The 288,358-nt window shown below is 37.4% G+C and overlaps 4 protein-coding genes and 1 non-coding gene across 13 annotated transcripts; 2 read left to right on the forward strand and 3 right to left on the reverse strand.

The window, feature by feature from the left end:
- Window positions 1-8,457: 8,457 nt before the first annotated feature.
- LOC118717894 lies at window positions 8,458-8,564 on the forward strand. The gene has a single exon (XR_004987642.1). It is a non-coding gene; the product is annotated as a U6 spliceosomal RNA (small nuclear RNA).
- A 5,782-nt stretch (window positions 8,565-14,346) lies between these two features.
- On the forward strand, window positions 14,347-33,598 carry CFAP36 (cilia and flagella associated protein 36). Its single transcript, XM_036435368.2, has 10 exons — window positions 14,347-14,669; window positions 17,849-17,913; window positions 18,843-18,944; window positions 25,466-25,580; window positions 28,141-28,228; window positions 29,833-29,884; window positions 30,438-30,540; window positions 32,445-32,584; window positions 32,765-32,914; window positions 33,430-33,598. The coding sequence occupies exons 1-10, from the start codon at window positions 14,555-14,557 to the stop codon at window positions 33,529-33,531; spliced, it is 1,032 nt and encodes a 343-aa protein (XP_036291261.1). The 5' UTR covers window positions 14,347-14,554; the 3' UTR covers window positions 33,532-33,598.
- A 2,703-nt stretch (window positions 33,599-36,301) lies between these two features.
- On the reverse strand, window positions 36,302-89,412 carry PPP4R3B (protein phosphatase 4 regulatory subunit 3B). Of its 6 annotated transcripts, none has more exons than XM_036435362.2 (16): window positions 88,815-89,411; window positions 87,392-87,447; window positions 79,248-79,346; window positions 76,152-76,775; window positions 69,108-69,185; window positions 67,931-68,047; window positions 65,309-65,425; window positions 56,434-56,565; window positions 54,768-54,870; window positions 52,903-52,944; window positions 51,127-51,285; window positions 49,187-49,356; window positions 45,204-45,343; window positions 44,706-44,869; window positions 38,731-38,933; window positions 36,302-37,950 (listed from the first exon to the last, which is right to left on the reverse strand). In XM_036435362.2, the coding sequence occupies exons 1-16, from the start codon at window positions 88,954-88,956 to the stop codon at window positions 37,855-37,857; spliced, it is 2,442 nt and encodes an 813-aa protein (XP_036291255.1). In that variant the 5' UTR covers window positions 88,957-89,411; the 3' UTR covers window positions 36,302-37,854. The 6 variants fall into 6 exon arrangements, with proteins under 6 accessions (XP_036291255.1, XP_036291254.1, XP_036291258.1 ...); XM_036435361.2 differs by having other exon boundaries at window positions 44,706-44,890; window positions 88,815-89,410; XM_036435365.2 differs by lacking the exon at window positions 51,127-51,285 and having other exon boundaries at window positions 88,815-89,412.
- A 5,284-nt stretch (window positions 89,413-94,696) lies between these two features.
- Window positions 94,697-130,624, reverse strand: PNPT1 (polyribonucleotide nucleotidyltransferase 1). 2 transcript variants are annotated; one of them, XM_036435366.2, is made up of 28 exons: window positions 130,464-130,624; window positions 125,298-125,358; window positions 124,427-124,501; window positions 123,655-123,760; window positions 122,305-122,354; window positions 121,176-121,239; window positions 121,030-121,077; window positions 119,813-119,926; window positions 118,837-119,023; window positions 117,313-117,364; window positions 116,895-116,952; window positions 116,678-116,774; window positions 115,805-115,907; window positions 113,603-113,673; window positions 112,281-112,317; window positions 108,543-108,609; window positions 108,372-108,461; window positions 105,933-105,986; window positions 103,325-103,431; window positions 102,810-102,881; window positions 102,657-102,720; window positions 101,933-102,016; window positions 101,550-101,633; window positions 100,551-100,657; window positions 100,409-100,464; window positions 98,386-98,464; window positions 96,128-96,175; window positions 94,697-94,982 (listed from the first exon to the last, which is right to left on the reverse strand). In XM_036435366.2, exons 1-28 carry the CDS (start codon window positions 130,622-130,624, stop codon window positions 94,824-94,826), a joined length of 2,355 nt encoding a protein of 784 aa, XP_036291259.1. In that variant the 3' UTR covers window positions 94,697-94,823. The 2 variants fall into 2 exon arrangements, with proteins under 2 accessions (XP_036291259.1, XP_045436712.1); XM_045580756.1 differs by having other exon boundaries at window positions 124,427-124,497; window positions 130,464-130,597.
- Window positions 130,625-219,662: 89,038 nt separating this feature from the next.
- EFEMP1 (EGF containing fibulin extracellular matrix protein 1) lies at window positions 219,663-279,977 on the reverse strand. Of its 3 annotated transcripts, XM_045580757.1 has the most exons (12): window positions 279,824-279,909; window positions 279,010-279,050; window positions 278,473-278,560; window positions 273,326-273,374; window positions 272,740-273,150; window positions 238,409-238,531; window positions 234,422-234,541; window positions 233,330-233,449; window positions 230,988-231,107; window positions 226,991-227,114; window positions 226,711-226,906; window positions 219,663-221,137 (listed from the first exon to the last, which is right to left on the reverse strand). In XM_045580757.1, exons 3-12 carry the CDS (start codon window positions 278,551-278,553, stop codon window positions 220,976-220,978), a joined length of 1,506 nt encoding a protein of 501 aa, XP_045436713.1. In that variant the 5' UTR covers window positions 278,554-278,560; window positions 279,010-279,050; window positions 279,824-279,909; the 3' UTR covers window positions 219,663-220,975. The 3 variants fall into 3 exon arrangements, with proteins under 3 accessions (XP_045436713.1, XP_036291263.1, XP_036291262.1); XM_036435370.2 differs by lacking the exon at window positions 279,010-279,050 and having other exon boundaries at window positions 279,824-279,977; XM_036435369.2 differs by lacking the exon at window positions 279,010-279,050 and having other exon boundaries at window positions 279,760-279,908.
- Window positions 279,978-288,358: the final 8,381 nt, after the last annotated feature.

Consider the following 288,358-nt stretch of genomic DNA (forward strand, 5'->3'; position numbering starts at 1 on the left):
TCTCCGCTAGCCCTTCCAACACCTTGTAACCATTTTCTAGAATTAAACCCCTTTCTGTTTGAACTGTGTCCAGTGATTTCTGTTTTCCTGGCTGGGCTGATTGGACTGATTATAGACCAAACAATTTCCTAAACTACCAGAGCTTTGTAAGTGAACATAGTGTAACGTTTCTCTGGAAACTGCTCCTCCCCACAAACTGTTATCAGGCATTTTATGCGGTTGTTAGTCCTAAGCACCCAAATGCAATGGATTGTGGAGTTTGACCGAGTCCTGTTTCAGGGGTACCTATGGGATACCTCCTGTGTAGCTTAGACACGTGGAACGGTGGCAACAGGGCAGCAAAGTCCTTGGCCTATGGGAAATACAAATACTGGAGCTTGGTTTATGCTGTTCAGATACCCTAAACTGTTTTATTCTATTGCTTGCGTTCACATTATTATATTGTTAGTAAAATGTTTTCCTAAGAAACAATGCAAACTTAAACTGTGAGTTGGTGGGGACCAAGACAATAAGATTATATTGTATCAAGATTCTAGACTAACCTTCTTGGTTACTGATCTGAGGGAGATATAGCATCTCGTTTCTGCTCCTTCTTGAAGAATCTGTGAGTCACCACCTCTCTCACCTCTATTGGAATGGCCTCCACACCAGGCTCAGCATCTTTGTGGAAACTTGAGTTCTTTTAGGTATTCAGCAAGTGCAAGATTTCAGTATTTTCACTATCTGGATCCCAACCATGGACGATTTCATTGAAAATTAGCTTTTTAAATTTTTATTTATTTAGGCAGCTTACCATTATTCGTAACTGCTGAAGATGCACTTGGATGACGAATTATTTTATGAGATGATGAAGCTTTAGCTTCAAATGAATGTTCCAACCTCTGTAAAAAATAGTACTTTTCAATTTCTTTTCTTTTTAAAAAAAATAAATTTATTTTTTTAAATATATTTTGTTGATTTTTTTTTTACAGAGAGGAAGGGAGAGGGATAGAGAGTTAGAAACATCGATGAGAGAGAAACATCAATCAGCTGCCTCCTGCACACTCCCTACTGGGGATGTGCCCACAACCAAGGTAGATGCCCTGGACCAGAATCGAACCCGAGACCATTCAGTCCACAGGCCGACACTCTATCCACTGAGCCAAACTAGTTAGGGCCTTTTCAATTTCTTAATTAAAAGATAATTCCCTTAAATTATTCCTTAATCCTATTAGGTTTTTTGAAACCATAAGCTTTTCAAGTATACATTCAAATTGCTCCTACAGAAATATAATACAAGAAGCAACACATGCAGTATTGTTACCATAGTATAACCTCCAAATCTTAAAATTTTAATAATAATAGAGCTGGATGTGGAGACTGCGTGTAAAACTGGTATATACTGAAGTGTATATTTTTAGCAAGATTCAAGTGTAATTACAGTAATGGATTCAGTAAAATGGCTTCATTTCTGAAAGGCCATTCAATGATATAGCTGCAATTTCCATACTAAAGTGCCAACTCTATTCTTATAAGTCTCATTACATATTTTTTGCAAGCTCTTCTTGATCATTTTTCACCCGTGACTATTTTATTGATATAATTACCCATTATTATACATGGCAAAATTTTCATGTCCAATAATTGAACCAAATTACTTCTTTTTAAAAGAACTAACAAAAATTCAGTAAGTTTGGATGCAAAATCCCAGACACCTAATGGCAGCTAAAAGCATGTAAACAAAAGGGAACAGCAAAAACAGCAAAATGCCAATGGCAAGAAGAACAGCTAACTTCTTGGCATGGCAAAAGAAGGTAGCTCATACAGAAGGTAAGTATTAAACTAACTTTTAAAAATGCAAGTATAAATAAACTTGCAGAAGTGAACAAAGACTAATATTGACTATCAGTTGTCAAAATACTGGCAAGTACAGTAGAATTTATTTATGTGTAATAATAAAATGTTTAGTGGTGAAAATGTTCTGCGTTTTTAATGTACCCATACTGATTAAATTTTATACTTTGAAGCTGTGCTGTCCAATTTGATAGCCTCTAGCCACATGTGGCTACCGGTACTTAAATTTAAAGTAACTAAAATAAACATTCAGCCCCACCTTTGCATTAGCCACATTTCAAGTCCTCAGAGCCATGGTGTACATTAGGACACATTGGACACATGGCAATAGAACATTGCCATCCGAGTAGAAAGTTCTGTTGAACAATGCTCTGATCCATCATGAGGAGAAGCATCGTAATGGAGCTTTATCCATATTATTCATCTGGAAGTTTACCACAAAGAATTTTGTTATTATCCAAGCCATGAATTACTTCTAGAGACAAGATATAGAACTAGATAAAACAGGGCCAAATTCATTATTGTTTCCCCCCTCCCAGAAAGACGTCTTTGGAATATTATCTACAAACACCTTAGAAATGCTTATTGTGAAAAATACATAGGAAGCCACTTTTGACTTGGTATAACATTTCAGATTCTGAATCCCTAGGCATAATTTCATTCTCTCCATGATTGAGCAGAGCAGTTGAGGAAAAGAAAAGACTTTGTCCGCTTTATGTAATAGTATGACCCGTAGCAGATCTAGACAGAGATAGTATTTTATAATGGGTTTGGCAGGCATTTATTTAACATATTTGTGTGGGAAAAATAACCTTTATTATACTTCTTTAAGGTTTTGAATTATAAAACATCTCTACTTTAATATAAGCACTTGTTTATTTTTTAATATATTTTATTGATTTTTTACAGAGCAGAGAGGAAGGGAGAGAGATAGAGAGTTAGAAACATCAATGAGAGAGAAACATCAATCAGCTGCCTCTTGCACACCCCCTACTGGGGATGTGCCCACAACCAAGGTACAAGCCCTTGACCGGAATCAAAACTGGGACCTTTCAGTCCGCAGGCCGACGCTCTATCCACCCGTTTCAGCAGCACTTGTTTATTTTTATTAAAAATTTTAAAAATAGCATTTTTTCGGAACTGCTTTAGGAACATCATAATAAAATAGATAAAAGCCATTACATATTTATTCTGGAACATAAAACACAGAAAATGACTGGATGCTATCCAATTCTTTCATGAGCTAAATATAGCTCTGACACTATAATCCAATAAAGATGTGACACACCAAAAACATTTATAGACAATCCTTACTTGTGAATATTAGACACAAAACAAATAAAATGCTAGCAAATCTAGTTCAAAATACACTAAAACTTTAACCCGTTGAGGTCAAGGAGAATTTACCTCAGGCTGGAAAACTAGCAATATATGAAAACTTATTAATAAAATAATGATTTCAGTTCAGTTGATTAAATAAGGAAAATCAATTGATTCTCTCAGTAGATACTGAAAGACCACTAGATGAAATCCAATATCCTTTTATACTCTTTTTTTGAATCCTCAAGATATGTTTTTCCCATTGATCTTTAGAGAGACAGTGGAAGGGAGGGAAAAGGGAGAGAAAGAGAGAGAGACATCAATGTGAGAGAGAGACATCAACTGGCTGCCCCCCACACGTGTCCCCATCGTGGCCATGATCAAACCTGCAGCCGAGGTTTGTGCTCCTGACCTGGAATCAAACCGTTGATCCTTTGGTCCTGGGGCCTATATTCCAACCACTGAGCCAATCTAGCCAGGGCCCCATTTATAATCTAAAGACGTATGACTGTGTAAAATTAAGATAAACACGATGAGCATTCCAAATAAAAGTAAATTAGATATAGCAAAGATATGTTATTTATCATTATTTTATAATTTTATGTCATTAGCTAATGTAATGAAGCATGAAAAAGAAATAAGAGCAATAAAAAGTGGAAAGGCAAATACAAAATCTTACGATTTTTTCAGATTATATAATTGTATAGCAAGAACATTAAAAATAAGTAATTCAGTTATCTCTTAAAAAAATACAGAGATTATCTCTGCAAAGATCAATATATTTCTGTAAAATCGTCAAAATTGTTTGAATATCTGTAAAATAAACCCATTCCCAAGTAAAATTCTTAATGACTGACATCTGTGATCTTTATAAGTGAGAGATCTAAATGAAGACTTAAGAAAATGGGGAACAGCTGAAACCGGTTTGGCTCAGAGCATCAGCCTGCAGACTGAAAGGTCCCGGGTTCGATTCTGGTCAAGGGCATGTACCTTGGTTGTGGGCACATCCCCAGTGGGGGGTGTGCAAAAGGCAGCTGATCGATGATTCTCTCTCACCGATGTTTCTAACTCTCTATCCCTCTCTCTTCTTCTCTGTAAAAACTCAATAAAATATATATTTTTTTAAAAGAAAGAAAATGGGGAACATATGTTCTTTCATGGGAAAAATAAATATCATAAGGATCTTGATATTTTTCAAATTAACTTATAGGTTCGATGCAATTCTAATTAAAACATTATTTTTGAGGCCTAAATTCATAGGAAAAAAACAAAAATACATAAAACATATTTTATTTGAAAATAAAATACATCAGATTATAAAGTATACCCTGTTTCCCCGAAAATAAGACAGTGTCTTATACTAATTTTTGCTCCCAAAGATGAGCTAGGTCTTATTTTCAGGGGATGTCTTATTTTTTCATGAAGAAGAATACGGTACACGTTTATTGTTAAATGAAAATAAAAGAAATTTATTACCTGTATACTGTACGGTAGTACGGTAGTTGTCAACACGAACCAGACAAACTGTGAATCCTACAGTATCAAGAATTTACTCATTTATTCAATGACAATCATGCCATCATCTTCTGGAACATCATCATAACAATCCAATTCCTGAATTTCCTGGTGAATTTCTTGCGACTCCATTTCTTTCAGAATCAGTGGACCAAATCTCTCATGTTTAGCCTAAAGGGAGCCTTATTTTCGGGGGATGCCTTATATTTCACTCAGAAGGAAACCTGTAAGTGAGTCTTATTTTCGGAGGATGTATTATTTTCGGGGAAACACGGCATTACTATCATATAATTAAAATATTACTATGGTTAAAAACAATGCCTTTGACTAACCTCCCCTTCTCAACCCCATCTCCTGATACTAATAGGAAACCAAGTTCCTTAAGACATCTATCTGGAAAAAGAAAAAGAAAAAAAAGACATCTATCTGGGCCATCATGAAGCTGGGTCTTGGTAGGTGTAGATTTCTTCTCCTTTTTCTTTTTTTCTGTGGTCTGCCATCTGGTGGCCTGAATCAGCAACTATGTTTTCACTGCTACAAGTCGCCTAGGATTGGCTGTTGCTGCTCTTTTTTAATTTACACTTTTCTCTGGTTAGCCAAGGAATTAGAGGTGAGTGCGTGGGTCAAAGGGCACTAAATGACATCTTCCAATCTTACTTAAAATCACTCCTATATAAAATGACATGATGCCTGGGTTTTGCAAAACTGTTGATAATTGTTGAAGCATAGTGCTTCTTTTGTGTTTATAAATTTGTATAGTAAAAAGTTAAAAATAGAAACAGAACAAAAAATATATTTTTCTCACAATTATAAGAGGTCAATTATTATATGAAAAGATCCTCAAGCTCATCTCATCGACAATTAAATCTAGGCAAATTAAAATGATTAATTTTTTTTCTACATTTCAGACGTAAAAAAAGCATTAAAACACATAGTTTTTAGTACTAAAAAGGTGTAAAAGAAATAAACACAATCTTTTGGTAAGAGTATGAGAGGATACTGGATTTGGAAGGCAATTTAGTAACACTGCTGGAAAATTTTATAGTTCCCAAAATATTTCATATCTTTACACTCAGAATTTCACTTCTCTTTTAAGAAACAACTCTAGCAAGAAAAAAAAAATTAGAGGCCATTAATCTAGACTATAGTTGCTTTTAAGAGAACTAATAACAGATTTAAAGTACATACAAACATGTTCTACAAATGAATTATCCTCTCCAAAGTCACCAATACAGTAGTGAAAAGGAAAAACAAACAAACTGGAAAATATAACTAAAGACAAATGCCAAAAGTCAACTTAGTAGGTAATAAAAGGTAGAAGGAAAGAGAAGAAAGTAAAACAGGAAAATTTTCTACACATACACAAATAAAACAATGAAAAATATAACAAAGAAAGGGAGGTGAAATAAAAGAAAGAATTCACAAAAGATACTGAATATTTAGAGATGAAATGAATAAGCAAACTTGAATGTACTATATCTAGAGCTCTTTATTTCAGTGTCTGGCATAGTGCTTGGCACATAGTTAGCACTCAATGAATAAAGAAATGATTTTAAGTCATGCCATTTTACATCAAATGAATGTATTTAGTCATGATTTGAAAGGTTACTGTACTTTTATTATTTCTTTCCTACTAATATAAATCAAGCTGCTGAATATTTTATAAGTTATGAGGAACAGAAAACAAAAGACATTGAAAAGAGAATGGAAATTCTCTGGTGCTATATCTGCAAATGCAATAAAAATCTAAAAATTCATTGTAGAACTTGAAGATATGGCAGGTAATTATTTACTTGCCAACTCATGGAAATTTTCTCCATCCCTTTGCTGTTATATATAAACCAAATAATCAAGTAAGAATATTTTTAAAGAACCTATAATTTAGAACTTCTAAAAAGTCTTGCTATAGCCAGAATAAAAGCAATTCATAGTGACCTTTTTTCTCTCTTTACTTGAAAGCTGACTTTGGAGTAGCAATTAGGTAGTAGTTGATTAGTGATGTTTTATATGCTCTATAAATTACATATGAAAATGACTCTTCTATTGCATCAGTATTTTTAGGCCTATTGCTAATAATAACTGTAAGTCATCTGATCTAAAATGCAATTATGTTTTGTTAAAGTTAAAAAAAAAATCTGCTCTGCCAGGACTCAAACCTTTGACTCTCTCCCCAGGAGCAGAAAAGGGAAACGGATTACTTTTAGGCAAATATGAGACACTGTGAGATCATCATTCACATATTCATTAAATGTTCATTGTGGGTCTCTTTGTGCCAAGCATTGTGTTGGCTTTTTAAACACATTTGTGAAATTAAAGATTCTGCTTCTTAAAGAACTCGAAATCATTTCTCTAATCTTCGTTGATTAAATCAGTAATCTCCAAAGTATCAGAAATATATTTGTGCATGTGTCTACTATGTAAACACATGGATATAAAAAATAATAAAAAGGATACAAGTTACTTAGCATTTAAATATGATTATTGCAGGATGCACAATACTTTATTTTTTTTAAAAAAAAACTACATAGATACAAATGTCTTTAAAAACTGCATACTATGCAATTTAGCAATTCTACTTTAAGGAAGGTTAAAGATTAGGTGCAGCCCTAAATGGTTTGGCTCAGTGGATAGAGTATCGGCCTGCAGACTGAAAGGTTCCTGGTTTGATTCCTGTCAAGGGCATGTACCTTGGTTTCGGGCGCATCCCCAGTAGGGGGTGTGCAGGAGGCAGCTGATCGATGTTTCTGGCTCTCTATTCTTCTCCCTTCCTCTCTGTAAAAAATCAATAAAATATATTTTAAAAAAATATTAGGTGGAAAGGTTTAGTTACAAGGGTACTCACTGTAAAATTATTTTTAAAATAGTAAAAGGAACAGTCTAGATTAGGGGTGTCGAACTCAATCAGAGAAGGGGCCAAAATCTAAAATCCAGCCTAAATCGCAGGCTGAATGGTTTACTGAACAGTCATAAACTGTCATTGTGATGGAAACGCAGTGGAGTGCAGTGATGACAGCGCGGTGCGGGCCACATTGCAAGGCCTGGCGGGACGGATTTGGCCCGCGGGCCTTGTGTTTGACACATGTAGTCTAGATCAATACAGGCTTATTTAAGTAAATTGTGCTGTGTTCACACCATGGAAAAGTAGGTACTCTATAAAACTGAATAGTTTGTGTCCCCAAAAAACATCTATGTTGAAATCCTAACCCCCAGTGGTATTAGGAGGTGGTATTAGGAGGTGAGGCTTTTGGTAGGTGATTACGCCATGAGGGTGGAACCCTCATAATAGGATTAATGCCCCCTCCCCTTTTTTTTTTTAATATATACTTTATTGACTTTTTACAGAGAGGACGAGAGAGTGATAGAGAGTCAGAAACATTGATGAGAGAGAATCATCAATCAGCTGCCTCTTGCACACCCTCTACTGGGGATGTACCCGAAACCAAGGTACATGCCCTTGACCGGAATAGAACCCAGGACCTCTCAGTTCGCAGGCTGATGCTCTATCCACTGAGCCAAACCGGTTTCGGCGGGATAATTGCCCTTTTAAAAGGGACCCTGGAGAGCTCCCCTACCCTTCCTGCCTCTGAAGACACAGAGAGACGCCATCTGTGAACCAGGAAGCAGGCTCTCACCAGGCACTTCCTTCAATCTGCTGACTCCTTGGTCTTCAGTTTCCCAGCCTCCAGAACTGTGGAAATAAACTTCTGTTGTTTATAAGCCACCAGTCTATAGTGTGCTGATATAGCAGCCTGAGCTAAGGTACTAGGTAACATTAAAAAGGCTCAAGTAGTGCTTGCTTTGGCAGCACAGACACTGAAATTGGAACTATACAGAAAAGAGTAGCATGGCCCCTGCTCAAGGATGACATGCAAATTTGTGAAGCGTTCGATATTTTTTAATTAAAAAAATAAATAAAAAGGATCATGTAGAAATGACTTCATTTGAAATGGAAAATTTTCTGTGATATAATATAAAGCAAAAATGGGAAGTTATCTTATTGCTTAAGTCTCAAATATAGGGAAGTGCAAGCCCTATTTTGTCTCTGACCCTATAGGAATCTCTTAACATGTCCTGAGTGGAAAGAGTTCCAATTCAGGGTTTGGGTTCTGGAGAAGGGCCGCACACAAATGAAGAGACTTGAAGAAATTCAACTTGGCGATATGGGGGGCCAGGCGGTAGTCCAACTCTAGTGGGAGAACTACTCACTGCTCTGGCCCTGCCATCCCTTCCCCCTCCCCCCATCCCTTTTATTGAGGCTTTGGAGAAAACATCTTAGGCAGGAAATAACGGAAACGTACAGGGGACAAACAAGGTGGAGGCTGCTTCACTAACAATGTCTCAACTAAAGGGTGAGTGGTTAGAGCAATTTAAGGTTGTTGACCAGGCTTCCTGTCAACATCTCTCTTTTAGTTAAACTGATTTGTTTCCAGCATGACCCTGGGTAAGAAATTTGACCCCATACAGTCGCAGTAGTTTTCCCACGTGTTATGTGCTGAATTGTGTTCCCCCTCCAAATTAATATGCCAAAGAACTAAGATCATAGTACCTAAGATCTGACTGTATTTGGAGGCAGGGCTTTTAATAGGATAATTCAGTTAAAAGGAAGCCTTTCCTGGGGACTTTAATCCAATATGATTATGTAGGGAAGGGAAAAAAAATTTCCTCTATCCTCTTAGGTTTAACTGAGGCCTTGAATTCACCGGGACCTGTGAATCAAACTGACAGAAGACAAGTTAGTCATTTTATTAATATTTAAAGTTTTATGTGTATGGGCTTCACAAAAAAGAAGTGAAAAAGTCAAAGAGCAGACAGGTTTAGGGGCTTACATGCTATTTTAATAAAGGGTGATAAATTGTGGAAAAGTGAGTAGCAAAGGAAAGGGGATCTGGGCTTCTAGAGCTGCTAAACTACAAGAGTGAGTAGAAAATACCTGGGGGTAGGTTAAGATATTTTCTAATGGAAGATAAGATTACTTTAGGAAGGTCTGCTCATGCAGACTCACCTCAGCATTGACTCCTCTTCTCCAGAGACAGGAGTGCTCTCCTATCCTCTCTTCCTGGAATAGGGACTGTGCTTTTTTCATAGGAGATTTATGCCCTGCTTTCACGCAGGTAGCTGAGAGCTCTTCCTGCGCCTGCTGTTCCTCAGTTGCCTTCAGCTCAAAACAATGGATATGCCAAAGTGGCATATTTGAGGGTATCATATTCTGATCTCCTTTGACGGATATGCTTCTGAAAAAGTATTTGAACGTGGATGGGTAAAGATGGAAGATCTTATGGGCACAACAAGGTGGCATCTGAACGACAAGGAGAGGGGCCTTAGAAGAAACCAATCCTGCTGACACCTTGATCTCAGACTACTCAGTCTCCAGAACGGAGAGAAAATAATATTTTGGTGCTTAAGCTAGCCAGTTTATGGTACTTGGTTGCAGTGGTCTTAGCAAAAACAGTATACCATTTATCAGATGGAAAACCATCTTAAAAACATCTTCACTTAGCTCTCAAGGTTGTACTGAGTTAAAAAGATATAAATCCCTTTGTAAATTATAAAGTACTACAGAAATGGAAGTAATTGTTACTCATATAGTAGCTGAACAACCTGCAGGAATGCACTCCTCTCATTAAGACTGAGCTTTTTAACCTGTTTGTATGGCAGAGGCTCAGTTCTCATACAGGAGATGGGGAGAAACAGGAGACGTAAGGAGGACTGCAGTAAAGAATACAAACAACTTGCCAATGAAAGAAGAGAGGGAAAACAAAGAGAATGGTTTCTTATATCCATGCTGCAAGTTGGTAAAAACAAAAAAACAACCCACCTAAATTACCTATGATAATAATAGCTAATATGCATTGAGTATTTATTAACTACCACACATGGCCTCAAGTTTTTTTTATATGTGTTCTCCAATTAAATCTATCAATTCTATGGTAAAAGCACAGATGTGTGTGTGTGTGTGTAAAGATATATGTTTATTTCTGTCTCTGTGTCTATATGTTATCGATTTTAGTCCTCTGCTACAACACATATCTTCAATATGAAAATTTTTTGCTATGTAGTAGATAAAAAGCAATAACATTGCCAAAATGATATGTCATGATTTTTCAAGAAATGACTATGCCCGCATTACCTCAAAATGCGTGGAAACACTACCTGATGGAGCAGAGTGTCCTATGGTAAAATATACAACACCCACTCACCGCCCATCTCATCTTCTTACCCTTAACCCAGTGTCTGACGTGCCTTGTCCTAAGAATGTATGCACTGTTCTTCTGAAATTTTTTTTAAATATATATTTTATTGATTTTTTACAGAGAGGAAGGAAGAGAGATAGAGAGCTAGAAATGTCGATGAGAGAGAAACATCGACCAGCTGCCTCTTGCACACCCCCTACCGGGGATGTGTCCGCAACAAAGGTACGTGTCCGCAACGAAGGTACGTGCCCTCAACCAAAGTACATGCCCTTGACCGGAATCGAACCTGGGACTTTTCAATCCGCAGACCGACGCTCTACCACTGAGCCAAACCGGCTTCGGCTCTTCTGAATTTTTGTTTATTTCATGGTGAGCATATTGAGTGTATTGTATTAAACCTGTATAAGCACCCTGGTTATAAGAATCCTAGGTAGTGAATAAAAAGAAAAGCCTTCAGTTGAAATAATGAGATGTTTTGAAATAAAGGAGAGTATTTACAGGCCCGAGGGAACCCACGTTGTTCACATTCAGGAACAAGGGTGAGAAAATAAACAAAAGGAGCACCTGTGCATCCCAGTTGTCATATACATCGAGTGGAATTGGGAAGCACTTTGAAGAGACTGCAGATAAGGTCTCCCATGCCACGTAATGCCAACCCAGTTGAATAGCACTTTGTTTCCAATAGTCTCCAGGCTCATTAGGAAGCATATAAGCAACTTCTTTATGAAAAGAGGAGACTCTCAGAACAAAGTGGAATTTCTATTTTAGGCTCATTTAGGAAACAGAAAAACAGAGCAACACACCAGGGTAATCCAACTCTGACATCACAATATTTTACCCTGAGGTCCCTCTTTCCTTTTACCTCTTCTCAGTCATAGGAAAATTACAACACGTTAACACACCAATGATTTCAAGCAAATGGTTTTTGGAGTATGGCTATCCACTAAGGAAAATAATTAAGATATTACCTCCCATTTAAAGTAGGCATGGGAAATATAAAACTTCTATATGGCGAAAGACATAATGAACTAAAAGACAAATGACAAACATGTCATTGTCACATGTGGCAATGGGCTAAAATCCTTATAATAATGTATAATAAGCTCTTACAAATCAGTAAGGTTAACAAAAAAGAACATCCCAGTAAGAAATGATCAAATAAATGATGAAAAGATAACACAGGAAGAAACACAAAGTCTAATCATCATGAACTAGATCTCAATTTCAAATTTAAAACATGCAAATTAAAATTATGCATCATTTTTAACCTAATAGATTGGCAAAAACACATTAAAACGATTTTAAAAATGGGTTCAGCCCAGCCAGTATAGTTCTGTGGTTGAATGTAGACCCATGCACCAAGAGATTGCTGGTTTGATTTCGGGTCAGGGCACATGCCATGGTTTTGAGCTCCATCTTTAGTAGGAGGTATGCAGGAGGCAGCCTGTGGTTGCTTCTATCTCTCTCCCTTCTTCTCTCTCAAAAAATCAGTAAAAAATATTTTAAAAAATAGATTCAGCCGTGGCCGGGTGACTCCGTTGGTTGTGTGGTAGGCAGTTAGACAGACATGAGCAAAACATGAACCATGGGCCAGGTACAGGAGGTTAACAAGGTGGAAAGCCCAGGTACCTAGCAAAGGACAATTGTACGGGGGACTTCTCTCCCAGGGTGATTTTCTCTCCCCTAGCATGTCCCTGGCCTGGAAGTTTGGACCCCCTCACCTTTCCTCCCTAGAGATAACATCTGGGCCTCGAGCTGTTTTTCAGGTCCAGGCCCAGAAAAACAGCAAAATCAGACAATCTACACCTGGCTGACCTCAGAACCAGCTGCACTGAATAGTGACTCCTGCCCTGTGCTGACCAGTCAATCAGTGGAGACCACAACTCTGAAAGGACACACCTGGAAAACTGTTGAATATTCTATTGAGATCTTCTCCTGGGACCTCCTTTAAAATCTTCACCCTGAAAACCCTTAGGACAGAAGACGCAGTGCTCCTGGGGAGCACACCATGCCTTTCCCCATCCCTTCCCCCTTGTCCTCCCTGCCCCAGGCACATTACCATCAGCTTCCTCACTCCCAAGCTCCAAGGGCCCTTCCTTTACCTCTATAACTATTATAGTTTCCTAAGCCCATTTCTTCTAGGAATTACTTCTACCTCTGTGATTTACCAAATAAATGTTCTCTTATAGTTTAGGTCTTGGCTCTGAATTTTTTTCCTAACATACCCCCTAGTAGTACCAAGGTTGCTGAACCCAGGTTTGGTCTGATGGTAAGTCAGACACCTGGTGCCCTTTTGCTGCCTAGAACAGTTGGAGAGTTGTCGCTGGAGTGTTGTTTAGTATATATAAAAAAGATTGCGGTTTGATCCCCCTCCAGGCACGTGAGGTGTGTGTGGCAACACATTGATATTTCTCCAATCTCACTCTCTCTCTCTTAAATTAATAAATATATCCTTGGCTGAGGATTAAAAAAAAAAAAAGGGTTCAGTAATTTTACCTCTCCCTTCGAGAATGAATTGATTCAAAGGGAAATTAGATGGGTTAAAAATATATGTGCAAGTGTGTTCATTCATTACAAAATTATTTATAAGTTTAAAAAATTGCATTTCATCTAGCAATTGTGAATTGGTCAAATCAAAGTTTATACATTTTCATTTAGCAATTCTCCTGGAATCTACCCATTAGAATAGTCATTAAAACCAAGTTCTAAAGAAACAAAGATTTTTATTTCAGCAATTTGTAGAAGAGAAAAATGGCACAGTACACCCACATCAGGGAGGGAGAAAAAAAAGAGCACACTAATGATCACATTTATGCATCCATGTAAGATACTGTGTATACACAAGGGAAATAAAAATGGATTGAAAGGTAGGTTATAGAATACTATGCAGCTGTAAAGAAAAGATTTTATATGAAATTATGACCATATATTAAAATTTTTAAAAGTTCCATAACTGTATATACATTATGTCTCTTTTTATATAAATATATGTTTGAAGACACTCTGAGACTCCAAGCATCTTGACCATGGACACCCATCTAATAGTTGATTTGATGTTATTGGTTGCGTAAACACCTACTTAAATGAATAACTTTGATTTTGCCCCTGAAAAGCTCCTAATTTTAGTTTTCTGCTTTTTTTTTTTTTTTTTCTACCTATGCATGAAAGGTTCAAGACCCGCTTGGAGCTACAAGAGGCGAAGACTGCAGAGCCCATCAGCAAGTCTTACTGGTAAACAACCCTTTAATTAGTAATGCTTCTGGGCCTGCAAACCCTCACTCGCCCATTTCCAAGCCTTGGCTCCCACGCCCTTTTCGGAAGAGGGAACGTGCAGAGTCCCGCTAGGGCCTCCAGCCAATGAGCGCACGTCTACTCGCCGTCCTAGCAACTCCGGGCCAATGGGCGGAAGGCTATCTCTTGATCCGCCTCTGTTCTTTTCTAGCCAATGGGAAACGCCAATGCTCCCCCCCCACCTCCCTGCGAAGCCCGCTTCACTTCCGGACGGCTGCGGGGGAGCGCCGGCGTTGCCATAGCGACCATTTTACGTTAACTAGCCAGTCGCTGTCATCCAGGCGCTGGGGCCGCTGGGGGTGCTGGCCTTCACCCACTCGCCCTCAGCTCCCTGCGGTCGGTCGGAGGGCCTTCGCTGGCTCCGGGGGTTTGGCCTGAGGTCCCGCGGCGCTCCGCCCGGCGGCATGGCTGCGGAAGAGGAGGACGAGGTCGAGTGGGTGGTGGAGAGCATCGCGGGATTCCTGCGAGGCCCGGACTGGTCCATCCCCATCTTGGATTTTGTGGAGCAGAAATGTGAAGGTAAAGCACGAGAGCCCGAGCGGGCCATCCGTTCTCGCCGCTTTCGCGCCGGGGGTCGGCGGGGAGGTGGTCCCCACGGATCCTCTCCACCTCCCCGGGCTCCTCACCCGACCCGCCGGGGGTAGAGCCGGGTTGGTAGGAAGACGTAGCTGTCACTACGCCAGTGTTTTCTCGGACAGACCTGACAGTGGGACCCAGACTCTCCTCCCGTCGCGCCCGAAGAACACACATTAGACTTTAAATCCCAGGTTTGGTCTCTTCCCCCCGAAGCCTGCACGTTTCTGGTCTGGGTATGGGCAGGTGCACCGTGTGTGTGTGTGTGTGTGTGTGGGGGGGGGGGGGGGGTGGGGGGGGGGGGGTGGGGGGGCCTTCTTCAACAACCTCCCCAGAGGCTTGGGAGGTGGGGGGAGGCGTCAGTTTGCCTCTGAGTTGCGTCTGTTCCCAACAGTTGACCCCAAAGAGGGGCATGTGAATACTGCAGGCTCAGAACCGGTGATCCTGGTGGCCTGTATTCCCTTTATGGAGCTCTGACAATGGGCTGTACCAAAAAGGGGTGGTAGTGATGGAAGTTCAAATGATGCATGAGTTACTCCCATCAAAGTCTTGCCCAGCGAAGCAACCTGAATCACAGTTGGGCATTCATCTGTGCCGCAGGTTTTTTGGTTCCTAATGGGCTCCCATTTGTCTCCAAGGACTGAACGCAGAACTCGAGGGAACTGATCAGAACCTGGGGGTGACCTTCCTTCACAGGGAATGTTATGCCACGTTTATGTACCTCATTGGTTAGAAATTAGGCCCCCCCCCCTTCCACTTCCATCTTCACCTCCACCTCCACCATAGCCAATGAGGTACATAAACGTGGCATAACATTCCCTGGGTCACCCCCATTAGGAACCAAAAAACCTGCCGCACAGATGAATACCCAACTGTGATTCCGGTTGTTTCGACAAACATTTATTGAGTGTCTTTGGGCCAGAAGCTGGGAATAGAAAGATGAATAAGACACAATTATTCTTAAGTGGGGAAAAAGGCAAGTAAATGGTATTTAAATACAAAATGACAGGTGTTATAATAAAGGTAGGGACATGATGCTATATTATTAGGGTTCAGAGGAAGGCATCTAACCAGCCTAAGAGCAGGATAACAGGTCATGAAGTGTGTGCCACTTATAATGACTTGAAGAAGTTGGGATCAGGGAAGCCAGGTAAAGACAAAAAGATCTAGGATTGGCTTGAGGAAAGGCATTAGATTCAAAGCACTGTATTTGGTGGTATTCCAAGTAATTGTGTTAAGAGGGCAAAGATTGGGTGTTAGAGTGATGGGAGATGAAGCTTGGGATCCAATCTTGGAGGAGTTTGGCCTTTTAAGGATTTTGTACTTAATTCCCTAGGCAAAGAGTCTTAAATAAAAAATTACAGAAGTTGGTTTTGTATTTTTGAAAGATGGGTGTGTGTGTAAAAAAGTTTATTGTTTACAATTCTTGAATTTGCCCTGGTTCACTAATTAGATTGTTAGCTTTTTGAGAGAAAATATATCTTTCTAATCTACATTGTTTTACACATATGATCATTCAGTTAAACAATTTGTTTTGGTTTTATTTTACTTCATTATTGACTTACATATAACAAAAATGGCCTAGTAACTTTTCAGTAAAATTTTAATCAACAAAGGTTCAGCACTATAAAATATGGAGCTTATTGTGAAAGGAATTATTGTTTAAAAATTGTTAATAATAATATTCCATTAAAAATTTATAAAGAAATTGTTGCTTTATATTATTGATTGAAAAGTAGCAGATTAGCCAAAACTGGTTTGGCTCAGTGGATAGAGCATTGGCCTGCGGACTGAAAGATCCCAGGTACGATTCTGGTCAAGGGCACGTACCTTGGTTGTGGGCACATCATCAGTAGGGGATGTGCAAAAGGCAGCTGATCGATGATTCTCTCTCATCGATGTTTCTAACTATCCCTCTCTCTTCCTCTCTGTAAAAAATCAATAAAATATATTTTTTTTAAAAAGAAAGAAAAGTAACAAATTAGTGTTTGTCTTCCATATGAGTTAGATTTTAAGTAAGAAAAATAACTTGTTTACAATTAACACTATCTATATATATAAAAGGCTAATATGCAAAGTGTCCCTGTGGGAGTTTGACCAGAAGACTAGAAGTTCAATTGCTTGCTATGACATGTGCTGAACACGAGGGGGTGGTGGGTACCTTGGTGGGTGACCAGTGGCGATGGAAGGGTACTGAGGGAGCTAGGGAAGGAGGAGGTGGGGAGGTGGAGAGGCGGGGAACCTGATTGGCCCTGATTGCCAGCCAGGCCTAGGGACTTTACCCGTGCACTAATTTTGTGCACTATGCTTCTAGTGTATATATAATGACAAAGAAGTGGGGACCAAGGAGGCCAGGCAAAGGTAAAAAGATCTAGGACTGACAGATACATACAGGGGTGGGCAAACAAATTTACGTTTACAGTTCATATAGAAAATAATACAATAATAAATAATATAGTAATAAACTCTGTTTCGCATACTCACAACTGTAAAACTACTTTTGCCCATCCCTGTATGGTATCTATAATAATAAAAGCATAACATGTTAAATAGACTGGATATCCTTGCTTCTGGACAAAGCCACAGCAGGTGGGGACTGAGGCAGAGGCAGCAGAGGCCCCTGGCCTTGCCCGAATTTCATACATTGGGCCTCTAGTCTATATGACAGAAGCCTAAGTGACCTTTATGATGGAACGACTAGAATGGCTGGTCCCTGTGATGCACACTGACCACCAGGAGGCAGACGCTCCATGCAGGAGCTGCTCCCTGGTGGGCAGCAGGCTCCCACAGGAGGAGCGCCACTCAGCCAGAAGCTGGGCTCACGGCTGGCAAGCACAGCTGCGGTGCTGGGAGCCTCTCCTGCCTCCGTGGCAGCTCTGAGGAGCAGCAAACCGAGCTGTAAGAAGCAGTGAGCAGGCGGGTGGTAAGGAGCGAGGGGTCCCAGGCTGAGGGACCCCCTCCCATCTCCCTCAGTGCACAAATTTCATGTACCAGGTCTCTAGTGTGTGTACAAGTGTATACTTCTAAGTGCATATACAAGTATCTGTTTGTAAGATATAGGAGTAGACTTTTAGAGTAGCATTAATGGTATCATTTATTTTTATTCAATATTTTATTCAATTTAGTTTTTGATGATGAAGAAGAAAGCAAATTGACCTATACAGAGATTCATCAGGAATACAAAGAACTAGTAAGTACTTTTATATATATATATATATATATTTTTTTTTTTTTTTTTTAATTTTATTTTTTTTACTGATTTTTAAAGGTAATTCAAATAATATTAATTTTAGCTCTTCTAAATTAAAAATGGTGCCCTGGCTGGTTTGGCTCAGTGGATAGAGTGTTGGCTCAAGAACCACAGGGTCTTGGGTTCAATGCTTCTCCAAGGCACATATCTTAGAGGCAACCAGTCAATGTGTCTCTCTCACATAGATATTTTTCTCTCTGTCTCTTCCCCCTCCTTTCCACTCACCCTAAAAATCAACGGAAAAATATCCTCAGGTGAGGATTGACAAAAATAAATACTGACAAAAATAAATAAATAAATAAATAAACTTAAAAAAAAAAAAAAGGATTTGTCCATCAAAATTCTTCAAAAAATTCAATCTATCCTAATAGTACTACTAGTTGCATCAGGCTCCAAGGGTTCTTTCAGCATCTCATTCTTATGACTTCATATCTCTTCTACTCTGTAATCTAAGGAATAGGTTAAGATGACTATGTTAAGGAATCTTGCATCTAATCTTTAAATTTTACTATTCTTTTGCTGATGCATCCTGGGAAGTGTTATTAATTTAGTAAATTGTCTTGTGATTTTTAAAAATGACTCCCCTGGGTAGTAGAAGAGTTGCATCTCATCAAACTTCACAATCTTGACTTCAGTTATTTTCAGAAGAAGAAATGAAATTTCATTAGATACTTTGTGGAAATTTTTAATTTTTTGTTGTTTGTTTTTCCAATGAAAAACATTGCTACTCTCATGTAGTATAATTTTATGTAGATTAATAATTGCAAACAAACATTTGTTTACACTCCTTTAAACTCATACTTAACATGAAAACTGTCATTTTGAATTTTTCTATATAAATTATAAAAGTTAAACTTTCTCTTTTTTAGGTTGAAAAGCTGTTAGAAGGTTATCTCAAAGAAATTGGAATTAATGAAGATCAATTTCAAGAAGCATGCACTTCTCCTCTTGCAAAGACCCGGACATCACAGGTTTTTGCTTTCATGTTATTCCGTAACATATGGTTTTGACAAAAATGACCCAAAAAAGGGTTTCGCTTAAATTTGCTATGTTTGATTGTCAAAGATTATTCTTGACATTGTAGTAAGTTATCACATATGAGTTCTTTTTTATAAATACCTTGAGAAGTGGTAATTTGAGGCATTAATGAACTGATGCAATTAAAAAAGAACTTTCTGAATTTAGAATATAATAGATCACTGATAGTTTTGTAATTACTCTTTTTTAATCTAGCAAATTCATAGAACACAGTTCCTGAGGCTTCCTTCTTTTGGAACTACTTTTATTATCTTACTTGTAGCCCTGCACAGGAATCTGTGTGCCAGTAGCTCTCTGCTGCCCTCCTGTAGTGCTCTGTCCACTGCCCCGCCCTCCTGTAACTACCCCCGTCTCCATCCCCCCTCTCCCCTCATAGCGTGATGCCCTGCCCCCTCCTGTAGCTCTTTGGTGGTCCCTTGTAGTTTGCTGTCCCACCCTCCTGCAGATCCGTGATCTGGTTATTACACGGTCGGTCGTTATGCCTTATGCCTCATGGTGTAACGGATAATTATCATATTCCTCTCTTATTATATAGGATTAGTTCTGCAGTGTGAATTTATAACTAATATTTATTGAGGGCTCATGTTAGTTGCTTGTTTTAGGCACTTGATATGTATTATCTCATTTAATTTTCCTGATATTCCTTAAGAAATATTTTGCTTCCATTTAGAACTGAGAAAACAAATGCACAAATACATTAAACGACTAGTGCAAAGTACACAGCTAAGTAGGTAGTTGAATCAGGATACCAGCCCAGGCTCAGAGGCTGAGGATAGGGATATGTAACTATTACTAAATAGCCTTCTGAAAGAGTTGCTTTAGCTTCCCAGAATCTACCAAATGATAATTCCTTAGTGAGGTATTAATTAGGATTCTCTATGATGTGACCCCAAATTATATTTTTAGCCTTCTTCTGCTATAGTTCTCCAATATATTATGTACTACAGTCATTTTAGGCCACTTGCTCTCATAAGTCACTTTGCTTATGCTATTTCTTTACTCTGGAATATTTGGCTCCTACCTCCCCACCCCACCATCCTTTCCTTACCCAGAAAATCCTCATCATCAGGGCCCGGCTTAAATTTTCTTCTTAAGGCAAGTTTCCTGTTCCTTCTAGTCTGACTAACACTTATTGTGCCTCACTGGGCATTTATAATTTTTTGGTATTCTGCCTTTATTTATAGTTTCTTACAACTCTATTGGCTTTACTAGATTGTAAGTCCTTTGAGCTGTTTTAAATCTCTTTGCATTCCCAGCATCTATCACAGGATGAGAACTTAATTCCTAATAGATAGTTCTTAATAAATTATTGCTAACTTAAATTATCTCTTTATTGTGGCTTAGAAGTGCTTGCCTTAACTACTGTTAAGCACTTCCTGCTTCAGTTTTCTTTTGCACAACTTTGCTCATTGAATGATCACCTCTGATTTTAGAGATAGAAAATCTTTATTTTTATTTTTATTTTATTATTTTTTAAATATATTTTATTGATTTTGTAGAGAGAGGAAGGGAGAGAGATAGAAAGCCAGAAACATCGTTGAGAGAGAAACCATCGATCAGCTGCCTCCTGCACACCCCCCATTGGGGATATGCCCGCAAACAAGGTACATGCCCTTGACTGGAATCGAACCCGGGACCCTTCAATCCACAGACTGACGCTCTATCCACTGAGCAAACCACTCAGGGCACCAGTAGCTTTTGTTGTATATACACGATAGTTTTAGATTAAGGAATAATAATAGACACTATTTTTTTCTCCTTTTTAGTGAAATAGGAAGAATTTGAAAGTTATTAAGCAGCATTTAAATTTATTTTTAAGACTTTGGTATTTGTTTTTATTTTCCTTGTTTTTCCAGAATATTTCCTGAATAAAGATGTTCACAGTAATATTAGACATATCCATCTTTTGTTTTTGTTATCAGGATAAATTTAAATTATTTGAATGAAGGTATTCAGAATTTTAAAATATTTCTTTCAGATAAAAAGTAACACATCTTTCTCATTTGTTCTTTTATACAACACCTTTTGATTTATCTGGATTTGATTGGTACAAGGACTCAAGCCTTTGACACAGACAGAACTTGATTTGAGTCATACATTTTTCATTCATTAGCTCTAAAACCTCAGTCAAAAATTGTTTTAGTTTTCCTTTCTTATCCAATTTGATTATAAATTTCCATATCCATAAAATATGGGTAGTATCTTCTTTGAAAGATTTTTGTGCAATTTCAGAGGTAGCATTCATAAAGCATTTAGCACAATACTTGACATGTATAAGGTGGTATATATGGAAGTGCCTCTTAATTATCTGTGGCTATTTTGGTGGTTGATTAGCACTGTGTTAATCAGGCCAGGGTCATGGGTTCAATCCCCATGTGGACTAGTTAGCTTTATTCTCTTTTTGCACAAACTCTTAGCACCAGATACTGAATATCAAACTGATGGAATTAGCTAAGTCTGTCACCATTATCAGAAAAACAACTCAAAGTATGTTTCATATTGCTTTGCAGCAATTATATAATCTTTTAAAATTATTTATTTTTTAAAAATTAATTTTATTTAAAGTTTTTTATTTATTTATTAAGAGAGAAAGAGAAACATTGATTTATGGTTCTATTTGTGCAGTCATTGTTTGATTCTTGTCCTGATCTGATAGTGAACCTGCAGCCTTCATGTATAGGGAGGATGCTCTAATCAACTGAGCTACTCAGCCAGAGCAATCGTATAATCTTCATACGTAAGATAAGAAGGTAATTCCATTATGTCAATAGGGTGCTTAAGAATGAGTTCAAGAAACCAGTTGCTTGCCCTGGATAATTTTAGGAGGTAATTTTTATTTGTTTTGGTTTGCTTAGTTTGATTTTGTTTTTTAAATCAGTTGCCAGTTACCATTGTATTGCTAAAGCAAACTTGAAAGATTCTTTTTACCTGATTTGGTTATCAGACCTAAACCACTGGTCCTGGAATACTCTGTGTATTAAAGTCAGTGGGAGTGGTAAGGGGTATAATGACATTTATTAAATGAAGAACTCTTGTTAAAAAAAAGAAAAAGAAAAAGACTTTTTAAGAGCATGATTTTCTGTTATATATGTGTGGTTTCTTTAAAAATGCTTATGACTGCTGAAACTGGTTTGGCTCAGTGGATAGAGCGTCGGTCTGTGGACTGAAAGGTTCCAGGTTCGATTCCGGTCAAGGGCATGTACCTTAGTTGTGGGCACATCCCCAGTAGGGGATGTGCAAGAGGCAGCTGATCGATGTCTCTCTCTCATCGATGTTTCTAACTTTCTATCTCTCTCTCTCTCTGTGTAAAAAATCAATAAAATATATTTTTTTAAAAATGCTTATGACTTAGGATATCTTTCTAAATAGTTGAGAAAATTATGACAATATAATAAGTAGAGAGATATTATTTCACTTGTCTTCAGTAATATTACTAATTATGTGCTATTTTTAATTGAAATAGGCAACAGTGACTTCCTTCATTGCTTTTGATTTTTTTTTTGTGAGAATCGAGTTCATCATTGTTATCAATGTATTGCCAAAACCAGAGATTTCTATATGGCAAGAGGCAAACTATTTTTTGATTTTGTTTTTGTTTAGTTGATTATCTTAACATTTATAAGAAAGACATTGATACTATATTATATTATTAATACTAGAGGCCTGGTGCACAAAATTCGTGCACTGGGGTCGGGGGGTATCTCTCAGCCCAGTCTGCACCCTCTCCAATCTGGGACATCTCTCTCACAATCCAGGACTGTTGGCTCCCAACTGCTTACCTGCCTGCCATCCTGATTGCCCCTTACTGCTTTTGCCTGCCATCCTCATCACCCCTAACCACTCCCATGCCAGCCTGATTGATGCCTAACTGCTCCCCTGCCAGCCTGTTTGCCTCCAACTGCCCTTCCTTCTAGGCCTTGTCCCTCTCAACTGCCCTTCCTTGGAGGCCTGGTTCCTCTCAACCACCTTCCCCTGCTGGCCATCTTGTGTCCACATGGGGGCAGCCATTTTGTGCGTTGGAGTGATGGTCAATCTGCATATTACTCTTTTATTAGATAGGATAGAGGCCTGGTGCATGGGGGCCTGCTGGTTGCCCTGAAGGGTGTCCCAGATCAGGGTGGGGCTCCCTTGGGGCCTGGGGCAGTCTGGGCGAGGGGCCTGTGGTGGTTTGCAGGCCAGCCTACCCCCTGGTGACCTAAGCAGAGGCCCTGGTATCTGGAATTTATTTACCTTCTACAATTGAAACTTCATAGCCTGGACCAGAGCCAAGCCTCCTGCTCGCACAGTGGCAGCAGCCATTTCTGATGGCATTTATGTATTTTCTATAATTGAAACTTTATAGCCCATAGTGAAAGCCTGAGTCAGCCAGGGCTGCAGAAACTTTGCTTCCTCCATTGCCAGGGAAACCCAAGCCTCCCTTCTGCTCTTTGTGGCAGCAGCCATCTTGGTTGGGGTTAATTTGCATATTCACTCTGATTGGCTGGTGGGCATGGCTTGTTTGTAGCAGAGTGATGGTTAATTTGCATATTACTCTTTTATTAGACATTTGTAATACTAGTAATTTGAGGAAAATTATGCTTCCCCCTCAATAACTTGGACCATTGAAAAGATTACATATGTGGTGTAACTTTCATTTCCTAAAAATACTACACAGGGTAATTAACAATATTTTGTGTAAGGCTTTAAAAAAATTAATATACTTTTTTAGAGCAGTTTTAAGTTTACCTAAAATTGAGCTGATAGCAGAGGCTTTTGATGTCAAGGCCTAATTTTTTTCACCAGTGTAGCTCTCAGACTTTAATATTTTAAGAATTATATGGGGAGATACATGGGTACCCATCCGTCGGAAATTTAGATTCATTATGTCTAGTGCAGGGTTTAGGAATATTTAATTAACCCCTCCTTTCTGTATTCTTAAAACACACTTTCAGAAGCCATGCGTAATGCTTTTAAGTTCAACTCAAACTGACTTGCTAGAAGCTCTAGTTGACACATTGCCATCAATAGTGGTGCCCTGCAAGTGTTTGTTAGTGATGCGTTTAACGTATTTGATATTACTAATAAGAAGTCTGGAAAGCCCAGAACGAAGTTATGTAGTGCCATAAGGCCATAAAGAGGCCCTGGTGGACATCACTGATCTATCTATCAGAGGCTGCCCACAATTACTGTGCTCTGGGCTGCAACTTTCAGTCAAAACAGATGAAGCTTATTTGCCATTTCTGCCCTGGGCCTTTTGAATAGTGTTATTGAATTTAAGGGAAAAGATACATTTTTCCTATAGATGACCCTATAATTGTCACAGAGAGCTACATTTGCACTTTATTTTGCTATATCAGGGGTGTCTAGGATGTGAGCTGGTTGTTGTGGGAAGGGCTCCTTCCTCTTTGCTTAAGAGCTCTCTGATGGTGCTTTTGTTAAGGTGTCTTTGACATTGCTGCCGCCTACCTGTGAACAATAATAGCACACCCTTCATTGCCTGTCCACGATTTTGTGTGATTAGCTTTTCCACAATATCATGTAAAACTTGAAGTAAGATTTTAGTAAGATGGATCACATCTGAGTGTTTTCTTTTGGGTTTTTACACATTTCAAATTTTATCCTACTTCTTATTGGTTAGCTTGGGAATTGGTTTGCTCTTCGATATAACAGTCGTTTTCTGTAATTAAGGAAATATTAGTTTGGGTATAGAGGGGTAGACACCTTTATTTATTTTCTTCTAATTTGTTATACTTCAGTTTTAGCCAGAAAAGGATTTTCCATCTTAATTTCTAATTCTGCCTCTTCCATGAAACTTTCTACGTATAGGACAATTACAATTACATTCTCACATTACTAATAACATATTACACTTACTTTTCAGACTCCATTTTTTGACATTTAGTTTTATTTAATTGGGTATTTTTATTAATTAAGGGATCATATTGTAGTCAATGATTTATCATTAAACAGTACATTTCAAGTGATAGAATATAACCAAATAGATTATTTAGGCAGGAAAAACAAATTCAGATCCTCTTTTTATGTGTAAAAAAACAACATACATATTTTAATTAAAAATATTTAATTACTAGCCGAAACCGGTTTGGCCCAGTGGTAGAGCGTCGGCCTGTGGACTGAAAGGGTTTGATTCTGGTCAAGGGCATGTACCTTGGTTGTGGGCGCATCCCCGGTGGGGGGTGTGCAAGAGGCAGCTGGTTGATGTTTCTCTCTCATCCACGTTTCTAGCTCTCTATCTCTCTCCTTTCCTCTCTGTAAAAAATCAATAAAATATATTTAAAAAATTAAAAAAATATTTTATTACTAAAAAATGCTAACATCATCTGAGCCTTAGTGAGTTATAATCTTTGTGTTGGTAGGTCTTGCCTCAATTTTGATGAAAATGCATTGTCTAAGAAGTGCAATAAATGCATGTAGTTTTAAAACGTGAATTTAACTTATAGATTTCTTTCCACAGGCAATTTTGCAACCCGTGTTGGCTGCAGAAGATTTTACTATCTTTAAAGCAATGATGGTCCAGAAAAACATTGAAATGCAGCTGCAAGCCATTCGAATAATTCAAGAGAGAAATGGTAAAATGTTGAATTTAGAAATCGAAGTGCTAAATGCACTTTTGTTTTTTGCAATTTTGACTATGCTGATTCTAACCTGGTCTTAAATGTAGCTGCCTTTATATTTATATTTATTCCAAGTTTGAAAGTCTGTGGCTGGCTTAAGAGATTCAAGAGTGTAAACTTCCTGATCAGTGGGTGTTTGACATTTCAAATGCAGACCAGAATTTGATGGAAGAGTGATTTAGGTTTCAGAGAGCTTGATTTTTCTGTCCAGCCAAAGAGTTATGAAATTCAGTATTTTTGAGTGATCACAGTTGTAGTTACAGTTGAGAGAATGTGACTACCCTTCCTCTGGCTTATCATTGTTAGGACCTTAGGAAACCAAAGTAGAAACTAGTTTCCATCCGGAGCTGGTTGGGCTCAGTGGATAGAATGTTGGACGGAGGACTGAAGGGGTCCAGGTTCAATTCCGGTCAAGGGTGCATACCTCGGTTGCAGGCTCAATCCCTAACCCTGATCCAGTTGCTTGTGTGATTAAAGCATTGGAAGCAGTTGAGGGGGCTTGTGGAAATACATATGTCCCTTAGTTTCTGATTCAGTAAGTGTGGAGTAGGGCCTAAAACTGCATTTTTAACAAGTTCCCAGATGATGGTAAAGCTCTTGGTTTTGGGACCACACTGAGAACTACTGTTGTAGGGCAAAACCTGACCTTAATAACCTATATGTTCCTTTGCTCAATAGACTACTACTGATATTCTTTACCATGTCTATGTACTTTTTAATGGTTTGACAGCAGCACCTTTTCTTTGATTGTTTCTTAAAGGTACGAGAGCTATAGGTCAGCAATACTGTTTGCTTCTAAGGGCCTGGGGCATGCAACAATAGAGTTTCTCGTGTTGCAGGGAAAACAATAAAATGTTGAGGGCCCTTGTGGATTCTCCTCTCATTTGTCTCCTCTGAGTAGAGACTCAGTCCCTTAGAACAGTGATTTTCAACTGCTGTGCTGCAAGAATTTAAAACACACACAATACTGACTGTTCAGTCAGGGGCACTGACCTCTTTTCTCTTAGGTTGACAAATAAAAATATGACAACAGCCAACAGAACAATAGCCATCCATGTGAATGAATCAGTAATATACCTATTTTTTTGTCAGATCAGCAAAAAATATATATTTTTTGGTGTGCTGCACAATTTTAGTAACTAGATCCACAGCTGAGGACCTTAGAGTAATGTTGATTTTACTCAAATCTGTAGACCATTTGAAAATTGTATTTGTGATGAGAAAAATCCAAAAGCTCTCTGGATTCTTTGTTGTATTTTATCAAAGAATTTTGGGAAAATGCAAATCAGAGCATTATTTTGATGGTTTTGAAGAATTGCATACTGCTACATTATTCTTTCCTTTGTTCTTTTCATTTTCCTTACAAAGTGTATTAGGAGAATACTAATTGTATATCTTTTGTCTTAGCAAAACTGCATTTAAGTTTAATGGGTTATATAGATGTCGGTTTTTTGATTGTGATACTGTACTGTAGTTTTGCAAGATGTTACCATTGGGAGAAACTGGGTAAAGAGTACATAGCATCACTTTGTATTACCGTATTTCTTGCAACTGTGTGTGAAACTGTTAATTATCTCAAAATAAAAAGTTGAATTAAAAATACATTTAAACAACAAGGGGATTAAAATAATAAAGCTACTTTAATTTAGATTAGATCCAAAGGCCCATTGTCATATGTGGACAGAAAAATAGAAGGTAATAATTTGAAACATGCTGCTAATATTATGAGAATGTAATTATAAATGTGGACAGAACACTTATTACCAGTCTACTTGCTTATTAAGAAAATATAGGTAATGAAGTAAATTAAATTAATACTTATAATTACTTGCTATAAATTATTATTTGCCTTGGGCTGCAGTTGGTATTGCCCTGGTTTATAGTTATTAGCCCAATATTTGCATAGAAGCTTCAAGGACAGAGATTGTTTTATCCATCTTTATATTCCCCCTAATGCTTAGCACCAGGCTTTTTTGCATGTAGTAAGCAGGGCCCCTTTCAGTAGTATTTGTTGTAATATGAAGGAAGAGTATTAACATGCTGTTTTAATTAACAAAGTATTTTATATTTTATCTTGTAAACTCTTTCCCCTTTTAAGGGATACTTTTGAGAGCATACTTTCATTAGTAGGAACCTACTGAGTTCAGTGCTATACCCTCTACTAGTTGTGATTATGTAAGAAAATAGCTTAAATTAATTTTTACTACCATATGTAATAGTTGCTACTTTTAATAAGCAATACAAATAAGAGACATTTCTAGGTAATATTGTGTGGTGTGATTTTTTTTTTTTTGTGACGATGGTGTTGGGAACTGCTGATTCCCTGAAAGGAGAAAAAGTAAAAAAAACAAAACAAAACAAAACAAAAACCATGGTTAAAAAGATAATAGTTTAGAATCTTCTTAAAAGTGACAGATATTAATAAATTATTTGCACTTCTTGATGAACTAGGAGAGTGAGAAATAAATGTTTTCAGTTGAGTTGATATTCTTCCATGTGGTCTGGTTTTGAACAGGTGTATTACCTGACTGCTTAACAGATGGTTCTGATGTGGTCAGTGATCTTGAACAGGAAGAGATGAAAATCCTGAGGGAAGTTCTTAGGTATCCTTCTTTAATTATTTTTTGAATGAATCACTAGAATTTTGTAATATGACTTGTATATATGCTTTTCACCCCCAAAATATTATGCACTAGTAAAATATCTAAATTTACTACTGAAGACCATGAAAATGACTTGTCATTTTATTTTGTTTATAACTATGTATAGTACATTTCTTAATGGACAGAAAAAATTATTTTCAGATGATTCATACCAGGTCAATACAAATGGGAGTGCCTTCTACTTCCATGGTGGGAATAGGAAGCGAAATTGGAACAAGATGCAGTAGATCCATGCCTGGAAAGGGGAGTAGTGGCCTGAGCTGACCAGGAAACTCCATGGCTTTTGGATCTCAGTAGCAGAGGTGGCTCAAGCCATGTGTCTCACAGTAGGAGGCTGGACATCCAGACTCCAGAGACCAAATAGCTGAATGAGTGGCAGGTAATTTGCAAGGGGAAGAGGATAGTGGGAGGTGCCTATCCAGATGACTGTCTTTCCCCTCTCTTCCTTGCCCCGGTTACATGATTCTCAGCCAAATGCCTGACACGGAGCGTGCAATCCACTAACGGGGCCTGTTGTCCCTGACCCCATAGAAACTTTGGAGGGGCAATTTTAGCACCCACTTTTTAAATCTGTGAGAAATATATAGCAAAAGTCTGCATCCACTGTGTCACCTGTAGAGATTTAAGGGCTGTAACCACAGATCTTCTAGAATCCTGTTGTACCCCCCACCTACTCACCTTGTCCCCAACTCTAAAGCAGAAGGACGGAGAGGCTGGTTGATGGTAAGGAGCTCTAGGACTCACTGCTTAATATCAGGGAATTGGAGTGGTTGCGGGGGGGAGGCAGATGTGTGAGTGAACCCAGCCTTTTCCTGCCAGATCCTACATTCCACTGCAGGGGCAATGGGAGCCTGAGATAACACAGAATGCTTTGAGTTTACAGTGTTGAAGAGGTAAGGATATTTGGTGTTAGGGTTAGAAGACTGGTAAAGTTTTGTCTTATCCTGGTTGCCCCTGTTGGTTGATTGGCCGTCTGAAAACTGATCAACATTGTATTTTTAAATGTTATTTTCTAAGGGTTTTTGAGGGGTGTGTAATACTGTGTAAGTATTAGAGATTATTTATGAACACGTAAGAGAGGTGATGGCTATTCTCCTAAGTCAGACTGCCTCCGCATTTATGAAAGCTGGTAAGGCTTGGGCGAAATGGCATTAGGAAAGCTTTGCAATAACTGGGAAAAGTAGAAGGAGGGGAGCAGTGGATTTTATCAAGAGGGCTATAACTAAAGAGAGAGGTCAAAGTCTATATTAATGGGATTTTCAATTCAAATTTGGGTTTAGAGTTTTCAACATTTTAATCTTTGTTTATCAAGGGGACATTGGCATTTCCAGAAGAAATGGGCGTGCCTGTATTTTATATTACTGTGTGCTGTAATAGCCTATGTATATCTCTCAGTTGATGTAAGCAAAGCCTAATAATTTTCATTTTTGTTTTCAAAATTTCTTGCACATAGTATAAGCTTAGGTTAACATGTTGCTTGTTGAATATTTTTTCTTTGACCAAAAAAGAAAATTTACTTTTCTACCTTATTTTATATATTTCAGAAAGTCAAAAGAAGAATATGACCAGGAGGAAGAAAGAAAGAGAAAAAAGCAGGTGCCTACAGAATATATTAATATAATAGAAGTATTTCATTATTGTTAATCTAGTTTTTGTTGTTAAAATTTAAGCTTACATGGAACTACACAATTCCTAAAAGTATTCATATTATCTTGGCAATTCTAAGCATTTGTATTTAACTTTATAAGTTTATAATTAATCCAACAACCTACCTTTATATTTCCAAGAAAGACTACATTATTAACTCCAAAACACTGTAATACCATTTATATTTTGGGGGATTCCTTTTAAAAATTTCCCTTAATTTTATGAATAAAAGAAGATTAAGAAAAATATTTTACTTCCCCATTCCTTGATTTCTTCAGTTTTGAAACATCATTGATGTTTCTATCTCTTCCTCTCTCTGAAATAAATAAAAACATTTTTTTAAAAAATGGAGGATATATAAATTACTGGATACATCTTAAAAACTTTGGAAAAACAGAACAGTAATTCTTTTTTTAAAAAAAAACTATTGTCTTTGGATTTTAAAAGTAATTAAGTAGTAAAGATTAATAATTTTTTTTAATTGTGTAATGAATTCCTGAAGTTATCAGAGGCTAAAACAGAAGAACCCACGGCAAATGCTGATGAAACCACAAAAATGAGTAATTCCCAAGGGGATGGTGAACATGATGCACACTCACCCTTAGGTAAGCTTGATGTGTCACTAAACTTTCTCTAATAATATCAATACACGAACATTGTAAAGAGTGTACAACTTTCTTTGACATTCTTAACTTTCTAAACCCTGGATGGAATATTGAATGGCCATTGGTATTTAAAGTTCTTTGTAAATTTAGCTAAAGAGATTGCTGATAGGAAATACCAGCTGACAGAAATAGTTCAGTTCCCAAATTTCTAAGTGAAGCCTGGAACCCAGAGCAGCAATCCTGCCACGAGCCCTTGGTATCACAGCTGTAGCATCTAAAATGTATTCACATAACATTTGGTATTCTCACCCTTGATCACAATTATGTGGAAAGTAAGAAGTTAAACTTGGAATGCTAATATTATTTCCCAAGTGAATTAAAGCACATCTTAAAAATAAGAGGTAGCTAATTTATCCAGATGTTTAGTCAGAAACTATTGTTGAAAGCAAAATCACTGAGAATCTGTATGGGAAATGTTAGCAGATGAAATTGTTGAATATGTAGAAATCCATTTTCAATATGCTCTGATTTCCTTTATATGAAAACAAGTAATTCTAAAATAGAAATTGAGTAATGATCATGAATTCAGTTCATTTTATTATGGATTTCTGTGTTTTTAAAGAAACATCCTTTTCTCAATTAAAAAATAAAAACATAACTCTGTCAGATAGATATGATATTGCCTTCTTTTTTGTTAACAGGAAATTTAAGGAAATTGGGTGACTTGTCCAAAATCACTAAACTATTAAATGCTTAAGCTGTGGTTAAACCTGCTTGGTCTGACTTTAAATCTTGTGTTCTTTTACACTTTAGTTTAGAAGAACTTTTATAATTGAGATTAGTGGCCTGGTGCATGAAATTCATGTGTGGGGGGGTGTCCTTCAGTCTGACCTGCTCCCTTTCCAATATGGGACCCTTTGGGGGATGTCCGACTGCTGGTTTAGGCCTGATCCCGTCTGCTGGCCTGCTCGTCCCCAAATGGCCCCCCCTTGCTGGCCTGATTGCCCCCAATTGCCCTCCCCTCCTGGCCTGATCACTCTTAACTGCCTCTGCCTTGGCCCTGTCACCATGGCTTCGTCCGTAAAGGACATCCGGAAGGTCTCCCAGCCTAATTAGCTTATTACCCTTTTATTAGTATAGCTAATATGGGTTTGGTATTTCCCTGTGCAGTTTCCCTCTGACCCTCTGGGCTCTTCCAGTTCTCTCCAGCCCAGATCCCCAATTTTACCATTCTCCAGGCGTCCTCTGCCCTTCTGAGCTCCGAATTGTCTCACCAGCTGTGTCTACTACGCCATTTCAGGGTGGATGTTGTTCGCTTTAGTTGCTCATTCTATTGATCCGGGACAAGGCTTGGGGCACATCCATCTATTCCACTGCCATATTGTCTCTCTTAAAATCTTTACATTTTCTTAATGTGTTGATAGGTTTATAGATACTATCTTTAATATGTATTACAAACAAAATTTATTAATATTATTGGTATTTACTCTTCCACTACAAAAAATTATAGCTTTACATTAACGTTTCTGAAAGTATAGGTTCACTTACTGTTTTTACCCACAAGCAAAAGTTTGGGATTCTAGTACTGTTTATTTGGCTTATGTGGCAATCTTGTATTACATTATAGTGGAGTTCTGATTTTTAGATGAGAAATTTATCTTTTTGTAGCTGAAGTACCAAACAGCAGAAATTTGGTATTAAAATGTCATTGTTTGTAAGAATTGGTCTTTGAGGACAGAGACCATGTTTATTGTTCTTACTACAGTATTAGGCACTGAATCAATGCATGTTGATTGAATGAGTGTGAGAGAAAAAAAAGTGTTACTAATACTAGCTCATTTTGCTGAACCTAGTCTAATACTTAATATACAATAGTAATCTGTTTGGTCTCTATCTACTGCCAGAAGCGAAAGCGCATTTTGCTAATTCAGCAGCGGAACCTTTGGCAGGAAAACTGGAAATGTTGCCTGAAACATCTTCATTCCCACAAAAAGGCCTGAAGATTCCTGGCTTTGAATTTGCAAGCACCGAAGGACCAATAGCAGTAAGGAACATTAACTTTTTAAGAACTATGAACAAAATGACAAAGTACTAGGAACAAGCAATGTAAACAGTCATATACTTTTGTTATCTTGAACTCAAACTTCTAATTGAATCAGTCAGGTATCTTTGTCATTTACTATATGAACTTGAATCTAAAATACTTCATTTTTTTTTGGTTCAGAATTTATCAACACTTGGAACAGAAGAGCTGCGGCAACGAGAGCACTATCTCAAGCAGAAGAGAGATAAGTTGATGTCCATGAGAAAGGATATGAAGACTAAGCAGGTGCAAACTGCAGAGCAGAAGGGAAAAGCTACTGGGGAAGGAGAGGTATGGCTGATCTTATTATGTCAAAACTAGTACATCTAGAGGTGGAATTCTCAAAATCAGAATATGTGGAAGAAAGCTTTACTAATCAATGTTGCTTGTAGATCCATTTATATTAACCTCCCTGCTAGTGGAGCGCCTTCTGTCTTTTCTAGGAGTATAAGATGGTTATGTAATGAGGATTTTGTGAGGTAGATATGATAACAGTTTCATTATACATTTCTTATTTCTTTACTTGCCCTATTCTGAGTGCGTAAGGGTCAGCAGTCTATTTCACCTGAGCCTTTTGACATATTTTACTCTAGAGCAGCATCAGTATCCTAGTCACCACCTTTAAGAGGCTTCCCCAAGAAGAAATTTTGGTAAGGAAGAGATTTATGGAACTTAATCCATGTGTGACTTTTTAAAAAATTTCACTAAAAATGCTCTTTGTTCAAGGCAGTATATTGGGAATTTTAAACAAATGAACCCATCTTATATTGTAGCCAATTTTTTTCTTTTTCTTTTTCTTATTTAAGGAAATGACAGAGAAACCAGAAATGACAGCAGAGGAGATGCAAACATTACTAAAGAGGAGATTGCTTGCAGAGAAACTTAAAGAAGAAGTTATTAATAAGTAACTTTAAAACCAATTTAGCAAAACAGAAATGAAAATTTTCTCAAAAATAATTTAATCCTTACCCTGAACCTGTTAGTTTCAAATACTTACATTTATAAATGCAAATTCAAACTCATTATTACTGTTTTATTGAACATTTAAGGTAAAGGGCAGTTGGAGAAGGCAGCTACTTATGCTGACCAGTTTAATGTAAATTTCTGAATAATTTCTTGGAGAGAAGGTATAGAAAACTAATTGATAGTGTGTTCATTTGTTCAAACTTGGTTACCTTTTGTTTCTGCTAAGCATTATGTTAAGTACTAAGGGTACAGTAGTTAACTAGATCCACAGGGCCTCTGCCTTTATGGGGCTGGGGCAGAAGGCCTGGAGAGCAAAGTGTTAGAAGGAAGAAGCACTGGTATAAGCAGGGCTTGCCATGCCTTCTTGAGAAAGCAATATTTAAGATGATTGGAAAGAAGGCAGGGAAAAGGGTGGGAAAAACACACTCAGGTTCTGCAGCAGGAAGTTATTAAGCACATACTAAGGAGCCGTTGGAATGGTTGGAGTATACATAGATTGGAGAGGGTTAACATGAAATTGGAGATAGATGGGATACTGATTTGCAGGCCCTTGTAGACAATGTGAGGATTTTAATCTAATGGCACTGGGGATCACTGACAAGTTTTACAGCAGAGAAGTTACATGGTCATAATGTTCATTTTAAGAAAGATGTGTAGCTGCTATGTGGATACTATTGGTTGAGTCTGGTGTTAGTGTAGCTGTGGGTATACTAGGTTTAAGGTAATTCAATCATAAAGAGTAGTTATCTTGGACAGTGGTAAGATAGGGTTTAGCATCTTGCATTTGAGGCAGGAGCAAATAGCACTTGGAAAATAGATGTGGTGGTATGTATGTGTCTTAAAAATACTCTTTCTAGAAAAGCTACTATTAAAACTTGTATGTGAAGGGATCCTTGATGGTTTTCTATTGTCTGTTTAAAGATAACCAGAGTAAGGTGCTCCTTTACTTACAATGGGGTTATATCCTAATGCCCCAGTAGAAAATATGGTAAGTTGAAAATGTGTTTAATATATATAACCCTCTGAATGTCATAGCCTAGCCCTGCCTGCTTTACATGTGTTCAGAACACTTATTCTACAGTTGGGCAATTAAGTTTCATGTTAAGAATATTGCTTTCCTCTGCTTTTCACCAGAAGCATGAGACACAGATAGGTGTTTTATTTTTATAGAGTGGAAGAGAGGGAAAGACAGAGAAACATCCATGAGAGAAATATTATACATTGGTTGCCTGCTGCAAGCACTGACTAGGGGAGGAGCCTACAACCAAGGTATGTGCCCTTGACCGGAATCGGCCCTTTGGATTGCAGGCCGATCCTCTATCCAGAGCCAAACCGGCTGGGGCCAGATGGGTGTTTGTAAACATTATGGGATGTGAAAACATACAGTACCCAAAAAACACTGGCAACACAGTGCAGTGTGGTATTGCTTATCCTCATGATCGCATGGCTGACTGGGAGCTGCAGCTTGCTGTACAACATCATGGGACTATCATGCCTACCTGGCTCTAGCGCAGGAAAATACTGAAATTCAAAAATTGAGGTATGGTTTATACTGAATGCTTATCACTTCTGCACCATCATAAAGTAAAAGTTGAACCACAAGTTGGGGACCACCATAAGTTGGGGACTGTGTAGAAGAGATTTTTCTTTCAGAAACTTCGTGTTGTGTCATCCCACAAACAGCCCCTTTTGCTACGTATGGGCCACTCCTGAGGTTTGACTTGTAACTCCATTTTATTTCTTTAAATCTACAGTCATAAAATTTTAAAAAGGGATACCAAAATTAGTTACAAACCTTCAACCTGCAGAGAAAAACAGTATTAAATTATATTTGTTACATTTTTATCACTTGTGGACAAGAGGAAGAACTAGTGATTAAAACACAGAAATCGGTTTCGTGTAATTTTTTTATTAAAAATACTTTTGATACATATTTACAGATATAATTTTAAGAGAACCTCAGGCTGTGCATACAAAAGTGGGCTTTGGCTAGCTTCACTGAGTGAAAGTAATGGTAGACAAACCCTGATCTGCCTGAGGGTAATCATTTAAGAGCAGCTAACATGTATCTTAACAGTTATTCTTTTAAGAGCTGTTTTAAGTCTTGTTCTTATATCATTGTAGATGAGCATATGAACCAAGAAAAGTGTTAACCTGTAATTAAAAAAAATCACATTTGTGCTATAGGAAAAGGTTTTTATGACAATGATGATTTAAATGTCTAGGACTCATGGCAGTTCTTCAGAAAGGAAAATTAAACTCTTCATAAGCTATAAAGATAATAGTTCTACTGGAACTTAAAATTACTTAATCAGGAAAAGTCAAGTGTAAACTTGTTTGAAAGAAAATATATTCATATGGTAATCTGATCATGGTTTAAATGATCTTAAGTCACTTGCCTTATGAGGTGGAAGGTCTTTTTCATTATGTGTACCTATAATCAAAGAAGGGTTTTGTAATGCCCCGAGTTGTAATGCATTGGTGCTGGGACTATATTTGCCCGAGGCACACCTTCTATAAGTAGAGTGGGTGGTATTTAAAGTGCAGCTGACCCTTGTTTGTTTAGAATTCTTTAATTCAGATTGGTGTGCGACCTAGTGGTTTATAATAAATATGGATAATTTATTACCTTTCAAAAGATAATTGTAAAATGGACATATCTCAAATGGAGTTAACTCATATTTACAACAAATCAAACAAAAACAACAATCATAGAATTACAGGGTCACATTTTAATTCCTGAATTGTACAGTTCAGCATTAATATCACCACATGTATACAAATGGTGTAAAACAAGTACAGTGGTATTTTTAATACAAAATAAACATCTGTTTTATGGAAAAACTATACTTCATATCTACACAGACAGCCCATCTTTTCCAAACAATAGCTAAAATTAAAATTAACTACAAAATCTCCAAAACAGGGAAAACTGCTTTAGTTTAAACTATTCCAAGAAAAATGGGCCCATAACACATTACAGAGGTGACCTAAAGATTGCAGCTGGAATTGCTATTTTTACTCCCCCCCCCCCCCCCCCCCCGCCCCAATGCATTAAATTGTAGTTTGGGGGATGTTTTTCCTCAGCATTATCTCAGATCATAAATGAGCAAACTAACATTAAAATATTTACAGTTAACTTGCTTGTTCTAAAAATAAAAACCTCAACTGTTTGCCTCAACTTATTTTAAAATCATTTACGTACATGGAATGTGCTTTTACTCTTTTAAAAAAAGCAGCTTTCATATTACACCCTTGTTTGTTTATGGAAAAGCTTCATGTGCTGCATACTGACTGACAATGAAGTAACTTCTTGGATCAAAATGGTCTCTGGATAAAGTTCTGCTTAATTCAGCACTGTTCTTTGTATGTCAGTCTTTATAAATTACACTTTAAAAATTGCCTGCAGCTCTGGAGAGACCATTTACTAACAAAGCAGAAGGTAACTTCAAAGTGTCTTCCACAAAAGACTATACTGGTAGGCAGTTAAAAACCTTTTATTCAATCTACTTCCATTTCTGGAGAAAATAATTTTGGAATACTATTGTACTGATTCTAGGCATCTGTTATCTCAGAAAGTGCTGATTTTCAAGTTACATTTACAAAACTGTCCATTTTGAATCCAGCTTGTTTTCATCAAAATACATACGAAAATTCCTGGTGTAGAAAACTCAACATGTGCTGTAATACAGGGTGTACTTCCCTCCAACTACATGGAAAGGCTGAATTTCTGTTAAATCTTCAGAGAAATGGTCTCAACAGATTCATTTTTTAAAAATGATAGTTGAATCTGTTTTCCATAAAAACTTCTTTTAAAAAGAGGCAACTGATTAACAGAACATGGCCAGCACCATTATACAAGTTGGGTTTTCAAATGAAGTTTTATAATTGTTTCTACATCGATGCCCCCCTGGAGCAACCCTGTGTTGTTATCAACCTTGTCCCGCCCCACAAACCATCCCCAAACCTGAGAGCTTCCTTGCTGAGAAGCTATCTCCCAGGTTCTGGCTATTAACCTTTTTTTTTGGTCAGCCTATAAGGCAAACCCCTTAATTACTAGCAAGCAATCAAATTCCTGGGAAGCCTGTTTTTTTGTGTTTTTTTTTTACAGAAGTAAACTCTCCTTGCTGATACACCGAATGTCTGTTGCTACTCCTTGTATTTTTGTAAGTTCAAGTGAGAAAGCTTTCTGATTCAGATTTTCAGCTCATTAACAGTTGCAGCATTTTAGGGAGACCACATGTTGAAGGTCCCCAGTAAATATTTTATGAGCCAAGGCGAGGTCTTTTCCTGGGAGATGTTTCTTCTTCTTCCTCTTCCTCTTCATCATCTGGATAATCCACTAAACCAACCAAACTTCCCTATTGGAAAATAAAAAATATAGAGAAGAAGGGAGATATAGAGTTAGAAACATCAATGAGAGAGAAACATCGATCAGCTGCTGGGGATATGCCTGCACTCAAGGTACATGCCCTTGACCGGAATTGAACCTGAGGCACTCTATCCACCGAGCCAAACGGATTTCAGCTCATTTTAGGTTTTCTACTATGGCATTTCCCACATCTTGTTTTTTTACCCTTTTACTAACAGTTGCCCTATGTTTATGCCTTTTTATTTTAAGCTGATTTCTCTTTCCCATTTTGGGGAAAGGATGGTTACATATAATAAAAATATAAGTAAAAAAAGTTTCATATAAAATTTAAACTTGTTCATAAAAAAGTAACCAAAAGGAAATATATTTGCTATGCTAATGACAAAACTAAAGATTCATATCAAGAAAACATAAACTAACTTTTAAAAGGCAAGACTCTGAACAGACATCTGAAATATCACTGGAGGGAGCGGATGTTTACAAATATGATGATGCAGATAAGTAAAATGAAATTCTATAGTCATCAACAATGTTTTAATAAATTATTAAAGACAAAATCAGGAAAACTGTTTATAGAAAGATCTCAATTACTAGTATATGTCAGATAAAGAAACCCACAGACCTAAAGAAAAATCACATGTTAGCAGTCATCTGATGACTTGTGCAACATTTTCTTTGAGATTACTTTTATTATCCAAATTTTCTTCACTAAACATAATTTTTGCAGATGAGAAAAAGAAAAGTTTATGTGCAGAGAGGGTTCACATACCTTGGTGGCTGTTACTGATGAAGGCAAGGTTGCCGTCTTGGAAGAGGATCCATTGGAACTTGCTGGTGGTGCCTGTGCCATTACAGATTTACTGTTTGTACTGTTGGCACCATTAGCAGCACTGGCCGAGTGGGAGAAAGTAAATTTGAAGCTACCACAAGATGTCCTTTTTGGAAGGTTTTCCTTGTCTTCACTTTCTTTTGCTAAAAGTAAAATTTTGAACTTATATCAGTAAATATTGCTAAGTCAAAGCATCCCAAAAGAACAGTAATTTAAAAACTTAGAAAGCACTGTCTTTGTAAGAGCTAAAAGAGTAGAAGAGTATGATATGTAGAGAGATGTCTTTATTAGTTGGAATCTTAGAAATCTCAGGATTAGAAAGGACCTTAAGAATATTAGGTCTAGTAATAATTAATGTCGTTTTCTAATACTTTTTTTAAAAAATAAATCTTTATTCAGATTATTACAAATGTGATCCTCTTCCCCCCCTCAATTGCTCCCCTTCACCAGGTTCCCACCCCACCCTCTGTCCTTTCCCCATCCCCCATTGTCCTCATCCATAGGTGCACAGTTTTTGTTCAGTCTCTTCCCGCACCCCCACTCCCCTTTTCCCTGAGAATCGTCAGTCCACTCCCCTTCCATACCTCTGATTCTATTATATTCAACAGTTAATATTGTTCATCAGATTTTTAAATTCCCTTGGTTTTTAGATTCACTTGTTGATAGCTATGTATTTGTTGATCATAATTTTTATCTTTATCTTCTTCCTCTTCCTAAATAACCTCCTTCAGCAATTCATATAATTCTGGTTTGGCGGTGATGAACTCTTTTAGCTTTTTTTTATTTGTGAAGCTCTTTATCTGTCCTTTGATTCTGAGTGATAGCTTTGCTGGATAGATTATTTTTGGCTGTAGGTTCTTGTTATTCATCACCTTGAATATTTCTTGCCATTCCCGTCTGGCCTGCATGGTTTCTGTTGAGAAATCAGCTGACAATCTTATGGGTACTCCTTTATAGGTCACTACCTGCTTTTTTCTTGCTGCTTTTAATATTCTCTCTTTGTCTTTTGCTCTTGGAATTTTAATTATGATATGTCTTGGTGTGGTCCTCCTTGGATTCCTTTTGTTTGGGGTTCTGCGGGCTTCCTGGACTTGTAAGTCTATTTCTTTCCCCAGGTGGGGGAAGTTTTCTGTCACTATTTCTTCTAGTACTCTTTTGGTATCTTGCTCTCTCTCTTCTGGAATCCCCATAATTCTGATGTTGGTTCACTTGAAATTGTCCCAGAGGTTTCTTACACTATCTTCAACTTTCTGGATTCTCTTATCTTCTCCCTTCTACAGAGGAGTGTCCTCTGGCTCTTTGTGTTCTAAATCTTTGTCTTGATTCTTGCGATCTTCCAGTCTGTTTTTAGGACTTTGTATTGAGTATAATATTTTTTATTTCAGACAATGTTTTCTTCATTTCTTGTTGATCCCTTATTATTTCTAGTTGCTCCCTTTTCATATCCTCATAGGTCTCATTTATTTTATCGGCCTTTTTTAGGATATTGTTGAATAACCTTATAACTGTAGTTTTTATTGTTTTTTTTTTTTTTTTGATTAAGCATGCTAGAATTTATTACATATTCGAATCTGGACTCACACTATGGCTGACGCAGCAGCCGGCAAACACCCAGGTGAGAGCCCCGATGGAGGGGCAGTCCCTCCAGAGCGCTCACACAAAAACACAGACAAACACACACCTACCGTGGCCAGTCAGGCTCTTCGGAATGGGGGTCCCTCATGGTCCTGGCTGGGGATTCCAGTCATGATCCCCAAGGACCACCAGGGAGCCGAGTCCGATGCAATAAACAAAAGAGCCATCTCCATGCTAGCATGGGCTATTCCACTCATGCCGGCAGCCTGGCGGAAGAGAGCATAACTGTAGTTTTGAACTCAATGTCCAATCTTTTCTTTTCCTCCATCTCCTTCCTTTGTGTCCTTCTTCTTGTCTGCATTTTAGTTGTTTCCCTGATTTGATGGAATAGCTTTGTGTGCTATGTGTTCTGGTAGAATCCAGTAGCACAGCCTTCCCAGTTACCTGCAGTGGACAGTCTTGGTGTAGCCCTTTGTGGGCTGTGTGTGCAGTCTTGTTGTTAAGCCTTGCTTATTGTTGGTATCACTGGGAAGCGTTGATCTCCAAGCCAATTGGCTGTGAGGATCAGCAGTGTCTCAGCTAGGAGGGTTTCCGTACTCTGCTTGAATAGGGCGGAGTCTCTGGGTGGCGCAGACAATCTTTGGTTCCCTGTCAGTCTCGCCTTAGAAAAGTCCTGTTTGTGGAGAGTTTTGGAAGATTGGTTGCAGGCGCACGCACCTCTTTGGTAAAGGCGCAGACAAGCTTTGGATTCTGGCCAGTCCCTCCTTAGAGAAAGCCAGCCTCTGGGAGAGCTTCGGTGCTCAGCCACAGGTAGGGCAGAGTCTCGGGTTGGTGCAGACAAACTTTGTTTTCCCTTCGGCTCCTCCCCAAGTCCCGCAGTAATGGCCTCTGGCTTCACACACCTCCAAGAGATCTCTGTCCACTGCCCGAGTCTGGCCTCTCCCTGTCTGGGGCCGTGTATCAGAGCAATAGGGTGATTCTGTTTTCCTCTCGGACAAGAAAGCCAGGAGTAAGCCAGTAGCGAACTCAGCCCGGCCCGCCCTCTCTGCGTGCAGGGAGTAAGTCAGCAGCAATCTCGGTCCGGCCCTTCCTCTCCGCGCCGGGATTAAGCCAGCGCCTTTTCGCGCACACAGTTCTTTGTACCTTCACAGTTCCTGAGGTTCAGTGTGCCTTCTCTCTCCTTCCCAGATGGCAGAGCCTCCTCTCAGCCAGCTGTCTGGTGCTTCAGGGCAATGCCTCCCCTGTTTTTCAGTTCTAAATTCAAATTTGTTGTGGTAGGCTGCATTTGGGTGTCTACCCTATGCCGCCATCTTGGTTTCTCCCTTGTTTTCTAATACTTTTTTAAATCGAATTTATTTAAACAATACAACAAAATTTAATCAACAGTATAGTTGCCGTTGTTTTCTACTACTTGTGCCCAACGCTCAGGAAGCATTTTAATCCCTCTGTTGTAAAATTCTTGTGATTTTGATGCAAAAAATTCGGTCAATGCATTTTTGAGGCATTCTTCATTATTAAATTATTTTCCAAGAAGACAGTTTTGCAAAGAACGAAACAAATGGTAATCGGAAGGGGCAATATCAGGAGAATATGCAGGTTGAGGGAGAACTTCCCATTCCAACTGGCGCAGTTTTTCAGCAGTGATTCTTGCAGTATGCGGTCGTGCGTTATCGTGGTGAAGAATTACGCCCTTCCAATTAATCAGCGCGGGTTCTTTTTCTCTTAAAGCTTGGGCTAACTTTTCCAATTGGGCACTACACACTGCACTTGTAATGGTTTGGTTAGATGGTAAAAGTTCATAATGAAGAATTCCTTTAAAATTCCACCAAACACACAACATCACTTTTTTCGCATGCAAGTCAGGTTTTGGCGTGGGCTGCGGAGCCTCATTTTTGTCCAACCATTGAGGCCGCCTTTTCAAATTAACATACAGCACCCATTTTTCATCTCCGGTAACAATTTCCTCTAAAAACAGCAAACAGTTTTGACGAGAGAGGAGCGAACTGCAAATTGTGACTCTTTGATTACGGTTGTTGTCTGTCAACTCATGAGGAACCCATTTTCCAAACTTTTGGACTTTGCCAAGTGCACGCAATTGATTGGAAATTGTTTTTTGTGAACAATTTAAAGTTGTCGCAAGCTCTTGTTGGGTAATTTGAGGATTTTGCACCAAAAGAGCTTGAAGAGCTTCTTGATCAAAATTGGACACACGGCCTCGACCACTCCTGTCATCTAATGAAAAATTTCCCTCGCGAAATTTCTCAAACCAACGCTGGCATTTTCTGGCGCTAACTGCATCTTGACCAAGAGCACTGCAGGTGTTTTTTGCAGCCTCACTTGCTTTTCTTCCTAATTGGAACTCGTAAAGCATGCAGTGCCGAATATGGTCTTCATCTGCCATCTTCTTAGCCCTAGTTTTGCAACAAAAACCAAACCAAACACAAACTTTCAAGCAAAACTTGTTAATTGCACTTCACACGTTCTATAGTTACCACGTCAACGCCAAGCAAGATTTTAAACGAATGTTAAAACACGACATTAATTATTACTAGACCCGATATAACAAATCAGCCATCCTATGCTAGAATTCTACACAGCCGGATACAGGACACTTCCAAAGACTCATTAATTGCTTGACTCTGTCTCACTCCCTGACACTACTTCTATTGTAAATACCTAAAAACCTATCCCACAAGTTAGTATTTCAAATGCCTAAAGAAAATGATATGATCACGTCTATCATTCTTTTATTTCCTGACAATACCAGGTTCCTGTGTGGGTTTCTTTTATGAGATAGGGGTCTACCATCCTTTAACACCTAGTTGGTACTACATTTCTTATATGACTAGAGGCCCAGTGCAAGAATTCATGCATGGGTGTGATCTGGCCACCCCACTGCACTCGGGGCTGATTGGGACAGGCTGGCTGGGGGTCGGGGCTGCAGTTGGTTGGATGGCCACCCCACCCCCGATCAGGGTATGTGTGTGTGGGGGTCCTGAAAGGGGAGTGCAACCAGTTGGGGGAGGAGCTGTGAGTGGCTGGTACCCCCCCTTCCCCCCGCCCCATCCCTGTTGAACTCCCAATTGAGGGAACAATTTGCATATTAGCTTTTATTATATAGGATTCTTAACTGGACAGAGTACTTCAAGTTTTCAGCACAGTGCCTATGAGTAAAGGTAGAAGAATCTGGCTACTAAAAGGTGCCTATTCCTTAGGACATTGTAACATGCTATTTGCCTCCGTAGCCTAAAATAAATGGAACTCATGGTATTAATGAGTGGAGAATGAATGAGGCTGAGAGAAATTTTAGGGGAAAATGTAATAACTCAGTGAAACCTAACAAATAAGAAATACCTTTAGAAATCTCACATTCAAAATCACAAACTTAGAGTTGCAGATGAGAGGTAAGATGGCGGAAGAATAGATGGGCGGATTCTGAGCCCTGTCCTGAAGCAGAAAAAGAGAGCAGCTGATGGTCTTCTGCTGTGAGTGTTTATTAGCAAACTGGGAGACAGCGAACACCAGAAGAAACTGCTGGGGGGCCGGTGACAGAGGTACCCCTCACAGGGAAGCAAAATCACAAACTTAAAGTCTAGAAAATGCTTTTTCCTTTTTAAGATATAAATTTTTATTAAACATTTAGATGACATATGCAGAATAGTACTCCAATAATGGCAATTTCTCAGGACAGAGAATTAAAGTGATAAATTCTCTGGAAAGATTGGAAGTATTATTTTTATTTCTCTTGATGTTGTATCTATGAAACCTGCATGGGGGGAAGTAGAAGAGGGTATAGAGGAGATAAATGGTGATGGAAGGAGACTTGACTTGGGGTGGGGAACACATAATGCAACATACCGATGTATTATAGAACTGTATGCCAAATAGCTATATAATTTTATTAACCAATGTCACCACAATAAAAAATAATAAAAAGAAACTTTTATAATGATTTTAAAATTTCGAAGAGCAAAGTGACTTCAAGCTTAGTTTCCTTGGCAGTAAAAGGTGGAGAGCTCTGTAAAGTTTCTATGGATCTGTATGTGTCTGTTATCATTGGAGATTCAGAATAGAAAAGCAGCCAAGACTGTTCACAGAAGGCAAAGCATAAGAAGGCAATGCAATTTCTAAATAGCAAATAAAGACTGTCATAAAACGGCAAGCTTCAGAAAACCATAAAAAAATTCCAAATTTAGAAAAAGTGCATAATTTGAAAATTGTGATTCAGCATAAACTGTCTTTTATGCTTTATAAACAAGGACTGACTTTTATAAGCAAATGAATAATTTCTGTGTTAGTTATAAGAGGGTGCACTATTTAAAAATTCAAAATTTTAATACCTTTCTTAGTCTCCATAAATTTTTCATAGCTATCTGGAAAATCATCTTCTGGCTTAGATTTTTCCACTGGTGCCACAACTGCTTTTCCTTCCTCCTCTTCATCTTCATTAAACCACATTTCTTCATCCTCTTCCAAGGCTTTTGGATCTCTGCGAAATCTGTTACTACGCAATATAGATGGTACACTGTAAGAAACATACCATAAATATTGAGAATGACAAAATGCATATGATTAAAACTGATAATAATTATGTATAATCTAGAAGAGCTGAAATAACTTTAGTTGGTTAATATTTATTAAAATTTATCTTGAGTTACAATATGGAACAATAATTTTTCATATAAAAATTTTGAGATAGGGAGGATATCTACTCTCCTACATATAATCCTGTCCTGTCTAATGATGGAACGAAAATTCCTGGGTAAATTTCAAATCCAATTATATATGATTTTGGACATAAATTGATATGCTATAAATGCAATATACTTAAACAATACCTGTTCAGTTTCTGATTTTGTCTGTCTTTTTCTTGCTCATATTTAGTCTTCAATCCTTTGAATGTCTGAACATATTCAATCGATTCAAGTGCTTTATAAAAATTTTCAACTATATGTGAAGTAAGAGACTTGATATCTTCCTGTATAAGCACAAAATTTAGATTTCAAATATAATACAATGCTTGTTATGAGAAAGACTTAAAAATTTTAAAAATAATTCCAAAACTGATCAAAAAAGATTTTTCAAAATCACCTTCCAAAAATAAATGTTCTAGTTTCTTTATACATGAGCCAGGACTCCACAGAAAACTTGGAAAAAAGGAGAAGCAATTCACTGGAGCCCTTCTGGGGGATTATAAAGAACATTTCAAAAGTAAATGGGTTTAATTTATGCTTTCTGTTCATTTTTCACATTTATGTAGCACTTTGCAATTTCACGTAATAAGCTCTATTATACCGATTTTACAGAAAAGGAAAATTGAGGCTCTGAGAGAAGATGAATGGCCTGATCAAGAGCAAATTTTGAAATTGCATTTTCAATAAATATTAGGTATTAAGAACTTCTCATTTAACATTATACCCTATCAAAATTTATAAGCCTTATCTAAATTATACACATAAGATACCTTAGACTTCATTACCTATACAGATCGAATAAACTATTAAGTTGAATACTAGTTTATTCCCAGTCTTCCTTCCAATGGTATAATATACATGAAATAAACTGGTAGTGACAATTTCTAAGTTCCAAATGAATCTTTCTAAATGATCATTGCAATGAATGGGTACAAAGCAGGCTCATTACTTAAAATAATTAAAGTTGTGATTCAGGACATTAATACTATAACAAGAAATACAAGGCCACTTCTTTAAATGATTTACCATAATCTGATTGTATAAAGGATTTTAAGTCTTTAAATGAGTTTTCCTGGACAGCTAAAAAAAAAAAAAAAAGCAAAGAAGAAAAATTAGAAGTCTAGGTAAAAAGGTCTGTGTTTACACTCAACAAAAAGATAAATTTTAGGATTCAATGTACATTTATCAACCATTTGTATTTTCAGAAAGACAAAATCAACCACAGGAATAGGAATGGGTATGTCAACCCTATGATTTATTAGTATCTCATTAAAAATCTTAAAGGAGAGATCCAAGATGGCTGCGCCCAGGTGAACACCTAGCTGCAGCCGCACACAACAATTTCAATAAAATACAACTAAAATATAAAACGGACATTGCCCAGAACTACAGGAAGGTTGACTGACTGGAAATTCTACAGCGAGAAGCAAGGAGAAAACCAGAAGGAGGCGCGGAGGAGCTGGAAAAGCCCAAGGTATGGAGACGCGGCGCGCGCGGAGAGGACGGACCTGAGAGGAGGGAGGCCGAGTGCCTGGCGGGCGTTCCCCAGCGGAAAGGAGATAAAACTCCGACTGTGCTGGGCCCCCGACTGCTCTGAACCCCAGTTCTGGGCCGGACCCCGGGGACTCAGGCTCAGCCATAGGGAGCCGGGCTGTAAGGCGGAACCCCGGGGAGAGGCGGAAGGAGGTCCCGGAGGCACGCACACTGCGCACAGAGAAGGGACGGTCGGCTGTGCCGGGGGATTGCCCTGACGGGAAGGAGACTGGGGCTCCAGACTGCTGTGAACGCCACCTCCTACTCCACTTCCAACTGAACTGAACCCCAATACCGGGCTCATTGGGGGAGAGCATAGACTGTTTGGCAGCAGGCGAAAATCGAGGGCGCCTTTCTCTCAGAGGCGCCGGCAGCGAGCACTGAAGGACCTGCATAGGGCGGGGCTGACAGAAGCCAAAGCTGCAGGCTCCACCCTGAAACCCCGCCCCATCTGTAACTGTGAAATGAGACAACAAAATAGATCACAAACGAAAGAAATGGAGGACAAAAAGCGTCTGGATATAGAGTTCAAATCTACGCTTATAAGGTTTTTCAAGAATTTCCTAGAAAAGATGGATAAGGCCTATGAGGATATGAAAAGAGATCAACTAGAATTAATAAGGAGTCAACAAGAAATGATAAGGGATCAACAAGAAATAAAGAATACATTGTCTGAAATAAAAAATATTTTACAGAGTCCTAAAAATAGGAGGGATGATCGCAAGAATCAAGTCAAAGATTTGGAACATAAAGAGCCAGAAGACACTCCTCCACAGAAGCTAGAAGGCAAGAGAATCCAGAAAATTCAAGATAATGTAAGAAACCTCTGGGACAACTTCAAGCGAACCAACATCAGAATTATGGGGGTCCCAGAAGATGTGAGAGAGCAAGATATCGAAAACATACTGAAAGAAATAGTGACAGAAAACTTCCCCCACCTGGTAAAAGAATTAGACTTACAAGTCCAGGAAGCGTACAGAACTCCAAACAAAAGGAATCCAAAGAGGACCACACCGAGACACATCATTATTAAAATTCCAAGAGCAAAAGACAAAGAGAGAATATTAAAAGAAGCAAGAGCAAAGAAGGTAGTAACCTATAAAGGAGCACCTATACGATTGTCAGCTGACTTCTCAACAGAAACCATGCAGGCCAGAAGGGAATGGCAAGAAATATTCAAAGTGATGAATAGCAAGAACCTACAGCCAAAAATAATCTACCCAGCAAAGCTATCACTCAGAATCGAAGGCCAGATAAAGAGCTTCACTAATTAAAAAAAGCTAAAGGAGTTCATCACCGCCAAACCAGAATTATATGAATTGCTGAAGGGAGTTCTTTCAGAAGAGAAAGTAAACAAAGATAAAAATTATGAACAACAAATACGTAACTATCAACAAGTGAATCTAAAAACCAAGGAAATTAAAAAAATCTGATGAACAATATTAACTGTTGAATATAATAGAATCAGAGGTATGGAAGGGGAGTGAACTGATGATTCTTGGGGAAAAGGGGAGAGGGGAGAGTGGGAAGAGACTGAACATAAACTGTGCACCTATGGATGAGGACAATGGGGAGAGGGGAAAGGGCAGAGGGTGGGGTGGGAACCTGGTGGAGGAGAGCAATGGTGGGGGGGGGGGGGGAAAGAACATTTGTAATAATATGAACAATAAAAACTTATTAAAAAAAAAAAAAAGAAATAGGGGAGATGACAGCCAGAAAAAAAAAAATTTTTTTTAAAGGAAAAATGTGTAAAAGTTAATTTGATTCATTAGAAAGTGTACTGTGAAGCTGGGTTCAGATACTTGGTGAGTTTGTGCTAGTTAAACAATATTTTTAGAAAAATAACAACAAACAAAACAAAAAACCCAATATTTCCTCTTTTCTAAAGACTAAAGATAGTAGTTCTATCCTCTTCATCCTTTTGAGTATCATACTCTTCTTAGCAAGTGACCAATATTAGAAAAATAATCCAGTTGCTCAAATAATCTCCATGTGAAAATAGCAGGTCATCAATAGAAATCTGATTCATCAGCAACAAAACTAGAAAATGAATTTCGAGCTTTAACTTTTTTTCTCTCTAAAGTTCTTTCTAACCATGTGGCCACTTTCCCTGTTGGTATCACAAATCTTTTGTTGTCTGAAATTGAGTTGTAACATAACTTCAAACCCTGACTGTTATAACTACATGGATCCTCTTGAATAGATTAATTACTTTGGGCATCTCAAGTCCCTCATCTGTAAAATAAGGTAGTTGGAGTAATCCATCTAACTCCCTGATCTCTTCAACTTAAAACTCCATAATATCCTATTTTTATGCATCTCATATGAGTGTCTAACAAATAAGTTATTTTCAATCTTTCTGTTCATTTTTATCACTATCCCTACCATTGATCGAAGAGATCACATGAATGGCATGCTTGACTAAAATGTCCACATATGCCAAATGTCATCCTGAAACACTTGGCAAATAAAAATGGAACTAAGATTATAGAATAAATATGGCTTCAAAGACTATGCTAAATTTTACAGTTTAAAAATATTAACGTCACTAAATATATAATTATTCTACTAAGAATTCTTTAATATAAACTTACCACTCTTATAAATTCAAATAACTCAATAACAGCTGAATTTAACAAATTGTACCGAGTTCCATTATCCAGAAGAGCATTTATAACTGGCTCAAAAAGATTTCCCTTTGTGATGTAACGATTATAAAATTCATCTTTAAGGCCAATTATCCGCCGCATAAAACGAAGAGCACCTAATTAAAAATAAGACAGGGAACAAGTCAATGGTCTTACTAATATTAATTATACAAGGATTTTTAAGAAAAATAATGCATATAGTCTTCTAGAATAAAAAGCAAAATTGTGCACTAAAAATTATTTGGCTTTGAAAAAAATAGGGAAAGATCATTCAAAACCTGTACAAATTAGTAGCCAGAGCTGCTAATAATAAAAACAACCCCAATAATTGGCTATTGGAAGATAGATAAACTACCCAGGCAGATAGCTCCATAGTAAAGATATTAAAAAACACACAAAACCCTCAAAACACAAATGTCTGTAATACTCAGAACAGTGGGGGTATAACAGATAATATACAAAAGCACTAAAACATAAAAAATTTTGTCAAAAAATTGTAAATTAACACACAAAGGGAATAACCACATTTTCCATCATTAGTTTGATAACATTTAAAAAAAACAAAACAGTAATGCCGAAACCGGTTTGGCTCAGTGGACAGAGCGTTGGCCTGCGGACTGAAAGGTCCCAGGTTCGATTCCCATCAAGGGCATGTACCTTGGTTGCAGGCACATCCCCAGTAGGGGGTGTGCAAGAGGCAGCTGATTGATGATTCTCTCTCACCAATGTTTCTAACTCTATCCCTCTCTCTTCCTCTCTGTAAAAAATCAATAAAAATATTAAAATAAAAAAAACAGTAACTTCAAGTGCTAGAAGAATGTCAAGTGCTTTATTCTTTGGAAAAGAAATCTGGAAGTTATATGTTAAATTAAAATTTAAAAGGACATTAAAATATATAAACATTTTGTCTTGGCAACCCCATTATTGGGAATCTATCCTATGGAAAAAATAAACTAGTACATAAAAGATTTACTACCATGTTGGGAGTGGCAAAATACTCAAAGTACTCTAAAATTTTGCAATTCATGTATTAGAGAAAGGTAAAATAAGTGTGGAAGAACCACCCTAAGAAATATTACTCAACTGTGTTTAGGAAACAAAAATTGGTTCACACCATATCCACTTTCCTACAGTAATATTAAGGGACTTATAAGTGTGTTAGGATAGGCCCGTTTTTGTAAAAAGAAAATAAAAAAAACCCGTGTGTGAATATGTTTATGTAAATTTGCACAAATATGGAAAATAAACAGTACAGGTAGTGAAGACTTTAAGGCCTTAAAAATAAAAGAAGTATTAGGCAGATGAACCTTTCTCTATACATTAAGTTAATGCTTATGTTTAAACTATAATTTTTATGCTCAGAAAATACCCATATAACTCTTTTTACTTGGTAGGAGAAGAAAGCTTCTTTATTTCTATTTGCAATGAAATTATGAAGAGGAAAGAAAAATTTAGTTTTCCAAAAATCAACATTGTTGCAAATATTTTACAAGTTCAATAAATAACCTGAGTTACACAACAAAAATATATCAAGACCCATATTTCAAAAATATAGAATCCCTACTAAATGACAATTTGATGAAGCAGATATAAAAGATAGTAGGACTAGTTCTATTAGTAAAATACTATCTTTGCACAGGGATCCCAATTAATAAGCTAATTGAATCTAAATGTGAGCAAATATATGTGGGTAGGGAAGCACTATGACCTATTCCTGTTATCCATTAAATACAAGATCAGTATTTCTCATAATTTCTCATAATCATCTTAATAGCAAATATTCTGCTAAAAAATAAATTTACATGGGTAACTTTGGCTTTTATCTCTATTAAAAATATTGTTCCTTAAAACATTTTACTAGACCGTTCACTTAAATTGTTACTTACACAATGCCAGGAAAGTGTGCTTTGAATTCATCAAGACCAAGACTCTTCTTAGCAAGTCCTTGTTCATAATATAGTTTTTTATGTGATATGTGTGATGTTCCACACAAAATGTGAGTAGCTCTAAAATTAAAGCAAGCAGCTGTGCTGTTTGATAATTATCTACAAAGAAAAGTCATCACATGAAAATCAAATATTGCAATACATCTCAATAAAAAGAATAAAGCTCATATCCTATATTTTAGAACAAAAGTAAAATTATATTTCCTCCTCATTTTTATATCAATTAAAAAAGATATAGATTTTTACTTTTTCATTAGGTAGACTCTCCAGAAGCATTGTCAATTTTACCTAGTTACTATATACTTTTCTAGTAATTAGCAAATAAGAGATTAAGAGCCAGTCATGTACACCAAATTTCTGTATAAAATATTTAATAATGGTAAGAGGGAAAAAAACCTCAATAAAAGTTTACAAACATGATAATAAAACCCTCAATGAACTGAGATTTTTCTTGATAATGTTTCTTTAATACATACTACTATAGTAAATATTAATAAATCTATAAAAGGGTCCACAGTAAAAGAGAATGTACCTTGAACTTTTTGCCTAAAATAGAGCAATGCAAATTTCCCAAGAAAAATTAATATGCTTTCTTTAAAAATATCTTTAAGGAAAGGACATTTCTGGCTACTTGAATATCAAGTGAAAAATGTTACATCAGGTTTTTTTTAAAAATACTTATCTTTTTAACATCAAACCATAATACCCATGAGAGGCCTACTGAAATATACTAGCTTTATTTTTAAGAGGCTTTGGTTTATACATTCATGGAATGATTTCAAACTGCTTCCTGAGCATCAAAATTGAATATAATTGAAGGGCTTACATAGGTAATTACCTACACCTATTACAAAAGTTTTAGATAAGAAAATATTAAACTGTGAGCAATTTATGGAATCATTAATTTCATAGAAAAAAAATAACTGACATCACCTTGGTACAACTATTTCATTTTTTTAGTAATAAACTAATATTCTTTTAAATAACAGAATGACCATTAAATATACAAAATGGAATTCCAATATTTCAAAGATCTTTTCTACTTTAAATCAAGTAAAGTCTTACTTGCTCTGGACAAATTTGTAAAACAACCAACACTTGAACTAGTACCCTTACAATTAAACTATTTTAATTTCTCAATTACCAAATTTTACTTATAAAAGATTTTGTGACATTGATCTACAATATTAATTAAAATTACTCATCTAATATCTGAACTGTTTCCTTTGAAACTGGTTTTTCTACAGTTTTGATGCACCTGGTAGAACAGACAGGATGTTGGGTACACAAGCTATTTTCTATTCTACCAGGCCCAAGCCTGGTATGTGTGTTACAAGTAAAAGCAAGTGTTTCCATTCAGATTGATAAATAAATTTTAAACATGAGGCTGTTATAAATACTAATTCCTCACTAATTGGTCTTAGTTTACTAGATTTCAAAAATAAGCACAAACTAAATCTCCAATGTCCAGACATCTTCTCAAAAAACAAGTTCTAAATTACAAAAACAAAAAACCTAATTCCAAATGGTTTTCCATTTTCTTTATATTGGAGAAAGTGGAATATTTTCTTTGTAATAAAGAAAAAAAGTGTCTTTTTGGATTCAGTTTTTGTTGAACATATGCCTTTATTATTAGCTTTGTATAAGTATATTATACTCTGAGAAGGAAAAATTTTACTATTTGCATTAATTCATAAAAGAAAAACATATACTTACCGGGACAAATCATGCTGTTTTTGTTAGGTCCAACTATATTATCTAATAAAAAAATTTTTTTAAATCAGTTACTTCAGTAATAATATCTCACACTTCCCTGACACTACAATATGTAAAGCACATAATCTCCTTTACCTACATAATAACCACTAAGAATTAGTTATTATATTCAGTCAAATATTATACCTCTATCTGCAGTTTTTTATAGAACTTGTTACACACAAGAAGATATTGAAAGACAATTATAAATGTTCTCATAAAAAATGAGATTACAACCAGAGATAAGACTGATATGCCAGCTTTTATCTTCTCTCAGCCATCCTCCAACAATCTGAATGTCTATCCATATAGATATTTCTTAAGTTCTATAATAACACAAATGTTAATAATAGATGATTTATGCTTTGAATTTAAAAAAAATGTTTTTATTGATTTCAGAGAGAAGAAGGGAAAGGGAGAGAGAAATATAGAAACATCAATGATTAAAGAGAATTGATCGGGCCCAGCCAGCAAGGTTCAGTGGTTGAGTGTCAACCTATGAACCAGGAGGTCACAGTTCGATTCCCAGTCAGGGTTCATACCCAGGTTGCGATCTTGATCCTCAGTGTGGGGCGTGCAGGGGCAGCTGATCAATGATTCTTTCTCATCATCAATGTTTCTATCTCTCTCTTTCTTCTTTCCTCTCTGAAATCAATAAAAGGCTACTGATTGATTTTTCTCTCTCCCCGCTCCTTTCAAAAATATACTCCAGTGAGGATTAAAAAACAAAAAGCAATGGGTAAAAAGAAAAAAATTGCAGAATATACACAATAGAAATCAATGCATATCAAATTTGAAAACATGAGAAGTAATACATTATACATGTCTTAATAACATAAATGAGCATAGGGGTGATAAACTCCAAATTTAGCATTCCTTCAGGGATATTGGTAGGTGGAGTGGAATGCCAATAGGATGTATATGGATGTCTGTTAAGCTATTATCTAAATATTTCTCTATGCTGGAAATGTTTTATTTTAAATTGAATGTTAAAAGGGTATTTTTTTTAATTTATGTAAATGGAACCATTCTGCAATTTTTTACCCATTTGACTTTACGTTTTTGAGAACTAATCAGATGACAGATCAATATATATTCAATTTCTTTAACTGTCAATATATACATGTACCACATTTTAATTTTCCTACCATGAACAAAGCAACAGAACTCTTGTATCTGTCATGCATATGCAAAAATGTTCCCTAGGATATATACCATACTCAAGAAATAGAATTGATATTATGTGGGTGTGCCTCTTCTACAACTTTATTAGTTTAGTAAACATTCTCTTAACTGACTCAAATTAACTAACAGTCTAAGAGAATATATCCTTCACATATCTCATTTCATAAATCGAGTTATATTCTGATAAGAATCAATGGTTTTGTTTATGCTACGTATATTTGGTAGTATAATTATATTATTTAAATATTGCAAACTGATTTTATACAATAGATTTACAGAATATAGAAATACATAGAAATCAATAAAAATTGTTGCCAAATGAGATGTACATAACTATGAATAACTAATGGGAAATATATAAAACCATAGCAGGTTTTGTGCTTAGACTGCTTAAAAAATAACTTTAGATGGGTCAATGGGGGAAAAAAGGGGACATGTGTAATACTTTCAACAATATAGATTTAATTAAAAAAAATCTTTAGGTTATCACTCCACTTTAATAAACTGAAGCCAAAAATTATAGCTGATGATTTGTGAATATATAAACTACATCAAATAAAGAACTAAGTAAACAGCTTGTCACTTATAATACTTATTTCACTCTTTAAAAACAGAAATCATAATCAGATAAGATACCCTACCCTTTTCATATCTGTCTTCTGAAGTATTGGTCAAAAGTGGTGCTGTGAGGACATGCATACAATGGTTGTAGAAGAAATTTAGAAATTCACTCTTTTCAGTTTTCTGAAACAAAGAATTTAAAAAATACTTTATTAATAACGTATCTTTAAGAATTAGCAGTGTGAAAAAAAAGAATTAGCAATGTGGGTCATACACAAACAATAGACACTTTAAGATACTGTGAAAGAACCAAAAAATTAGTTATATACACCTTAATCTTACTTCTGCAGAATTAAAAAATCAAATCTATTTCATATTCAAATAAAAATGAAAGCAAGAAAAAGATCAGATAGTATTAAAAACATTTGTTCTTAGGAAATTAGAATTTTTTTCAAATATGCTATGATCTGAAATGCAATGAAGAATCTATCAAGCAATATAAGAGTAACTTAACTATTTAAAAGTTGATAACCCTATTTCACAATGTATCCAAATTTGGAAATCCACCAAATCAATTTATCAAGCCACAATAAACGGAACAGAATTTAGATCTATTTTTAAAATGTTTTTGGAAATTTGGAAAATAATGATTTTTTATTTTGTGGGCTACTACTTTCTAATTCAACTGGCCCAATATACTTGTATGTAATATAAAAGTAATACATATGTTTTCTAAATATGAGGAAATTTTATAAAGAAAAAATATCCCATTAGTTTGAGATAATTACTATCGATAATATTTTGGTATAGTTCCTTAAGTCTTTCTATTTTTTTGCATTTTTTACTATGCAGTTGAGACCATTCAGTACACATTGTTTTCTTTAAAAAAATAAAAATAAAAATGAAGGAATGATTAAATAAACAATTCATGTTATAGCTCATATCAATTGTAAGTACTTTTATAAGTATAATTTATTTAAATAATAAAGAGGATATATATATATATTAATTATTGATTTTACACAGAGAGGAATTGAGAGGGACAGAGAGTTAGAAACGTCGATGACACAGAAACATCGACCAGCTGCCTCTTGCACACGCCCCACTGGGGATGTGCCCGCAACCAAGGTACATGCCCTTGACCGGAATTGAACCCGGGACCTTTCAGTCTGCAGGCCGACGCTCTATCCACTGAGCCAAACCAGTCCCGGCAAGAGGATATATTTTTAATGTTTTATTTATACATTACATAACGACAGTTTTGTCAATGACAAAAACATATACAATGGCGATGTTCCAAATAGCCTAGGCGTGTAGTAGGCTATAGTATTTAGGTTTGTGTACATGCACTATATGATGTCGCATATTTTTTCCTTTTTTATTATAATAAAAAACCAACAAAACTTACCTTTTGACCATCTTTACATTTATAGTTCACTAATGTTAAACATATTCACATTGTTGTATATTAATTTTTAAGAAGTTAACATACAGTGATCAAGGGTCATAAACCGAAATGCTAACATCTCACTAAGATTTTCTACATTACAAGATTGTATCTTGCCAAGTGAATTGCTATAGGAATACCATTGCTACTTGAATACCAAGTATACAAATACGTAACTATTTATTGTTTTTCAATATTGTACACATTTTCAAAATTTCTAATTTACAATTATATTTAAAAAACACCTATAGCTGATTAGATCAAAACTTTAAAAAAAAAATCTCAGAATAATTCCTTACATTAGTTGTAGCCAGCATGTTCTCTGGATCGATTAGAGTACGAAGAAGTCCCATTAACTGAACAGCACCTCCTAGCTCAGGATCAGTGTCACAGATCATTTGTTCAATTACTACATTAATGAGAAGGATATCCTGAAAGAAAAAGTTTCCATTAGACCTGGTTTGGAAATACGACAAATATACCAGTTGAAAGAACAAAATCAGAATCACATAGGAAATACCCTCCCAAAGAATGTATAACTTATTTAAGCTCTTTTCTTCCTAATAATGTTTTTTAAAGTTCTATTTAAGCACACTAGAGAAAAAAATTCATATATATATTACACCTTACGATTCGCATATTATACCTTATGATACCATTAATATAGGAAGAGGAAAATAAAGTCATTTATCAGTGATTCTGGTTCACTGGAGGTTCTAACAGATTCTCATTTTAGATTTCAGTGTCAGGTATGAATTTAGAGGTTGAGGAAACAAGCAAGATTACACATGTGATATCTTCTCCACTCCCAAACAAAGTTTATCTCAGCTTCTAACTAGAAAATCATTTCTAGGGAAGAGAAAGAGAGAAAGAGAGAGGGAGAGGGAGGGAGGGAGAGAGAGAGAGAGAGAGAGAGAGAGAGAGAGAGAGAGAGAGAGAGAGAGAGAGGGAGGGAGGGAGGGAGGGAGGGAGGGAGGGAGGGGGAGAGAGAGAGAGAGAGAGAGAGAGAACGTGCGCGCGTGCGCGCTAGCGAATATGAATAACCCAGTACACAATTCTCCACAGGTGAGTGGATGCACATGTGTTATATAATGACCGAATACCAACTATATTTATTGTTATGTTAGCAACATGCTCTTGGGTCTTAATATATAGAGCTACCAAGCAGCTTGCAGCTATAAAGCAGCTTCTGCTTATATTTTTAAAGTAGGAATCTTAAACATTAAATTATGATACAAACTGATCGTGTCAAAAAGTTCTGACATCAACTTGGTGGATTTAAAAAATGTTTATTATTGGGGGAAGAACGGTAGTAACTGAAGAAGATGAAATAAGGGAACTGCATGGAATGAATCAAATGTCTTATATTGGGAGAATTCTGGAAAACTTCAGTATAAAGCAGTCTTTGTTACTATTTTGTTTTGCTAGCCCTGTCCAAACTATATACTTTTAGCCAAAAATAATATATTCCTGTGAATTGTTTATTTATAAACTCAATGCAATAAAGAACCAACAAAACCATGTCATAGCAACTTCTTAAAATTGGAACCCTAGCCCGACTGGTGTGACTCAGTGGTTGAGCATTGACACATGAACTAGGTCACTGGTTAAATTCCAGGTCAGGGCACATGCAGGGGGTTTCAAGCTTGATCCCCAAAAGGGGGTACAGGAGGCAATCAATAATTCTCTCTCATCACTGATGTTTCTCTCTCCTTTTCCCTTTCTCTCTGAAATCAGTGAACAATATACTTTAAAAAATATTAGAACCCTACCCTCTACCATGTTTCCAAATTTGATCACTAGTAAATAAATTATATCATGGCAACAGAGACAGAATGAAATTTCTTCAAAGAGGAATTATGAAACAAAATTACTTTTAATTGTATTATTTATATTACAACTGTAAACCTACTTTTGCCTATCCCGTATAGTTTTACTTTATGGTGTTCCATTAATTCACATAGGCTTTCTTCATTTTTAAAAATTTTTTATTCTCAAGTTCTCTGATTTTTTTTCCTATTGCTTGATCGAGTCTGCTGAAGAAACTATTTAATGATCTTTTTCAGTTCAGTCATTGTATTTTCCAGTTCCAGGATTTCCTTTGGTTCTTTTCTATAATTTCTATCTCTTTGTTGAATTCATTTTGTTTATGTGTTTATTGTTTTCTTGATTTCATTTAGTTACCGTATTTTTCGGACCATAAGACGCACTTTTTCCCTCCCTGCGTCTTATGGTCCAAATATAGCCTACACATATACTTTAAAAAAAAAGTTTTTTTACTTGCCCGGCTCTGTGTGGTCTCTATGTGCTTGCCCGGCTCTAAAATGGTTCTAAATGCTGCTGTTTACAGGGTTGATTACATGTGTTTATGACTGTGATGTTGGGTTTTAATGCACATAAAATATTTTAGGACACTATTTGTTTCAGAATCTTTTTTTCTTCATTTCCCTTCTCTAAAGACTGGTGCGTCTTATGGTCCGGTGCGTCTTATGGTCCGAAAAATACGTTATCTAATTGTCTTCTTGTAGTTCACTGAGCTGCTTCTTTAAGATAATTATTTTGAAATTCCTTGTTAGGTAGTTCAAAGTTCTCCATTTCCCCCCAAATTTACTTTTGTATTTATCTTTAATTCTTTAAATGTCACTTTTCAATTATAGTTGACATTTAATATTATTTTATAAGAGTTTCAGGTGCGCAGCATAGTGGTTAGACACTCATATAATTTACAAAGTGATAACCCCAATAATTCTAGTATGCATCTGGCACGGTACGTAATTATAATATTACTGATTATATCCCGTATGCTGTAGTTCTCCGTTTGTTTCTTTGGTGGTGTCAAATTCCCCTGATTCTCCATGATCTTTGTAGTTTTGCATTGGTGTCTGCACATCTTAAGAAGCAGATAGCTTGCATAGTCTTTACAGACTAGCTTTGGCAAAGAAAGCCCTTCACCAGTCAGCCTGGCCAGAGGTTCTGGCTGGGCCAGCAGGTGGGTACTGTTACTGGGGTGCTAAGACCTATTGAGACCTGTGCAGAGGTCTTTGTTCTGAGCTATTGTGAGATGATTCCCTCAGTGTTCCGGCTGAGGCATGAAAAAAGTGATTCTCTTGGTAGCACCCTGAAAGGCTGGGGATGTCAGACCCTCACTTTTCTTTTTTTCTTTTCCTCAGGGGGAATTCGTAGGGGTGTCGAACTCAATCAGAGAAGGGGCCAAAATCTAAAATCCAGCCTAAATCGCGGGCCGAATGGTTTACTGAACAGTCATAAACTGTCATTGTGATGGAAACGCAGCAGAGTGCAGTGATGACAGCGCGGTGCGGGCCACATTGCAAGGCCTGGCGGGACGGATTTGGCCCGCAGGCCTTGTGTTTGACACATGTGGTCTAGGGGATCTTTCTCAGCATTGTTCTGTGTTGTCTTGGGGAAGGAAGGACATGGGTAAAATGAAACTGTTATTACCCCTTCAATGCATCTTTTCTCATTTCTATGTTCTACCAAGGTGCTATAACCTCTCACCTGGATTCTGTAAGGCATGTTTCATTTCTTAATTAACACAATAGAGTAAGCCTGGTGAACTGAATAAATAGCTAAATCAAAAGACCAAGCCTCTAAATGCAGTACTGCCAATAACCAGCTATCCAAGTGGCCCTATTAACTCTTATAGGCCTGTTTCTCTAATGGCATAACAAGGGAACTGGAACAGACGATCACCGAAGTTGAGACCACTCTGTCAAAATTCCAAGCTAGCAATGCTAATCGTCTACTAGAGTTCTTTACTGACAGTAAAACACAAGCACAAATCCAATTTTCCTTAATCTGCTTATCCAACAATATAATGAAGATGATAAGACAAACTACCAGAAAATTCCTTCCGATGTCAAATGATAATTTAATCTAAAAATTTACAGTCATGTTTGGGGAGCTCATTTAGCTGTAGCCAGTTCTGTACACCAAAAGACTGTGGGTTCAATTTCTGTTCAAGGTATACATCAAGGTTTGGGTTCAGTCCTCAGTGGGGATGTGTATAGGAGACAGCTGATCAATGTTTTTCTCTCACACTGATGTTTCTCTCTCATATCAATGTTTCTTTCTCCAAAAATAAAAAATATATATGTCCTCAGGTAAGGAAAATACATACATACATACATACATACATACCATTACAGAGTAAGTGCAATGAATTTATTGCAATGCTGGGGCATCAATATCTATTTTAGAGAACACTTTTAAATATGTTTTTATTGATTTTTTTACAGAGAGGAAGAGAGAGGGAGAGTTAGAAACATCAATGAGAGAAAATCATCGATCAGTTGCCTCTTGCACACCCATTACTGGGGATGTGCCCGCAACTAAGGTACGTGCCCTTGACTGGAATCGAACCCGGGACCTTTCAGTCTGCAGGCTGACGCTCTATCCATTGAGCCAAACCGGTTTTGGCGAGAACACTCTTTTAAATGTATAGTCTTAAAATGACCCCTAAACTTCTTTTCCATTAATGACTGTTTATCCCTATGATCTCTTTTTGTTTTACTTTTTTAAATATATACCACCATAGTAGCTTCTGCAATTATAACTTTCAAATGAGAACCAGTCTGTAAATGGCAGCATCATTTAGCTGAAATGTTTAGCGAACTACAAAACTACCTGGCTAATTGATTATTTTGTACATTTATTGAAATATAGCCAAGCCTTCTCATTTTCAAACTGTCTATGGACAGTTCTTACTATAGTGGCAGGGTTAAATAGTTTTGACAGACCATAAGACCCAACAAGTCTTAGTTACCTTCAGGATATTGCAGAAAAAGTTTGCACATTCCTTACCTAAATAACATTTCAGTGAGTAACTATAGTTCTAGGAGATATTTCAATGTTTTAGTTATTTCTAAATCAAATTTTAGAGAAATGATACTCCCATTTCATTACACCCCAACCTTATACTATTCTTAGAAGCAAACACTTTAGACAGTTATCAGCCCAGTGGCAATCATGACAAAGTTATTTTTCACTGACACTTTATATTAAGACCAAGAGAACATTAGCTATATATATTAAGTAAGAGAAGAAAGAATGGCAAGGGCAAGAAGAATATTCTGAAGTAGAATAAAAATAACTGATGGATGTTGTGGAAACATTTCCATTTTAAAAAAATATATATATAAATGTAATTTTTAAAAATTCATGCATATGAAATTTACTCTGCAGCAACTTGAATGAAGGCTACACATATTACAGAACCAATAGTTCTTTCATTCTATTCTCACATGTTGGTAAAAGAAACAATAGTTTCTCAAATTACAAGAACTTAATGGTCCAACTCCTCACATTTGTGGAATAGCAAAACAGCCTACAGACAAAACAGAACTAAAATTCTTTGTAAAATTGGGGGATTTTCTTGATATGATGCACTGAACAAAATGTTAGTTCTGTACTATTCCTGAAACAAAGACCTAAAGTGAATCAGGACAAATCCAAATTGTTGAACACTAGACCAGAAACTTTTTTTTGTCTAGGCTAAAAGGATATTAGTGGTACAACTGGCAAAATCTGAAATTAGGGCTGCAGTTAAGTAAAGTAAAAATGTTAAATGCCTGATTTTGATCATTATAGTGTGGTTATGTATGCAGAGTTTTTAGTAGATAGACAATAAAGTAAACAGGGATAAAGGGATATCATGCCATCATTTTTGTACCTTATTCTTCAATGGTTCAGACAAAAATAATTATATATGTAAATGTGTATATATAAATATGAGCAAAGAAAAAGAATGATAAATAGGAGACAAAATGTTAATAACTAGGGGGTCTGAGGGAAATGTATATGGGAGTTCTTTGTACTATTATCACTTTGGTACAAATTTAAAATTACTTCTGAATAAAAGGTTAAAAAAAAACTGATGCAATTTTAGGAAATAAAATGTGATATGTTCAATACAAAATACTGAACAGTCAACCAACTCATGGAGATTAATTTATATATTTTTAAAAAGTTTTTATTATGGCAAATTTCACCCTCCAAAATTATTTTGAAGCAAATTCCATATATATAATTTTGAATCCTTTAAAAAATAAAAATAAGGAATCTTAAAAAGAAACCCAACAACTATACTTAAATAAATAAAAAAATCCCAATGCTATTGTCATATCTAAAAAAAATTAACATGAATTTATTCCTAAGTGAGAAATACACTGAAAATACTTGCCAAAATAAGCAGTTCAGTAATAGCTGTATTACTTATTCAGTCAGATTCTAAAATAAGTTTTACTGGATGTTTCAAAGGCCATTAGCATAAAAATGTGAAATCTGTGGCATAACAAAGAGAAGACAGCAGTTACTGCTAAATCCACCCTTACAGCTTGGACAGAAATGACTACAATAAAAAATGTTATTATTTCCTAGTGTCTCAAACACATATGTTAATATTGTGATCCTAAAAACAAATCTGCTCCATCATATCAGGAAGAACTTGAGTTTGAATGCTGTGCATTTAAAAGAACATCAAAATATCAACACTCCACTGAATGTACAAGTAACTTATTTCTTCTTTCTTTTTAAAGGTTGCAGCCAACCCAATATAGAATTCAGCATGTAGGCTCCTTTACTTTTGAGAGGAGGGAGGGGAATATATATATAATTTATACTCTTGTGTGATAAGAATTATTTTGAGGCAACAAGATTTTTAAATTATAAAATTACTAGATATCATAAAATTCAGGGAAATGAAAGGCCTTAAAGACTATGATTAGAAGGAAAAAAAATTGAGAAAGAGACCTTTTATAGTTAAAAATTTGTAACAGCCCTAACTGGTTTGGCTCAGTGGATGGAGCATCGGCCTGCAGACTGAAGGGTCCCAGGTTTGATTCTGGTCAAAGGCATGTATCTTGGTTGTGGGTACATCCCCAGTGGGGGGTGTGCAGGAGGCAGCTGATCAATGTTTCTAACTCTCTATCCCTTTCCCTTCCTCTCTAAAAAAAAAAAATCAAAAAAAAAAATCAGTAAAATATATTTTAAAAAATCAGTAAGGGCTTCTCTAAGTCTCATGCATCAATTAAATGTAAACAAGAAAATAGTTCTACAAAATAAATGAACAAACAAAATTTAAACAAACTCATAGAGAAAATGGACTGATGGTTGCCAGAGGGTAGTTGGGAGACTGGGTGAAAAAGGTGAAGGGATTAAGAAGTACAAATTGCTAGTTACAAAATAGTCAAGTACAGCATAGGGAATATAGTCAATAATATTGTTGCCCTGCTGGTATGGCTCAGTGGATTGAGCATCGTCCCATGGACCAGGAAGTCTTGGGTTCGATTTCCAGGCAGGACACATGCCCAGGTTGCTGCTCCATTCACAGTAGGAGATATGCAGGAGGCAGCTGATAGATGTCTCTCTCCTAGATGTTTCTCTCTCTCTCCCTCTCCCTTCCTCTTTATCTAAAAGCAATAAAAACATATTTAAAAAATGATATTGTAATAACTATACCAGGTGAGTACTGAAAATATTGGGGGAACACCTTGGGAAGTACATAATTGTCTAGCCACTATATTGCACACCTGAAACTAATACAAAATAATACTGAATGCAAATCGTAATGAAAAATTATTAAAAAAAAAAAAAAGCCATAGAATAAAATGGTTCTAATAAAAACAGAAAGTTGAGAATTCTTAGAATTAGCCGAAGCCGGTTTGGCTCAGTGGTAGAGCGTCGGTCTGTGGACTGAAAAGGTCCCGGGTTCGATTCCGGTCAAGGGCATGTACATTGGTTGCAGGCACGTCCCCGGTAGGGGGTGTGCAAGAGGCAGCTGGTCGATATTTCTCTCTCATTGACGTTTCTAGCTCTCTATCTCTCTCCCTTCCTCTCTGTAAAAAAATCAATAAAAAATATATATTTAAATAAGAATTCTTAGAATTAGTTGCTTATTCTTCTCATGGCCTGAGAGATTTTATAATAAATACCTTTAATCGTACTCATCACTAAGGATGTAATACTGAGCATTAACTTCAAAGTATTACCTTTTGTAAAGGATGGCACTGAGATAGCAACAGTGAGATAAACTAGATATTTATTTCTTTAAAAGTCAGATTAGCATTAGTAGGGAAAAAAACCAAAATACCTTAAAATACTTAACACAAAATATGTCTTTTATTTCTTTTCTACTGCCTAAACTATACCATTAGCCCAAACAGATTATAAATAAAATTGCTTTAAAAAAAACACTGGAAATATCTATGAAAGACAGACATAAAAATCCAAGTTAAGAGATTAAGCACAAAACATATAGAACAACTGCAGTTTAATTCAATAATACATATAAGGATCAAATTAATACCGGGATTCAAAACCATTAAGAAGGGAGATTATTAGCCTGGTCTACATGGTTGAGTATCCACCCATGAACCAGGAGGTCAAGGTTCGATTCTGGGTCAGGGCACATGCCCAGGTTGCAGGCTCAATCCCCAGTGGGGGGAATACAGGAGGCAGCTGATCAATGATTCTCTCTCATCATTGATATTTCTATCTCAGTATCTCCCTATCTCTCTTCCTTTTTGAAACCAGTAAAAATATATATTTAAAAAATGAAGGGACATAACTATATTTTAGTTTTTTTTCTACTTAACACTAATATAAGAAAGAGTACTTAATATTACATCATATTGTCTTAAAAACAGTTTAAAGGAAAAGTGTAAATATTTCTGTAGTGGGAAAACACAACATTGGTCTTATTATTAAACATTCATCCACACTAAAAGGAAAATACACATTTGAATATAATGAAAGTAACTTACTAGTTATACTCAGTAAGTGCCTGACCTATGAAGCTTGAAATTATATTTCATTAGTACTTGAAAATTTTTTTAAGACTAGCATGTAAGAATTTGATTCTATGACAATCATTTATTTCAATCTAAATACTAATTTGAATATGCTTTTTTTAAAAACAGTAAATCCAATTGCCAATTGAATACAATGCAAATCAGTTGGCACAAATGTGGTACAGCGAATCCCTACAAGGAGTCTAAGACTCTTTTCAGGAAGTGCATGAGAATAATAGTCATAGATGATTATAAATTTATTATTTTGCTTCATAAAAGATTAAAATAATGACCATCATTTTCTCTCAATAGTTTTCAAACATTATTCTATAGGTAATTCACATAGAACCAAAACATTATTACTTACATCGTCACTCTGCTGAGCTTCTTGCATTACAAACTCTCGGACCATGGATGGACTAAACTCTACTAGATAAGAAAATATATCTGTAGCAGCTGATCTGACTTGCAAATCATCCATGCCCTGATGAAAGGAAAATAGATTACTTAGAGACTGTAACAAATATTATGCTGGATTTTCCTTTTTCCCAAATCTATGTATACTTCCAACTTTTTAGATTTAATAGTACTGGAATCAAAATACCTAACCTGTCTATCCTTTTACAAATATTAAAAAAGTTTTAGATAGCTCAATGACTAGTTTCTGCCAGTTTTTTTCCACCACAAAATACATACTCAGAGAATTGAAAGTTAAGTATCAGCACAGGATTATAAAGCAACACTGTAACAAAAGGTTGGGTTTTTTGGGGGAGGTGGAGAGGGAAGAATTATTGATTTAATTATATGCAAAAATGTGAATGATGTCTCCTAGTTAAGTCTTTAAAACCTTGTAGAATCTGTCTTTGATCCTGGATTTGCCAGTTACTTTACAATTTAGTAACTGATTTCTCAATTATGATTTTCCTATTAGAGAATGCTTTTGCAAACACTTTGGGTATATTTACTCTTTTCCACAACCTAATTTTCTAAGGTAATGATTATGAATGCTTGTCCTCTTTCAACATGTGAAGAATACATGATTTAAGTTACAAAATCTTCAAGAGATTCTGAAAACATTCTATGACTCAGTAACTCTCAAAATGTGGTACAGTGAATCCCTACAAGGAGTCTAAGACTCTTTTCAGGAAGTGCTTGAGAATAAAATCCCCTCTAATCCTAGCAGCCCATTAAAAGTAATCCCTAATATGCAAATTAACTGTCACTCCATCACAAAGATGGCGGCATCCATAGCCACAAGATGGCAGCACCCAGTCCTCTCAGCCCCACAGTCCCCCAGTCCCAGGGGGGCAGCTGCTGAGAGCCGGCAGTGTGAGTAGTCTGGTGGAATGCTTGCTCTGATACCGTGGCAACAAGGCAAGTGTTCCGTGCCCAGCTGCAGATGGGCCTCTGGACAGCGGGTGTGGAGCGGCAAGGCCCCGCAGAGAGCTACTGGCACATGGATTTGTGCGCAGGCTGCTAGTTATTTTCATAATAATAAATAATACTAGGGTATTAATAGCCTCTTCACTCTCAGTCTATCACAAGTATCGGGTTTTCAAGAGGCTATACAACCTGTGGTAGCACAACAAATTAAATGCTGAAGTTACTATGAGACTCTTTTTTTTAAAATAAGCCAGACATTAAAGATATTGGTAAAAAATATGAAACAGGCCACGACCAGGTAGCTCATCTGGATATGCCAAGATTGTGGGTTTGATTGCTGGTCAAGGCACATGCAAGAATCAACTAATGACTACATAAATAACTGGAACAATGTATCGATGTTTCTCTCTCTCATCTCCTCCATCCCCCCTCAAATCAGTAAGTAATTTTTTTTTTTTCTGACTAACACAAACTTTATTTTTAGATCCAGATATAAACAATTTGAAACATATCTATCAAGATCCCATTTCAAATTATTGAATTTGAAAAATTCAGTTATTTCTCTAAAACAAAGAGTAAAACTAAAATAATTCATAGAAAATACTAGAGGTATACAAATTTATCAATTCTTTAAAAGAAAAAGAAATGCAGAATAACTAGAGAGAATCTCCCTATCCACTATACTTTCTCACGGAAAGTTATGGCTAGTGAGAATTCATTGTAAGCCAGATTGTACTGTATGTCCAGAGTATGGGATGGTACTAAGGATCACTTTTTTTTTTTTTTTTTTGCCCCCCTCCCTCCCTCCCACACATCCCCTCCCTCCCCAGAGTTTTGTGTCCATTGGTTGTACTTATATGCATGTATAAAAGTCCTTCGGTTAATCTATTATCTCCCCCAGATCTTCCTCCCCTCCCCGCTGTAATTTGACAGTCTACTTGTTGATATACTGTCTCTATATCTATCTTTTGGTTCATCAGTTTATAATGCTCTTTATTATCCACAAATGAGTGAGTAAATTTTTGAAAAATGTTTAAAAAAACATGAAAAAATGCCATTCTTTTCACTGAATATATTTTGTTTTGGAAATTTTTTTTTAAAGTTATTTATGTTAACATATAATTGGGTTGTTATTATTTTAAAATAAATTAACACTTAAAAAACTCTGTTTTAATTTTTCATGTAATAAATAGTAATGGATAAAACTAATAAGCAAAAGTATCAGAACCACTGCCCTAACCCCATATTGCAACATGAGCACCTTTGATTCAGTCTGCCCTCACTCTACTCAGTGGTCTAAAAAGGAAAGACATTTTATTTGTTTCTATGAAACATAATTAATATGGTTACAGAAGAGAAAGTCTTATATGGGATTTTTATTCACCTGAAGTCATATTATATGCAAGTAATTACATAGTAATATTATAAATTTAAGTTAATAAAAATCTGAAGATTGAAAACACTCATATAATTCACTATCAAGAGAAGCATAATTTAAATTATAAAATTCAATATGCATTACTATAATAAGTACTTTCCATCCATAATATAAATCTTTTACAAATCTCAATTTCAAAAACATGAAGAAAAAAATATGTATAATTACCATTACAATTTCAAGAGCAGGAAGAATGCCCAGCTTTGCCAAAGTTTTGAAAAATGCATCCCTGTTTTGAGGTTGTAATGTCTGAGAAAATGCACAAAACTCCTTGAAAAAATTAACCTGTAATGTTAGAAAGTACAGTGAAACTTTGAATACACACAAAAGTAAACTTAAGGCACACAGTAATGTGGTAATGTGATCAACACACCCTTCTCAAAGATTATCTTTTTAAGGTATTCTGATCCTCAGAACCTACATAGGACACATTAGAAGTCAGCAGCCCATTAAAAGTAAACCTTGCTTTGAACAATTACCTCTTTAAAAAAAAAACATTATGGTGTACAAAGGTTATATGTGGAGTCTGAGGAATGTATATACTTATATGTTATTCTCTATTCGTGACTAAGGTGTAAAAATGCCAAGTAAGGCGAATATTTTGAATTAGAGCAAACATTTTCACAGAAACCCAGTGGCTGGGTTTCCAGGGAGCCTCAAAAGTATTAAGTTTTAAGAATTGGAAAGGACATTACAGATTCCCTAGTCTAAAGGACTGATTTCTTAAATAAAAAAACTAACTAGGCTATTAATAAATAACTACACCAAAAGTGACTTGGCTGATTTTAAGTCAGCAATCCTTCATTACTTCTTAAAACCCATGTACCTCATTATAATGTTTGAAAAATTAACGAACTGCTGGTAAACAGCAATCACTATTTTCTTTCCCCAAGGCATTGTTTTTATCTCAAAAAAGTTATTATAAACACATTCATAAGAAAAAAATTTCCAAGAAGCAACTATTTATTATTCATCTACTTAAGAAGCAGTCCTCTTGTCACTTGTTTAAAAAGAAAAGCATCCCTATACTCTGAGTATCTATAACCAAGAAAATGGATGAGTTTGTAGTTCTGTCCTAACATAAACCACATATCTGATTTTGGAATTTGTAAGGGACACAGTTTCTCTCACGGAGAGGGGAACCCACAACAAAATATCCTAAGAAATTTCTAAAATATATAAAACAAAAAGTGTGAGAACAACTATTTATAGTATAATTTAAGTACATATATTTTATCTCATACTATAGTTATAAAAAATTTTCTCTTAACAAATTCAGTATCAAAAGCCTGCATGCCAAAAGAGTAAGTGCTCTTTAAGGGTTTGAATTTCAAGAATAAATTACCAATTCACGCCGTTTATCATCATCTGTAGCCTCATCTGTTAATTGTGCAAAAACTTCAGACAAAAACTTCTCATCTTCCTACATGAGAAAAAATATTAATTTTAAAATTAACATTAATTACTATGAAATATTAAAAGTATAAATTTTACTCATTTATATGATATATACAAATTATGTTTTAATTTTAAAAACTTGACTACACCATTCACTATTAGTTATATATACATTAATATTTCGTGTAACTAGAAATGTCAACGATAAAGAACTCTTTTGGAAAACAAAAATATTCTAGAAGTCATGCATAAACACTCATTTACTTTGACTTAAGGGCCTTTTAGCTCCCTTTTGGGGTCTATTTATTCTTAATTTAAACATAATTCAAACAAGTTTGAAGATCTTTAACCCATAGCAGATTAAAACTTCTTTTGTGTGTATGTGCTGCAGAATTTTAGTAATTAGTTTACAAGTAACATGAGATGAAAGAGGTTGAAAATCACTGGTATAGAGTCTAATCTTACATGTTCTGTTGTCTCCAAGTATACCATTAAACATCAAAACACTACAATAACTGCCTTTCATACTATTGAGAGGAAAAAGGTTGAAATGGCTGGTGTAGAGTCTTACTTGTAAGGCTACAACTAAATGAAAATACTATCATAACTGTTTTTCATTCAAACACATATTCTGTTTTTAGAATTAGATCAGGCTTTAAGAGATTACTTAGTCCAATTTTTTTTTTGCTGTTGTTTTTATTTTATTTTTTAATTTTAAAAATTTTTTATTTATTAAATTATTATCTGTGTATATATTTTAACATTGCCCCCCCCCCCCATACCCTCCCTCCCCAGAGTTTTGTGTCCATTAGTTGTACTTATATGCATGTATACAAGTCCTTCGGTTGATCTCTTATCTCCCCCAGATCTCCCTACTCTCCCTGGTGTAATTTTACAGTCTGCTTGTTGCTTTACTGTCTTTATATCTATCTTTTGGTTTGTCAGTTTATAATGTTTTTAATGTACATATGTTTTTAATGTACAAATGTACAATGTTATAATGTACAATAGCTAGAATCTGGAAATAGCCTAGGTGCCCGTCAGCAGATGATTGGATCAAAAAACTATGGTACATCTACACAATGGAATACTATGCTGCCATAAAAAAGAAGGAATTCTCATCATTTGCAGCAACCTGGATAGAACTAGAGAACATTATGCTGAGTGAAATAAGCCAGTCAATAAAAGAGAAATACCACATGGCCTCACTCATTTATGGACATTAAAAAACATTATAAACTGACAAACCTAGTCCAATTTTAAACTTCATAAGACTGAGTTACAGAGTGGATTTACCTGTGGATAACTAGCAACAGAGATAGATTTAGAATCCAAGTCTCTTGCATAATGAGATTTTTGTCATTCCCACCCAATAAAATGTACTACTACAGATAGGACTCAAATATTTCAATGTTTGAAACAAATCAAAGCCACACACACACACACACACACACACACACACACACATGAATGGGAAAAATCTAATACGTTACATTTAATATGTTAAATCCTATACTTGAGGCCAAAAACTTCTAAAACAAAATGAAGAGCCACACGTTTATCATCAGTTGTTTTTGAAAAGGTGTTGAAAGATTTTACATATCTAATTAGTAATTGGAATGAAAGGTTAAAAATTTCTTTCAGTGCTGAAATCTTGATATAGGCAAAAGTATGTCAAAAAGAATGAATCTCTGATTTTATTGGATTTGTTCTTAGCTCAACTCTTATCTATGTAATAGTGAAATTACATGTAACATGTTAAAATGTCAACATTTGAAAGAGCTGTCCTACAACTTATTCTAAAAAGGATCTTAATCTGTAGCTGTCTGTGTGGAAATAACCTCACTTTTTTGGCTTTTAGGAATTTAATTTGAAGACATTTTAGAGTGTATTTCTGAATTTTGGGCACAAGAGGTTTTGAACTAGAAAGGTTCAGGTGAACTAAAATATTATGCTTCTATCATGCTAAAGAAAATCTCAACATGTATTAGAGTACATACTAGGAACCAATGATCACACTAAATAATTTCAGTTAAATAACTTTAGTCTAGGACCGTGGTCAGCAAACCGTGGTTTGTGAGCCACATGCAGCTCTTTGGCTCCTTGAATGTGGCTCTTCCACAAAATACCACAGCCTGGGTAAGTCTATTTTGAAGAAGTGGCGTTAGAAGAAGTTTAAGTTTAAAAAAATTGGCTCTCAAAAGAAATTTCACATTCTAGAGAAAGACCAAGATGGCGGCGTAGGTGCCGCTCGCACAACAATTTAAAAAAATTAAAACTAATACAAAGGACATCCATCATCCAAAACCACGGGAAGGCTGGCTGAAAGAGGGGAGCGCAAGCACTGAAAAGCCGAGGAGCCTAGGTACCGAGGCACTCGAATCGGGCTGGTGGCGAATTGGGCTGGTGGTGGGCTACTTGGAGCGCCGCAAGGCTTTTCTTTCCAACCCGAAAGGAAACAAGCTCCCTATCACTTTGAAATCCAGTTTCTGGGGTCACATGGGGGACCCAGACGCCTATGGGAGAAGCTGGGCCATCGGGGCCTAAGTGAGGGTAACTTTTGCAGAGGTGCACACAGCAATCACTGTATACTGCAATGGATGGCAGGGAAGCGGGGACTTGGAAGCACAGGGCTGGGACAGCCATTGCTTTAGCCACGCCCCAACCTAGTGACGTCCTGAGGCCCCGTCCCACCCCCAGGCCCTGCCCCAGGCGCAGATTCTACAGACCAGCCCAGGCACCACAAAGCTACTTTTACATATGAATGGCCTGTATTGAGGCAGCTTAACCATATATAAACTGCAGCTCCAGCAAAACACACACACACACACACACACACACAAAACAAACAAACAAAAAACTCCCGCCAAGACCCAAGCAAAAAAGAGAAAACTGTAGTTAGCTCTTGAACTGAATCCCATTGGAGTTCCAGAAGCCAGTGTTCCTAGTGGTCAATTTCAACCACTCACACCCAAAAGTGACACATTCCGGAGACGGACTCAGTGAGCACCAAAGCCCCACTGAGACAAACAGTGTCTTCAGCGCAGCAGTTCTTCCTTTATAGACAGAGCGGGTCCTCACAGACAATTGGCCTGGAGGTCAATTCCTCCCAGAGTACCAACAGCAAACAAGGCTTAGTAATTATACCAAGACTTTGCACTCAGCCCACAAAGGGATATATCAAAAGCAACCACCCCAGGTGACTGGGGAAGCTGATAGGTCACTAATACACAAAGTCACTCCATCAACACAGGGAGGAGACACGAATGGGAGAGATGGAGGAAAGTAAACTACTGGATGACACAGAATTCAGAATCACATTTATAAGATTATTCAAGAATCTAAAAACCTTTGAGAAACTTGATGAGAAATCCAAGAAGCTTGATGAGACCTTCAAGGACCTTAAAGAGAATACTAAAAAAATGGAAAAGGATCAGTCAGAAATTAAGCATACAATCTCTGAAATAAAGAATATACAGAAACTCAACTATAGATCAACATACCCCAAGAATCAAACCAAAGATCTGGAATATAAGGAAGAAAAAATCACCCAACCAGAGAAGCAGAAAGAAAGAAGAATCCAAAAATGTGAAGATAGTGTAAGGAGCCTCCAGGACTGCTTAAAGCATACCAACATCCGGATTTTTGGGGTGCCAGAGAGGAGCGAGCAGGATATTGAAGGCTTAATGGAAGAAATAATGACAAAACTTTCCCTACCTGGTAAAAGAAATAGACTTACAAGTTCAGGAAGCATACAGAACCCCAAACAAGAGGAATCCAAAGAGGAACACACCAAGAAAGATCATAATTAAAATGCCAAGGGCAAAAGACAAAGAATCTTACAAGCAGCAAGAGAAAAACAGCTAGTTACCTATAAGGGAGTACCCATATGACTGTCAGCTGATTTCTCAACAGAAACTATGCAAGCCAGAAGGGAGTGGCAAGAAATATTCAAAATGAATATTTTGAATATTTTGAACAACAAGAACCTACAACCAAGATTACTCTACCCAGCAAAGCTATCATTCAGATTTGAAGGTCAGATAAAGAGCTTCACAGACAAGAAAAAGTTAAAGGAGTTCAGCAACACCAAACCAGGATTACATGAAATGCTGAGGGTATTCTTTAAGGAGAGGAAGAAGAAGAAGAAAATTAAAGGTAAAAATTATAAACAACAAAAAGACATAAAATACATACCTACCAACAAATGAATCTAAAAATCAAGTGAATAAAAAATCTGAAGAACAAAATGGACTGGTAAACATAATAGAATCAGGGACATAGAAAGGGATTGGACTAACAATTCTCAGGGGGAAGGGAGTCTGAGGGGTGAGGGAAGAGATTGGACAAAAATCTTACACCTATGGATGAAGACAGGGGCGGGGGTAAGGGCATGGGGTGAAGTTGGGAATCAGGTGGAGGGGAGCTATGCGGAAGAAGGGGGAAAAAGGAACACCTGTAATAAACTGAACAATAAAGATTAAAAAAAAAAAAGAAATTTCAATCATTGTACTGTTGATATTTGGCTCTGTTACACTACCTCATTTTGGTCCAGTTAGCTAAAATTCTTATGTTAACTTGCCTTATATAACTTATATAATAGCAGGTTAATACACATTTAAGAAGCTATAGATATGTACACCACAAAAAGGGTTATTTGGAAATTCCTACTACCAGGTCACAAAATTTTTACATGGAAATCTCAGAGGTGGGCTTAAGAAATAGCCTTTAAGAGGCCAATGGCCATAAGCTTAATTACCTTCTTCTCACATACTGTTGAAAATAGAATTCTGCATCATGGCTGATACATAAGAGATAATCAAGTGGTAAGCCCTAAACCCGTGGCTGGCAAACTGTGGCCTGCGAGCCACACGCGGCTCTTTGGCCCCTTGAGTGTGGCTCTTCCACAAAATACCAAAGCCTGGGTGAGTTTATCTTGAAGAAGTGGCGTTAGAAGAAGTTTAACTTTAAAAAATTTGGCTCTCAAAAGAAATGTCAATCATTGTACTGTTGATATTTGGCTCTGTTGACAAATGAGTTTGCCAACCACTGCCCTAAACAATAGGTAGTTTCCAGTATCTGGCTATTTTAGCAAATACGTCTCATGGAACAGAAATAAGTAACTTTCCTTTTTAAAGCTACATTTGATTTATATAATTATAGCCTTCACAAATAAACCTGTGACAAAATATATAAAATGACATATAAAATGTTATAAATATTTACAAATTAGTTTGCATAATTTCTTTTTAAAACACTGGTTTTGGTAATCAATGCTCTGAAGTTAAAAGCAATCATTTGAAAGATACACTTCAGCTTCTGTCACTGGGTCCTTTACATCAGCTATATTGACTGTGAATCTACTTCCTGACTTTTTTTCTATCAGGAAATGAAATGGCATCCTGAATTGTACAGTATGATTTTTCAAAATTAGTTCCATAGCCCTCGCTGGTTTGGCTCAGTAGATGGACCACTGGCCTGAGGACTGAAGGATCTTGGGTTCGATTCCTATTAAGGGTACATGTCAGGGTTTTGGGCTTGAATCCAAGTAGGGAGCATGCAGGAGGCAGCCAGCCGATCAGTGATTCTCTCTCATCATTGATGTTTCTATCTCTATCTCTATCTCTTTCTGTCTCTTCCCCTTTGGAAAAAAAAAAGGCAGGTCCCATGTATTGTAAATGAAGCGTAATGTGTAAGTCTAACTTCCCTTACACTTATTACTGCTGAATAACAAAAAACTGCTCAGTGAAAAAATGATCTGGAGAAGTAAATGTTACATGAAAGGTAAAGTAACAATAATAGAAAGGTGAATAATGGTTGGAAGTATCATAAAATGGAATCTCATTACTAAATACTAAGCCAGAGATTGTCTTTGGTCTCGGGACACTCCTAAACTCTTAAAAATTACTGAGGGGCCAAAAGAGTTTTTACTATGTGGGTCATGTTTATCAATTCCATACTTAAAACTGAGATATTTAAAAATATTAACTCATTTAAAAGCTATTATGTTTATATAAATATTATTTTTATGAGAACAAACTATATGGCCCCAAAATTTAAAAACTTAGAAAGAATGGCTGTTTTACATTTTTGCAAATCTTTTCATGTTTGCCTTAACAGAGGACAGCTCGATTCACATATATCTTCTTCAGCATTCTGCCTGCTGAGATGTTATTGTTTTGGTTAAAATATAATGAAGAAAATAGAGCCTTACACTAACATGAAGCTGGAAAAAGGAAAACCTCAGAGACCTGTCTAAAAGGGCTTCAGGGATCCTGAATAGTCCACGGGCCATATTTGAGAACCACTACACAAAGTATATAGGTGTTGCTCAATAAACTTAGTGACTCATAGGGAAATAACGAGAATTATATAGGAAACTGTGCATATAGCATACTATCACAAGTGAAGAAAACTCTTCAAAATCCTGTTTATTACATTGTTAGGATATAAAAGATTAACATGATAAGTATGGTGTAAAAATCCTAATTTTCAACTCAAGGAGACAGAATAAAATCAACCTCACATAGAAAATAATCTAATCATCATTTCCTGAAAATGAATATTTTTCAATCCTGGCTGCACTTTGTAATTATTTGGGCAGTTTTAAACACTCATACTTCTACATATCCCAATAATAACTAAGTCTCACAAAATGGAATAAAAGATGATTTAAAAATAGCTGCTCCTGTTTGGAATGATGAAAAAGTTCTGAAAATGGACAGAGGTACTTAATGTTAAGAATTGTACACATAATGGTTAAAATGGTGAATTTTATGTCATGTATATTCTACCACAATTTTTAAGAAGAAGAAAAAAGTTAAAAAAAACCCAGCTACATCATAGGACACTTAAAAATATAAAAAGGTCACATTAAGATTCTCCTTCAGAAAGCCATGAGATAAAATCAAAGGAATGAAGAGCAGGTTGAACTATTACTGAAACTAAACACCTGAAAACAAAATTATGATGAACACCTTAGTTTACTTACCTGCAACATGCTGACTATCTCAACTTTGTTGAAGAAAATAAAAGATGTAAGAGTAGAAAGAAAATTCTCTTCAAAAACAGATGGCGTTGGCAAAATGATGTCCTGAATATACTGTACCCTGTAAGTTTGATGTATTTTTTGCCTTAGTTCAGAGTCTGTTATTGGTATAACTTCCTTAAACTTTGCAGTTTTTGTCAGGAATTCTCTATGTCTTTTTGGCTGAGCCAGAGAAGGGTCGTATTCAAGGCATCCCACGACGTCCATGATACACTCATCAGAAAACATTACCTCAAACAGAGTTGCCTTATTTAGAAATAAGATTCCTCTAATAATTTCATACAAATGGTGTAAGCCTTCAGTGTTTTCTAGGTTCTCACAAGCTTGGAAGAGCTGCAGTAGTTTTTTAATATAGCCTTCATTTTCCAAGGCCAGAGCCAGCTTTTCCCTACGGATGGGTGAGGAGAGAACTGAGGTAACTAAGTCAGCAATCTCTTCAAGTTTATTGAGTTCACATGTGGGCAGGTCAATCAGATGACTAGTTTCAGGCATTTCTTCAAATCGTTCTTCTTCAGATTCATCAATGAGGTCCTGTGTGACTTCCACTGATGGATCTTTACCTTGAACCTGAAAATATCCAAATATAGCTGGTTACCTTAAAATATAAATGCATTCAAATTTTTGCAAATCATATTACTGACCATTGAACTTAAGTAAAAATAAACTATCTACTCCTAGTTAAGAAAAGTCTAGTGATTTTAAGCATACGTCAAATAAGAGAATCAGAAGATTCACACTCTTTCTTTGGCCACTTCATTACACTGTGTAGCACTATTACTGGGAAGACCTAGGGGGAAAAATGACTGCAGTCAGATGCATAAACTACCAAAAACCTTCAGTGATAAGAATCGCTAGAGAGAAAATCTGACATTAATGAAAATGATAACAGTCAAAAGAGACTAAGTGGGCTATCACAGTCGGCTAACACTTTATAGGAAAGTAGAGGCCCAGAGCACAAAATCTGTTCACGGGGTGGGGTCCCCCTCAGCCTGGCCTGGGCTCGCAGGTGATGCCTTAGCTGTCAGTCGGACATCTTTAGTGTTCCTGCTGCTGCACTTGCCAGCCCTGAGCCCAGTTTCTGGCTGAATGGCACTCCCTCTGTGGGAGCGCAGTGACTACTAGGGGGCAGCTTCTGCCGAGTCTGCCCCCTGGTTGTCAGTGTGCATCATAGCTTGTTCCACCTTCAGGCCGAAATTGGCTCTCTAACATCCTCCAAAGTGTTCTGGATTGCAAGAGGGTGCAGGCCAGGGAGGAATGCTGGAGATTGGCTGGGGGTAGGCGCAGGAGGGCTCCAGGGTGTGTCCAGTTAGACTTGCTAAGTCCTGATCAGCCAGATCCCAGCAGCAAGCTAACCTACCGGTTGGAGCATCTGCTCCCTGATGGTCAGTGCACATCACAGTGAGCAGATGAGAAGCCTTAGCATATTATGCTTTGATTGGTTGAAGAGCGGACCAGATGACTGGACACTTAGCATATTAGGCTTTTATTATAGAGGATGGTAGCTAAAATGAATGTTATGATTAATTTCAAATTCCAGTGACAGTTCACAGCAAACATTGCCCTAAGGAGACAAAACTATTATATGTAATGTGGGTGCAGCCACTGTGGAAAGCATATGGAGTTACCTCAAAATATAAAAAATAGAGCTGCTTTATGACCCAGCGATTCTACTTCTGGGATTAAATCCGAAGAAACCTGAACACTAATTTGAAAGAATATATGCATCCTTATGTTCACTGCAGCATTATTTATTATAGTCAAGATTTGGAAGCAGCCCAAGCGTCCATCAGTGGATGAGTGGATTAAAAAGCTGTGATACATTTATGCAATGGCACACTAATTGGCAGTAAAAAAGATGAAAATATTATCCTTTTTGATAGCATGAATAGACCTGAAGGGCATTGTGCTAGTGAAATGAGTCCATTAGAGAAAGAAAAATACCAAATGATTTCTTTTATAATCAGAATATAATTGAACAAAAATAAACAAACAAAATGGAAACAGACTTAACAGCTGTCAGAAGGGATAAGTGCTGCTGAGGCTGGGTGAAAAGGGTGAAGGGGGATCAAGCAAAAAAACCAAAAAGACAAACCAATAAAAAATTCATAGACATAGACAACAGTATGGTGATTACCAGAAAGAAAGAGGAATGAGGGGAAGTGGAGGCAAGTAGAAGGGGGTTAAACGGTAATGGAAGGAACCCGACTTGGGATGGTAGACACACAATATATCAATGATGTATTATAGAATTGTACACCTAAAAACCTACATAATTTTAGTAACAGACGTCACCCTAATAAATAAATTCAATAAAAAAGAAAAAAAGAAATAAGTGTAATGTGGAATCCTGAATGGGATCCTGGAACAGGAAAAGGATACTGGATTTTAAACTGAGGATATCTGAATAAAGAATGGGCTTTCGCTAATAATGGTATATGAATAATAATAATGAACAATAATAAATGCTTAGTTCATTGATTGTGACAAGTGTATCATACTAATGTAAGATGCTAATAACAGGAGAACCGGGGTGGTGATGTCAGGGAGGGGAGTACATAGAAACTCTACTTTCTGCTCATATTTTCTGTAAATCTGAATCTTTTAAAATAAAAACTTTATTTTAAAAAATTTCAATTATCTGAGAGTTACCACTTATCCTATATCATGTAAGTTCTTCACAAGCCGAAACCATGAGCACTTTCGATCATTAGTGTGTGGTACATAGTATTCATGAACATTAGGCAAATGGGTGATGAAATATATAAAATCTTAAAGCTTTAGAACATAAACATTTAATTTTTTGTTTGTTGTAGAAAGATCTTGACATTTTACAGGGCATTAAAATCTGAAGTAATAAAATTATAACTAAAAAAATTAAGTAAAAAATTTTGCTGTAAAATATAAAAGAAATTTCTATATTACCAAAATCTCAATGAAGATATTACCTCTCCACATTATAATATGCATCTTTTAGGTAAAAAAAAAAAAATTCAAGAAGGCATATAAATGTTAAGTTAAATATTATTCAAAGACCCTTACCTGACAAATTTTCTCCCAGATCTCATCACAGCCAGCTTTTTCCTGAAAACTTAGAGCCAGATCATAGTTTTCAGCTTCTGACCAAACGATTAACGTATCCTGTTTAAAAACAAAAACTTCTAGATCATCACACTTAAAAAGAAACAAAGTATAAAAAAGACAATAAAAAAGACAGGAAACAGCACAGCAATGACAAATACCGTCCCATAAGTGGAATTATGTACACTCAACTGAAATCATATAACTCTATTTTGTTACCAATTGAAACTTTAGTGATATACTGGCAATGAAATAGTAGCTTTGACACTAAAACGACATTGAGCAATATTGTAAAACAAAAAAAGACCGAAACAGATTAGCAGGCTCTAGCTCATGTTACCAAGATAATGTTTAATGGAAAGTCTAGCCATTCTTGGCTAAACTGTAAGTAGATATTCTAATCATCTACTTTCTATTGTTTCCAGAAAGTCAGCTGTTCCACTCACTAACCACCTACAAGTTTATTTTTCTCTTAAGCCAGTTGTCTTTATTAAAAACTAAGGTCTGGGTTTAAACTAAAACATAGATACATGTTTAAACACTAAAATCACTGCAACACTCAAATAAAACAAAAATTCTTTTAGGATACATAATGAAAGTTTAATATGGCTAAAACTGTGATTTTCAAAATATAAATATTTGAATTTATACCCTAATTAGCAAAAATATAATCTACAAAAACACCTTATTTAATAATTGTTCATATGACCTCCTACTAAAAAATATAAAATTGTGAGTCCCATATTAAAAAAGGCAAAGTCTTCAAAATAAAAACTTTTCAATATTTTGGTAGTCCTAACCAATAAATTAAAAAATATGCTTTAATTAACCCAGGCCTCAGGTGACTACCTATTCTGCTGTGTGATCAGGTAAAAAGAACAGGTGAAAATCAGTTTTCTAGCTTCTGCCTAGGAAGGGAAGAAGGGAAATTCTTGGAAGGGAAATTTGCCACCGGATTATAAAATTTTATTTAAAAACTCTCAGTGGCTCCTCCATCTACAGGAGAGGTTTTGGAATTTTTTTTTTTTTTAAACAAACCCAGTTGTTTTTTTTTAAACTCCTTTTACAAACAAAATGTACTAAAAATCTCCATGTTAAAAAAAAGATAAAAACTGCGCTAGTTAGGTTAAAGTACTAAGACAACTGCTCAGGGTCTATGTAGTTTACTCAGTCCCTGAGTTGTCTCAGATCCCTCTTCAAAACAGCTTCATGAACAGGGGTCTCCAAAAATTTTTTACCTGTGCTCAAATTACTTAGGTTATATACAGGAACAAAATATTAATATAGCAATACTTTTAAAATAGAAATAGAAAGGTTTACATAAAGATAAAATAAATAATACTTTTAAATGTTTGAATTATAATTTCTCTATACCATTAACATCTTAAGATTCAGTATACATTTAAGACTCAGTATACTCACAAATGACAACAGACACAAATCTGTATTTAACATCACCTTTTTAATAATTTTGAACTTTTGGGAGGGGTAACTTCTTGTAAGATCTATGTTATCACTGTTTCTTTTTGACTGAACAATACATTAAGAGTATAAATGTCAGTTTAATTATTACCTTGTTCACTTGCATTTTTTGTTACCAACCATTTTTAAGACACTTATTTCTTTTGTTAGGGTTACAGTTTAGTTTAAATTGAAAAATACCTGTAAACAGTTATTTACACAGGTAGGCTACAATAATTCATAATAGATAAAGAACGCTTTTCATGGAAATATTACTCTTCTCTCAGAAAACTGTATGTTTTTGACTCTTGACCATGTAACTTTATATTAAATATTTAGCAAAATAATTTCTGAAAATGGGTTTTCTTCTCAAATTCTAGTGCTTCAAACTATGCATTCCATTTTGGAAAAAATGAAATCCGAAACCCTTATTCCAGGCACCAAAGCCTTTTCAATTTTGGTTCTAATCTATCTTCTTAGAGAAAGTCCAGGTAAGCAGCAAAGTCTGAATTAAGGTTACCTGAAACTGAATCATATCATTTTTTTTTGTTTTGTTTTGTTCTTTCCTTCCAATTCCTAATGGAAACTTTTCCCCATAAGCTAGTCAAAATCCCTGAAACTAAATGGGATTTATATTCAGAATCCTTTCAATGCAAAAAGGATTGACTTTGGGAAATGCCTTCTTTGGGGGCAGATCTGGAGCGAAGCCCAAGAATCCTTATTTTTAACTAGGATCTGAGGTAATTCTTTGGATAAGTCAAATTTGAGAACCTGACCCAAGTGTATCTCTAGTTGATAAACTGAGGATAGGGAAGTGCCATCAGAGTAGTCACCTTTCAGCTCTATGTATCTACTCAAAAGGGTGACAAACCCCATTCTTCCTCCTGTTCCCCCTCTACATTGTTGTTGCATGAAAAAATTATTGGGAAGAAGCACTCTTTAGATTTATTTATTCCATGGGTTAGTGTAAAAGCTCTTATGTGAGCAGAGAGTTGGCACAGAATATATAAAACAGAATGAGAAGTGTCAGCCTATCTAAAAAGCATAGATAGAGCCAAGTTCAATTTTTCATAGTAAGGTCTGCTTTTCACCATTGTGTTTTGTGATATGTTTTTTGCTCATTTGTGTGGCACACAGCATTGGCCTTACTGTAAGATTATTATGAATATAGTTCTCTCACTGAATTTATGTGTCAGGTACTGTGCTGAAGCACTTTTCATACATTAATTCACAGCTATTCTACAATGCAGGTAATATCTCTATTTAAAAGATGAGATTCAGGGAAAATTTGCTCAAAATAACACAACTAGAAATTAAACCCACATTTCTATTTATATGCCACATGATAAATGTGATTAAATTCTAAAAACCCCCATAAAATTCTTAACAACTTTGCTTCCCAAGCTTCTCCCCGGTGGCACTGTTTATCTAGGCATCTCCCTAAACACATAGATAAGAAAAACCTGTCTCCATCTGATTCCCAGATTCCTCCTTGGTCCCACCACAAACCACCACCCAGAACACAACTCTACCTATCGCCTCACCCAATCCTTTAAAGCTAATCATTCACATTCTCTAGTCATGCAACTGATCTATAACTCAAAGTACAGAGTGAAGAATACTCATTACAAATTCATGCTGTCATTCAAAATTATAAAAATCTCATTCTCCCTTATATACTCACTAGTCCATTCCCTACAATAACTCTCAGGCTAAACCCCTAATTTTATTGTTTTGTTTTTCCAGTTAAGAGCTAGGTACAATAAATATATGATCATTTTCATCCAAACCTTCATCTCAGAGGGCATTCTACTAACCAAAACCTAGAATATTTGCAATCTTTCTCTTGCAGGATATGGAACAGCCATTTGTTGAATGAATGACTGTCCTTCCCTTACCAAAATTCTGTTCTTCCTTGGTGTGAAGACATTTTCCTGATTCTCTACTTTTTCTAATTGCTTCATCTTCCTCTTTACCGAATCTTCCTTCTTCCTCATCACCAAACACCTAATCCAGCAGTCTGCCCTGTCAATTCTATCTCCAATACATGTTTCAAATCCATCCATCCCTTTCCATCTTCACTGCCATCACTTCTAACCTGACCCAACATTATCTCTTGCTTAGACTATGCAGTGATCTCTCAACTAGTATCCCATCCCTCAATTCCTCAGATTGATGTTACTATTTTGGATCATGTCATTCCTTGAATGAAATGTTTAAATGGACTTTTAAAAAACCAAAGATAGTGACTAACCCATAGCATCACTCACCCAAGTATAACTGGCTGAATAAATTAATGTGGACAATTCGACAAGGCTCAGTCAGTTCTATTCTATGCTCTGAGCAAAGGCTGTCTTGCAGCTAAAAATATCATTTAATGATTTTCAAATTAGAATCTCCACCACAACAAACTCCTACTGTATTTCTAGTCCCGGGTGTTCTTTATAAGACTTTTCAATTTATTCTATAATCATTTTAAAGCCTAAATTAAAATTAAAAAAGCAAGGCACAGAAGTTTATGGCATGCTACTTATATGCCATATACTTATATGCCTATACATATATATTTTTTTTACATATGTATAGAACCTCTAAGAAACTATACAAGAAAATGGTAACACTGGTAGCTTCTAGCAAGGGAAACTGTATGGATGGAGTCCAGGATGGGAGACATTACCAAATACTGTCTGAATTTTTAATAATGTGAATGTATTATCCATTTAAAACAAGCCTCTAGCCAAATGATTAATGTAAACCTGCTTTCTTCTCAACTTCCCAGTTTCTGGGGGGAGCCATCATTTTCCTGGTTCCAAAATTCAAAAACCCTACCAGTAACTTTTGATTCATTCTTTTTCATCTATAACCATTCACCAAATCTTCCAGCACTTCCTTTAAAATATACTGGAGTTCTCATCCTTTCCCATTCCATTTACTACACTGAAAGACTTTCCCTTTTTTGTATCTGAATTATTGCAAAAGGTCTTGCTACCTAAAGCTCGTTTCCCTCCACACCCTCAATTCATTATTCATGACTTTGCCATACACCTTCTGAGACACAGTATCACTTTCTTCTTGTTGGGTCCCTACTCAAGAACCTATAATGGCTCCCTTTTGTTTAGTGAACCAAGCTCTCAAATAAGAAATCTAGGCTGCAAATAGGCTTAATACCTTTTGTTTTAGGTGTACTATTTCCTTCTCTATCACAGTTCCTATAGCAGATACTGTACACAACCAGAGTGAAGTTTTTCTTAATGATTCTAGCCAAAATCAATCTCTCCCTTCTAATTTTCTCTTTTTTTAAAATATATATTTTATTGATTTTGTACAGAGAGGGAGAGAGATAGAGTTAGAAACATCGATGAGAGAGAGTCATCAATCAGCTGCCTCTTGCACACCCCCTACTGGGGATATGCCCGCAACCAAGATACATGCCCTTGACCGGAATCGAACCCGGGACCTTTCAGTTCCCAAGCCAACGCTCTATCCATTGAGCCAAACCGGTTTCGGATCCCTTCTAATTTTCTATTGCCCAAGTCTGTGGAATACATTTGCTTTTCATATTTTGTGTTGGTATATACCTACTGTATAGTCATTAAACTTAGCCTGTGCCTTAGTTGCTGTATCTGTGAAATTCTTTAATCATCTTTCAATAGAGTTAAAACACTTTATCAGCTTATTATCATTCTGTAATTGTTTCACCTGTTAGGTCTTGACTCTCAATAAAACCAAGGATGAGAACTTATACCTTTCCTAAACCCAAATGAACACAAATTGTGTTACATAAGAGGTACATATCCCAATGACACTTTCAAGACCAGTGGGGCTGAGTCTACATGACTTAAAAAAAAATTGTTGGCATATGTACCAGGCACTTTATTATCCATTTAAAATAAGCTGTATGGTAATGCTCTTCCCTTTCCAGTGTGTATTGGCTCTTTTCAGGTAAGTATGTCTTCTCTTTCCCATTTACTACATCAGTATTGTCCACAGTATGCAAGAAAAGTAATGTGAATCATGATAGCCTACCGATATTTGAGTATGTAACATTCAACTAAACTCTAACTTATTTTGAACACACAATTCATTACTTAGCTCACTTTAGAACTATAATGTTAAAAAAATATTCCTCTCTGAATTTATTCAATGTATTTTAATATAGTAAAATATCCTATAAACTATGAATATATCATTCATTCAGTAGTTTTTTTAAGCTAAAATCCACTAATGATCAATATACTTCATATAAATTTTGGAAATAATAATTTTTAGAATAATTTACTGAATAACTTAAACGACGTTCTACAAAAGGTAGAACTTAGAAAAATAGCAATGTGTTTGGAAATTCCAATTTGTGTAACTTGGTAAAAAGTGCAAAAGGAACAAGACTTTGGTGAAAATATGAAAAATCGTTCAAAGCTTAGCATAACCTCTAAATGGCTCTTCGATTTATATTAAAAAAGTACACTCAATTTAAACAAAAATAAAGTGACCTCATTTACACAGGTTTATCATTATTACATTCAATTGTTATTGCCAAAGTTTTCTTAAACTTTAATGTTTTTAGTAAAAGTACCTCAATTAGAAAAAAATGTATAGTCCAGTAGTGTATTATCTGAATGTGATTAGCAGAAAACATTTTCCTAACAGCACAAAATCTTTTTTTTAATTAAAATTTTTTTCCCTCCAACACTTTAATTTTCTCGTAGTGTAACATTACAAACAAAACCATGTCCCAAAGTTTCTAAATACCACTGTATATTTTTGGACTAATGCTGGTGGACTATTTTATATACCAACCTCTGCCATAATGTGTTTTCCAATAGTAACAATAGCCAAAAGATCTTGAAAACAATTTGAGAAGAATTCATATTATAAGTAGTTTGTAGGGTGTCACATGTAAAACCACAGTTCCTGAGTATTTTATATTCACGGATAGGGGGGGAAAAAACAAAAACACAACCCCCCCCCCACACACAAAATTTTAGTATTTCTTTCCCCTCAAACAAGCAAGTAAACAAAAGACCTCGTAAGTGGCTATCTGGCAAAATTCAGGGCAAAGAGAGAGTAACCATCTGTCTGACTTAGAAATTAAATTAAATTTAGTGTGTTATACCTTAAAATGTTTAAGGTATAGGAAACATCTTCAAGTGTTCAAAACAGGACAAATGTTTGATTCTCCATCAGGAAGGATACATAATATTTCTAATTAGAGGGAAAAAACTCCTAAATTATTTAGTTTAAATGAATGTTGGAAACTAAAAAAATATTTCAAAGAACTAATTAAGAATATATTGCATACACAAAACAATTGTTTAACAGTAAGACTTTTACTAATAATGCATTGTGCAACAAACATAGTTTCATTCCTCCAACAGGAAGTATTTGTTTCTGGGTACTGAAATTTTCATTGGCCCTGAAGAAAGTAGGCATCGATGATGTAAATATCTTAACATAATTTATCTTTTCCTTCAAAAATCTCTGCCATATTCACTTTACATACCACACAAAAATAAAACTGGAAATAATCCAAATGTCTAACAATAGGTGTATACCATACATCAGAAACTGTACAGTGGTTTGTTTTTTAAACACACAACTAGATCTACATTAACATGAACAAATCTCCAAAATAACGTTGAATGAAAAATGAAAGTTGCAGAATACATGTAAGAATACGAGATCAATTGTATCAGTTTAAAAACACACAAAAGACTACATATTATTCATGGGTACATACATATGCAGAAAAGGTATAAAAGCATGTACAGAAATAATACACATCAACTTCAGAATAGTGTTTACCTACAGGGAAGATAGAGAATGGATAGAATGAGATGGGTACAAAGGGGGCTTTAACTCTACTCACAAAGTTGAAAATTACAAAAAGATTTGAAACAAATATGATGTTAACATTGTTCGATCTGGTGGTGTTACACAGAAACTCATTATATTATTCTCTATACTTTTCAATTTTGAAATCTTTCATAATAAAAATAAAAACATTCACAGAATAAAGAAAAAGTTGAATCACTGCTGCCATTCCAGATTAAATATTATAATTTGGTATGCTAAAACACAACACAGGTTTTCTTTTCCCAAATAAGACAATAAATATTAACAGAAAACATTATATAATTCACAATGTACACTTTTGCAAAAGTATCACTTATTCTTATATTAAAAAATACAATTAAAAAACAGGATTTCAATGCTTCTACTTCAAAACTCTATCTTTGCTTGAGTTAAAGGATCTAATTTCACACTACAAACAGGCTTTCCTTGCTTTCAAGAGTACCCCTTTGAATGTTCTTGTATGCCACTTCCTTTAACTGTGGTTGGGAATAAAAGGCTTAGTATACAGGGTATAGCAGAGACCTGGCTAACTAAGTTAAATAAGACCAATGAATACATTGTATTCAAATATAAACAAACAGTGGCTCAATTCAAAGATAATAAATTATTTCCAGTACATAAACTTTCACTTTTCAGTTTGAGACTTTTAACCTGTAAGGGAAATATATATGGTCTGTTACTTTGTTTACCAAACATTTTTTCTTGTCAGGAAAGCTTTCCCATTTTTGTCAGATTAATACTTCCTTGATCACAGATGAAGTCTTTCAAATTAAAGATAAACAACTACTTGCCTGTTGTTTCTGATACGCAGTGTTTGGATTTATCTTTGATTCCAAAAGTAGTGATCCTGAAAAGATAAAAAAAAATAATAACATAAGTGTCAATTTATAAAACCTGAATAAAAAAAAATCCACATTAAAAAAAAAAAATCATCTCATGTTCCCTTCACTCAACTAGATAGCTTAAGTAATCAAATGTACTCTAATTCACATTTTCCTCTCCAGATCTGAATTTCACATTTAATTTACAACATATCACCCTATTCCAAGAAACCCTTAAATTGGGGGGGAAAGAATCCACCTAAGACAAACATTCAGACCAAGAAGAAAAGGATGTTAATACTTTAAACAATAACGAATTTAAAACAAATAAATAAAAGACTATAAGGAGACTTAATGACTATTAAAAGTTTTATTGAAACAAAATCTTAAGGTCTAAATGACCACTTGAAGCCGAATTCTTTTTTTTAACAGTTATTTTATTGCATTTCCAGTTTAACAAGTAAAACAAAGTACAAAGGACCACAACAAAGTACACAAGTTACAGAACTGCTTTTCTCCTTTTCTCCTTTAAGAACAAAAGGACACACTGCATGTAGAAATAAACATCCATGACTATTTCAAGAAAAAGTACAAGAGTACAAGATACATTTGTACAAGTACAAATCTAATGTTTCTACCGTCTGCACGTAGTTCCCAGATTACAACGAGAAAGGTGCTTTCAACGCGACTGTACATTTCACGATCGAAGAACACTCGCCACAGGACTCGTACAATAAATAAGGCGACGAATACGTGTTTACTCTCTGCTCGGGCGCCCCGACTTGCTCGGGCTGTGAAGAATGTACAGTCCCCCCTCCTCCCCGGCCCCCCCAAGCCACCCGGGGGGACCCCGCCGGCGGAGGGAGGCGCCCGTGCGTGCGGGTACCGTGGCAACAGACGGCAACAAGCCCAGGCTTCCCAAGGTGCCTGCTGGGCCCCCAGCACCTGTCTGTCCACAGCGGCAACTGGGGGCTCCGGTGGAGACGTCCGTTCAAGAACAAAGACTCAAAGTTCCACAGAACCTTGTGCATCAGACACGGACGAAGATAAAAATGAAAAGAGGAGGGAGCACGGGGTCCCCGGGGAGTAGGGATCAATACCTTGTCTCTGCGAGCTTCCTCCCCTCTTCCAACACGTTCCCCCCTCTTCCAAAAAGAAGAGACTGGAGAGGAAGGGGTCAAAAGCCTTACCGGGACGGGAGGCGGGGGAGCAGAGGGTACATGCGGACAGAGTAGTTTGTTGTGACCGTCCAGAAAGTGCAGACACAAAACCAAGGCGGCTGTGGGTGCGAGGCGGGCGGCGGTGCCAGCACCCCGCCTCCGGCCCAGGCCGCGGGGCTGAGCCCGGCCTGGAAGCATCCCTCCCCGCTAGCCTACCGTCCCAATAACCTTACCGTCCGACTCCGCCCGAACCAGCAGCGACATCCCCTTGAGCTCCTCCACGTACGTGGACGAGACGTGCCCAGTGCCTCGGTCGTCCCATTGCCGGTCTTCATTCAGGGTATAGACCTTCACTCGCCGCCGCGTATCCGACATCGTGGCCGCTGTTCCCACCGGTCCAGACGCGGCCGCCTCCACGTCCCCCTCGTCCTCGCCCCTCCTCACTCTTGAGAAACAGTAGCGGCGGCGGCGGCGGCTCCGGCTCCGGAGAGGCCCAAGTCCACCATGGCTCTCAAGGTTCAGCCGCGGGAAGGGGCCACAAGAGCCCACCGGGGCCTCTCGGCCGGACCCCCGGGACCTCTCACTTTATCCACACACACACCCACCCTCCCCTCCCTTTGCCCCCCGGAGCTCGCACGCTCTCCCGCCGCCGCCGCGGTAAACTCCTACACATCCGCCATCTTGTAACCCGATTCTCCCTGCCTTTCTCTTCCTCCTCCAGCAGGCTCGCACGGGCTGTCCTAGCAGGGGCTACGGCGGCCGACGAGGCTTACGCGCCGTCGCTCAGCTTCCGCTCGCGCTTCCAGGGCCCGCAGTACGCGGCGTTCTCGCGAGGAGGAGGGGTGCTGAAGTGAGGGGGGGGAGGGCCTGAGTGCGCGTTCTTCCTTTCTTGGCCACGCCTACGGGCGCGGGATCTCGGCTCGGGGTAGTGGTTCTCGCGATATCCCCGGCCCTCGGCTGGTAACGCGAGACATCATGAGTAGGCGGGGAGAAGTGAGGCTTAGTCTCGATTCGTCCGTTTTGCACGCGGCGTGTGACGAATCGTGCGACCCTTCCTCTGAGGAAAAGCAAAGCGAACATGGGAGGTATGCATCCTAGGGCGGGACTAACCCACCCTGAGCAAAAAGGGAGGAGGTGTGCTCGCTCTCCCGTTGTGGAAGCTCATTCAGTCAGCCACGGGAGAAAAAGAATTGAAACCTCTTTCTTCTGTGAAAATGTAGGAACGTGGAGTCTTTTGTAAGGCAATCTGAAAACCAGATGGGAGTCTGTTACAGTTCAGCATCTCCTCAGGAAGTGTTTGTTTTCTGCATCCCCTGACGATTATAACGAACCGAAAAAGAAAAAAAAGGTGTTGACAATTTCCTATTTCCCGCCAAAGCGTTTCGCCGTTAGCTTTGGTCGCTGGCCGTTGGAAAGCATGTTTTCCGCTTCATGAAAATACAGCCCCCTTATTGTGGTGTAACCTCAGAAAATAAGCCTTGAGAGAGGTTTAGGGAACGGGTTGAGGTTTAGGTACCGTGCTGTTGCCACGGTACCCGCACGCCCCCTTTTTAACACACCCCAGAGCATGGTTTTGACTTTTTTTTTTTAAAGTTTCTCTTGTGGGCATTTCTTGTGCTATCTATCGGGATGTCTAGTGCACTGAATAAGCGAAGGAGGAATTCTCGGGGCATTCACGTTGGTTGTCAAACATTGGTCGCGGAAAGACGCGCACTGCGCAGTTGTTTGTTTTAATCCCCGTTCGTTTTTGGTAGAATCCTTTTATTTCTTTATGACAGTTTCACCTCGCTCTGCCGCTAGTTCTCCATAATCCACAGGCTTGAAATGTGAAAATCAGTCGAGTTGCACGTGTTGACCCTGCAGGGCATTCTGGGAATTGTAGTCATTACTTAACGGTCTTGTCAGAACGTGCTTTTGTTTTGACTGGCTCCTCCGTGTGGACACCCTTCAGAGGCGCTTTAAAACGAGAGCAGGCGCCTGATTAAAAAATAATCGTAATATGAAAATCTGGATACACAAGGTGGTTTTTTAAATTTACAGAGGACCTCGGAACCCACTAATTGCTACGTTGATACGGGACAAAAAAGGCATTTTAAACTCCGAGAAAAATATTTCTTTCTTGGGTCAGAGCAAGCTTCACGTAGATAACTTTGAGCCTGATGTTAGAGGATGCCTGAGTGGGAGTTTAGTTTGCAAAGGTGTTCAAGGCTGAGGGGATAATGTGTTACTGGCCTAAAATAACTTTTATAAACTTATATATGTCAAAGGAATGAGAACTATACAGAAGTCACTTTATGTGTTAAGAGGTTAATAGCCTCTGGACAAAATTGGGAAATAATATGAATCATTTTCTCAATTTATTCAGTCATTCAGTAAATATTTGTTGAGCTATGCTATAAGCGTGGATATTGGTCTATATAGTGAATAAACTAGAAAAAGCTCCTCTTTTCATGGAGCTTATATTCTAGTGTAAGAAGACAAACAAATATATGCCAGGTACTGATAAACATTATGACCAAAAATAGAGTAATAAAAAGGTTAGAGAGTGAATTTGGAAAGGGTAAAGTGTTTATTCAGTAAGTCCTCGGAGGAAGGCAATGGACCAAGCTTTTCCCTAGGGAGAGGAGATATATATATATATCTCCTTTATATATATATATCCTTTATATATATAAAGAATTGCCATATATATATATATATATATATATATATATATATATATATATCCAGGAATCAAGTACAAAGGCCTTGTGGCTGTTGCATGTTGAATGAGTAAGTGGGATAGCAAGGAAACCAGTGTGACTGAAGTGGGGCAGAAAAGGGGAGAAATGGGGAAAAATAAGGTTGGAGTTGGGACAGGGGGATATTTTGCAGGGCCTTGGATTTTACTTTGAATGAGTTGAAAATCTCTTGGAGAGTTTTGAATTAAGTTTCAAAGCAACTCTCCCATCTTCTCTTTAGAATTTCTTTTCTGGTATAGCCCCTGAGATCTGGTGACTGAGAAATAAAGGAGCAGATTAAACCCCTGGACTCATCTCTACCCCTTACTAGATTCTCAAGTACAAGCACTGCAGTAGGTAAAAGGAATTCACTCTCACCTACTGCAGTAGGCCCATCTTACATTTGTAGAGATTGACATTTGCAAGGCCAGGGCAAGTATACAAATGGAAGACCATATATCATAAGTCTAAATATTTTTAAGTTTTAAATCAAGCAAACAAACTGTTGAAATATATTTTCTCCAACCTTTGGTATACTTTGAAAATCTATTTTCATAATGACCAGGAAGCCAGAGTCAAATATAGAATTCTTTTTTTTAATATATATTTTATTGATTTTATACAGAAAGGAAGAGAGAGAGATAGTTAGAAACATCGATGAGAGAGTCATCGATCAGCTGCCTCTTGCACACCCCCTACTGGGGATATGCCTGCAACCAAGATACATGCCCTTGACCGGAATCGAACCCGGGACCCTTCAGTCCCCAAGCCGACGCTCTATCCATTGAGCCAAACTGGTCCTGGCCAAATATAGAATTCTTGATTTCCTTAAGTTCCAGAGTCTCCCTCTGGGCCCATCTAGTCTGCCATCCTTCTCTTCTCATACCTCAGCTCTGTCCTGCAGTTTGACAGTTCTTAATTGCACACATAGGATACCCCAGCTGTTTGCCCAAGCTCTGTCTACATTTCCTGAATATAGTCAATCCCCCCCTTGGCCACTCTTAAGGAAGATAGGATTTGGGAAGAAGACTGCGTATACCTTGGAAGCAGGCTTGGCCTTTGAGGTGGACACATCCTTTGGTTCCATGAACTTAATCACCCTCAGGGGAGAAGCATGGACAGAGAGCCAGAACAGATCCTTCTAAAACACAGGGACCAGTGGTTACTTGGGTCTGAGGGCAATATTGCACTGAAACAATGTTTTTTCTTGGAAAGGTTATTTTCTTCAGTCATCAAAGTTCTACTCCAAGGATAAAGATATATTTATATAATTTACATATATTCTTATATAATAAAAAGTTGATATGCTAAATGTCTAGTCGTCCATTCAACCAATCAAAGCATAATGTGCTAATGATATGCTAAGGCCACTCAACTGCTTGCTATGACGTGCACTGACCACCAGGGGACAGTCGATCGGTTGACCAGTCACTATGACATGTACTGACCACCAAGGGGCAGATGCTTGCTGCTGGGGTCTGGCCAATTGGGACTGAGCAATACGGGTGGACATGCCCTGGATCCCTCTCTATCTCTGATTGTGCACCTGTGGGGTCCCTTGGCTGGCCTGTGCCCTCTTGCAAACCTGGACCAGTTGGAGGATGTTGGAGAGCTGCTTTCAGCTCCAGCCCAATCCCACAGGCCAGGCTGAGGGACCACACTGGTGCACAAATTCGTACATGGGGCCTCTAGTGTTTATGTATTTACTAGAGGCCCGTTGCAGGAAGATTCATGCAATGGGCCTTCTCTTGGCTGCTGGCACCGGGTGCTGGAGGAAAACCAGTGCTGGAAGCCAAGGGAAGGAAGGCCTATTGCATGAATCTCTTAATGCAACGGGCCTCTAGTAATTATATAAACAGCCTCTATATCTGTTTCAAGCATTAACTGAAAATCATGATTCCTCCAGCTCTTATATCAAGAACATCCATGTACACACAATCAAAATGTGACCTCTATTTGATGAGTAAATGCTTTTTCTGTATTTCCTAAATATTTTCTAAATTTGAAAAATGTACTGCCTCATTTTAGATTCCCACTTATAATATTTACTCCACTATGTTCATGGTTTTGCAGCCAGTTAGAAGGGCAATATATCATTAAAAACAGCTCAAAGTAACTACCTCAACTCCAAAGTCACTACCTCAACTCCTTACTATATTTGTTAACTATACTAAGGAAATAGGTATGAGCTCTGAATATGGCAAGTTCTAGTTTGTAAAATATTTGTAAGAAAGTCAAGTGGGCAAAAAGGTGAGCCACAAGATGACCAAGAATAAATAGGAAGAAATCCATGATAGTACCAAATGTAATCTATTATTTATAAGTTTTTCAGATATTTGAGAATTACAGGAAGTAAAGGTTAGTTATCTTTTCTAAGGTACTAGGGGACCAGTGCACAAATTTGTGCACCTTGAAAGGAACTGTGGGCCCTGAGGCTGTGGTGGGCACAGGGGTGGGCTCTCTGCCCATCCTTTGAGCCCCTGCCAAGCCTCTCCAATTGTTCCTCCTTGTCTCCTGTCTGCCAGAAGCCCCGCTCCCAGTGCCACCACTTCCACACACTGATGGCACAGGCCCCGCTCACACTTGCTGACAGTGTGGAGACGTTGGGGCTGGCAACAGCAACAGGTGTGAGTGGGGCCGGGGCCAGCGCCACAGCAGGTATGAGCACCAGGCAGGACTGTGGCATGCAGGAGCTAAGAATTTCAGTAACCACCAGAGGCTCGCCTTGATGACAGCAACTGGAGCCAGGTCTTGGTCTGGGGCCCCTGCTTACCTGCTCCATCATCCGGCTGCAGCGGACACCCGTCACATTCCATGCTCTGTGGCCTGTTGTCAATGCCCACCATGTTCCATGTATGCTCCCAGGTACTCAGCACACGCCATAGCGACCTATTGTTCAGTTCTACCATTTAGTCTATTTGCATATTAGAGTTTTATATATATATAGATATGTATGAATGGTTTACTTAAAAAAAAATTTATTTCTAGAAAGAGGAAGGGAGGGAGAGAGAAACATGGGTTGCTCCTGCTCATGCCCTGACTGGGGATTGAACAAGCAATCTGAATTTTCGCTTTGACTGGAACCGAACCTGCTACTTTTTGGTGTACAGGAGGACACTTCAAGCAACTGAGCCATCTGACCAGGGCTCGGTAACTTTAAGAAATAAATATTTTTTATTGATTTTAGAGAGGAAGGGAGAGTGAGAGTGAGAGAGAGATAGAATCACTCTCTCACTCATTGGCTGCCTCCTGCACCCCCCCCCCACTGGGTGACAGCCCGAACAATTCCTTGATTGGAATTGAACCTGGGACCCTTCAGTCCACAGGCCAATGCACTATCCACTGAGCAAAACTGGCCAGAGCACTAGGTAACACTTGAAGTAAAAAATGGCACATGTAAATAGGCATTTTAATATAAATCATTAGAATATATTTATAGTATATATAAATCTATACATTAGGAGATACTATTGAAATTTTGCTCTACAGATTATTACTCTAGAATTCTCTTTAAAAAACATATCATGAGGAAGAATTAGAAGATGACTGTGAAACAGGTTCTTCCATTACAATACTGCTTTTGTCATGTAGAGTTTTAACAACAGTTGTAGCTGGAGACTGCAGCACTTTGCGAGAAAGCCTCATTCTTCCATCAGCTGGATCACGTCCAAAATATTTGACCTGTGTTAAAGAAACAAATTTACTTTTAATGATTTTCCTTGTTTACTGAAACGATAGCTTAGGGCTAAGTGAGGGTATATGCTAATAAATATAATTTGATTAAGTAGTGATTATAACAAAGGAAAAGAGATGGGGTATTATTTGCCTAATTATAATCTTCTGTTAGATTCATTTGTGCCTTTTATTCTCTCCAGAAGAGGCAGGTCCCTACACCAGAAATCAAGTGAAAGTCATGATAAATGATTCTACAAGGGCTTTTGAGCCTAATTGTGCTATACACTATACAGGATTACACTAGGTCACTCAGACTACTGCTCAAAGGACTATCACTGGAGATTATTTGGCTTGACCTTAGGCAATGAAAGTCAGGGGGAACTGTGGGAGTATTTAAAATCCCTTATGATGTTAAAAAAAAAAAAAAAAAGTCTTATACAGAGATATTATGTCTTAGTTCTCATTTTTCCCTAGGGGCTACTTGAATAATGGGCTTGTAGGTTGGAAATAAATTAGAAGCCATAGTTACTCAGATCATGGTATTAGGTATAACTGGAATGAAAGGTGGTGTGGCCCAAGAGACTCGGGCCAATAAGTTCTTTCATCAATCCAAAAGGACTATTAAAAAAGGCCAATTTTGTTATCAATTCTGGAGCTAAACAATATGGCTTTTATCTAACTAAAAAACTTATAGCCTCAAGCAGTGTAGAAGAAATTAAAGAGTTCCAGCTCTTTAAATATGACATTCAAGACCCTCAACAGAGTTATCAGGGTTCTCATGTCCTGTCACTAAGTCACTTAACTGCATAGCCATCACTGACCTGATCACATAATTTTAAAAGCTCTAAATGGGACTCTTCTAACTAAACTGTAAACTATAAACTCCTTGAGGCAACAAATTGTCTTAAGTCCTTAATGAGTCTATTTAAGCAACCCTGCGGTTAAAAAAGACACACGCCCTGGTTAGAGCTTCCTTCCTTCAACACCACGGTAGTGGGTTCAATCTCCAGTCAGAGCACATATTGTACAAGAAGCAACCAATGCATGCACAAATAAGTGAAACAACAAATGTAGATTTGATTCTTTCAGCTTACTTTTTGAAACTTCAAATACAATTTACAATTCTAGGCTAAAGGGGTGAATATAAGTACCTGAATTTCTTGGCCAACTTCTAATCCTAAGGCAGTGGGATGCTGAATCTGAAAGAGAACATGTTAAACTATTAGTTGTCATTTTATAATTACTTAATATCTATGGTACTACACATTTTTCCCTAAGTCGAAAATAGTTTTAGTGGTTTTTCTGATTATAAAATCATAATTATAAAGATTTAAAATAGTACATAAATATTCAGATGATAGTAAAAAACATCTAAAACACTTCTATATAAATTATTGCTAACACTCCAATGAATATCTCATCAAATGTTTCCCTATTTAGTGTTTGTATTACATTTATTAAAATGGACCGTTTTGAGCTTGTTTCATTCAATGTGCTGACGTCTTTTCATAGCAATAAATGAAACATTACAATTGAGTACTAAAATGATATAATTTGTATAAACAATTCCCTATATATTGTCATTTACTTTTGTTTTAAAATTCCAGTGCTGCAAGTGCTGATTGGTGAATATAGGTGAAAGCTATATGGGTTTCAGTGTATTTTCCAAAATAAAAAGTTAACAAAAAATTAACTGCAGTGTTGGAATGCTTATGTATTCACCTACTCTTAATTATCCTCTTAGAACAAAGACCTATGTAGAACTCTTAAGTCCAAAGGTATTCATATATATTTACCAAATATTTTCCAAAAAGTTGGCTCCAATTTATATTCCTATCAGCACTGTAGGAAAATGCCTATTTTTTTCCCACATTCTTATCTATATTGGGAATTTTCAACTATCATAAAGTTGAAAAATGATAACTTTATTTGCATTAAAAAATACTGTAGGTACTGAATATCTTGGTTGGCATTAAAAAATGATTGGTCTGTCATATTTGCTCCTTTTCCTATTGATATTCATCTTACTAATCTCTATAAGATCTAAATATATTAATATGAAATATTTGTCATGTTACAAGCATTTTTTTTATTAAAATATATTTTATTGATTTTTCATAGAGAGGAAGGGAGAGGAATAGAAAGTTAGAAACATCGATGAGAGAAATATCAATCAGCTGCCTCCTGCACACCCCTCACTGGGATATGCCCACAACCAAGGTACATGCCCTTGACCAGAATTGAACCTGGGACCCTTCAGTCCACAGGCCGACGCTCTATCCACTGAGCCAAACTGGCTTCGGCAGCATTTTTTAAGTTGTTGCTTGTCTTTCAGTGTTATTGTAATTTTGCCATATAATGAAATACAATATTATTACTTTATTTACATTTTGGCTTTGATATCGTGCTGAGAAATATTTACCCAGTAGGAAGATTAAAATATTCTAGTCCTCTCACAACAGCATTCCATGCCCCAATTTTATTTTTCTTCTTCCACCACCTTAATTTTTTTTTTTTTTTAAATATTTTATTGATTTCTTACAGAGAGGAAGGGAGAGGGACAGGGAGTTAGAAACATCGATGAGAGAGAAACATCAACCAGCTGCCCCCTGCACACCCCACACTGGGGATGTTACCCGCAACCAAGGTACATGCCCTAGACCAGAATCAAACTTGGGACCCTCTACTGAGCCAAATCTGTTCCGGCACCACCTTAATTTTTTTTTTTTTACATTTGGCTCCTTGATCTAGATGGGATTTTGGTATTAAAAGAGTAGAGATCCCACATTATGATAACCAGCTGTACCAACATGATTTATTGAATAATCTTTGATTCTTCCTTAACTGAAAATACAATGTAAATATTGTATTATGTAGTCCCATGTCTATATCTGGGTATATTTCTGTTTTATGAATCATCTATTTCTGGGCCAGTAATACACTGTTTTATTCTCTATAGCTTTATGATTTAATATGTGATAAAAATATACTCCTATTATTCCTCTGCCCTCCATCCCATCATTTTCTTGAGTATTTTCAAGTTCTGCTTATGAACTATAACGAAGATTAAATAAATGTAAAAACATCCTAAGAATTATCTCGCCATGATTGGTTGGTCAAGAAAATTGAGAAAACAGGGTTATTGCTATTTTAAGTAATTGCTTTGTGTCAACTCTAGATGCTATTTCACCCTAAAATTTTTAAGATCTGTTTCTATTCCTTCATGGACGGAGAAACAAATACCTGTGATAAATAATGTAAAACCTTTTGTCAGCAGCATCTCTATCAGTTTTGGTTTTCTATATTAAGCCTGTAGTGGACAGAGTGTACAGTTTGCACTAGGTCAGTAAATTTCACTATGATTATTTTAAGGCAGTTTGAAAAATCATATGTCTTTCTTTTTTTTTACCTTTCGTTGATCAAGTTGTGAGTTATGGAGTAGTACTGCAGTCATATTTGGATATAGTTTAACCATTACTCCAGTGTCTCTACAAAAAAAGAAATAGGCCTGGTTAAAACATTAAGTATCTACGTATCCATTGGTAATCAAACTGTTACTATGTTTTCATACAAAGTAAAAAAACAAAAATCCCTCCAATACATGCTTTTCTTTTTTCCCCCCCTCAAGTTTTATTGAGATATAACTGACACATAACATTGTATAAATTTAAGGTGTAAAACAATGAATCAGTACATGTTTTCTAACTATAAAGTATGATTGTCCAAAAGTGATACTTACTTTTTAATTAAAAATATACCCTATTTAAATATTTAAATACTATGTATCAAAGGACAGAAGATAGAAAAACATGCAATCAAAAGCCTTTAGAATACTTTTTCTGTATTTCTCTTAATATTTTTAAAAATTTTTTGAAATGACATTAAATATTTTACGAATTACCATAATCTTATTACATAGTGACTTAAGAAGGAGATTAGATAACTGGTATACTTGTTTTATTTAAAAATTTCTTATTTTCTATAGTCTAAAATCAGCCAGTCCATTTCTTAGTTCTCACCTTTAATATTACATTAGGGGTATGGTGCACAAAATTCATGCACTGGGGGGGTGGGGGGTTTCCAGTCTGCCCCTTCTCATATACTGGGAGCTTTCAGGGAATGATCTACTGATGGCTTAGGCCCGCTCCCCATTGGGAGTGGATCTAAGCCACAGTCTGGCCTCCCTTGGTGGGAGGCGACCAGGCTGATCAGGGAAAAGGGCTCCCTGCTGCTGCAGCTGCCAAGGTATTTTTATTTTTATTTTTATATATATTTTATTGATTTTTCACAGAGAGGAAGAGAGAGGGATAGAGAGTTAGGAACAGTGATGAGAGAGAAACATCGATTAGCTGCCTCCTGTACACCCCTCACTGGGGAGGTGCCCGCAACCAAAATACATGCCCTTGACCGGAATCGAACCCGGGACCTTTCAGTCCTCCCGCCAATGCTCTAACTACTGAGACAAACCGGTTCCAGCCCATCAAGGTACTTTTATCAACATGGACTCCAGTCTCTTTACCATGAAAAAATGACAACTTTCTTTAGGCATTTTCAAAATGTGTTTTTCATAGGATATGACATTTCTTTCTTTCTTTTTCTTTTTATCCTTGCCTGAGTATATTTCCATTGACTTCTTCTCCCCCCTCCCCCCCCCCCCGTTTCCCTCTGATTCCAGGCTTGGCTCCTGCTCAAGCCTAAAGCCTCCACCCCAAGCTTTAGGCTTGGGAGCTTGGGAAGGGGGACCCTCTAACCCCTCCGATGGCCAGCTGGGAGTGACCTGGGTGCCAAGGAAGCTCCTGGGAACCAGGTATGTATGCAAATTAACTGCCATCTTTGTTGGGTTAATTTGCATACTCACTCTGATTGGCTGTGGGTGTAGTGGAAGTATGGTCAATTTACATGTTTCTCTATTATTAGGTAAGATGATCTCATTGCCTTTCATTATTCATTTCAAATTGCTTTGAACATTCATGCTACATCTGATAATTTATTTTTTTTTGTAGAAAAGGATTTTCTGATCCTTAAAATCAATCTTTTTATCTGGTAAAAATAAAAGGAACTACAAAGGCAATAAATAGTATGTATCTTTAAAACAGACCAACAAAAAAATACCAAAGAAAGAAAAAGCAAAAGGAAAGAAAAAGGAAATATTGCTAAGTCTGTTTAATTGTCTATTGGGAAAATTAAAAAGATGGGAAATTTGGTTAAACTATTGAATTAGAAGAATCTACTATAATTTGTAATTACAGAACCATATTACTGAAAATCTACAAATTGATGTAGAAAAGAAATTTATACCTTAAAATAATTAATGATTATGTTAACTGACATATAGTCTAAACATAAGTCCAAAGTAAATAAAGCACATATATGAAGCTTATAATATAAATCTTATTTAAAAAAACAACAACAGCAAAGCATATTGATATTACCTGATTTCAGTTATTGTTGCTGTATATACTGCTCCAAATTCTAATTGCTGCTCTTGCTGTAAGTGCAAAATAAGCCATAAGATTCATTATGCAAACAGCAACAAAAAGTAGAAAAAATAAATGTTATAAGATCTATACTTACATCATCTTTGCAGATTTCCATAATGTAATCTCTTGCTTCATGCATAGCACTGGGTATTGGTGCAAATATAGAAAATGTTTCTTCATCTACCTGACTAATGGTTACACCTTTTAAAAAAATAATTTGCATATTAAGGTTAACTGGCTCATTCCAGTGGAGATTAGTATGAAAAGTCAATGTGAGTGGAGGAAATGACCTGGAAGTAGTTGGCAGGATGGTGCTATGTTTAATCAATGCTTTAGGAATGAAGAGGTTTATTCACCAACAAATACACCCTGCACCCCTGGAATTTTTCCAGAATGTGCTAGCCAATAAACCCCCTCTTTCTTGCAGCCGATAATCTGGTGGGGTAAAGTATGCAAGTTCTAATTTTGGAGAGTTTAGTTTTGCTCTCTTAATTATTAATAAACACGATAGTAGAATTCTTTCTTCAACTTTTCTTCTCTCTCCCTTTTATCCTTAGATGGTGAACAGTGGATAAGGGACAAAATCATGTCAGTTTCTCAATCTTAACTGGCTAAGGTGACTCTCCTCATTCTCCTTCAATAATCTCAAAGCTGGTAAGTACTAGGTAACCCAAAGCTTGCTTTCAGAAAAAAAATAATAATAATAAAATAAAGCTTACTATTCCTATACTTACTCTTTAAAAATAAGAGGAACACTGTGAAAAACGGTGGGAGTAATTGTAAAAGAAAATTAAAGCAGAACTCTAAAGTGAAAAACTATACATTTTTCTAAATGCTTGATTTTAAATTGTTGCAAAAAAGATTAGGAATTCTAGGTCATCCTTCTTGAATACAGTAAAGGATAATCATTTGCTAATTTATTAACAGGCATACAGAAAACTTACAGTAAAGCCATATCTATGTTATTATCCTTTTCTTTTGGTCTTCCTCTCATTTACCAAACATATATCTTTGGAGCAAACAATAGAAATGAAGTTACAAACTTATGACCTAGCATTAGAAATAAAAAACCCAAACTTCATATAATACTTACCTGTTTCAGCCTGAAGTTTTTTTAAATTATATCCACCTGGTCCAACAAATATTGCTCGTTTTGATAATGGAACCTGAACAGTTTCTGAAATGTAGTATAGACAAAAATATAAATAAATACATATATGAATCTAAAATATTTCCTATTCACTTAGGAGTTTTTTGTCCTAGATACATGTAAAAATATTTAAGCATGAAATAGAAAACAATTTGCTAGTGACTAAAATTACTGTAAGTTCTAATATCAATATTCCCCCAAATTTAAATCACAAAACTTTAAAAATAGATTTGTTTTGTGAATGGAGTTACAAATACTGAAAAATAATAATATACTTTCATATATTAAAATTTATCTTATCATGAAATCAGTAATAATTTTATTACCTATAACAGGTCCATTTTCTTTTCTAGATGCCCGAGGCTTTGAAATAACTTTGTTCATAATCTGTAGTATCTCCTTCTTTGCCACTAGAAGAGATTAAAAACAATAAAAAATAATAACTATGTAAACTAAATATGATAAGTTATAGCAGCAATCATCTTAGTTTTCATGGCATAAATTTCAAATTTTTTAGCTTAATAATAAAAGCTCTTCACATTTGTTACCTTGACGATTTTACTCATATTTTCTTCTCTAGTATTATCTTAGAAAGTTACTTAATTTGAAAAATTGGAATTTTTAGTGGCCTTCCATTTTGGTTGTTAGTTGTGTGTCTAGTAACTTAATACTTCTTGATCGAGGGTATTATGTGAAATTTCATTTTCTAAAGCAATGCTTTATAATAAGCTTATCTATAAATACAAAAGGCTAATTGCAAAGTGTCCCTGCATGAGTTTGACCTAGAGACTACTTGCTATGACATGTGCTGACCACCAGGGGGCAGTGCAGAGTAAAGGAAGGCCTCAGCCTGTAGCTGGCAGCTGGGGAAGGAAGGCCTGGCTGGTAAATATTGGCCCTGATTGTTGATCAGGCCTAGAGACGCTACCTGTGCACAAATTCTGTGTACCAGGCCTCTATTTTTTTTATAATATGCCTACTGGGAATTATAGTTCCATTAACAAAGTAGATAATGATGGAAAGAGAATGAGGCACACTGGCTTAGCTTACCTGAGGCTTGTTGAATGGCCTCCATTACAATTTTTAATGGTATTCCAGGTAATTTAATATCAGCCTAATAAGGAAAAGCCAAATATTATATAAATACTTATTTATGATATTATTAAATATCATAAAAATGAAACAAGTTTGGTTTAAAAATACCTGTAATGCAGTTATTCCCTTATTAGTGCCGGCCATTTTGAAATCCATGTCACCGTTGTAATCTTCAATTCCCTTAAGGAATTTAAGAAAATATGATATAGTTTTAAATACAAACAAAATTCACTCACTGTCATTGTGGAGAAATTTTGAAAAATAGCTTTAGATATAATAAACTGTGTCCTCTAAGATGACACAGACATACTTTAACTACTTCTAATTTGTGACTTTTAAGTTATAAATATTTCACCTGAAAAATCACTATTTTAGATCATGTTTTCCCCCTAAAAGCATAAGGATTAATTTATGATTATCCTAAAGTGAGCTAAACTAAGGATACTTATAAGTAATATATATTTTTAACTAACATCCTATAAAAAACAAGGAGAAAATGTAGTGGAGGAAAGCAAGAACAGGACTTCTTATTACTTGAGTCCTAGCTTTCTTTTAAGCATACGATGCTTGTAAATTATGTATAATCTTTACCTTTAAGCATTAGAAAATGCGAATATACTTGCCAGAATATCAGTTAGCAAACGATAATCTTCTATTTCATCCTTATCAGTATTGTTTTTGGTGACCAATCCTACTGCCACACCCGCGACAGCAGATGAAATAGGAACCCCTATAATTGAGAGAAAGAACTTCTGTGTGATGTATACAGCCTAACACATACATTTATCATTCTGTTGACATTTATTTTAATGTAAGTGAATGGTATTCTAAATTGACAATCACCGAAACTAATTTGGAAAGGTCTTTTTAAAAAAAATTTCCCTCCTTGTGATGTCACCCTTCCTGGCTGTGTCCTTTGGTATTTGAGTCCTCCCTCCCATCCTCATTCCTTTTTTTTTTTTTTTTAAGATTTTTAAATTGATTTTTGAGAGAGGGAGGGAAGGAGGGAAGAAGAGACAGAGAAACATTGATGTGAGAGTGAAACATGATTGGTTGCCTCCTGAATGCCCCCTACCAGAGATTGAGCCTGAAGCCTGGGCATGTGCCCTGACCGGGAATGAAACCAGCAATCTTTCAACCACTGAGCCACACTGGAAGGAAAGATCTTAGTAAGTCATCTAAGTATCTCATTTTTCTTAAACATATAATAAAAGCCTTTTAAAAACAATTCTAGCAAGTAATAACTGTTTTTAGCACAAAGCTCTCTAATAATAGTAACCTTAATTCTTTTATTTGTTGATTGATTTTAGAGAGGGGGAGGAGGGAAGAAGAGACAATAGACATCATTTTATTGTTCCATTTACTTATGCATTCATTGGCTTCTATCAGTATCCTTTTTATTGGTAGGCCTGTGGTCAATCAACTCACGAACAAAGACAGTGAAAAAGACAAGGTTTAGGATGACACATCCTGAAGTATTACACTTGAGACTCTTTGACTCATCAGGTCAACAAGTCCTCTTTGTTGATCCTTCAACCAGTTAGGAAATGTGCACCTAGCATCCAGTCAATTTCTGCATTTTTCATAGAAAGATCCTAAAGGCTGAACTCTAGGTATACTATATAAGCAGTACCCTCCCTCCTCACTTCAAATCTAGTAATATTTCTGAAAACAAAAAATTAGTTTACTATGGCATGAATTATTTTGACTCTGGTTCTTTCCCTCCACAGCCCTCCCCTTACAAAATCCTTATAAAGCATTCTTTTTATAGTGTACCTAAGGGTCTTGCTGAAGGTCACTTTCAGGTTCACGGAGTTACACTTTATAGAAGATACCTTTCTTAGTTTTCAGAAGAACCTTTTGTGTCCTTGGTATACTAACTAGACTCTGTGACTTCTCAAACACTTCTGTTATCTCATCCTGAAGTACTGATCATACTTAGGATAGATTTTTGTCTAAATCAAAAGATCAGAATTAATTTAAAATAGTTGAAAACTCTTATAATCTCTTTTCAGCTCACCTTTTCCAGAATTTGTTCTGTTTTCTCCAATCTGAGATTAGAAGACTGAAGAATGCAAACTCCACAAGGACAGGGACTTTGTTTTGTGTCCTTCTAAGATCAGTGCTTGTTACAGAGGTGGCATACAATAAAGATTTATTGAATAAATGCATGAAGGTGAAAATAGGAATAGTATTCTACTAGTTACCTAGTAGAATTGTTTCCCTTCCATTGAACACAACTAGAAAAGCACCTTTAATTGCTTTTAGCTTTTTTCCCTTTGGCTTAAATTTTAACCTTCCTAGATAATGTTATATATTCACACCATTCTTTATATTCTCCTTCGTTAGGTTGTCCTATCTTTCAAACTTGTACTGTAAATGTGTAAACTTATAGGGGAACTCCTTGTGTGGCCTCGAGTGACTTTAGATTCGTTTTTTCTTTCTTGAATAGCATCATTAGTGACTATTTGGCAATAATTGGTATTAGAGTCTCTTAAGTTGTTTTAAAAAATATATATATTTTATTGATTTTTTACAGAGAGGAAGGGAAATGGATAGAGAGCTAGAAACATCAATGAGAGAGAAACATCGACCAGCTGCCTCCTGCACACCCTCTACTGGGGATGTGCCCGCAACCAAGGTACATGCCCTTGACCGGAATCCAACCTGGGACCTTTAAGTCCGCAGACCTACGCTCCATCCACTGAGCCAAACCGGTTTTGGCAAGACTCTTAACTTTTTGACTCTTTCCCTTTTCGTGTTTCAGACCCAAAGATTATATTTAACCACTTATAGTCTTCCTTCCTAAAATTATGTATACACACTATTAGTGGCATTGTTCTTCTCATACCGTACACAAAGTTGCTGGACGATTACATGGTTATTTTCCCTTATCAGTCCTACTACTTCTTGCTAATCCAAACTTCTTTAGTGAATGGAATCAACTTTAGTGAAAGGTGGAGCTCTCAGACCTTTTGGAAGGTGAGAAAGCTTATTGAGCCACCAAGGGCAAGTAAACAATTTGAGTGTATTGCTTTTAGCCAAAAAATAGGAATGCCAGCAGATATTTGTAGTTGAAGCTGAACTTTGTGATTACTTTGCTTCTGGCCTGGTTGGTAATTTGTAATATGATTTCTCTAAGTCTACTCAACTTGAAAGAAATCTTATATTTTATACTAACCAAGTATTGTATAATAAAGCATTAGAAGTTTTGAGACATAATTCTTTTACCTGCATCCATTAATGCTAAACTTCCACAACATGCAGATGCCATAGAAGATGATCCTACAAAAAGAAAGATAAATATTTGCTTTATTATATACTGATTTAAAAAATACATATATACACAAAATTATTGGTATTGGTTATTTCCTTATAAATATTCAACTATAATATTAAATTTAATATTCTTTCCTTCTTTTTAAAATCACTTAAGGCAAGCTCTCTTAAATCATGAACTATAGAGATGCATATATGATAACTGTTAGCTATATATGGATACTAAATTTAAATTGAAGTAAATTCAGTCCCTCAATGGAGAGCAGAGATTGAAAATTTTTATCATCAAAGAGAGCAGTGCTAGAGATTCTGATTCTAAGAATGCTCCCAGAAGCACTAGGAAGCCACTTTTGTTTCTTACTCAGAAGTAGTTAAAAGATACAGGGCTTTGGCTCTCTCACTGGACCATAAGCAGGAGCCTAACCACACCCAGTAAAGAACAGAGTCTCTAGTTTAAATTCTGAGCTTGCTTTATTTTGCTTAAAAAACAAACACCTTATGACCTCCTGATCTATGTCAGCTACATCTTTGAAAATGCTGTACCTTTTCTGCCTTTAATGACTTGCCTTAACCTATGGACTGATTTTTTAAAAAAATTTAAATTTGACTTTTAAACTTAGCCTCTCTCTGTGGCTATCATATCTATGCCCACTGCCTAATGGATGACTCAGTTTTGGCCCTTGCTCTGTGGTTCGTGAAAGTAAACAAACAACCCAAACTGGATCTCTTATCCTATGCTAGGGGCCAAGTGCATGAATTTGTATACTTTGAAAGGAATTGTGGGCCGAGAGGCTGCAGTAGGCACAGGGGTGGGTCTTGGCCCATCCTCCATGCCCCCTGCCTGGCCTCTCCTGCTGGGGCCTTCAGTCCCATCTGCAGGCAGCCCTGCTCCCACTGCCGCCATTACCACGCACTGACAGTGCTTTTCCCGGTTGCACCCGATGGAGGTAATGCGATTGAGGCCAGCGCCAGCAGTGGGTGCAAGTGGGGCTGGTGCCGTCAGCAGCTGTGAGCGGCAGCTGCTGCCCCAATCACCCCCAGGTGCAGGGGGAGGTGAAGAAGTCCTCAGGGGCAATCAGGACCAAAAGCTGCTGCTTGCACCCGCTGATGGTGCCAAGCGATTGAAACCAGCACTGGGCACCGGAAGCGGGGGCAAGTGCCTAAGTGCCAGGCTGGACCGTGGCCCGCAGGAGCAAAGAATTTTCAGTAACCACCAGAGGCTCACCTATGGCAGCAACCGGTGCCCTGCCTTGGTCTGGTGCCCCTGCTCACCTGCTCCACCATCTTACATGTTCCACACAAGTCCCTTGGTGTCAGTACACGTCATAGTGACCAGTTGTTCAGTTGTTCTGCCATTTGGTCAATTTGCCTATTAGCCCTTTATTACATAAGATAATAAAAACCTAATATGCAAATAGACTGACCAGTGGAACGACTGGTTGCTATGATGTGCATTCACCACCTGGGGGCAGATGTTCAATGCAGGAGCTTCACCCTGGTGGTCAGTGTGCTCCCACAGGGGAGTGCTGTTCAGCCAGAAGCTGGCAAGTGCAGCTGTGGTGGTGGGAGCCTCTCTCGCCTCAACAGCTGTAAGGAGCAGCAAGCAGGCGGGTGACAAGGAGCAAGGGGTCCCAGACTACAAGAGGGCGCAGGCTGGGCTGAGGGACCCCTCTCCCCCAGTGCACAAATTTCGTGGACCGGGCCTCAGGTAACATAAAGAAAGAAATATTTGTTTTATATTGTTTTCAAAATAACTATTTTATAGAACAGATTTAGTCAAGTCTATGATTAACTAAACACATATTTCTTTTTCTTTTTTCTTTTTTTAATATATTTTATTGATTTTTTTTTTAAAGAGAGGAAGAGAGAGGGAGAGGGGGATAGAGAGTTAGAAACATCGATAGCTGCCTCTTGTGCACCCCCTCCACCCTCCCGGATGTGCCCACAACCAAAGTACATGCCCTTGACCGGAATTGAACCTGGGACCCTTCATTCCGCAGGCCTGAGTCAAAACGGTTTTCGGCAACACATATTTCTTTAGCAATGGGTTTGGGAACTATAGTAATAAACAATGTAACATTACTTCTAGAAAGTTAAGAATATAACAGGGGTGCCCTTGCTGGTTTGGCTCAGTGGATAGAGCATCAGCCTGCAGACTGAAAAGTCCCAGGTTCAATTCTGGTCAAGGGCACATGCTTGGGTTCTGAGCTCAATCCCCAGGAGGGGGCGTATAGGAGGCAGCCAGTCAAGGATTCTCTCTCATCATTGATGTTTCTTTCTCTCTCTCCCTCTCTAAGTCAATAAAAAAATATATTGGGGGGGGGGGGGGGGAAAGAATATAACAGGAAATCTGATCTTTTTTACTAGGAAAAATATATTTCAATGTCATACCATTTGACTCCAGGACTTCAGATGTGATTCTTATGGTGAAAGGAAAATCTTTGGGAATAACAGGATACAGAGCTTTCTCAGCAAGAGCACCTAAATTAGAATAAAAAATGAGCAAAAAAATGTACTAAGTCTCTGTAAGAATATCATATAAGTTTACAGATTTGTACTTACCATGCCCAAGTTCTCTTCTATTTACACCAGTGACTTTGCCAATTTCATTTGTTGCATAAGGAGGAAACTAAAAAACAAAACAAGCCCACATACATATATGACTGACATGGAAAGATATCCAAGATATATTACCAAAATAATAAAACAAGTTACAAAACTGTAAAATTCCAATTTGTTTAAAATATTAGGTCTAGTAATAATTAATGTCGTTTTCTAATACTTTTTTTAAATCGAATTTATTTAAACAATATAACAAAATTTAATCAACAATATAGTTGCCGTTGTTTTCTACTACTTGTGCCCAACGCTCAGGAAGCATTTTCATCCCTCTGTTGTAAAATTCTTGTGATTTTGATGCAAAAAATTCAGTCAATGCATTTTTGAGGCATTCTTCATTAAATTTTTTTCCAAGAAGAAAGTTTTGTAAAGAACGAAACAAATGGTAATCGGAAGGGGCAATATCAGGAGAATATGCAGGTTGAGGGAGAACTTCCCATTCCAACTGGCGCAGTTTTTCAGCAGTGATTCTTGCAGTATGTGGTCTTGCGTTATCGTGGTGAAGAATTACGCCCTTCCGATTAATCAGCACAGGTTTTCTCTTAAAGCTTGGGCTAACCTTTCCAATTGGGCACTATACACTGCACTTGTAATGGTTTGGTTAGATGGTAAAAGTTCATAATGAAGAATTCCTTTAAAATTCCACCAAACACACAACATCACTTTTTTCGCATGCAAGTCAGGTTTTGGCGTGGGCTGCGGAGCCTCATTTTTGTCCAACCATTGAGGCCGCCTTTTCAAATTAACATACAGCACCCATTCTTCATCTCCGGTAACAATTTGCTCTAAAAACGGCAAACAGTTTTGACGAGAGAGGAGCAAACTGCAAATTGTGACTCTTTGGTTACGGTTGTTGTCGGTCAACTCATGAGGAACCCATTTTCCAAACTTTTGGACTTTGCCAAGTGCACGCAATTGATTGGAAATTGTTTTTTGTGAACAATTTAAAGTTGTCACAAGCTCTTGTTGGGTAATTTGAGGATTTTGCACCAAAAGAGCTTGAAGAGCTTCTTGATCAAAATTGGACACACGGCCTCGACCACTCTTGTCATCTAACGAAAAATTTCCCTCGCGAAATTTCTCAAACCAACGCTGGCATTTTCTGGCGCTAACTGCATCTTGACCAAGAGCACTACAGATGCTTTTTGCAGCCTCACTTGCTTTTCTTCCTAATTGGAACTCGTAAAGCATGCAGTGCCGAATATGCTCTTCATCCGCCATCTTCTTAGCCCTAGTTTTGCAACAAAAACCAAACCAAACACAAACTTTCAAGCAAAACTTGTTAATTGCACTTCACACGTTCTGTAGATACCACGTGTTTGAAGGTTATGTCAATACAAGTCAACGCCAAGCAAGATTTTAAACGAATGTTGAAAAACGACATTAAGTATTACTAGACCCGATACACACACACACACACACACACACACACACACACACACAGATACATAAACACACAGAGAGAAAATAACTGGACACGCCTAATTGGTTTGGCTTAGTGGATAGAGTGTCAGCCTGTGGACTTAAAGATCCCAGGTTCGATTCTGGTCAAGGACATGTACCTTGGTTGCAGGCACATCCCTGGTAGGCAGCTGATGTTTCTCTCTCATCGATGTTTCTAACTCTCTCTCCCTCTCCCTTTCTCTCTGTAAAAAGTCAATAAAATATATTTAAAAAAAAAGAAAAAATATCTGGACATCCAACATATATACTATATTGCTAAAAGTAGGTATTTCTAGTGTAAATGAAATCAAGTAGGAAGTGAATAGTTATAGGGATTTATGCCATAAATTACTATAATTTTTAAATTATTAACAGTAACAAATATACAGTAGGTCCTTGGGTTATGTCAGAGATCCTTTCCGATGGTGCGATGTAATGTGATTTTTGCTGAAGTCGGAACCTACGTACATAAGCACCTACGTCACTCACATGGAGCACATACACTGCAGTAACGAAGTGAAGCAGTAAAAAAAAATTTAAAAGAAACATCGCTGTGAGAGAAACATCAGTTGCATCCCTCCCATACTCGCCCAGCTGGAATCTGACTGCAACTCAGGTATGTGCCCTCACCAGAAACCGAACATGTGACCCCTTGGTCTATGGGACAATACTCCAACCAACTGAGCCACAATGGTCAGGGCAAAACTTATTTTTATAATGAGACAAAATAAAACAAAACAAACAAAACACAGATAAAAAAAAGAAATCTACACTGAGGAAACAGATCTTCTCCAGTAAGGGTTTTCCTTTGACAGAGGTTGCAAACTTTTATTTGATTACTAGAGGCTTGGTGCACAGCATTCATGCACTCGGGGGGTGGGGGAGTCCCTCAGCCTGGCCTGTGCCTTTTTGCAGTCCAGGAGCCCTTAGGGGATGTCTGACTAATGGCTTCTGGACATCCTTAAAGCTGCCATGGAGATGGGAGAGGCTCCCACCACCACCACTGTTCTCACCAATTGTCAGCCTGTCTTCTGGCTGAGTGGCTCCCCCTTGTGGGAGCACACTGACCTGTCATTATGCCATTTGGTCGATTTGCATATAACCCTTTTATTATATAGGATTATGTTGTCTTAAGGGGTATGAATTAGTTATGATCATTTAAAAAATTGGGAAATTAACCATAAAAATAAAAATTTGGAATGGTAACATTGTATTTTCTGATTTGGGTGCAGGTTACATGAGTGTCTGCCTTATAAAAACTTATTAAACTATATTTCGTTTTACATGGTTTTCATTATCTGTATTTTACCTTACAATAAAACTATTTAAAAAAATGTGATGATACAACATAGCCCATAGTTTTGTCCTACACCTTTCCCTACCTCTTTCCCTATTATCAGCTAGAGCTACACATTTCAGAGCTGCCCTTTTAAAAAAGAATGCTATGTGCTCGTTAGCTCATAATAGAGGATGTGCTTCTATAGCACTTGGGTATATCCACAATGGGACAATTATAAGTGACTCCAGATTTGTGAGGATCACCAGGTTTAAGGATATTTTTTTTTAGCATATATTACGTGAAATGTTCCCTATTAATTATAATAAGTTCACTAAAATTGAGATATTTGGATTTGGGGCAGCCAACAACAGTCACTCAAAGGTGAAGTGACTTGCTGTTTTACAATAGCCTTCAGTATCTATACTTTAAATAATAAAATGAAAATATTATTATATGTCATGTCTGGTCCTTTATAATTAGTTGTGAATAAAGTCAATCATAAACTCAATTATATGTAATAATTTCATATAAAGTGCTTTAATATTAAATATCTCAGTTCTTTGACTACTAATCAACTGAGTAAAAATATGAACATATAAATGAACTATAAGAGAGAAGGTAATTTGCCAGTTGAGGTATTTGAAAAGCCCCATTGTTGTTTGACACATGTGAATAAGTACAAGTCTTTCTTGACTAAAACAATATTGTCTACTATACTTTAATGTATGACTCAGAGCAGAAGTTGCTGATTAGAAAGATACTACTTCCTAAACCCCTTCTGTATGCAATAAAAGTCCTCAAATCCACCTTAAAAGATATCTGATACAACTAGCACAGTAAAATGTAAATGGTAGAATCTAGGTAGTGAGTATACAGATATTCATTGTAAAATTCTTTCAACTCTGCTGTATCCTAAACATTTTTCATGAAACATTTTAATAATAAAAAATTCACCTTACCTCATAATGCAGCATGAAATTTTTATCTTTTATTCCACTACAAACAAAAAGCACAATATTCAAACCCTTATACAGATACAAATTTAGTTCAATAAACAATTAAGAGAGACTTAAGGGGATTTAAAAAATACACAATTGGATATTAGAGAATGGTCTGAAATTGAAAACGAGAATTAGAAGGATGTCAGAGATAGTATTTTTTTTCCTGGGGATAAAGACTGAATTCTGCACAGATTTAGGAAGACAATTTTACATTTAAATATCCAGAACTGAATATTAAAACCATTTTTAAAATATTAATTATTAGGAGAATAATAAATGTTATAAACTCATTAGTTAAGTCTCAGGATCTTTCTCCCAGTCAACATGTGAATTGAAGATCAGTAACTGAAATGATATAGCTGAGAGCAATCAGAAGATCTGACAGGCAAAGATCTTTTCAGGGTTTGAAGCTGTGTTGCCTCCTAAAAAAAGTCATTATGAAGGGAAAAAAAAAAAAAAAAAAAAGAACAAGAGCAGGGCAATCAAGTTTTGGCCCAGATGAGAATTTATAATACAAAGTATAAGAGCTCCTCCAAAGCATTATAATTATGATGAACATTCCATGGTGACAGTTCCACTGTCAATTTTATTAGGTACATGAAAAACAATTAGTGATGCTATCATGAATACAGGGGTTACCCTCATCAGCTGGGCAATAGGAAAAGGGAGGCAGTTCTGTAGTCTTTCAAGACCAGGGAAAGGGAAGCAACCCTGTTTAAGCACGGAGAAAAGAAAGAGCCTATGGTGGCCATGAGTCCTAGGACGTTGATGCAGTAATGCTAGTGGGGATTGTAATATATTGTAGATTCCTATCATGAAATTGGTCAACAGGATTTTATTGCTGACGTTTTAGGAATATAAGAGAGCCAAGTATTTCTGAACACAAATTCAAATGTGCCTTGGGATTAGACATGGTTTTATCATTTAGTAATAGCCATCAGATTCATTTCAGCAACTGGATTCCTGCTTTTTTATTTGCTCTCTTTTTCGTAATAGAAAAATCTATCCATTCAAGATTAACTCTGAAATCTGTCCTGAGGAATGGTTCTAGAGAAAGAGAATAAACTAAATTTACCCATATTAAAGAATTAAATTCTTTACCAATATTTGTGTTGACCAATGAGTTATAAGACAATATAAAAATACCTTGAAATTACAATTATGCAAATAGAAAAAAAGAAGTATAGAGGTACAGGTCTTAAAAAAATAAAATGAACAATAATATACTACATGAGCTTCAATTATACAAGGGAACATCTTAACCAAAAAACATAACTTACTTCATAGCTGTCATAATTCGGTCCGACTTAATACTGGATTCTAATGAATCAAATGTGACAGTACAAAACACCTAAAGAAGAAACAAATTTGTCAGGCTTTAGTTGACTAACGGAAAAGATGCAAATGAGAAATATCTGAAAAACCCAATTAGTTTTTAAAGAAATGGGATAAGTATAATCTATACAAACCTATACATGGTACTTAATACAATCATCATCAAAAACACAAAAGTCTAATATCACATAGACTACATATGTAAAGCACTGTACTAGAAATGTTAGGGGAGAAGGAAGGAATATTCATAAAACCTGACCATAAAGAAAGCCTCAATAAAGATCCAGTCAATAAAACTGCATTTAAAAAAATTAATCTTCTTTGAAGGGACTTAACATAATCCAGAGATTGTACAATATATCATTCAAAACATTCAGGGTTCAACCTACAAAAAAAACAGGAAATGGGTTCCATCCTCAAGAGAAAAAGACAATGAATAAAGATTGATCCTGAGCTAATTCAGATGTTAAATTAACAGACAAGGACTTTCAATAGCTATTATATTCAAGGACATAAAAAAAAAGAAAAAAGAATCCAAATGGAAATTCTAGAACTGAAAAATATATTATCTCATAATGAAAGGAGATAACAAAGAGTCAGTGAACAAGAAAACAGATGAATAGAAATTGCCCAATCTAAAGGACAGAAGGCATGGGGGGAGAACATAGTCTCAGGGGCCTATGGGACAATTTCAAAAGACTAACAGATGTACCTCAACCCTAAAAGGAGAGAAAAGAGAGCGAGATACCAAAAAAATTTGAAGAAACTATGGCTGAAATTTCTCAAGTTAAATGAAAGACAAATTTATAGGTTCAAGCGCAGGAAACTGTTAGTAGGATAAATATGAACAATGATTTGATTAAGTCCTAACTTTTTATAAGCTGAAAATGGAGGGGAAAACCCCACTAGAACATTTTTATGTGCAAAAAAAAACAACCCTCCCCAAAACACAAAATCTATATCCAGCAAAAATATTCTTTGTGTTTAAATGCAAAATTTTTATGTGCAATGTTTTTAGCTCTCTATCCCTCTCTCTTCCTCTCTGTAAAAAAATCAATAAAATATATTTTAAAAAAAATCACTAAAAAAAAATAGCAGAAAAAAAGACAGTTAACCATACTGAAAAAAACTGCCCAAAGACTATGAGCAGATAAATCACAAAAGTACAACCCTGAATCAGTGCTACCTCTTTGCACATAGCTCCAGGGACACTATGTGAAAATAGTGCCCTTACAGGTGTACAGCCCAGGGTATGGTTTATACAGTGACCATATTGACTGGTTATTATATAAAGACTAGAGGCCATGTGAATGAAATTCGTGTATACTGGGGGTGGGGTGGGGGAGGGCTGGGGGAGTGCTGTCCCTCAGCTCAGCTTGTGTCCTCTTGCAGTGCTGTTGGCTGGGCCTCCTTCTTTGGGGTGATTGATCAGAGAGCCCCCCGATTGATCACCCTGCAGAGGATGGCCTGGGTCTCCCTCTTTGGGGTGATGATGGAGCACCCTCTTCTCCCCGATTGATTGCCCCACCAGCTAATGGCCTGGACCTCCCTCTGCGGGGTGATTGTGGGTGATGGTGGGGCCCCCAACCAATCGCACTGCACCTGCCTTGGCTGGCCTGGCGCCAGCACATGTTATAGTGTGGTCATCTGGAAGGTCATTCTGCTGTTCGAACGTTCAGTCAATTTGCATATTATTCTTTTATTATTATAGAATGACTCACTCATAATTAGAGCAACACAAATGAAAACAATGATACACCACTTTGTACACATTAGATTTGCAAAGTTTAATTAGGGATTAATAAAAGAAAAAGGCGTAAAGCATAATATACACAAAACGATACACGTACATGTTAAGTACAAGAGAATGGGTGCTTATGTAAGGGAAAAGAGTAGGCTAAAATAACATACTAAATGGAGAAAACAAATTGAGGATCTTGAATAGACAATATCCCATACACTAAGGAATCTGAGTGACTCAATTATGTGTAACTAAAAAAGCTTTTAAGAAAATTTTAAAAAATCAGATAACCTGATTAGTACATTCCATATGATAAAAAACTTAGTGTCTATATAATGTACTTCTATTAGATCTAATTAAGCAATCCTGATTTAGCAAATAATTATAGCTTTTTACATATAATTACCTGTGTTTGTCCCCTTTGAAATAATGCTGATCCATGAAGAATTTTAAACATATCCACCTCACAATTTATATTTCTGAGTGAAGTCAAATCCCGACCATCACACCTATAGCAATAAAGGAAGTAAGTGTATAAAGCAGCGTTGGAAAACAGAAAAATAATATATTACTTTATCCCTATCAGGAAGATCTCAACTCCAGCTGCATATCATAATCACTTGTAGAACTTTCAGAGAACTTTACTTCACTGAATCAGAATCTTGGGGGTTGTGACCCATACATCTGTACTGTTAAAAAACTCTGCAGGTAATTGTTACATGCATCAGGGCTATAAAGCACTGTTCTATGCACAAGGCTCACAGAGATAGTCAAACATCCACAAAATTTACACCTTCAACAGGTACCCAATCTACACTGATAAAAGAGTAACATGCTAACTGACATTACCTTTGCATACTCCAATAAGGAGTATGCAAATAAGCCCAACAAAAATGGCGGGTTAATTTGCATACACAGGCACCAAGTAGCAGGGGAGAGATGCTTGCATTGTCGCTGCCACAGCGAGAACGCAGGTGTTCTGCACTATCCCAGCTGCTCTGGGTCTCTGGAGAGTGTGGGAAGGCAGAAAGGTGGCTCCTGGCCTGAGTGAAAAGGTGTCTCCGGCCTGAGTGAAGGTGGTGCCAGCAGCCAGGGGAAGGAAGGCCCATTCTTGCACGAATCTTTGTGCATCAGGCCTCTAGTTATAAAATAAATATGATAATTGTCTCTAGTTTATTTAAAAAATATCTCCTTGCTTTGAGAAAGTTGCCATTTTTAAGGCAACTTGAAGAGACAATGCATGCTTCAATTCCATTAAAAAAATGAATGATATATTTACCTTTTGTATTCATTCAAAATAATACTTCTAAAAACCTCCTTTGCAACAACATTGAATGATTCTATTATTTCATATGGATCAGCCTCTGGAAATTTTTCTATACAAGAAAGAAAAACAAAACTAAGGTTTTCTTTTATTGGAAGACAGGATTTCTTGTTAGTTCACAGTATCAAATCAATTAACTATCCTTTAAATACCTTAAAAAAAAAAAGAATACCTTTTAGTTGTTCCTCTGTATCTAATCTTATCTTGTTAACTGCTTCATCTCTGGAAATCTAAAAGAAAGATAAGGTTCAGCAAAATTCAACATTTCTATTTTAAAATTATTTTACAATTAACATGTAACTACTCAGATTTCTCTAATGGTAGAATTCTTTAAAAGATTAGAACTGTTTATTGACTTATAAGAAATATTACCTGTATATAAATTCATTCAAATATACTTACACATGTCCCTATAACTTGTATTAATGAACAAAAGAAGAATGGAGAAGCAAATAGCTAGGCTGTTATTTAGCTTTCTGTTTAGACATTTTTAAATAAAAATAGGACTGCCATTCATTTACAATTTATGTGAGTTATGACAAAAAGAATTCCCAGAACAATTACTTAAGACAAAATCCATGTATACCTACTTTATCATGTTCATAATCTGTAAAAACTGCGTAGAGTCTTTCCATGGCAAGTCTATTTTAAGACAAGATAAACATCAGCATAATATTTGGAAACACAAGGCAGTGTCTATTACAAAACTGAAATATTTAACGAGCTAAAATATTTAAACATTGCATAAAGAATTTAAAAACGTATTTATTATTCTTTAATATTGATATTCTGTTTGCTACTTATAACACAATACAGAGTACAAATTTCTCCTTACCTCTCAGGGAAATCACTCACACATGGTTTTATATATTTTTTATACTCTTTTTTATCTCTTGCTTTTTTTCTCTTCTCTCCATTCAGGCTGTTTATATACTCTTTAATCTGACTGATAAAAATACTAACTTTTTCAATTTATTTTAAGTAAGTGATTCATATTTACTGAGTGCCTGCCTATGTGCAGGCATTGTTCTAAGCACTGGCAAACAGTGTGGTTATGCCTTATTTCTTTTTGAGAACCTCAACAGTTTCCTTACTTAAATACCTTATGCTGTATTGATTCTCTTTTATCTTGACCCGGAGTGATATGTGATTTGAATCTTGACCAATAAATTCACTCCCCCTTTCATTTAAAATTCATACTTATGCTACTGAAGGGGTATGTGGATTTATCCTTTTTAAAGCATTAGATTGACATTTATGCAAAGACTCTTAAAACAGAAGGGTGCTGCCCTGACCAGTATCACTCAATGGTTAGAAATGGCCCAGCACCGCCGAAATTGGTTTGGCTCAGTGGATAGAACGACGGTCTGCGGACTGAAAGGTCCTACATTCGATTCCGGTTAAGGGCATGTACACTGGTTGCGGGCACATCCCTGGTGGGGGATGTGCAGGAAGCATCTGGTCGACGTTTCTCTCTCATCGATGTTTCTAGCTCTCTATCCCTCTCTCTTCCTCTCTGTAAAAAATCAATAAAATATATTTTAAAAAAAGAAATGGCCCAGCACCAAAGGGATGCAGGCTTATTTCCTGGTCAAGGGCACATACTGGGTTGCAGATTTGATCCCAGCCCCGGTTGAGGCACGTATGGAAGGCAACCAATTGATGTGTCTCACTCACATCAATGTTTCTCTCTTTCACCCTCCCTCCCGCACTTACACTAAAAATCAGTGGGGGAAAACACACACACACACACACACACACACACACACACACACACACACATTTAGGTGAGGATTAACAACACAAACAAACAAACAAAACTAGCAGGGTGCTACTTGAGAAATACATAGACAGTGCTTCTATATGAAGGATTTTTCGGAGAGGAAATTAAATCTGGTGACAATTTGTTTCTTTTTAAAAAATCCTCACCTGAGGATATATTCACTAGTTTTTAGAGAGAGAGAGAAAAACAAACAAACATTAATTGGTTGCCTGTCATATGCACTCTGACTGGGAATCGAACCCTCAACCTTCTGGTGGATGGGACAATGCTCCAACCAATTGAGCCACCCCAGCCAGAGTTTTCCCAGTTTCTTTTACACAGATGGTCTTACTTATGAGTGTATGTCACAATCTCTGGTGAAGGGGTAAATAACTTCTGAGGTGTCCTCTTGGTAATACCAATTTCTTTTACCAACTGCTGGATGCCCTGAATTATTTGTTGTGAATATTTTACTCCCACTTTGATAGCATGGCAAAAGTCCTGCTGTAAAATGTTCTCTGCAGAGGCCTCCAACATAACTAAAGAAGGGGGGGATAAAAAAAAGATTGCTATTGAATATATTGCCAATATAACTTTTTCAAATAACATGACATGACATAAATTGTACAGGCTCTGAAGATGCAGAGAAGAAGGAAGAGCACATAGGCAGTTAGGGGGTTTAGGCCAGGCGGGGAGAGCAGTTAGGGCCATCAGGCCAGCAGGGGAGCAGTTAGGGGTATCAGGCAGGCAGGCAGGTGATCACTTAGGAGACAGTGGTTCTGGATTGCTAGAGGGATCCCAGATTGGAGAGGGTGCAGGCCAGGCTGAGGGACCCTCAAACACCCTGTGCATGAATTTTGTGCACCGGGCCACTAGTATACATATAAGTTCCCAGTTAATCTCTCCCCTGAGCCTCTCACTCCTGTTTATTACTAGTTTTTCACATCAGAAATAGTTCAATACTTTCTTACAGGATATAAAAACAGGCTTAGAATGACTAAATTAGTTAAATTAACATATTTAAACTAATAAAATAATTTATTATCAGATTTAGAATTTTAATTTATAAACTGGCTTATCAACTTAAAAATAAATTACTAAAATTATCTTGTTAAGAATTTTTATATATTTCAAAGTTGTTTAACATTCTATAATTTTAGCTATTGTCTGATGAGGCAAGAGCACTACCAAATAAGGCAGCCATAAAACAAAACAAAAATCCTTATGACTAACAAAAACCACATACAAAAAAAGAGTTTAAATGCATCTTTAAGAAGCAATAACTCGTAAGTAAAACCCAGAAAAAATTTCGTACTTAAACTACTTACCAATTTGACTTTTAGGTGCTCCAGCAACCACTAAATTTAAAGTACTGGAAGACATTTCTTTTCGTGTTGGGTTAACAACACATTCTCCATCAATTAGTCCTATTCGTACTGCCCCTAAAATATATTAAAATATTGGCAGCTGTTTAACAAAAACTCAAGTTTTCAAGACATTAGTCCAGTAATAGTCTTAATCCCTGACTTTAATTGTGACATAATAAAGTCCATTATTTCTACCATGGTATTTAAGGCCCAAAGAACATCCCATCCCACCCTACTTTCCTGCCTCACTGAATCACTCTTGAGTTGCTCAAATATACAGTTTGTTCCTATGTGATTATGCTTCCCCTGGTCTAGACTTTTACTTTCTTCAAAGCAAATGCTTACCATATGATCCTACTAATCAGCTTAAAAGTTGACTACTCTGAGAAGCCTCTTGGCAGCCTTACCTTTGAAGACTAAACCCACTCTTCTCTATCCTTTTCTTAGCACTTTGACTTCACATTATAAAGAATTATTTGTTTCCCAAGAATTGCCTCATTTGTCTTAGAATTTCTGGTGCCTACTCTGCCTTTGTGCCTTTAGCACTTAGCTCGGTATCTGGAATTTAGGACACTCAATAATTACTCCATGAATCATTTTTTTAAAAAAATATATTTTATTGATTTTGTACATAGAGGAAGGGAGAGAGAGAGAGTTAGAAACATCGATGAGAGAGAGTCATTGATCAGCTGCCTCTTGCACACCCTCTACTGGGGATATGCCCGCAACCAAGATATGCCCCTGACCGGAATCGAACCTGGGACCTTTCAGTCCGCAAGCCGACGCTCTATCCATTGAGCCAAACTGGTTTCAGCTCCATGAATCATTTTTATACTGCATGATTAAAACTTGTAAGAGCTGTAAATTACAAACATGTTTGTTTTTATCTTGAATGGGTATGTACTCTGACAATTTCCCAGTCAAAAAGAAAAGTCCTCAAACAGAAGAGGCAACTAAGCAGTATCTAGGGATACAAAATCTCTAACACCCTAAGAGTGCTATCAGAAACAAAATCCAAGGTAAGCATGAAAATGGCAAAAGAGCTGAAAGAAGTTTTAGAATGTCACCTAATTCAAGATAATAATAGATAATAAATTGGAGCCAATAAATTTAGGCCCTTGCTCACTAGTATTTTCCTGGAAAATCATAGATGTTTCTTATTTCAAATCCTAACTTACCAATAGGTCCATTCCAAGGAATATCTGATAATGAGAGGGCTGCAGAAGCTTAAAAGAAAAGAAAAAAAATAAGAGCTGAAATAAAAATATTTTATGGCTTTTAAAAAAAATCAAGTGATAATTTTGATCTCTATTTTTATACTTACCACCATTAATTGCTAAGACATCAGGTTCATTAACACCATCTACTGCTAATAAATTACAAAGAACCTGGTACAAGAGAAAAAATTGAAAGCACTTAACAAAATATACTTGATTTCGGAGGATTATCATTTCAATTGACATCTTGGCCTAAAACATAGGAGCACTAAATGATTAAAAGCATGGGCTTTGTAGTCAAACCCCTTAATTCTATTATCACTAACTACACGCTTGACCATGGGCAATTTACTTAAACTTTAAAGTTTCCTCATCTTTTAAAGGAAAAATAATAGTATCTTCCTAAAAGGTTTTTATGAAAATTAATGGAAATATTGTGTGTATTCAACAAATGTTAGTTATTTCTATTACATAAAAATATTGTTACCTCTTGTTTATAAGCACTGACAAAAAAACCCAATGAATTATTTCATACTACAATAATATACCTACATCTTATACTTAAGAAAACAATTTCTTGAGGCAATTACATCCTTGTAAAAGCATATTTACAAGGCATATTTATTTTTATCAAATAAATAAAAAACTGTAGTTAATTAAAGTATTTCAGTCATTCTGAAAGAAAATATTCAGAAAGTATTAAAATATAATGAATAGAGGTTTAGAAGACTCAGTAATAAAAATAAGTAATAAAATTAATTATGAGGGTGTGGCTGGGGAGAGGTCATTGGGGAAAAAAGATATATGTAATACTATATGTAATGCTTTAAACAATAAAGAATTTAAAAAAAATTAGTTATGTTGATTGTCCTAGCCTCTGTTACTAATATGACCTACAAGGCCCAAATTGACCTGCCCCACCAATCTCAATCACTAAACTTTAAAATTCACCAATTTCTCTTTTGCCTCAGGGCTTGTGTGTTTCCCATTCCATCTTCCTGGAATGCTTTCCCTACACTCCTGGGTTGGCTAACTCCTATTAATAACTCAAATAGACACTGACTAAATATTAGCTTTATAAAACTATGTTTTTAAAAAATTTAATGTAAAATGTGGTAGCATCACCAAAAATTCTTGTTTTGTATTATTTATATAATATGTAGTCAATACGTATTCTAGAAATTCATTAAATAATTTTAGGTTGATCTGGAAACAACCTAAAGGAGGCCACCCTACCTGTGTGTCATAAAAGTAGCCAGCTGGAAAAAGAGGTCTAATCGAACGATCTGCCAATAAAGAGAGAAAAGATATTAAATAGTAGCTTTACAGTTCAAAAGGTTTTCCCTATTAAACATCAGGCTAAGAAAAGAATATAGTTAGCTGTTCAATATGTAAAAAAACCAAACCAAACCACCACAAAAAACCCTTGGGACCGATTTGCTGAAAAGGACAAAGATAAATGTCAGTGCTTCAATTAATACCTAAAAACAAAAAATTAGCAAAGAAGGAACACTCAAATCTAAAATTGGGGAGCAGCTTTTAATTTCAGTAGGTATCAGTTCCTAATATAAGCAGAGGAAAGAGACTTATGAACAATAGACCAAAAGAAAATCCTGCCTTAGTAGTCTGTCTATTGAATGCATAAAAATATACAGAAACTAGCAATTTCTGGGTAGGAGAACTATAAAATACAAGCAACCCACAATATTTAAAGATGTCAAAGATTTCAGTGATCTAGGTGAGTTAAAGGAGGGTTGGCAATGGAAGTGGGAGATTAGAAAGAATGAGGAATAATGAACTGGATTTGGTTGAAGATGTGGTCAAGGATGAATCCCAAGATTTTGGCGTGTGTTATAGGAAAGAAGTGTAACTTCATTAATTTTCTATTTTTTATTATAATTTGTTATACATGAAAAAATATTAGTTGTATATATGCAACTTAAAGAATAATAATTAAAGCTTATGTACCCTTTATGTCATTTGAAAAAAAGTACTTACTAATACATTTGAAGCCTGTGAGCCCTTTCTATGATCTCATCCTCCCATCATTCTCCATAAAAGTAACTACTATCCTGAATTTTGTTTAATCTTGCCTTTGCTTTTCTTTGTTGTATGTACCATATATGTATCTATTCTTAAAACAGTGATTGGTTTTATGTGGTTTTGAACTTGACGTTTATTCTGTTTGGGGATCATTAAGCTTCTTCAATCCCAAGTCTGATAATCTTAATAAAATTCTGTAAAAACTTCAGGAAAAGATGCAAAGATTTGAAAGATTACAGACATTTTCAGTAGTCAATGAATATAACGCTTTTAAGAATTACTATGTTAAGCATAAAAATGAAAATTACTACAGATAGATTCAACAGAATTGAGGCATGGGCCATGGAACTTATATACTCAATAGAACTCATTCCTTTAGTCAACAAATATTTATTGAATGCCTATTTTGTACCAGGCAGTATACTGGGTCTAAGGAATGCAATGAAAGAAAACTTAAGAGATATTATATAGCACAGATGAAAGAGATGCTAAAACAGGCATAACAAGAGAGGGTTAATGCCTCTATTATTTTTTTTATCTTACCTATTACCCTACTTGTAAGTATTTCTTTATCAGAAGATCCAATCTCTCTTCTAAGATAGTTTGTGGGAATTCTACCTGCTGCAGCAGCCTTCTGTCTATAGTCAACCTGAATAATGAAAAAACCCCCACAAAAAACAAAGTTAATTTGACTGCTTTTTGTAGTAACAAGCTGTTCCCTAAGAACTATTAAGATGATGCTAATTCGCCTGTGGTTGTAAATAACATATTCCAGACAAAGAGTGGAGAATATTTTATTTTTAGAGTTTTGCATCACTTAGGCAAAGGAGAGGTAATACAATAGAAATGTTTCAGCAAATTGATTTTTAAAAGCCTTCCATTACTCTCCACAGTAGCTTATTCTAGTCAAGTCAAACATTTTCTTTTTTGTATCCACTCTGATATAACTGCATCCCCCTTTTCATCATAGAGGGAAACCATAAAATCCTAATGAACTTTTCACTTTTCAGCAAACATATTCTTGCAGACTCATACTGAAGGGAATCCTATAAAAGCAGTGCATTCAGTGGAGTATCAAAGTACTCCACTGTTCCTGTCAATTTTTGAACATGGACATTCTAAAATATGCTAATTACTAATATAAGAATTGGTTATGAAGGCAGTTTAAATTATTTTAATTACTTAGTATCAATTAACTAAGGAAAACCCTTTTTGTCGAAAATTTACATTTTGCACTTACCAGTCACTGAACAAAAATATTACAAATTCTACATTTATTTCATATTATAATTTAGGCAAATCAGCAAATACTTACCACCAAAGGCATGAACTGGGAAGGTGAAGGTTTTGTTTTACTGACTGCTGTGACCATCACCGCCGTGTCACCTGACTTAGTTAAAAATAAACAACACTAGTAAATTCCTTTAAAATCAGATATTAACACATAAGTAGTGACTATGATAAATGAATCCTTACTCCAGTTAAACCCAAGTAAAGAGAACTGTTATCCCTTGACCTAAAGACAATGGAAACAATTATTCACAAGTAGTCCAATCTTGATCCCTTCTGCATGATCATATTCAGTATTAGAACAATCATTGAGCTTTTCAAAAGCAACATAACTAAAAGGAACAAGACTCACTCAATTCTTTTTCTAGTTCTTAAGAGGAAATTTAGGCTATTTATAAAGAATAACATCCCAAGTATTACTAATAAAGAAACAAAAAAAAAATTACTTTATTTACAAAAGCATTATAGAAGTTATATATAGAATAAATAAATAAGTTTAGAAGAGATCTTAAAAGTCATTTAGACTCCCTGGTTGTCTAGAATGGTTCTGACACTAGAAATGGTATGAATAAATTTCCAATGCCACAATTCTAAAATGTTATATGATGTAAAAATATTTAGTACCAGTCTCAATAATAATTTTTAAGATGAAAATGTAGCCCTGGCCAGTATGGCTCAGTTGGTTGGAGCACAGTCCCTTGCATAAAAGAGTCCAGAGTTTTATTCCCAGTCAGGCTACATACCCAGGTTGCAGGTTCAATCCCGGGTTGGGGCATGTATGGGAGGGAAGCGACTCTCTAAGGCAGGTGTTTTTTTCTTTCTCTCCCCCCTCCCTAAAATCAATAAAAAACATATCCTTGGGTGAGGATGAAAATGTAAAATACTGGATTTTTTACCTGTACTACAGCAGAGCCATCTGCAAATCTGGCCAGTTTTCCAGAAGATATTTCCAGTTTTCTGTTTAAAAAATAAAAATTCAATATAAAAGAACTTAAGTCATTAATATAATTCGCAGCTTAGTATAACATAAAGATTCTAATGAGTAAACTGAAGGTTACCAAACCCCACATGACCCCACCCAGCAAACAAAGGGATAGAGTCAATAATCATTATTAAAAGTACAAAGGGGGGAAAAGTACAAAAGGAATTTAAGGGTTGTGTAAGGAAAAATATAGAAATCAAAGCACAGGAGTAATCTGAATGAAAGTATTTTTGGGGGTCTGGAAGCTCACTTCTTAAATGCTAATTCCCATTTACTACCTTAGTTTAGTCTCTTTTCATTCCTTTCAAGTTGACTAAAGCAGGTTGGATCATTTCCCTACTTAAAATCCTTTAAATTTTCCCCATTGCTTTATATTCCAAAAATTGCCTGCAGAGACATTCAAACATAACAGTGGTGCCAAAGATAAGTCAATGGGGGAAAGAATAGTCTTTTCAACCAATGGTACTGGATATCTATATGCAAAAAAGTTAATAAAGTTGGGCCCTTTCCTCATACTATGAATAAAAATTAATTCAAAACCTGAGTATGAAAGCTAAAACTATAAAATTTGTAAGAAAAATAATAGAAGTCTTCTTTTATATGACATCAAAAGCACAAGTGACAAAAGAAAAAACAGATAAACTGAACATCAAAATTAAAAACTTTCATGCTTCATAGGATATCATCAAGAAAGTAAAAGAAAAGTAGGACATGTTGATAATTGGTGAGATTATGCATGTGGAGGGTAGGGCATAAATGGGAAATTCCTTCAATTTTTTTTTAATTCTTTTTTTTAATTCCTTCAATTTTGCTATCAAAGTAATACTGCTCTAAAGAACAAAATCTATTAAAAAAAAACAAACAAAAAAAAACTGAAAAAATCGACCGGGAAAATAGTTGCAAATCACATCTGTGATAAGGGACTTGTATCTAGGATATATAAAGAATTCTCACAACTCAACAATAAAAAGTCAATCCAATTTTAAAAACTGGCATAGGATTTGAATAGGTGTCTCTCCAAAGATTTACAAGTGGCCAATAAGTGCATGACAATATGCTCAAAATCATTAGGCATCAGGGAAATGCAAATCAAAACCACAATGAGATACTACTTCACCACAATGAGATATTACTTCATATCTATTAGGATTATGTGTTGGTGAGGATGTGGAGAAACTGGAATCCTCATATACTGCTGATGAAAATGTACAATGGTGCACTTGCTTTGGGAAAAAAATCTGGCAATTCCTCAAAAAGTTAAACACAGACATAACATATGACTTAGTACTCATAGGTATATACCTAAGAGAAATGAAAACCTATACCTATGCAAACATTTGCATATGAACATTCATAGCAGCATTTACACTTAAAAAAAAAAAAAGGGGAGAAAGATACAAATTGACCAATCCTTCTGGACACCCACCACCCAATCATGAGTATGCAAATTAACCCAACAAAACGGTGGGTTAATTTGCATACATAGGCACAGAGCGAAAATTGAAAATTGAAGGCTCTGCCCTAGTGAAAACTGAAGACTGAAGGCTCTGCTGTGGCCAGAGCCAAGCCTGAAGCCTGAAGGCTGGGCTCTGCTGCAGCCCAGGTCCCGGGAGCCGGAGGAAAACTGATGGCAGCAGCCAGGGGAAGGAAGGCCTATTGAACGGATCTTCGTGCAACAGGCCTCTAGTTATTCATAACAGCCTCAAAATGGAAACAGCTGAATTGTCTATCAACTAATGAATTAATAAAATGTGGTATACTAATCTATACAATGGAATATTATTCAGCCATTAAAAATGAAGTACTAATACACGTTACAATATGGATAAGCCTTGGAAACAATATGCTAAAGTGAAAGAAGGTAGTCACATATGATCATACATCACTTGATCATTTATAGGAAATGCCCAGAATAGGCAAATCCATAGAGACAGAAAGCAGATTATTAATTGCTGAGGGCTTGTAGGGTCTGGAACAAATGGGAAATTACTGCTAATGGATAAGAGATTTCTTTTTTTAGTTGGTGAAAGTGTTCTAAAATTGAGTATGGTGATGGCCACAAATTTCTATTAATACACTAAAAACCACTGAATTGTACATTATAAATGGGTAAATTGTATGGTATGTAAACTATTGTATATCTTGATAAAGCTATCTTATATACTGGGGTGGGTAAAAGTAGGTTTATAGTTGTAATACAAATAAATAATACAATAATTAATAATAATATAAGAATAAACTGTTTCATGTACTCAAAACTGTAAACCTATTTTGCCCATCTCTGTATATGAAATAGGCAGCATTGTCAGCTTTATTTCCCAGATTCTGCAGAAAGTACAAAAAGAGGTCACTGAGGGCTTGAAAGAGACCAGCAAAACTTGCCAGAGCCCATAATTCATAAAAATATTGTGAAGGCAACCAACTCAGTGATTCCTGAAGATACTTAGGAAAATGTTCAGACCCATGAGCTCAGCTTCAGAAACATTCTATCATCGTCCAGTGTTGAAAATACACACACACACACACACACCAGTGGCTTCTGTGAATTGGACCTGGCTGGGAACTACATGGGAAGGAGATTTTTGAGCTTTTTAAATGTTGAACCACGTGAGTGAATACCTAAAAAAAAAAATACTTTTGAAGAAATAAATAATAAAAAGAGTAAAGTGAGCAAGGAGACCCTATTGGTGGAGTGGAGAGGGAATACGTAGCAATGTAGCTCAGGAAGTGAGGAGAAGAGAGGAGCCATCTGCCACAGAAAGTAGAAATACAGGGAGAGAGGTTTGAAGTACATTTTTAGAAACATTTTCCTCAAAAATCTACCAGAAAAAAATCAAATAAAAAAAACGAAACAAACAAACTACCTTTATGGTTTGGCCTCTGCCTATGTGATTTGCTAAACTCACAGTTTGTTGTTTTTGCTCCATCCACAGTCAGTTATTTGTAGCTACTCAAATGCACTTTCTCACCTCTGCAAATGCACTTGCCCCTCTCTTTGCTCCTTTCTCCTTGCCATTCAAGATTCACCCTCGATGGCAAGTTTTAGCATGTGATAAATATGCCTGTGCTCCCTTAGCACCTGATCATACTTCCCTACAGTGATTTTCCCAGGACTCAACCTGTGTTTATCTTAGTTCCTCATACAAGAGCCCTGTATATAGTTGATGTTCAATTGAAGCTTATTGAAATGAAAAACAGTTGCCTCAAAGGTTACTGTGAATATTATAATAAATACATGTGAAAAATACAATAATATAAAACCTCCTCAGATATTGTAAATTCATATAACAAATATACAGTTCATGGCCTGAGTCCGGTGGCTCAATTGGTTGGGACGTTGTCCCGTACACTCTCAGGTGCAATCCTTGGATAGGGAGTATACTAGAGGCAACTGAAACAATGTTTCTCTCACATCAGCGTTTCTCTCTTCCCTTTTCTCTCTCTCTCAAACCAATAAACATAACCTGGGGTGAGGATATTAAAAAATTAGACACAAACACACATATTTTAAACCTGTATCATGTGTTGTAACAACTAGATTCATAATTATCATTATAAATATGTACCATGCACTATAATATATAAAGTGCATGGTATATAGCAGTCACATACTATATGCTGTAAACAACAAGCTTATAACAAAGATAAAATATGTACTTACCCAGCAGTAATGATAATTATGAATCTAGTTGTTACAACACATGATACAGGTTTAAAAAGAACTAGCTACAAAAGAGTTCTGGGTTGACAAATGATCATTTATGGAAAATTTGGAGGGCAGGGGCTGATTTTGTTGCTTTAAGTCTGAGTGCTTAGCCCATAATAGGTATCTGTTGAATCTACTGTTCAAGGTCATTTCTTCACAGGAGAATGTCGAGTCCTTGAAGAATGGAAAAGATAATCTCTCCCTCAAAAAATCAGGATCAAAGAATGCCAGAGGTAGAAGAGCCTTATAGATCCATCTAGTGTAGAGGTCAACAAACTATAGCCTGTTTCTGTAGTCTTTCAGCTAAGAATGTGCTTTTACATTTTTGAAGGGTTTGTAAACATACCCTTTCTCTCTCTCACGAATATGTGACATACAGTATGCAGCCCACGAAGTCTAAAATAATTACTATCTGGTTCCTTACAGAAAGTTTACAGATTCCTGATCTAGCACAGTCTCCTCGTTTTGTGAAATAAAAAAGTGGTGAATTAATTTGTTTAGGATCAGTCATTCAATAAGTTAAGGAGGAAGGTGTGGATTCAAAGCCAGATGTTCTGGCTTTTTATATTGAGTAAGGCAAAAAAAATTTTTAAGTACATGTAAAAAATGTGTGTATATATATGTGTGTGTTTGTGCATATATATATACATACATATATACATATATATATATACATATATATATATATAGTAAATAGACAGCAGTTTCATTTATTTCAAAAATTATTCAAACACAGTTTTAAAAAGCGATTTTAGATCTCAATTCTGGCAAACGGATCCCTGGGAAAAGTAGGGGGTTTGTAACAGAAATACAAGTTCAAAATCCACTTAGTCTCATAGTACTACCTTTGTTGAGCATTTCTGAATCTGTTTTCTTAACTATAAAAATGGGTGTAATGGCACCTGTACTACAGGTTTAAAAAGAGTGTAGCATATAGCTGGTGTTCAACAAACTTACGTTTCCTTTCCCTTCATAACTAGGGTCATCCTGGCCACGTTTTTAGGATTGGACGATGTGAGCTCATTATCCTGAGGTGGACTGTTTTATATTTCAGAGTCCAGGAGTCCCCGAAATTAAAGAGAATGGAGTCAGGTGGTCAGACACAGCTGAAGGAAGGAAGGAAGCCCGGAACAGGGTAAGAGGGAGGACCAAGAAGCAAAGGACATGAGGCTGAGACAGGGAGGGAAGAGTGAGGGTTTGGATCTGTCGGGAGGCAGATCCAAACCCCGAAAGGGAGACTTGGCATTTAGGTTTGGGGTGAACGGAGGGAAAAGAGGCCAGGGTTGCCAGATTCCTATCCAGGGTGGTGAATGTACTAGTTGCTGACCCGACAGAATGCCTGTGAAAGAGCAGAAAACGCACGTCGTCCCTTACCTGTTGCCTAAGTCCACGGCCACGGTACGGGACCCGGCGCCATTCCATAGTGCTCGCACTTGCAACTGGGTGAGCGCCCGATCCCGCCCGGGCAGACGGAGGGGACTCTCGCCCAGCGGCCGGAGCCGGAGGCACGAGCAGCAGTGCCTGCAGGCCGCCATGACACCCAGCACGCGACCAGCCCGGGCTGCGTTCTGATTGGCTCACTTTCAGAAAGCGGGCGGAGCCTGTTTCTGTATCGTTTCCCTAGTGCTGGGGGAACACAGAGGACTGGAATAATTGGGCTACTTTCTACGAATACCAGGGAGGGTCAAACCTCTGAGAAACGCGATCCTGCCGGCCTCTCCATATCTGCCAATGAAAGGCAATCAGAAAAATAATGCTTGGTGTTTTCTTTTACTATCATAGTTTAAAAGAAAGTTCTAGAATAATGTATTTAGTAAATAGAGTAAATATAGAATAATAATAGAAGTCATCAGAAAATATATTATTGTTATTTGGCTTCTTTGAGCTGAGAATTAGGGGAACTTGTGTGGTGCAAGGGATATCTCCCCACTGTGCCCTGGTTTTCATTTTATAAGTTTCACAGAACAAATATATTGCTGCAAAGCTTTGGGTTCATTTATTTCTAGTAAATTAATTTCTCATGGACCTATATCATTTTAGATACCTTTATATCCTAATTTCTGATTCATATTTACTTTCATTGTTATTATTTCTCTGCCTCTCTTTGTCAAATGTTAATATTTGCTAAGCCAACTCAGTTTTGGAAAATGAAAATAATATTTTTGAAAGTTGAATTTGATAAATATTTAGCGAGTGGATAAATTTCTTCCACCCCCCCACCCCCCCAATCTAGTCTATAGGAAAATCTTTATGTGGTTCATTAAATGAACCAATGATTGTTTTTCTATTATGAGGGTCATATTTTTCTTTTGAGGTTATAACACTCTTTCCCAAAACAAATTGGAACAACAAAACCCAACACACACTCAAATATGACTTTAAGAACTAAAAATGTTGAACTCCAAACAGACAAATGATTTGGTGATAAAGCAGCTCCTTGACACTTTGCTTTCGTGATATATTATTACTGATTCGGAATTTCCACACTAGAAGGGATCACTACAAACTCTATTTATGGGTATTTAGTGTTAAAGTAGTTTTTGCCTCTTTCTCTACTTTTGATTTTACTTTATGTTGTAACAGTGTTTTTAAGACCAAACCATTGAAACCTGTGGTAACAACAAATGAGAATCTACTTGCCATAATTCAACATGTCTTTGGATTTATAAACTAAGAATGCAATATATTCTTTTGGTAATATACTTAATACTATATAATCATTTTCATTTAGGCAGTATTGCCTAATCATTTAGAGTAGGGGTGTCGAACTCAATCAGAAAAGGGGCCAAAATCTAAAATCCAGCCTAAATCGCGGGCCGAATGGTTTACTGAACAATCATAAACTGTCATTGTGATGGAAACACAGCGGAGTGCAGTGATGACAGCTCAGTGCGGGCCACATTGCAAGGCCTGGCGGGACGGATTTGGCCCGTGGGCCTTGTGTTTGACACATGTGATTTAGAGCATAGACCTGAGGTTAGTGCTGAGTAGTCCCAGTCTTGGCTGTCATTTACTGGTTGTCATCCTTATCTCTCTAAGCCTCAGTTTTCTCATCTATAGAATTGGGTATTAATATGAACCTCATAGGGTTTTTGTAAAGATTAAACATGACAGAGGATGTAAGATGTTTACCACAGTACTTGGCACATTGTCAGCACTTAATAAATGGTAGATTCAGCTTTGATCCAGCCTTTTCTTAATTTTCCCTCTGGTTCCCTCTGTTTGAAATACTGAACAATCTTCTTTCCATTAGATCCCTGTGGAATTTTCCAGATTCCAGCTGAAAATGTTGGAAAACAGCATTTATACATTAAGCCTACAAATCCAAAATAATTGGTGTTAATAATTGGATCATAAACTCAAAGGCAAATGTGTGTACTGAAATTTTATGGTAGACTTTTATGAAGTAGTCATACAGATGATTCAAGCTACCTTTATATTAAACATTTTAAGATTAATAGAGAAACAGAAATATTATAAGTTTAAATTCTTGTGATTGTAACTACTGCAGCATGATTTCCAAAGTCTGATCTGGGATGTCACATTCTAGAAGTAGAGTTATTCCAAAGTCTGATCTGGGATGTCACATTCTAGAAGTAGAGTTATTCCAAGTATAGGTTAACAGACAAAATATAATTTAAAAGAAATTTCTTTACCTATAACTCTAGAAGGACATTAAAGGTGATATAATTTAAATCCACAGACAATGTTTCTTAGCTCTTCTTTTCTCTTTATTTTAATCCAATGAACTTGCATCAAAATAGTTACTCTCTGAATAGCAACTTTAAATAAAACATTGTTACATTAAATTATTGTTAATTAAAATTTAATTTGGCTTGTAGTTTGGTTTAGATAATATCTATTTTATGTCTTGTAATATATGTACACATTTAAATAACATAATGAAAAATATCAGTGAACACAGAGGGTCCATGAAAATTTTTTCTCTTGAAAGAATGTAGCATACTCAACTTTAAGAAAGATAGCTCTTCATCATTGCCAGAGGGATCTTTCTAACTCACAAACCCAATTGTGTCTCCATCCTGATTACATTTCTTCAGTGGCTTCCTAAATCTACATGCTACAGGATAAAATTGAAACTGCCTTGTGTGGACTATAAGCCTTTCCTATTTTGCCTCATCAATTTTGACTTAGTATCTTATTTCCTTTCTTCCCTCTCCTCATTTTATATTCCGAGCAAACTGAACTACCTGTTTTCCTCTAACATACCACCTTGTCTCCTGACTGTGTCTTTGCATATGTGATTCTCTGTGCTTGGCCCACATTCCCTCCCATATGTCAATCAGGTCTCAGATTCAATACTATCCCTTCTTAATTCTCCAGGCTGACTAATGGTACAATCTATGTCTATCCTTCCACTTTGTTGATTAATTCATATAGCCATTATTTCACCTTTGGAGATGAATGTGGCAGTGGGTATTTCATAGTGGTTAAAAATGTTGCCTCTGGAATGAGATTCTTTAGGTTTGAAACGCACCTTTGCCATCTTTTAAACATGATACTCTTGGTGAATTGCTTACCCTTTCTATGCCTCAGATTTCTCATTTGTAAAATAATAATAATAATAATAATAATAATAATAGTTACCTCTTAGGGTTGTTATGCAGATTTAAATGCAATCTTATTTTTATGAAGCTAAGCATAGTCCCTAGTACATACAAATATGGTGTTAAAATACAGGGTGGGACAAAAGTAGGTTTACAGTTGTTCATGTGGACAATAATACAATAATTGGTAAATAATAATACAAGAATAAATTCTGTGTTTCACATACTCACAACTGTAAATCTATTTTTTATTTATTAATAAATGTCAGCACAGTCATATTTCCAATCGCCATTATGGGCATTTGTTACTTCTACCACCTCTAGTCATTGTCATTTTTTCTAGTGGAAGAATATTTTCTGTACTGACCACAGTCCTGATACCTTCATTCATTGTCACAAACTGTTTCAGAATTGTGATGAATAGAACCGATTTACACAGAGACTTTTATGTACTATGTATTTGTGTATCTTTAGGGTTCTGACTGAATGCAGCTCCCACTGGATTGTTATTTAAATATTCATGTTGGGATAGTGGGATTATTCTTCTTCTCTCAAAACAGTTTCTTTAAAGTCATCATGAAGGAACAGTAATTGAGCACAAAAACCTGATCTTGCCAACACTGCATTGTATGCTCTGTCAAATTAGCTCAGACCATGACGGTTTATATTAACTGTGTTTGTAATGAATGTGGATTAAAATTTGGAGGATATTTTTAGAGTTTTTTTTGATTGATGATACAAGTAGGAATTTCAGACCATATTAACATTTTCTCTTGCTTCTCGAATTTGTTCTGTGTTTTCTTAACAGAATAATTACGTCTTTGGTCTGATTTTGGGGTAGGCTGACTGTAATGTTTGCTCAGGGACAATGCCAAGCCATCTCTCACCCAATTTTCTCCTCCTCCCTTTGACAATTCATACAAAAGACTGATCGGGAGAGAAGTAATCCATACATTTGAGGTTTTTGCTCACTGTATAAGATGATAATGTTGATCCAAATTTAGAATGTCTTGAAGTGACTTATAGTCTTGTATTAAAACACATTTACTGTGTTTTAGATATGAAACAAGTGGCTTTGCAGACAGGCATAAGCTGTTGCTAATAAATGAACTATTGTGTGCAAAGTAGCTTTACATGATTATTGTTAACCTTCATTAAAATCACAAGCCTCTGTCCCCTCAGCTTGATCTTTTTTTAAAGAGATGAAGTTCAAGGTCATGTGTTATTCCTTGAAATGTTTACACATAAAAGAAAACTTACCTCTTTGTAGTTATCCACATGCAATAATCTATTGAAGAGAGGGGCTTTGAAGTTGTGCAGTAATATTAATTTTAATATTTTATTGTCTTTTTCAGCCTTTCATAGTATTAGGGTTAAGTTTCAAAATTAATAAGTTCACAAAATTTCTGTTTGGACATTCACAGTCACATTTACATTTTCTCTTCCTTTAAAAATTTTTTTATGGTTTTAGTTCCTGCTTCCAATATGCATCATTCTCATTACCAAAAAACATAGGTGTATAGAGTCTATACCATTATGTGAGATAACCCAGCAATTTCTATAACAAATAACTACACAATTTTTTGCCCTTTAAATACATGGACTCCCAGCAAAGCAATACAAAGGTGAAGAGGAAATATGTGCTCTTTTAGGCCTCTGCCTACTTCTCATTAGGCCTCCTTTAACTTGGTTTTGACCTTAGATACTTAGTTTACTTTAATTTTTCATAGTTGGTTTGCTCTACTCTCCACATATAAGTTTTACTCTTCCTATTCCCCCAATATTTTCAAAAGTGAAAATTTTAGTTTTTCACTTTTGTAAAGTTTGGTTGCATTAATTATTAAGAAGGTCATACTTCAATCCTTAAATTCTGTACACATTCAGATTGTTAGCCCCTTTGATGAAGAGGGGGATTTCAAATTTGTACTCAAAGTGTTTGGGTTCAGTTCCAACAATAATTTATTATAGAGTTTGTTGGGTATAGGGACTATACTGTTTTCACATTTATTATTTTATTTAATAGGAGAACATGGCCAAGCAGATTTGGCCTAATAGAAATTCTTGAGCTATGTGCTATGGGGAGTTCAAATGATATAGTAGACTCTGTTCTCTCTTGAGAAATTTTCAAAGAAACATACAAATATAGTGAGATTATATTTTGAGATACTAACTTATTCCTCTTCCATTTTCTGCAATCTTATCATTCTCCTCTACTCAGGAAGTAACTAGGGTATTGCATTCTCACTGCCCCAAGGAAATGTTACAAGAAGGAAAGAAAATAATAAATAATTAGTTTTGAGTTGCAATATAGATACAGACAATACTTTGCAAGAAGTTATTTTTGAGACTAAGAGCAAAAAAATTTTGCATAGAATAAAAATAGAAATGGGAAGAATATAGGATGATGTAAGATTCATTTCCCCAGTTTTTGAAAAGATAGTCTAGAATCTAAAAAACCCCCACACCAAACAAGTGGGAAAAGGGTGGCAACAGGAACTTCATGGAAGCTTGAACTTCATGAGGGCTTCCAGCCATATTAGCTGCTTTAAGTTTTCTAAAGAGCCATGCTCACTTATGTTTTAGGAGGGTATTGGAGAAATCCAGATATGAAATGATGGAGGTCTAAATTGGTTTGGTCATATTGATATTGTTCAATAATTTTCTTCCCCTGTAGTCTGTAAGCTGCATTTGGTCAACCAGACCAAATATTCTGCTGGAACTAAATAGTATCATTCCTAAGATGCCTTTCACTACTTAAAGTATATTATTAAAACAACTGTTTTAATAAAAAAGGAAATGAAGGGTTAGAGAGTTTTATATTGGCAATAACCAAGTTATTTTTGCTGCAGGGATGTCATAAATACAGGAATTTTGAATACAAGTACATTTAGTTATTAAATGCTAAAATAATAAATGATAATAAAGCCAAAAAAGCAAAATTCTTCATTTTCTTTACATTCCACTTATAAGGCTCATTTTCCTCTTTAATCTTTGGCTTTGACCTGGCAATTTTGCTTGAGCACACCTTGCAAATACCAAACATAAATGTAAGAGCAAACAAATATGCCCTAACCGGTTTGGCTCAGTGAATAGAGCATCGGCCTGCGGACTGAAGGGTCCTGGGTTCACTTCCAATCAAGGGTATGTACCCTGGTTGGGGCACATCTCCAGTAGGGGGTGTGCAGGAGGCAGCTGCTCGATGTTTCTCTCTCATTGATGTTTCTAACTCTCTATTCCTCTCCCTTCCTCTCTGTTAAAAAAAAAAAAAAATCAATAAAATACATTAAAAAAATGGATCAACCACCTTCTTCTTCTAAAAAAAAAAAAGCAAATGAATAACCAGTTAAATAAATATTGGACATGCCAACAGAGTAGTCACCCATTCCATCAAAGTGCCTAAGTGCTATGCTTTGTATACATTTTCTCTATTCACTCAGCATAGCTCCCTATTACAATTAAATTATTAAACTATTGATCACATTATATCCTATGTGTGTTGTGAGAATGAGCACTAGTGGTTACTAGCAACCATGCCAGGGCTAGAGATTACCTGTTGGACTTAACATTTTAGAGATGTTCTGAGCTGAATCCTTTAGGCCTGGCTCTGAACTTATAGGTATGTGCCATGAATCCGGAGAGATCTATGCTATAATTGAGGACACTTTACAACATATATAGCTTTATAAAATATCAAGTAAATGGAAAGAAGGCTGGTGACTTCTACAAAAGTCATTGGCATTTTCAAGTGAGACCAGCAGAATATTCAAGAGTTTACCAGAATCATAGTTTTGTGTATTAACATGTTGTTCTGGTGCTTTGGAATATATAATGTATATAAACATGTTTTGTGTCATCATCATAATAATTAATTGATTTAGGCAATAAACATCAATGGAGCCAAAGCTAGTGGATAAAAATGTGAGGAGTAACAGATTTGATTTAGATTAATATCTGATCTAAAATTTATCTTCCTTTTATTTTAATAACAGTGATTTCTAAAATATCTTTCCTATAGTCAATATATTTTTAATATTTTTTCTCAACCCATAAAACATTGATCAAATTCAAAGGGTTCAGAAAATAATGCTAATTTCATTTATTGTTGAGCATGTAAAACACTCCTGCTTGGATAATGGAGAAGTCAGTTCCCACCAGAGGGCGCTCGGGTGTTACTTAAATCATGTCCTTAGCTTTGGGGATCTCCTTTAGAATTGAAGGTCAGATAAAAAGCTTCACAGACAAGGAAAAGCTAAAGGAGTTCATCACCACCAAACCAGTATTATATGAAATGCTGACGGGTGTTCTTTAAAAGAGGAAGAAGAGGGAAAAGGTAAAGATAAAAAATATGAACAACAAAGTGGCAACAAATACACACACACACACACACACACACACATATATACATATATAGTATAAACAATTGAATCTAAAAATCAAATGAATAAAAAAATCTGATGAACAGAGCAAACTGGTGAATGGAATAGAATCAGAGACATGGGAAGGGAACAGACTGATGATTCTCAGAGGAAAGGGAGTATGTGCGTGTGTGTGTGTGTGTGTGTGTGTGTGTGTGTGTGTGTGCATGCGGGAAGAGATTAGGCAAAGATCTTACATGCATGTATACATTACCTATGGACACAGACAATAGGGTGGCGAGGGCCTAGGGCAGAGTGGGAACTGGGTGGAGAGGAGATATGAGGGGGGAAGAGGGATATCTGTAATAATCTCAACAATAAAGATTAATTTTAAAAATTACAATAAAATATAGTGGAAAGAAAAAAATGTTAAATGAAATCTTTGTATTTGTAGCTGAACTTTGTTAGAGATTTTGAGGTTAATATTACTCCATGTTTTAAAGCTTGAATATATCTTGTTTTTCCTTTCAGATTACAAACAGCTACCCAAGTTACATCAGTACTCCTAAACAAACAAATAACAACAAAAAACCGCCCAAAGTTCCACACCCAAAAATTGGTTTTGTTTTTCAGCAAACACTTCCAGTTCTGGTTTATTGGAGGTTGGAGAGTCACGGTTACTTCTCTATCTCATGCACCTTCTCTGAAACCAGGTCATTGCGGGTGGGCTGGAGCCAGGTGATAGGAACACTCAGTTTCAGGGTTTGGGTGCAAAGTGCTGACACTTATCTAAGTCCTGGTTTCCAGGACAGTCCTGCCTCCTATTCAGCTGTGCCAGTGGTTCTCAATCTTCCCACCAACAACATCAGCATCATCTGGAAACTTGTTAGAATGCCAATTCTTGAGCCCCACCCCAAACCTACTGAAGCAGAATTTCTGGCTGTGGAGCCCAGCAATGTGTATTTTAACAAGAATCAGTAGTTTATACACTTTGGTTTTACAAGACAAGCTGCTTTGGGCAAGCAGAGCCTCAGAGTTGTGGTCTAGTCCCCGCTCTGAGAATCAGCAGCAGATTTCTTTGCAGGTAGGTCTCAGATCCTTAGGCAAATGGTAGTCAATGTCAGAACAGTTTTCTACCTGCTTCAAGCTTCTGAAGGAATTTGTCTTTCACTGATCTAAGTAGGATCCACCAGCCCATGGAAAGAAATTTTAGAAATAGATTATACACTTTGGATGAGATCAAAGGAGTCAGTTAAGAGTTTAGGAATGAAGTATGGCTTGGGAGTTAGGCTTACAGATTCTGGGTCCACCTTGCCTGCTTCAAATAACAGTTCTCTGTAACTCAGTTTCCTTATCTGCAAACTGTGGATAATAATAATACTATCTTATAGTGTTGTTATGAGGGTTAAATTAGACAAGATTTCTAATTCATTTAGAACTGTCCCTGGCACTATATAAGTGTTTAAAAATACTATGCTTTGCACAGGTCTTCTTCCATCCTGTCAGCACAATCCTATCTTCTTTGGACAGCAACTTAATCATATCTTTTCACGATTCTTATGGAAAATTATTAATATAAACTATCCCTATCACATTTACACAGGAGCCCTAGGAGCTTCTTTTGAGTTATATAAACCTTTTCTTTCTTAAAAAATACTTTTACAGATTTCAGAGAGCAAGGGAAGGGAAGAGAGAGATAGAAACATCAATGATGAGAGGGAATCATTGATTGGCTGCCTCCTGCACGTTGGACTGAGCCAGCAAACCAGGCATGTACCCTCGAATGGAATCTAGCCTCAGACCCTTTAATCCACAGGCTGACGCTCTATCCACTGAGCCAAACCAGCCAGGGCTACATACCTTTTCTTTTAATCTTAATTCTCCCCTAAGAGATGTCTGACTTTAAACAAATTACTTTACCTCTCTTTAAATTTCACTTTCCTCCCCCTCATTTGTAAAATGGGAATTACCATCTAATAAGGTCAGTGTGAAAGAAAGGAATACAATTAGAGGGCAAATTGTGGAAATAAAGCACCATTGTCTTATTTTACTGTTCTAAGAAATGCAATAAACAGTACAGGACAGTGCTTGGCACATAAGAGGGCTCAGGGCACTTTAGTTCCTTTTTATTCATAGCTGTATATACTTTAAGTATTCTGGGACTTTTTAAAACACCAAAGCTAATTATGTTTTTGAACTGTTTACTTTCAGCTTCACACTGCAGGTCCTGGACTTATGGCCTGGAGTGACTGGGACAGTTGTGTTCTCCCTCCTTCTCACACAGGAGCCTTTTAGGCTGGATTTTATGGTCAGCTCTTTCCCTTCTCTTTAGGCTGACTGTCCCCACTCCTTCCCTTTTCCCCTCCTCGCCCCACCTCCTGATCAATAAGCTTATATTTTTAACCTGAGGCCTGGTGCATGACATTCGTGCACTTGCAGGGAGGTCCCCTAAGCCAAGCCTGTGCCCTTTAGCAGTCCAGAAGCACTCAGAAGATGTCTGACTGGTGACTTAGGCCTGGGGGACTAAGCCACAGTTGGACATCCCTAGTGCTATGGCCACCACCACTGCGCTTGCCACCTGTCAGCCTGGCTTGTGGTTGAGCAGTGCTCCCCCTGTGAGAGAGCACAGACCAGCAGGAGGCAGCTCCTGCATTGAGCATCTGCCCCCTGGTGGTCAGTGCGCATCATAGCAACCGGTTGTTCCATCGTTCAGTCAATTTGCATATTGCCCTTTTATTATATAGGATTGCAAAACATTTGGAACACTCAATAAAGCATAAATGACAAAATGAACACTACCAATTCCTCTCCAAAAGAAAACATCATTAATATTTAAGTGTACTTCTTGTTAGATTCCCCCCTTTGCTTATATAAAATTGCTATCATTATCAATTATCCTTCTTGCCTCAGGTCTTCTATAGGTGTGATCCTCTGGCCTGACAAATCTTTCTGTGGCCTGGGATGCTCCTTATATTTCCACCTCTTCCTCCTATCCCAGCCCTTCCTGATGTTCCAGATGAAGCTAGGTCTTTCTGCTAGACACTTTTAAAGCACGCTGGGCTCACTCTGGACAGCATTTCTCCAGTTCATACTGATATATTTATTCATATGACTTTGTGACTAATCTGTAAGCTACAGTTCATGACTAAACTGTAAGATCTAGGAAAGTAGGAACCATATCTGGTTTACTCATGACCTCATTCCAGGTGTGAGCACAATGCTAGACACATAGTGTACCCACAACAAATAGTTTTTGAATGAATAAATGTGTACACGAGAAAGGTTGTAAACATTTCCCCATGTTAGATGTAATCATTTTGAATGGCTGATTTTTAACATATATTTTTATTGATTTCAGAGAGGAAGGGAGAGGGAATGAGAAATAGAAACATCAATAATGAGAGAGAATCATTGATTGGCTGCCTCCTGCATGCCTCCTACTGGGGATTAAGCCCACAACTCGGGAATATGCCCTTGACTGAAATCAAACCCACGACCCTTCAACCACAGATTGATGCTCTATCCACTGAGCCAAGCTGGCTAGGGCTGAATGCCTGATTTTAACTGTCATGGTTTTAACTTATTGATGGCAGGGTGATAGGAGACACGTTTTCTTAGGACTTCAGAGGTCTCTGTGTATTTCTGAAGCAATCTGTTTTGGTTGCAGGATCCCTGGGATGAGAAACAAGAGACCTACACTCATCTTTCTGTTCTGCAAGTTCCTGTGAACAACTTACTGGCCTTCACTGAGCCACATTCTCCTTATCTGCTCTGCTTCTCTCCCAGGGAATTTTATATATCACATAAAACAATAATATGAAAATACTTCTCAAATTAAGTATGGCAGATCTTTCAGAAGATATTTTGCTTGGTTTGATAAATAGAGCCACTTGCAAAATTGCACAGAGGCTCCAACTTTCAAACTTGAAATCAGTTCTGTTCCCAAGAGAATCTCCTGTTTCAGAGTTTAATAATTAGAAATAATTGTGAGTCGAAATGTCTTAAATAGCAGGAACTCATTAACTACTATTTCATTCCTTAAAAAAGACAGTAAAGTTTTCTTCAATTTCATGGTAAGTTATGACAACAGAAACTTAGATTGATAGTTCTTCTAAATTTTAATTGGCTGATACAAGATACTTTTGACAGACTTACCAATGAATGTAAATTAAATAGATTATTTGTAAAAAACACACAAAACCTTTAGTTTTGGAATATACTTCCTACCTTACTTAAGCAAGGGATATAGAAAGATTTGGAATTTCCATGATTAGTGTTCACATTTAAATATATATATTTTTAATATATTTTATTGATTTTTTTTTATTTTTATTTTATTTATTTATTTTTTTTTACAGAGGGGAAGGGAGATAAATAGAGAGTTAGAAACATCGATGAGAGAGAGTCATCGATCAGCTGCCTCTTGTACACCCCCTACTGGGGATGTGCCCGCAACCAAGGTACATGCCCTTGACCGGAATCGAACCCGGGACCCTTCAGTCCACAGGCTGATGCTCTATCCACTGAGCCAAACAGGTTTCGGCTAGTGTTCACATTTAAAGGCAAGACAATTTCCCACCAGGATCTCAGATGTCAGGAATTGGAATATTTTATTGGCTGATTATTTGGTAGTTTTCCATTGCATTTGTTGTTGTTGTTAATCTTCACTTGAGGTTACTTTTTGATTTTGGAGAGAGTGGAAGGGAAAGAGAGAGACAGAGAAAGAAACATGGATGTGAGAGAGACATATCCATTGGAATCAAGTCTGCAACCGAGGTATATGCCCTTGACTAGAATCAAACGTGAGACCCTCAGTCTGCTGGCTGACAGACACTATCCACTGAGCCAAACTGGCTATGGCTCCATTGCATTTTAACTAATTTCCTAATGTTTTAATTTATGTGAAGGTACTTGAAATGTACACAATTATGAGGTAAAAATTTTGGAGAATGGATAAGAATTAAAAGTGTGGTATAAGGGAAGAGCAGCCTTTACACTCTGTGGAAACTAAGTTCATGGATAGAATGAGGCAGTGTTTGCTCATTTTACTTATTAATGACTACCACACAACCTGTTGAAAAGTGAACATTTTCTATTCTTTTTTCCACTAGAGGTCTGGTGCATGGATTCATGCACACTGAAAGGAAATTAATTGGAAGAAATATTTTAGAGGCCAGGGAGGGACCAAGGGAGGTTAGCCAGCTGGGGAGGGACTGAAGGAGGACTCCAGGGCATATCAGGCCCATCTTGCCCAGTCCCAATAGGCCAGACCTCAGCAGCAAGCTATTAGTAACCTATTGGTTGTAGTGTCTTTCCCCGGGTGGTCAGTGTATGTCATAGCGACTGGTTGAATGGTGGGGCACTTAGCATATTAGGCTTTTATTATATAGGATAATACTACATAGTAAATACATAGCATTTTAGAAAAGGAAAATATTTTAAAGGTCCAATGTCTCTATTTCATAGATAATTAATTCTAACATTTACAAAGAAATTTACAATTACTTCCAGATAACATGATTCATAGAATCTTCAGAACTCTTTTATTATCTTCAATTAAAAATGAGGAAATTGAGACTTAGAGAACTCAAATGACTTGTCTAAGGTCACAGAGATAATACTAATGATGGATAAAACTAATTGAACACTTACTTAATGCTAAGGCCTTCTCAAGCATGATCACATTTAATTCTCATGATAGTTCTATCACCTCATACATAATATGTGACAAGTTGGCATTATATATCAGTAGTAAGAAAGGGTTTATAACTGAATTATTTTTTCATTGAATGCTCTTTTATACACACAACCCAAATATTGAATAAAATTAATTTTATTCTATATTTTTTGCTTATTTATGTTTGAAGCTAATTGGTCAAGTAAATAGTTCTCATTTCACAAAGGAGAAAATATGGAGAAATAAGACTATTGTAATAGTATTGTAAGAGCTAATGCTGACAAGCAGAGGCAAGACTCCATCCAATTCTTCCCATAGACCAGGTTCTTTTTCTCTTTCATATGTACCAGAGTGTTGGGTTGGCAGTTGGCAACGAGGAGCCAAAATTAGGGACAAAGATACACTGAGTACCTTGTATACTGAATACTAGAGAACAGGCATCACCAGCAAGATTTAATAAGAGTCAGACAAACTTACTCTGCATCCCCTTGCACTGCCCCTCCACATACCATCATCATCTGAGACTGAACCACTACACATGCCCAACCCACTTAAATTTTCGACTATACTTGGGGTGATGGATGTGTTGTTAGAGTCATGAGTCTTTGGCCTAATGGAAAGTTTCCCACCATGAGGGGCTGCTCTGAAGACCATTTATGGAGATTGGGATTAAAAGAGGAGAATGATAATTTATTTCTTAGTCATCACACCAGTGTAAGGGAACAGGTAATTGAAGTGCAGTAATGGGACAGAGAGAAGTGAGGCAGTGGAATAGCCTGTACTTACTTCGTGGTAAGCCTCTTCCCCATTTTAGGCCTTGGCCATAAGTGCCTGAGATAGAGCAAGGCAGGAGCTGAAAATGAAGTTTTAAGTTGGACTGGCCTTCTACTGTAGTAATGCAGTCATTCCAAGGCTGTGGGAGCTGCCCACAATAATGTGAAGGTGGGAAAGGAAGGTTCAGCAAAGCAACATTAAGGTAGTAATCTGGGAGAAAAAGACATTTTAGTTTGTACTCTACTGAGTTCAGGCTGTTTAGAATGGATATCACATGCTTCAAAAATATATTTACTAGCCAAAACTGGTTTGGCCTAGTGGATAGAGAGCGTCGGCCTGCGGACTGAAAAGTCCCAGATTCGATTCCAGTCAAGGGCATGTACCTTGGTTGCGGGCACATCCCCAGTAGGGGGTGTGCAAGAGGCGGCTGATTGATGATTCTCTCTCATTGATGTTTCTAACTCTCTATCCCTCTCCTTTTCTCTCTGTAAAAAATCAATAAAATATATATTAAAAATATATATTTACTAACCTGGAGAGCTTTGCCTCCTTTTCAAATATACAGAAAGTTTTATGGGATGATATTGTCAGGAACAAGTAGTATATTTAAAATTCTCCATTATTGCATGTCCAAGGATGAAGTTGAAAAAATATGGGCCGGCAAAAAAGGCGACTCCTTTCTTTCTTCTGATTTTTCCTTTAGCCACAGGAGGTATCTTGGTATCTGACCAGCCAGAATGAAGATCTGTAATTCCAAGCCAGGTAGTTCACTTTTGAGTGAGAAATCCTGACTGACAGATTCAGCCAACATTTAATGAGTGCTTCCTATGATGAATACCATAGGGATTAAAAGTATATAAAAATGGTCCCAACTTTCAAGGATGTTTACTACCTTGATAAACATATACTCATCAAAGATAGGATAATGGATGACAAGTACCAAATGAACAGAAATGACAGCTAAAGATCAATATGAATTTTACCTACACATCCTCTTGCAGTAGAGGTGAGGCTTGAGGAGTGCCATGAAGGATGGATAAGAGTAAAGTGGGCAGAGACTAAAAAGCTGCCACATGAGCAAACAGGCAGAGATCAGGGAAGTTTGGAAGTCACATATGGGAGCATTGTGCCTGCAAAATAAATTCTGCATCGGCCTACTTTTCTTTGTAAGTACTGAAAAACCTAACTCAAATGGGCTTAAAAATAAAGGGCATTTATTTATTGGCTTATTGTAACTGATAAGAACTGGAGGTAGAGTAAGCTTCAGAGGTGAATTAATTAGGGCTGGAACACCTTCAGTCTGGTGTTCTTAGTTGCAAGACGATTCCTCAGGTGTATGAGTTATCACTTGCAGTATAACAAATTACCCCCAAACTTAGTAGGTCAGCAGTAAATATTTATTATCTCAGCTTCTGTGTGACAGGACTCTAGGCAGAACTTAGCTGAGTGGCTCTGACTCAGAGTCTCTCAGAAGGCTGTGGTCATCTGAGGCTTCACTGTGTCTGGATAATCCACTTCCAAGTTCACTCATATGGCTGTTGGCTGGAGGCTTCAGTTTCTTGTCATATGGATCTGCCTATGGCAGCTGACTTCCCCAATAAGTGATGAGAGAGAGAGAAAAAGAGAGAGAGACAGAACCCAGTATGTTATAATGTAATTAAAGAAGTGATGTGCGATCACTTCTGTCCTGTTCTGTTGGTTGTGCAGACCAACCCTGGTACAAATATGTGACTTTTAGGAGCCTGGAATCATTGGGTACCATCTTGGAGTCTGGCTACTACATCTGGCCTATATGATTCCTTGTTTATATCCAGTTGCTTTTATTTTTTTTATGCCATTGGAGAAAAGTTCTCAGATTTGCTCTGATTATACCATCTTTAAACCAATCACAGTGCTTGGGAGAATAACAGGTACTGAATGACTTAGGCCTGGGATAGGATGAAATGATTGGTTTAGACAAATTAGTGTCCACCTAAAGCTGGACATGCTGCCAATCAAACTGCATGGTTGCTGTACAGAAAAGAGTGGATAATGTGGTGGGGAGCCACCCACAGAGTCCTTTGCAGTCTATATCTGGCTACTCAGCATCCATATGTATTCTCTTTACCCACACACACAGTTACATTTACAACCTCTCTCCAAAGGGGAGACATTAGTTGGAAATCTAATTTAAGCTCAGGATCTTGGGTATTGCCCCTTTCTCTTCACCAGTTATGAATACAATTTGCCACAGTCTAATAATCTAAGAGGTCCATTTCCAATACAATCATTATGAAATTGTGGAGAACCCCTCCCGCCCCCCCCCCCAAGATAATTGTAGTAAAGCTCCCATTGGATAAGGGAAGCTCCAATACAATACCTCGCTTTTCCTGGTACATAGCATATATTATGAGATAACTCATACACCTGAGGTGTCTTGCAACTAGGAACACCAGACTGAAGGTGAAGAGAAGATAACTGGATAGGAATTATAAGTTTTCCTTGCTCTGGTTGAAGAGTCTGGGTAGAGAGGATAGGAAGTGAGGTCCCAGGCGCTAATTGCTACTAGATTGTTGAGGGGCTTTGAGGACTAGCCTGTAGGCAATGAAGAAAGAAAGAGGATCACTGAAGATTTCTGAGTGGGGTAGTGACATGACCAAAATTGCTTTGATACAATTATTGATAATTTAGAAGTACTATGCAGTATAGATTCACAAATTCCCTTAAAATAATGCCTTGGGGATTAGTTCCTCACATAAACTGAAAGTGATGCTTGAAAAAGAAATGCTAACTGATTCCACAGTAAAAGTCTATGTATAACTCAGGTTTGTCTCTTTCCAAATAGTGATTATAAGTTGTTTCTAGGCACCTACATGGAACAAGCAGAGTGGTTCATGTTGTGTCACTTCCCTGGCATTAATTCCAAATTGAATGAATGAGCTCTAAGATGTTTTTGAAATGTTTTGTAATAGAGAGAGAATGACAGGGATAAGTTTAACTTGAAAAGGTGAGAAAAATGTTAGCAGGGAAAGCATTTTTAGGTAACAATAGCCCTTCATTTACCTGTGCAAGAAATGATAAAAGTAATTTAAATTATTTTACTGCTGTAAGTCCCATATAAGTTAGATGGTTAAAAGATTGTAAAGGCTGTGAAGTAAATTTGTATTTTTTAAAAGAATGAAGGCCCTGGCTAGGTGGCTCAGTTATGGGTTTAATCCCTATCGGGGGGTGGGGGGACGTGTGCCTATAAGAGGCAACCAATCTATGTTTCTCTCCCTTCCTCTCTAAAAATCTATAAAAACACCAGAGGCCTGGTGCATAAAATTCATACATGGGTGTGTGTGTGTGTGTCCCTCAACCTAGCCTACACCCTCTCCAGTCTGGGACCCCCACTGGGATTGGGCCTAAACGGGGAGTTGGACATCCCTCTCATAATCCAGGACTGCTGGCTCCCAACCACTCTCCTGCCTGCCTGCCTGATTGCCCCTAACTGCTTCTGCCTGCCAGCCTGAACACTCCTTAACCACTCCTCTGCCAGCCTGATAGATGCCTAACTGCTCCCCTGCTGGCCCAATTGCCCCTAATTGCCCTCCCCTGCCAGGCTGGTCATCCCTAACTGCCCTCCCTTGTTGGACTGGTCACCCCTAACTGTCCTTCCATGTAGGCCTGATCAACCCCAACTGTCCTCCCCTGCTAGCCTGATCACCTACAACTGCCCTCCCTTGCCGGCCATTATATGGTGGCCATCTTGTGTCCACATGGTGACAGCCATCTTTGACCACATGGGGGCGGCCCTCTTGCATGTTGGAATGATGGTCAATTTGCATATTATCTCTATTATATAGGATAGGGGTGTCGAACTCAATCAGAGAAGGGGCCAAAATCTAAAATCCAGCCTAAATCGCGGGCCGAATTGTTTACTGAACAATCATAAACTGTCATTGTGATGGAAACGCAGCGGAGTGCAGTGATGACAGCGCGGTGCGGGCCACATTGCAAGGCCTGGCAGGACGGATTTGGCCCGCGGGCCTTGTGTTTGACACATGTGATATAGGATATCCTTGAGTGACAATTTAAATAAAATAAATAAATAAATAAATAAATAAATAAATAAATAAATATTGATGGTTAAGTAAAGCCACAAACTTACTTCAGCACCTGCTATTGTGAAGGTCCTTCACTAGTTCAGGATATGGAGGAATATCCTCTTCATGATGATAAAACCTATTGTATTAGCTTTGTCTCTTCAGATTGCTTGGAAGAAACTTAAGATGGAAAGTGGTGGAAAATTGATTATTTCTATTTGAAATTTCAGGTATTAGGATTGAATTTAGATTTGACTTATTCCCTAGAAAGATATGATGGAAATACCCCCTATATCAAGTTGTTTTTTCAGACTTGAGTATGGGTGAGTGAAATGTATAAAAGAAAACATCTTTTGAGGTAGGAATAGATTCATCATTGAGTTTTGCTGCCAAATTCAGAATTAGATAGTGGAAAAATTCTATTTGAGTTTGTGAATCTGCCAGCAAACTGTTGGGAAAAATAAAGACAAGCCAGATGAGCACTTGGGTTATGGAATGAACCATAAATGACATATGACTGAAATTTTTAAAATAAGAATATAGTTCTTCCTACTTTTATTTCTCATTTTTAGTTTGGAGTCTTTAATAACTTTGATTTGCAGTATGCTTTCCTATTGTACTGAACTATAGCAGCAAAATGGAAAACACAGAATATTGCAGTGTTGAAATCAACCTTACGGGTCAGGAAATTAAAAATATCAAGTTTCCATAGTAACACTAATTTAGTTAGGGCACACACGTTGTTTCTGAGCCATTAGTTTACTCTTATGATGTTAAAAGAACATAATATTTCCTTTGTTATGTGGTTAAGTTAGTGAAACAATGCAAAGCAATTTATGCCTGCACATTTTAAATAAATTTATTACGATAAGCTTGACATTTGATTGCTTGTACAATTTTGCAAAAAGTGAAAATATTGTAATTTTTTTTTTTAAGTTTCTGAAGACAAACAGGAAATCATGAACATATTACAACTTAGGAAGATAAGATAAAGTTTAACTGGATTTTGAAAGTTTACACCAGGATACTTTGGTGAATTTCTGAGAATGTATTTGGTCTTGCATTTGGGTAGCTTTCATGTGATCTAATTTTAGTTTCCACAGTTACCACATTCTATCTGGTATGTTCTTGATATCTACCTGGGATTTGTCTCAAGTCCTTTTTAAACCTCCAAATTCATGAAAACTATTATACTATAGCTCTGTCTGTTGGCTGACTTTTTGGGCCCACTTTTCCACAAGAAGCCTTCTCTTTACAACTTTATAGGAGTTACTATAAAGATAATGATGTAGAAAAGGGAAAATCTTTCTTCTTAGCAGGTACTCTCTTGGTGCACACACCAAGCACATATTCACAACTCGTCCTCACACATTGGTCTTGCTTTGTGTGTGGTTCAAATTTGCTTCTTAGTGAAATGACAAATGCTACATGTAACATCTTCAAGGCCACTCATGATCATTATATTGATTTCCAGCTGTTAAATAACCTTACTTTCCTGTGATAGATCCTACTTGACCCCACTTTTTGTATGTTGCTGGAGCTAGTTGACTAGTATTTTGTTAAGGCTATTTACAATCTTCTGACACTTATAAATATTATAGGGTATGCCATTTATCAAAGTTCCCATTCAGCTCACTCAATTTAATACAAACAGGTTAATTCAATGAAAATTGACGATCATGACATAATATCTATTTTTGATAGATTTTATGAAGATGAATAACTATTATTTATTTGGTTGACTGGAATGTTCACTTTTTGCATGAGTATAAGTAATGCTAAAAATTCAATTCAATTCAAAAAGTATTTATTGAATATCCACTATGTTAGGCATTGTGCTAGGTACTGGGGATATATTGATGAATAATTAATGATAGTAGCAGTAATAAGTAGTAGTACAATAGTAATAAGTTGCATAGTGGGTATGAGAACTTGGATTTGACTCCTACCTTTACCCCATCCTAACTGACAGACCACAAACAACTTGTTTAACTTCAGTTTCTTCATGTGTGAAATGTGGCTACAAATAGCATGTAATTCATAGTATTGCTATGAAGATTAAATTAAGTAATATATACAAACAGTACTGGCAGTTGGTAACCACTAGATACAGTTTATTTATTTATTTATTTTTTGTTAATCCTCACCCAAGTAGAGGAAGGGAGTGGGAGAAACAACAGAGAAACATCAATGTGAGAGAGGCGAATTGATTGGTTGCTCCCACGGGAGCTGGGGGTTGAGCCTGAAACCAAGGTACTTGCTCTTGACCAGAATTGAAACTGGGACTCTTCAGTCTGAGGGCTGACACTCTATCTACTGAGCCAAACTGTCTAGGGCAAGTTTAGCTGTTATTACCATTATTATTATTATTTATTTATTTTCCAGAACTTTCAGTACTCCCATTTAATTTTTGTAACAACCTATTTGAGGAAGTTGGCATTACCTTCATTTTTATTAATATACCTGAGAAACTAGGGCTTATAGAGGTTAAGGAGCTTGACTGAGATAATTAATGTGTTGATTGGTAGAAGCAGAATTTACACTCCGAATATGCTTGACTGCCAAGTCAGTGTTCAAATATATTAGTCTACATAGCCTGTCTTTGGCTTAAAGGAGCTCTCACCTAGTTTTTCCAGGAAGCCTTGTCCAATAATTAGTTTTAGATTCTTCAAAGTTTCCAGAGGAGGTCTTTTGGTGCAATATTCCAGTAACTTATTCCCTTAAAGTTTGTTAGAAAAAAAGTTTTACACAAATCTCATCTATTTCACTTGAACTCTATTTCTTCCTTATTATAGAGAAGAAAACATATCTACCCATATGGCATCCCAAAGTCAATCCAGCTCAGTATTTTCTCTTACTTTTACTTGGGTAATTCATTGCTCAAGGGGGAAAAAGCACAAGTTATACATATGAAAGCTTTGATTTTCTGCATTTCTCTTTAACGTTAAAAAAAACTGTGTTATGTCCGAAACCAGTTTGGCTCAGAGAATAGAGCGACGGTCTGAGGACTGAAATGTACCAGGTTCTATTCTGGTCAAGGGCATGTACACTGGTTGCGGGCACATCCCCGGTAGGGCGTGTGCAGGAGGCAGCCGGTCGATGTTTCTCTCTCATCGACATTTCTAGCTCCCTATCCCTCTTCCTTCCTCTCTGTGGAAAATCAATAAAATATATTAAACAAACAAACAAACAAAAAAACTGTGTTATGGAACTGATTGTCTTCTGTTGTCTTTTAGATACTCTTTCTGCCCTTGACTTTGATCCTGTTTCAAAATTATTTTCCAAGGTCCTAAGACTGCCTGCTCATGGGTTAGGTTCCCCCTTTGTTGTAGTTTTTAAATGCTCTCAGTTTTCACACCGCATGATGAACATAGGAGATCATAGGAAAGTGGAAAGGGGGACAATAAATAATGTGTAGGCAAAGGTATAAACATTTAGGGCCAAATTGAATGCACAACTTCTCCTGTGTAGAAATAGCTTATCTGTGGTAAAAAAAAAACAAAACAAAAAACAAAAAACAAAAAACAAAAAAACGAAAAAACTATAACTTTTGGGGAAAGATGACAGAACTTTGGATGCTGAAGTATCAAGGGAAAGAATTTGAGTAGTTTGAGACAAAAAAAAAGGGGGGGGGATCAGAATGAAGGTAGGGTAACTATTGTGCTACTACCAAGAGACATCATAGGACTTAACAGTAGTGTTATATGCCTTTCAGGGTAAATGATATAGAAAACCAACCTTCTTCTTGAAGAAATTATGCAACATTTCCTTTCTTTCTCCCTATCTGGTGACCAATAAGTAACATTTTTAAAACAGAGAGCAAAGGAATGGGCTAATGTTTCCCCTAAATATTAAAAGTCTTATGAACAATATATTTAGAATTGAAGTTTTTTTGTGAGAGATGGATGACTATCTAAAAACTAGGCAACTTTCTGAAAGGAAAAAAAAAAGGAAGAAAATTCTAGTGCATATCAAGTATGACACAAGGCTGATACCCACCCAGTGGCCAGATATGTTTTCCTAAGGGATTTTGTTGTGTTTATTTCTCTAGCATTTTTTCATTCCTGACTTTTGGGGTGGCCCTTCTGTGAAGAGTTTCCTCATCCCAGCTGTTATGATGTTTAATCTAGAGTTGCCAACTTCTGATCTGGCGGTTCCAAGACACAGGGTGAGGAAAACAAAGCTTTTCAGTATTTCTGAATCCTGTCCCCCACCCGCATTGGGATTAGTACTTTTATCTCTGGTCAGTCCTAAATTGTTTTCAACCCCGGCTCCATCTCTTCTCTCCCCCAGAATAGCAGAACAATTACTAATGGTAAAGATCCATGTTCATGTCCAGAGTTCAAATTACTTATGCCTCCGCAAACCTTAATTTATTTCTCTTTTCCTTTACTATTCCTCTCCTCCCCTCCACCCAAATAAATTAAGGTGGTTTTCTTTTCGGGAAATATTTACTTGAAAGTGCTTCTCTCTCCCCCCTCCCCCCCCAAGATAAAAATTAGGTTTTGGTTTTTAAACTAGGGTGTATTTTTTTCCTTAGGAAAAACAGGGTAATCTTTAAATAGGGTAATCATCTGGTTTTGATCCCAATGTTAGTCCATGGGATGGCTTGACACTTCCAATAAGGAAAGTTGTGGCATTTCATTTTAGAAATACACAAGGACGGCTACTTCCTGCTCCCTCCTGCCCTTGGCCTGAATTGTTTAGTGTTCAAGTGGAGTGGTCCTGACTGGTCTTGTGTTTTATGGTTGGCCTTCTGCAGGACCAGGCAGTATAATTAAATACATGCTGGAGACTTCCAGTTGATCTTCCATATTTTTAAACTGCTTTTGCATATTCATGTTTTTACCTCTATCATTCTGTAATAGGTTCTAGGTAAATTTCTCAGCACTTTTCCATTTTATTAATTCCCTTACCATCTCATCATTAAAGTTTTAACTCTCTTTTTTTTTTATTTCCAGGATTTCTAACTTTTTTAAAAGTCTATTCTCATTCCTGTTTATTTTATTTCATAATTTCTTGTTTTTTTTTTCTTTTCCATAAAAGTGTTATTCCTTTATCTCTTTGCGTATCCTAAAGTTATGTCATGATTCCTCTTTTATTTGCATTTTGTTGCTTAGTTTTCCTTATATGTTATAAAATTTCAATTTGTAGACTCATCTTCAGTGCAAATTTTTTCCTTTCTTTGCTTATTCCTCTCTCTACTTGATTACAGTTATCTGTATATATCCCCTATTGGCCTCTGTTCAGAATTAGGTCTTATAGGGACAGCTCATGGCATTTATTATCACTGGTGATTTGAATAAGCACAGAGCCAATCACTAAGCCAATGGCAGCTTAACCAGGTCCTGACTGTTAGGATAACTGCTTTGTCTCATGAGGATGAGTACATTACTTTATACAAGCTATAGCCTTAGGGAACAGTCAGTTATAGCTCTTTCCCAGGCTCCTTTCCATTCCAGTCTCTTATTTCAAGCTATCAGACTAACTCTTGTCTTTTGCCTCAAATGGGCATTTTACTCTCCATCACCTATCCTATATAATAAAGAGGTAATATGCAAATTGACCATCACTCCAACACACAAGATAGCCGCCTCTATGTGGTCAAAAATGGCCACTCCCATGTGAACACAGATGGCTGCCACAAGATGGCATGCAGGGGAGGGAAGTTGGGAGGAACCAGGCCTGCAAGGTAGGGCAGTTAGGGGGGACCACGCCTGCAGGGGATGGAAGTTAGAGGTGATCAGGCCTGCAGGAGAGGGCAGTTGGAGAGGACCAGGCCAGCAAGGGAGGGCAGTTAGGGGCAATCGGGCCAGCAGGGGAACAGCTAGGTATTGATTAGGCTGGCAGGCAGGCAGGTGAGTGGTTGGGAGCCTACAGTCCTGGATTGTGAGAGGGATGTCCAACTGCCTGTTTAGGCCCGATCCCAGTGGGGGTCCCAGATTGGAGAGGGTGCAGGCTGGGCTAAGTGACGACCCCCCCCCCCCCACACACACACAAGAATAATATAAGTTCCTGGCTGCCTTTGTCTGCTGCCTCCTTCTGGTTTATCTGTTGTGCTTCTGTTAGAATTTTTTGTTGTTGTTGTTGAATTATAAGTTCCATAAGGACAGAGACTTTGTGTTGTTTAGTGCAGTATCCTGTATCTAAAACAGTGTCTATCACATAGTAGGTAAGGAATTAAAACTTGCAAAATGAACGAATTAATAAATTAATGAATGAATGTTTGGTTACTGATCCACAGTGACGTTTAGCTTTTTATAAGTTTGGTTATATATATATACTAGAGACCTAATGCACGAAATTCATGCAAGAATAGGCCTTCCTTGCCCCAGCTGCAGGCACCAGCTTCCCTCTGGTACCTGGGACCTCGGCTTCCCTCCAGCTTCCAGCAGGCACCTGGGACCTGGTTTCCCTTTGGCCACCACCAGGCACTGAGAACCCCGGCTTCCCTTGAAGCCCTGGCTTTGTCCAGAAGGTCATCGGGAATGATGTCTGGAAGGATGTCCAGTCTAAGTAGCATATTATGCTTTTATTATTATAGATTATTATAGATTTTTTAAATTGTAGATTTTCACTTTTTACATTCTTATCTTTCATTGCTATACATGTATTTTTGGTAGATAGTTGTTCAAAAGCATGAAATTACATTTATCTTGATCTGAAGTTGTGGCCAAATATATATATATATTAATACAGTTAGTTATTTGCCTAATAGAAATGAATAGTGCATACTGTAGTTGTTAGTACTTATCATGTCTCATACAGCCTTAAAATGCCTTCAAGTTTTAAGAATTTCACTTCCACAAACTCAAACAATTTTCCTAAGCACATCTTGATTTAATTTTCCTACATGCCCTAACGGTGGATAACATTAAAAATTTCACATATTTAGCTTGATGGAAACCTGCCAAAAATAGTCATTGAAGACAGTTTGTCTAAATAGTCTTATTCCGTATGATTGCAGTTGTGAACATGGTAGAAGTTTCTGCAGAATATAACATGCCCAGAGAATTAATTAGAAACATGCCACCAAGAAGGATTTGGCATATGTATAAGTTTTCCCTTGTTGCTGTAACAAATTGCCACAAATGTAGCAGCTTACAAAATCCATTTGGTGCCGAAACTGGTTTGGCTCAGTGGATAGAGCGTCGGCCTGCGGACTGAAAGGTCCCAGGTTCGATTCTGGTCAAGGGCATGTACCTTGGTTGCAGGCACATTCCCAGTGGCGGGTGTGCAAGAGGCAGCTGATTGAGGATGCTCTCTTATCGATGTTTCTAACTCTATCCCTCTCTCTTTCTCTCTGTAAAAAAAAATCAATAAAAATATATTTTAAAACAAAAACAAAAACAAAAAACAAAAAAACAAAATCCATTTGGTTATAGTTGTGTAGAACTAAAATCTGTCATGGCTTGAGCTCAGCAATTTTCAACCAGTGTGCCGCAGCACACTAGTGTGCTGCAAAAAATTTTTAAATAGCAATATCTGACTATTTAGTCAGGTGCACTCTTTTCCCTTAGATTGTCAAATTAAAGAATGACAACAGCCAACACAATGGCTGATATGAATGAATCAAAATTATATCTATTTTTTTTTGTCAGATCAGCAAAAAAATATACTTTTTGATGTGTCGCAGATTTTTAGTAATTAGTGTATGTGTGCCATGAGATGAAAAGGGTTGAGAATGGCTGGCATAACTGGATTCTCTACTCACAGTCTCACAAAGCCAAAATCAAGATGTTGGGAGGGCTGCATTCCTTTCTGGCAGTGAGTGGGAAGAATCTTTATGTAAGCTGCATTAATTATGCCTTTTTATTTTCTGTATTGCTTTGACATCTGGGACTTTGCTGACTCTGGAGAGCTGCCCCTCACTGGAATCGCCAATTTCAAGAGGTAGTAGATGACTTACCTGTAAGGGTGCTTTTCATATGCAAACTAACCACCAGAGCCTCTGCCCCATCAACTCAGGGCCAGGTCCTAAGCAACTAGGGACAGACTCTAGGCTCTGAGCCTGCTCAAGCTATTCTAACTGATCTATCCTAAACTTGCTTACCCTGCCTTAGCCATTCTGTCTCATGGAAACCACAATAAAAGCAATTGTCCCCACTTTCACCCCCACCTCACTTCTTCTGTCTCCGACCAACCTTGGCACCTTACACAGTGTTGTGTGTCCTTCCTCTTGGCAACTGTAAGTAACAAGCTATCTTTTCAATGGCAATTGTCTCTGTTGTCTTCACCATATCTGAATAATAATAAAGCCTACATTTAAAAATATATATTTTATTGATTTTTCAGAGAAGAAGAGAGAGGGATAGAGAGTTAGAAACGTCGATGAGAGAGAATCATCGACCAGCTGCCTCTTGCACACCCCCATGGGGGATGTGCCCGCAACCAAGGTACATGCCCTTGACCGGAATCGAACCCGGGACCTTTCAGTCCACAGGCCGATGCTCTATCCACTGAGCCAAACCGGTGCCGGCAAAGCCTACATTTTAAAACACAAACTTATTTTCATGCCTGCCACATGGCCCTCCACCTTCAAGCCAGCAATGGCACATCAAGTCGTTTTTATGTTTTGAATTAGTTTGGCACCCTCTGCTGCTGCATCTCTCTTGCTCCTTTTTCTCCTTTTAAGGGCTCCTGTGATTACATTGGGTCCATTTGGATAATTAAGGATAAATATCCCTATTTTAAGGGATGATTTATAGTCTTAATTATATCTGCAACATCCTTCTATCATTCAATATAATATAACCAGAGAAATAATACCAGAGCCCTGGCCGGTTTGGCTCAGTGTATAGAGTGTCAGCCTGCGGACTCAAGGCTCCCAAGTTCAATTCCGGTCAAAGGCACATGCCTGGGTTGCGGGCTCGGTCCCCAGTAGGGGCATGCAGAAGCAGCCAATCAATAATTCCTTCTCATCATTGATATTTCTATCTTTCTCTCCGTCTCCCTTTTTCTCTGAAATCAATAAAAATATATTTAAAAAAAGAAATAATACCAGGGAGCAGAAATCATAGAGGCTAAAATTCTGCCTATCCCAGAGTTTTAGAAGTTAAATAAGAAATACTGGCTTCAAATTTTGTTTTCGGAGAATATCATGAGAAGTTATAATATGTTCTTAACTGTTCACATTGCTGGCTGCAGCCTCTGAGTTTACCTGTTTAGAATTTTTATGACTAAGATAGCTTTAGGTAATTGTATGACTGAAAGAATTACACTGTAGCTGAAACCGGTTTGGCTCAGTGGATAAAGCGTCAGCCTGTGGACTGAAAGGTCCCATGTTCGATTCCAGTCAAGGGCATGTACTTGGTTGCAGATACTTCCCTGGTACGGGGTGTGCAGGAGGCAGCTGGTCGATGTTTCTCTCTTCGACTTTTCTAGCTCTCTATCCCTCTCCCTTCCTCTCTGTAAAAAATCAATAAAATATATTTTAAAAAAAGAATCACACTGTAAAGAATTATTCAGGTTATAGTTTTGTGCCTATCATATATAAGGCCAATAATACATTAAGGTTGCTTAACACTTAGACTATAAACTCTATTTGAAATTTCTTATATTTCTCTAAGGGGTATCTTAGGTTTTCTGTGTCCCTTCATGCACATTTACCCCCACACAACTCTTTAATGCACATCATATTTTTCTATCAGTGCACCTTTATATTGAATTTATTTACGTTCTTATATATTCAATGGGGGAAAAATTCTGATGCATAATCATACATTGATAGTTTAAAAGGTCTGACATCTACTGCCTAGTATACAGTTAAAAATACTCCACAGTTAATACAGTACCAAACAATGCAAATATAAAACATTTCAGAGGCAAGCATTTCCCAAGATCATCTTACCCCATTACCCAGGGGCTTTTTGAGATGATCACAAGTGTGTTCTTCTTGCTCTATGAATGATCATTCTTACTTCCTCTAACCTTACTTTACTATGTGTGCCTTTTCTCTTCTTTCCTCCTTTTGTTACCAGAGGGGATAGGTCCTCGTCCCTACCTGTTGCTAGTGGGAGTAGAATTCTTACCATATTACAAAAAAAATAATTTTCTGGGACTCACATGGGAGCAGGAGATATGGCAGAAAGCTTTATTTATGCAGAATCAAATTCCTGAGTTTCCAAGATTCCATTTTCCTTTGTCCCCCAAAGGAAGAAGTGTAGCTGGTACTTCAGTAGGGCTAAAATCAGAACCAGTGTCTGGAGTTTCCATTCTATGTTGGAGCAGTCCAATATAGCACTAGGCCAGCTTAATTTGTGTTGCTGCAGTCCACCTGTCCATTGCATGTGGACATATGGCTATGGAGGAAACATGGGAGAATGCAAGAGAGCACCATGAGCCAAGAGCCATAGGGGGTGTAAACTCCTTTGTTTACGGGATTATGTATTCCTAGATTTTTCTAAGGCTTGCAATGACTCTACCCTCTCTGGCTCATGAACTCTGTTCCCAGGTTTGACTGACAGCAAGCACTTTCCCTACAGTATCCCAACTTCATTGCACAATGCATCTATCTCCCCTTTGTTGGACCCCTTCTCACAGTGATCTGCAGAAATCACTGGCTGGTGATTTCTCTGGGGAGTGTGCAATTATAGCTTCCTGGTGAAGCTGCCCAAATGACATGCCTATGATGTCTGGCCTTACCTTTGTACCTTTCCTATGATTAATAACTAGCTCATTGCAACAGTATCACTCTCTTCATCATTCTTTTTCTTTACTTATTCTCTTCTTCTTGCTTTCTTCTTTCTTCTTCTATTTTCTACTGTTTCTTTATGTGCACATCCTAATCCTGTTTTATGGGTTTCACCACTGTATGAGTTCATCACTCACTTTATCCTAGTTTTTTAATATCTTTGGATTACCCTCTCACTTTTTCTTTTTATTGTGTTTTTCCCCCCCAAACAAGCATTGTTGTCTTGCATCCTTTGTTCCTCCAATATAATATATTCCTTTAAAGCAGGCTTTGAAATACTTTTTTTTCTCTCAAATAAATCTATAGTATCTGCTGAAGACTGCTAGGTGAAGTAAGAGAAATAAAATTAATGATAAATAATTGTCAATGTGGCCTTAGATTTAGATATAGGGTCTTCCTCATCCACCGTGACTAGTCATGTTTTCTCAAGTCTTGCCTTTAATTTTTTAACCTCAGAATATTGCAGATTAGAATAACCTGATGAGGACAGATAACCACTTGGAGGTTAAGTGTTTTTCATTTTCTTGCCAAAACAGGAGGGCAAGGCAGCCTTAGGAGCTGGCTCAGGTTCAGAGACATGCTTCTCATGTTTTTCATGCCTTTATAAAAGAAGTTCAGAGTTGCTCCAGCTCTAACATCTCATATGCCAAGATCTGAATTTATCCCTGTAGGGTACACTGTGGTTAGTACACTATGTGCTTAATGAGTCTCTGTTTGGGAATAAAGCTTAACTCTGAACTGTCGTTATTTTCTCAATGTAAGTAGATTTACTGTAGCCTTGCCACTTGCTTGGTATTCTGGTACTTTAATTCCCGAAAGATTTATGGAGTTTTCCTTTGGCTGTGGTAGTTTTAACAAAATCAGGCATGGCTTTGCAAAATCACTTTGCTTTTAAGAAGTCAGTCCCAGCCTTTGAAACCCTTAGTATCTTTTGCAAGGCTTTTAGGAAAATTATTTTGTGAGAGTCAAGTCCAGTGTTTTTATTTTTATTTTTAAGTGGTTACTGTCATGGGAAAGCTCGGCAGATGAATCAGTTCTTCATGTTTTCAGACTTAAAGCAATGCTATACATAATGTAAATGGGTAGTTGTTTTTTTTTTTTTTAATGGGTAGTGTTTTGCTTATGTTTGAATCCTACCATTTTATCCTGCTATAAATATATTCAAAAAAGACATTATTTTCCTATCAAAGCATAATCAGAGTCACTTCTCTTTATCTCTTGGTCATTCAGAGTAAAATCTTTTACCAGAGTTGCAGAAATGGGCTTCTCTCCCTGTGTATTCATGATACTTAGGTGAGGCAACTGATATGTTACAATGATGCTTCAATTATGTTGGTGTTTGAGAGAAAATTTTCTGTTATAAATATATGGTAGTACCAGTCCACACTAAGTTAAAGAGCAAGATCACTAACTTCATTAGGCTTTATTTTATATCCAGATTTCCTTTCTTTCATAGTAAAAAATTTATAATACGTTAAGATACTGGAGATTTTATATCTGTAGTAAGGGCCCGGTGCACGAATTCATGCACCTTGAGAGGAACTGTGGGGTGTGAGGCTGTGGTGGGCCAGGGGCAGGTCTTAGCCCACCCTTCATGCCCCCGCCCAGCCCCTCCTGCTGTGGCCTCCAGTCCTTTGTCTGCTGGCAGCTGGCTCCCACTGCCACTGCTTTAATGTGCTGACAGTGCTAGCTACGCTTGCACCTGCTGACAGCTCAGAGTGATTGGGGCCAGAGCCAGCAGCGGGTGCGAGCGGGGCAGGCACCATCAGTGGGTGCAAGTAGGGCTGGTGCCAGCAGTGAGTGCAAGCAGCACCTCCAGAGCAGGCAGCAGGTGCGAGAGGCAGCTGCCAGCCCTGATCACCCCTCAGGAGCCGGGGAGGTGGAGAAGCCCTGAGGTGTGAGCAGCAGCTCTGATGCTGGCAGTGGGTGGGAGCACCTAATGGGGCTGCATTGTGTGGGAGCAAAGTATTTTCAGTAACCACCAGAGACTCACTCCAATGACAGCAACTGGTGCCCCACCTTGGTCTGGTGTCCCCACTCACCTGCTCCACCATCCCACTGCGGCCGATGCCTGCCGTGTTCCGCGCTTTGCTGCCTGCTGCCACCGCCCACCATGGTCCATGCATGCCCCCTGGTGGTCAGCGCATATTATCGCGATGGGTTGTTTGGTTGTTCCACTGTTCAGCCTATTTGCATATTAGAATTTTATATATAGATAAAAGATCTATCTATCTATTATATATTTATCATCTATCTATCTATCTATCTATCTATCTATCTAGTCTTCCACAGTGTGAAAAGAACTAAAGGATAAAATGTGGAAGGAAAGATTTAAACTCAAAATAAGATAGAATTCTTTGAATGCTGAGATTAAGGGATTTAGCATTGATTGAGAGTCCACTATCTACCTATACGTTACATATATCATTTTATTTCATTCTGCTAACTACCATAGGAGGGAAGTATTATACTCTTCATTTTATAAATAAAATCCATTTTAAACCCACTTAGAATTAGAAGTACTTAAGGTGACCGAGAGTCAGGAAGCCAGGATTCAATACCATGCCTATCTTTCCCAAGGTTTATATTCTTTTCAGCACAGCAATAGCTAGGTGGCTTTTGAGGGTTCCTTCCTCTCTGATAATTTTTTTATAATTTTACTAGTGGCCTGGTGCATGGAATTCATGCAAGGGGGTGGGAGGATATTCTTCAGCCCAGCCTGCACCCTCTCCAATCTGGGACCCCTTGAAGGATGTACTTCTGCCGGTTTAGAGGGATTGGGCCTAAATAGACAGTTGAACATCCCTCTCACAATCAGGGACTGCTGGCTCCTAACTGCTTACCTGCCTGCCTGCCTGCCTAATTGCCCCTAATCAGTCTGCCTGCTGGCCTGCTTGCCCCCACTGTCCCTTGTCACTGGCCTGCTCACCCCCTAATGCCCCCCCTCCAGCCTGATCACCCCCAACTGCCCCCGTGCCAGTGTGCTTGCCCCCAACTGCACCCTCCCCTTGCTGGCCTGCTTGCCCCCTTCCTTCCTTCCCACTGGCCTGCTTGTCTCCAACTGTCCCCCTGCTGGTCTGCTTATCCCCAATAGCCCTGCCCTCCACCAGCCTGATTACCCACAACTGCCGTACCATCCTGGCCTGATCACTCACAATTGCCCTCCCCTCTTGGACTCTGTCTGCCTCTATGTTGGCCCTGCCATCATGGCTTTGTCTATAAGAACTTCTGAAAGGTCTCCTGAAAGGTCTCCCAGTCTAATTAGCATATTACTGTTTTATTAGTATAGATAGAGGCGTGGTGCACAGGTGAGGGCCAGCTGGTTTGCCTTGAAGGGTGTCCGGATCAGGGTGGGGGTCCCACTGGGGTGCCTGTCCAGCCTGGGAGAGGGGCTGATGGCTGTTTGCAGGCTGGCCACAGCCCCCAGCAACCCAAGCTCCCAGCCCCTCCTTTTTTTCTTTTTCTTTTTTGTTCAGTGCCTCCTTGAATGTAGGCCAGGGCCAGTTGGAAGCAGGTATCTGGGATTTATTTATCTTCTATAATTGAAACTTTGTAGCCTTGAGTGGAGGCCAACGTGGGCTGGAAGCTTGGCTTCCTCCATTGCTGGGGGCAATCCAAGCCTCCTGCTCACTTCAGCTCTGTGCCACCACCATCTTGGTTGGGTTAATTTGCATACTTGCTCCTGATTGGCTGGTGGGCATGGCTTGTGGGCATAGCAGAGGTTTTTTTATTTTTTTTGCATGTTTCTCTTTTACTAGATAGGATTCACACAGTTTATGATTATTTCATTGAAGTTTGAAGAGCTCTCCTCATTGTCAGAGATCTAGGTTCTGGAGCTAGCCCTAATTTTCATGTGTGAAATTAGAGATATAGCTGTTGGCTTTGCCTGGGCTTTGTCAGTTCTAAAGCACTATTTACAGGTATGGTGTTATTACAGAATAAGAAAATTTCAATCCTGGTTTTATTATGGGATAGAAAGAACACAATTTAGGACTTTCCTTCTGCCAATTACATTACTTAATCCCCTATTCGTGGTGGAAAGTGGTTACTATTAAAATTCACAATTGCATGAATGAAGAAGTCATACATAGTCAGCATAACCCATGTCTGCTCCCTTGCTTAGGGTGCCATGGAACTAAAACAAGGAAGGAATATATGTGACACCTGTTTTGTGTCAAGAAAGCAAAAAATGTCATAACTTTTGGATTCAATCCAGTATCACAGGTTTTATTGATACATGGGTCCTCATGAAATTATCTGGCTCAGTCCTACTTTTGGGCAGGCAAGATTTCAATCCTACTTTATGTGTATGAGAGAGACAGAAAGGTTATGCACTTGTCCAAGGTTGCAGAGGGGTGCCACAGAGAGTGAGAGAAGGGTAGAGAGTAGAACCACCTTTGAGTACAATGATCTTCCTGCTGCAAAATACCAAAGTAAGGTCTGGTTTTTGAGCTATCTCTTTCCTACAGGAGCACTTGGTTTTGCATTCCACAATGAGGGAATGATCCCTCTTCTGGCTTTCTAAAATAACCACCGTCTTCCATCTAAAACGATAACTAAAGCTTTCTGAAGGAAAAGGCTATTGCATAACAGTTCCCTCTCACAGATGTTAAAACATCTGCAGTGCATTTGCTGGCCCCAGATCACCGCATCCAGAACACTTGGATAAATCCTTTGGTTTCAGAACCAGGTTGTTTATTGCTTTTCAACAAAAGTTCCTTCAGCAGCCACTATTTTCATTTCAGGTGTTTAGAGCCTACTATCTTATTTATCATTCAATCAACTAAAATGTGAAAACAATTTGCAAGTCTCTGATTATACTTGGTGTATGTATCTCCATGTATCACTCTAACATTTAAAGCTGCTCTGTGCTGGAATGGTCGTCATCACTGCAAGTTCTTGACAGCCACTAGTTAGAGAAGTGGTGAAGCGATCCATGCATCGAATTAAGACTTAGGTGAATTTTTGGATCCTGTGAAGCTATGATTTGGTGATATGAACATCGGTTAACTGAGATAAGTGGATAACCACTTGTGGTGATAGAGATCAATGCAAATTGACCATTATCACTATAAATTAGTATGTAAATTAGTGTGCATGTGTACTATTGGATATTGTACAGAGGCCTGAGGAATGATAAGCATAGGATACATTTGTCAGTTTCACTGCTTGGCTCTACCCATATTCCCCTTATTTTATCTTCATCTTCAGAGTCTGATTAGCATTCTACAATTTAGTTATATCAAATTATTTTGGCAAAAGCCTGAAAAATAGTTCAGGTTTTCTAGGTCATATAAGGTCTCTGATGTGTATTCTTTTTTCCCTTATCATTTTCCTCTTTCTCCTCAGTCCTCAGTGTAAAAACCATTTTTAGCATAAAATAGGCTGCGACTACATGTGGCCCAGGGGTCTTATAGATGGAAAACTCCTGATCTATACCATAATTAAAAAAACAAAACAAAACCAAATCAGTGCTCTATTAATTGACAGGTTGTTTGCATTTTTCACAATTCCAAACAATGCAGTGAAAAATTCTACTACTCATGTCTTTGCTTATGTGTGCCAATTGAATTCTAAACGTGGAATCTTTGGTTAGAAGGTATTTGTATTTAACATTGGGACAGATATTGCCAAATTACCCTTTGCAAAGGTTGTACCATTTTTACTTCTACCAACAGTGTATGAGATTGCTGTTTTCTATACCCTTGTAAATATTCAATATTATCAAACTTTTAAATTCTTGTTGATTTGATAGATTAAAAAAATCATGTATCACTTTTAAAAATTCTATTTTCCTTATTTTTATTGATGTCAGGAATCTTTTCATATATATACTAGAGGCCCGGTGCACGAATTTGTGCATGGGTGGGGTCCCTCCGCCTGGCTTGTGATCGGGGCCGATTGGGGCTGTCTTGCCCAGTCCCAATCAGGGCTGGCCGGCTGAGGGAAGGGACTGTGGGAGGTTGGCTGTGGGAGGACAGTGACCAACAGGGGGCAGTTCCTGTATTGAGCATCAGTCGACTGGTCATAACTGTCGCTTAGGCTTGTATATGTAGATTTTAAATATTTATTGTTGAGATTATTACAGATGTCCCTCTTTTTCCCCCACATAGCCCCACTCCACCTGGATTCCACCCTGCCCCAAGCCTTTGCAAACTTATTGTCTGGTCCATAGGTAATGCATACATGCATATAAGATCTTTATTTAATTTCTTTCCACTCCAACTCTCCTCTGAGAATTGTGTTTGTTCCATTTTCATGCCTATGATTCTATTTTATTTACCAGTTTATTCTGTTCATTAGATTTCTTAATCATTTATTTAGATTTTTAGATTTAATTGTTGATAGATATGTTGCCATTTGTTGTTCATATTTTTTATCTTTTCTTTTTCTTCTTCCTCTTAAAAAATACCCTTCAACATTTCATATAAAACTGGTTTGGTGGTGATAAGCTCCTTTAGCTTTTTCTAATCTGTGAAGCTCTTTATCTGAATGTCAAGTCCAAATGATAGCTTTGTTGGGTAGAGTAATCTTGGTTGTAAGTCCTTGCTATGTATTCATCACTTTGAATATTTCTTGCCACTCTCTTCTGGCCTGCATAGTTTCTATTGAGAAATCAGCTGACAATCTTATGGGTACCCCCTTGTAGGTAACTAACTGCTTTTTTCTTGCTGCTTTCAAGATTCTCTCTTTGTCTTTAGCCCTTGGCATGGTCTTCTTTGGGTTTCTTTTGTTTTGGACTCTCTGTGCTTCCTAGACTTGTAAGTCTATTTATTTCACCAGGTAGGGGAAGCTTTCTGTCATTATTTCTTCAAATAGGTTTTCAAGATCTTGCTCTCTCTGTTCTTCTGGCACCCCCATAATTCGGATGCTGGTACACTTGAAGTTGTCTGAGAGGCTCTCCTTATACTATCTTCATATTTTTGTATTCCTTTTTTATTTTGCTCTTCTTGTTGGGTATTTTTTGCTTCCTCATATTTCAAATAATTTATTTGATTCTCAGGATCTTCTATTCTACTGTTGAATCTCTGTATATTATTCTTTATTTCAGTCAGTGTATGCTTAATTTCTGACTGGACTTTTTTTTTTTTTGCATTCTCACTAAGGTCCTTGAAAGTCTTACTAAGTCCCTTGGAGATTTCTAGAAGATTCTTAAGTAACCTTATAACTGTGACTTTGAAATCTATATCTAGTAGTTTGCTTTCATCCACTTCTTTCATTTGTGACATGTTTCTTTGTCTCAACATTTTGGCTGCTTCACCGTGTTTGTTTCTACGTATTTGGTAGAGCTGCTCTGTCTCCTTGAGTGGATAGAGTGGCCTTGTGGAGTAGGTGTTTTATAGGGCCCAGTGGCTCAGCCTACCCAGTCACCTGAGGTGGACATTCTAGGAGTACCCCTTTGTGGATTGTGTGCACAGTTACACAGTCTTGTTGTGTTTGAGACTTGATTGCCATTGGTGTCACTGGGAGGAATTGACCTCCAGAATAAGTGGCTATGAGGACCACCTGCAACTACAATGGGAGAGCTGCTGTGCAGGAGATAACCCTTGCAGCAGGACTTGTTTCAGTAGGGCTTGCTTTGGTGCTCACTGAGTCTGCCTCTTGAGTGTGTTTCTTATGGATGTGTAGAGGAGAGTTGTGATCTGATGTGGTCTGACACTGATCACTGGGTACAATGGTTCTTGGGTTTCCAGGGAGAAGTAAAATCAGGCACTGCTGGTGGGGACCCAGCAGCAGCTACAGAGAGAGCTGTAGATTCCTACTCTTTGTATTGGGTTTGGAAGTGCCCAGATGAGGCCCAGCTATGAAGCAAGGCAGGCTGGTGCTTGTGCTGGGTCTCAAGCCTCTTATTGATAAGTTTGGGGCTCCCTGACCCAGCTGCAGCTTGTTTGACAGATTTTAGCCTGAGCAAGCACAGGCCATTCATATGCAAAATCTGCAGTACACAGGTTGGGTGGGGCTGCAAATTGGATGGGGCGAGGTCTCACAGAATCAAACAGAAATGGCTGACAATCAGCCCTGCAATCCAGTCTAGGAACAATGACCCCTACAAGCACCTCCATCTGGGAGAAAGCCAAGTTCCTGCTCTGATGCCAGACAATCCAGTTTCTCCTCACATGTCTGTGTTCCCCAGAGCCTCACCCTGGTGCTAGAGCTCCGAGGAAGTGGGACCTTGTAAGTTCAATTTGTGTGCCAGCATTTTAAGAGGAGCAGCTGAGTCTCCAGCAGCCTCTGTGTCACTGAGCTGCAATCTGCACTAGTTTTTATAGCTCATAGTTACAGGTACTACTTTTCCCAGATCTTGGACCCTGGGCTGGGTGTCTGGTGTGGGGCTGAGACCCTTTGCTTCTCCTGGTAGCCTCCACAGAGATAATCTCCTTCCTGACTAAAAAAGCAGCACCCATGGGTGCTGGATCAGCCCATTCTGTGCCTCTGCATCTCCTACCAGTCTCTGCGTGCTTTCTTCCTTACTTCTCTAGCTGTAGGACTTCCATTCAGCGAGATTTCTGACGGTTCTAGATGATGATTGTTCTGTATTTTAATCGTAAATTTGATGTGGTTGTGGGAGGCACCGAATACAGGCATTTGCCTACACAGCCATCTTGGTCTCTTGTTTTTTCATCTATTTTAAACATTTAAATATGTCTGACTGTGAATTTCCTACTCATTAGCCTTTTGCTCTGTCATTATTAATTTGTAGGAGCTTTCCTTAATATTTCTCTTTTTTATGTGTTGCAAAATTTCCCCCAGCCTGTCACTTGTCTTTTATCTCTGTTTAGAAATTTCATATTTTCATTTTAGAGAAATTAAAAAGGTTTTACTTGCCGAAACCGGTTTGGCTCAGTGGTAGAGAGTCGGTCTGCGGACTGAAAGGTCCCGGGTTTGATTCCGGTCAAGGGCATGTACCTTGGTTGCGGGCACATCCCCAGTAGGGTGTGTGCAAGAGGCAGCTGGTCGATGTTTCTCTCTCATTGATGTTTCTAGCTCTCTATCTCTCTCCCTTCCTCTCTGTAAAAAATCAATAAAAATATATTAAAAAAATAAAAAAATAAAAAGGTTTTACTTTGTGGCTTCTGGGGGTATTGTATCTTGCTTTGGATGCCTCCACTGGCAGATTAGAAGTATATCCCTTTTAATAGTACATTTGATTAAATTTCTATCAGAATTTGACAAAGAAAAAAAATGATTTCTCTCAAACAACATCTATGCCTTGTCAGGAAACAGCTAAATCTATGGTTCAAATGTGGTAAATAGCATATTTATAGGCCATGCAGTAGTTCCTTTGAGCTGTTAGTGCTAAAATGGTAGCTATAAACCTGAAAACAGAGGTCAGGGATAAGCTGGGAACGTATGAAAATCTAGCCCCTGAATTGGAATCCAAGACTTCAAAAGTCATTAGAAGGTAACTGACAATCAGAGCTTGTGGGGATACATTTGACCAACAGTATGAGGGAGTTGCAAGGAATCGGGGATATATGCACATAATCTAGGGGAATCTATCCTGTGAATTTGCAAGAGGCTCACAATCCCTTCCCCACAATTCCCAAAGCCAAAAGTCTCTAAAAACTCACACTTTAAAAAATGTTGTTGTTAAATCCTGACCTAAGTAGATATAAAACTATATAAAGTCTTTATTCCACTCAGCTTGAAAATTCATACATTTTGCTGCATATATAACAGTGTGGTTGATTTTGGGTTGTTGCTCACATAGCACCAGAGGGCATGTGTCATATCTGGTGAATGGACCTTCTTACCTTTCTAAAAAAAAATAAAAAATAAAAAATAATTGAATTCTGAAACATATCTGGATTTCTGCTAAGAGACTGTGGACTTGTAATAAATATCATACCCAAAAGCTTAAACAGAATTAGCTTCCTTTTTGCTTCTTTATGGGTTCCGGTTTCACTTTCTAACATTGTTTTTTATAACCTTATTGCACATGCGTTTTTAGTATAAGCTCTCAATTTTTTTTTGGCAATAGGGTTGTGGATGCCAGCCTCCAAAAGAATCCATAATAATCCTTGCCTTTGTGTAATCTCCTCCTATATTAAATCAAAGCTGCTTTGCTCCATTGTTCTTTTAACCACTAAACTTTTGGGTGTTTTGGTATGCAGAAACAGATAACTAATGCAATGAGTGAAAGCTAATGAGCAATTAATTCTATAAAAGCATTACTGTTTGGAAACTTTGCTCCAGGGCCCAAGCCAATGAATAGATTTAATGTAGTATTTGATCTCTGCTTTGCATTTCTTGCATAATTTCCATATTGATGAAATCTAGGATTTTATCACTTGTAATACATAATATTTACATTTTCTTCCTCTCTTCTTTCCTTTTCTCCCTCTGATAGAATTGCTGACATAATTTTATTTCCATGAATAATATGTTCATCCCAACTAAGAGTTTTATGAAGCTGTTTATTGTGTGACTATTCTAATTCTGGTCCGGAAACAATTTCCTATCAATTACTTGTTGCTGTGTAACAAACCACCCCCAAACTCAGTGTTTTAAAACAATGACAATTCACTGTTTCTCATCATTCTGTGGGTTGGCTGGGCAGTTCTGCTGGTCTTTCCCAGACTTTTCATGGTAGGTCTGTTGCAACTGGAGAGTTGAGATAATTTCATCCTCATGTTTCGGACCTTGGCAGAGATAGTTGGAAAGCTAGAATCTCTTTCTCCATATTGTCTCTCATCAGTATTCAAACCCAAGCTCTTTTCCATGGTGGCTGAGTCCTAAGAGAACAAAGGTGTAAGCCCCAAGAAAATCTTGAGATCTAAGCTCTGGAACTTTCAAAATGTCCCTTCTGTCACATTCTAAAGGTCAAGACAAGTTATGAGACCAGCCAAATTCAGAGGGTGAAAAAAAGAGCCTCCACTTTTATATTGGAGAAACAACACTATCATATAGCAAAAGAGGCATAGGCACTGGGAGAAGTGACTCCTTGGGGGGCATTGCTATACTGATTTACTAAATTAGGAGAAATTATGAATATTAATTTATAAGGTTCCAGCATCCCTCCCTGGCCCCAATCATGCACTGGTGGGCTCCCTCAGCCTAGCCTGTGCCCTTTCGAAACCTGGAACCCCTCAGGGGATGTTGGAGAGCCAGTTTCGGCCTGATCCCTCAGGCCAGGCCTAGGGACCCCACTGGTGCACAAATTTGTCCACTGGGCCTCTAGTTAATTTATAAGATTCCAGCAGCCTGCATTCCTAAACTACAGAACTAGAAGATCTAGAATGAATTATTCATCAAACAGACATATTATATATTGAGAATCTACTATGTGCTGGCCTCAGGGAATCAAAACATATAATCCCTTATTGAAGCAAAAAACATACTTTATTTATTTTTTTGGTCTTCAGATTTAGTCCTTTAGGATTATGAAATGAATGTTCTACATAAATAAACAAAGTAATAGATATTTCTTGACTGCCTTCTGTGCTAGGAATTCTGCTATTTATCCCTGAGGTGCTTTGGTAGGAGATAAATGTGATAGTCTCTGTGAGTTATTGATGTTCTCCGCAGTCGTGCCTGTGGATCCCACACCCTTGGCCATGACATCTGCCCTCAGAGAGTTTGATAGGGCATCTGAGTCCTGTTTGGCTCCACCTGCCTTTCCTGTTACACACTTTATCATATGGCAAAGATGCCAGGAGTGAACTCTTATGCCTTAAATAATTGGAGTAGGTGTCAGAGGGAAGTTGTGGAATTGTCTGTTCTTTATGTGCACCACAAAATATTGAGCATTAGGTTACAGAAATCTGAATAAGATATGAGACATGGAATCATAGAGTAGGAAGGGAAAATACAAATCATCTGGCCATCCCTCTCATTCGAAAGATAAGAAAATTGAGATTCACTGATGTTAAATGACATGCTCATGTTAAAATATCTACTTAGGAAAGAACTGCACCTACAATCTAGGAATTCTGACTTGTTGTCACATGTTTTTTTCTTCTTCTACTGGTGCCTGGCATTTTAACACCTTACATCCTTAAGGAAAGATATAATATTTAAATTTTATTGAGAGCTAATTTAGGGTGTGCCAAGCAGTGTGTTAAATGTGGAATTTCCTCCATGAATCCTCATAACAACTGGTGGAATGGGTATTGTTAGGATTCCTGTTTACAGAGGGTGAGAACTTAAATATCTTTCCCAAACTCCCAAGATTAAAAATTTCAGAGACAGTTTCTCACTCAGGAGTTTGTACTCCAGAGAATGTGCTCTTAATCATTGTGCTAGTCCTACTCTGTGAATGAGGGTGACAGAGCTGAAACAGCAAGAGGAGGACCTGCTGAGGTTTTGTGGATAATCTTCAGGTCCTGAGTGAGGAACTATGCTGGAGACAGAGGACATGCACCTCTTCGGGTAGAACAGAGAGCCTGGATCATAGCCAGATCCCAGAGGCTTCTTGATTTTATCCTTTATTTTAATTAGATCCTGGCTCATGGTAGAAGCCTATGCTGCATTTATTGAATTAATGTCCAAATATCCCATCTTGATGAACAGAAAAGTCAGTAGAGTTTACAGTATTAGTAGACTTTCTCTCTTGTGTTGCAGACATTGCTAATAACAGTCTGGTCATGAATGAATTAAATCTAGCCATTCTATGGCATGGGTAATAGATTCTCTTTTCATATTCCACTTTATAAATGATTAGATTTGTGGAGCATTCATTCATTCATTCACTTATTCCTTCATTCAAGAAATTGAACACCAGCTATTTGCAAAAAAGATACTGTATTAGGCACTGAGCCATTTCAGGGCTGCCTTTGAAGGTGGTCTCTACCTTCCTTTTAGCTTTGATTATGTCATCCTATTTATCATGGCTCATGGTGCTTTCTTTCCCTCCCCCTCCTCCCCTCCTCCTCCTCCCCTCCCCTTTCCTCCCATCCCCTCCTCTTCTTCTCTCTCTCTCTCTTTCTTTCTCTCTCTCTCTTTCTCTCTCTCTCTCTCTCTCTCTCTCTCTCTCTCTCTCTCTCTCTCTCTCTCTCTCTCTCTCTCTCTCTCTCTCTCGTTAACAACCAAGGCTTGCACATTCTTCTTAAGTTTAAAACATAAGTAAAATTAGAAAGTTATCTATCTCACATTATTTTTTATCTAGTATTTTTTAAGGGATCACAAAAGAATAAACACAAATCTGATCTTGGTCAATTTGAATGAATTATGTTAGGTAAATTATAGTGAAGTTGTAAAAAACCCAATAATACATAATGGCTAAAACATGAAATAAGTTTGTTTTTTGATCATATAAGAGCCCAAATCAGTGTTTCTGGGAAACAGGTGGTTCTACTTTGAGTGGTAATTCAGACACTTAGTTCCTCTCAACATTGTCACACATGTCCCCATCAAGCTGGCAGAAGAGCATTACATGGTTCACACACACTAATTTTTATAGGCTAGAGATGGAAGTGGCAGCCATCTTTCTGCTAACAGTCATTTGATTAGAACTTAGTTACATAGTCAAAATCTATGTGGGAACCTGGAAAATGCATACTTCTTTATACCCAGAAAAAAGAGGAATAGTTGAAATCCTCTGACTTATTTAACTTCCCTCTTAATTCACTAACCCTTCTTTAAATCTACTAATTTTCTTGAGTTTCATGTGATTATTTATAAAGTTTTCCAGTTCATAAAAAGTTATATTGTTAAGTTTTTTTTGAAATCATGCTCAACCCTTATGTTTATAGATGAGATATATGAGGTCCAGAGAGGTTAAATAACTTACCTAAGGTCTCATAGCTTGTTGGCAGCAGAGCTGAGCCCAGATCCCAGAGGTTTCTTGATTTTTATTTTTTATTTTAATTAGAAATAATATCAATAATATCTGACCATTATCATCCCATTATCTGTTTTGTATTTTAGCCTCACACAAAACAGTTTTGTTGAATTCATCTTGTAAAGAGCCTGATATGAATATTATTTATTAGTTTTTTATTTTTGGCCAAAGAGGTTCTCACTATAGCCTTTAGAGGGCACAAGTTAGCTAATCCAAGGATGCTTTGCAGTAATTATAGGAGGTTCAAGAAAAGTTTGTGGAAAATGGGAGCATTGAATAATAATTTAAACAAAGAAGACATGTTATCAACAAAGTCTCCCTGCATTTATAATCAGTCTCCTGAATGAGTCTTTATGAACAAGAGGCAAATGTTTGGAAGTTTTCCCAGGGGTTCTCTAATTTTGTCAACGTCAGGAGTCACTAGTTATGAATGACTCCTGGGATAGATTTTGAAATTGGAGAAGGTTTTCTGAAGTGGATAGAATATAAATCTGGGATATAGGAGTCCTAAAATATTTAGGACAAGTTTTTCTTTATTAGCATTGCTACTTATTGTGGGTCCTCATGGCCTTTGCTAATTATTTACCTTACCAGAGTGTCCTGAAGACCTTGATGATGATGTCTAGAAAGCGTTTTATCTCCACTGTAGGGTGGTACTACAGAAAGGTACTACAGCACAATGCTTTTCCCTTATCTGGTTTACAGCAATTATTTGTGGAATGGATTTTTTCCCTTTAGTTTTCTTTTCCTCATTCTTATTCCTGAACAGGCTGTAAACTCTTTTCCTAAGGGTCAAGGAAAAGTGGTATTTACCCTGTGCTTCTTGTTGACCAGTACTCCTGTAGCTAGTGTGAGGAATCTGAGGCAAACCTGCTATTTCTTGATCTTTAATTCAGTTCTGAAGACAATAACTAAAAGAAAAAATCATATATAGAAGAAGCAATATAAAACCAAAACACTGAGTGATTATGTGAGTAATTAGTACTCCTGTTGTGAGCATGTGCAAACAACTGTTATATATACAGAATAGATGAAAATATGTTGGATTGAGGAAGGGGATGGTAAAAATGCCTCTCTGGCATTCACTTAGTGTACTCTTTGGCTTCACAGTCTCTAATTTTCAAAATTCAATAAATTTGGAAAGAGTATTGGAATCTGAACTAGAGTTTGAATAGGCTCACTTCATTTTTTCTGACAATGTCAGTTTCCAGGCTTACATAGTAATATGATATTGGCAAGGCTAATCATTGGTGTTCCTGGACTCAGCATGGCAGGTCCTTTCTCATTTTGGGTGGTATTTTCACCCTCAGCTCACTCCCAGTAGTCAAAGTCTTCTTGTTCACTGATACAACCTGTTCTCTCAACTTTTACAATAAAGCACATGCAACTAATGCTGGCCTCACAATGTTCCTGACCTCCACCAGGTTTTCTTCAAATAGTCTCAACCACCTCCTAAGCCAAAGATACAAGTTAAAGAGATGCATTATCTTTGTAAAAATGTATACACAATCATTATCAAAATTCAAATGGTATAGATAAGTACATCCCAAATTCCATTTCCCAAAGATAACCACTACAAACACTTTGGTGAAATTTCTTTTCTATGCACATATACATATAAATATCTGTACAAAAATAGGATATGAGTTGTTTTAATGAAATCGAACTCCTCCATCAAGAAGCCTATTCCAACAACTTTGTAATTTGCTTTGCTTACCAGTGAGTCACTTTACATAGCAGGGTCAGTAACTTAAAATACTTTATGTCCAATTATCCTCTGTGATTTAATGATATATTTGTCTCATAAATATTTTGAATTGCAAAGGATTATTTCTGGAAAATAACTTAAGTTATGACCAGAAATCCATTTCTATTTTGCTACATCTTACTGCACAGATTTTAGTAGGAGAGAAAAGATCCCTACATTTTTGCCCTCAGTTCCCCACTAGGAAAGATAGTAAATATGGTTCCTATTGACTACATGAAGGAAAAGGGTTAGAAAACATTGGTATGACTCAGTGAAGTGACTAGAAACATCTATGATTCTAGTTTATTGGTTCAAACTCTGTCTCTTAAAACAGAGTTGCATAGCATGAAATGATATTATGGCTTCACCATCTCCTATTAAATTTCAAAACTTTATTTAAAATTTTCTTCGAAAATGTCTTGTTGGAACATAAAATTCTGTACACGTGATCGCTTGAATACTTTTTCTCACTTGAAATAGCTGCCAATCACTTTTTGTCTGTCAGGCTTAGGTTCATCTTCTCTCTTCTTCTTATAATCTGCACCCACATTTCTTCTTCTTCTTATTCTAAATAATGGAGATTTTCATCAAATCTAATGAACTAATTAAACAATTAAGCTAACTAATAATGTGTTTAATATATTGCTAGGCACTGTGAGATTATGAGAAGAGGTAGTGCAGTTTACTGGTCTAGCACTTGGATTTTGTATTTAGGATGCCTGAGTTTATATACCTGAGTTACTAGTTGTTTGTACATGGGTAAGTTCACCTCTGAAGTGAAGATGATATAATTGTATTGTTGATATAATTAATTGAGATAATCTATGTAAACCACAAAGCACAGTGCTTAGTACATAATAGTCAATAGTTATTATTTACTTATAATTTTTATCCTTCGTTATTATTAAAGAGCATTAGACATGTAACCTGCCCCAAGGAAATTAACAATTCAGCTGAATTAATATTCATATACAAAACCACAAAGAATAGAATAACAAAATTGAATAATGTAGGTTGTGCTATTAGCAATAAAAGCTATAACTAAGGAGGAATTCATAGTGGATGAATGAATTTACCTGAATCTTGAAAGGTGGGTAGGGATTAGGTCTGCAAAAAAGAAAGAGGAACAAGATTCCCTTGTGTAGACATTATGTGTTAAGGTTAGGTTTTATGTTGTTATTATTGTGTGTTTTTTGTTGTTTGTTTTTTGTATCAAGAGACTTGGGATCCTTCCATCTTTTATGGATAAGCTGATTTTAGGGCTAGGTTCTGGCAAGGCCAGAAACACCCTGGCTTCAGGGTCTCAGGGCTTGATGAATTTGTTCTGTGGGGATTAATAGAATAGATGAATGAGTAACAGAAATGGTAATTAAGCAATATGATAGGACAGACTGTGGCATAACAATGATTAATAGGATGCCTCAGGTGAGCACCAAGGCACAAGGCAGAACTGAGAGCTCTTGGTGTACCAGAGGTGTCATTAATCAGCATTACATCATGCTTGAGACTAGTTTATTGAAATTATAAAATAGGTACTTAAAATAACATTAAAAACACAATTTTAAACATGCACAACTGATTGTAGTGAAGTACTATGCCAGAAATAAATCCCAACCTTCTAGAGGACTGTACCTCAAGAAAAAGAAAAAAGTTGTGCTCCTCAAAGCTGAAAGTAGCCATTGACACAGTGTGACCCTGCCAACTTTACCTTCTCAATACTGTTCTTTTCATTGGAAACCACAGCAGAGACCAGCAAAAACAGAAATGAAATCTTGGCACTGCTTCTTCCTGCCTCACGTGCCTTGTAATGTCGACCAAGCTGTCAGCCAAGGCTGGCTGTTTCTCCCACACTAGATTGCCAGGGGGTGTGTAAAGAAAAGGGGTTCTGGACAATGCACAAGCATCTGCTAAATTTGGGGCAATCTACTGCATCTTCATATTAAAGAGAAAAGATGGGTTGGGGGATTGATGGGGAGAGAGATCAGGTCTTTCATCTTGAGTTGTTATAGTAGGTTCATCACAGTGGGAGTACAGTTCAGCATCAAACATTGAACATCAAGTAGTCAACATCTAGAGCAGATTTTCATTGCTATTTGGGTATCTTAGGATCTAGAGAAAAGCTCAAGGTTTGGAGAAGGCTTTTCCAAATTATGTTTGGGAGATGAAGGCAGGGGAAGTAGTGTAGTATAGAACTCATGCATCTAAGAGGCCTCAAACAGCTGCCTTGAATACTTGGGAAGGCCTCCTCTGTCACCTGCCCACTTCCATCAAAGGCCTCCTTCCATAACTTTGAATTTGATATTGATTCATCAGAATTAATGAAATATTGGGCACTTATTATTTTCTCTTTATTTTTTCTATTCAGAAAAAAATAGAGCTGTGACCTCATGCTAAAACAAAACAAAACAAAACAAAACAAGACAAAACAAAACAAAAACAACTTTCCCTGCTTCCCCTAGGTACCCATCTGTAATCTCAGTCCCCCACAAAGTTTCAGACTAATGAAGTCAGGAGAAGACTGGGAGGGAGCAAGGATCAAATAAATAAATATATTTTTCCAACCTATGTTAGATTTCTGTAATAAGGAGTAACAGGAGAGACCTACTTAAAGGGAAAGAAGTGAAAAGTATTAGAGTTAGAGGAAGCTGCACCTGTATAGGCAAATATTTGTTGAATCGATTTTAAAAAGGGAAATGTACTAGTGAATGAACTCTAAACTTTTAATAAATCAATCCATTGCAAAGATTACATTGCTTAAATTATTTTTCTATTAAACTATATTGTTTTGTACATTCATTATTTTCCTATACTGTTGTACAATAGATGCACAATGGAGAAAGTTTACTGGAGTTAGCGGATTCATTGCCTTTAGAAATACTTTTGTATTTCTTCTTAACACCAGTATGTTGGTTAATAAATAGTAGATAGCCATGTAATCAATATGACTGGCTGTTGACTGTGTGTACCACTAATATAATGAATATGCTGAGATAATTCTTTAACACGTTCTAGTAAACAGTTCTTCAATTTGTTATCATGCAGTCTACCAGTGATCTTTACACACTGAAGATTTCTGTTCCCAGATAGTTTCATCTTTCAGCATGGAAATTTTGGGTGCTCTTAGTGCTACTTGAGGGAGGAATTGCCCACAAAGCCAGATCCTCCGTCTTTGTAAAGTCAAAGTTGGAAATAATCATTGCTTCATGCCCAATATGTGCCAGTGCTGGTGATTCAGAAATGTCTGGCAAAGTCCCTGCCTCCTAGAAGGAGCATTGGTGTCTTGGTTTCATAGCTCTACCCATGCTCCATTATACATCAAGTAGGATTTAGTTGGCTGATCTGGAAACCTAATAACCCTTCATGACATTGTTTTAAAGGAGGAATGCAATCAGAATGCCAGATAATAAACCTTCTAGGAAAACTTCAGAACTTAATTCAGCCACACAAAAATATTGAACTTCACTTTTTAAAAAAATTCTCTGGAGAGAATAGGAAAACAAGTTTTTGGAGTTACTGGGCCAATTTCTAATACTTAGCTAAGAACATTTGATTTTTATATTTTCTGAATTTTTTTAATAAAGAAAAATTATTCTTAGAAGAAAGACATACAGGGAATACAATGGCATACGTATAATAAATGACATAAGGACCCATTGTGGTAGAGGTGAGGGTAGGGAATGTGTACACTGCTGGGAATCACCACAGTGACTCTGGCAATCTTTGGAGGAGCTCTCAGCCTCAGCCTGCGGAGGAATGGACCTGAGTGGGCAGATTTAAAACCAGGGCTTGCAATGATGTGGTCTCTCTACATGCAGCTTAGGTCTTTCCCTTTGGAAGATAGTTCTAACCCTTGAAAGCATATTCTATTCTTAGTTGGTCAGTGCTGAGGTGGCCAGAGAATGCATCTGCAGCCAGGCTTGGAACCTTCAGATTATGTAAAAACCAACATTGATCCATTTTTTTCTCCTCATTTCCGTTTGGCTGTTGGGGCAGCTGAAGTACAGACACTGTTATTTTGCATGAGGCTCCCCTCTTTCCATCATTTTTGTCTAGACATTCAGAAGAGGATTAAGTGTGTCATATAAAATCCTCTTCTGGGGAACCCACTGCTTTATACACAAAAAATAATTAAAAGCATCATTAATAGTTTGCATATGTGTGGCACTTTATAATCTACCAAGTAATTTTCTTTTTAAAAACTAAAAAAATACTACACAGAACATAAACCTTACCATCTTAATCATTTCAGTTGTATCATTTATAATAGTAAGTGTATTTACATTGTTCTGCACACAGCACCATAATCCACCTCTATAACTCTTCTCATTAGGCAACACTAAAACTTTGTACCCATTAACAATGATGTACTATGCTTCTCATACATTATTTCACTTTCCAGGCTCTTCTCTATAGTTCTAAAAGTGGGAGGAAAAGGTACTAGAGCGCAATGGTTAATGACGTAGGCTTTGGAATAAAGCTATCCGGTTTAAATTTTACTCATCATGTATTAATTGTTAATAATAGAACCTTCTTTATGAAGTTGTTGTGAGGATTACATTAGTTCATTCATAAAGTGTTTAGAACACAAAATACTGGCAGTAATCATGCCCATTTTTCAGATAAGAAAAGTAAGACAGACAGAACTTAAGCCCAAAATCCAAGAATTCCTAAATGGTAAGCGGGAACCTGAGCTGTGGTTGCCTCAGTGTTTTTTATTTTATACTAGTCAAAAATTAATCAAGTCTCAGCTCATTACCAACACAGACAGAATGTAATAATTCCAATTTTAGGCTAACAAACGAAGGTGATTTCACTTGAGCCTTATGTTACATTTTGACTTTAGAGTCAAGGACTTACCAACTTCTTTCTCAACCCTGGAATCCCATTGGAAGTGCCACACAGCCTGACTGAAGGCATGCTGGGAACCCAGAAGAGCAAGAGATGAAGAAGCTAGAGGACAGGTGAATGAATGTGAACAGCAGTAAGGTAAATGTAGTCCAGTTCTATGCTGGCACTGGAGGCCCAAAGTAAGCTTCTTGTAGGGGAACTGGCATAGGAGAGGACTTTAAATTGTGGAATAGCATTAGGAAAGAAACCAGGCAAAGCAGTGTTATGTAGGAAACCTGTCTCAAAATAAGGTAAGGAATAGGATACATTCCAGACCCCAGTCATAAGTGTGTGTGTATGTGTGTACCTAATCAGGTACCTGGGATATAAAGGAGGGTTCTCTCCTCACCTTTCTGCCCCATTCTTTTTACTATTGCCCTGAGAATATGAGAAAAAAAAGAGGAACCTTTTGTGCCCCAAGAGAGGCTAGACAACATGGGGTAGAAAGGTCATCTGGTCAACTTATAGTTTAGGGACTGGTGAGGATGCGCAAGAGGGTCTATTGATGGCACCATGAAGTGCCGGAGTCTTTGGCTCTGAGGCATAAGAGCTCTACCAATTATTTCCAAATTTTACTGATTTAGGGATATAAGCTCTTGGTCAGTGATTTTAGAAGTGAAGTGGGGCAGTCTTTCTATTACTGGATACTCCCTTCAGAGCTGACATGCTCTAGAGCAGGACAGGACAGTAGATAGGGGAAAGGCTTGTAAGATAGGTCCCATATTCCCTTATCCCATTTCCCAGTTTTCTCCCAGGAATCAACTTCATCAACCCCTTTCCCATTTTTCCTCCTGTAATATTACCCTCTTCTTTTCCATGGCACACTCTATTTGCATATAAGCATGTTCAAGTGTCCATATACTTTAAAACAAAACCAGGAATATGACTCCTCAACCTCAACTTTCTGTCCCTTTGGTTACTATTCTTTAATCTTCTTTTTAAAAAAATCCTCACCCAAGGATATGCTTGTTGAATTTTAGAGAGAGGGAGGAAGAGAGAGAGAGAGAGAGAGAGAGAGAGAGAGAGAGAGAGAGAGAGAAGATGGATGTGAGAGAGAAACAAATTGCCTCTTGTATGTGTCCCAACTGGGGATCAAACCCACAAACTAAGAATGTGTCCTGACCAGGAATCAAACCCGCAACTTTTCAGTGTAGGGGATGATGCTCCAACCAATTGAGCTACACTGGCCAGGGCATGTTCTCTATTTTTAAAAATATATATTTTATTGATTTTTTTTCAGAGAGGAAGGGAGAGGGATAGAAAGTTAGAAACATCGATGAGAGAGGAACATCGATCAGCTGCCTCCTGCACACCCCCTACTGGGGATGTGCCCGCAACCAAGGTACATGCTCTTGACTGGAATCGAACCCGCAACCCTTGAGTCCGCAGGCCAACGCTCTATCCATTGAGCCAAACTGGTTTTGGCATGTTCTCTATTCTTGCCTCTCTTCATGGTGATACTAGTCTCCATTTGCCCGTTACACCTTCTCACCTCTGTTTCTCCTCAATGCACTATAACCCTGCTTTTCATCTCTCTCTCCACTGGAACTGCTATTGCAAAATGATAGTTTTTTTTACAACCCCAAATCCCATGGCCACTTTTTCTCCTTTTGATGATAATGACTGGGTCTGTGTTTTTCACTGCTCTATCCTTATTACTCAGTAGTACATAGTAGGTGCTCAATTGGTATTTATTGAATTAAATTGACCACTCTGTAGCATCTGATACTTTATAATTCTCTTCTTTTTGTTCTTCTGCAGGCTTCTTTCTCGCTCTCCTTCCTAGTCTAGTTCCCTAAATGTCAATAGGCCTCAGGGACCTGTCCTTTGGTCCCTACTTTTTCTACCCCATAGACTTTCTCTGGATGATCTAATCTAAACCTGTGGCTTCAACTGCCTGCTCTGAGATAATGACTTCCAAATGTACAATTTGTCTGCAGCACAGGCACTATATTCTAACTATGTACTAGAAATTTCTAATTAAATATCTTCTATATACCTCAAAGCCAACATTTTTAGAACTGAATTCATTATCTCTTTCCTCAACTTGCCTTTCCTGTGTGCTTTAGCTCAGTAAATGGTACCTACCATGCACTTAGTTGTCCAAGCCAGAAACTTGTAGTGGTGTTTCATTTCTTGTTCCTTCTCCTCTTCCACTTCTAATAAGTCATGAAATCCTGCCAATCCCACCTCATGAATAGCTCCCAGATCTATCTCTTTTTCTCTGACTCCACTGTCATCACCCAAGTCCAGGCCACCATTATCTCTCCCTCCATTATGGCAGAGGCCTCCTCATTGCTGTCTTTGTCTGCTGGGCTTCCTCAACCTTTTTGCCTCATCTTCATCCTGCTTGGCATGGATAACTTCTCGTCATCCCCCAAGTTCCACTCAATGTCACTTCCTTAAGGAAACTTTCCTGACTGAGCCCTTCCCACCCTTGAGCCCAAGGATATGTTGAGTGCTTCTATTATATGTATTCCAAGCATTTAAATAATCCTATTATAATTGCTTATTTAATTGCTTAATTATCTAGTTTGTAAATTCTGTTTTGGACATAAGTAGCACATAGCACATAGTAAGTAGATACTAAAAAAATATTCATTGAATAAATCAGCGAAAAGAGTCTATAAACTGAAGAAGCACTATTTTGTAGTCCATCTAAAAATAAACAAGATCAATAGCTTAGCAAATAAATCTATGGTGTATGTGTAAACCTCCCACTCTCAGTTCATGTGGTTGACGAACCTCAACTATGTAAGTGAAACCTTATTTTCCAAATAAAAATATTCAGTGTGAATTGCAGTGTCATAACTTTTGGTGCTCATGGCAACAAGCAGCTGCAACAAATAAAATTAGCAAAGAAGCAAAGGTAACAAAACCTCATTTATCCACCCAAATCTTTTCTGTTTAACTCTGCTGTTTTAACAGCTCAATAATTCAACTGCAAATTTGTTAAGATTCATTGCTTTCCAAGTTCATCACATGCTCAGGCCTATTTGCCTGTCTTTTTTTCTGCTGGGAAACTATTTGTCTGTTGAATGGCCCAGAAAACAACTTTTTCAATGTTAATTGCTCAAAAGATTAAGAAAGGTAAAATGAGTTATGTAACAAAGGGTTTGTTTTCTTTCTGGATTACTGAGTAGTGTGCATGCATACTTATCCCTGGGAATGCTTATGATGATATTTTATGAATGCAAGCTTTTCTTCTTGTATCCCTATGAATAAGATACTATACTAATTTTCACCCTCCTATCCTCATCAATTAAATAACTTTGTCTAAATCCTCCTATTCCTATAATTAAAATTTTGTTTTATTTACTATGTATACTGTAATGAGAATTACCAAAGCAGTGGAAGATGTGACCTAGGTCTTCAATCCCTTTGGGAACATGGGATTGAATCATATGGGATAATGTGTAACTAAAGCCTCATTGGCCAGGGTTTCTTCCTACTAACCATCAACCAGTGTTTTTGGACTTAATATGACTACTTAGATTAAACTTGACCTGAAAACTTTAATGATAAGGGTGAGTTGTTTTTTTTTTTATTGACAGAAAAGCTGGAAGAGTTGTTTTCTAGAGTTGCAGTACTTAGAACAATTGCTGTATAAATATTTTTATAATACTACAGAATGGATATACCTTTTTTTTTAAGTGTAATAACTTCATTCTTTTTTCTCTCCCTTCTATCTTTTGTTTTATAAAAAATAATATTTTCTTGTTTTCATCAAAGTGATCTGAGCACACATTTTTAAAGTCAAGTAATGGTAAAAGGCTTAAACAAAAACCAATATTCTCTTAATTTCTCCACCCTAACAGTAGTAGGGTGGAGAAATTAAGAGAAATTAAGCCTCTCATTCTTCTGGCTCCCCTAAGCCTCTCATTCTTCTGGCTCCCCTCTGCCTTTCTGAGATAACCATTTTCAAAATCTTCAGCTATTTATCCAGTATTTAAAAAAAATGTATTTTATTGATTTTTTTACAGAGAGGAAGGGAGAGAGATAGAGAGTTAGAAACATCAATGAGAGTCATCAATCAGCTGCCTCTTGCACACCCGCTACTGGGAATATACCTGCAACCAAGGTACATGCCCTTGACCGGAATCGAACCCGGGACCCTTCAGTCCCCAAGCCGACGCTCTATTCATTGAATCAAACTGGTTTTGGCATGTTTATCCAGTATTAATCTATATGGTATAAACTATTCTCATGTCAAAATACTATTCCAGCATATGATACTATTGTTTGATTCAACATTTTTAGACAGTATTTATTTTGACTTACTTACAACTCCTTTTCCTACTCCATTCCTTCTAGAATAGCAGAATCACAATTTTTGGTTAAATCCTCATCAGTGATTTATTGTATCTATTATGTAGTTATATATGTATATAATTTGCATATATATATATATATAGTTTATACTCTGTATGTACAATCATAGAGGTATATTATATGTGCTATGTATATACTTATATGGTTAATTTGCATATTATTCTTTTACGTACTAGAGGCCCAGAGCATGGAATTTGAACACAGGTGAGGAGGGAGTGGGGTGGTGGGAGGCTCCTTTAGCCTGGCCTGCACCCTCTCCAATCTGGGACCCCTTGGGGGATGTCTGACTGCCAGTTTAAGCTAGCTGCCTCTGCCTGCCAGCCTGATTGCTCCTAACTTTCCCCCCTGCCAGTCTGATCAACCCTAACTTGCTCCCTTGCTGGCCTGATTGCCCCTAACTGCCTCTGCCTTGGCCCCCAGCCTAAGCCACAGTCTGGCCTCCCTCTGTGGGAGAGGACCCAGCAGACCAAGGGAAGTCACTGCCCCCATTACCCCACTGCTGCTGCCACTGCCGGCCTGAGCTTGGGCCTGAGCATGTTTCCTGATTGGGAATTGAACCATGACCTGTTGGTTCATTGATCGATGCTCAGCCACTGAGCCACATAAGCCAGGCAATTTATGGAAAGTTTTAACTGAGCCTCACTGAAATATATAAAATGTTCAAGAAAATTATTCATGTTCACTTAAGTTTCAAAATGTCTTAAGAAAGGCTCTATTACTTAAGTCCCAGGAAATTCATTTTCTTTTCAAAGAATTAGCTAAAATTTTGAAGTGTTCTGACAGGACTTGGTTGCTTTTTATTTATTTACTAAAGGCCCAGTGTATGAATTTGTGCATGGGTGGGGTCCCTTGGCCTGGCTGGCGATCAGGGACGACTGGGGCTGGCCAGCTGGAGGAGGGACTGCGGGAGGATGGCTGTGGGAATGCACTGATCACCAGGGGGCAGCTCCTTCTTTGAGCATCTGCCCCTTGCTGGTAAGTGCATGTCATAGCTACTGGCTGGTTGTCTGGTTGTTTGGTCTTAACTGTCGCTTAGGCCATAGGTTGATGCTTGATCACTCAGCCAGACTAGTCAGGTTCGTGGTTGCTTTTTAAAGGTATTATACTGTTTGCTGGGATTAAATTTGACACCATCTTGAGAATTCCTGAAATTCTCTCATTGGTGCTGAATCTTCCCTTTCCTTGGTTTACTTCAGCATTTTAGTAGAGCACATTACTTAGTAGCTTCCAGAGGAAGGGTGCCTAGGAGTTTGCATCAGACTTTGTCTCAAAATGACTTTATTTTACCCTGACATTGTTTGATATTGGAAATTATTTTTTCCTCAGAATTTGTCTTGGTCTCTTTTTTATTAGAACTTTTCTTAAAATATCTGGCAATTTTTGGCTATTTATTATCTTTAAGAGTGAGGCATTAAAAAGAGTTCAGTCAGCCAGGCCCGGAACAGCTCGCTCCTCGCCTGCCCCTGCCCCACGGCTGCCTCTCAGACATGGCTGGAAACTTTTGCGGGAACTTGAGGGTCTGCTGAATCAAGTGATGAAGGCTTAGATCTGGATGTGTTGAGTTAGTATAGCGCTGGGCTGTTGATCTATGAGTGCCTTGGGTGGGGCCTGGATGAGGCTGGTTGACCTGTTTGGAAATGTCTCTTGTGTGAAGTGTATCATTGGGCATGTGGAGGTATTATTGATATGAGAAAATGATAAGTAACTGATTTACTATCTGAAAAGGGATTTACTATCGGGGAAAGGAAGGGAGGAAGAGACTGAACATAAACTGTGCACCTATGGATGAGGACAATGGGGGATGGGGAGGGGGCAGAGGGTGGGGTGGGAACCTGGTGGAGGGGGGAAGAAATGAGGAACCTTTGTAATAATATGAACAATAAAGATTGATTAAAAAAAAAAAGAGTTCAGTATTTGTGGTACATTGTTTTGATTGGGGTAAGAGACAATGAGGCTGATGAGGTGACTGGAGAGGGATCAGGAAAGGCTGTTTTCAAGCAGCCAACTATTGGTCTTTTCAATTCTGTTCTTTTTCAATTTTGTTTAGTTGCATCTTTGAGATTTAAAAATTTATTTGTGTTTCTTCTCTAAATCTCTTGAAAGTACACAAACCTGAACTAATGTTTAATTTGAAAAAATGACTGATATCTCACATTTATTACCATTCCCTTGATCATTTATTTCTTAACTTTCTTTAAAAAATAATTTATGTGACTATTTGGTAGCTATAATTTTATTTCAATTTCTTCTTGCTTTTTTGGTCAAAATGTTTTTCTTTTTATAAACTTACAAATATTTTTATTGATTTCAGGGAGGAGGGGAGAGGGAGATAGATAGAAACACCAATGATGAGAATAATTGATTGGCTGCCTTCTGCACTTCCCCTATTGGGGATCAAGACTACAACTCAAGCATATGCCCTGATCAGGAATTCAACTGTAACCTCCCAGTTTATAGATTGGTGCTCAACCACTGAGCCACATTGGCTAGGCCAAGATTTCTTTTATGTATGCTTTTGCTATGCAGTGTTACTAGGTCTCGTTGTTAGACTATATTCTCACTATATAGTAACCATATTTATTTCTACTAATAACATGTACTAAGAAATCAATTTTATTAATTACCAGGGTAATAAACCATATATCTCTTACAGACATGGCAGGCTTTGACCATTTGGTAAGTTATAGTTGAAAGGTTTTTATTCCAACCTATAAGATATCTGGAATTATCTTCCAAATATTTCTGAGTATGCCTTAATATGTTTCCCATGTTAACTTAAAGGGTCCTTAATCTAACTCCTAAATACATAAGGACCATGACGAATGTAATTTGGATGTAAATGTTTTTCATGCAGACAATTATAAATAAAACAACAACAATAAAACTAAAAAGTAAATCTTATCTTTTACTATAGCTGGCTGTCTTGGGAGTGAAGGCCATTGTGTTCATATTTTATGCTCTTTTTATTTTATTTCTGTGAACTAACTAATGTTCTTTTTAACTATTTATATTTTCTGTGATAATTAAAATTGGTTTATAAAAATAGACCAGTTTGAGGTATAGGAAAAAGATCTGGATCACATAAATTTTACAGCTTTATTTTTTTAAAAATAGAAATGTGTATATATATATATATATATATATATATATATATATATATAATGACTCATATATGAATATATTAATAAATGTGTATCCCAAATAATAAAAACCTAATATGCTAAGTGTCCTAACATTCAACCATTCAGCCAGTTGCTTTGACACACACTGACCAATGGGGACAGATGCTCCGACCATTAGGTTAGCTTGCTGCTGGGGTCTGGCCAATCAGGACTTGGTGAGATGGGCCAGACATGCTCTGGAGCCCTCCTGTGGTCCCTCCCTGGCCCTGATCGTGCATCAGTGGGGTCCCTTGGCCTGGCCTGCACCCTCTTGCTAACCAGGACCCCTTAGGGGATATTGGAGAGCTGGTTTTGGCTTGATCTCTGCAGGCCAGGCCGAAGGACCCCACTGGTGCACGAATTTGTGCACTGGATCTCTAGTATACATATAAACACACATACACATATGTGTGTGTGTTTGTGTAATATTTTTCAGATATGGTAAAGTGCAGGAACTTAAATGAACAATTGATTGGTTATGACCAAGCATAAAACACAGTAACCCACACCCAAATTAGAATGTTTTCGTGACCCCAGAAAGAAACTTCAGTTTAAAGCTTTTAAAAACAAAGTTGGAAGATAATTTTAACCAAATATTTCAGGCCTGATCACCCCCACTGTCCTCTCCTTCAGGCCTGGTTGCCCCCAACTGCCCTTCCCTGCAGGCCTGGTTCCTCCCAACTGCCTCCCCTACTAGCCTGATTGCCCACAACTGCCTTTCACTGTTGGCCCAGTAACCCCTGACTTCCCTTCCCTGCTGGTCTGTTTGCCTACAACTGCTCTCCCCTGCAGGTCATCTTGTGGTGGCCATCTTGTGTCCACATGGGGCAGCTATCTTGTATGTTGGAGTGATGGTCAATTTGCATATTATTCTTTTATTAGATAGGATGCACAGGACAGCCCACCATAACAAATAATTTTCTGGTCCAAAATGTCAATTAATAAATTCTACAATTAACTAAGTAAACACAAATGCTTTATAGAAGAGATAAGATATTATATACTGTTTAGCCATAAGTTTGAGAAATACTGGTTTACATCATTTATAAAGTTTAGGGTAGTCACTTTCTTTAGATGAGTAATATTTCTAGCATTAGATAGTGCACATAGATCCTATCAGAGATTCATTTCGAAGCCTCCCTTTCAGTTTCCCCTAGACTGCAAAATTACAACTGACACTTTTTTTATTTGATAGAAAACAAAATTCAGCAGCCTCCTTCATAGTTGCAGGTCTTTACTTTGGCACCTAAAACAAGGCTCTTGCTTGAAGCATTTTCAATAGTACATTATTTATGAATTTTAATATCACTCCCCCACCACGTTTACTCAAGAGACTTCATAAATCAGTGAATAAAGAAAGGTGATTGCATTTATAAGGCTAACATAATAAGCTTTCATTTTAACTTAGATTTTCCCCCTCAAATGTTATTGAATAAAAAATATATTCTTAGCAAAGTATTTTTAAGTCGTGAACATTTTAAAGGGATTCTCAGCAGGAACACACCATGGCATTTGATCAAGAAATGATTTAGCATGTGTGCTGAGAACTCTCATGTTGAGAAACTGAACTAGATCAAGTTTTCATTCTTTTTGATTGAACTTCAAGTACTAATAAGCACTATAGCATGGAAACATGAGAATATTTTGGGTTTGGAGCTTGGTTTGTAGTCTTAGTGAAAGGTAATTTGTTTTGTTCTTTTATTTATTACTAGAAGCCCAGTGCATGAAATTTGTACATGGGGCGGGAGAGGGGTGTCCCTCAGCCAGCCTGCACCTCTCCAATCTGGGATCCCTCTCACAATCCAGGACTGCTGGCTCTTAACTGCTCGCCTGCCTGCCTTCCTGATTGCCCCTAACCAATCCTGCCTGCCAGCCTGATCACCTCCTAACCACTCCCATGTCAGCATGATTGATGTCTATCTGCTCCCCTGCCAGCCTGTTTGCCCCCAACTTCCCTCCTTTGCTGGTCTGGTCACCCCTAACTGCCCTCCCCTGGAAGGTTGATCACCTCCAACTGCCCTCCCTTGCAGGCCTGGTGCCTCACAACTGCCCTCCCCTATTGGCTATCTTGTGGTGGCCATCTTGTGTCCACATGGGGGCAGGATCTTTGACCACAAGGGGGCAGCCATCTTGTGTGTTGGAGTGATGGTCAATCTGCATATTACTCTTTTATTAGATAGGCTAGAGGCCTGGTGCATGGGTGGGGGCTGACTGGTTTGCCCTGAAGGGTATCCTGGATCAGAGTGGGGGTTCCCTTGGGGCATGGAGTGGTCTGAGTGAGGGTCCTGTGATGGTTTGCAGGCTGGCCATGCACCCCCCAGAGACCCAAGTGGAGGCCCTGGTATCTGGAATTTATTTACCTTCTACAATTGAAACTTTGTAGCCTGGAGCGGAGCCAAGCCTCCTGCTCACTCCGTGGCTGGCAGCCATTTCTGTTTGGATTTGTTTACTTTCTATAACTGAAACTTTGTAGCCTTGAGTGGAGGCCTAGGCTGGCTAGGGCAGGCTTCCTCCTGCTCTCTGTGGCGGTAGCCATCTTGGTTGGGTTTATTTGCATACTCGCTCTGATTGGCTGGTGTGCGTGACTGGTGGGCATGGCTGGTGGGTGTGGCTTGTGGGTGTGGTAGAGGTATGGTCAATTTGCATGTTACTCTTTTATTAGGTAGGATTATTAGGTAGGATTGTATTTGTGCTTAGGGTTTGCACTAAGGTACAAAAGTAAGTGGGAGAGTTAATGCTTTGCTCTGAAGTTTAAAAAGAGAAAAGGGAGGATTTGTGTTTTCTCTGTAATTGCCGAGTGGTGCGTCTTAAACTCAAACCAGGGAGATGACTTCCAAACTCCCCCCCCCGCAAAAAAAAAAAAAATGGAGTTGCTGTAACCTTCTCATGGTTTCCTATGCACATGGCCTTCAGAACATGACAGAACATTTATTTTTAATTTTATTATTTAAGTCAAATATTTATTGTCTACATAGTTTGCTTGGTGTGGGTAACAGAGAGTTATAAGATGTAGTGTTTACATTTAAGGGATGCATGCATTAAAACAGTAACAGCTTTTCCAAATTAGAATCTTCTGACTGCAGAGGGAATGGCACAGGCAGTTCCCTCTCCCTTCTCATATAGCCAGCACTTCCTTGAACTAGCCATAGGGCAAAGTCGGCTCTCCCTGGGATTTGCTTCTAGTGTGCTGAGTCCAGCACATCAGGCAGTTGGATATCCCATGGACACTGCATTTTCTGTCTGTGGCTAGGCCTCCTTGGCTTGGTGATTGACTCTCACACAACCTTTTCTGGATCACTGACCTCAGTGCTCTGCAGCCTGTCTTGATTTTGCTCCTCAGCTTCTGGGAGGTGACAGCCTGCACTGGCCCTACAGCACTCCTACAGTGTTGAGCAGCCGACATTTCCTGCCACTCCTCTCTCCCATCCTAGTAATGTTACCCTTTCTGCTGTGGAAAATATCAACTTCATTGAGAAAATGGGATTTCAACTGAACCTTGGGCAAAATGGGGTTTTGAAAAGATTAATCTGAGGAGGACATGCATATTTACATCTTCATGGAAGTTTTACGCTAGTCCAGGAACAGAGGATAAAGTCTAAGCTTGTGGCAATAAAAAAAAGAGGAGGTTGATGATAGGAATGCTGCTAACAAAGAGTTATCTAGATTGCCGGGGCAGAAGGAATCTTTGAATTCTTAGGAATGCTAAATCTAAAAAGTTTTGCTTAGAAGGTAAAGGTGACCACCTGGAGGAAAACATGAGAAACCATTGAGGGATCATCTCCCACTACAGTGACCAAATGTCTATTTGCATAGGATTGAGAAGGTTCCCTGGATGTGGAAGTTTGGGTTTCAAAGCAAAGATGGTCCTCAGCAAAGCATCCAGTGCCAACCTCATGTAGTGTGGTGTTGAATAAGAGCTTTTATCTTTCTTTTTGGCAGGGGCTCTTTTAACAAGCTGAGTCAGCTTTGGTGAGGTCATCTTGGACAGGCATTTCAAATACTTGGGGGTTTTGTTAAAGAGGCTGAGGTTTTATAACTGGGGAAGATTGCTACATATAACAGTGGCAGGTGCCTATATGAGTCTAGCCTAAGTTCATGCTTCCATTTTGATGAGAGGCAAATTTAAAAAGTAAACAAATCTTTCATTTCGATGTATTTTCATTCTCTCACAAATCCCTTACCCTCTGCCCCCTGAAATCAGAGTTCAATTTGCATAGATTAAAAGACTTGTCAGGGGATCACTTCATAAGTTATATAAATGTCTAACCACTATGCTAAACTAATATAATATTGAATGTCAACTGTAATAAAAAAAAGAAAAACGTTTTGCTCTGTTATAATTTTCTTCCTTATGGTGAATGATTTAATGCTTTCTGAAATGGCTTAAAGCAGGAATCAGAAGGATGAAGAAAGACAAGAATAAGAAGGAAAAAGAACTCTTAGAATGAGCAAATTGATTGCTAATTGCTTTACTTCACTGTACAAGTGACTGGTAATCCCTCTTCTGTGAGACACAGATGAAGAGCTGATGAAGAGATCAAAGGGCTTTGAGCAACCAGAATAGGTGCCACACATTCATGTACAGATGACTATGTATTTAGATCAGATGGGTAAGTTTAAGAACTGTTTTAGGTTTAATGTAAATGTCACAACAAACTTATCTGGATTTCTAGCCATCTGAGAGCTGAAAGCAATAAACTTAAAGTTTGCTTCTAGGGGCTTACATGAAAATCAGTGCAAAGTGACCACTGATACTTTGATCACTTAGAAAGAGACAGAAATAAAATTTAAAATTTGCCAAAGTTACCAAGAAAAGATAATGGCCTATTTAATGTAGGGGCAAATAATCCCTTGCATCTGTTATTGTTTTATAGCCCAAACTGATAGTTTAAAGAGGATCCTAAATCATCAATAAAAAGTCAAATACATTTAGTTAAATACAAAAATCAAATATGTAATTTGTTTGAGGCCCAAAAGAACAAATGAACATTTTAGAAAGTTTTTTAAATCAAAACTCTGGAATTAAAAAGTCTTCAATTATCTGAAAGAAAAAAAAAATGACTGCTATGGGATATTTTGTTCCAGGAATCAACAATTAGGGAAATGTTCCAGTATATTTAAAACAAACAAAACGGAGGAACCCATGTGAGCTTCAGGCTTCTGGTTACAATATTAGGGACCCTGCATTTCTGAGAAAATGGCCTTGCAATTTCCCTATTCAGCTGGGCCTGCACAGTGGATGCTTACTGTAGGACAAAGCCTGATCTTGTAGACATTCTGTTGCCCTGACTGCCGGCAGAGAGCCATCACAAGCTTTCGTGCAGTCCCCGGGGGCGCATATATTAAAGAAAAAACAAGAGCCATGCTCCAAAATGGCTTATTTAAAATGCAAAGGGTAACAAGAGAATTACATTTGGGGAAAGCCCAGCTCTCAGAAACAGGAAAGTAATACGGAATCTTGGTTAAAGTTGCTTGCTCTTGAACTAATTAGCTTGGGATTGAATTCAGCATGAGAAGTCAGAATGCGGGTTAAGAGTGAAGGAAAATGTTATTTTTCCTCTTAGGTACAGCCTCGCACTTTAGGATGTAGTAGCAGGCAGCGCATGAGAGTGAGCCAGTTTGGACAAATCACAGAACTGTGAAAAACACTACAGCTGATTATAAAGGGGTTCCAGAGATATAATTTGGGGCAGACACATGATAAAAGGCATTTTTATCTTCTTAGGTTGTAGCCTCTCTGTAATAAGATATGGGCAGATTTCTCATTAAAGAAAAGAAGAGGAATGAATAATACACAATTCAGTGGAACAGCAAATAATACATCCCCGCTGCTTTTGAAATACTATTCCTACCTATCATTGATCTGCTATTGTTTTCTTTCAAATCTCTTTTCTTGTTTTTCTAAGATGGGAGATTTGTGGGAGAAGCATACATAAAAGAAGAAAGCCAAGATCTTTTGCTTTTGTTTTACTTGTGAACCTTTAAGAACAGGGTAGAACTTATAATAAAGTCATATGACCCATAGATGGCATCCCTCGCTGGATACATGCCCTTGACAGAACATGTCTGCATTTAATAAGATTTTCTTAACAGGCCTGTGCTAGATTCAAAATTTTCATGCCTAATTAGCTGTGTAAACAAACTTGGAATTTAGGGAATTTTCTGTGTCACAAGGGAGTGAAGGTTTAGTATCTATTTTGAAGATGGGTTCCCTTCCCCCAGTCCCAATTTGTAGTGTCTTCACTATCTAAAATTCATGCTGCTCTCTGTGGGCTCCCTTTGATTCTTACATTGTGTACTCAATGTTAATTTGGTCGTGGCCTCTGCATTCAGAAGTGTTCAGAGCCAGAACCAAGGATAGACCACCTCAGGGAGAGTTAAACTGCCCACAAAGTGCAGGGCACATTTCAGCAGAGGGCATCCAGCCTTTTAAGTCCTGCCCTGCCAAAGCCCAGCAGTTATGTAAGGTTCCCGTGCCCAGATCTCTGCCAAAATTGGGGTTTCTGTGAATTTCTTGTTAGTCCATTGCAGAGTGAAAGGAGAGGCAGGTAGAAACTGTGCCAAATCAAGAGTTAGGAGAGAAGTGGACTAATTGGAGGTGGCCATCTATAGGCAGAGAGCACCCACCTTAGCATCAGCCGGTCAGGAATCCATGGGGAAGCCAGGGGGCACAGTACAGGTCACCTGCAGGTGGCTTTATCTTACATGACCGACATTTGAAGCTGTTCCAGGTTTGCTGCTGGGTGTTTCTAATCATGTGTTTTAATTAATGTTTTTATTGTACATGGGCCCAGAGGCTGTTTCAACAGACCAGCATATATTTAGAAGTCTCTGAATAAATAAATTCAAAGTAAGGGGAAAATGATTCTGCTGGAATAACGAGAGTGATTCTCAAAAGATAGATTAAAGCTTCAGATTATTTTGCTTGAGATTAACTCCTCTGCAATGGTCTGTCACCTAAATACACATTATGAGTGTAACAGAGCACATCTTTGGGATTTTATCAGGATTTGGCTTCAGAAATGTATACTCTCGATCTTGAGGCAGTTAGGGACACTATAGGATTTATTGCCAATTTTGACTTTAAGAAAAAAGTTAATACAGAAATATGGATGTTAGGTTGGTAGTAGTAGCAAACTTGTGAAGCAACATTTACTGCGACCAGTATAGATCTGGTCCACTACTAGAGAGAAGAGGTAATTGGAATGGGCGAGTTCCTTTTTCTCCCATTACTGTTGTCTCTTGAATTTTTGTTCTTCTGTTTAAAAGATTCATAGACAGAGAAACATCAATCAGACCATCAAACCTCAGAGGGAAGGCAGGGGAAGGTGGGGGGAAAGGGGAGAATTCAACCAAAGGACTTGTATGCATGCATATAAGCCTAACAAAAGAACACAGACACTAAGGGGGTGAGGGCATGAGCAGGGTGAGGTAGGATGGGGGGCTATAAGGGGATAAGGACACATATGTAATACCTTAATCAATAAAGAAAAAAAAGAATGTCTAAAAAAAGCAAAAAAAAATTTATATAAGGGGCTTATTTTCTTCCCTATACATTTTAAGTTAGTAGCACTTTTAGGCAATGGGCTTAATTCAATTTAGCCAATATTTACTGAGCACCTCTTCATTTAAGGCAGGAGCTAGACTTTATAGGGGAATGAGATGTTTGTAAGTTAAAGACAATGCATTTACAAGATATATCTTTCTTGTAAATATATGCTAAATTTTAGAGAAGATGAAAGCATCTTCTATTTCTTTTTGTTATGATCCATTACTAGTTAAATTCTCTGGTTGTGATTTTCTTTGAGTCCCAGAGAGCTTGTGAAAGTTACTCAAGAGCTATAATGCTGGAGTGTTAGCAAATTGTTTGGCAATAGTAATGAGGTCTGGTGCTGGGCAGAAGAATGAGGTTTTGAAGTTTGTCTGGTTATCTGCCATCACTGTTTTGCATATCTATTCTAATAGTGATACTTCTTTTATCCCCTTTTCCTCCATCTTCAGGAGGTCCAAATTCTTCAAAGTGCCCCAAATTAGCAGTTTTTGAACTTGGGTACAAAGAACATTAAAAGTGTTCATTTTAAAATTTTCTTTTATTTTTTTTTAGAAAGTGCTTCCATTTATTTCCAACCTCCTATGTTCCTTTTCTTTCTAATTCTTTATTTATGGCCGAACTTGGCCTTCTGTGGTTTCCTTGGACTACAGAGGCATCTTTTATTTTGTCAGAAGATGTGGTGCCCAAATCAATGGAAAGCCCTGCAGTGATTCTGTTGTACAGTTAGGGTAGAGACTATGGTGCCCCCTGCACACATCAGCCATTCTCCTTCATGTGCAGTTTGGTAAGTTTGCCCTCAGGAAAATACTGGTTTAAATTATCCTAGTTCCTTGATTGCAGATGATATCAGTTCTAAGATAGGCTATAGACTTAATAACAGCTTTTTAAATTTTTTTTATTAAAAATAAAACAAACAGACAAACAAACAAACAAAACAAAACAAAACAGCCCTAGCTGGTTTCGCTAAGTAGATAAGGTGTCGGCCTGTGGACTCAAGGGTCCCAAATTTGATTCTGGCCAAGGGCACATGCTTCAGTTGTGGACTCAATTCCCAGTAGGGGGTGTGCAGGAGGTAGCCAATCAATAATTTTCATCATTGGTGTTTCTCTCTCTCTCTCCCTCTCTCTTCCTCTCTAAAATCAATAAAAATATAATTAAAATAAACAACAAAAATCAACAACAAGAAAAATCACCACATGAAAAGTACACTTTAATTTTAGGTCATGACATGGTTTCAGAAATATTAAAATTTTAAAATTACGTAAATCTTAGAATAAAGATATATGGTTCTCAATACAATATTGGCTGAGAGCAAAACTTTACCTGTATTTTTTAGGAGTTTTTGCATTGTAAAAGAGAGTACTTTCTAAACCAAAATATTGTATGTTTAATAATAAATTTTCATATTGGATTCTGGGTTAGGGAAGGGTTTCTCAACCTTGGAATTATTGATATTTTGGAATAGATAGGTCTCTGTCCTGTGCATTATAGAATGTTTAACAGCATCTCTGGCTTCTATCCACTAGATGCTAGTAGTACCTTCCAGTGTGACAATCAAGAATGTCTCTAGACATTGCCTTGTGTCTTCTGGGTGGAAGGCTGGGGGGATTATCCCCAATTGAGAACCATTAAGCTAGTGAAATATAAATATTTTGGGAGGCACAGCTTGTATCAGTTAGTGTTCAGTTGCAGAGAACAAACCCCATTTTTTATATTGAGTTTCTGAATATAAAACTGAAATGTGTTAACGACAGGGTACTCACTGGTCTACAAAACTGGTTTGTGGCTGAAGAAGCAGACACTAGGCGGGTGAGCTTCCAAAAATGAATCCTGAAGCCGTACCACAACTGAGCCATCAAAGGAACTGTGTACTTGCCTTGATCTTTACACTGTCTGTCAAATGGAGAAGCTGTGGTCAGGAAGACACTTCTGCTGAACTGGGGAGTCAACACTTCATCGACAGAAGTAGAATGATGCCTCATGTCCAGCCTTCCTCCTTGTTTCACTCAGTCTGAATTCATGTTCTGAAAATGAATGTGATGATGGAGCTTACATTGGAGCCTACATCATATCCAGAACCCCATTTAGAAGAAATTATGGAAAAAGCAATTTTTAATGTACCAGCCTCTGTAATATACAGGCAGGCATACCAGAGGCAGTTGGAATAAGTGTTGAATAAGCTCATCTTTAGTATCTTCCACAGGTTCTTCCCAGAGATTCTTGACTCACACCCTCTGGGCAACCACCTATTTAGGCAGCTGGAGTTGGTCCAAATGTCCTCTTTGCTCTCCATTTACATTTTTATATCAAATTTCTTTGCTCCCATTTGCATTTTTTATATCGAGTTTCATTTACTCCACTCTGCTCCCTATTTCCTTATAGATAATCATTATTTTTACACTTCTTCCCTTTTCCTGGCACTAACTATAGGTTTTCTTGAGCTTGAAGGGTTTATATATCATATCTGGCCATGTCAATAGACATCACATGTGAAGGTCTGTGTTGATGGCCTAGGACACTCAACTAACACCACCTGTATCTCTAGCCACCCAAGATACTGTGGGAATAAATATTCTGGGGGCAGAGAATTGCATTTTTGAATCATATTTTCTCTATCTAGAAGAACTGAACACCACTTGACATGAACAAACACATTGCCTGATTTAAAGTAAATGTTGATCAGTAGCTTTAAGTCCAAGTGGGTAAGACTCGAGCTATGATTTCTGTCTCTGAGTTACAGTCTTTTACAATTTATTATTATTTATTGATTTTATTTTAGATAGTCTTTTGCAATTAAAAAAGGGGAACTCACTTGATTGGAGTGTCATCCCAAAAAGCAAAAAAATAAAACTTGCGGGTTCAATTCTCTGTCAGGGCACATACCTAAGTTGCTGGTTCTATCCCCAGTCAGAGTGCATTCAGGAAGCAACCAATTGATGTTTATCTCATAATGATGTTTTTCTCTCTCTCTCCCTCTCCTCTCAAATCAATAAAAACATATTCTCTGGTACATAATAATTGATTGCTTACCTGATATAATTTATTTTTCTTCTAGTTTGTTACTAAAATTTCCTAATTATTCATTTGTTTTAAGCTATGGGGACTTTGGTCCTAAGTTAAATACATTAGGAGAACTAAAAATATCTCATCATTTACTCTAGTATAGGATTGCCACATAAAATATAAGACAAATAGTTAAATTTGAATTTCAAATAAAGAATTACTAATTTTAGAGTTAGTATGTCTAAAATGTTGCACAGGACATATTTATACTAAAAAGTAACTTGTTGTTTGTCTGAAATTCAAAATTAAGTGGATGTCCTGTATTTTTATTTGCTTAGTCTGGTGTGAATGAACTGATCAAGTTATTTCTTGAGAATCCATTTGTTGAGATGGACAAAGGATTAAAAAATATGAGAGTAATGGACCCTTGAGAAAAATAAAGATGAGCAAGTTGGGTTATCTACAGAAAGGAAGAAGAAAAACTGAAAACAAACAGGCACCAAACTGGTCCTGGTTTTCATCGACCACTTCCTGGACATGCATGCAAATAAAGCCCTGATGTGAAGTGCAATCTTTGTTCCTTCTCTGCAAATGTAGCCACTTTCCTCAAATATTTGGATCTGGTCCCAGTGAAGCATTCGGTTGCCCAGGCTGGACAAGCCAAGCTTCGAGGTAAGCGGAAGAGATGAGCAGTGCAGGCACTGGATACCTTGGAGTCTTGTAATCTTGCTTGCACAACTTCCAGATTGCATGGTTCTTGGCTTCAGTGTAGCTGGGCACAATTTCAAAGCACATCTATGGAGACCGTGTCACAACAACAAAACAAACCAACGTAGCTGAGAGTTACATTAACAGCTTGAAAAAAACAAGTCAACAGACTTGAAGACTGCTCTGGGAGCCCCTCCCAGAGAGTCAGATTTTGGCAGAAAGGGAGTTACTGTGCCTCCTAGTTGACATTTTTAAAACTAAGATGATTCTATATGATCTGAAGTTTGTCCACTCCAAAGAGGTTTTATTTGTTTATTTGCAGAGAGCCCTTATTTTCTTTATTGTTGATCAGCACTACAGCTTCCTGAGGTGTGAAGGGTCTTGTATAGCATGCACATTTCTTGTCCTGAGAGATGGTTTTTCTGGTATAGATGTCATATCCATACAATGGTACATTCTTATTTATTTATTTATTTATTTATTTATTTTTATTGTTTGAAGGATTACAAATAGTAGTACATATGTCTCCTCCCCCCCCCCCCCCCTTGACCTCCCTCCAGCCTCTCCTACCCCCGGCATATGCCTTCACCTACCCACCCCCCACATCTTGATCCATTGGTTATACTTATATGCATGCATTCAAGTCCTTCAGTTGATCTTTTACAGCCCCCGCCCCCAACCTTCCTTGCCTTCCTGCTATATTAATAGTTTGACAGTCTGTTCAATGGTTCTTTATTTCTATAAGTATTTTTTCCCCATTTCTTTTCTTTGAAAAATCTTGCAATTGCAGACTAGAAATAAACATATAATAACAAAAAACATTTGAGTCCCAATTTCAGTGTCCAACAGTTTTAAGACCCAGACAATGGTACATTCTTTCCTCAGCTCTTACAGTGCTGTTGGTCACAAATACATGAGCCAGATTTTCTAAATCTGATACTTTAGTCACAATCTGGTGGCAAATTGGTAGTCAGGAAGAGTTTACACATTTTGCACAATATCTCATATGACAATTCTGAAGTAATTTGTTAGAGACATCTTGCTCCCTATAGAGAATACATTAGCATATGTAAATGTAGGTGAGTAGCAGCTTCCCCATTATTGAATTAAGAACAAACTGGTTTCTTAATGTTAGTGGATCAGCAGATGATGTATTATAGAATTGTACACCTGAAACCTATATAATTTTATTAACTAATGTCACCCCAGTAAATTCAATTTTAAAAAGTGTTAGTGAATTAGGCCCAGTAGTATATGTGGATGGGAGTCTTGCCAATATCAGAAACCTCCTGTTCTCACACATTTTTTATTTCTGATTTTTATGGAAGGTTGATTTATGAGCCACTAACATCAGGGTGTGTAAGTTACACTGTGAGGAAGCTGGTGAATAGAAAAAAAAAATTAAACATTTTGTAGGAGTTCTTCTTAGCTGCTCAATGTGATTTCTTTAAAAACAAATGTAAAGTATTATTTTGCATGTTGAATATTTTCATCTGATTTGCATATATCCTTGGACTACCACATTTTATCTCAAACGCTTCATTCCCTGAACATATAGTATGTTATAACAACTACAACTTTTGCCTTATTTAGTAAATGTAAGAGAACAACAATGACAAAAATGGCAAAGCTATCCTAATTTTCCTAATTATCTAAATTTTTCTTTGGTTGTCTTTTTAAAAAAAATCTATTTTATTGATTTTTTACATAGAGGAAGGGAGAGGGATAGAGAGTTTGAAACATCGATGGGAGAGAAACATCGATCAGCTCCCTCCTTCATACCTCCTAGTACTAGGGATGTGCCTGTAACCAAGGTACATGCCCTTGATAGGAATCGAACCTGGGACCTTTCAGTCTGTAAGCCAATGCAGTATCCACTGAGCCAAACCAATTAGGGCTCTTTGGTTGTCTTTACTTCTTCTTCTTCTTCTTTTTTTTTTTTTTTTTTTTTTTTTTTTACCAAGCTTATTCTGACTCATATCCTTGGCTATCTCAATTTGTGCATGTTTTCAGAATTTTTATTTTCAGTATTTTACCTAGTTCTTCTTTTTTCCTGTTATTTATCTCCAACCCCTGTTTCCACACATGTCCTCACTGCTTCCTGTTTCTCTAGACCTTGGAGAGAAGGTTCTCTAAACATTCTTTATCACAGAACTTCCATGAGGTTTTGTTCCAAGAAAACTGAGCCTAGCTCAAAGAAACACTCCATTGAGAAGGGGATGACTTGAAATAGTGGGTGGGGTGTGAAGGGAATGGGCTATGATCTCTACTAAGTCCATTCCACCCTAAGGATGTCATGATTCCATGAAGAGATACTCTTGGGAATGGTGGATCAGCGTTACCAACTCAAACATTATAGTTTGAAGTTAAGTTATGCTGAGCTGAAAAATACAAAGACAAAAAATTTCCAAGTCAAAAAAATTTTGGCTCTTTGGTCAAAAGATCAACATTGTCAGATGGACAGAAATCTTTGATATCTCAGAGGAGATTTACTTTCAGAAAAGAGAGTAACTTTGGAGTGATAAATTATTTTTTTAGAGATTGGAAGTGAAAGGGAGAGAAAGAAAGAAACATTGCTGTGAGAGAGACACATGGATTGGTTGCTTCCTGGGAATCGAGCTTGCAACTGAGTTACATGCCCTTGATCAGAATTGAACCCATGACCCTTCAGTCTGTGGGCTGATGCTCTATCCACTGAGCAAAACCAACTAGGGCTGGAGTGATTAATTTTTAATGCAGGTAATAGGTGGGTTCTCCCTACCCATGTGGTAACTTTAAATTTTCCCAGGGCAGCTGGAAGTAATTGATATTTGTAGAATTCCATGCCCTCCTTTGTATTTCTGTGCTGAGGGCTTCATTTGGTGTGAAAAAGCTTCTGCTTTTATGAGTCCATGCCCAATCTGGGAGCCATTGAAAAGGAAGACTGCAAAGTTGTATGTCACAAGTGAAAAGCATAAATTAAAATCTACTTATTTTGTTGGGGCAAAATCTTATTTGTTCATTTGTTTCATAGTGCCCCTCCCCTATTCCAGACACACTGTTAAACTGAGTAATGGTTAGTAAAGCCAGATATAGAGTTTCTGCCATCATGGATATAGAGTCCAGTGAGGAGACAGACAGTAACCACATAAGCACACAAATATATTTAAATGGTCCAGCAATAAGAACTAAAAAAGGGAACTATAAGAGTACAAAACGGGTGGGTTTGACATGGTTGTGAGGAAGAATATTTACTCAGTTGGTGAGTGGGGTGAGCAGTTCCCTAGAAACAGTTGTCAAGTGCTAAAGCTCTGATAGGAGGAATGGAGAGAGGGCCAGTGTAGCTGGAATAAGGGAGAATGAGGCAGCATCAGGGGGCAAAGTGAGGATGGACAGCAGGAGCAGATCATTCAGGGACTCAAAGGCTATGTTGTGGGTGATTTCCCATGTTGTGGAAGCCATAAAAATATTTTATTTAGATATTATAATAAGCATCGTGTGAATCTTGAGTACTAAAACATTTACAACTAAGATATATTTTCTTTTAAAACATTTATTGTGATTGGAACACACCATTAGATCTCCTCAACAAATTTTAAGTGTACAATATATTATTGTTGACCATAGCCACAATATTATAGACCAGAATTCTTAAGCTTATTCACTTAACTGAAACTTTATGATTGCTGATCAATACCTTATTTTCCAGCAGCTCTGGTAACCACCATTCAGCGTTTGATTTGATGAATTTGACTATTTTAGATACCTCATAGTAGAATCATGTTTGACTTTCTGTGTCTAGCTTAGTTCACTTAGCATATGTCCTCATTGCCAAGACCACTCCTAGAAGATTCCTTCGGGAGTTTTACAGTTGCAAGTTTTATATTTGAACTTACTTTTCTTTATAGTATAAGAGATAAAGGCCTGATTTTATTCTTTTGCATGTAGATGTTCAGTTTTCCCAGCACCACTTGTTGAAGACTATTTTTTTCCACATGTGTATTCTTGGCAACTTTGTCAAAGATCAATTGATTGTATATGTATGGATTTATTTTGGGGCTCTATTCTGTTCAACTGGTCTATGCCTGCCTTTATACTATCGATAGTATAATGATTACTGTAGCTTCATAATATATTTTGAAATCAGAAAATGTGAAGCCTTCAGCTTTGTCCTTCTTTTTATCAGGATTTGTTTGGCTATTTGTGGTATTTTATGATTTTATATGAGTTGTAGAATTGTTTTTTTAAAAAGATGTCTTTGGGATTCTTATAGGGATTGCATTGAATCTGTTGATCACTTTTACTAGTAAGTAAATTTTAATAATATTATCTTCCAATTAATGAACATGGTATATATTTCCATTTGTTTGTGCCTTGTTTAATTTATTTTATCAATGTGTTGTAGTTTTCAGTATATACATGTTTCCTTTTCAGATAGTTCATTGTTAGGGTATAAAAATGCAACTGATTTTGAATGTTGATATTGGATTCTGAAACTTTACTGAGTTCCTTTATTAGTTCTAGTAGCTTTTAAAGAAATCTTCAGAGTTTTCTATATTATGTCATCTGCAAACAGAGATAAGTGAATAATTTTACTTCTTCCTTTTCACTTTGTATGCCTTTTATTTTATTTTATTTTACTTTATTTTATTTTATTTTTCCTTGCCTAATTGCTCTCTCTGGAACATCCAGTACTATGTATAACATATATTGGTGAGAGTAGATGTCCTTGTCTTGTTCTCAATTTTAGAGGAAAAATTTTCAGTTTTTTATCATAGCATATAATATTAGTGTTAGGTTTTTCATATATGGTTTTTATTATGTTGAGTTATTTTTCTTCTATTCCTAGTTTATTGAGAGTTTTTTTTTTTGCAAGGATGTTTTATTTTTTCAATCACTTTTAATACATTTATTAAGATATTTATGTGATTTTTATTTTTTATTCTGTTGATGTGGTATATCATATTAATTGATTTTTATATATTGAACCACCCTTGTATCCCAGGGGTAAATTCCACTTGGATGTGTTGCATCATTCTTTTACTATGCTGTTGGATTTGGTTTGCTAGTATTTTATTGAAGATTTTCGAACCTATATTCATTAGAGATGTTGACCTATAGTTTTCTGTTCTTAAGATCTGTTTTTCTGGCTTTGGTATATAAGTAATGCCTGAGATATATTTTCAAAGGGTTCATTTATAGTTCTGGCCCACCTTCTAGGTAGTTGTGTAGCTTGGACAAATCTTTTTATTCTCTCTGTGGCCCAGTTATCATATCTGTATAATGCCCAAATAGACTTCCCAGGGTGGTTATGAGTCTTAATTGAAGCAATGGTTGTGAAAATATATTGAGAATGGCAGATTGATAAGCCATTTACCATAAATATTTTAATTTTTAGGAACAGTAGGTAATCATTACAGCAAAAAAAGAAAAACACACAAAGCGATAGCAGCTTTGTTATGAATTACATGGTGTTATATTATATTGTTACCTAAATGAACTTAGTATAAAGTTGTTCCTAAAATAGCAAAATGGTTGCTAAATTATGATAGAGAATGTAATAATAAAATTTCTTCTTTCTTTTAAGGTAAATGAATTGTTCCTATGTGTAAATAAAACAATATATTTTGGTCTCATCTTTTAATTTTCCTGTTTTGGTCTTGCAATTCGACTTCATATTGACATCAGGGATGTTTAGACACTTCTATCTACTCTTTTTTCTATCATAAAAAGCAGTTTATGGTAGGTAGTCATCTCTTAGGCCAGTATCTTCCCTGACAAAGGTCAATCTTTACCTTAGCTGAGCTTTCTATTGTCTTTTTGCTTCTAACATACATATTAGAAGGTCAAAGTAATTTTCCTTTTTCTAGACCCTTCAAAGCACAAGTACTACCTTACAGAGACCACAAAAATCCCTCATTGTTATTGAGTTAATTGTTGACCATTAATGATCCTGTACCCACCTAAGTAAAAGAAGCATGTGTCTTTATTTCACTTTTTATCCAACCCTAGAAGTCCCCTGCCCCCACCTCTTTGCTTTCTCCTGCCTCCCTAATCTATCACCAGTGGATTTCATGTAACTCACTTATGTCTCCTCCTTTGATTGTAATGTTTAAAACAAGGTGCAAAACTGCCATTCTTTGGAGCATTATCTCAATCCGTTCAGATCTGTTTCCTGGCATTTGTTGACAGTTTGGCTCAAATAAAATTACAAAAATCCTTCACAGGTTTGAATATTTCTTACATTAACAGTACTTATAACTATACTACAGGCCCGATGCATGAAATTTGTGCAAGGGCCTTGGCTCCGGCTGCCACTGTGGGGGGAGATGGGGGGTCTGCCACCTTGCCATGGTTCCCGCCCACTGCAACTTTGTCTGAAAGGAAGGATGTCTGGTCTAGTTAGCATATTACACTTTTATTATTATAGATGACCTTGGTAAGGTACTTTCCCTCATGTCTCAACTTGTTTAAAAAGTTTTTTAAATCATGTAAAATGTTGGCATTGGAATAAATCCCTAATTATCTTTCTAAGCTTCAGATTTATGATATTCTTCCTTCTGTCTGAAATGCTCTCCTTATATACAGCTGGTTTCAATTTAATGAGGCTGTGCATTCTGATGGATCAGCGTAAGGTGGATGATCTGTTTTTAACCCACTCAGAGTTGTCAGTGGAAACCACAGTATAAGGGGTAAGGGAATCCAGGAGTGAAATATGCAGTACTCTATGCAATATTATTACAGAGGCAGTGCTGAATGACAAAATGACTTGATGAAAAGAAGGGTTACCGGCAGTGTTTAATGTTATAATGTCTTACTGAGTTGAAAATTTTTTAGGCAACATATTCCAGATAGAAGCTGCTGCAAATTTTTACCTTTAACTTTCAACTTCACTATTCTGTCCTCTTACTGTTTATAAAAAGCTACCTCTTACAGGGCTATTTGTTACCAGTATTGAGTGTCACCACTATCAAGGACCCACCATTTTTAAGGTACTCTTCTGGGTGTTGAGTAAATATTTGCAAATGTTCGAAATGCCAGCACCTCTTGAGAACTTAAGAGGAATGTTGCTTAGGCAGAGATAGGGGTAGGGCAGAATAATTTCTGGCTCTGCAGTTGTGCAGTGAATTTTGGAAGTCTGGGCTGAAAGTCTCCAAAAAAAAATTACCACATTTCTACTGCTTTAACTGTTACTGTGTTGGTGGCTGCATCTCCCTCAAACTGCCTGGAAATATTCTTTTATGTTGACACTTTGGGGAGCAAGAATTTTCCTCTTCTCTTTTGAATTCTGATCTGTGTTTGAAAAGGGAATTATGGAAATGTCGGTCTGCAAAGGCATGACAAGGCAAGCCATCAACCTCACCATGAGGCCTCCGCAAGTTGCTTCATGTTTTCCATTTATAGCCACCTCTTCTCTGTCAGTTCTTTTGAAGCACCCATAAAACAAATAGGCTCATTAAATATGAAGGGAAAGTGAAGTTGGCAGTTGCACCTATTCAAATAGGCTTTTTAAAAAAGATGTTCACACTCTAGACTAGAGGAAAGAACAGTCAGAAGATGAATGCCTCTTCATCAGTGGCTGCTCATGACCTTCCTTTTGGGGTGAGTGAGATCAGTCAGGGTCCAGAACATGTGGGCATTTTGCTACAGCATAAGGTAGCCTTTGGCGGGACAGTCCCGATTTTGAACAATTTGTCCTGCGTCCCGCGGCGTTTTAAAAAAGTCCCGATTTTTGGAAAGAAATTTTTGGAAAGAAAAATAGGGAATTTTTTTAAAACCCCTTGGGATGCGGGACAAATTGTTCAAAATCGGGACTGTCCCACCAAAAGCGGGACGTCTGGTCACCTTAATCTAGCACTAACTTGGTCATTGAGGTTAATGTCACAGTGTAATGGCTTCATCACTGTTATTTCATTCACCAAGTTTGTATGTAAGGTTGAAGATGAACTGTCTCAGTGTTCCTTCCTAAACAATCAAGGGCATATTTTCATGACTCTTCCCAGATAGACACGGGCTTGATTTAGTGTGGCATCTTGTTGACAGGCACAAATAATAGTTCTGGTCTATCCTATCTGCAGAATTTCTTCTCTCATGAATCTTTTTCTACAACTTTGGCTCTTTTTCTGAACAAGCATCCACATTTTAATGAGCTGGGGAGGATGCCAAAGTACAAAAGAGATGTTTTTAACTCTCAAAACCTATAGTCAGTAAATGCGATAATATGTGATGGTGTTTAGTAAATCACTATGCAAATGTGAGACAATTGAGTGGATCCTTGAAGACGCAAAAGTGGCTATGGTTCCTGGTTATGAAATAGTTTGCACAAAGACATAGCAGTGTTTGTGATCAGGGAACACTCTTCTTGGTCTTTATTGTATTGGCGTGAGCAGTGTATTCCTCCTGTTTTATTATTATTATTATTTTTGTGACAACTTTTTTTCTAATCTTATCCATCAGGTACATACTGATGATGCCTGGCCTGTGCCTCTACCCAGGCTGCTCTCTTTAAGGTCAGACCTATATATATAACTATCTGCTGTTCACTCTCACATACCCAATTCTAACTTAGGTATCTTAAGTCCAGCATGTCTGAAACTGAACTCATTATCTTTCTTCCCAGTTCTGCAGCTTCATCAGTGTTTCTTAAATATTTTTTTTTACATGTTTTTATTGATTTTTAGAAAGAGAGGAAGGGCCGAAACCGGTTTGGCTCAGTGGTAGAGCATTGGTCTGCGGACTGAAAGGTCCCAGGTTCGATTCCGGTCAAGGGCATGTACATTGGTTGTGGGCACATCCCTGGTAGGGGGTGTGCAAGAGGCAGCTGGTCGATGTTTCTCTCTCATCGACGTTTCTAGCTCTCTATCCCTCTCCTCCTCTCTGTAAAAAATCAATAAAATATATTTAAAAAAAAAGAAAGAAAGAGAGGAAGGGATCAGGAGAGAGAGAAAGAAACATTGATGAGAGAAAAACATCAACATCAATCCAACATCGATGGGCTGCCTCCTGCACACCCCGGCTGTAGATGGAGCTCAAAGCCCAGGCATGTCCCCTGACCAGGAATTGAACTGGTGACCTCCTGGTACATGGGTTTACCCTCAAATACTGAGCCACTCCAGTGGGGCCTCAGTTTTCTTAGCTCAGTGAATAATGTACTTCTGGTTATTCAAGTCAGAAATGTGGCATAATCTTTGATTCCTCCTTCTTTCTCTCCCTCCATATAATAAACCATCATGCCCTTTATATCATAGTTTACTAATATCTCCTGAATCTGTTCAGGTCTCTCAATTTTTATTACCATCTTCTTGGGCCATCACTCCATCATCTTTTGCTTGGATGATAGCAATAGCCATCTACCCTTAATTCTTTCCTCCAGCTAATTTTTTCTTTAAACTGTAGTCAAAAGAATCTAAAACACAAATATGAGCATTGTGTTGTTTCTTTTTTTTTTTTTAAGTGCTCTAATAATTTGCCTTTGCCCGAAGAATAGTATCCAGATCCATAAGTAAGTCTACTTGCCTTTCTTGTTTTGGCCCTGCTGTCCTTTCTCATCTCATCTCTTACCACCACCTCTCAAACTCCCTGAACTTCAGCATTCTGAAGTGCATTTGCAGTCTACCGATTCACCAGGTGAGTTTTCATATTTTTAGGATTTGGTGCATTCTGTTCCCTATCTAGCACACTCTTTTCCCTTACTCTTTTTGTGGTCTCAGCTGGGAAATCACTGTTCAAACTGTATTCTAATAGCCTGTTTAATTGTCTATATCCCTTTAGGTCAGTCAATACTTCTTATACAGTTAGGAACATTTTAGATATTCAGAGGATTTTTTTTTAATGTATGAGTTAGTGATAATGCATGAGTTATCTCTAAGGAATGACAGATAAACTAGTTTAACTGGAATTTAGAATATATGAAGGATAGGAGTGAAAGATATGAAAGAAAGATGGTTAGGTGCCAGGTTGGGTTCCCTGAACAAAAATTCTGAGATAAAGATTCTAGTGCCGAAAGTTAATTGGTGAATGCTCTTGGGGTTCTCTCTTGTAAAGGGATTTAGGAAGGCAGGATGTGGCAGAGAAGTTGGACTGAAATGAAGCTGCAAATGGGGCTCTCAGCTAATTAATCCCACATGACATACAGAAGCTAGCATAACCCTACAAAGTTGTCCTGAATTGAGACAATGGGGCTGAGACATTATACTATACCCAGAGCAATCAGTTATTGGATGAGAGCTGCCTCTGGAGAGGAGGCAAGATTTGGGCCAAATAGCTCCTTTTAGCCAGAGCAATTTCTGGGGAGGAATTTAACTATGACCTGTTAGAAGCTAACTGTGGCATTTGGGGAATGAATACCCAAGGGGGATCTGGATGGCACACCACAGCATCTATGACAGTAGGCATACTTCATACCAGATTGAGGAATTTATACTATCATTGAAGGTGTTTACATAGAGAAATATTGTGATTCAGAGATGTATTTAGGAAGATTAATATGGCTGAGGTGTTTAGTTTGAATTGGAGGTAGATAAACTGGAGATAGGACTGTGGGAAACTTTTGAAATAGTTCAGGTAAGGAAATAAAGACCTGAGCAAGGGTATTGGTAGCAGAAATGGAAAGGACAGGTGGTTGGTTGCAAGAGATATGACAATGCTAGAATTCACAAGCCCTGGCCACTGATCAAATATGGGGAATATGAAAGAGGAAGGAGTCTCAAAGGTTATCTCAGGGTTTGGAGCCTGGCTAATATATAAGAATAGCAGTGTTGATAATAGAATTTTTAAAAGAATATAGGTTTGTTGGTAGATGTTAAATTTGTAGGATGGCAGCCACTCAAGTAGAAGTGACCTACAGATGGCTGGAAAGTTTTCCAGGAGGGAAAATACACATAAATAAAGTTATATATTGATATGAGGTTGGCCCTGCAGCAGTATAAATATTAAGCGGACATACAAACAGTTAATGCTAAGAGAGATCATAGGAGAGAGAAATCACTGTGCCAAGAAATATTTATTTAAGAAGGGGCTTTTGACTGGGATCTATGTTTAGATGGAGGTAAGGGATCTATGTTTGGGAAGGAGAGATAGGAAGGGAGGAATGATGACATTCTAAGGGGCAATGCTTTGAGCAGAGTCAGAGAAGTAGGAATACAGACTATATGTTCAGGGGACTATGAGAAGAACAATTTGGCTAGGAGAGAGGATTCACTGAAGGGTTTTGGTTTTAAAAATTGGGAAATTGATTGTGGAGGGATTTGAATGACAGGTGAATGACAAGAAGGTTAGAGGAATTCAAGAGAGTTCTGGTCTCTGTTTTTGAAGTTTGATTCTATCTATTGCCTATGTGTCTATGGCTCTGATGTAGAAGACCACTGGTCATTGGAATTCTTTTTCACAGCGATTATATGACAACATTAAAGGAAAGTTTCAGCCTGCATGTGTTTCTGAAGCTTTTATATTCACAGTTTTTACTTAGGTTTCATGAGGCATTAGGAATCTGCAACCTAATTGATCAGCTGGTTTACAGGCTCACCCGGAAAGGTAAATATTACATATCTGCAAGTGGAAAGGCAGTTTGTGCAATCTAGCTGCCTAGTCACACATGCCCCAATGCTGCTGAAAGCTTTGGCCATGGGCTATAAAACTGTCAAGAGCTGGGGCCCAACCAAGCTTCCACTTATAAATAATGGATTTATGCCAAATATTAAATACTAGTAGTTCATTATTGAAGCTATTGGGAAGATAATAGGATATGCATTTACTTGCTGGGATCCCTGTTTCCTACAGAAGCATCTGGCAGAGCTAAATAGCTTTGTATTACATCATCTTCCATGTCTTGGTTTTTATTTGTACTCCATTTAGATTTATTTGACATCAAAGCTTTACCACCCTCTTCTAAATACTACACTCATGGGATAGAAAAGGTATCTTTCTATCCATGCAATAACTTGAAAATGGAATCTTCAGATTGGTACTCACTGTTTACAAACAAACAAACAAACAAACAAACAAAAAACATTCACAAATTACTGTGGTGTCTTTGAGCAGAAGTTTCATTTCACCCTCCTCTAAAGTGATCTTGGATTGCTTTAAGACTAACCCACTGCCAATTTTTAACATTCACAGCATCACTCTATTTTTTTTTAACATAATAATTACATCACAGAGAGTTTGAAACATCTTTTGGAAAAGGATTAGTACTCCTGCGAAGTAACTTTAAAAACAAAAACAAAAAACGGAGGAGGTGAATGATATGTGCTGAAGCTCCATGGTTACTTTTGGAATTGCCCTCTAGATTTAGGACCAGTGATGGAGTACACAATTGATGAACTTCTGTCAAGGTAAAGTGACCTAAACATGTCTGTAGCTTTCCACATAGTTAATTGAATGAGCTTTCAATGAACAGAAGAAAACATGTCAATTCTTGTACCATTAAAAAAAAAGCACCTGAGCATGTGTTTAAGTTGCAACTGTTATTCAACAGTTTCACATTAATCTCTAAAAAGCAAACAAAGGAGTATTTACTCTTTTTTAGCCATTGTTTAACTTTGCACAATTTATTTTATATTTTAGTCCATAGACATGTTTACAGCACTATAACTTAAAGTATCCTTTAGATGTTTAGTCCAAAGTGGGTATGTTTCAGTGATCCAAAGAAGATCACAAAGGTTGTAAATTGTGTTTTCAGTGTTAATTAGAAATCTTAATTGCTTAATGCATTACTTACTCTACTTAGATTCTTCCTGAATTTAGTCTAATTTTTGCAGCTGCCTTAAACATTTCTACTATAAACTTTTTATTTTTGATATCATTACTTTGGCTAGAGAGGAAGGAGTTTGATCCAGACCCCATGGTGTGATGTTAAGGGGGCTGAGAAGACTTTATTTTTCCCAAATTAACTCTCATAAATATTTTTTTATGTTGAATTATAATTGACATTTAACATTATATTAGTTTCAGGTATGCAGCACAATGATTTCCATGTTTGTACATATTGCAAAATGTGTCTAGTTAACATTGAACACAATAGGTCTAGTTAACATCCATCTCTGTACATAGTATATATTTTTTTCTTGTGATGAGAACTTTTAAGATCTACTCTCTTAGCAGCTTTCAAATATGCAATAATCTTTTGTTAGTAATACTAGAAGCTTGGTGCACAAATTCGTGCACAGGTGGGGTCCCTTAACCTGGCCAGTGATGGGGGCGGCCAGCCAGGGAGAGGGACTGTGGGAGGTTGGCTGGCCATGGGAGGTTGGCTGTGGGAGCACACTGACCACCAGGGGGCATCTCCTGCATTGAGTGTCTGCCCCCAGATGGTCAGTGCACATCATAGCGATCAGTCAATTGGTCATAATAGTCACTTAGGCTTTTATATGGATTTCTTTAACAGGCATCAAAGATCTTAATGTGATTTACTTACCCGTGGTAACCAATAGCCTTACCCCTGGTAGATTTTTTGTTTGTTTGTTTAATAACATGTTTTTAAAAAGAAGTGCAGATAAAATCAATGAACACAGAATTAGACACTGATGAGAAATTAGGTGATTAGAATATGAACTTTGGAGTCAAACTGACCTGGTTTACAAACCTGGCTCCACCACTTCCAATCTGTGTGACTAAGGGAATATATTTCTCAGAGTCTCACTCTCTTCACCTTCCGGATGGAATGAAAATGCCTATGGCATAAGTGAAATAATCTTTGTAAAGCTCATCAAGTGTTCAGCACAGTATGAGGCTACAGTGCATGGAATAGGGGCTAAATAAATGCTAGCTCTCATTATTATTATTTAAATATCTAGGCATTAAAAATGCCTTTCTTGGAAAAGGCTACCATAAACTATACTTTTAAAATGCTTGAAAGCGTACCTTAGATGTTCAATGGAGGCAATAGTCTAAATTCCACTTCAGGTGATTAATGTGAACTGCTGAACACCTGAATTCTTGCTTCAGAACCTCACTTAACACATTCGAATCCAACATCCTCTTGCAGCCTTTGCCTCTTGCATCTACTGTTTGATATCTGGCACCTCTTGCCTCTGCTGCTGTGGCAGCCAAAATCTGGCCTCTCCCTCTGATTCTCTATCACCAGGAAGTTTGGCTTTGTTATGCCACCTCTTCCATTCACGTTGACCCTCTGGATCCAGTTCTGTGTTTTGGCTTTGCCCTACTAGGTCAGCAATGATAGACCCATCATTTGGGCTGCATCTAAGACACCAAGGTGTTAAAATTCTTAGTTAATGGATTTATACCAAAACACTATTGAACAAGCATTCACATGGAAGATCAGGTGACTCACTCACAGATTTTGGACTTAGCCTCCAATTTCAGTTTAGTGCCCATTTTGCTTAGAAAGCTTTGTTATGGCCTGGCTATGATTACCTATCATATTTTCAAATCCCCTATGGATTCCTTGAATTTGTTTTGAATTTTTTGAAGAAAGAACTTCTTAATCTGATATGAAACTCATTGTAGAAAAAAAGTAAATTATAAAATATAGGAAAATATAGAAAGAAGAGAATACACTGTTCTTTTAATCCTATCCTAGAAATAACTAAATTTAACATTTAGAGTACTTTTTTGTTTCTATTTATGTAATTGATATAGTGCCTCCTGCATTTTCTGATTAACACATAAATAGTCCCTAATCCATAGAAATTCTCTTTATAAACATTTTAATCACTTCATAATATTCTGTTATATAGAGGTGACATAGTTTAAGTTATTGTACATTTCAACTGTTTTTATTGGTTTGGTTATTAGAAATAACACTAAAGTAATCATAGTTGTGCATAAACATTTTCCTTATAAATTTAAAACCCAGTTCTAATACCCTTTCATTTTGAGTAAAACAATAATTTTTTTTTTCCTTTCTGCCATCCTTGGACAAGTAATAAACAATAGGCTGAGGCAGCTGTAGACACTTTAATATCTATTAAATGAATAAATAAGTGTTTTTTAAAAAAGATGTGCCCTCATTAAAAGTGAATGCATGGAAGTGAAACAGTAAGGATTCTACTTACCCTTGAATACAATAAATACATTAAAGAGAAGGGATATAGAAAAATATAAGTGAAACTAAAAATAAATCTAGGAATTAGAAAACTATTATCTGCTATAGTGGAGTACTTCCATTCCCAGAATAAAGAATATATTAATTTCCCAACTTCCCCATGGAGACAGAGACTGCTGGATAGTGACCAAATCTGTTTGCTCTTCTTCCTGGACTCACAGATTATGTTCCTGAGCCTCCCTCACAAATGTGGCCAATGGAAGATGAGCAGAGTGATGTAAACCTCTCCAGGCCTGCCCCATAAAAAAGTTCTCATGTTCTATCTGCCATTGATCCACTTCTCAATGCAGATGAGCACAGTGACCTTGAAAGCCATCTGTTGAAGATGGTAGAGCCCCTAAATGCTAGAAGCTGGATTCCTGAATCTGAGCTTAGAAACAGTTGCCTATTGGGTTATGGGAGACAAAAAACAGGGTCATTTCTGACATGTCCCCCCTCACTCTCTACATCCACTCCATCCTTAAGTTCTTTATTTTGTCTTCCATATATATATTGTTCCTTTCTCTTCATACTTTCCACCAACACTTTTGTCCAAATTGACATATCATCTTTCCCTGGGCTGCTGGCATAGCCTTCGAACATGCACCCATTCCCTTCTCGTTCCCTTCTAGTCTATAAAAACTTGTTTTTCTTCTACTATATACTCTTGTTATGGATGCTGTGGAACATATTATATTGTGATAAGACCCCTGGCCTTGAACCTTTGTGCATGCTGTCAGGTAAGGCAACGCTAAGGCTGGTAGAAATATTTGTAGAAGTTGTTCCTATACCTGACAGGAACTAAAATTAACCTTAAGTAGAAGTGACTGTGTATTGCATAGATATATTCCACTAAACCCAAACTATTGGGTCGGCAGCTAAGTAATTGCGGATTTTTTAAAGAAAATCAAAGACAATTTTTTCATGGAACTAAATAACTTTATTCTGTAATGTATTGCCCATTTTGATCAATGACCTTTTGCCATCTTTCAGGCAGCATAATAATCCCACGTTCAAAAAACTTCTGGTTTTTATTAGCAAAAAACTGAATCAGGTACGATTTGACATCATCATCATTATTGAAATTTTTACCATTCAAGGAGTTTTGTAAAGATCGAAACAAAAAGTAATCAGATGGTGCAAGGTCAGGACTATATGGTGGATGTGGCAAAACATCCCAACCAAGCTCCATTTTTGCCAAGTGACCAAAGATGTGTGTGGCCTTGCATTGTCATGATGGAATACAACACCTTTTCGATTTGTCAATTCGGGCCGCTTTTCTTCAACTGCATTGTTTAATTTCATTAGTTGTTCAATGTAGACATCAGAATTGATCGTTCGGTTGGGTGGTAAGAGTTCAAAGTAGACAATTCCTTTGTAATCCCACCAAACTGATAACAAAACCTTCTTTTGATGAATATCAGCTTTTTTTTTTTTTTTTTTTTAAATATATTTTATTGATTTTGTACAGAGAGGAAGGGAGAGAGATAGAGAGTTAGAAACATCGATGAGAGAGAGTCATCGATCAGCTGCCTCTTGCACACCCCCTACTGGGGATATGCCCGCAACCAAGGTACATGCCCTTGACCGGAATCGAACCCGGGACCCTTCAGTCCCCAAGCCGACGCTCTATCCATTGAGCCAAACCGGTCTCGGCTGAATATCAGCTTTTGATGTTGTTTGAGTTGGTTCACCTGGCCTGCTCCACGATCTTTTCCACTTGATATTGTTGTAAACAACCCATTTTTCATCACCAGTTATCAGTCGTTTTAAAAATGGATCATTTTCATTACGTTTCTTTAGCAAATCGCAGCTGCTAATGCGTTGCGTTAACTGTGATTCTTTCAGTTCGTGAGGAACCCATGTATCGAGTTTTTGAACATAGCCAAGTTGTTTTAAGTGATTTTCAATGCATGTATGTGATACATGAAGCTTCTCTGCAATCTCACGTGTTGTACTGTGACAGTCAGAATTGATTATTGCTTTGATTAGGGCGTCATCAACTTCAACTGGACGACCAGAGCGTTTTTCATCTTTGAGTGAAAAATCACCAGAACGAAATTTGGCAAACCAATTTTGACACTGCCGTTCTTTTAAGGCTTCGTCACCATAAACAGCACATAACTTTTTATGAGCTTGCGATGCGTTTTTCCCTTTGCGGAAATAAAAAAGCAAAATATGACGAAAATGTTCCTTTTGATTTTCCATTTTTCAACGAACGCCAAATGAAAACTACAAAACAGATCAAAAAACTTTTTTTACTGATTAACAGCTGAATAGCCAACTATCAAATAACAAAATGTGTTTTACATTTGTACTACGTCTGCAAACCTAAAAATTCAACTGAAGCCATATATGTGTGAAACCCGCAATTACTTAGTTGCCGACCCAATAAATGTACCTTCTTAAGTCAACTTCCCTGTGCTGGATTTCCAAAAGTACTGTGACTACTCCAGTGCTATCCAGTGTAAGTGTGATATGACAAAGGGTTAGGGGCAAGGAGGGACCTAAGAAGAAAGACTGATTTTAAACAATTATGCAAAATTTACAAAAATAATATGACCATGTGACACGTTGTGAGGGTCTGTTCAGGGCCTTGGAAGCAACTGGTACAAGGGAAGGGCCTTGAAGCTTGAGCTTCATTAGCTTCTCTGAAAATTCACCTTTGAAGGGCAACCAATTTTATATAAGATTCTCTAGTTGGATTTGGGATGTGTTCTAGAATTATATAGGCTCCTAGTATTAACTATAAGATGCTACTTTACATATTATCTAATGTATCTTTTTAAAAATATATATATTTTATTGATTTTGTACAGAGAGGAAGGGAGAGAGATAGAGAGTTAGAAACATCGATGAGAGAGAGTCATCGATCAGCTGCCTCTTGCACCCCCCCACTGGGGATATGCCCTTGACCGGAATCGAACCCGGGTCCCCAAGCCGACGCTCCATCCATTGAGCCAAACTGGTCTCGGCCTATCTAATGTATCTTTGTATTTAATTCAGAATCATGTGCTTGGACATGGTTGGTACCTGATTTGCTAAGTGGGTGATACTCAGAGGAGAAACTAGACTAGAAAAAGGACTAGATAGAGGATGTGAGGGAAAAAGGTGGAGAACCAATCAGAAAAAGGTGAAGGAAGAGGCTCATGTGGTATGAAGCCATCAGGCCAGTTACTCCAGTTTCAGGTGTCAGACTCATCAAAAAGTGCACTGACCTGTCAACAGATGTTGATGCCTGCCACACATCCCATCAGCCTCTTGAGTTTATTGGGGGCTGCAGGAGAAACTTCTAGCTCACTGACAGCATCCCACTTCAAGCCTCTGTCTCTCCTCGCCTATGCCTGAGAACTTTCTTTAGTGCCAGAGAGCTTGCCCCCTGCAGGCAGTTACAAAGGGGGTGTGGCATTAGTGTCCCTGGGGCAATCATCACCACAAGGATGGAAGTTGGCAGATACATGGATCAGCCTAGGCAGCTTCAGGTGGGATGCTATTAAGGTGAGTTCCACACCATTTCCCAGAGATTCCCAGAGAAACTGAGTGCTAGAAGTGATCAATTCATTAACTCACTCATTTATTGGCATCTCTCTTTTTCCTGACTAATTTTCCTCACTTCCTCTCCTCGTCTTCCTAAGTTAATCTCTCAAACTACCCACACTCAATTCTTGTGACAGGGTCCACTTTGGGAGCAACACAAACCAAGACACTTGGTTTAAGTAAGTAATTTGCCATTTAAAGGACCATAATCTAAATATTAAAATACAAAAACATAAAATATAGATTTTAAACAAAATAAATAATTTGGAGACACCCCCAAAATGAAACAAAATATTTTTTGTGCTATATGCATCTGTTTAAAAATAATGTTGAGGTTCTGAGAAAAAAAAAGTAATTTGGTTTCTATGTCAATGGGAAGATAAAAAAGAAAGAATTATTACATACAGGTCTTTAACATTCTCTTGCATTTATATTCCAGCTCTGGTTTATTAAAGGGCTCTGTGCTTCATTACATATACACGTGCTTATAATATAAACAGCTTAACTAGACATCTGTGTTGACGGCATATAAGAGGTAGTTAACTTTTTGCCTTGTTTCTGTGCAATGATCCTGATATTTTAATCTGCTGGCCAGATTGGGTTTTTGGTACCAGATGTGTCATAGTTTGGGTTTGTATTTTGCAGGTGCTCCCCCCAGCTGGGAAGATGGAAATTTGCCATTTTTTTGAGATGATGATTCAGGACAGAAATATAAGTGTGTTAAAAAAATAATTCAACATATCAATGAAGGGCTTTGTCCCTTGTGGGCTTCTTATGAAAAACATATGAACAGACTAGCAGCTGGTCTATATTTTAAAAGAAGACTTAGAAAGTTTAAAACTTCCATGGATATTCAAAATATAAGCAGCGGGGAGGGTAGGGAGATCTGGGGGAGATAATAGATCAACCGAAGGACTTATATACATGCATATAAGTACAACCAATGGACACAAAACTCTGGGGAGGGAGGGCACATGTAGGAGGGGATGGGTAATGGTATATGTACAAAGATAATAATTTAATAAAAAAATAAAAAAAAGCCCAAAAACAAAATATAAGCAACTGCTTAGCGTTATGGAAACAAGATACAACTTTTATTTGTGAAGCTTCCCCCAAATAATAATCTCACTGGGCCATGTTCAGGTGGTATTTCTGTCATTTGGATTCACTAAAACATCTTTTTCTAGAGTCAGAGTAGGAGAGGTGACGACATTTGTTAGATACGGGGATTGGTTTCTAGCTGATTTCTAAGTCACATTAAAAAAATTCCTACCTATTTTTTTTCTATTTTCACTTAAATGTATTGTGAAAGAGCTAAAAGCCCCATTGAGAACTGAGTTGTTAATAAAATATATCTTATCTTATTCCAGGTCTCTAAAGCAAAAATTCTTTGGGTGGCGATGTTCATTGGTTGCCCCTTCAAAAATCACCTGATGAATATTAACCAATGTCAAGGAATGTCAGTAATCTTTACATTAAACCCTTGCCTTACAAAAATACTGGAAGGAAGGACTCTGTAAGCCCTTTGGTCCAGCTTCTGAACCAGGAGTTAGCCCCACTCCATCTTCACCACTGTGACTTTCACATTTCCCCCATGCCAACAGTTCCACTTGGATCTTTAGTGATCAGCTTTTTTTTTTCTTCTTCTTCTTTTGGAAATTGCTGTCCTCTCAAGTATAGTAAGGTCTATATGACTGGTTCTTGAGTTTCAGTTTCTACAGTTCAGGAGTATTTTGTGTAACACAATAACTTCTGTGCTCTGGAGTTTTTAAAGAGAACAAATTAGCTAAAGTTTAAGTTTGTAAATCAGAATCAGGTTGGTATCTGTGTTATTTCAACCTCGCTGCATGTAAGTAACAGCAGTGATGACAGCTAGTCATGGCAACCAGCAAGGCTGATCCATGACTTGAGGTGGACACTGTGCAGGAAGAAGCTTGGAAGGAAAGGATGGCTTGTTGATATTGAAATGTGGAGTATGGAGGATGAAGAGCCCTAATCTAAGTCATAAGACCTGCATTTTAGGCACAGTGTTTTTGCTCAACAAACTATATCCTTGAGCAAGTCTTAAAAATAAGATGGTTTTGGAATCCTGTTATTATTTTTTAAAAAGTGTATGCTGTAAGAGATTTTATGCTTGGAGGGAATAGAGGTTGCAATTGGTCAAATAAATTAGTTGGGAGGGAAATTTGGCAGTGGAAGGAAAGTTTTCTCCGTTTGAGAAATCCTGACAACCAAGAAAGCTTTCCTAACCATTGTCAGAAAATAACTTTGTTCAGTCAGGAAGCATGGAAGTCTCAGCACCCAGGAATTATTTAAGATCCTGCCTTCTTGTGTAAGAGTAAAAAAATATTAAGAAGGCTTTAGGCCTTTAAGAAAACGTGTCAGAGTTTACTCATACGTATTTGGAAATTGGATGCAAGAGAAAATTGGCTGCACATCTTTTTGTGGCATGATTTTAATGGTCTTTTTGTTTCTTCATCTCCTAGATTATTAATTTAAAAAAATTAAATGGTTGTTTTTGCTCTGACAGCTATAACTAATTTCCCCCAGACATAAAAATTATATTGGTTACATTAAAAAAACAAAAACAAAAAACAACCTCCAAAGTTTGGGTGATCCTCTGAAAGACTATTTGTTTTCATTTAAAACTATGATAGATCAAAGGGAAGCAGTTACATTTTAAACAAATAAGACATAAATTTTTTTTCCCCACAGAATTTGGAGGGAGGGTAATTTGCTTTAGTTTATTGTCATTCTGGAGGCCAATAATAAGAACACCACCATTTTCTTCATCTGTGAGCATCAAATATAAAATTGAAAAATTTTAGGTATGTTAGTAAAATTTTAGGGTTTACATTTTATTCAGAAATTAAAACTTCTTCAGTAAAATAACTTTTCTTCATTTTGCTCCACATCTTGAGGAATTCCTGAATTCAGGAATGTTATTATATTTACTGAGTGTTATGGAATGAATGTTTGTGTCCTCTCGAAATTCTTAGGTTGAAATCCTAACTTCCAATGTAATGATATTAGGAGGAGAGGTATTTGGAGGTCATTAGGTCATGAGGGTGAAAGCTTCATTAATGGAATTAGTGTTCTTATAAAAAGAATCCAAGAGAGCTCTCCCTCTCTCTTTCTACCATGATAGGTTATGAGTCTTCAACCTAGAAGAGGCATTCCACCAGAACCTGAACATGCAGGCACCCAACTCTTGAGCTGCCAACCTCCAGACTATGAGAAATAAATGCTGATTTTTTACCAGCCACCCAGTCTATAATTTGTCCTAGCAACTCGAACTAAGCTACTGTATTTGTGTCTTCAGGTCAACTCCAATGTGATTTAGAAAGAATTTGTTTTCTTATCTCCTCCCTGTAGATTTCTCAATATAATAATTTTCTAGGGAATACCTTATTTATTTTGGGATTTTTTGCTTACTGGTTTTTTTTTATATTCATAATCAAAAGTTTCTGACAAAATAAAAATATCCTACAATAATAATTTATTACTATGTAATAAATAACCATGTTAAGACTGATCATGAAAATAAACACAAATGTGGTAGAGTCTCATTTTCTAAAGAAATATATCTTTATTGACTTTTTCCATTTTCTTACAAAGGAGTTATAAAAAACCTCATTCATTCTATTCAATGTTATGATGGCTGCATCCTTATGAGACTGTCAGTGGAGCTTAAGCACCACAGAAGATGATCTTTGCTTGGTCCCACTTTTACAAAAAAAAAAAGAATCCAAGTTTCACCAGATAAAGTATGCTTAGCTCTCCTGCAAAAGACCACTTTAGTGGATTAATGTCTAATTTACATACAGTAATAAAGACAAACTTTGAATCTTTACAGATTAAATGCCCACTTTATACCATGGTGTAATTGTTTGAATTATTGGTGAGTGTACAGTATATAAATGTAGATGTACTAGATATATCTATAAATAAAATAGTGCTTTAAGGTAACAATATTCTTTGGCTGATTTAAATGCCCCAAGTGAACTCTTTTATAATAAAAGACTAAAATGAAAATGGCCCCACAATTATTGTCAATCTTAACACTGAGCTTGTGCGGTAGGTTCCTATACTGCTGACTGTCAGCATCTCCAGGTCCACGATGTATTCTCTTGGTCCTGATAGCGACTTCACCAGTACAAGCATTGCACTTACAGGACTTGTTTGCTAAAAGAAAAGAAAAAAGAGGAAGGGAGAAAATAATTTTTCTTGACTTGAAGTTTTTTATCCTTTTGGGAGTATACCTCCTAGAAGAATTAGGGGAAGCATTTTAATGGTGGGATAAAAGTCATTCCTTAGTCTTTTCTTGGTTCCAACCCTTCTTGCCTTATCCTTTGTCCACACAGTCATCAATTCCAAGGAAGGAACCTGCTTTTTTCTATGTTTTCTATTTGCCCTCTATGTTAGTATTCTCTTCACTTTTATTTAGTATTTCAGTCTTTATAGAGACTGGAGTTCAGGTGAGAATCCAATAATTTTTGAAAAAGATAAATATCACATGTGGGACATAATTATCTACATAACTTGATGAGCAAGAATAGATCAAGAGACAAATGGCAGGGAAGGGAGTAGGTTAGAGAGCAACCAAAGGGCTTATATACATGCCTATTAGCATAACCAATGGACACAGATACTGGGACATTCGGGGCATGCCCAGGATGGAAATGGCTGGAGGGGTGGGGTGGGGCGGTTCAATCGGGGGGGGGGAGGGGGGAAAGGGAGACATATGTAAAACTTTAGACAATAAATAACACAATTGATGTCAGAGAGGAAGGAAGAGGGAGAGATAAAACATCAATGATGAGAGAGAATCATTGATTGGCTGCCTCCTGCACACTCAACACAGGGGCTTGAGCCCGCAACCTGGACATGTGCCCCTAATGGGAATTGAACCATGACTTCCTGGTTGATAGGTCAAAGCTCAACCACTGAGCCACGCCTGCTGGGTGATAATCTGATGATTTTTGAACTGGTGAAGAAGTTGTCATCTTTCATTTCTCAAAATTTACATTCCAGTAGATGAAGAGACATGTAAATAGTAATTTCAATAGAATGTGGCAAATGCTAATTTTTATGCAGAAATGCAAGGCATGTATGAAGAGGGACCCTCAAGAACCAAGAGAAGACTTTTGAATGACTGAGAGCCACCCAGAATAAATGGAAGTTTTGAAAAGGAATATATTCAGAAGAAGATGCAATTTCATTTTTGATAAAGTATGTGATAGTGCTGAAGAGTAGAGGGAGATGAAGCTGGAGGGGCAGGTAAATAAATGTGTGAATCTGAACACCAAGAGGAGGGCAGGGTTAGAGACAGTGGATTAAGATTTAGCAGTCACTTCACTGAGTGTATTGAACCAAGGGAGATAATATATCTGTCATAAAACTGGCTCTGACAGAGGCCAACATTTAAGGAGTGGGCAGAGAAGAAGCATTGAAGAAAGCTGTGAAGAAATAGATGATGGAGTGGAAAACAAATGAGTGGCCAGCAGTGTCTAATTGAGAAGGAGAGGCTGAGGGTGACTGGAAGTGAAAAATGTAGCCCTGGAGTTAGCAGTATGAATGTTGGTGTTGGCTTTTTTCCAGAGAAATTTTATCAAGGTAGTGGGAATAGACAATAGAGATGTGAGGATAGGAAGTGAGAAAGCGGAGACTATAATTGCAGACTGAGCTTTAAGAACCGGGTCAGGAATGGGGGAAAGAGAGAGGCAGCTGAAAATGATGGATATAATGATTTAAAGAGTGTGGGGACATTTGAAATCAAGAGCCGAAAAGAAGAAATAAAAGAAAATATTAGGGTTGTTGAGGACCCGTCTGAAGTTAAAAACTTATGGTATTACCAATCTGTGCTGACAAGCTGGGTATAAATAAAAATAGATGTGGATTATGGAACTGATCCAGTTTGCTTGTCAGGAAGCTGAGGTGTTGGTGACAGAGTACTTCAAGGGTCCACCAAATAGTTGATAGACTGAAAGAAATTGGAGGCTGAGGAATCAGGGGACTAGCATCACTTTGGGTATGAAGAGAAGATAGAGTGGGAATGAGGGCATGAGAGAGGAGCCAGCCATTAAGTGTGTCATTGGAGACTACGATTCTGATATGAAAATGTTCTGAATGGTAAACTAAGTCCAGTGTGTGACCATGGGGTTGGTGGCAGAATGGCATGAAGCCAAACATCATGGGGGATGAGATGGCTAAGATATTGGATGATAATATTAGTTTCCAAGTCAAGTTACAGAAAGGAAACTCTTCATAATCTAGCCTCTCCTTATCCCAGGTTCTCTTCTTTTCTGAGTGATTTCACCCATTCTTTACACACTCTCCACAAGTTATTGAATCCGTAGCCATGTGTTCAATTATCATGTATTTGTCAGTGACTTGAATGTTTGTACTTTGAATTCTAAGCTCACATATCCAACACTCTATTCATCTATACTTGGATGCCTCATGAGGGCCAGGACTCCATATGTCTAAACTGAACTCCTCACCTTCCTCTCTACACTGGCTCCTTCTTCTCTATGTTAATAAATGGCATCACCATATACTGTTACAACAGAAACTTGGAGGTTATCCTTGCTGCTGCCTTCTCTTCCATCTCCCAATAGCAAATGGGTTAACAAGTCATGTAGTTCTTCCTACATCTTCATAAGTCTATTTTATTTTATTTTATTTTAGTTGACTCACTGCTACAAACCTAGTTTCCCATCTCTCGAACTACTTACTGGTTTCTCCATTTCCATTCTTGCTTTACTACAATCTAGGTTCTACAGTATAGCCACAACCTTTAAACACGAAAACTTGATAGTAATGCCTTTTCTTAAAACCCTTAAAATGATCTGTAAAGCATTGTGTGGTTTAGGCCTTGTTCATCTATCTCTCCAGGATCCTCTCAAGCCACTCTGTCTATAGTGCTTAGAATTCCAGACCAACTGGTTTCCTTTTCATTTCTTCCATTTGCTGGTCTCTAATTTCTAGTCTTCATTTTAAATCAACTTCTGCTGGGAGGATCACAGACCACTCCTGTCTTGGATAGGGGTTGACTTGTTATGCTTTTATCAGCAACTTGCAATGCTTAGTTGTAATACTCAGCAAACTTGTTTGATATCTTGACTATAAGCTCCACTGGAGCAGGAATTGGCTTAGTTTTATTCACTGTTGTGTCTCTGGACCTAACATGGTGTTTGCCCCTTGTAGGTAACAGTATATCTTGAAAGTATTGATTGAATTAAACTCACTTAAAATATTTAAAAAATTTAAAAATATTTAAAGCATTCTATGTGCTTTGTATAGAAGAGTGGACAGCTAAAGTCTTGCTCTCATTATACTCACAGTCTAGTGGGTAACATAGACAAATGTTGATAGGGCAAAAAATAAAGCTCAGAAAAGGAGGATAGATTTATTGGGTAGGATGAGAGGAGGATGGTATCCTACCTCCAATTCACGTAGTACTTCTTTACAATATGTCCCCTTTTCTAAGGAAGAAGGTTTTCTCAATATTCCCCTCAAAGGAATATAAATAAAATCTTGTTTATTACAGTCTCTTTCAAGATTCAGGTCCAGTCTTGTGACTATCAAGAAACATTATTTGACTATTCCAGCCCATATTAATTCTTTGATGTATTGGACCACAGATTTAAATTCACACTTTCCTCTTTTTCTTTTTTTCTTTTTTTTCTAGATGTTAACTTTTACAAAATGTTTAAAGCTCTTTGAAATAAGGAATGATGTATTACATGCACCTAGCATGGAGCTGAGCAAAAAGTAGATGCTTAATTAAGGTCTGCTAATTGAGTATTATGCATTAAATGCACTCCTCATAAGTGGAATTTCAGTGGAGAGACTTTGATCCAAATAGTTTTTTAATTATATGATAAGAAATAGTCTTGAAATGTCTTTTTATTTTCAATAGTTTTTTGTTTCAAATAATTTAATACTATTTAACTCTAGGATTATAAAAATTGATGTTGTTTTAGATCATTCATGAGAAAAATGGATTTTACTTGGAAAAAACACTAAGTATATTTGAAAACATCATGTCGATAAATGCACTGATATGAATCATAAAACTTTTAAAGGACCATGTTTATTGCAAGGAGAAAAACATGCTGAAACTTTACTTCACTGTTTGTTGATTCTGCTAGGAAATTTTATTTTCTTAAATTATAGCTGAAGAGTTCAAAATGGGAAATTATTTTTAAAGAAGATTTTTAGATGAACCTATTTTATTGCCATGAGTTACAAATAATGTAATTTGTTTGGGCTAGAATTATTAAATTGGTATTATCTGGACTGTATGAAATTCATTTAGAGTAAACTTACATTATCTACTCTATCTCAAATTTAAAACATCAAATGTTACAGAAATTTATTCTTAGTTGTGAGAAAATTGAATAGTAATAGATTGTATTTTGGGTTTGTTTTTTCTCTTCAGAAGTTGGTCATGAGAAATTAATCATTTCTAATTCACTGGCAAAGAAACAGAATCACATAATTCTGGAACTGGAAGGAAATTTAATATAGCAAAGAACAGCATAAATGTGTAAACATTAAAAATCTGTAAACTTTACCACAAGGATGAATTTCCCAATTTACTTTTCATATTCTCGGACTGAAATATTGACTTTAAAATCTGATTAAAAATGAAGAGTGCCCAAAGGAGTTTTGAGAAAATTGTAATTGGATGAATAACATCCTTAGTGTGAAACAGTTACCGTAACCCTGTAAACTGCTTGGTGGGATGCCATCATTTTCACATGCAGTGGTGAATCTTATTTAAAGTATGGCAGACTTTTAACCTAAAATGACCTTACTGAGAGTTTGCAGGGGAGGGTGGAGAGGAGTTGGAAGGCTGAAGTCAGGGAGATCTACTTGGAATCTGTTGGAGGGATTGAGGAGGTGCTAAGAGCAAGTTCAAAGGAAGAGAGGCAGGGGAGTGGGGAAGCAAAAATATCCCAGAAGACATTGCAAAAAGAAATGGAAAAACTCAGAGAAAGATTTCAAACAGGCAACGGAAAAAAAAGGGAAAACACAAATTGTCTGCCTGGAGGTTTGCAACAATGGTACAATTATTGCGCTAGCTGATTTGGCTCAGTGGGTAGAGCATTGGCCTGTGGACTGAAGGGTCCCGGGTTTGATTCTCTTTCATCATTGACATTTCTATCTCTAGCTCTCCCTCTTCTTCCTCTCTGAAAGAAAAATATATATATATTTAAAAAAAGAGAGAGGTACAATTATTGACACATATGTTGCAGGTTGTTGGAATTACTTCTTTGAGGTTCCAGGTTTTAGTTTTATAAAAATGTAAATACTCCTGTAACAATAAAAAATTCCTCATTTTTGAAAAGCCTTCCAGGAATTATTTTTTTCTACGTACAATTAAATATCACTAATTTTTGGTATCTTTTTGAAGCATGTGTGTGTGTATGAGTGTGTATGTAGGCTTGTGTTTTGGTGGTCACACACAACTCTATTTGAGTCTACAACTTGTTATTTGAATGAGTTTAAAGAAGCTACTTAATCTCTTTGAGTCTCACTTTTCTGTAAAACAATGGAGGTACATATTTAATATCTAACGATGTTAACAAGAGAATTGAATGAATTAATGCACACAGGAAGGCCTTAGACAATATCTGCACATAAAGACACTTTAAATGGCAGCTTTCTTCCATGTGAATACTACCAAACAACAACAACAACAAACCTGAAACTTTCTCAATAGCAAAGGCTGCCCTCAGGATACTTACTCTTAGGTAGAACTCTCCATTTTCATTTCCAGATTTAATCTGAAAAGTATTGATAGTGTTGGCATAGATAGTTGTGGCCTGTATCTGGAAGATGTCTGATGGCACAGACCTATCAGACCGGATGCTCATATATTTGTAGACTATGGACTGGGGTAGTTCTCGGCATACTGCATTTGATACTGGGCAAACACATCGGCTGCAAAGGCAAACAAACATATTCAACATTTTGGCTTGGTAAGACCAGAAAATTTTTACTTTCTGAAGTTTTTATTTTTCTTACTTCTCTGATGTTAGAACATATGGATCTTGACAAGGATTTCGTGGGTAACAACGGAAGCCACCATGATAATTCCAACACATTTCATCTTCCCGACATTCGTTTGTGGTCTCACACTCATTTATATCTGTAGAGACATAGGGTCAAAGAGTTTAGTGATCTAAGTAAATTGTATAAGTGGTAGGTTCAGGTTTGTAAGGAAGGGTTTGAATAGTGTTTAATTTGTTTTTAGTTTTTATTTATTTATTTTTTGTTTAATTTGTTTTTAGATAAGAGATTGCATTTATTTCAGTTTATTGCATTTAATTCAGCAGTTCACTGTCTCAGAAGCTTTGGAGAAAGGTAGAGGCTAGAGATGTGGTTGCAGTAAGCAATAGCATGCTGGTGGATAGTTGGTTCTCTGGGAGTGGATTATACTCTCCAGAGAAAGCAAAGCACAAGAATGGAGCTATGAAGTGTTCCACCTTGTAGAGCATAGCTAAATAAAGACAGAAGAGGAATTAAGGAAGGGGCTGTCAGTAGTGAGAGGCAACGCTGGAAAAGGCAGGTGGGGAGAGAGTCCTGGGAAGGAGGGTTGTGGACAGGCCACACTGCACAAAGACTGGTTTTAGATTTAGGAAGTAGGGGCTCCCAGATAATAATATCTGGGAGAACAGTTTCACTACAGAACTATTATATTAACGACAACAACAATTATATTAATATCTACATTCCTATTAATGCCTATTGCCCTTTGCATTTGAATAGTGATTCAGATTCTATCCAATATAAGCCTTTTTCTGAATCATTCTTCACCCACAATTCTTCACCCACATTTGTTAATTTACTCATCCCACAAGTAATTTATTGAATCCTTGCTGCAAGCCAGACATAGGCTAATTGATGGGATATGATCTCTTTCTCCTCTCTGAATTTTCATCCCTCATGTTTTTCTTTTTGGACCTTTATTACTTTCTGCTTTGCATTATTGAAATATGCATATTTGTCTTCATCCTTCTACTAGCTTGTAAACTCACCAAGGTCAAGGGCTATCAAATGCATCTTTATATCTCTTCATCACCTAGAATTAATGCACTGGGGGCACCTGAATTTTTAAGAAATATTACATTGAACTAAGTCACTCCTCACACAAATCGCATGGAGATAGGTGAGAAAGGTATTATCTCTACTTGACATGGAGGAAAGACAAATAAGGGTTAAGTAGCTGATCCAAGCTCATACAGTTAGTGAAAGGCAACTTTCCACTGCAAGGTAATTTCAAGCTTGTCTATGTTTACGTATATTCTCTCTGTGTCTATTTTTCTGTCTTCCTCTCTCACTCTTATATTTTTTACTCCCCACTGCCAACCCATTTGTATTTTTGCAAGACCATGGAAATGAGGAAAGTTATCTCACCCTCAAAATAAGCCTTGTGGAGGAATGTAAGAATTCTAGCTCTTTCAGTTTTACTTTAGTATGTGGATGAGATGGGGAAGAGATGGTTTTGGTGAGGGAAACCAATTGCTTTGTATTTTAAAATCTCTCTTACACACACACACACACACACACACACACACACACACACACACACACATTTTGGCTTAGCCAAAGATTCTGAAGCTGTATATCTTCAAGACACAACATCATTCATCTAGCTCTGGCTGAGTAACTCAGTTCATTAGAGTGTCTTCCTAATACGCCAAGGTTGCAGGTTCAATCTCTGGTCACAGTAAATATAAGAAGCAACCAATGAATGCATAAGTAAGTGGAACAACAAATCAATGTTTCTCTTTCTCTCTTTAAAATCAATCAATAAAAAATTTTTAAAAGGATATAACATTCATGAAGCCCTTATTTAAAGTTTCAGTGCAAAAAAAATAGTTTCAGTGCATTTTCCCCTTTAATCATAACAGATATTAATGTTTTCAAATATACAGACTAGACAGGTAAGATTCTGCTGTACATTAATTTGCTTCTGTCTTTTGCTGACTATCAAATCCATTTATGATGAGAAACACATAGACATTTGTTTGAAGGACTCCAGGGAAAAGTTAAGATGTCCCAGTGGCAAACATTTTTCAGCATGCAATATTCATGTTAAAAATCTCAATTAGGGTTCGGAAAGTAAAACCATTGGAATGCAGTGTTTTTCCACAATTAACATTACAGTCTTTAGTAACTGAGGTATAAAGATGTTCATTGTGTAGTGAATGACATTCTAATTGTGCTCATATTTGGTGGTTGGGAAGTAGTTGAATGATCATATGCATACTAAAAAATTCCAGGTCAATAGATGTTCCTCTGAGTTAGTATTCTTTTCTATAAAATAATGATATAGACTGAGAATCCCCTGTGTCTCCTTTCCTTAATCTTTTCCTTTCTTAACAAGATTTGATTACTGTGTGCTCTCTCTCTATTTTGATTAAAAAGGACTCCATAGAGAAGATTTGCTACTGGTCATTTACATTGTTAGGTAACTTTCATAAAAATTTGTTGAATTATTTAGTGTTTATACTTTACAAGTAATTTTTATTCTGTTTCATCCCTCAACTTCTTTTCCAAATAAGAAAGCTGAGACTCAGAGAAGTTTGATAATTTGTTCAAGATTTTATCAATAGAATGTAGTACAGCTAGGACTCAAACAGATTTATGTCTTCAAGTTCAGTCATTTTTTTCATTCTCTCATTGCTTTATGTGAATGTGTTTGTACTAGATTTTCCAGGATTATCTACATTTTTTGTTTCATCTGAGCAGTATTTTCCTGTCAAGCTACATGCATCATTGATGGTAGGAGAAGAGGTGCATATTTTCAGATCTTCTGGAGACACTCTGACTGCAATCATAACATATAGAGAGCTGCTTCTTCCACTTATGTGTATGTGTGAAGATCACCTGAATGTTTATTTTAAATCTAGGCCCAAGAACATTAATTATTTTTGAACTGATAGTTTTGTTTTTTTTTTGCCAAAGAATTCAAACACATTTTAACATATACGTGAGGCTGATTTTTTTCAGTAGCTAAACTGCTTCTCAATTTATTATCTTGGTATTTTAGAGAATCTAGACTGGTGTAAGGTATCCCTAACACACATATTAGGTTTGTGTTCTGGACTAAAATTCATGATGATATATTTTAATAAATCCTTTCTGGTGAGTGCTTAGAAGACACATCATATAGATTATGTAGGCTACATAGAAGGAATAGCAGTATTTTGTTAAAATTATTTATATTTTAAGAAAGAAAAACAATTACTCTAAATTTCAAGGAAAGTAGGTATTTATAGTAAACTAGAGGCCCAGTGCATGAAATTCATCACAGCACATGGGGGTTGTCCTTCAGCCTGGCCTGTACCCTCTCCAATCTGTGACCCCTTGGGGGATGTCTGGCTGCAGGGATTGGGCAGTTGGACATCCCTCTCATAATCTAGGATTTCTGGCTCCTAACCACTCCCTGGCCAGTCTGATCACCACCTAACTGTTCCCCTTATGGTCTGATGTCCCCCAACTGCCCTCCCCTGCTGGCCTGGTCACCCCCTAACTATGCTCCCCTGCTGGTCTGATTGCCCCCCAACTGCCCTCCCCCACGCCAGCCTGATCGAGCCCCTAACTGCTTGCTCCCCCTCACTGGCCTGATCTCACCCCTAACTGCTTGCTCCCCTGCCAGTCTGATCACCCCTAACTGCTTGGTCCCCTACCAGCCTGATCACCCCTAACAGCCGCTGCCTTGGCCCCCTGCCACCGTGGTTTTGTCTGGAAGAAGTCGGATGTCTGGAAGATGGCTGGTCAGCCCGGTCTAATTAGCATATTAACCTTTTATTAGTATAGATAACCTCTTTTTTTTTTTTTTTTTTCGAATACTCTCTTTAGGAGATGTGCATATCTCATAATGAACAGGGGTCGGGGATAGTTCAAATTGTATATGCAGGGTGGAAAAAAATGAAAAGTCTATGATAGAGAATCCTATGTTACCACCTGCTCTTCCTGGTTAAACTGATCATAGCAGATACAAAAACAAACTTACCCTGACATGTTCTACTTCTCACCACTTGGTATCCCTGAGGGCACATACACGAGAATTTCCCAGGTTCATTGACACACTGATACTGACACAGGTAACTTGAGGTTCTGCATTCATCAATGTCTGTTGAATCAGAGAAGAGAAAGGACACAGAATTGAAAAACTATTTTGATAAATTTTTTTTAGATGTAATAGAGTAAAACCAATGCAAACTCTGAAACAAAAATACAATATTTGGAAGAAGCTCAAGGGCAAATTATAACAATATCAGCTCATTTCCTCTAGAACAGTGACTTTCAGCATTTTCATCTCATGGCACACATAAATGAATCACTAAATGAACCAGCACACCAAAAATATATATTATATTTTTTACTGATCTGATAAAAAATAGGTATAACTTTGATTCATTCATATTTGATAGCTATTGTTATGTTGGCTTTTGTCATTTTTAAATTTGATAATTTAAGGGAAAAGAGGTCTTACTCTTCACTAAATAGTCAAATATTGCACGTTTTAAAACTTCTTATGGCACATCAGTGTGCTATGGCACATCATTTAAAATCATTGCTCTGGAACAGGGGCCGGCAAACCACTGCTCATGAGCCACATGCAGCTGTTTGGCCCCTTGAATGTGACTCTTCCACAAAATATCACGTGTGGGCGCGCATGTACAGTGCAATTGAAACTTCGTGGCCCATGCACAGAAGTTGGTCTTCGGCCTGGACGAATCTATTTTTTTAAAAATATATTTTATTGATTTTGTACAGAGAGGAAGGGAGAGATAGTTAGAAACATCGATGAGAGAGAGTCATCGATCAGCTGCCTCTTGCACACCCCCTACTGGGGATATGCCCGCAACCAAGGTACATGCCCTTGACCGAAATCGAACCCGGGACCCTTCAGTCCCCAAGCCGACGCTCTATCCATTGAGCCAAACCGGTCCCGGCACGAATCTATTTTGAAGTGATTTTAACACAGAGCCACACTCAAGGGGCCGTGGCTCACGAGCTGCAGTTTGCCCACTGCTCTAGAACTTCATTAGAACAAAGAGTTTGTCTTACCATTAATTTTACTCAAACTTGATGACAGTTTGTCAAATCCTGGACTTAACCATAAGAATTAAGCAGAATGAATGATCTGGCTTATGATTGCTGCTTTTCATGTCTGCAGACCCACCCATTATGCAAATTCACAATTACATTCTCAGAAATTGGGTGGCTTTGCTCCCACATTCATCTGAGCTTTGAACTTCAAGTGCTAGCTTCAATAGGGTCTGGACTTCAGGGAATGAATGCTTTGCATTTCTCAATGGTGATGCCCTTATTGTTTACTTAGAATGGTAGAGGCAGGTGTCCAGATTCTGGCCCTTTTGGTTTTGAGCACAGCAGCATGATGCGAGGCTCTCTTTACCCAAGTAAAGCAGGGAAGGTCCACAAAGAAGTCAGGGACATCAACTGCGGATGGCATTCCCTCAGGATGTCTTATGCCTTTTAAATTATACACTGTAACATGCATGTGCAATGGACTCTGAAGGTCATCCCTTTCGTTAATTTCCACATAAATGTACTTATGTGGAAAGTGACTTAAGATATGTGCCCAAGTTGCACACTGACAGGAATAAGACTTGGGGCCAGGTCTCTAATGCTTCTAATAGGCAATCAGCATTTTTCTAACTTAAATGTGTACAGTCATCCAGAATTAGATGCAGAATTTGACTCAGTGGATCTGGGTTGGGGCCTGAGATTCTGCATTTCTCACAAATTCCCAGGAGGTGCTGATGCTGTTTGCTGTTGGATCACACTTTGAGAAGCACACCCTTATAATTATTAGACACCCCCCTTTGCATTTAATATTTCAGTCATCTTTTCTTCTCCTTTTTCTTAATAACGTATTAAAAAGTCAATGTGGCAATTGAATTAACTGGATTTAGAATAGAATTTTCATGGATAAAAATTTGTTTTCATAAAAAGGTACATCTCTCTCTATAAAAGCCCAAGTGACTGTCAAACCATTCGACTGGTAGCTATGATGTGCACTGACCACCAGGGGGTAGATGCATAGGCATGAAAATATGGAACATATGAATCTCAGAGGGAAAGAGGGAGGGGGAGAGTAGGAAGAGATTAACCAAAGATCTTATATGCATACTAGAGGCCCAGTGCAGGGGGTAGGGGGCCAAAACTGGCAGTCTGACATCCCCCAAGGGGCCCCGGGTTGTGAGAGGGCATAAGCCAGGCCACGGGACCCCACTGGTACACGAGTCTGTGCACTGGGCCTCTAGCAATCAAATAAAAGAACAGCAATCAAGAGTCTTATTAAAAATTATTTGGAAAATATTTTACCTTCACAGTTGAGCCTGTCACTACTTAGCTCATATCCTTGATTACACTGACAGATGAATGAACCAAGAATGTTGTAGCATTGCTGAGCACATTGATTGCTGGCATCACATTCATTTATATCTGAAAGGAAAAGTTATATGAATTTATATATCTGTGTCTTTAAACATATCCTTGATTTTTGGTACCCATGTCATTTGATGATAAGTGAATAATTCCCTCGGTGGATTCTTTGCCCTGCAGAAGCTCATTGGAGAACATCCATTCAGGCTTCATATTTGTTGGAACAACTTTGAACATCTGTTGTATACTTCTTTTAGAAATACCAGAAATTTTTTTTTCTGGGAATGACAGTTATTTTGGGGTTTGATGAATCTTTCCAAAAGAATTTAAGGATTCTAATAAACATACATTCCAGTATCTATTTTCTTTTATTGTTGTTCAAATGCAAAATGCCAAGTCTATAAATAATTGATATACTAGTAAGACACTCATACTGATATGGTCTCTCAGCATGCTGTAGTGAAGATTTATCTGTGCTATTTATTACTTTTTAAATGGGTTCTGTTAAATTCCATTACAATTATAACATAAGCCTTTGAGACTCATACAGAGTTTTGCAATACTCTAAGGCACTGAAAATATTGTAAAAAGGGCATTTTTTCCGGCACTAGATTCTTTCCATGTCATGTCAATCTTAAAATTGTGTGCCGTGACATTGCATTCTGAAAGGGAAGAAGAAGCATGTAAAATCAAATGCACTTTCACTGAAAAGTTTATGTACTTGAACTTGCAGTAACCCCATTGGCACCTTTAGCTTTTATATCACACATTGTTGACTTATTGGTGTGTGCATATCAATGGATCTGTATTTTCTTTTTATACCCCCACGGTGGAGAACTAAAACCAAGTTTAACAAAGTTTTCCATTCACATCTTGATGTATTTTAAGAAGCAGATTGGTTACTGTCTTTTCAGCTTTATTCACGGAAGTTGATGGAAACCAGTTGACTCAAGAACATAGAAAACTGCAATGTGGCATTTTTTTTTTTTTAAGTCAAAAGTTAGTCAGGATGGGGGTTCTCAAAAGGCTTACCCACGCAGGTATAGTTGTTGGCTGCCAGCTGAAACCCAGGACTGCACTGGCAATAAAATGATCCTGGCGTGTTCACACATCTTTGGTGGCAATATGGAGGCATAGCGCATTCATCTATATCTAGGTTACCGGAGACACACACACAGAAAGAAAATTATATTATTGATTATCCACAGCTGTTTGTTCTCAACTTCTCAGGAAAAATTACCTAGAAAAACTATTTAGAGAAGATATTTTAAGAGTAGTAATTATTATTAGTATCATTATTATTAATTAGGGTAAATATACTTTGGTCTGCAATCTGCAGTTAAATGAGATGTTCAGAACAAAGACTTCATAAACCTGGCTGGGTGGTTTGAGATATAAAAGAGAGCAAAGTAATTAAGACTATTTCATATATATATATATATATATATATATATATATATATATATTTGATTCTCACACAAACATCATAAGATACACATAGTAAGCATTACTATCCACATTTTACAAAAGAAAAACCAAGATACTGAATCTTTAAATGACTTCACCAAAGCCACCAACTAAACAGCAGTTTATCCCTTCTTTCTCTTCGTTTTATGTGCATCACTTGAGTCTTCAATAGTTCTTTTTCACTTTTTTTCATTAGAAATAAACAATAAGCTTTTAAATCTTCAAACATATATATATATATATATATATGAACAATAAAAGAACTATTGAAGACTCAAGTGATGCACATAAAACGAAGAGAAAGAAGGAATAAACTGCTGTTTAGTTGGTGGCTTTGGTGAAGTCATTTAAAGATTCAGTATCTTGGTTTTTCTTTTGTAAAATGTGGATAGTAATGCTTACTATGTGTATCTTATGATGTTTGTGTGAGAATCAAATGAAAGAACATGGTGGAAGGAATAGGATGCTAAACAAAAGTGCCCTTCTGACACATTGATGAAGCGTTCCAACCCGTGTCCTTCTCATATAAATATTTCTAACTATAAAGTACTCAATTGAGAACTTGCAGAGTAGGATTAGCATCTTAGAAGCATAATAAAATTTCACTGATTCATGACTCTACACCTTGTGACAACTCCAACATGGCATGTGTAATTTAAATTAACAATTATGCATGCTCAATTTAAGACTGTGTAGTGATACTATCTTATTGTAAGAAAAAAGCAAAACCAAAACATTATGCTGAGCTCTTCTGGTACTTTAATAACAAATAGTGTAGAAGGCATTATGCTCAAGTGGCCTCAGAGTAATCTGAGTTTGAGTCTTCTGGCAATTACTAGCTTGGTGTTAATCTCTTGGTGCTCCCTTTTCCTCCTCTGTAAGAAATAGTACAACTGTTGGAAGGATTACATGACATAATGTAGGCAAATTTCCTTACACAAAGCGGGTATAAACAAGTGGAGCTATTGTTGATAAGTTGCAAAATCTATTTAATTTAGCTTGAGTATTAAAACAAATGATAATGATATACACCTGGTTTCCCCACATCATTTATTTAGGTATCTCAAATGTCACCTCAGGAAGACCATCTATGAACATCCATATAAAATAGCTTCTTCTGCATTATCTATTCCCCTATACAGCTTTGTATTTCTTTGTAGCTGTTGACATGCCTTGACATTGCATTATGTTGTTTATTTGTTTTTTGTCTATTCACTGCTATATACTTAATACCTGGGTCTGGCAATAGTAGGTACTCAGTAAACATTAGTTGAATGATTGGAAACATCATACCAACTAAGAGCAATTTTATCATAATTCTTCCTAGTACCCAGTATTATACCCAGGTGCTAGTCTCAATAGCTAATTTGTATAAATGGTACTTTCTAATAGCTCCACAAAGGCTGTGATTCTGTACAATCTGTTCACCATAATGTACTAGCACCTAGGACAGTTCCTGGCACACAGTCAGCCCTCAATAAATATTTGATGAATAAATGATGTGTGTCTTAAAATCAGTAAACACTCGTCAAACCATTGTTATTTGCTAGCATTGTGTTTAATACTGCAGGTTTATAATGATGATCAATATACATATGTTCTATTCCTATTTGCTATGGAAGGTGATCATGAAAACAGATTACTACATAAATAAAATAATAAATAGAAAGTTGCATAATGGACAGAAGGAACTCTGTGCTACTCAAAGTGTGGCCTGCTGACCATTGCTGGTCCATGCACTATTTGGACCAGACTGGAACCAATAAGTATAGAAAATTAGAGTAGTTATTTAGGAATAGCAATTTGATGTTATCACATTATTATTGTAGTTTGTAGAAAAATTAATCTGCAACAGATAGAATTTTTACAAAATGGATCCATCAAAATACTAAGAGTAGAGAGGAGGGAGTGACTATATTGGGGTGGATCATGGACATCTTCCCAGAGGAAATTACCCTGAGTTGGGGTTTGAGAGTTAAATAGGAGTTTGCCAAAAGTGCATGTTCCTGGTGCTGAAAGAGCTTATGAAAAGGCACTAAAGTGTGACTCTATGTGATGTATTGTATCGTGGGGAATTATAAGTAGTAGGGTAAAGTTGGACAGTTTTTTGTTTGTTTTGATGGGAGAGGGTGTTCAGAGCTAGGCAAGTACAGGTTAAGGAAGACCTTATATGCTCTGTTGAGGAATGTAGAATTGGTTCTATGGGTGGGAGAAATGCCACCTGATTAGATTGAATTTAAGAATGTCTCCTCCTATCATCTCATAAAGAGCTATAACCATATGTTCCTTTCTCTTTGGTTCTTCCCACAATCGTTTGGGTTAGTTCTTTTTCTTTACTTTTTATGCTTTTGTTTATTTTCCTGACTAAAACACTGGGCAAAACTTTGGTGTCTATGAAGTTTTTCACACAATCTTCTCCTAAATCACAGCTTCAGTCACTGCAAACCCTGGGCCTTCCTTGGAGGCTGGGCAGTAACCCCAGCATCTAGGAACAGCCCGTGGCAGGCAGAACTCCACTGGGGCCCATGAGGAGCTCAGTGTTGACATCTTGACATCAACAGCTCACATTTTTTTTTTTTTTTTTTGAGAAAATGGATGCTGGTTGTCTGACCCCACATCCCAATCCTCTGTTTCGAAGAGAAAATAAGGACTCTTCACTTTTCTGGTAAGAGATGGTATGTAAATCAATGGACAGAGGGGGTCAATTAATAAGCTTCATGCCTCATAAACAAGCCCAGAACACTTTAGTTTATCTCTTATTTGCTAGTTGGCCTCCCCACACTGTGTTCTTACAGTCATTCAAAAAGGATGCCGAGGGCATCTCTGTGGAGGGCACTCTTTGGGGACTAAGAAGACAGTAATAACACAAACCAGACCTGGGCCCTGCCTGGAGGGAGCTCAAGTAGAACTCTCAAGTAGAGGTACATGCTGCACTTGGCTTTGCATTCCTAGCACTGCACCTGCAGCATAAAGAATGCTTAGTGTGTTAACTCACTGTATAATGATAGCACACAGCTATTCAGTCCAAGACCAGGCACTGTTCTCAGCATCCCCATACATGGGCTTCTGAAACAGGGGCTAGTATTATCTCTGTAGTACACAGTGAGAAAGTGAGATAGAGAATGTCAGTAACTCACCCAAGTCCTCAATGTGAGTTAAGAGTGATGATGGGGCTTGAACCTCACCATCTGCCTTATAAGCTATAAAACCGGTGAACAAAGCCTGTATCATCAGTGTTTAAGTGCTATGATCCCCAAATAGATAATTTAAAATTATTTGCTCAGTTGCTTTTATGGTCTCATTCATATTCCAAATTTCTGCTTTTGCTTAGTCTAACACGCAACCAACACTTTGATTGCCAGAATATGCTAAACTTGTAAGGCTAGTTTGTTCTTGTGAATGTGGAAAATGGATTGGCATTCAATGAAAGGATAAGCAGTTGCTGGCTATCATTCTCCAAATAAATACAAGTGCTTTGTTTTGAATGCCTGAGGTTTAACAATTAAGATGCTGCTCAAGATAGGGTGTTGCTTACTGCACTATTGTACTTACCCACACACTGCTCTCCTCGCTTCTGATAGCCTGGAGGGCACTGACAGGCGAAGGAGCCACGTAAATTGATGCAGACTTGGTCGGTTCTACAGTTGTGTGTCCCTGCAGTGCACTCATCTATATCTGTTAAAGACACGCAACATAGTAAGGGCTTGAGTAGGTGGCGACAATGTTAATATTTTCTCCACAATATTATAATACTTTTCCTAAATAAACTGAGTTTTTACTTTATTCTTAAAATATTACTCTGTTAAAATGGTAAATTATTTGTAGTGTTCAGAAAATAATGTGGGCCCTGGCCAGGTAGCTCACTTGCTTGGAGAGTTGTCCGGTACTCCAGAATGTGACGTATTTCAATTCCTGGTCAGGGCGCATACCAAAGTTGCAGGTTCAATTCCTGGGGAGCCTATGGGAGGCAACTGATTTCTCTCTTACATTAATGTTTTTCTCTCTCCCTTCCTCTCTCTAGACTCAATAGAATAAAAAAAATATAATTTCATAGATGCCAATGTGTAACATTTTGAAATGGTAACATTTTGCTCTGCTTGCCTTAGCTCACTTTATTTTGTTAAGAAATGAAACAGCCCTAGCTGTTGGCTCAGTGGATAGAGCTTTGGCTGAAGGGTCCCAGTTCGATTCTGGTGAAGGGCACATGCCCAGGTTGTGGGCTCGATCTCCAGTGGGGGGCGTGCAGGAGGCAGCCAGCCAATGATTCTCTCTCATCATTGATGTTTCTATCTCTCTCTCCTTCTTCCTCTCTGAAGTCAATAAAATTATATTTAAAAAAAGAAAAGAAACATATCAGATATATCTAAAGCCTTACTTCATTCTCATACCTTTACCCACCCACCTACCACTGTCCTGGGGTAGGCATGAATCCTTCCCTGAGATGTTTTTAAACTTTTAGTATACAGTTATGCACCCATTAGAATATATACTATTGTTTTGTCTTTTAAAATGTAAATAAATTGTATGATACTGTTTTTCCACCCAACATATTGTATTGAAATAATTTCTATCGACAAGTCTCTATTGCCAAATAACAGGGTATAAATCAAACTTTAATATTATGCATTCCCTGTTGCTGTTTGTGTGTGTGTGTGTGTGTGTGTGTGTGTGTGTGTGTGTGTTTTCAAACTTTAGAAAGAAAGGATTTAATTTGGTCATATTTCTTTAGGACAGATTGGCGGGTATAGTGTAAAATACTTATTTTCCCCAAATATTTCAGTTCTGGAACAATATAGTAAAAGTGACTTAAGCAATAGGTAGGTTATAGTTTTAGAAAAGTAAAAAATGCTCAGTCATAATATAATGAACATGTTTACAGTAAATTTCTGTGGGATCAAAATGTGATGTGAATCTGTGTGTGTACATAATATAAATGTGATTTTAGCATCCTTTAACAACTTAAAACTCTAAGTATCATTACTAAAAAATACAGCCTTGTAACTCCCTAATGACAAATTTAGTATAAAAACTGCAACAAGCTTAGGGGGGGTCTTAGAATGTCACTGTGGTAGACCCAGGGTGGTGCTTTGGACTAAGAATCAATAATAAAAAAATGAGCCATCGTTAGAATTTATTCTTCAATTCCTGCCCTTCCCTTTAAGAAGCTAAGAATGTTACATTCATCTTTCTAATATTTCCAAGGAGATTTACTGCACTTAGAGTATCCAGTGTAATAATGTAGGAAGTTCTGGTTATAAGAGGGTGGGTTGTTCTCAGATATGGGCTTAAATTAGCTGGGTGTGGAAATGATGATATGAGAGATTCCAAAAGAATGAGGGAGGGGAGATGAAAAATACTCGAGAGATATATGGCTGTTATTGGATAATGATCTACTAAAGCATCTACTTACATAGTTCTTTGAACCTGGTTTTTAAGTTTTGGTGAATTTATTTTTGTTACTGTTTTTTATTTTTATTTTGAAATTTATTATATTTATTTTTAAATCACTGATTACAACTCTATCCTTTTTGGGTACTATGCAAAAGTGCAGCAATCTTGCTTTGAAATTATCTGTTCTTTTTTTGTGTATTTTTTTATTTTCCCATATGCACGTGCTGAAAACATTTCTACTGAGGTTTCTTCAGAACTTTATGACTTGCTAATGCAGAGATGACAACAGAATTCCTATTGTTTTATGTCAAGAACATTTGACAGCATTTGCAGTGATAACAGCCCTAAGAGATACTGCAATGTGATATTCAGTTGTGGCAGATTTCCTCAGTACATGCTGGCAGAAGATCAAGGACTGGCTGGCTGCAGCATTTTCTAAAAGAGGCCTCACCAGTGACCAAGTCTTCTCTCTGAAAACTGTCTCCACCCTGCTATACTTCTGATGTCCTACAATTTCTTTCCTACTCTCTTGTTCAGTTTTGTCTCTTTAATAAATAGGGTAACATTTATAGTGGAATAAATATATCATTAAGTAAATTTTAAACATAAGAATTGTGCTCCATGGACCTATTTCTCTTTAAGAACAGGTCCTTTTAGCTCTGAGAAGTATCTATATTATAAATGGCCAGTGGTTGTATCGCCAAAATGACCAAATGACCTGTCACCAGGAGATGCATTGATGGGTCTTGTAGCCTGGTGGGGGGGTCTGGGTCCCACTAGTGTGGCAAGGGTCTGGGTTCTGCTGGCATGGTGGGTCTGGATCTTACACGATTTCTTGCGCTGGGCCTCTAGTTATTTAATAAAAAATTGGGTGCATTAAAGTAATTTAATAAAAACAAGTAAAATATCACTGCCTCCACTCCATTCTTTTCCTTTTTCTATCACACAAACAAAATGGCAATAGGACTCATCTCACTTAGAATTGACTACTAATATTTTTAATACATGTTTACATGGATTCACTTTTAATTCTTTCAGAGGAGAAACCTTCTGAAATTTGATAAAATGCAGCTGTGTGAAATTCCCTTTGTGACATTATTCCCAAAGAGTTGAATGCGTGCTTTATCATACACCTTGAGTTGCATCTGTTAGTATATGATCTAACTACATTTTCATTTATGGCTTCTCTGACTCAAATTTAGGCTATTTATCCTCTCCTTTGTTCTTAGCAGGTTATCTAATGGAGAGAGAGAGAGAGAAAGAGTGAGAGAGAGAGAGAGAGAGAGAGAGAGACTGGATTTCTTTGAATTATCCTCAATTGCACTGCCAATTTATTTGCTTATTTAAATAAAACAATTTTATTATTTTGAAAATAGTACTTGGAGATATTGTTATGATATTCACAAATCATATAATCCATTTTAGAATATTATATAAGAAAATACAAAGTCATATAAGAATTGCTATACATTGTTAAACTCTTTTATGCTTCTCTTTTCTTCCTGTCTGCATTTCTATTTGTCTTAGATGTCAGAAAGTTTAATGTATAAGAAAATTACTAAAATAGACATCTTTGTCAGAAACCTAAAGCAAAATATCTATCCTTGTTCAGATGTACCAGAAGATATGCCTTCCCCAGATGCGATTATGAAAGCCCTCTACGGTGAGGATATCTGTAGTGGCAAAAGCAATATTGTATTCAAAAGGAAAAGTACTCAGGTCAGCCATGATTTTCCTGATAACTGAAGAAGTATTCTGGGGAGACGCTTTGTTTATAAGCTATAATTTATCCTTGACAGTTAAGTTCACTAAGTTCTTAGGCCATCAGTTAACACATTCCCTGGACCCAGGCTCTTTGAGGATAGGGTCTATGTGTTTCCATCTCTCTGTATTTCTAGTGCCTAGTGGAATGCATGAAATATGGTGGGTTTTCAATAAATATTTGTTTAAAAATGGATGAATGAATCATAATTACTGAAAACTAAGGTCTAGAGTTTACATAAAGTAGGACCAGTATTTTATCTCATGGAACTAAACATTTACAAGATAGGTTACCGGGCAAGTTGTGAGAAAAACACAACAGTCATAAACTGTCATTGTGATGGAAACGCAGCGGAGTGCAGTGATGACAGCGCGGTGCGGGCCACATTGCAAGGCCTGGCGGGACGGATTTGGCCCGCGGGCCTTGTGTTTGACACATGTGCTTTAAACAATAAAGAATCTAAAAAAAGAGAAAAAAATGGTAGTTCAAGTCATGAGCAAAATCCAGGACCTTAAAGGTGGGATTAAAGTTTGGATTGAACACCACAATGAGCAGCTCATGTAGACAGAGCCTAATGCAAACATTACCAAAGAACAAAATAATAGTGTGCTTCCTAAAATATCACAACACATTAATCAACTCACATTTCATCCTCCTAATGCATTAAGAATAGCTAATGGGAATATTTGGTGATTCCCTCATTTTTCAAAAATGCGCCCATGTTCTCCCTCTAGTGATTTATAGCACTGCAGGTCCTTCTCTTGCTGACTTTGGCACCATCATTGCTTTAAATAATAGCCTGATCTTTGCTCAGTTTACACTGCTAGCCTCTTTACCTTACTGACCTCAGTCTATGCAACTGCATATTTCGTTTTCTCTCAAAGTTAATGGAGGTAACTATGTCCATGTCATTGTGGTGTCCACGAAGTCCCTGCTTAGGCCCTCATTCTCTATGTTTTTGGCTCTTTTCCTTTACTCTGATTCATATTTCCCAAACCCCTGACTCATGCTGCTTTCTCTCTTATGTAACATTTTAATTTCTGCAATGTTCTTTCCACAATTTGATAACTTACCACGACATGAAGTCACTTAGTGTGTTTCATGGGAAAAACTGTTCTCTATCTTAAGTGCTGTAGATTACCAATTAGACTTCTAATTTTTGCTGCTGTTAGGCTTAAGAAAGAATCAGAACTACTTTGGAATAAACTACCATCACCCAGTGATGAGAATGCACAAAAATAGGAGGAAGGGGATGGAAATTATTTTGACTCTGCCACTGCTTATATGACCCATGGCCATGGTAGCAATATCAATTCTTTTTCTTTCTGCTTTTCCACCTGTAAAAGACTTGGTCTATCCATAATGATAGTTCACAGATTTTTTTTAAACTTTCAGAATATTCAAAATATACATATTTTTTATCCAGGCTGTAAACCTGAGAGTAAAATAACTGTATCTTTACTAGTTCTGTGTGGGGCGCTATGCATGATTTGGAAATATTTATTTGTTGGCACTGTCCCTTGAACTTCTGTGGTTAAAGAAAAGGTAATGGTTACATTCGAGTTGCTGCTAATTCTTGACCTGTGTTGATTTAAAACTTTGTTATATTTTCCACAATCATGCTGATTTAATCTCATAATAGAAGTAAAGTAGGGGGAAAAGGTCAAGCATTCATGTTTGCTGTAAGGCGGAGTTACTTTACTCCTGGCTCTTTCCTTTTCTTTCTATTTTCTTCTCTTTTTTCTTTACATTTTTAAGTGATTTAGATAGATACCTATCTGCTCAGAGTGATTGGTCTTAATCCTTTCAAGTGACAGGTCAATAAATTAGTTCCCAGGAGGGTACTCTTTCTACATACTTTATGAAACCTTTAAGTAAAAGGGAACTTATTGGGTAAAGATCTTATAGTTTTTGGAAGTATTCATCCTATTTTTCAATACAGTCCTTAAAGGTAGGAACTATCTCAATAGGAACTGAGGGCATTGCTGTTTTACTGCTGCCTCATTCATTAATGGCTATTGATAACAAAAACCTGAGAATATTATGTTGATTGAAATATGATTAAGAAGATGTCTAGCTGAAACTGGTTTGGCTCAGTGGATAGAGCGTCGGCCTGTGGACTGAAAGGTCCCAGGTTCGATTCTGGTCAAGGGCATGTACCTTGGTTGTGGGCACATCCCCAGTAGGGGGTGTGCAAAAGGCAGCTCAGAGATGTCTCTCTCTCACTGATGTTTCTAACTCTCTATCCCTCTACTTTCCTCTCTGTAAAAAATCAATAAAAATATATTTTAAAAAATATGTCTAATATTTTATACAAATTTGTTAAAATTCTAAAATTAAATGGTGTAAAAATTGATAAATGCTTAGCAATATCTAAACACCTACTATTTGATTAGGAAATCAGATCTACAGACTTCTGACTTAATCCTAATAAGAGCCCTGGGGAATAAGTGGTTACATCATTCACAATTTATGGGTGAGGCAGGGGGATGTCAGTGAAATGTAGATTGGTGAGGTAACCTGCCCAAGGTCACACAGAGCAGGAATTCAAACCCAAAGTTTCCATTTTGCCTCTGTATTTTAGATCTCCAGAAAAACTCATTTCTAAGAGTTTTGAATAGAAGTTTTATTGTAGTTATACATATTTACTTTTTCTTAGAATTAAAGAGAGGGTTGTTAATCTGTAGTACATTGGTTCCTCCCTTGCATCTTTCTTCTATGTTAGAATAACATTCATAGCTCTCCAAGTCTTCTGTTTCCCTCCCCACTCTTTAGCCAATTATCAACAATTTTTGTCAAAGACTTTTTATTTCCCTTGCTGCTTCTTTCATAGTACTGGAATCAGATTTATCTGGGCCAAATGCCCAGTTCTAGTTAGCTTTTCACCCTTCTGAAATTATCAACCAGAATTCACCCAAGCTAAGCAGTTCTAGTGGAGAAAATAAATACTGATATTAAGTAACAAAAGAAGACTGTCTTCATCCATAGCCAGCAGTAGATTTATAGTTCTAGATTCTTATCTGTTCTGGCAAAAAAAAGATTGTTAATGATTTGGTGTGCTTTAAATGATAAACAAAAATATCACCAAAATCAACAAATATCAGCCTCCCTGATAGTTCATGTTTTTGTTTTAGAAAGTGAGTCAAGTGTCCTTGGCATTGCACTGTGTTCTATCAAGACCTTGAAATATGCTGTTCTCATATGGAAAAATGCTACATGTACTTGCAGTTGCTTTTTCCAACAATGATGATGGATTTGCACTACAAATCAACCCTTTCCTACCTAGTATCCTCTATAGCTGGTAGGGTTCATGTTCAGAATGATTGAGGGTAGATGTAGGGTTTGTAAGTGTGGAGGAGAAAACAAACTGATGCATATAATTAACTCATACTCATCTGTATTCTACATCACACAAACCAAATGAACCAATCAATCACAAGCAAAACAGGAGAATGATCAAGGAAACAAAGACCTTAATTCTCATTCTTCAGGTCTTTTTGCACACTACAAAATGAAGCTCATTGCTTTCAGAATCTTAAAGAAAAGACATTTTCTATGAATAAATAATTGTTAATTGTCAGTAATGTTCTCTGGCATCTCTGTAAATGTCAGACCCAGCTAACCTTCCTTTTTTATTCTTAAACTTAATTATCCATTAAACAAATGTTTGGGAAAAGATGATCCTAAATTTTGAGGTTAAACTGTATTTTGAAACAAGTAGCACCGTCAGTCTTTGTTCCAGGGTGGTTGAGCACCAGGAATTAAAAACCTCAGTGTGAAAGTTTGAGCCCATCTCATACAAGCATGAACCTGGCCTTTGGAGGAATTAGGACCCCAACTTATTATGGGATGCCTAGGTACTGACATTTTAATTGCCTTTTCCTGGCACTCTGCCACTTCACATTGACCCTCCCATCCTTTCCCATTCCCAGCTCCATCTCAAATCCCTGAAAAGTGATGAACTGAATGGAAACTGACTACATTCAACTGAGTCCACCATGCCCGCCTGAGTGCTGTGATTTGATTCCTGGCCTCCTTCCCCAAGTCCTTACAGCCAGATTAGTCAGTCTCTCTAGCCCAAAGTACACACATTTCTGGCTTACTCCTTCAGGCAAATCATCACTTGAGGTCACATAAGACCCTGGCTATGGCAGTGCCAATTACAACAAGCATGGCTTGGTGACCTCCTAAATGTATGAGACCAATTACATTACAGTTTGTTGTTCATTGAACAATAAACAGTTTTTGTGCTAACTAAATTGAGGCATACTACTAACTTTGCTGAGTGTAACTTGGCAATAATTCTCTAAATCATTAACTGCCTAAGCTTTGAAATACAGTATATCTTTGTGCCTCTTACCCTTAGAGCATGTTACTTTTTGTGTGTGTATTTTTCTTCCCATTTCATTACTTCTTACCTATGATGTTTTTGTACAACGTTTTCTCATATGTCTCAGGGCTCTTATGCTTTTCTGAATTTCAAATGGAGCAGGGAGGTGGAATGAAGGGGGAGGAAGGTGACTCAACAAATTTCCACCTTTCTCTTTTTGATTTAAAATTTTAGCATGATGAAAAGCAATGAGAGCATAAATATGTAGGTAAATTGAAATGAATACTGAATACATAAAACAATAATAGTAAGGTCTCTGGGAATTTATCAAATGTATAGAATGGAAATACAGAGAATAACTGCATATTAATTGGCAGGAGGATAAATGGAGTTTAAGTAGTTTAAGGTCCTTATATCTCTAGTGCCAAAACTACTAATTTACTTTAGATGTTGATAAGTTAAGGATGCAAGTGAAAGTAATCTCCAGGGAAAACACTAAAGAAATAGTTTAAAAAAAAAAGTATGACACTACAAAGCTAATACAAGGGAAAATATAATAATGCAAAATATTCCATCATTTTAGAGAGAAGGCAAGAAAGGAAAAAAAGAAAAGAAACTAAAATGTGTTGAATTCATAGAAGGCAAATACTAAAATGGTAGTTTAAACCAAACTACATCACTAGTTACATTATATGTACTAGTAAGTGGATTAAATGCTCTTACTAAAACCAGAACCTGCTGAGTTGAATTTCACTTTGTGTGGTCAGCAGCAGCTCATACACTGTGTGCAAGCACCCAGCTAGACTTGGCATGAATGGGCCAATAACAATCAAGACTCAATTACGACAAGAAGGCTCACATAACCCACACAAAGAACCCAGCTCAGGTGATGAAGGAAACTGCTCCAGTGGGTCCCAAAGAAAACCTCCTACATAATGTTACCCTACCAAGATGAGTGGATAAAAGAGCTGTGGAATACTACTCAACTGTGAAAAAGAAGAAGGAAATCTTACCCTTTGTGACATCATGGATGGGCCTGGCTAGTATTACGCTAAGTGAAATAAGCTAGTCAGAGGAAGACAGATACCATATGATTTCACTTATATGTAGAAATTCATGAGCAAAACAAACTCACAAACAAAATAGGAACAGCCTCATAGAGACAGAGAATAGACTGACAGCTGTCAGAGGGAAGGGATTCGGAGGCTGGGTGAAAGAAAAGGTGAAAAGGTTAAGCAAAAACAAAAACCCATAGACGCATGCCCTGGCCAGTATGGCTCAGTTGGTTGGGCATCATCTTATGCATCAAAAGGTTGCTAGTTCAATTCCTGGTCAGAGCACATGCCCAGGTTTTGGGCTCAATTTATAGTAAGAGGTGTACAGGAGGCAGCTGATCAATATTTTGCTCTCACACCAATGTTTCTCTCTCTCTTTCTCTCCCTCCACCCAACCATTCCTCTCTAAAAATCAACAAGAAGAAAAAAAAAATTAAAAAAAACCTCAACCTCATAGACAGACAACAGTATGGTCATTGCCAGAGGGGGAGGGAGAAGAGGAAAAGTAGGACATAAATGGAGATTTGACTTGGGGTGGTAAACACACAATGCAGTGTGCAGATGATATATTATAGAATTATACATCTGAAACTTAAATAATTTTATTAACTAATGTTACCCCACTAAATTCAATTAAAAAATAGTCAATTGATTAGCAACCTTACAAAATTAAACAAAAATCCTAGACTTATTATTCCTTGTTCTATTTTAAGAAAATTTCATGAAGAAAGACTCTGCAGCCTCCAACATATCAAGGCTTAAGATTATCCAATAATTAAAATGTTAAATGTGAACAACTATCAACTTGTGCCCAAATCTTTTTTATAACATTATACCAAATAAGTTTCCCCCCCACCCAAATGATACTATAGTAACCATTTTTCCTAAGTTATTCACGGATTGTCATGCATTCTTGAATTTAATTTGCTGATAAATTGTGTTTGAAACACTTAGGCTATTAGGTCTTCTCCACCCCCTTTCCGTATTAAAGCACTTTCAGTGTTGTAAAGCCAGAGCATTCAAAAAATACCTAAGTATTAGTTCAAGTACCTAAAAGCAATAGGGGACAAAATAAGATTCTGTTTAGTAAAATTGTGGGCCCCATGAGGGTTTCAATTCTAAAGATTTCTTAAGCTAGCATATAAAATGGTCTTTGGACTTTTAAATGAGTTTGTGTGCATTTTACCTTCCATTTTCATTGGTGGCAAAAACAAATTTGGACTATATATACTCAAAGATTTCCCTTAGCTTTAAGAATCTGAAATTAAAACTCACTCTGCTGAATACCTGATTGCTGTTGTAGAAAGTATTCATTATTTGGCTCTTCTCTCTTCCCCTAACTCAGTGGTCGGCAATTTGCGGCTCCCAAGCCACATGTGGCTCTTTGGCCTCTTGAGTGTGGCTCTTCCACAAAATACCACATGCGGGGGGTGCACATGTACAGTGGGATTGAAACTTCTTGGCTCATGAGCAGAGGTCGGTTTTTGGCTCTCAAAAGAAAATTTCAATCATTGTACTGTTGATATTTGGCTCCATTGACTAATGAGTTTGCCAACCACTGCCCTAACTTAAATGTTAAATCTGAAGAAACATGAATACATGCTCTTGTTTTTGTGGGGACCTTGATCATAGGTCTCTGTATCTTCTTCTCTTTTTCATTTTTCAGCAGTGACTTGTCTCTCTAATCTATAGACTCAAAAGAGGGTCTAAAATGGACTCGTTTTTCTGGACAGGATTAAATGGCTCCTTTAGCAGAGTGAGATGAACAGAAAGTTCTGAATGTTTAAATGCACTACTCTGTACCTGTAAGGTTACATACTTGTCAGGAATTTAATGCCTGTTTGGCAGCGTAAATTCTGAAAAAAAGTATCATTGGGAAAGATGACCTGCACGTGCTTTTTATGTCTGTAAAGCATAAAAGGAAATGGACCCCCACCAGCTATGCAGCTGGCATGTTAAAGGTAGATGCCAAACGAAGGCAATCTTTAAGAGAATTTTGTGGTATTACTATACACAGATAAGAAAAAAAAAATCTATGTTCTTAAATCTGTTTTAAATGCTTAAAATGATTACTGTAGGAAGCACATCAGTGGAGTCTATCATATTCCAAGTTTTCATTTTAGAAGAAAATGGAAAAATTGAGCAATACACATTGTTCATTTTAAAATTAGCCTAGAATCATTTTTCCTTAGAAATGCAATAATTTGTTTGTGGAAACCTTAAAGTGAAAACCTTGGCTTCAGGCACATATGTAGTTGATGTGGGTGGATAACTCTGAGGCTTCCAGATAGGTGTAAGGAGGTCCTTTGTCAGTGACCTTCAGCTTTGGATCTCTTTCTATGGCATTCAGAATTAGAATAATCATTCTATTTTCTCACTGCATACTCTTTTGAAGGTCTAAATTGCTTTATTTGACATTGTATCTTTCTTTAGTTGCTTAAGCTAGGTTTCTGTTAGCCTTATGCCAAGAATTATTATACCAGGAATTAAAATTTATGGGAGGACTTTTTAATCTTTTGAGAAAGTCTGAGAACCACAGAATATAATTTTTTTCTTATGCAACTCACTAACAGGAAGATATAAAGTATGACTAAGACAGATGAGTGAGTAAGATCATGGGTTTTAGAGTCAAATAGGTCTCAGTTCAAATTCAAGCAATACCATGTTTTAGTTATGTGTCCGGAAAAGTTATTTAACCTTTCCAAGTTTCACCACCATATCTGTCAAAAACTTCTCATAATGTCATTGTGAAATAATACACACCCCAATGGTACCTGGTTGACACGAAGGGCTCAATAAACTATATTTAACATTGTGAATGACTATAAGTTGGTGTATATCAGGTTGGTACTTCTGTTGCATACAGGTAGAAGGAAGCAATAAAACTGTAGAAAGCCAGGGCTCTTAATATAATTTTCTATTTACTCTAAGTACACATCTTATCTTCATTTCCTTGCTCAGTGTCAAATTTTTAATGTGGTCCATCAAGACTGAAATCCAGTCAGAAGGAATGCCAAAGCATTGAATGATTTCCTGTGCTTTGGCATTTTCCAGATGAATGGCTTCAAGAACAGCAAATCAGCCTTTCTTTTTAAAAGTTACTTTTCAAACAAAAGAGATCTGTCAAAACAAAAGAATCTAATGTCTTTTGCTTTTCATAATATGTTGTGATGTGAGAGGACAGTTAATGACTATGGCAATGGGGTGTTAATGTTTATAAAGATTACTTAGCAAACATAGCTTTAACTAGAACCTCTATGTAACTCTGAGACAATATTTTGTGTGAACAAATTTTCGCTCTGAAAATGTAAATTTTAGCAGCAATTTTTACTTATTATATTGACTATGTCAAGGACAGTATGGTCATTATATTTTGAGCAGTGATGAAATTATAAATCTGAACCAGAGAACAGATGGGGAATATTTTCAAATGTAGTGGGGATATAACTACATGGAAAGTCAGGACAACTACTTTTGGTTGTTTGTTCATAAGGACAAGGCTCAGAGTTAGACTCTATCTATGATAACAAAACAAGATACCTGACTTCTCAAATGTACAAGTCTGAGGAGTTTCTACATCATTTGTAGCTGATGAAGCATTTATTCAATGTTATCATACAGGAGCATTTGATTTAGAGTCAATTTTTGTTTTTTTAAATGCTATGCTAGTCATAGAATAAAACCATGGCATATTAGGGAAATATTCTTTTGGTTCCTTTGAACACTAAATGACTTTCTCCAAATGCTTTCCTTATAGCCATAGGTAAATTATATATGTGTATATGATAGTCTTTTGTTCTTATATTAAGAGGATAAGAGACAATTAACAAGAAAATGGAATAATTTAAAGCCCAGGTAAAACACTGTGGTTATGGTGACAATATGACAAATCAGCAGGTGGTTAAGTTGACTTACCTGTCTCCATTCTGCATTTCTGACTCCTTCCTATTTATTATTAGATTTTGCATTTGCCCTTTCCCAATTTCACCATAACCAAATAGACAATTCTTTTTAACTTGAGAGCTCTGCTCTGACTGCTGCCATATCCAAGGTAGTGTTAGGACCATCTCCTCCTGATCTGTAGGCCTTGAGTGCTTCAGCAGTGATTTGTAAGTACTGTTTCATGCTCAACACTGTGGCTCTTCAGTGCACCCCCCACCACTGGGAGCTCAGCAAGGCTGCCCCTGCCATCTTCATCTCCTCAGTGAGGCTGGGCCGCTGTCCAGGCCCTCAGGACTCCAACACCTGCCAGCTAATCTTGTGATTATGCAAGTAGATATCAATAAAATGCAGGAGGTCCTGTATGATCGGTTTGAACCTCACTGCAACGAAGGAAGTGGTTTCATGTAAAAGCTAGTCTCTTCCTTAGATTGCAACTTATCAATGCCATCTTATATGATCCCACGCATCAGAAAGGCTACATGTTGCCACTAATCTATCTTTGCCTCCGAGCCTCTCTCCAACCCTTTTAACAGAATAGATTCCCCTCGTACAAGGTCCAGTCCATGCCCACCTTCTTTGTGCTTCTTTTTTCAGGTCCCTTTGACCAATGCAAGATCAGGACATAAAATAGCTGTACAACTGATCTCTGGGACAGCTGTATCCACAAAGTAACTTTGTTAATAAAGAGTGTAGCAGCAAACTTGCTAGCTCTGGAAAGTCAACTGCCTTGGAGAGGTCTTGGATGACTGTTCGTTCCCCACCTCACCTTAACTAGAGCCATCTTAAGGATGAAGGGGTGCTGCTGGCACTTTGTCTGGCTCAGGGTCCTAGACAAGTTTTGCCCAGTCTACTGAATTCTCATTTTCCCCATTAGGAAACCAGTAGCTGGATAACCCTAGGCACATATCAGTGGTTTATATACTTTAGCCTCGGTTTGTTGAAAGTACCAATTGAAAGTACCATTAGGTTTGATTTATAAATTCTATCACTGTTATATTATAAACTGGCATAACACTCATACTTCCTTAGTATTTATACAATTATATTGTCACTACAATAAAATGTTTACAAGATTATGGGATGCTATGCCAAACAAAGAGGATATGTACAACTTCTTACAGCTTCTGCAAAGGTTGAGTTACAATTTTACTTTCAAACTAGTCTCCCAGTAAGGTTTAGAACAAATTTTAAGGTGGAACAAACCCCAAGCAATAAAAATCATTTGAGTTACAGTTATATTCTGTGTGAGTAAAATCATAATGGCCTGGAAAGATGCACTATATGCTGAGTTGACTTTTAAGACTTTTTGACTTTTAAGATGTGACTTTTTTACAGTTTTTCCTGAGCTAAGACATTTTCTCCATGGCATTAATTTGATAAAAACTTAAGCTTACAAATAGAGCTGTGGTATTTGTAGAATGAAATCCATACTTAATATGCACTGGAAGCATTGTTATAAATGGCGAATAAAACCAGTCTTAATTAGTTACAATAAAGTTACCTAACTGGGTCAGCGAATTTAGAATTCAGAAGTAAGTTTCAAAAGCAAATGATGTGTTTACTTCTTTTGTGAACAAAGAGGGTGGACTTCATTTGCATTTACATAAATATATTTCAAATTGGTATAGGGCATCTTTTACTTGGTGCATAGGAAATCAGATTATGTCCTTTCTAGTAACTGCAAGATGAAATCCAAACTTTTATTTATTTTTATTTTTCTGTTAATCTTCACCCTAGGATATTTTCCTATTGACTTTTAGGGAGAGTGGAAGAGAGAAGGAAACACAGAGAGAAACATCAATGTGAGAGAAACACATGGATTGGTTGCCTCCCCAGACCCTGCCCAGGGAGGAGCCTGCAACCATAGTTACATGCCCTTGACCAGAATCAAACCCAGGACCCTTTGGTCTGCACACTGATGCTCTATCCACTGAGCCAAAACAGCTAGAGCAAAATCCAAACTTTGTAACCTGACATACAGGGGTCCTTCATAATTTGAGTCTTGCTTACCCTCACACTGAATCATATAGATTCTATATTATAGAACACTCATTCCCTTCTTTTCTGTCTTCTACGTATAACCTTAGCACATGTTGTTCCCCCTGCATAGAAGATTCTCCCCCACTCCTTTTCCCTTCCCCCAGTTTGTTAAGGCTAATTTCCACAACTTCCTAAAACAAGCCTGGTGTCACCTTCTCTGGGAAGTCTCTAAAATGGAATTCAAAATGCCACATTGTAATTACTGTCCACTTCTTAAACTGGGAACTCTCTAAGGGCAGGCACTATCTTGTATTCTCACCACCTGCTGTTACTCAAATCAGGTTTATTGAATAATCTCTCACCTTGAAATTATGTTTAGGGTTCCAGCTCTAGCATACCTAATCTGTGGTCTTGTGCAATCTCCCAAACTGTAAATAACAAAGCAAATGTTAAAATTTTCTTCCCCCATCTCATTATTCCCAATCCAATATAAAATAAGAAAATAAATCCGGACAACTGACAAGTCATTTCCTCAGGCCCCAGGTATGACATGTGTGTTTAAAATATATATATTATTATTAATATGTTTTTATTAATTTCAGAGAGGAAGGGAGAGGGAGAGAGAGACAGAAACATCAATGATGAAAGGGAATCATTGATTGGCTGCCTTCTGCACGTCCTCTACTAGGGATCAAGCTTGCGTGTGCCCTTGACTGGAATGGAACCAGAGACCTCTTCAGTCTGCAGGCCAATGCTCTATCCACTGAGCCAAATCGGCTAGGGCTAGTCATGACTTATTTATGAAGTGTTCCAGAGTAGAAACTTAAATAGATCAAAAAATGGACAAACCAGATGCTCAGTCTTGGCAAAATTCTAGCTGTGGGCAAGTCTTCAAAAACAAACAAGCAAACAACAAAACAAAAACCAGCATCGTGGCTTAGTGAAGTGAGATCTAAATCCAGTTAAAATTTTCTTGAATTATTCTATAAACTAAATTATATGTTCATATCTTCTTAAATTCTCGATCTATTAGCTTAGCTGTCCAGCCTCACCCCTAATCCCAAACGGCCTTTCCTCTTTTTGTTTAAATTGTTATTGTTAAACAAATATAACTTTAACTGGAAGATTCATTTCCCCTAAATAGATCAGGAGAACTTTTTGCTCTCCAGTACTTACAACCAGATCATTGCTTACATGTATATTAGATTGTAAGGGACTCATAGGGGAGAGTGGGCCTATGGATGATTGCCTCCTACTATAATTTCCTATATAATTACAAAAACCTTGTTATAAGAGCATGATTCTGCTCAGGTTGTCTTCATTATATTTGCAGTGTCATAGTCTTAATCCTGTTTAAATAAGAATAACTGTTGTTAAAGATCTATGTTTAGACATAGTTTATGGTTAGAGACTTGCTCCATATTTCTTCAGTCATATTATGACTAATGACTATTCTACAGTTTAATGGGTATGGTGCAAGTCAGAAAGGCTGATTGTTCAGAAGATAATTTAAGTACTTATTTTACTCCTAATTGGTTATTTCAGGGTACAGAACCTGAAATTACACAATTTTTTAAATTTATAAGTTGATGTTTACCTTTGTAATACCTATAAAGGAATATATTGTTAAAAAATATTATGTATAGTTTACCCTACCTCAAGTGAAACTTGGAGTCATCATTTGACTCAGGAGAAGCACTTGTATGCAAAAATAATAAATGTGCCTGTTAGAAATAGTTTTAAATAAATTATTAAATCCTGAACATAGTTCTTGTGGTTCAAATTCTATTTTATGCCTCTTATTAGCAATGCTATTATATGTACAGTACTTGAACAATAACCCAATTTTTTAAAAGAAACTTACTCGCCTTTCAATAAATCAGACTGATACATGCCCTCTCCATCCCTGTTCCGCACCCCAATCTGTTACCACATTTAATTTATTTTTCTTCCTCATCCTACAATTATCTAGAAGTAGCATTTTCATTATGCCACTCCTTGCTCAGAATCTTTTACTAGTTATGTCAGTACTAAATCTAAATGGCTTAACCAAGAATTCAGTGTTTATATAACTGTACTCCAAGGACTTTTCCTAACTTGTTTCCTGTTGCCTCTAGGTAGCCCTTTTCCCCCCACTCCAAACAAGGATACAATACTGTCACCATTGTTTTGTATATAGGGTGTCCATCCAGCAAACCTGCCTTCTTTTCCTCAGGATTATTCACATCCAATTCATCCTTCACTTCCACTCTCTCCACATAGTCCTAACTGGCTCCTGCAACCACTCCTCCAGGGCTTTTCAGTAACTACCACTGACTATGGGTTACACTAGACTGAGGTTCTCAACTAGGGCTTGTTGACTTGAATTGTTGAACTGAATTATTTGTAACATTTAATTTTTAAAATCTGACCTTACTCTACCTCTTCAGCAAGATTGAAAAGTCCTTGCAAGACAGGTGGTTTGTAGGCATCTAGTATAATTTGAACATACATTAACTGAATGCATCAATGTATGAACTGATGAAGAAGTGACTAAAAATTTAGCAAATGAATGCATGAATGGTGCAGATTTCAGAGTACACGTGGAAAAATATATCCTAAATTTATATTAACAATCTGGGGTTTAGTGAGGGAAAGAAAGGCAGAGTTCTTTTTTTAAAATTAAATATATTTTTATTAATTTCAGAGAGGAAGGGAGAGGGAGAGAAAGATAGAAACATCATTGATGAGAGAGAATCATTGATTGGCTGCCTCCTGCATGCTCACACTGGGGATCAAGCCCGAAACCCAGGCATGTGCCCTGACCAGGAATCAAACCATGATCTTCTGGTTAATAGGTTAATAATGAATCAATGAGCCATGCCAGCCGGGCAAAAGGAAGAGTTATTAAAAGACAAGATACTTACATTATCTTTAAATGCCTACATAGCAAAAAGTTGTGGGTCCAACCAGAATGGCTGGAAACAGGCTATTTTGGTTCCATAGTCCCTCTATTGAGTATTGTGTGCTTGGGAATTTAAGATCTGCACAAAGTTACGGCAAGAACCCGGTCACACAGTGTTTCCCTTTCCTTCTATCTAAGGAGGGTTTGTGACTTCATTCTTTGGGAAGTGGACTCTTCTCCAAAGCAAATGCAAACTAGGGTAAGTCAGACCCAGTCTTCCTCAGAGAGCATGCACCAGTTCTGGGGGGGAAACGTCATTGCATATATATATATATATATATATATATATATATATATATATATATAATTTTCCTTCTGAACCATTTAAAAGATCAACCTGGTTTCAGTTTAATTTTTTTTCCAAAATAAACTTACATGGCCACTTCTTCAAATTTGTTCCAGATGGATTTAGTCATAGAATGATTTATTAACCACTCAGTTGTGAACTATGTGGTTAAGCTCAGAAACCTATAACAAACTGGTTTGGAGCCGTGTTTCATGGTAAGTGGCAGAAAAGATAATCCCTAAACTGTCATTTTAGAGTTAGTGATGAGGAAAAAGGAATTTAGTGGGGCTACTTATGTCAAGAGAATGTATTAGTAAATAGATGACTGGATATGAGGAAATCTTATGAGCTTTTCTCCCTCTGGACTTCCCAGTGAAGGGAACCACATATGACTGAAAGCCCCCCCCCCCCCCCCCCCCCCCCCCCCGCCAGAGGGCTGCCCTAGCTCTCATTGCCTGCTTCATGGACCAGACCAGCCTCCTCAGGATGCTCCAGGCCAGAGGCCAGAGGATGGCTTCTACCTGGCGGTTGAGGCAACCATTTATCCTACTACTCACTCCACAGGTCTACAGAGGTTTTATTATTAACATCAGAGACACCTGTGCAAATCTGGAAAATACTTGGGGAGAGTGAACCAAGGAGAAAATGTACATAATATTGCATTATGTACTTGAAAAATCAACTTAAGAACATTTGGTCCTCTTCCATGTTCTTAAAGAAAAAACAAAAACAAAAAACCTTTCTTTGGATTTTACTTACTCCTTTTAATAGTTATATTAGCCATTATTCTTTCCCTTTGGTTAATTCACAGTCTGACCACTAGAATATTCTTGTAGGGGAAATTGAATGAGGCTGGTGGCTTTCCCTACATGTCACCATTTTACAGGTCTTTCTATACATAATTCAATTTCTTGGTTTCTACCTTCATTGATTTCCTCATTTCTGCTAATTTATCTTTCCCCTTTTTTTAGTGTGCTAGTGTACTTCCTTATTGCCTTCTGTTTGAAAAGCAAGCCCCCTATCAAGATACCTACTCAGAATCCCAAGAAGGTTCATGTTGGATATTCTGGCTTTTGAATTTTTAACTATTACACAACCTAGTTATTATAAACTTAGGTTGTGTTCAGCATGTGTCTCCTAGTAGACTTCTGAGGCAAAAAAAAAAAAAAAAAAAAAAAAAAAAAGTAAACACCATTACACATAAAAATGATGATTTTAGGAGCAGGCTTTTGAGTAGACTGTAGGAGGAAAAATGTGACCAAAACAGAACATAGATTTCTATGGGAGAGATGGAGAACATTTTCCATGATTTCCTAACAAACAAAATATCACAGATGTCTAGGACAAAAGTTAACATGAAGCAAGAACAGTTTAAATTTCTTTTATGTAATAGGCATGTGGGTACATGCTAATCTGCAAAATAAAGAGAGTTTTGTGTTTGCTCATAAAGTTTTTGTTTCGTGGATATTGTTTATTTGTAGAGTAGAATAAAGGAGGATTTTAATAAAAAGGAGTTTTAAAAATCAAAGGATATAATTACAATTATTTAGGAGTGGTTTTGGAAAGGATTGATACTGTTTTAAAAGACCTAAGTCCATGAAGAGAAAAGGGTAAATTCATATAAAAGGAGCTGTGAGAAGCAGCAAGGTTCTTCTTTTGGACAGTAGTTTGCCTGTTTCAACCACACCCATCAGGCTGCATATCTGAATGAGTCATCCAGTTTTCTACACTCCTGGGGAGGTGGGTGCATTTTGCTTTTTAACTTAAATTTTGCTTTTTGAAACTACTTAACATTCTAGATTTAACTCTAAAAGTTTGGTTGGTATTAATTCAGGGGGGATTTTAGTTATGGATTATGGTAGGCAGGCTTTGACATGGCTCTCCATGATCCCATTCTCCTGACATCCGTGACCTTGAATGTGGGCTGGATCTAGTGACTGGTTCCTAATGAACAGAATATGGCAAAAGTGATCAGTTGTCTCTTCAGTGGTTAAGTTACAGAAAACTGTGACTTGAGTCTCATTAGTACTTTTTCTCTTGCTGACATGCTCTCCCCCTCTTCACTTGCTAACTCTAATGAAGAAGGCTGCCATGTTGTAAGATGCTCTTTGGAGAGGTGTATGTGGCAATGTACTGAAGGAGGAAAAGAGGCAGGAAGTGAATCCTGCCAACAACTATTAGTGAGTGAGCTAGGAAGTGAAATCTTTAGGTCAAGCCTAAAGACAGCTGCAGCCTTGGGAAAGACCCAAAGCCCAAGGACTCAGCTCAGCCATACCTTGATTCCTTACCTAGAGAAACTGTGAGGTAATAAATGTCTGTTGTTGTAAGCTGCTACATTTTAGGGTAATTTTTTAGATGGCAATAGATACCTGGCTCATAGATCTCCTTATGTGATGGGTAATAATACATAAGCTCAGAAAAGACTGATTGCTTTAGCTGTAAGCATAGTTTGAGACTGAGGCTGGAAAAAAAAAATCCCAAAATGTGAAATGAACAAACTCCTAGACTTTAAACAGATTGTTCTTTGCTGAAAGATACTCATGTTCCCCGATGACAGCAGAAAATAAATTTAAAATCAAGGAAACAATAATGAGCCTATAACATTTAGTGTTACCACCTTTACACTTTAAAGGAGTTTAATGTGCCGGGACCAGTTTGGCTCAGTGGATAGAGCATCGGCATACGGACTGAAAACTCTGGGGTTCGATTCCGGGCAAGGGCATGTACCTTGGTTGCGGGCACATCCCCAGTAGGGGGTGTGCAAGAGGCAGCTGATCGATATTTCTCTCTCATCGACGTTTCTAGCTCTCTATCTCTCTCCTTTCCTCTCTATAAAGATCAATAATATATATATATATATATATATATATATATATATATATATATTTTTTTTTTTTTTTTTAAATAAAGGAGTTTAATGCATGCAAAAAAGTACATGTACATACCAAAATAAAAATAACTCCTTTCTAAGCTAGGGTTGAAATGGAGTCCTGGGCTGTGGCATGAATCATAATTACCCAAGGCATTGCCCAGAGAAAGGACTCCAGTGATCCCGTTTTTAAAGCTTCAGTGAGTTAGTCCAGACTTCTTTTAGCAAACAACCAGCACAAGGTGTGAACTGTTTTGTCAATAAAGATTCAGGTTCTTAGATCTGTCTGCTTTTTGTTTCTGAGTCATTAATGCTATTATAATCACAGAATGCACCGCATTCTTCTCAGTGCAGATTTTAACTTGTTCTGGTATGCTTTTCTGATAAACCATTTGAAAGACAAAAAAACTACAATCAACAAAAGCAGCTGAAATTCCAGGCATGTATTAATCAAGAACCATATAGGCTTGTAATCTAGACAAAGTCTCTCTCTGTCTCTCTGTCTCTCTGTCTCTCCCTCTCTCTCTCTTTCTCTCTCTCTCTCATAAAATTATGTTGAATAAGAGGTGGAAAGGACAACTCATTTTACACAGCTGAGAAGCCAAAGGCCCAGAGAGATTAAGTGGCTTCAAAGGGTCAGACTCACTTAAGGGATGACTCAGATAAAAACTTTTGTCTCTTGCTGTTTCATGGGGTTTCTGCCACTCTTTGCTGCCAAGGACTATTTTCTGGGATCCTCCTGAGCACTCAAGCACTAAAAACATTCCACTACATGAGACAATTCTATTAATTAAGAAGGAAGAGAATTATCTATGTATTACAGCTGTAGCTAATACAATGGAATTTATATCAGAGAAACTGATTATGTAACTGGAGGAGAAAAATATATTTTGGGGAAAAATACTACATGCAAATCTAATTATATCCAAATTATGCCACGTTTTGCTAAATGCAGAAAATAGAGGATGAGGAATCACTAGACCTATTAGCTTCTTGTCGGGAAGAACTGTGAACTACTAGGAAATGGACTCTGTATGTATCAACAAACTCTGGGAGATTGTTAGAAATTTGGAATCTTGGGCCTCACTCAGAATCTTCATTTTAAGAGGACTCCCAGAATATATATGCATGATCATTAAAGTTTGAGAAGCACCGGTTTATCACACAGAATATGTAGGAGATTCCCCAAAACATATTAGTCAAATGAAGCCCAATGTAAAATACTCTCATAGCCAATTTTGTAAAAAAAAAAAAAAAAAAAAAAAAGAAAAAGAAAAAGAAAAACTGATTTATTCAGGTGTCACTTTTCTTTTTCCTTCATCAGTTTTCTTAGAGAAAAAAATGCATTTATGCATACATACATTGGTGGAAAGTTGGTCATTACAATACCATTTATGAGATACTGCAGTAGAAACTATTTTCAATTAGTACAGTCTTATGCTTGCTCAATGTCTTCTACTCTCTTATCTTGCTCATTTATTATTTATTTATTTATTTATTTATTTATTTATTTATTTATCCTTCTTCCTGTTCCATTCCACATATTTTTTCCCTGCCTCTCATTCCTCTTACAGCTTGCTGTTCCCATCTCTCAGGGTAAGAATTTGTTCCTGGAAGAGAAAGATAGGGCTCAGCTGTTTGCTCTACTTTGCGTTTTTCTCCACAAATGTGTGAATACAGTCTTGGCCTCTACCCTAACAGGTATTCACCTCATTTTTGTTTTTCCTTAGATGTGTAGTGATGGTAGGTGGTGTTGAGGAGAGTGTCACTGTTACTTGAGTCACTCAGCAGAGGAATCAGGGAAGTCTCATAGCTGGCTTCAGTTTCATCCTAATAACATGCAGTATATATACTTAAAACCAATCAGTGGGCAGGCAACATTTATATAGTGAATTTTTAGTGATGGCAGTTCCCAGCTGTGATCTTTGTGGTTAAGAGGTTCACCTAACTGTAACGGAGAAGAGGGAAAGTGGTGTGGTCTTTCTGCTGAGTTAGTTAACATAACAGTGATGTGTCATCTATGAGAATAATTAAATGCAGCTCTCCAAATCAACTGCAAAGACTAGGTCTGAAATTGAATGTACAGATACTTCTTTTTCTAATTTGAGATCTACACTGAGAAATAGGCAGACCCATTGCTTTCAGTTAGTTTTGTTCATTTCTTAAGACCTTTCTTGATTTTTTTCAAGTTCATGAGAAAATAGAAAAAAATATTCACATTTAATCAAATAATTCATGCAATCTTCCTTTTTTGGCAGATTTTCTTATTTTCTATTGCCACTATAAACTGTTTTCCAAAGATGAGACCAGGGAACTGTGTATTTTACAAAAAAAATATACAGTTAAAACCACTTTGTAATAGATTCATAATACATTTGGTAATATGTAATTCTGCCTACTCCTGACTTTGATACCATGGTCATATTTTCCAACAATTTTTTAGAACTCTTTCATCAGAACCTCAGTACTGCTTGTGGCCAAATTTTTACAATGACAACTAAATAGCCCAAGCTCTTTTCCTAAAAGAGTGATATTCTAATAGTCTATTTGGGGTATTAACCACACGCAATAGCTTGTTTTATTGAAAACTATAGTTCTGGCATGTTTACACAATCAATTTTTCTGCCTAAAACTAAAAAATCAATGAGAAGATTTTTTTTAACTTTACTTAGAGTTGATTCCTAATTTACAATGTTTTTGCTATTTAGCATTTTTTTGAATGAGCTATTTCACCAAATAATCTTCCTTGTTTTTTCAGAACAATCATTACCTGCTTGAATTGCACCACAATTAAATTTACTTCTTTTACTTAGCTTCTATTTTATCATTAGGTGTCCCCCCCTCTTCCCGGCCCCATTCACTAAAGAAGGGAGGTCAAGCAGTTGAAGTTCAGAACAAAACCTTGCATCTTTGCCAGACTGTTTGGGAGGACTCTTTTCTCTGGTTACCTCCCTGGATTAGAGTTCTGATACACAAGGTTGTGAACTATTTTTACAAAAAGGGCCCACAGTTTTTATTGGGAAAGTTTAATTAATCACGAATGACTAGAATTTTCTGCTTTGTTTGTTCAGTGGCATTTTATTCTGGGCTATCTCCTGACTGTATAATTTACTGAACTCTGAAGAATGAAAGAACTTAAGAATTCAATGTAAGTCCCAAATAATTATTTTCTAATCCAATCTATGATGGTGTACCTAAAAAGTTTTGTTAAAAATTTAGTTGCCCGCCGAAACCGGTTTGGCTCAGCGGTCGGTCTGCGGACTGAAAGGTCCCAGGTTTGATTCCGGTCAAGGGCATGTATTTTTGGTTGCGGGCACATCCCCAGTAGGGGGTGTGCAAGAGGCAGCTGATCGATGTTTCTCTCTCATTGATGTTTTTAAAAAAATTTAGTTGCTCGCTGAAACCGGTTTGGTTCAGTGGATAGAGCATTGGTCTTCGGACTGAAAGGTCCCAGGTTCGGTCCCAGGTTCAAGGGCATTATATTCCATTCTGGTAGGGGGTGTGCAGGAGGCAGCTGGTGGATGTTTCTCTCATCGATGTTTCTAGCTCTCTATCCCTCTCTCTTCCTCTCTGTAAAAAATCAATAAAATATATATTTTTTAAAAATTAGTTGCTTATTATAGATTACAAAGGTGGGTCAGAATGGAATCCAGATGAATTTCTAAGAAAGAATAGTTAAAAAAATAAATAAATAAAAATTAAAAAAAAATGGCCAGGATGCTGCAGAAGTGTTAAGGCAAGAGAACCTTAGAGATTATGCCTTAACACTTGTAATTCCATTTTGTGGACCCTTTCTATATTCCATCTAACAAAGTTTTGTTGATTTAATTGTGTAGTAGCTGTCCAAGGTGCCCTATTCTCTTGTGACAGGTAGAATTTAGAAAGCAGTTTCTAGTGTGGATTTTATGAGAATAATGAGAGGGGAAATGTGTTCTGAACCATTTTAGAAGCTTTATCAGCTTTAATCAGTTTAACTTTGATACTTGGTACTTTCCTACCAAAAATAATGTTGCACTCTGTATTGGTGATATTTAAGCCTTCCAAAATTAATGAGAAATTTAAAAACATATAGTTGGGAAATATACTTTATATCCATATGGTACTGTATGGCTGATTTTCAAGGGTGGTTTTAGGACTCAGAGTGAACTTTAAGCCTGCATTCTCTAATGATTAAAATCCACTTATTTATTCATGTTCTGGCTGAGTGGCTCAGTTGGTTGCAGTGTCACCAAAAGGTTGGGAGAATTCGATTCCCAATCAAAGCACATACCTAGGTCAGAGTACATACTGGTCAGAACATGTAATAGGCAACACATTTATGTCTCTCTCTAAAATCAATAAACATACCCTTGGCTGAGGGTAAAAAAAAAAAATAAAACCATTCATTTATTTAAACACACATACATATATTGTAAATACACACACCAAACATTTGCTTAGTGCCTATTCATTAATAAGTAAATGACACAATTTGAGAAAATATTTAGACAGAGCTGGACACCCTAGTATTTTGTTGGGGAGAGTTACTGAAGATGGAACTGGTAGTGGATGTTTTCTGTGCAATGGCTCCGTATCATGAGTACTTTCTAATTCGGTCTCCCTCACTTACCCCACCCTTGCTTTGTTAGCATTCCTATGACCAGCACACTGCTTCCGGGGGACTTTCCTGGGAATCCACTATTAAGACATAAGGAACTTGGACACAATGCTGCTTTGTGTTGTTCTGCTTGGCGACATGATGGTTACTTTCTCTGCTACTTGGACCTCAGTTTCCTCATCAGACCTTTCAATTTCCCCTTATCATCCTATCCAAAATGGGCCATTCCAGGGAGGAACCAGACTCTGGCTCTTGACCACATTTCTGGGGACATGTGTGGGGTTTTTTTCCTGTCCAAATATGGATTTTAGTAAATTGTAAAGCGACCTGTGTCACACACTACCTTTACTTCTCTTTTTTGGAAATTTATTATGTATTTCTTGTGATGTATCACGTCTTTACTTTATTGAACTGTTTGTTTCTTTTATTGTTATTGACTAACTTATGGGTCAATGATGCAAGTTCCATAAGGATTATGAGTACTCCTTCTCTCTACTTTGATTCTATCAAAGTGCCTTGCAACAGAAAGTGGTTCTCAAACTTGATCAAATTTATTGGATCCTAACTGAATGGTTTTGTGTTCTGTTTGATCAACTTCACTTGCAGTATTGCCTGGTTACCCTTGACTAGTACAGATGTACAATTATTTGGAAGGTAGTTCAAGTTTTAGAATTTGAACTAGCCCCAATCTCAAAATTTTAGCCTATTTAGTACACATTTATATAATATTGATTCACTATGTCTCCCTTCTTTTAATTTGTGGTCATATGAAATTGATGGCGATAAGCCATCCGTACTGCTGCCAGTACCCTAGCACTCAGCCTTCCTTTCATGTAATTCTTCATTTCTTTATTAGATGTTTACAAATCATTTAGGTTCAAGCTAAAAGCCTGCAATTTTGGGTAAATGCTTGCAAGGATAGCTGTTTTCTTCTGCCAATATTTTAATGCAGTGTTCTTGATCAGTTTTATTTTTGAGTGTGCAATTTGCAGTTACCCCCTGGTAAACGAAGAAGGCTAATGAATTTCAGATGTGGCATGAATTACTTATTTGTACATTCATGCAAATCAAACACATTTGGGGCAAAATTTTGTTTACTCTGGTTTCAAAGAATACAATTGTACCAGTAATTCAACAAGTGCAAAGGCAATCTTTACAAATGGGGCAACTTATTGATTTCAGAGAAGAGAGTCCGAGACTTTCTGTTGGAGAAGGAAATAATGAGCTAGTACCAGTGCACATTCCTGGTCACCCAGGCTTACAATTCTACTCTCATCTGCTCTTTTTGTTTCTATGAGGAGAGGGAAATTCAATTCACAGAGTAAGTGTTAACGAATTTTAACAAGAATCTTCTTGTCTTTGGTGGGAAGTAAATCTTTGATTAATTTTAAGTTGAAAAGATACTTATGTGAATATTCTTCTAGAGTCTGATGATATTCATAGAGTCTAAATAGAGTGGGATGTCAGCTGTGCAGCTGGTATTTTGATAACCAAAAGACACTTTAACACAGTCAGATAACCAAAAGACACTTTAACGCTATAACACACTTTTTTGTGACTCATGAACTGAACCTCCAAACAGCATTGCTTCATCTCACAAGTTTATGCCATGAGCATAAGCAGTCTGTCTGCCTATGTAGGGAATGGGTATCTCTTAACACCAATCATATTACCATACCCATAACATAACTTAGAGTTTTACCTACTTACAATTTAAGGACAGTTATAGTATTTCACACTTGCATGTTTTATAGAGAAGTGTAAGATCTCATTTTCTTTCTTTGACTTTTCCTCTAGGTTGCACTTATTATGTCTTTGGTTTAGGGATAGAGTCCTAACCAGATTCACTAGGTCTGATGGGTCCCAGGATTTTTTTGCATTTATAAGTTACTGGATGATGCTTCTAGTTTGAAATCACACTTTGGGAATCATTGAGGTAGGCGGTTATAAGGAATAATCTTTCATGGAAGAGTGATCACACTGATCTCTTCCATTCTTCCATCTCAAATAGCTGTCACTCATTTTTTATGAAGGAATTTTAAGGATATTTTCTGACTTGCATGAATCAGATTCTTGTACATACTGTGTTCACAAATGTAGAGTAAAAATGAATCTTAAGCCCTAACTGGTTTGGCTCAGCAGATAGAGTATCGGCCTGTGGACACAAGGATCCCAGGTTCGATTCCAGTCAAAGGCATGTACCTTGATTGTGGGCACATCCCCGGTAGGAGGTGTGCAGGAGGCAGCTGATAGATGTCTCTCTTTTATCAATGTTTCTAACTGTCTATCCTTCTCCCTTCCTCTCTGTAAGAAATCAATAAAATATGTTTGTTTTTTTTAAAAAAATGAGTCTTAAGTTAATTAAAAATTTAATGACTACAGTATTTGTAAGTTATGAAGCATTGCTAGATTTTTCAGGAGGAAATCAATCATTTCTATTCCACTGTATCAGCGTATTTGAAAAGGAATCAAGCTTTTCCTATAAACTTAACTCCTATCTATTGATGGGCTTTAGAGAATTTTCATGTACTCAAGGTAATTAACAACTAAAAACAAAGAACTGTAAGGAGGCTAAATACACATTTTACTTTCTGCTTGAAGTATTTATTTTCTGTTAATATCATAATTGACTTGATTATAGTGTTCCTTTAGCAAAATATCTGTTTTCTGAGATCAAAGCTCTTTGGGAGGAGGCTGTATAATGATATGTAACAAAAATTAAACATTTCCTCACAAACTAACGAAAGCAATTAGAGATTCTAATGGCATTAGTGAGGATCAACAAAAGGGTAACATTTGGGAGTTGTTTGGCAATGACAATGCAAGGTATGCTGAGCCAATTGATTGCACTATAATTTACAAATCCTCTTCTGGATATGAGATCTTAAAGTTTCAAATGAAAGATGTAAAAAAAAGATGTTCCTACCATCTGAGAATCTGTACGTGCTAATTCAAGTTTCTCTTTTTTAAAGAGGATATATAGACAACAACCATTTTTTCAAAACTGTACTTTAGTTATCCTTATGTTTTATGAAGAAATGTGTGGAAGGTAATAGATGGTCCCCAAGAGATAGTTTTTTAACCATGAGTATCATTTTTTGTTCCTTTAGGCTTTATAAAAGGCATTTTTTTCCTTTTTAGGTTTTTAATTGCTTCTGTGTCATAGATGATAAAGATAAAAACAAAATAAAAACTGAAACATAACTAAAATTTTAAAAAGTAAACATTTGGGGGGAAAAAACTTTATAATTGAAGCATGGTATTTAATTGGGTGGTAAAATTTTCCCTGCAGTAATGTGGTAAGATGAGCTAACTGCTGTGTGACATGTATCTAAGTATGTAGGAACTGATGTCTAGGTATCCTACATGTGTGATCTAGAACCATGTGGAAACAGCTCATGGATAGATTGGCAAGTAGGAAAAGAAAGTCTCTGTCCAGGTACATAAAAATAACTGAGATTTAATTTTTGAAAGTCTAAAACAAACTTAAAAAAACAGTCCCATTGGACAAACAATATTGGGACTTTCTCACTCTTGTCTGTGAAGTACAGGAGATTTGATTATTGGGGGTGTGCTGGGGTCATCAACTACCCCATTTGCCCAGAACCGAGGCATTTCCGGGGTTGTGGGGCTTTCTGTTTTCAAAACAGAACAGTCTCAGGTAGACAGGGATGGTTGGAAACTCTATGGTATGTTTTCACATTTTTCACCTTATATAATATAAGCCAGGAACTGCATTCTGGATTTGGCTCCATAATCAGCTTCATTAAGCATTTGTAGTGAGTTCTTTTAAAAAATATATTTTTATTGATTTCAGAGAAGAAGAGAGAGGAAACATCAATGATGAAAGAGAATCACTGATCAGCTGCCTCCTGTACACCACCCACTGCGGTCAAGCCTGCAACCCAGGTATGTGCTCTGACTGGGAATCAAACAGTGACCTCCTGGTTCATAGATTGACGCTCAATCACTGAGCGACACTGGCTGGGCAAGTTCATTTTTTGACGGAGCAGTTTCTTTAGCAGGGTAGTAATGATACCTATAAATCCTCAATGAGTTTAGTAGTCAATTAAATATTAGTTATACAAAATATCCTATGTTTAATTTTTCAAAAGTTCAATTATGTGAACAGATTTCTTCAAATTGGGCAATTGATGTTTTCCCTTGTCAGTTCCCAAATACTTTTTTTTCTCTTTTAGAAAATTATATATGACTAAAATCCTTTCTCAACTTAAACTAGTGATTTCTAACTCCATCTCCTTTGAGGAAGATTACATAGAGACTCTGCACTTAAGATGTAGAAAAATAAAGTGTGTCATCAAAGGTCCAACTTTCTTTTGGAGAAGATGAATATCTGTTGTCTTTGAGGCAGATGATAGCATATGGAGAAACTATTAATTTATAAAACTTTACTTATACAAGACTCCAGGTATTTAACAATGAAATGATCTTCATATAATTAGTAATTAGTGGGCTGCCACCTGCTATTCAAAATTGGAATAGTTCCCCCAGGATTATGATTAATTGACAAAAAATACATGAAAAAAACCTGTTCATATGAATTGATATTTGGATGTGTTATTGCATTTTAAACCCCTTGTTTTTGCACAAAATTTAAAAATTCTGGAAAATTTTAAGAAAAGGAATAAAAGGAACATGTTTTCCCGAAATATTAAAACACAGACAGTTGGCTAACTATATATTTATAAAATAGAATATATTTAAAAATATCTGGTGCTATTTAAATTATTAGGTCCACCTATGATTGGTAATAGTGCATTCAAAGGCACAATTGACTTTAATGTTGAAACAATACAGATTTCAGCCATTACATAAAGATGTCTTCAGCTTTAAGTTATGTAATGATAAATTGTACCTGTTGAAAAATATATGTGGAAAAATAAGTCATTTTAATACAAATATGACTCATCTGCAGGCATTCATTTATTCTAATCCAGCGACCATGGCAAATGTATTTGGATTACTGGGCATAAGTACTCATCATTTATAAGGGAGTGGAGATATTTATTAAAACAGAAGGCTCCTGAAACTCCACAATGATGACAGTATTAAAAGTTCACATTATTGTTTTAAGCAGAGATCCCGACTATTTCACATTGGTTATAAAACATTATTTTGTGTTGGCCTAAAATGAGAATGTAATACATCTGTAGGCAATTAGAAGAAGCTGGACTGCATATTTGATTAGCTCAATAATAAATGAACAAAAGTGTGACTCGACTTGTTAGTCAGATTCCCTAGACAGATTATCCTGTTGTTATCATATGAAATACCCCCCCCCCCTTTTTTTAATCAACAATTAAGTAAATCTACATTTGTGGACACTCTGTAAAATCTGTAAAGTTGGAAAATCCAACTTAAGTAGTAAGTCAGCCAAAAACCTTTTAACCCTGCTTCCAATTATACAGATCTCCCCCACCCCAACTGGGATCTCCCCCAATCCCAAATTGTAGAAATTGGCTGAATTATGCAGAATAGTTTGGGAAATACCTTGTGTACAATCAATAAGTAAATATATAACATCTACCATAAGAAAGGCATTTAGTAGTTTTAGCTTATCACTATATAAATTTCCCAAAGAAGTAAGAATTATGTTTTAATATGAGAAAAGTAACTTATTTTGTAAGATAGCCTAAATCTTTTAAAAAAAATATGTTTTCAGAGAGGAAGGGAGAGAGAGAGATAGAAACATCAATGATGAGTGAGAATCATTGGTTGGCTACCTCCTGCATGCTCCCTACTGAGGATTGAGCCCGCAACCTGTGCGTGTGCCCTGACCTGGAATTGAACTGTAACCTCCTGGTTCATGGTTTGATGCTCAACCACTGAGCCACACTGGTTGGATTAGGCTAGATCAGTGGTCGGCAAGCTGCGGCTCGCGAGCAGTGGTTTGCCGCTCTGTTGACTAATGAGTTTGCTGACCACTGCTAGGGAAAAACATTAAAAAACATTTTAATAATGTACTAATGTCTTTAACCTGAAGTCAAAACTTCTGGTAAGAGTAATGCTTAGCAGTGGTCGGCAAACTCATTAGTCAACAGAGCGGCAAAACACGGCTCACAAGTCGCATGTGGTTGCGAGCTGCAGTTTGCAGACCACTGGGCTAGATTTAAAAAAAAAAAAATCTCATTTTTATTATTCACATGTTATTATACAGTTTCTACTGTAACCAATGAATGTTGCAAGTTCTGAATATATTTTATTCTAGAATGTATTCATTTGGTTATAGGTATCATTTTTTAATTCAACCACAATTGTCAATGATGGACTATAAACTACTTTAGAAAATAGCCCTTCATTTATTTGTGTGGTTTTTTTTCTCCTAAGTACCAGTAAAATATACATCTGAAGTATAAAAAAATAATTCAGCATATAAAAGTCATACTGAAAACATTTCAGAAAAACATTTCAGTTTCAGGAAAAATATCACCAAACCTTCTAGTATAATTACATATTTCAATAATAAGTGAAATTGATACCTTAAATAGATGCAGGCATTTTTTAAATCAATATTCATTCAAACTCACACACACACACACAAACACATAACCTCATGAGGTTATCTCCTTGACATAATCCTAAACTAAATATCAGAATATTAAGCAGATGCTGAGGCATTCATCATCAATATTGGAATTCTGACTCATGACAGTAACACAAAACAGATGTTCATATGATGAACTCTCTGAAAAGTGACACCATTACAGCTCTTGTTGTAGGGTACTTAAAACTTGAACACAAAATATCTCTCTATATAAAACACTAATATGCAAATAGATCAAATGGTGGAACTGAACAACCAGACAACTGGTCGCTATGATGTGCACTGACCACCAGGTGGTTCATGTGGAACATGGCAGGTGTCAGCAGCAGGTGGCAGAGTGAGGAATATGGCAGGCATCGGCCGTGGTGGGATGGTGGAGCAAGTGAGCTAGAGTGCCAGACCAAGGCAGGGTGCTGATTGCTGTCATTGGTTACTAAAAATTCTTTGTTCCTGAGCGCCGTGATCCTGCCAGGCACTTGCCCTTGCTGCCGGCGCCATCCCTGCTTGCATCCACTGCTGGCACCTAACCTGCCACTCGCACCTGTTGCTGGCACCCAGCCCCAGCCCTGATCTCTTGGCGCCATCAGCAGATGCGAGTGGTGGCTACTGCTCCCTGATCACCCCTCAGGGCTTCTCCATCTCCCTCTGCTCCTAAAGGGCAAGCAGGGCCAGCAGCCACTACTCGCACCCATTGCTGGCACCAGCCCAAATTGCTCCTTGCCATCAGCGGGTGCAAGCAGGGCAGGCACTGTCAGCGCGTGGGAGCAGAGGTGGTGTGAATGGGGCTGCGGTAGACAGGAGACTGGGGTGGGAGGAAGCTGAGGTGAGAGGGACCAGGCAGGGGACACAGAGGATGGGCCGAGACCTGCCCCTGTGCCCACTGCAGCCTCAGGGCACACAGTTCCTTTCAAGGTGCATGAATTTGTGCACTGGGTAACCCCAGTAAAATAATAAAAGTCAGAACATGATAGATTTCCTTACTTCATTTATAAGCCATTTAAAATCTACTACCTCTTATATAGGAGATAAAACTCAACCATGGTGAATGAGGGGCAGCATCGTGGGAGACCAGAAGATGCTTTTTCACTTAGTAATGTAGCAGTTAGGTGATCCCAATTGAATCCTCAGTGTTGAGGGAGGAAGGTGCTCGCTTCCTCACTCGTGAGTAGATAGAAGGTAAGAACTCTTGGCCCTTTCCATTGACCAGTGTGTGCCTGGCATTTATGGTGTAATAGGAGGTCTACTTAGTCAGCCCTGCATTGAAAAAGTAGTCTGGGACTCCTGTGGCCTATCTCAGTAACACAATCTTCACATCAAACAGTTCTGAAAGGGTTTGTCAAGTAGGAAGAGGGAAACAGAATCCCTTAGCACAGTCCAGTTAGCTACTATCCTATGTGTCTTCAAAGCCCAAGATTCTTATTGCTTTGCTAGCATGAGTCTCTACAGCTGTTTCTAGAATACACAGTGATGTGTCCTGTTTGTGACAATACACAGAAAAACCCAGGCAGACGGTGCCATTTCATATGCGAAATGTGTTCAAATGCGAGTTTTTAAAAGACATGTGAGCTTGCGTGGGGGAGAAGGTACTGAGAAGCAGGAGCCCCATTTCTTTATTCCATTATAAGGAAAAAATGTCAGTGGCAAGTTCAATGAAAAGAAAACTTGAGAACCCAAAGGGGGATATTTACCAGTATGGAGTCGCTAGACAGAGCAATTCCCACGGATAACCTGACTGCTCCTTCTGACAGCTGTAACTCTGGCCCCGTCTGCCGGGTCTTAAGGCTGGCTCTGCACTCACCATCTGTGTGACCCCAGGTTTTCAAACTTGACTGCATGCTGGAACCACTTGAGGAGCTTTAAAAAATACCGATGCCTGAGGTTGTTATTGAATTGGGGCTGCGGTGTGACTTGAACATGGAGGAGTTTTAAAGGCTCCCAAAATGACTAAATATGTGCAGCTAAGGTTGAGAACAACTGGTGATCTCTCTTGAGTCTATGACGACTATGTGGGCAGCAACTACCTTTTAGGATTATTGCAGGCAAAGCATTTAGCACAATGTCTGGCACATGTGAGAAGCTGTCAGAAATGTGTGAGTTATGATTTTCACCACGTGGTGCACTTGGGCAAGAACCTATCTGTTAGGAAAAGAAGTCATGCTTACCTTGGCAGATGTTATGATCACTCTGCTCATAGCCTGTTGCACACTGGATCCTGTGAGAAGGGTTGGCGGGAATGCGCTGAGGGTCAGCTGGGTTCCGCCGGATAACAAAGTTATTTCGGCCGGCCTGCACTTCTGGACCTGCAACTGCAGCAGCACTGACGACATAACCAGTCCCAGGCACCACTCCACTGGTTGCCATGCCACTGGCTGCTGCACCCCCACCTGCACTCGAGGTGGCGACTGCATTTGCAGATGCACCCACACTTTCGGCTGCTGGTGTTTCTTGCTGAGGTTGTTCATTATTGACAATAATCTGGGCTGTTTTAGGAAGGCAGAGGTATCCTCCATAGTGGTTGACACATTTCATTCCACCTTTGCAGGCATCTGGGACAATGTCACATTCATCAATATCTGGGGGAGGGGGAATAATAAAATAAGTCAGGAATCTTTTTAGGGGGAAAAACTGGACATATACATATATGCTCATATATTTTTTGGTATAATACAAACAGTACAGGAAGAGTAGCATAAGATGAAGAGTGACACAGAAAGCTATGTTCAGGTGGGAAGTCTGAAGTTGGCTCACCTTTGCACTGCTGTCTTACAGGATCCCACTCATATCCATCTGTGCATTGCTGTGAAGAAAACATCAAGATGGGGCCAGGAGACAGTTAGTTGGTGTATCCAGTTCCTAGGAAGTCACTCTAACAGTTTCATTCTTATGGCAACAATCTTTGCACTAGCTTCCTAGATAGATGAGGAGATGGGCAGTTTAACATTCTCTAGCTCGCACTTCCTTCCTTCCTTCCTTCCTTCCTTCCTTCCTTCCTTCCTTCCTTCCTTCTTTCCTCCCTCCCTCCCTCCCTCCCTCCCTCCCTCCCTCCCTCCCTCCCTCCCTCCCTCCTTTCTTTCTTTCTTTCTTTCTTTCTTTCTTTCTTTCTTTCTTTCTTTCTTTCTTTCTTTCTTTCTTTCTTTCTTTCTTTCTTTCTTTCTTCTTTCAAGACAAATCTGTGCCTTGTCCTGCTTGAGGCATCCCTTCCCAATCATCAGCTGCCTAACTCTCCTGTTGTGTTTGGTATGATCACCCATGAGCATCTTCTTGGAAGTCTTCCCTGTCTTGATACTAATTTCCAATCTCCCTGACTGCTCTGGTCTTTTCTTCTTCTTCTTTTTTTTCTTCTTTTTTTTTTTTTTTTCTTTATTTGCTTCTTCTTCTACAATGCAAATTTTACAAAAAAATAAAAAATCCAACTGAGTTATTATTTTCAGCCCTTGACTCTTCTCTTCTTTCCCTCTCCAAATCCTCTTAGAGCATTCCAGCAGCTGGCTTTCCTTATCATTCCCATTCAGCTGGGTTCAGAGCCTCCCTCTCACAACCTGGCCTGCCTCCTAGTTACAGCTCCCACAGGTCCTCTGATTCACTCACTGAACCATCTATTAAGTACCTTCTCGCACCATCCTAGTCCTGGGAAATGCAAAGATCATGAAGCCCTTTTCTCCGTCCTCAAGCAGCTCATAAGCCAGAAAAGGAGAAAGACAGATACACAAGCTGGAAACAAGATGTTAGGTGCCATGACACAAGTATGCATGTAGGCAGGAGTGGTGGACTCTGCCCAGGGGTATGGTGGGCACAGCAGGATGGAAGGAAAGGCTCTGTGAGGGAGGCCACAAGTGATGGGGACTGATAAGAGTAAAACTGTTAAAGAAGGGATGGAGCTTCAAGTAGCCTTGGGTGGGTGGGTGGGGATAAGGTTAGAGAGGTAGATATGGCCAAATCTGGGAAACCTTTCTTTGGGACAGACAGGAACTGAATTCTTACTGATGGTCAGTGAATCTCAAACTGTATTATGGTTAAGAATCACCAAGGTGCTGGTTCCAACCAAAAGATCAGATTCTGGTAGGAGGCCTGGGATCTGAGTTCTTAACAAGCATCCCATCTGATTCTGATACAGATAATCTAGGTGCTACTTCTCTTTTATTTTACCTTTTATTGAATTTGTTGGGGTGACATTGGTTAAAAAATTATATCAGTTTCATGTGTAGATTTTTATAATACATCATGTATACGTTGTATGTTGTATTGTGGGTTCACCGCCTCAAGTCAAATCTCCTTCTATCACTGTTTATTCCTCCTTTACCCTCTATTACCTCCATCTATCCCCCTTTTCCTCAGGTAGTCACCATACTGTTGTCTGTCTATGCATTGTTTTTTGTTTTTTTTTTGCTTAATCCCTTCACCTTTCCCCCCTATCCTCAACCTCCTCCCCTCTAATAGCTGCCACTCTGTTCTTTGCATCTCTGAGTTTGTTTCTATTTTGTTTGTTAGGTTATTTTGTTCATTAGATTCCACATATAAGTGAAATCATATGGTATCTGTCGTTCTCTGACTGGCTTATTTCACTTAGCAGAGGCTATTTCTTGAGGAAAGAAAGATGCGTCAGGAAGTATTGAGAAAAAGTATAGTAAACCAAAAAATAAATTCTTTTAATAGAGCTCAAGTTACTTATGCACACAACAGATGCTTGGCAAGTAAATAGCTGAATGGAGACAGAGAGGTCAGTGTAGATATTTTACTGATATCTGAAACTTAGCTGGGTAAACACTAAATTTACTTTATCTCCCAAATTTATTTTTCCAAGTTTCCCCAACAGTACTCAAGCAAGGCATTACCACCATTCTCAGAAACCAGGATTAAAATTTTGATATCAGTATTGACTTTTTAAATGATTTTCCTTCAAGTTCTGCTGACTTTGTGTATCTATCAATTAGTATAAGCCTTCCTGGCCTCATGAGTAGGTAAGGCTCCTTCACAGGTCTCCATATCTCTACATGGTGCACAACAGCCTCCATGGCAATCTTTCTGGCTCTCTTGATTATGTTGTTACTCCATCTAAGAGATCACAGTGGCCTGCAGACCTCTCATCTCTCATTATCATCATCTCAAGATTCTCCCTACTACCCAGCTCCAGCCCACTGACCTGGTCATCTCTTGGAATTGTCTTGGTTGTTTACACTTCTAGACTTTGATTATGCCAATTTCTTTTCTTCCTGATTCAGGTGCCTCTTCAGCCTTTCTGGATTAATCCAAAGTCATTACTTCCGTTCTATCTCCTCCAATATTCCGCCACTGACATTAATTACCTCCTTGCTTTTCTATTGCTTAAGCAACTTGTATAACAATATTATTTGTACTTGCTTAGGAACTTTGTGGTTTTTAACAGTATCTTCCCAGGGTAAATTTCCTGAGGTTAAGGTCTGAATTTTCTCAGTAAACAAATAAACTTAAATTCTTTTGATAATAATGAGAACTGCTTATGCACATAGCAGATACCTGGTGAGTAACTAACTGAATGCACCCAATCTTTAATATGGAGGGGGAATGCTATCTTGTGGATATGCGCCCATCCTTCTGAAAAGTATCTCTTTCAAGTGATGCAAAATGATAGTTCACTTAAATAATCTGTATGCTAATAGAAAAGACTTCAGTTTGCTATAAGTATTTAGTTCCAGTACCTTTAGTATGGCTCTACTGTCCTAACCAGTGTGGCTCAGTGGATAGAGCGTCGGCCTGGTGACTGAAGGGTCCCAGGTTCGATTCTGGTCAAGGGCATGTACCTTGGTTGTGGGCACATCCCCAGTAGGCTGCCTCCTGTACAGGAGGCAGCTGGTCAATGTTTCTCTCCCATCGATGTTTCTAATTTTCTATCCCTGTCCCTTCCTCTCTGTAGAAAATCAATAAAATATATTGTTTTAAAAAAAATATGGCTCTACTATTATACAAGCCTAGAGTGAATTTAGCTAACCACTTGCTGGCTGTGTAGCCTTAAGTAAATGAGATACTCTCCCAGATCTTCAGTTCTACTGTCAGCAAAGGGAAGATGATGCCACTTACCTTATAGTTTTCTGTGAGAATAAAAGGAGATAATGTCTCCACCATGGGATACTTAAAAAATAGTTACATCTTATTCTTCAACCACTAGTCATTAGGCATAAACAATTCAAAAGAGAATAAATCTAATCTTAGCACAAAAAGGATGCCATATCTTGGAAATCTGTTGTCATAATAGTGAGCCCTAGTGTGTAATCTTAAAACAATTGTGTTTAATCCACAAGGAACTTTCTCTGCTAAAGATGAATAAGAGTTAGCCAGGACCGGTTTGGCTCAATGGATAGAGCGTCAGCTTGGGGACTGAAGGGTCCCGGGTTCGATTCCGGTCAAGGGCATGTACCTTGATTGCAGGCATATCCCCAGTAGGGGGTGTGCAAGAGGCAGCTGGTCGATGTTTCTCTCTCATTGATGTTTCTAACTCTCTATCTCTCTCCCTTCCTCTCTGTATAAAAATCAATAAAATATATTTAAAAAAAAAGATGAATAAGAGTTAGTGATTAGCAAAGGGGAGGGAATATAAAACAAGAAATTATAAAAGTTATAAAATCTTTTATTAGATGAATGTAAAAGTGGGTAGCTAATTTAATGTTAGCTCCCTAACTTAAACTAAGAAGGTTTAATTTAGCTTGCATAACAAAACATTTTCAGTAGAAGATAAACAACACATGTATTCATTTCTCTTGCTTTATTTATCTTCAGCAGAGGAAGCAAATTACATTTACCAGTAGGTTAACAAAATATTTATATTAAACCCTATTTGATTGATAGTTGATTTGAACAACAATGAGGAACATTTGCCAGATGAATACTATCATTTTAGGGATAATATGTTACCAAAAAAGTGATATAATGTTTATTATCAGTAACTGACATTAGCTCACTTTTAAAATTTTTATTTAAAAAAATTTCACATTCTTCTAAGTAGGATTACTTAATTTTAAATTGAAAACAAGTAAAATAAAATGTGGTTTTCATATTTTGATTCAGGACAAATGCCATTTGCCTCACAACACTGATTAAAGAGTAAAGAACACAAAACAGAGGTGCAAACTCACCAGAAGTGAGGTAAGTACTGCCCTCTGTTTTCACCATGTCCACTCTTGGCAGTGGGAGAGGTAAGATATTTTAGTAAACGTTAGTTATGCATATCCATGCAATTAACTAATTAATCAGATATTATCTGAAAATATCATATATAGTAATTAGAATATGCAAAATCAAATTTCACACAATGCATTTCACTTGAGCTAATTCCACAGCCTGGTAACACATGAAGTTTATCACAAGGGCATTTATATGTTATATTATAAATGAATATCAGCCTTGATAAAGTTAATAAAGGCCACTTACCTTAAAACATAAGTCACATGTACATATGAGGCAAAGAGCTTTTCTGATGTTTATTGATTTTTACTAAAGTCTTTCTCTGCCAGTTTGGGTTTCATCTGCCTGCATGTAGGAATCCTGGTTTTCCATTTCCTGACACCCATTAATTTGTTGAATGTGTTAGAAACATGTAGGTTACTTAGGTTTTCATTTTAAAATTGTTCTCTTTCTCCTCTCTCTCTCTCTCTCTCTCTCTCTCTCTCTCTCTCTCTCTCTCTCTCTCTTTCTCCTTACACAGATCATTAATTACATTTTAGTCCCTATCTCAATTGGTAATCTAAATGAACTTTAGAAAGGACCACCTGCAACTTACAAGGAATCAAACATGTACCCTGCTAAGGCAGAGTTCATTACCCTCTCCGAGTGCAGTCCACACCCACGGGCAGGAGTGGATAAAGTCTCCCTTGTGTCACAGAATCCTGCTGAGCAGCTCTATCTCAAACTCCATCACCCCTTACCGTGTATGTAATGGTTTCCTCAGTGTCCTGTGACTTGACCAGCGCCAGAGTCAGCATAGTTAGGAAAATGGCTTTCAACATCTTGAATCTCAAAGAAAACACAGGACAAAGAGATGCTTAGTATCATCAGTTGAGGGGTAAGAAACAAAACTTTAGCTGTTGAGGTAACAAAGCAAGGAAGGAGGGCTGGAAAAGCTGAGGCTTCATGATACCCAACTTCAATCTACTTTCTCAACTCCCCACCCCCTCCTCAACCTTCCAGTGGCCAAAGGAGGCACCAAAGACTGTGTAACTGGGCTGCAGAGTTACATTTCACTTCACTCTGTCCAGCCATGCTAAACATATACTAAGGACACACAACGTACCTTCGATACTGCACATACACAACAGGCTCCAGAAAGAGGCAGGAGGAAACTAATTGAGGGTAATTAATTTCAAAAGAGGTGATATTTATTATTTATTTATTTAGCAAGCCTGAAGGTGGCACGGCAAATCTCCTATCCCCTTGAACGTTAAGGCTTTTTCCCATAAGTTCACCTCCAGCTAGTGAAGTTCTTTGCACAGCTCAGTAGAAATACCTGCGAACCAACATGAATTACCTTGGCCTCACACCAAAAAACAAAACAAAACAAAACAAACAAAACCCCACAACAAAACTTGGGGGCAATCTCTTTCCCGTTCTAGTAGAATACCTGCCCCCCTCAAGAGCTCCTTCTCACACTCCCAGCACCAGCTTTCCAAGTGGTATTTCCACCCCCTTCTCTGCGCGCGGCTTTGTTTAAAAGCGCCAGGTTGTGTGGGTGGATGAGCGTCTGCTTCCCTTGTGCCGCGCTAGTTTCTGGGTCCCGACACGCTACCTTCTGGATTGGGGCTACCTAAGGCCTGAACCGGGGGGGTGGGGGGAGAGACACCACACCAATGCCTGAGTTCCGGGGTGGCGGGCCAGGCGCCCCAAGTGAAGTGAGGTACCTTTTCTTTACAGTAGGCAAACCCTGGAGCTGCTCAGCGCTCCAGTTTTTACCAGCGCCTGTGGAATCCAGGTGCGTCTTAAATCTCTCACATTAGCCCCTGAAAATTTCAAAATCGCGTTTAGGGGCAAAGCCCTGTCCGATGGTTGTCGGCGTGCACACACATGCCCATGCAAACAGATGTCACCCCGGTACTGGCACCGGCTGACAAATCGCATTCCCAAGACCGCACACCTCCAACCTCCCTCTCTGCCTGGAGATCCTGCAAAGTCTGGGTCAGTGCTCGGGTACACTGCACCCCTCAGGTTACCCCACTTGCTCGCCGGCGCGCAGCCCTGCGAGCATTTGGGCGCAATGGTGTGACCCCCCGCGGGGGCTCCTACCTGCGCGGCAGCGCTGCGCTCCGGGCCCGGGCAGCGAGGGGAGAGTGCAGGGGAGGGCAGCCCCGTGGGTCTGAACTGGCGAGGTCTGGCAGTGGCTGCAGCCGCAGGAGGAGGAGGAGAAAGGGAGGGAAAGGGGGAGGGGAAGGGGGGCGGAGGAGATGGCTGAGGGAGGCGCTTGGACTGAGCTTAGCACTGCAAGCGGAGCGAGCGGGAGAGTGCGCTGCGGCGCTGGGTCAGCACCCCCTGGCCCAGGGCTCTCTCCAACACCCCACCTATTTTCCCTCCCCAGATCTCAGGGGCCGGAATCCCAGCTGGAAGATAGCACATTTGGCATATGGGGTTTGAATCAGCCTTTGTGATGCTCCAGCCTCAGGAGCAATTTCTGGTGCCTGTGGAGGGGGATACTCTCTGGAGGGAGCTTCTGAGGGTCCTGGAAAATTGCTTATTTCCCCCCACCCACTCCCAAGTGAATTCTAGGACAGTGAATTAATCCCATTCATAAAACTGATTCTTTTGTCTTTTCTTTCAGATGTTTTTTTTTTCTTTTCTTTTTTTGAGTGGGGGAGGGTCTGTATCCTCAAATCTAGGACAGAGTTAATTCATTCATTCAACAAATATTTGTGACTATTATGTTTCAAGTGTTGGGAACAGGCCAAGTAAAACTCACACTAACAAACATGTGAGGTGGGGTTTGATTTTGTTTTCCCTCAAACCTTTTTTTTATGGGCCCCTTTTCTCACCTATTGCCTTTTTCTCTCCACGGCTCATCTGTGGGAGAGCCCCCAGTCCTGGTCATTCCAACTTGGGCATTGCACTCTCACCTTTCATTCTAATCTGGAATTTCAGGAATCTGGAAGGGAAACAATTTTTTCCCCCCTGGCTTCTTCAAATCATACCACATAGATTGCAGTTATCTCCGAAGCCTACCACTCTAAAATCAGATTAATAGTTTGCTTCCAAGGCAGTCATGCCCCTAAAAAGCAAGCAACCAAATACAATTTCATGAATGAGACCATGTATAAACTGGAGGTATGAAGAACTTTGACCCAGAGCTGGAGGCAGAGGGAAGGAGGGAGATGAACAGTTCCTTTTCCCTCCCTGCTGTGGGAAAGATGGTAGACCCAGGCTGTCAGGTGGAAGCCTCTCTCCTTATCTTTGGAGTATGCAGTGGGTTGCCCAGACATTGCCAAGTTGGTTGCAAGCCACACGATACTGGGCAGACTCAGAGGAGCTTCATGCCTGAACCTTATTTGAGTATATGCAGTTTTGCTAATAGTACTTGAATTCAGACACTGAAGTTTGATTTAGAGCAGATCAGTCCATATGATTTGTATGGAGCTTAGTTTTCCTCTGACACTTTTTGGGTGAGTATGTGGCCCTGCCAATAATATCACATCTCCAATAGCCACAGTGTTTCGTTCAGAAATGATAGCTACATCCTAAGATAACCGCCAATGAAGGTGCAATGTGGCATAGGGCCAGCATCCAGAGAGCCAAGTTAAGGTCTTGCCTGTACCACTCACTGGCTGTGTGGGAAAGTTACTTAACCTCTTTGGGCCTCAGTTTCCTCAGGCAAAAAATCCTATCTAATAAAAGAGAAACATGCAAATTGACCGCCCCTCTGCTCTGCCAACAAGCCACGCCTACCACCCATGCCCACCAGCCAGCAATCAGGAGCAAATATGCAAATCACTCAACCAAGATGGTGGCTAATTTGCATATCCAGATGCAGAGGGAAGACTGAAGACAGTGTAGAAGGAAGACAAACCTGTAGAAGGGAGCAAAGCTGCAGAGAAGCAAGCAGGGTGGCAGAGACTGGAGAGAAGCAGGTGGGGCTGCAGAAAAGGGAGGGAAGCAGGCGGGGCTGTGGAGACCACCACCGGAAGCCTTAATTCCTGCCTTGTAGAGGTTTTCAATATGAGAAGGCTCATAAAGCTCTTAGTTCATTACAGTTCCTTGCATGTAGCTATTGCCACTTGTTATTATTATTAATCACAGTGACCTATTACTCAGTTTATACTGTGACCTTAGCAAATCAGATTCATTGTACCATAGCAAAGAAGTTATTAGGGTTGAAATTTTTCTTCATATTTTGTTTGAACTATCTTTAGTTTATGGGATATTTAGAAGAAGCAGAGTTTGTATATTCAATTCACTGTGGTTTGATGACTTGGGTCATAGAAATGTGTGGCACCATACTGACCAGCATCCCAATATAATGGTATTTTTGGAATAAATGGCTCTCAGAAACTAAGTTTTTTTAATTTCAAGTGACTTTTAAAAATTATGTTCCCTTACTGATAATAAATAGTACTAACTAACACTTAGGTACTTATACCATGTCAGGAACTAAGTACTTCATATGTGACAACTCACCAGTACTATTGTTCATGCCTATTTTACTAAAAAAGAAATTGAGGCACAGAAGAGTTTAGTAACTTGTCCTGGTCACATAGCTGGTAAGCAGCAATGTGTGGTTCAATTGCAAGCTGTCTGATGCTCTAAATGTTACTCTCTCTTCACTACCAACCCAATTTATGACTTCAAAAAAGAGGCATGGATGATTTCTTCAGTGTAGTACAACTTTAGAGATTCAAACTGGATGCATAGCTTGAGCAGATTGCAATAAAAAATTGTAATAAATTCACCTTGCTGAATAGTGTAAGCTCAGGGGAACCTTAGATTGTAAAGATTTGAAGTTCTGTTTGGTAGGGAGGGGGAAAAATCACAGTTTCAGAAGAGATTCAGAGATGTTGATGACCGGAGTGGCTGATTCAGTTGCAGGCTAACTGAGCCCCGTGGATATCCCTGGCATTCTAGAGACCAAGACACGAATCACAGAATCAGCCTACAATTTCTGGCCACATAGCCAAACCAGGCAATGTTTGGGTCCAGTTGGTTTGTAAAAGTATATTCCCTCATGAAGCTATTGGAGGAGAAGCCAGAGCTGGAGCCAGAATTGGCTGTGTGAGCCTTTGCCTTTCATAGAAAGAGTTCATGTGTTAAATAGTAGCATTGTTAGTAACATGATGAAAATGATCACTGCCTATTGTAGCTCTGTAACATACTCTTGTAAGAATGATGTTGATTAAGTTATTTTACTGGGCTGTTTTCCTGTTGATGCTTAAAAATTCAATACTTTAAAAAAGCTATCCATAAAAATACTCTTTTGGTGACTCGACATGGATTTCTGTTTTACTTGTCATTATTGAAACAAGTCCTTGGAAGAAATCGCTTCTAGAATTCTTTTTAGTGCTAAAATTTTGATTCTATCTTGTCTTTGTCACTAAATTGGAGTCAGCATAAGGCTAAGAGATACGATGAAGTTAAGTGGGTTTTTAGCAGAGGTGAAGTCTTTTCTAATACACACCCACATACAAACACATGGATACATACATCATTATCAACCTGTACACAGAAGATAATATGTATTTTTAAAATTAATATCTAAAATACCCCCAAACATTAACCTATGTAATTGGTGGCCTATGCCTTACAAGCAGGCTCATGGAGGTTGGATTGCAGCTTTGGCCTCAAAGAATATTGGCAAATTTGCATTTATGTGACATTCATTTGCCTCAAGTATGTCATTGGTGAGTTCTTTGTTTTAGTGAGTGCCAGATGTATTCTTCTTTTGAATATATTTGGTGAAACTCTATTCCTGAATGCCAAATGGACATGAGAAAACTTTCAGTCATCTGGAGCTTGTAAATTGTTCTGAAATTTTTGGAATTTTATTGAAGGCTTGATTTCATCATAGAGCAGAGAATACCTTGGATGAATAAAAAGCAAATCAATCAAAAATGTTTGGAATCAGTAATTAGAATTTCCTTGGAGAGATAAAATGTATGATGTAAATCCACTGCCTTGCAAAAAAGATTGCTTTCTAATAAGTTATCAGATCTTACAGGGCAACTTCAGATGCAGACACAGATGTGAAGCTTTATTTTGCTTTTGGTTACAAATTTTTCCCTCTCTCCTTTCAAACTTAGCTTTTCCGGAAACTTTATTTGGCTAATCAAGGCTGATGGGGTTTCAAGATGATTATTATATAAAGCATAAAATTAGAAATAATACCCTCTGAAAATTGTTAATTTTATTTCAACATGTAATTTAAAGAAACGAATTATCTCTCTCCTATTTTTGCCAGTTTGTAATCTTTTCATGTTTTGCTGACTTTTAGAATTTTTGATGTTCTACTCTTCAACTTTATTTTACCATACTTGAGTTATTTTTTTCTTCACTTTGTGGATTATTATTAGAATAGAAAGTTATTCTCATCTGTCTTTTTGTGAATACTTAATCTTGTACCTTGAAACTGATTACAGATACTTCAATTGGTTTTTAAATGTCTTAAAAATCAATTTTGTAGGGATCAGGGATTCAAACAAAATCAAAGACATGTGTATATTGAAATTTACAATTTAGAAAGGTGTGTAAACATTAGGAATACTGATTTATAATTTTTTTTCTTAGCATGTCATATTCTATAGCAATGGAACTGCTTAGACCAAAGCCTAAAATGGAATGGAAGCTATTTTCTCTCTGCTCTTAGAGGAATTTTAAGGCATAAATTATTTTGATAAACTAGCATTAACTTCTTTCTCACTGTAGAATGTAAAAAGGCAAAAAAGAAACTCTACTTGGAATTACAGCCTGCTGCTAACGGAAAAATATAAGAAATGACATATCTGACTTTTATTGTTGATTGAATAGGGCAAATGTGGAAACTCTATTCAAGGTAAGAGGTTAAAAGTTTACATATCCACAAGGGAGATATTGCAAGGATATTGCTTAGATTTAAGTGTTTTGTTTTTTTTAAAAATAACTCTGTTAAAGCAGATGCTTCCATTGTAATTAATGTTTCAAAGGGCCAAGAGTTGCTGAAACCGGTTTGGCTCAGGGGATAGAGCGTCGGCCTGTGGACTGAAAGGTCCCAGGTTAGATTCCGGTCAAAGGGCATGTACCTTGGTTGTGGGCAGCTGATCAATGATTCTCTCTCATCGATGTTTCTAACTCTCTTCCTCTCTCTAAAAAAAATCAATAATATATATATATATATATGTAAAAAGCAAATCTAAAAAAAAAGGGCCAAGAATTACAAAACACTTGAATTTGTTCAATTTAGTTGGAAGGATGGCAGGATCAGAAAGGACTTTCCAATCTGATTTAGTATAAATGAATTCATTTTATGGTGAAAAGAAAAAATAAGAAAAAGGGAATATTAGCAATCATCTACTCCAACATCTATCATGGATGTTGGAGCTCAGATTACTTGTCCAAGTTAACTCTAGTTAGTGGCAGAGCCAAGGACGAGAATCTTGGGTCTGACTTCCCATCTTTGGGGCATTCCACTTCCCTGCCCTATCTTCTTATCTACAGTCTCCTTTGTGTATTTGACATCATTTTCTTTATCTTCGTCCAACCATATAACACAAATTTGGCTGAGGCATTTTTCCAGGCCTAGGGAGCTATTGGGTGGAGCTGACATGTACTTGTGCAGAATTAAATGGGTGTTACCTGGTATCTTTCTTCTCTCGGCTGTGATCTTCTGGAAGGCAGGGACTATGTTTGTCCACCTCCCTTCCAGCCCACATTGCAGAACATGCTCCATGAAGCTTTATGCAGAATCCAATAGGCCTCAGGAATTTTTCCACCTGCCCTTTTTTTTAACTTCTATCCTGTTGCCTCCTCCTAGGAGTCCTTCTCTGGGCCTATATCTCCTTTGGACTAACAATTCACCTGTCCAGCCTGATTTTTATTTTTGTATCTTTCCTAGAAATTACCTTTTATATTACTTCTGCTAACCACTGTTCTCTGCAGACCTTGGGCATGTGACCCCCATATCTGCTCATGTTTTAAGCTTCCAGATCACTACCCAGACTATACTAATGCCCAGGTCCCACCTGTCTGGGAGCTGTAACTGATAGTTTTTATATATGTATTGCTGAAGAAATGAGGCTAACCTGGCACTTTCTAGATACTCAACATAGGTTTGTGGAACGAACATCAAAAACACTTCATAGTGTCTGCTTTGTCCTTATCCTTTTCATCTTCTCATTGACTAATTAGCTTGGAGAGATGATGTTAAGCACCATGTGTGATGTAAAATGACTCATGATGCAATTGATCACACTTAGGTTCATAAATAAAACTTACACATCACAAAGCTGCTTTAAATATCTGGAAAATTCTATGAATAACATTATTTTTATCCTTCTCTGTGTATTGTGAAGACTTAGTTCGGATATGTTTTTGCCCTATTAATGGGTAATTTTCTCTCCTAACTATCTAGTCAGTGAAGTAAACAGAGTTGTACTATATACACATGCTGAATTTCTATCACATAGTCTCCTTTCAAACACTCAGAAATTTTGGGCTGTAGCTAACTAATAAATAGCAATTAAAAATAATGTGTGAGTCAGCTATATTTTAGACAAACTGGTACTCAGTTTTCTTCTGCAGAAGGTATATAAAAGAAGTATAACAATAGGTTTAAAAGTAATTGTCTTGACGAAACCAGTTTGGCTCAGTGGATAGAGTGAGCATGGCCCTCTGACTGAAGGGTCCCAGGTTCAATTTCCGTCAAGGTCATGTACCTTCGTTGCAGGCACATCCCCAGTAGGGGGCGTGCAAGAGGCAGCTGATCGATGACAGTCTCTCATTGATGTTTCTAATTCTATCTCCCTTCCTCTCTGTAAAAAATCAATAAAATATATTTAAAAAAAATAGTTGTCTTGATTAGCAGCTTTTTCCCTCAGTGATTTACTAACATTTACAAATGAATTTACTATTTTTTCTAAACATTCTATAGTTTCCTTCTTCCTAATGACTCTTTTACACAATAGTATTTTTTTCTGATTAAAAATAATATATACTCAACGTAGACATTTAATAAAATATAGGGAAAATAAAGATGTAAGTTAAAATAATCCATAATGAAAATGACGTCAATATTATTACCCTAAGAGACAGCCACTGTCAACATTTGATTGTATTTCTTTCTATATTTGTCTATATGTTCATTTACTCTCCCCATAGTTATTCTCAGTGCACATGCAAATATCAACAATGTTACATTATATTGATATATAAGATTTTATATATTGTTTTTTTTTTGTTTGTTTCTCAACATTGTATTTTAAGCATTACCTCATATTATTTAGTGTTTTGTAAAACTTATCTTTGATTTTCTTTACTCACAATCTTTAGTCTTGGGTTCTGGTCATTAGTGAATTGGATGGACAACCATTATTTCCTGGATAATGATCACACACCACTTTAGTTGGTTGAAAATCCAGCTTTAAGAGCAAAATCACTGCTGCCATTCTATGATACTTACAGATTGGATTAAATGCTTGTCTACACTATAACAGCACCACATATATTTCTGTTTTCATGACATTGACCTATTACCTATGATTCTCACGTGTATGTGTATCTGTATGTCTGTCTCCTCTATAGGACCAAAAGCTCCTTAAGGGGCCAGGTCATATTAATCTTGATATGCTCAGCTTTCAGCTGAGTGGCTCTAGTTTATGCTTCAAATGTGTTTATTAAAGAAAAATGGAGAAATGGAGCCCCAGGGACATTAAGTTGTCCCAGAGTGTAGGATTTGTCTAGACTTATTTGCTGGCGGGCAGGGCTGGTCTGTTTCTTTGTTACTGAAGTTACTCCTGGCCACAGCATGCCTACAGCGATAATAATAATAATCTGTTTTTTAGTCTTTGTGTTTGCTTTTTACTGAAGGACCTCCAGTCCCAAATTTTCTCCTTCTGGGAAGGACTGCCTGGGGTAAGGTGTTAGGGTGTAACATGGACTTATGAATGCTTCTTTCTCACTTCTGCTGAGAGCTGCCGAACCTGCAAAATGGCATAATTCTTTTGGGGATGAAGTCTGAGGTATTCCACTGGGCACTGCAGCTCCCACAGTTGGGCTAGAACCCTCGAGGTTCCAAAATGAGCTGTTTTCTGGAGCCTTTAATGCTCTGAAACTGCCCTGGACCAATGCAAAAGTGAGAGAAATGTCTCTTGCTTCCTCTTGAACTACATTTTGCCACTTGGGCACCAAGGTGGCATTGCATTGGGCATTAACACTTATACATTCAATAGCAGAAATAGTTCCTCTCATCAGTGCCTTTCCTTAAGAATCAATGTCTGAAGCTTTAGCAAAGGGGATAAATCTGAGTCATCAAGCTAACTTAGGACATATTGCTACCCTCCTTTCTTCCTTTCCAACTAAGTGTTGGAAAGTTTTTGTTATTGAATCAACCCTAGGAGGCTTCTCAGTTTCCCAATGCGAATCACCTTCCACCAGAGCCACTCTTCCTGTTCACCAAACTCAATGTCTGAATTTCAATGGAAAAAATGACATATGTATCTCTATGTCAAATTGTACATTAGTTGCCTAGCTAGTGTGGCTCAGTGATTGAGCATTGATCTTTGAACCAAGAGGTCAAGGTTTAATTCCTGGAGAGGGCACATGCCAAGGATTTGTCTAGACTTCTTTGCTGGAGGGCAGGGCTGGTCTGTTTGT

The sequence above is a fragment of the Pipistrellus kuhlii genome, unplaced genomic scaffold (genome assembly GCF_014108245.1).
Source record: "Pipistrellus kuhlii isolate mPipKuh1 unplaced genomic scaffold, mPipKuh1.p scaffold_m20_p_13, whole genome shotgun sequence".
In the NCBI taxonomy this organism is placed as follows: Eukaryota; Metazoa; Chordata; class Mammalia; order Chiroptera; family Vespertilionidae; genus Pipistrellus; species Pipistrellus kuhlii.

What these genes read in the sequence shown, in the direction of transcription:
- CFAP36 (XM_036435368.2), top strand. Translation starts at nt 14,555, where the DNA reads ATGGCTGCGGAAGAGGAGGACGAGGTCGAGTGGGTGGTGGAGAGCATC. An exon ending in ATCAGGAATACAAAGAACTA is followed by an intron (nt 17,914 to 18,842) that starts GTAAGTACTTTT and finishes TCTCTTTTTTAG; the next exon opens with GTTGAAAAGCTGTTAGAAGG. An exon ending in AATAATTCAAGAGAGAAATG is followed by an intron (nt 25,581 to 28,140) that starts GTAAAATGTTGA and finishes GGTTTTGAACAG; the next exon opens with GTGTATTACCTGACTGCTTA.
- PPP4R3B (XM_036435361.2), bottom strand. Translation starts at nt 88,956, where the DNA reads ATGTCGGATACGCGGCGGCGAGTGAAGGTCTATACCCTGAATGAAGAC. An exon ending in ATGATAAACGGCGTGAATTG is followed by an intron (nt 68,048 to 69,107) that starts GTAATTTATTCT and finishes CTAACATTACAG; the next exon opens with GTTAATTTTTTCAAGGAGTT. An exon ending in AAACAGCATGATTTGTCCCG is followed by an intron (nt 51,286 to 52,902) that starts GTAAGTATATGT and finishes TTTTCTTTGTAG; the next exon opens with ATAATTATCAAACAGCACAG.
- PNPT1 (XM_036435366.2), bottom strand. Translation starts at nt 130,624, where the DNA reads ATGGCGGCCTGCAGGCACTGCTGCTCGTGCCTCCGGCTCCGGCCGCTG. An exon ending in CCCAGTTCATGCCTTTGGTG is followed by an intron (nt 123,761 to 124,426) that starts GTAAGTATTTGC and finishes TTCATTATTCAG; the next exon opens with GTTGACTATAGACAGAAGGC. An exon ending in GCAACAATAACTGAAATCAG is followed by an intron (nt 98,465 to 100,408) that starts GTAATATCAATA and finishes CTTTTTTTGTAG; the next exon opens with AGACACTGGAGTAATGGTTA.
- EFEMP1 (XM_036435369.2), bottom strand. Translation starts at nt 279,785, where the DNA reads ATGCTCGCAGGGCTGCGCGCCGGCGA. An exon ending in GCAGGGCTGCGCGCCGGCGA is followed by an intron (nt 278,561 to 279,759) that starts GCAAGTGGGGTA and finishes GTTTTCTTTGAG; the next exon opens with ATTCAAGATGTTGAAAGCCA. An exon ending in GCGAGGAGAGCAGTGTGTGG is followed by an intron (nt 234,542 to 238,408) that starts GTAAGTACAATA and finishes CCGGTAACCTAG; the next exon opens with ATATAGATGAATGCGCTATG.